The 235,958-nt window shown below is 38.3% G+C and overlaps 1 protein-coding gene and 1 pseudogene across 2 annotated transcripts; both read left to right on the forward strand.

Moving 5' to 3' along the window:
• Positions 1 to 11,340: 11,340 nt before the first annotated feature.
• AFG1L (AFG1 like ATPase) lies at positions 11,341 to 196,396 on the forward strand. Of its 2 annotated transcripts, none has more exons than XM_004422187.3 (13): positions 11,341 to 11,662; positions 43,681 to 43,904; positions 66,366 to 66,417; positions 78,070 to 78,171; positions 79,110 to 79,240; positions 88,307 to 88,406; positions 110,247 to 110,305; positions 144,237 to 144,319; positions 161,674 to 161,744; positions 162,001 to 162,101; positions 190,856 to 190,996; positions 194,004 to 194,117; positions 196,082 to 196,396. In XM_004422187.3, exons 1-13 carry the CDS (start codon positions 11,527 to 11,529, stop codon positions 196,208 to 196,210), a joined length of 1,443 nt encoding a protein of 480 aa, XP_004422244.1. In that variant the 5' UTR covers positions 11,341 to 11,526; the 3' UTR covers positions 196,211 to 196,396. The 2 variants fall into 2 exon arrangements, with proteins under 2 accessions (XP_004422244.1, XP_087300091.1); XM_087443965.1 differs by lacking the exon at positions 11,341 to 11,662 and adding an exon at positions 41,273 to 41,344.
• On the forward strand, positions 31,574 to 31,891 carry LOC101391898 (large ribosomal subunit protein eL42-like; annotated as a pseudogene).
• Positions 196,397 to 235,958: the final 39,562 nt, after the last annotated feature.

Raw genomic sequence — 235,958 nt, forward strand, 5'->3', positions numbered from 1 at the left:
AGGATGAGGCCTTGAACATCATGATTAGGAATGACCGGTGGTGTGTGGCTAAGTTTGTGAGCAGAAGATGTTGAACGAATGTTGTATCCAGATGAATCTAGTAGTGGAAAGTTTGATGATCCTCTTGACCAGAAACCTGAGCTGAAATCTACTGACTGAATGTTTCAAAGCCTTGATTTATTTACTGTTGTTTTAGATTCAAAACGTTGGTTTTCACAGGCACTTCAGTCTAACGCAATGTCAATTAATTAGGTCCCAAGTAAAACAGCTGCCATGAGAGGTTTACATTACCGTAGCTTGCATTTGAGAAAGTCAAAATTTTCAAAATATGGTTGGTTTTGAGGTATATTTTTGATAAACTAGCTTGAATACTGCATTGTGGATAACAAGGTTAAATAAAGGTTCTAATAAGACAAACAGTGACAATTTAAATAAATCAGATGTTTTTGTCGAAGATTACTCTGTGATTTTCTCCAATTATTCATGACATTTCACCCATTCATATTGTGATCTGCTTTAATAGTGGAAGGAAAAAAAAAACCTTGTCTCCTTGTTTATTCTTTGTTCTCAAGGAGATAAGCTGTTTATAAAGATATGTTATTTGTTATTTAAATCACTTTTACTGAAGTTGTTTATTTCCTTGTTTCAGTTTCTAAAAATATTGCAACAATTGGAATGCTTCTTAGAGATGTCTATTCAATTCAGAGTGATTTGTACTGAAATTCTTTGCTAAATGGGCACAGGTGCTGATGTGTATAACATGCTAGAGTGAGTCAAAACTAATAAATGCTAAAGAAAAAGATAACAAGGATATACTTGTGTCAACTTTTGAAATCTGTGATTAAAAACATTTTAGACCTAAAGTCTTGGATATTTGTAAAGGTCTACCTCAATACTTGCCATTTCATAACCAGTTAATAATAGTAATAATAATAATGATGATAATAATAATAAATTAGATAACACCAAAACTGTAAGCAGAAAAATTGCATAATTTAAATCCAGATATCTATTTCTTAGAAAATGCCCTTTAATCACTTTGCAGACTTTCAAGATCATAATTATAAAAGTAATTACATTAAAAGATAATTTACCTGGTAGTAAAGTATCAAATTAAAGCTGAAAAACAGTACTTGTAAACAGAATTATATTTCTTAAAAAATTGTTGAACAGAAAACACGGGAAATTATATCTCCTGCCTCTCTTTTTGCTATGTATAAAATTACCTCCAGAATAAATTTTGGTAATTTAATACTATGAAGTTGCATAGTAGGACTGTATAGCATACAGCTCTGTATTATGCATCTTGCATATCAATCTATAAACCCAAACTATGGCTTATCCTAGGTAATCAACAGGATTGATATGTGAAATAAAGACGATGATTTGATATTTTAAGGGACGGTTGATTATTTCCAAGAACTAAAGCTTTAAAATCCAACTGAGTTGATTTGGACTAAAGAAATGAAGCCTGGTACCATAAATTATAGTATGTATTCCTGCTGAGTAAGCCATGGATACTGCAAACTCGGATCTGTGGACGCACATCTCTCCCTTTCAAGTTGATGAGAATTGCTTGCCCTAAGTGAATCACACACTGGGAAAATTGGGCCCTTACAATTGTTGTGTAAAGACATTAGAGGTCTCATGACACTTTCCTCATCTGGCCCCTTAGTTTTCTCCAGTCTTGGTTCTGGCAGAAGACACTCAACTTTGGAATGAACCCTTTTTGAATTAGATATATCCCACGAATAAATGGTATTCAGGTTTTATCATCTAGAGAGTCTAGATTGGAGCTGGCCTGGTGGTGCAGCGGTTAAGTGCACGCGCTCCACTTTGGCAGCCCGGGATTCGCAGGTTCGGATCCCAGGTGCACACTGTCGCACTGCTTGTCAAGCTACACTGTGGCGGCATCCCATATAAAATAGAGAAAGATGGGCACGGATGTTAGCCCAGGGCCAAGCTTCCTCAGCAAAAAAAAAAAAAAAAAAAAAAAATAGAGAGTCTAGATTGAGAACTTCTTTGTTATCAGTCAAGTTGAGTAAATAAAACTCACCTTGATTTAAAACTTATCCAAGTACTCTCCCCAGGATGTCAAACAAAATAAAGCCACTTAGCTGATTCCTTTGAAATATAGGCCAAATCATGGCTAATTCTGAGTATAGTCACCTGGTGCAAGTACTAATACTTATAAACAAATGAATTCATATAGTTTTATGATTGTGTCTTTGGGTTTGGAGGATTGGCTACATTTTTGGTCAACTTTAGTTCCTCTGAATGAGCAGTCTATGGAACTGAAAAATATTCTGTCTATTTGATTGCCCGGATGCATTGCATTAAATCTGCCTAACCAGCCAACAAAACTAGATTGGTTATGATGATCACTGAGTGGCAATCAAAATTGTATGTAGCATGGTGTACTTTTTGTCTGTGTATAGATCTGATTTTAGGGCTATTTGAAGAACTATCTCATTGAATACATAAGCTTTCAGTCCCTGTTACTATTCAGTTAAATTTAAGAAGGGGTAGTACCTATGTTACCTTGGGTAAGTCACTTTATCTCTGAGGATTATTGAGTCTTAATATGTGAAATGGCTGGGTTAAAATCAGAAGATCTTTTTTTTTTTTTGAGGAAGATTGGCCCTGTGCTAACATCTGTTGCCAATTTTCCTCTTTTTTCTTTTTTCTCCCCAAAGCCCCAGTATATGGTATGTATCATAGTTGTAGAGTTGTACCTCTTCTCTGTGGGACGCTGCCTCAGCATGGCTTGATGAGCAGTGAGTAGGTTTGCGCGCAGGAGCCGAACCGGCAAATCTCAGGAGGCCAAAGCAGAGTGTGTGAACTTAACTGTTATGCCACTGGGCTAGCCCCCAGAAGATCTTTAAGGTCCCTTGAGAATCTAAAAATAATTTTTCTCATTAAGTCTGGATATCCATCTACATGTTTTTTTTTTTTTTTGTAAGGCTGAATACTGAATACATATGCAGTATTAAACTTGGAACATTCTTGGAGTTTCCCTGAAAATATTAAAATCCAATTACTAGTTTTTGTAATTTTTATTAATATGTTTTCTTATAATTAAAAAAAAGTATCAGAACACGCTTAGGAAATAAACATGGGGGTAGGGATGGGGGGATGGGAACAGTTTTCCAGTTTTTCCAAAATAATATTTATGGAGGTTTATGAAAACAACTGAGATACTTGGTAATCACCCATGACAGGCTCTCTGGGTCTAAATCATTTGAGTGATACGAGAATATGGCAAGATATGTCGGAGCCGGATCTTGATTTTCTAAAGGTCTATATAAAGAAATTTTATTTCATTCTGTAGATAATAGGAAGGCATTGGAAGTTTAGAATGGGTGATGGGATGTGGTCAGATAGGTCACATTTTTGGAAATAAATCTGACAGCAGGATGGAGTAGAGGAGAAAGAGACAGAGCCAATTAGGAGATGACTGCATTAGCTTTTGAAAGATAGGAGGAAGACCCAAGTATAATAGATGAATTTAAGCCATATTAAGATGATAGATTCAATCATATCTGGTGAAAGATTGGATGTGAGTGATGAAGAAGAAAAATTAATCGAAGGTTGCTCCCAGATTACAAATTTCCACGTGAAGTTGGAGGTTAGAATTGATTGGGGGTTGCTGGTATTTTAAAAAGAAAGATGGCAGAGAGGATATGTGGAGAAATTATATAAGGAAAGCCTCCCCTCCCCCCTCAAAATTTGGATAAGGAACTTTAAAAGAGGAAATATATAGGTAAATACAGACATATTACCATGTGGTTCAAATTTAAAAAAAAAGAATACCCTGGTAAAGGATCTTTAAAACTGAAAAACAGAACCAGTTATTTTTAATCTGTTGTTGAAAATAAGTAGAAAGAAACTAAATAAAGATTTGAGCACTGAACATGACTTCAAATATTTTGTCTTTGGCCAGTCTCTAGTCACAGGTGAAACAATGTTTCAGTAAAGGAAAAAAATGGTAACTTTTGTTGGAAGGGTAGCAAATGTATAATTCTTATTTATTAGAAGGAATGGACTGCTTGCAACAAAATCTACACTTTGTGTAAATATATACATATTACTGAGGTAGATATATCTTGTATAGAAATTTCTGTGGTTTATAAGACACTTAGGCATATTTATTTAGTTTGTTAAAATTAAGTAACCTAAATTATATTTTCGGTTAAGGATCTTTAAACACAAATGTTGGAATTTAGAAGCTAGATATTTGAGTCTAAAAAATGAGTTATTATGGTTTAAATAATTTCTTATGTGTCTTCAAATGAACCATATTGTTTCTTGTAGCACTAAAGTGTTTCTTTGTTAATTTAGAAAACCTGTTTCTAAAAGCTCTACTCTTTTACTCCCTTCCATCCACATTTTATGTTTTTGATATCATATCTAAGCTCTTTTTTGTGTGTTTGTATCCGTTACCCTCTTATCATGGAAATAGATAATTTTTTTCCTATTTGCAGTCTTCTCTTTCCCCCTTAAATAAGTCCCTTTAGCATTTCTTATAGGACTAGTTTCTTGGTGATAAACTCCTTTAATTTTTGCTTGTCTGGGAGAGTCTTATCTCTCCTTCCATTCTGAATGATAACCTTGCTGGGTAGAGTATTCTTTGCTATAGGTTTTTTCCTTTTAGCACTTTAAATATATCGTGCCACTCTCTTCTAGCCTGTAAGGTTTCTGCTGAGAAGTCAGCTGATAGCCTTATGCAGTTTCCTTTGTATGTAACTTGTTGCCTTTCTCTTGCAGCTTTTAGGATTCTCTCTTTATCTTTAATTCTGGATATTTTAATTATGATGTGTCTTGGTGTGGGCCTCTTTGGGTTTATTTTGTTTGGTACTATCTGTGCTTCCTGTACAGAGGAGACATCTTGCTGATATCTGTTTCCTTCCTTAAATTAGGGAAGTTTTCAGCTATTATTTCTTCAAATAGATTCTCTGCCCCTTTGTCTCTCTCTTCTCCTTCTGGGACACCTATAACATGGATGTGAGTGTACTTGATGTTGTCCCAGAGGTCCCTTAGACTGTCCTCACTGTTTTTAATTCTTTTTTCTTTTTTTTTGTGAGGAAGATCAGCCCTGAGCTAACATCCATGCTAATCCTCCTATTTTTGCTGAGGAAGACCGGCTCTGAGCTAACATCTATTGCCAATCTTCCTCCTTTTCCTCCCCCAAAGCCCCAGTAGATAGTTGTATGTCATCGTTGCACTTCCTTCTAGTTGCTGTATGTGGGACGCGGCCTCAGCATGGCCGGAGAAGCAGTGCGTCTGTGCACACCCGGGATCCGAACCCGGGTTGCCAGTAGCAGAGCGCACGCACTTAACCGCTAAGCAATGGGGCCGGCCCTAATTCTTTTTTCTTTTATCTGTTCAGCTTGGGTGATTTTCTCTAGTCTTTTGTCCAGCTTGCTGATCTGTTCTTCTGTATCCTCTACTCTGCTTTTTAGTCCCTCTAGTGAATTTTTCATTTCCAGTATTGTATTCTTCATTTCTGATCGGTTCTTTTTTATATCCTCCATTTCTTTGTTGATGTTCTCACTGAGTTCATCCCTTCTTCTCCCAAGATCAGTGAGCATCCTTCTGACTTTTTGTTTGAACTCTTTGTCAGGTAGATTGCTCATTTCTGTTTCATTTAGTTCCTTTTCTGGACTTTTGTCCTGTTCCCTTACTTGGAACATATTCCTTTGCCTCCTCATTTTGCCTCTTTCTCTGTGCTTGTATCTATGTATTAGGTAGGTCAGCTATGTCTCCTGATCTTGGAGAGATGACCTTATGTAAGTGATGCCTTATGAGGCCCAGCAGTGTGCTTTCCTCTCATCACCAGTTCCAAGTGTTCCAGGAGTGACCCCCATGTGGGCTACATGTGTCCTTCTGTTGTGACAAGGTTGCTCTTGCCGTAGGTGCCCAGGGAGGCTGAGCTGTCCCCCTGTCCAGCTGGTTGTAATGCTCAGCTGTGTGTGGTTGTTGTGGACACTTCAGTCTCTTTATTGAGTGTGGGGAGCACCAGCACAGTTGGCTGCAAGGTCTAATAGCACATTCCTGTTGCAGTTTTTCTATTAAGTGAGTAGGCCTCCAGTGTGGCTGGTTGTTATGTTCAGGGGCTTACAATTGCTATAGGCCTCTGGCCTATAAGGCTCTTGTCAGCTCTCTGAGGATTGCAGCTGGGTGGGGCTGGCCCCAGGCACGGGAGCACCCAATTGTTTCAGACTTTGGAAGGTGGGTCCTATCACCTATGTGGCTGTTTGAGAAGCACAAGTCTTCTGCAGCTGACAAGCCCCACCACCCACAAGGTCACACACACACAGTCAACACAGTCCTGCCCCATGTGTGCACCCTGACCCCCTGAAGTGGACCCAGTCTCTCCAAGGCAGGACCTCCACACACTCCACCATTGCCCCACACTCTCCACCCGCTCCTTACACACGCCCTGCCCAACAGAGGTGGACCCACTCTCCAGGCTGCACAGAATCCAGGCAGCTTGCTCAGCAGGCTCACAAGTTGCCCGAGGGCTTGTTGTTGGGTGGGGCCAGTCCCTAGGGTGGGCTGCCTGCCCTGGCTGAGCTGGATTAAATCTGTGCTCTAGTGGGTGGGGCAGACCCTGGGATAGCAGGCCCCAGGGAGAACTCCAATGGTGTCTGCCAGTGTCTGTGTCAGCACTCCCACACCAGGTCACAACAATGGCCGCTGCCAATGTCCCAGTCCCTGGAGAGGTCTCACCTCTCACTGAGATGCACCCAGAGCCTAGCAGGTGAGTCTCTTTTCACCAATGGACCATGTACCTTTCTTTCTGGAGATTTTAGGTTGCTTTCTGAAACAGGTGAATTTGTGTATGGGCCCTTTAAGAGCTGGCTTTAATTTCTTTATGTCCTAGCTTTTCTAGGGGTATTCCCCATTGTTGTTAGTAGCCAGCAAAGCCATTATGACACTTGTCTCAGTTGTGCTGGGTCCAAAAAATGCTTATAGTGGCAACGTTCCCTGGCTCAGGTCCCACACTCCTCCAGGGAAGGCTGCGTACCTTTGGATTGTTCCCAGGCAGCTGTGAGGCACTGCGGCTTGGGAAGGTGGCTTTTGTTCTCTCCAGAAGGGAATTTCTGCCTCTTCCATCTAAGTCAGGATTGTCGTTTGTTGCAGGGGTTCCTCTTCTCCAGTTTTCAGTTCTCTCTCAGGGGTTACTGTTCCAAGATCAGTTGTAAGTCTGCTGTTTCCATGGGAGGAGGTGAGTTCAGAGTCCACCTATGCCGCCTTCTCGTAGGGTCAGCTAAAAGCCTACATTCTTTTTCACTCCTGTCTGCAGATCCTGAGCACAATTCTCTAGATGAGAAGGACAGGCGACAGTCTCTTTATGGTGAAATTAAGGATTCTTTCAGCAGGCTGCCTGGGAGTCAGCGGCATGCCGCCTGCTGGCTGTGCCCTCAGCCCATGCCCAAGAATCCTAAAATTTATATGGAACAACAAAAGACCCCAAATAGCCAAAGGAATCCTGAGAAAAAAGTACAAAGCTGGAGGTATTACACTCCCTGATTTCAAAATATACTACAAAGCTATAGTAATCAAAACACCATGGTACTGGCACAAAAACAGACACACAGATCAATGGAACATAATCAAGAGCCTAGAAATAAACCCCACACATCCATGGACAGCTAATTTTTGACAAGGGAGCCAAGAAATACAATGGAGAAAGGAAAGTCTCTTCAATAAATGGTGTTGGGAAACCTGGACAGCCACACTCAAAAGAATGAAAGTAGACCATTATCATGCACCATACCCAAAAATTAACTCAAAATGGATTAAAGACTTGAATGTAAGACCTGAAGCCATGAAACTTCTAGAAGAAAACATAGGCAGTAAGCTCTTTGACATTGGTGGTAGCATCATATTTTCAAGTATGACGTCTGACCAGGCAAGGGAAACAATAGAAAAAAATGAACAAAATGAAGCTTAAAAATCTTCTGCACAGCAAAGGAAATCATCAACAAAAATGAAAAGACAACTTAACAATTGGGAGAAGATATTTGCAAACCATATATCTGATAAGGAGTTAATCTCCAAAATATATAAAGAACTCATACATCTCAACAACAAAAAAACTGACAACCCAATTAAAAAATGGGCAAAAGATCTGAACAGACATTTCTCCAAAGAAGACATACAAATGGCCAACAGGCACATGAAAAGATGTGCAACATCACTAATTATCAGGGAGATGTAAATCAAAACTACAATGAGATATCATCTCATGCCTGTCAGAATCGCTATAATTAACGAGACAGGAAATAAGAAGTGTTGGAGAGGATGTGGAGAAAAGGGAACTCCCATACACTGATGGTGGGAGTGCAAACTGGTGAAGTCACTATGGAAAACAGTATGGAGATTCCTCAAAAAATTAAGAATAGAACTACCATACGATCCAGCTATTCCACTGCTGGGTATTCATCCAAAGATCATGAAAACGTGAATGCATAAATATATATGCACCCTTATGTTCATGCAGCATTATTCACAATAGCCAAGACGTGGAAGCAACCTAAGTGCCCATCAAGGTATGAATGGATAAAGAAGATGTGGTATATATACACAATGGAATACTACTCAGCCATAAGAAATGATGAAATCCAGCCATTTGTGACAACATGATGGACCTTGAGGGTATTATGCTAGGCAAAATAAGTTAGAGGGTGAAAGTCAAATACCATATAATCTCACTCATACATAGAAGATAAAAACAACAACAAACACATAGGGACCGGCCTGGTGGCATAGTCGTTGAGTTCATGTGCTCTGCTTCAGAGGCCCAGGGTTTGCAGGTTTGGATGCTGGAAGTGGACTTACGTACCGCTTATCAAGCCATGCTGTGGCATGCATCCCACATATAAAGTAGAGGAAGATGAGCACAGATGTTAGCCCAGGGCTGGTCTTCCTCAGCAAAAGAAGAAAAAAACAAAAAATCACATAGAGACAGAGATTGTATTGGTGGTTACCAGAGGGGAAGTGGGGGAGGGAGGAAGGCAAAGGGGGTGATTAGACACAAGTGTATGGTGATGAGTTGTAATCAGTCTTTGGATGGTGAACATGTAATCTACACAGAAACTGAAATACAATGATGCACACCTGAAATTTATATAATGTTATAAACCAATGTTACTGCAATGAAAACAAACAAAACAAACAAATAAATAAATAAATAAAATTTCTCCCTACTTTTTTCAAGCTTTAGAGCACATGCTTTATTTCTAAAATTCTTGGATATCATGAATCCATGCTGTCCTAGGCTCTTCCTCACTTTAGATTTTGACCTTATCCCATCTCAATTTCTATTTACATGTGTATTTGATTAACCCTTTGTGTACATACATTATCTCATTCAATTCTCACAAAACCTCTGTGAGGTAGCTAGGACAGATGCAATCTTAATTTTATACATAAGGAAAACAGAAAGAGAGAGGGTAAATTATTGACAAAATCAGGACCCAAATATATCTTCTGATTCCTGCTATAGTATGTTTTCTGTCAACCACTTTCTTTCCCATTTCCTTCATTATTTTATTTCTCCTTCTCTGGATACTTTCGATCTGGTTTTGTCCTTGAGATTAGATGTCAGATCTACTTGGCACTTTCTCTAGGGAGATTTTTAAATAAAGACAGGATAATGCTTTCTGATTTTCTTCTATTAGTTTTTCTGATAATGTTCAAAATTTCTTTTAGGGTAATTTTTGCTTTTTTATTTGTTTTAGCAATTGCAGTAAGAGCAGGAGCATGGAATTGATGTTTTAGTAAAATGTTTTACAATGGCTGCTTAATTAGTCTTCTGGTCATAAGGATTCTCTTGAATACAACAAAAGTAATCCAAGTTATTTCCCTCTAAGTTACGTCATACTTGTATACAATAAAGTTCATTTGCCTTGTTTCTGTCTACTTGCACAGCCATGAGAAAATTTTCTGTAGATTTTCCTGCCAATTTGGCATTAGACTATATGTGAGTGCTTATTTCACTTCCATAATTATTAAGCTGTTGGAATGTCTAACAAAAGGTAATTTCATTGACCAAGGCAAGCAGTTGTTTTCTCAGAGCAAACAAAATGATACCTAGATACTCTCTGAAAGTCTTGAGTGTGATGAATATGTAAGTCAAGTAAGAAATAGTCCATTTTTTTCCAAAAGATCTTTCACAAAGTGTCACACCAAAAATTAGTAACATTAAATGAAGGAAACAAACAAAAAAAACCCATTTTCTATAGCATGGAGGAATAGCTTGTCATGTCAGACGATGGAATTAAAGATAGAAAACAAATAGTATAAACTGATTTATTTTGAACGATACAATCAAAATAATTTTTTCCATAAATGATTTGACAGAGTTGGTAGAGAAATCTCCAAATTATTATACCATGCTACGCTCTCCTTTTCCTGTTTTTTTGGAATCTTCTATTGTGGACCAACTGCCTCACTTCCTGGAATTCTTTCGAGTGTAGTCTTTTCAGTTTTCATGCAACTGAAATTTGGCTTCTTCTTGTAATCCAGACTTTCTTTCCTGCCTGCCTTAGCTCACTTTAGTCCCTGTTCTTGGAATGTCTTCATCTCCTGTTTAAAGTAAAGCTTCTAAAAGGTCTTCCTGATTTCCCAGCCAACGTCCTCTCCTTCCATTGATTCTATTACACCTGGTAGAATCTTTTGTTACTTTCTTCATCTCTCCTGCTGGAATGCCAGCCTCTCTGGACAGCAATTTGTATTCCCAATACACTTATCATAGTGACTCAAAACATTTTTTGTTTAATCAAGTTAGGGCAGATCACTTAGAAATTCCTCTTTGGATACGCTATCCCCCGGCCACTCCATCCGTTCATTGTCCATCTCGGGCCATTGGCTTTCCCATGTCACTTATCACTTCTTTCAAAACATTTGAGTGTATGCCATATTGAAAATGATTTATGCTATTCAAATACAGAAGGCAAAAGTGGTAAGAGCACATTTCAGGTACTCGGACAAAGATGAGTTGGACGCCGGAGTCAAAAGAAATGGGGCTAACCATCCAGGGAGGTGTGACAAAGTAACATCAATATTTCGTTAAAATATGACGGCCCGCTGGCTCACCTAGATTTTATTTAGGTTTCTGAATCTCGGTCAGGTGGGCTAACCGAAAAGACTCAGAGGTGGTTACGTGACCACACGTCATAATCATGTTCCAACTCCTTGAATATATTTTGGGACCCTCTGCTGCCGGCGCCAGGCAGAGAATTGCCCCTCCCCCCAAACCTAGAGTGCGCGCCCCGCCCCCGGCAACGCCGCACTGCATGCTGGGAGTCGTAGTCCCAGCTGGCAGCTGCCCGGAGGGACGGAAGGGCACCGGAGCCCAGGCCGCCGCTTCACTACTAGAGGTCGCGTTCTTCCGCTGTTCTTTTTCATTCTATCGGTCGGAGTCTTGCGTGAGCCCGGCTGGGTTTGTCCGTGTCACCGTTTCTCTTCTGGGTTTCAATAAAGTTTTTTTCTTCCTTCCCTTGTACGGAGCTCAAGATGGCGGCCTCCTGGTCGCCCTTGGTTACCCTGCGCTTAGTGCAGAGCCGGCTGAGACGGAGATGTGTTGGGTGCGGGGCGAGGGCCGCTGCACTCGCTCTTCCGGCCACCGTCCCTGGAAACCCCCTTTGGAAAGGTCAGTGACTGTGCCATGAGTAGGCCGAGCCGACTGAATATGCCCCGGGAAGCCTCGGGTCAGTCACCCTCCCTCCTGTATCTCCCCCAGCTGCCTCCTGGTTTCACGGTTTTTGGAGCTAAGGGCCCGTCGAGAGGAGTTTCAGCCTCTCTTGCCCTTCTGTTACTGTCTGCCCATGAGAGAGCCCTGCACACTGAGAGAGCTGGCCCACAGTGACTTTTCATTTTGAGGGTCAGAGGTCGGCCCCAGAGTTGGTTCCTTCCCAGTGTAGAGTTGAGACCTGGTGAGCCCAGGTGTGGGAGTGCCTGGCTTAAAGGGATGCAAGTGTGGGGTTGGGGCCTGGGCGCCCTTTCACCCTGCGCCTTCCCAAGCTCTCCCGGGCTGGTGACCGGGCACTGGATCTAATAGCCAAGCCTGGGACCTCTGCAGGGCCCCCTGGGTTTTGGGATTCTGGGAACGCAAGTATACAAGCATTTTCAGATTGAGGGATCGATTCTTCATGTTCTTTTCAAGTCACTACAGGCTTCAGTGGGATTTTTTTTTTTAATCACTGGGCTTGCTTCATTCATTCATTCAGATTGTTACGTGTTCATCAATGAATGAATCATATTATATTTTGAGTAACCAAGCCCACAGGAGTGCTAATCTTATTCATATACTCCCACTACACTGCGGGCTACTCAAAGGCAAAGACCAGGTGTCATTGTTTCCTTAGCGCTTAGCACATTGTTGTTTGATTGGCAGATGCGTTTTTTTGAAGGAATGAATGACGTTATTCTTATTGTCTCCCCCATAGTTATGCTTTCCTTTTTCTCATCTCCAAGCACTCCCTCTTATATATCTTAATAAGTTGATTCTCATTGGCTAATTTAGCTAAAACTCTGTAAGTCTTTGGTTATTATCATCAACAGAGTTGAAATTAATACTAGCACTGTGATTAAGTCACCTTAGATTTTTCTGCAAAGTTTAGCATAAGTCACTTATTGTATAATGGAATATTTTGGTAACATAAGGTTTGGATCATAATAACTTTATTTTTTACTTTTGGAATAGGCAATAAAAGCAAATGATACAAAATTCAAAAGGTACGAAAGGAATATGGTAAAATGTGAAGACTCTTCCCCCTCTATCCCTTAGCCACTTGGTTTTCCTCCACAGAGGCAACCTCTATGACTAGTTTCTCATGTATTCTTCCAGAGACATTCTGTGGGTGTACAAACATATATGTGTATAAATATCTGTATTAAAAAAAAATAGAAGTGGTAACATACTATACACATTGTTCTTTTCCTTTCTTTCTTTTCATTTAGTATATCTTGGAGCTCATTCCATATTAATACGTATAGAACTGCCTCATGTCTTAAATGGTTAAAATAGAATTCCATTCTATGCCTGTACCGTAATTTATGAAAATAATATTTAAGGAGCATCATCATAATAACATATAAGATTTACCGAATGCTTATTCTGTGTCATGCACTATGCTAAGTGCTTTCTATATACATTATCTCATTTAATTTTTGTATCCTCATTTTGAGGATAATGAATCCAAGGTTGCAGGCTAGTTAAGTGGCAGAACTTGTGGGTTCAAGTAAAGGCTATCCTTGGACTTACATCTGACCCTAAAGGCTATGCTGTTAACCTGTCCTCATACTGCTTCTCATTCTCAAAATTTAGCCAGTTTTTGGTGTGGAGATTTGATGAAAATGCAGTTAGGGTAGAGGTGGATTTAATTGTAACTAAAGATGCTCCCTCCCCCTCTTTAAATAAAAGGAAAATTTAAGTTGAAATGTTATTCAGCATTTAGAGTCTGATTTAAAAATTTGTTTTGTATTCCTTTCTTGACTTTTTTTTTTTTTGGTTTTTTACTGTCTACGTTTATATTTTATCTCTATTTTTTCATCTTTGCAAGTCTACTCTTTACTACAGTGTAATGTGATGGAAGCATTGGCTTAATGTTAAACAAAAGAAGGAAATAGGGAAAGGAAAGGAATAAGGGGAAAGGGAGAGCAGGTTCTTACTTTGTTTTTATGTCTCATCTAAGCTTTAATGCCAGCCCTGGCTCCAAGACATTTTGGAAACTGGAACTATGAAAACTTTAGGGGTCCTAAAATGCTGTTCATCCAAATCACCTACCTGATTGCCTAACTTTAAATTCCTTAGGAAATAGAACATTGTGAGTTCTATTTGGGATGCATGTATTTAGATTAGTTAGATTATTAAAAACTTGAAAGTGAAATTTGGTTTCTTAGGTAATTTAAGTATATATGTTCAATTTTGATTTCACTGCCTGTTTTCTTTTAGGTCTAAGTGTGTCTTCATTTAATGTAACAGTTATTCAATCTCCAGATAGTTAAGGGGAAGCATTTTATTAGAAATCAGAGTGGCTGTGGCGTGGGTAGAAAATGCCTCAAAACTGGTAATTCAGTTGAAGCCTTGTATTAAGTGTGAGGGGGAGAAAAAGTGAATGAAATTGGGTCCCAGTCCTTGAATAGCTCACAGTCTTGGAAGGGAGCTGAAATTACAGTAGCTAACGTTTATTGAGCCCTTTCTATGTTCCAGGCAGTCTACTAGCAGTTTCTTTCTTCATAGTTTAATCTTCATAAAAACCCTATAAAATTGTTATCTCTATTTTATAGATGAATAAACAAGCATGACCACCTAACTGGGATTTGAACCTAGGTATTTTTGCTCCAGAACCACAAATGTAACCAACTGTGTTCTACTAGCTCCTTAACATAACAATGGACATTAATAACCCATCATCTAGGCCCATCTTGAAGTGTTGGGTAGGACTCCAGAGGAGAAAGCAGCTCTGCTTAGGGAGAGGAGGATTTTTTTTAGCAGAAGTGTAGAAGTGAGCTGTACATGGCCTTTATTGGTTTATGGTCCCTCAGGGAGAGTAGCTAGAGATGAAGCTGGGAAGGTGGCCTGGGATCTGGTTAAAGGAGGCCTGTATAGTGTACAAAGATGTATAGGTTCAGTGGGACAATGTTGTAGGTTTCTTAAGAAGAGAAGTGATGGGAGGCCAACCCCATGGCCTAGTGATTAAGTTTGGTGTGCTTTGCTTTGGTGGCCTGGGTTTGGTTCCTGGCTGTGGACCTACACCACTCATCCGTGGCCATGCTGTGGTGGAGACCCACATACAAAATAGAGGAAGATTGGCATGGATTTTAGCTCAGGATGAATCTTCCTCAGCAAAAAAATAAAAATAAAATAAAATAAAATATGGGCAGAGAAATCAGGGCAATTTAAGCATCAAAAAGAATAATAATATGCAATTATAAAATATTGAAAAGTAAAAATTCATGAGTCCAATGTGAGACACATACACACAAAGAAGCGGAAAAAAAAAAAAAGAAGTGATCAGATCTGTTTTAGCATGATTATTCTTATTGCTGCCTGAAAAACAGATCAGGAATGCCTGGATGGGGGAATATTGGAAGCTGGGAGTTTATTTAGAAGGAAGTTGTAGTTTAGGGAGAGTAGTTTACAGCCTGAATTACTGCTGTGGTGGAGGTGGAGAGCAGGGCTGCAAGGGAGGGATTTCAAAGACACTTCTTTGGTAGAATTGACAGGCTTTGGGGGAGACAAGGGGAGAAGAGTTAAGATCAATTTAGATTTCCTAGTTGGGGTAATTTAATGGTATCACCATCCATCTATCAAGGGAAACAAAACAAACATGCAAAAGGGCCAGAGGCATTTTACAGGAGATTCCATTTTGGACTTGTTAAATTTGAAGTGTTTATGACGGTTATGGTAAATGAGTCTGATTAGTTGTAGGAAATATGGGGATCTGAGACTGAGAAAGGAAATATGAGGTGTTGAGAGCCATGAGAATGGAAGAACTAGCCCGGGAGTATTTGTAGAGTGAAAAGGAGAAAAGGCTGATGGGGATTTTCAATTTTCCTTGAGGGAAATTGATATTTATGAGCAGAAGAACCTGACTTTGTTGGAGAGCAGTTAGAGAGGTCATAGGAAAACTAGGAGAGAAGCCAAGGAAGAGAATATTTCTAGGTTTTCTAAAACTGAAAATTAGTGTATCTCAAAATTCTATTTTGTTTAAGCTAGACTTAGAAACTGTTTATTTCATAGAGGCAAGGTAATATGAGAGTCACATCTTGTGATTTCTTATTATTATAGTGTCCTTCTGTATCTCAATGTTATGTTTTTAGTTGTCTCTTACATGATGACTCATATTTGCCTTTAGCTCCACAATCTCCTTTATTACATGTGCATGGGAGATCTTGATTAAGTACTAATATGAGTAGAACTAACCCATCTCAGCCATATGAATTGGTATAATTTATTGGTAGTACAGATTAGTGTTTAAGAAAATGGGCTTTGGACTTTTATTACCCAATTAGATGAATACCCTTATGTGAAACTTTGTGTTTCTTGGATTTCCATTAACATTATACTAGAAAAGAATATTCTTACCTACTCTTGAGGCTGATTAACTTCATGTTAATGGTTTCTTTCAATTAAATTTTTTTAAAGCATAGCACAGCTTATTACATAGATATAGCTAGTGCCCTAGATGTAGTTCTGGGATGGAGAGAGGGGCAGATGAAATAGGGTTGATCCAAGAGTAGAAGTGATAGAAAGGAACCTCAGAGGTCCAGAAATGGATTATTGATCTGTAGATTAGCACTGCCTTATACCTTAAGTGCTTCATTCTCTTTAAGTAAATGATGGAATGTTTAAATGGGTATAACTATTTTTTTGGATTTGTCTTTTCACAAAAAGTACCACAGAAATAATAGGTGTCAAGGGTCTAGAAATGGGTAGTTCAGCCTTAGGCCAGTGTAATAATATGCTCTATAAATTCTCTGATAAAAGGTTGTCTAGCCTCTGCTTGAATATACCTAACTAGATCACTTATATATTTCACTGGTTAAGATTTGTTCTGGGCCGGCCCCGTGGCTTAGCGGTTAAGTGCGCGGGCTCCGCTGCTGGCGGCCTGGGTTCAGATCCCGGGCACGCACCAACGCACCGCTTCTCCGGCCATGCTGGGGCCGTGTCCCACATACAGCAACTGGAAGGATGTGCAGCTATGACATACAACTATCTACTGGGGCTTTGGGGGGAAAAATAAATAAATAAAATTATAAAAAAAAAAAAAAAAAAAGATTTGTTCTAATTTCTCTCTTAAAAGCCTTTTGGATATGTCCGTTCTTTCTGCTATGTTTTGTCTTCCTTGCCTAAGGTCCACTGTTGAGGTCCCATTTGTATGCCTACCCTACTGGAGGTACCTGATACTTTTATCTCCAGAATCTTTTTCACAACCTTTGTTGACTGTCTTGCTTGTCCCTATTTCTTCTCTCCATTGAGCCAATCCTAGAAGTTACTTTTGCAGCATGATATCTATCCATGTTCTTGACCAGGTGGCAATTTTCAACCATTTTTAAAGCCTGAATGTGTAATTCTTAGAGTAGTTCCTTCATAGCTTCATAATGCAATTTATATCTTAAGTGCAACTCCTGTAGATTCCATTTTAAAATTCTCATTTATATACGTGTGAGTGTATAAAATTTAAACGAATATAACGAATAGATGTTATTTTTCTTCATCGTTTGAAAGAAAATAGTTCCCTTAGATCTCATTATTAGTGTATGAACAGGGTGAATATTAAGGAGTTACTCAGTATGCTAGGCCATGCCTATAATTACTTCAGAATAGCTTTATTCAGATTTTTAGGCAGTATTTTACTGATTTGTTATCATGAAATTTAAAGTACTATTTTTTCCTTTCGTAAAGTTATACACATTGGCGTATTTAAGATTAACTAGCTTCTAAAGGAAAAGAATGATAACCAGCAAGCATTTAGTTTTAATTTTCATAATTTTTCTATTTAAATCAAAAGCACCCTTTTAAAGCCCCTAAATCAGCCTTTTATAAATAAAGTAAATCATCTTGTTGATGCATTCCTTGATGATGGCTTATGTTGTTTTTCTAAAGAAAGAGTTTAATTAAGATTTGATTTTCTTCTATTCTGTACTTTGTTTATTCATTGCTGAATCAAACATAGGTCTTGAATGTCACTGGTAAGTCTGACTTTTTGGGTCATTGATGACCACTGCAATTTTCAAAAAAGCAGCTGAATATTTATCTTTTGGGTATGATTAGAACATAATAGAGCATAAATGGGCTGCCTATGACCTTAGCATGGGCTTCTGTCATTGTAGGAGAACATTTCTGGTCAGTGGCCATTGTTTACAGTTTGTTAAAGTCAACATCAATGTACAAATAACTCATCAATAATTGTGAGCACAGTATTTGAATGGATGTTTAATAAATATGCATTAAAAATCTAATTACAGTAATGAAGTTTACAGCTGAAATTTTAATCCAGCCCTTTAGAAATATTAAATGTGCTTTTCCTGATTGTGCATTTTTCTCACAACAGTTGGGTAAACATTTTAAACTGGAAATCTAAATTCCTTATATAGTTTTGATTTCATTTAACTAAGCGTGTGTTTTTTTTGGCAACAATCTTCTTTCTCTTGGTGAAGAAGTGAAGCTCCTTTTATTCCATACAAAGAATATGAAGAACTCGTATTCTTTGAAGAATTTTGATCAGTTCTGCCTTAGGCCTGGTGAACCTATGGGATACCAGATGAATAATAAAATGTGACCTGGGAAGACTAGATTGTGATTTTGGTTTCCTTTCGTAGTACTGGATCAATCATTTAATTTGGTATTTCCATTTTCTCATCTGTAGAATGGGATTAATTATCCTAACTCTACCTTCCTTGAATGTCATTAATGAGGCTCAAATAAGTTATTATATAATATGAGAAAGTCCTTTGAAAACTATGAGAAATGTTATATAAATGTGAGGCTATGCCAGGAGTAGTTGAAATATTAATACTGAAATGCTAGAGGCGGTGCATTCCAGTCAGTGAATAGAAATGGGATAAACTCAACTCTATATAGAATTACTAAAACCAATTTAATTTGAGGGAGGACTCACTTATATTAACAATGGCAAAAGGCTCAGTCTAATTTCAGTGCTTTGAATTCTAGAAAATGTAGTTTTGATTTTTCTGATTGTACAAAGGGCCTTCATAGATAACTGGGGATGGTTTTTGTTCTCCTGGATTTAACTACCTTTTCTCTGGATATCCTGAATACCTAGAGGTTCTTAGAAAATACGAATTTCATCATATTGCTTTCATCATCATGTTGCAAAGAGAGCTGTTGAAATTTGATTTATAGTATGCAGTTAAGTCACTAAGGTAAAATATCTTCACTTAGTAAGATACTGTTTATGGATACTGTTTTCAAAGGAACTCAAGTAGTTGTGAACTATTTACTGTGCAGCAAGATATAAAGATAACATTTCAGAGAATCATGGAATATTAGAGCTGAAGAGGACCTCTGGGTCATGTAGTCAAATGTCAGATGGGCATGTAGTTTCTATCTTAACTGTTGCTTTTTGAAGGCATCCTATTCATTTTTGGATAGCCCTAATTGTTAGAAAATTCTTTAAGTAGGCTGAAATTCAAGCATTTCCGTAACTTCTCCCCATTCATCTTGAATCTTTCCCCAGGCACAACATATATAACTCGAGTCCTCATTGCACTTATGACAGCTCTTTAAACATATCAAGACTGATAATGTTCATTTATTTACTCATTAATGTATCAAATTATTGGTTGCCTCCTTATCCCAATTCCAACAACTTTTAAAACATCCTTCTATTTCTCCTGTTCATCCATTCATTCATTTGTTCCCCAGATATTTCTTGGTGCCATCTATATGCAAGATATAGGATGCTGGGATGTTGTTACCCTCTTCTCAATGTCAGCTGTCCCTTGTCCTATCAGTCAAATCTCATGACATGGTTTCTAGATCCTTGAACTACTTCCTTTCTTGAGATTACAATCTACTTTATGAATGTCACTCTGAAAATGTAGCCCCCATATCTCAGTATATTCCTTCAGATATGTCAGGCTAGAGCAGTATTATAGATTATCTTTTCTGTTTCCTGTTGCATTAACTTTTGGTGGCCAGCTCATCTTCGTGTCTCACCTTAAGACTCCTAGGGCTGTTAAGACAGGTCTCTCCAGTTTGTATTTGATTAGTTATTTTTTTCTATTTAAAAAATAAATTATTATTTTTTAAATTTTATTTATTTTTTCCCCCAAAGCCCCAGTAGATAGTTGTATGTCACAGCTGCACATCCTTCTAGTTGCTGTATGTGGGACACGGCCTCAGCATGGCCGGAGAAGCAGTGCGTTGGTGTGCGCCCGGGATCCAAACCCGTGCCGCCAGCAGCAGAGCGCGCGCACTTAACCGCTAAGCCACGGGAGCCGGCCCGTATTTTTAATTATAAAAATACTACATGTGCATAGTAGAAAATACAGAATGGACAACTACTGTTAACTTTATTTTTTTATTTTTTTAAAGATTTTATTTATTTATTTTTCCCCCAAAGCCCCAGTAGATAGTTGTCTGTCATAGCTGCACATCCTTCTAGTTGCCGTATGTGGGACGCGGCCTCAGCATGGCCGGAGGAGCGGTGCATTGGTGCGCACCCGGGATCCGAACCCGGGCCGCCGGCAGCAGAGTGCGCGCACTTAACCGCTAAGCCACAGGGCCGGCCCTGTTAACTTTATTTTTATTTTTTAAGTATACTTATTGAAGTATAAGATTCATTTAGAAAAGTACACAAATGATAAGTGTAAAGGCCGATGTGTTTGCATAAACAGATCTGTATAATGCAACCTAAATCAAGGAGTGACACATTTGTAGTGCCCAGAGGCCTCCCATTGTGCACCTTCCAAGTCACCAGCTTTTTACTCGCAATGGTAATCAACATCTTGATTTATATTCCTATTGATTTATCCATTCATCTGTTGATGGACACCTAGGTTGTTTCCATGTCTTGGCTATTGTAAATAAAACTGCAGTGAACATGGGGGTGCAGATAGCTTTTCAAGATAGTGATTTCATTTCCTTTGGATAAATACCTAGAGATGGAATTGCTGGATTCTATTTCTTAATGAGTTGTAGGAGTTCTTTATATATTTTGGATATGAATTATCCTTTGTCAGATATATAGATCGAAAATATTTTCTCCCAGTCTGTGGCTTGCATTTTAATTTTTTTAGTGGAGTCTTTATTTATTTATTATTTTTTAAAAATAGTTTTATTTATTTATTTTTTTGAGGAAGATTGGCCCTGTGCTAACATCTGTTACCAATCTTCTTCTTTTTTCATTTTTTCTCTCCAAAGCCCCAGTAGATAGTTGTGTATCATAGTTGTAGCGTTGTAGCTCTTCTTTGTGGGACGCAGCCTCAGCATGGCTTGACAAGCAGTGCGTTGGTCCACGTCCGGGATCTGAACCTGTGAACCCCGGGCCGCCAGAGTGGAATGCGTGAATTTAACCACTACACCACCCGGCCAACCCAAGTGGAGTCTTTTAATGAACAGAAGTTCTTAATTTTAATGTAGTCCACATAGCAGCCTTTTTTTGTGTGTCCTATTTAAGAAATCTTTGTTTACCTTCAAGTCATGAAGGTATTTTTAAGTTATCTTTTAGAAGCTTTATTGTTTTACTTTTCACATTTAGATCGATGATCCATCTGGAATTAATTTTTGCGTATGATGTTAGGTTTGGGTCAAGATTCATTTTTTTCCACGTGGCTATCCAGTTGACCCAGGAACATTTTTTTTTTTTTTTTTGTGAGGAGATCAGCCCTGTGCTAACATCCGCCAATCCTCCTCTTTTTTTGCTGAGGAAGACGGCCCTGGGCTAACATCTGTGCCCACCTTCCTCCACTTTATATGGGACGCCGCCACAGCATGGCTTGCCAAGCAGTGCGTCGGTGCGCACCCGGGATCCGAACCAGCGAACCCCGGGCCACCGCACCGGAGTGCGCGCACTTAACCGCTTGCGCCACCAGGCCGGCCCCGACCCAGGAACATTTTTTGAATAGAGATCTTTTTTCCAGGCCACTGTAGTGCCACTTTTGACATAAATCAAGGCAACCATATATATGTGGGCTTGGGTTTTGTTCCATTGGTCTACTCTTGTGGCAATACTACACTGTGTTAATTCTTTAGCTTTATAAGTCTTAATATCTGGCTGTATAAGTCCTCCAGCTTCGCTCTTTTTCAAGAATTACTAGACTTGAGCTGTCTGGTACCATAGCCACTAGCCACAGGTGGACACTGAGTACTTGAAATGTGGCTAATGTGACAGGGGAACTAAATTTTTAATTTTATTTAATTTTAGTTAACTTAAATATAAATTTTAAAAAGATATTTGATTCAGCTATGGAAAACTTTTATTTTTAATAGATTTTATTTTTTAGAGCAGTTTTACGTTCATGGCAAAATCAAGCAGAAGGTACAGAGATTTCCCATATATCTCCTGCTCCCACACATCCATAGCCTGCCTCATTATCAGTATAGGTATTCTTTGAATGACTTGGGAATGTGAATCTACTTTCCCAACTGTAGATTTTGTAAAGTTTGAATATAGATTAAGTATTTCCAATAAAAATTTAGCATCCAAATTGAGGTATGTTCTCAGTGTAAAAATACATACTGAATTTTGAAGAGTTAGTATGAAAAAATAGACTGTAAAATATCTTATTAAAATTTTTAAGATTTTTATTACATGTTGATTACAGTTCTTGATGACAAGAACTGTGAAGCGTCTAAGATTTTACCCTGATTGCAGGATAACATGTTAACCTGCCATGGTTTCATGAGTGTTGGCAGAAGACATGAAATTCCTGGATTATAGACAAAGAATTTTATTACTCATGGCCCAGCAGGCAACGTGAGCTTCATGTTTGCCTCAGTTCTCCTTGCCTCTCAAACCCTGTGGGGATGATGCAGAGGTTGGTACAGGTGGATGCCTGCATATTTAGCAGGTTTGTGTCACAGCTGAGAAACCCTGAGCTTAGGAAACCCTATTTTTTATAAGGGGGCTGCAAGCAAACTCAGCTTTTGAGCTGGAGGAGGACATTATTATACTGGACAGCAACAGACATTATTGAGAAGATCTAGGACAAAAGCTATCTGTGCTTCTACTCACAGGTGTGCAGGAATGCAAAAGACCTATGAAAAATTGTCTTCCAACAGTTGAAATGATAGTTTGTATATGTTGGATTAAATAAGATATGTTACTGCAATTAATTTTACCTCTGTTAAAAAACTTAAAAAAAATGTAGCTATTAGAAAATTTTAAATTATATGTGTTGTTCAGATTATATTTCTTTTGTACAACACTGGTATGGGCTATTCTAGGTCCTTTGCATTTCCATATAAATTTCAGAATCATTTTAGGAATTTCCTCAAAAATATATGCTGGGATTTTTTTTTAAGTGGAGTAAAATTTGTCTAGAGTGAAATCCACAAATCTTAAATGTATTATTCAATGAGTTTTAGCAAATGTATTCACCATGTTAATTGCACTCAATGAAGATACAGAATAGGAGTTGACAAACTTTTTCTGTAAAGGGCTAGATAGTAAATATTTTATGCTTTATGGGCCTTAGGGTCTCTGTCACAACTTTTTCGTGCCCTTGTGGTGAAAAAGCATCCATAGATAATATATAAATGAATGAACATGGCTGGGTTCCAGTAAAACTTGGTTTACAAAAATAGTCAATGAGCTAGATTTGGCCCAAGGGCCATAGTTTGCTGACCTCTGATATAGATAGTAAAGTTCCCTCCTGCTCCTTTTAGTCATTCTTTATATCCTGTAGTTGATCACTGTTCTGATTTCTATAACCATAGATTAATTTTGCCACAGATTAATTTTTCTATCACAATAGATTAATTTTACCTGTTTTTGGAATTCATATAAGTAGAATTATATAATTCTACAACAGATACTCTGTTGTGTCTGATTTCTTCTACTTTACATGTAGATTTTTTTTTCCAGATTAACCTACTTGATTTCATATTTTAGCAGTTCATTTTTGTTGCTGGGTAGTATTCCATTGTATGAATATACTGGAATTTGTTTATCCGTTCTCCTGTTGATGGACATTTGAGTTCTTTCCAGCTGCTACCATCTCATATTACTTACTTTGTGGGATATGTGTTTTCATTTCTCTTGGATATATAGCTAGGAATGGCATTTCTGGTTCATATGGTAAGTGTATTTTAACTTTATAAGAAGCTACCAAACTGTTTTCTAAAGTGATTGTACCATTTTACACTTGCATCATCAATGTATGAGTGTTCTGGTTGCAATACATCCTTACCAACAATTGGGGTTGTCAGTGTTTTAAGTTTTAGCCATTCCAGAGTGTGAAATGATATCTTATTGTGGTTTAAATTTGCGTCTACCTAATGACCAAAGATGTTGAGCAATTTTTCATATGCTTATTGATCATTTGTGTATCTTCTTTTGTTGAGTATCTGATCAACTCTTTTACCTCTTTTTAAATTGTGTTGTGTGTCTTATTTGTAGATGTTCTTTATGTATACTGGATACAAGTTTTTTGTCATATATATGTTCTGGGAATAATTTTTTCTTACTGGAATTTTTTTAAAATTAATATTATTGAGAGATAATTCACATTCCATAAAATCCACCCTGTTAAAGTGTACAATTCAGTGGTGTTTAGTATATTCACAAAACTGTGCAGCCATCACCACTAATTCCATAACATTTTTATCAATCCAAAAAAGATATCCCATACTCATTAGCAGTCACTACCCATTTCCCTCCTTCTCATCCCCCCTCCTCAACTGCCCCCAGCCCTTGGCAACCACTCTTTTACTTTCCATCTCTATGGATTTGCGTATTCTTGACATTTCAAATAAATGGAATCATACAATATGTAGTCTTTTATGTTGGCTTGTTAGCATAATGTTGAGGTTTATCCAAGTTGTATGTATCAATACTTCATTCCTTATTATAGCTGAATGATATTCTATTGTATGGATGAATATACTATATTTTATTTATTCATTCATTCATCTGTTGATGGACATTTGGCTTGTTTCCACTTTTTTGCTAATGTGAATAGTGTTGCTATGAACATTTGTGTACAAGTATTTGTGTGAACATGTATTTTCATTTCTCTTGGCTATATACCTAGGAGTAGAATTGCTGGGTCATGTGGTAACTCGGTTTAACTTCTTGAGGAACTGTTACTGTTTTCCAAAGCATCTACATGATTTTATATTTCCACCAGGAATATATCAGGGTTCCAATTTCTCCACATCCTCTCCAACACTCATTATTGTCTTTTTGATCATCACTCTCCTAGTAGGTGTGAAGTGCTATCTCATTGTGGTTTTGATTTGCATTTCCCTAACGACATTGAACATCTTTTCATGTGCTTATTGACTTTTCATGTATTGACTAGAGAGATCTATTCAAATCCATTTAAAAAATTGGGTTATTTGTCTTTTTATTGAGTTGTAAGACATCTTTATATATTCTGAAGCCAAGTTCCTTATTGGATATGTGATTTGCAAATATTTTCTCCCATTTTGTGGGTTGTATTTTCACTTTCTTGATAATGTCTTTTGATATACAAATGTGTTAATTTTGCTGAAGTCCAGTTTATTTTTTCTTTGATTGCTTTTGCTTTTGATGTCATGTCTAAGAAATCATTGCCTATCCCAAGGTCATGAAGGTTTACAATTATGTTTTCTTTTAATCATTTTGTAGTTTTAGCTCTTACATTTAGGTTTTTGATCCATTCCTACTGGGATTTAATTGTGATTCATTAAGTCTGAGTTTCACAGGTGATTGTGATGTCTAGATAGGTTTGGGCTGAGGAAGTCCACAGCTGTTAAAAGAGTCGATCAGGGATCGGCAAACTTTTTCTGTAAAGGACTGGATAATAAATGTTTTTGGCCTTGCAGGCCATATGTCTCTGTCGCAACTACTCACCTCTGGTATTGTAGTGTGAAAACAGCCGTAGACAATACATAAACTAATGAGCACGGCCGATGTGGCCTACCGGCCAGAGTTTGCAGACCTCTGGACTAAATAAATATTCATGTATACTTTCTTTTTTGGGTTAGAATTTTTTTATGTATTTACGTTTTTTTTTTTTTTTAATTTGAGGAAGATTGGCCCAGAGCTAACATCTATTGTCAATCGTCCTCTTTTTTTTCATTTTTTCTCCCCAAAGCCCCAGTACATAGTTGTATATCCTAGTTGTAGGTCCTTCCAGTTCTTCTATGTGGGACGCCACCTCAGTATGGCTTGATGAGCAGTGAGTAGGTCCACGCTCAGGATCCCAACCAGCGAGCCCCGGGCTGCCGAAGCAGAATGCGTGGACCACTACACCTTTCCTCTTTTATTATATATTAAATTATTCCATAAACTTCTTTTTGGAATGTCCATTCAGAAATCTTTTGATTATAGTGTTTTATATTTATTTTCACATCTAATAGGCAAGATCTCCCTTATTACTTTACCTCTTCATGATTTTCTATGAATTTTGGATTAGGATTTTGTTGGAACTGTATTTAATCTCTAAATTAATTTGTGAAGAATTGGCAGTGTTATGGTGTTGAGCCTTTCTTTCCAGTAACATTGTGTGTCTTTTTTCCAAATTTTCATTTATGCCTTTGAGAAAGATTTTATTTCATATAGATCTTACAAGTTGATTGTTAATATCCTTCTTTATTCTAGACTTTTTATTGTAATTGTTAGTGGGATCCTTTTTTTTTTTTAATTGTATTTTCCAACTGCTTATTTTTAGTATGTTAGAAAGATAAAGCTGTGAAAATATTTTTCCAGTATCCTTCTTCTTTGCTTAAGAGGGGGCGTAATCAAGCCACTGCATTCTTTAAAAGTCATCAGCGGCTTCCTGTTGCCTTCAGGATGAAATTCACACTGCTTATCATTGCAAGGCCCTGTGTCACCTGGTTCCTTTCTACTTCTCCAGTAACCCAACTCTTGCCCGTCTCTGCCTTCCACTTTATATCAGTCATACTGAGCTTTTTTCATTTTCTTTAGTGTGCCACACTCTTGTGTTTGGGAGCCTTCTCTCAGGCTAATGCATCTCCTTCCCTCCTTTCCATCTTTCCCTGGCTAACTCCTGTTGGTCCTTTGCTCTAAGTTGAAACATCATTTCCTCTGAGTACCCTTCCTTAACTCCCTCAGCTAGGTTACTAGCTTTGGCTCTGTGATCTTCTAGCATCCTCCTCTTCCCTGTACCACACTTTATTAAAGTTGTTTATCTACTTGTTTGTATCTCTCCCAGTGCACTGTCAGTATTTTGAGTGCAGTTACAGTGTCTGTCTAGCTCATCACTGGTTGTATTCGAAGTTTTTAGCACAGAGCTTTGCACTTTATAGATGTTTTATAATTATGTGTGAAATTATTTGTTGCTTATCAAATTCTTCTATTTAATAGATTTTCAATTGATTCTTTTCAGTATAATTAAGTTTTTGAGCCTAAATGCACCTTAGTTAAATTTTATCCAATTTTTTTAGCATATCAGCATCATCTTGAATCATGATGTGATCCAGCATTGATTTGTCTCTCAACCTTGTGTCGTCTTATATTTGAGGGCTAGATCATTATGTCTTCACTTAGTGCCAAATATATTAATATTTGTTCTCAAAGCTCAAAAAGGTGTACATAAATCTAGTTTGTCAAAATTCTTAAAAGCCAACTGTGAAATATAAGGGCTTTTAGATTTATATGGAAAAGAATTTCTTTCCTCTAACACTTCAACTTTGGACTTTTAATAGAAAAAGCTGCTGGTGGGTTTTGGAAGTGTGTCGTTTATTAGCAGAGGCAGGTTGACCCCAGAGTGCAGGCGGGGCAGAGCTCTAGTGGCGCCTGAGGAGGGTGGAGACCCAGGAGGAGCGGGTTGTTGGTTGCTCCAGGAGGCTTGAGTACTTCAAATTAGAGGGCCTGAGAGAGGTCTGTGTTTTGATTTTCTGTTGCCTGGCTACGACAAATGGGAACACAGCCTTCACTTGTCTGTAATATTATGGTGGTTTTAATGAGCGCGACATCCTGGTGGTTTGGGGTCACTTAGCTTCAGATCCTGTCTCGGTCATTCACTTAAGTTTCCTAACTTTTTAAGGTATTTTAGTTTCCTCATTTGTAAAGAATAACAATATTTACTTCAAACTGTTTTGGAGAAGTAAGATAATATATAGAAAGTGCTGTCTGTTTGCTAGGTACATAGTAGGCACTTATTCATGTTAGTTTTCTTTTTCTTTACCTTTCAGAATTGTGTCACGTATGAATTTTCAAATGAATCCAAGTTTGGCAAAGAAAACCTTAAGTTGTTAAAATTGACATAAAGCATATAGCTTTTCTGGGTTACATAAATACCTCCTGTAGTCTGTGGATTTTTTTATAACTTCCTTAATTATTCTACTGAAGTAAACACACGTAATGCCTTGAAATAGATTCATCACAGATTACATTGAATATTTCTGGACATACAACTGTCTAGGAAGGAATAATGCAAAAAGTTTTCTTTACCTTGGAAACTCTTTAAATTTGTATGGTCATGTGTCATTTTGCATATCTTCAATTCTTTCCTTTAATCATAGGATATTTTCAAGCTGAGAAATCCTTACAGAATGTTTTTGAGCTGAACCCCACTTTACTGACAAGTTGTATGTAAAATTTCTGCATGTTAAACCACATTGTTACTGATTTTGAGTATGAAGCTGGAGATGGATTCTCAAAAAATATTTAACCTCAAGTATTAAAACAAAAAGCCTTAAGGATGAAGCACACCTTTAAAATAACATTTCTGAAAGGGAAAATGCTTACTTTCTGTTGAAACAGTTTGGTCCACCATTTTGCTTAGGTCTCTAAAGAACATCTATAAGGTATTAACTATCTATCTTTGTGTAGAATTAGAAATCCATTCCAATTTAAAGCACCAAAGAGCACAAAGGCCACATGTCCCCTTTGCTATTATCACTTCAGCTCTATGAAAACAGTGTCAATACAGTTAAGCTTCTTGACATATGTGTTAGGGTTCCCCAGAGAGACAGAACCAATAGGATGTATATACATTTAGAAAGAGATTTATTATTAGGAATTGGCTCACATAATTAGGGAGGCTGACAAGTCCCAAGATCTGCAGTCAGCAAGCTGGAGACCCAGAGACCCGGGAGAATCAGTGATGTAGTTCTGGTCTGAGTCTGAAGGCCTGAGAACCAGGAGAGCCAATAGTGTAGTTTTAGTCCAAAGACTAGCAGGCTCAAGACCCAGGAAGAGCTGATGTTTCAGTTGGAGTCCAAAAGCAGGAGAAAACCAATGTCCCAGTTTAAAGGCAGTCAGGCAGCAGGAGTTCCCTCTTACTCATGGGAGGGTCAGCTTTTGGTCTTTTCAGGCCTTCAACTGATTGGGTGAGGCCCACCTACATTAGGGAGAGCAATCTGCTTCGCTCAGTCTACTGATTCAAATGTTAATCTCATCCAGAAATACCCTCACAGACACAACTAGAATAACATTTGACCAAATGTATGGGCACTCCATGGCCAAGTCAAGTTGACACATAAAATTAACCATCCCAACATACGTCAAGATTGATTGTCTTCTGTGTGTCGACAGCATTTCCCTTCATGTTCTTAAAATACTTGCAGCAGTCCAGGTATCCTGATTTCACAGGTAAAAGTATAAAGGCAGGAAGGAATGGGTTCCTGTCCTGGTCTTCTTTTGAAGAGCACTGGGGAAAACTTGGGCAGAAGCTGACTTCTCCTTGGGCATATTGGCTAGGATGGTGATCACATGCCCAATCTGCCTTGGAGAATGGCATTACCATGATTGAGAGTCGAAATGGTGGAGTTAGGAGATGAATCCAGAGACTATGACTCCAGAGCCCATGCTCCTTCCACTGTAACATCTGGCTCCCTGCTGTATCTGGGGGTACAAATGCTGGCCTAGCCACTACCTGGCTATAGGAACATGGACAGCTTACTTACTTAGCCCCACTATGCCAAGGTTTCTTCATCTTTAAAGTAAAGATAATATTGGTACCTACCTCATAGGGTGGTTGTGAAGATTAAATGAGTTAATGTGTATAAAGTACTTAGAAAAGCACCCGGCACTTAGTAAGTACTCAGTAAAGGTTAGTAATTGTTGCTGCTGTTGTTATTATCTACACGATCTTGGCCAGTTTACTTATACTGCAGTGCTAACTCTCTAGTCCAAATCCAGACATCTCTGAACTGGACTATTGTTATAGTTGCCTAACTAGTCTCTCTGCTTCCACTTTGCATTTTCTACAAAACAGAATAGTCTATCAGAAAATAAATCAAATCGTGTCACACCCCTGATCAAAGCCTTCTACTTGTTCTTAATCCTACTTATAAAATCCACACTATTTACCATGTCTTAGAGGACCCTACATGATCTGGTCCTTGCTCTCCTTTCCAGCTTCATCTTATAACACATTCCACCTTGTTCATTTAGATCAGCCGCATAAACTTTCTTTCTCTTTCTCGAAAATGTGAAGGTTATTTCCATTTTCACTTTAGGGTTTTTCTCCAGCTCTTCCCTCTGCCGGGGATGATGTTCTCCCAGATCTTCTTCAGGACTGGCTCTTTTTGGCATTCAGATGTCAACTTAAATCCACAGGGAGGCTTTTCCTCATAATTTATAGGAGCCCCCAGTCATTCGAATCTACCAGAGTGCTTCTCAAACTTCAGTGTGCATATGAAACACCTAGATATTTTGTTAAAAACGCAAATTTTGATTCAGACCCCTGGGCTGGGGCCTGAGATTCTGTATTTCTGTTTCCCAGCTCCCTGGGGATGCCCATGCTGTTAGTCAGAGGCCCTAAGATATCACTCTTTTTTATTTTCATCTATGTACTGATCACTACCTGATCCTTTCTGCTTCTTTATTTAATTTTTTGTCTATCTTCCCTTTTGACTTCACTTTTGACTGGGGTGAAGGCTCCACAAGGAAAGGAATTTGTTTTTAGTGTTTTTTCACCAGTGTCAAGAGTAGTACCTGAGATATAGTTGGTTCTCAACAAACATGAGTAAATGAATGAACAGATTTATCCGTGGCTTTTTTTAGTTATTTGTATAACAGGATGATTGTGAGGAGTAGTAAAAATAATCATGTTATTTAACCTAGTCTCTGGCACACAGGTGCTCGGTAAATGTGAGCTGCTATTAATAGATTTTCCTCCTAAAACTCTAAGTTTTGACTATTATTTTTAAAACAGTGGTTCTTAACCAGTTTTTGTTCACAAACTTGTTTGAAAATCTGAAGGAGGCTGTAGTATGTTTAGAGATCTTGCCTCAGAGAAAATACACACACACACACATACACACACACATAATTTTAATTTCAAAAGTCTGCCAGGTCCCCACCTCCCACCCCCCCTCAGCCCATCATAGCCCCTAAGTCAAGACCTTGTTCAAAAAAACTCATGTGGGGCCGGCCCCATGGCTTAGCGGTTAAGTGCGCGTGCTGCGATGCTGGTGGCCCGGGTTCGGATCCCGGGTGCGCATCGAGGTACCACTTCTCCGTCCATCCTGAGGCCGAGTCCCACATACAGCAACTAGAAGGATGTGCAGCTATGACATACAACTATCTACTGGGGCTTTGGGGGGAAAAAAATAAAATCAATAAAATCTTTAAAAAAAAAAAAAAACAACTCGTGTATATACTATTCTTGTTAGGGCTATTAGTGACAATTTGTTTTTTTTCTAATTTCTTTTATAATTGTGCTGTTGAGTTGCCTCTTCTTTCTGCATTGTAGGCTACCATGTGCCATTAAGAAGAGCATAATTGTGGTTTATTATATTATTTATTAATGTAGTGAGATTAGTTAAGTGGAGCCTATTAGCATAGACTGCAAGACTGCAGAACTTCAGAAGAATTTTTTTGTTCTAGACTTCTGTCTTAAGATGAAAACTTAAAAATTGGGGGAAGTTGCTTTCTTTCTTTCCCTGCCAATAGCGCCCCTGCAAACAAATATGGTGAACGTTCCTAAAACCTGCCAGACTTCCTGTAAGAAGTGTGGCAGGCACTAAACTCAAAAAGTGACACAGGACAAGAAGGGCAGAGACTCTCTGTATGCTCAGGGAAAGCAGCCTTATGACAGGAAGTAGAGAGGCTACAGTGGGCAGACTAAGCTGATTTTCCAGAAAAAGGCTAAAAGTACAAAGAATGTGCTGAGGCTTGAATGCATTGAGCTCAATTGCAGATCTAGAGAATGCTGGCCATTAAGACATGCAAGCATTTTTGAACTGGGAGGAGATAAGAAGAGAAAGGGTCAAGTGATCCAGTTCTAAGCTTTATCTTTTGTTTTATGATTAAGACAATAAAATCTTGAGGTTATGTTCATTTCAAAAAAAAAAAAATATGGGGAGTAATCAAAGCAATCACAAATACATTCAAAGCCTAGGAAAACTCGTTTTTTTCCTGGGAGAAAAAATAAGAGTAATTGTTAAAATACTATCTAGGAAGTTATAATAGATTATTCTGATGCTGGGACATCATGATATTGACTAAATCTTATAGCAAGTGGGCTGCAAACTTGGTTTACAAAACTTAGTTTAGGAGAAAGTAGTGAAATAAAGTACAAAATTGGGGTATTAGAACAGCACAGACTTTTTGGGCCTCTAAAATCTTCTATTTATGTTTGTAGATTAGTGTGTGGATCTTGAGAATGGCATTTTCCCACTGTCCATTTGGAGTACAATAAGACAAATTAATACAAATCAAAATAATATGGCAGCAGCATCACATAATTTGTGTACACTGATGTAGTAACAGATTTAATTTAGTGCAGCTTTTGAGAAGTCTTTTGTGTTTCAATTTATACAGCTGCTATCCAGGCCTAAGCTGGCCAATCTCTCAGCCTTGAGTGTCTTGCCTGACTGATTCTCTTTCTCTCTCTTTTTTTCAAGACTTTATTTATTTATTTTTTTAGAGCAGTTTTAGGTTCACAGCAAAATTGAGAGGAAGGTACAGACATTTCCCATATATCCCCTACCCCTACACGTGCATAGACTCCCCCATTATCAACATCCCCTGTAAGAGTGGTGCATTTGTTACAATTGATGAACCTACATTGACACATCATAATTACCCCAAATCCGTAGTTTACATTGGGGTTCACTCTTGGTGTAGTGCATTCTATGGGTATGGACAAATGTATAATGACATGTATCCCTCATTATAGTATCATACAGAATATTATCACCACCCTAAAAATCCTCTGTGCTCTGTCTATTTAACCTTCCTCCTTACCTCCCCCCACTTTGCCTACTACTTATCTTTGTACTATCTCCTTAGTTTTGCCTTTTCCAGAATATCATATGGTTAGAATATATGACCTTATAGTATGTAGCTTTTTCAAATGGACTGTTTCACTTAGTTATATGTGTTTACGTTTTCTCCATGTGTTTTCATGGCTTGGTAGCTCATTTCTTTTAACATCGAATGGTATTCCATTGTATGGATGTACCAATTTATTTAAACCTACTCGCTTACTGAAGGACATCTTGGTTGCTTCCAAGTTTTGGCAGTTATGAACAAAGCTGCTATAAACATCCGTGTGCAGGTTTTTGTGTAGACATAAGTTTTCAGCTCCTTTGAAATACCAAGGACCATGATTGCTGGGTCATACGGTAAGACTATGTTTAGTTTTGTAAGAAGCCGCCAAACTGTCTTCTAAAGTGGCTCTACCATTTTGCATTCTCACCAGGAATGAATGAGAGTTCCTGTTGCTCCACATCCTGGCTAGCATTTGTCAGTGTTCTGGATTTTGGCCATTCTAATAGGTGTGTAGTGGTATCTCATTGTTGTTTTAATTTGCATTTCCCTGATCACATATGATGTGGAGATCTTTTCATATGCTTCTTTGCCATCTCTATATCTTCTTTGGTGAGGTGTCTGCTAAAGTCTTTGGCCTAGTTTTTAATTGGATTTTTTGTTTTCTTGTTGTGAGTTTTAAGAGTTCTTTGTGTATTTTGGATGACAGTCCTTTATCAGGTGAGTCTTTTGCAAATATTTTCTCCCAGTCTGTGGCTTGTCTTCTTCTTTTTTTTTTTTTTTGTGAGGAAGATCAGCCCTGAGCTAACATCCATGCCAATCCTCCTCTTTTTGCTGAGGAAGACTGGCCCTGAGCTAACATCTATTGTGGCTTGTCTTCTAATGAGACCATGGCATTGTCTTTTGCAGAACAGAAGTTTTTAATTTTAATGAAGTCCAGCTTATCAATTTTTTTCATGGTTTTGTGCCTTTGATATTGTATCTAAAAGGTCATCACTATATCCAAGGTCATCTACCCAAGGTTTCTCCTATGTTTCCTGTTTCTCCTATGTTATCTTCTAGGAGTTTTATAGTTTTGTGTTTTACATTTAGGTGTGTGATTCATTTTGAGTTAATTTTTGTGAGGGGTGTGAAGTCTGTGTCCAGATTCATTTTTTTGCATGTGGATGTCCAGTTGTTCCAGCACCATTTGTTGAAAAGACTGTGTTTGCTCCACTGTATTTGCCTTTGCTCCTTTATCAAAGATCAGTTGGCTGTATTTATATGGGTCTATTTCTGGGCTCTCTATTCTGTTCCTTTGATCTAATTGTCTGTTCTTTTGACAATACCACACTGTCTTGATTATTGTAGCTTTATAGTAGGTCTTGAAGTTGGGTAGTTTCAGTTGTCCAATTTTTGTCTTCTCCTTTAATGTTATGTTGGATATTCTGGGTATTTTGCCTCTCCATTTAAACTTTAGAATTATTTTGTCAGTGTCCACAAAATAACTTTTTAGGATTTTGATTGAGATTGCACTGAATCTACAGATCAAGTTGGGAAGAACTGACATCTTGACAATATTAAGTCTTCCTATTTATGAACATGGAATATCTCTCCATTTTTAAGTTCTTCTTTGATTTTGTTCCTCAAAGTTTTGTAGTTTTCTTATATAGATCTTTTACATATTTTGTTAGATTTATACCTAAGTATTTCATTTTTTTGAGGTTCTAATGTAAATGATATTGTGTTTTTAATTTCAAATTCCACTTGTTCATTGCAGGTCTATATGAAAGCGATTGACTTTTGTATATTGACCTTGTATCCTGCAACCTTGCTCTAATCACTTATTAGTTCCAGGAGTTATTTTCTTGATTCTTTGGTATTTTCTACATTGACAATCATGTCATCTGTGAACAAGGAGTTTTATTTCTTCCTTCCTGATCTGTATACCTTTTATTCCCTTTTCTTGTCTTGTTACATTAGCTAGGACTTCTAGTATGATGTTGACAAGGAGTGATGAGAGGGACATCCTTGCCTTGTTCCTGATCTTACTGGAAAGCTTCTACTCTCTCACCATTAAGTATGTTCTTGGCTGTAGGTTTTTTGTAGATATTCTTTATCCAGTTGAGGAAGTTACCCCTATTCCTAGTTTACTGAGGGTTTTTATCATGAACAGGTTTTGGATTTTTTTGAATGCTTTTTATCAATAGAATGCATCTATTGATATGATCATGTCAATGATCAGACAATGTCTTTGTCTGATTTTGGTATTAGGGTAATGCTGGCCTCATAGAATGAGTTAGGAAGTGCTCCTTCTGCTTCTCTCTATAATTTTATATTTGTAATTATACAGTATATTTTATAGTTTTAATTTTAATATATAATTTATAGTAAATATATATATAGTAAAAATACCAGAGTACATTATACATAGAAAGATCTTTTTTTCTTGTTTTTTAATACTTTTACTAAATCTCTTATTATATCATGAAACTTGTTTTTTGGTTATATATATATATGTGTATGTATATTGGGTCATGATATAAAAAGAGGGTCCAAAAATTTGAAAGCCACTGATTAAAGGACAAGTGAATGCATTAATAGTCCTTGATGGAATAAGAAATAGCTCTTAAGCTGTAACCTAGAGAAAGAGAAAAGGATGGAGGTAATACAGGTGAGTTGGAATTCTGGTGGTAGGGAACTGAGGAACCTTGAAGGGTAGATGAGATTCTGTGGAGGAGTTAGACTGGCAGAGAGTTGGAGGAGGAGGATGTCCAGTCAGGGAATCTGTATGAACAAGGCAAGACTATGAAATGAAAGAATGGAAAATGTTTGAGACACGGTGTAAGTAATCCAATTTGACAAGAAGGCAACCCACATTGTAGAATCTACCTTTGCATTTTCCATTCTACCAAGCTTCCTAACATTTCTACTTTTGCCTATCCTAATTTGGGCTTTTGTTATTTCTCATTTAGGATAGTTTTATAACCAGTTTCTCTGTACCCAGATTCATTTTACTTGCTACTGCCAGTTAATCTTGATACAGTACTGCTGCAATTTTTGTCCCTCCACCACTACTTAAAAAAAAAAAAACAACTTAGATATTCCCTATTACCCATTACATATGGTAGGTATGCAATCATTTCTTGTATCAATGGATGCCTTTTGGAGAGTAGAGGGAAAGTAGTATTGAAATGCAGCCTGGGGCCCTATTATGGATTCCTTGAATCCCAGAATGAGAATACTGTCTGTGTTGGGGATCCCCAAGACTACCCCCAGTTTTGGTAATTTGCTAGGAGGACTCACAGGACTCAGCATATAGTTGTACTCACACCTATGATTTATTACAGTGAAGGGATACAAAGTACAATCAGCAAGGGGAAAAGGCATGTGAGGCGAAGTCCGGAGGAAATTAGGTACAAGCCTCCAAGAGTCTTCTCCCAGTGGAGTCACATGGAACATGCTTAATTCTTCCAGCAATGAACCGTAACAACAGGTGTGAAATATTATCTACCAGGGAAGCTCATTAGAGACTCAGTGCCTAGGGTTGGGGGGTGGTCACGTAGGCGCTCTACATAGCGCGTGCCGAAATTCTGGACTTGTAGAAGGAAACTAGGTGTTCAGCATAAACCACATTGCTTGTACATGGTACAAACATTTGGGCACAATGAGTCACTCTTAGCATTTCTGGGAATGGTGGGAACCCTCTTGGAATCCAGGTTCCCAGCCAAGGGCACACGTTGGCAAGCAGGCCTTCCTAAGGACAGTAATCTCAGGCCTGCCGTGTTAACTCTTTTCTGCACACTATTCATACTTAATGTGATCTTTTAAGGTGGGGAAGTGGCCTTAGGGGCTGCTTTGGAAATGGGAGTGTTGCCACACAAAATTGGGGTTCTCTTGCCTGATGTGCAAGAGATACAGATCAGCTGTATTCTGTGAGATCGATCTGCAGGGAGAGGGGGGCGTGTGCCCTCAGATCTGTCTCCCTGTTTCTGGGTTTGGGGCGAAATTTAAGAGGTTAGGAAGTACAGACTGGCACGTGGAAATGCTGGCGGGACAGGTTTTGATTAGTGCTTCAAGCACTTATGACAGGGTTCTAAACATTTATGATGAGGTTCTAAACTTTAATGATGAGGTGGGAAAGGAATTTTAACACCAGGTCTTCCTGAATGAAGGATTCCTCGCTTCTGATAGGAGTCCAACTTTTTATTTTTTACTTTTTATTTTATTGAGGTCATATTGGTTTATAACATTGTGTAATTTCAGGTGTACATTCTTATATATCAGTTTCTGTATAGACTGCATCGTGCTGCACACCAATAGCATAGTTTTTATCTGTCACCATACATATGTGCCCCTTTACCCCTTACGCCCACCCCCCGACTCCCTTCCCTCTGGTAACCACTAATCTGTTCTTATCCATGTGTTTGCTTATCTTCCACATCTGAGTGAAGTCTTTTGGTGTTTGTCCTTCTCTGTCTGGCTTATTTCGCTTAACATAATACCCTCAAGGTCCATCCATGTTGTTGCAAATGGGACGATTTTGTCTTTTTTTATGGCTGAGTAGTATTCCATTGTAATATATACCACATCTTCTTTATCCATTCATCAGTCGATGGGCACTTGGGTTGCTTCCAAGTCTTGGCTATTGTGAATAATGCTGCAGTGAACATAGGTGTGCATAGATCTTGTTGTATTGTTGATTTCAAGTTCTTCGGATAAATACCCAGTAGTGGAATAGGTGGATTGTATGGTATTTCTATTTTTAATTTTTCGAGAAATCTCTATACTGTTTTCCATAGTGGCTGCATCAGTTTGCATTCCTGCCAGTAGTGTATGAGGGTTCCCTTTTCTCCACATCCTCTCCAAAACTTATTTCTCATCTTGTTAATTATAGCCATTCTAACAGGTGTAAGGTGATATCTCATTGTAGTTTTGATTTACATTTACCTAATAATTAGTGATGAACATCTTTTTCATGTGCCTGTTGACCATCTGTGTATCTTCTTTGGAAAAATATCTGTTCATATTCTCTGCCCATTTTTTTTTTTTTAATTTGCCCCCAAAGCCCCAGTAGATAGTTGTATGTCATAGTTGAACATCCTTCTAGTTGCTGTATGTGGGACGCGGCCTCAGCGTGGCGGGAGAAGCGGTGCATTGGTGTGCGCCTGGGATCTGAACCCGGGCCACCAGCAGCGGAGAGCACACACTTAACCGCTAAGCCACGGGGCCGGCCCTCTGCCCATTTTTTGATTGGGTTGTTTGTCTTTCTGTTGTTGAGTTATATGACTTCTTTATATATTTTGGAGATTAACCCCTTGTTGGGTATATGATTTGCAAATATTTTCTCCCAGTTGGTGGGTTGTCTTTTCATTTTGTTCATGATTTCCTTTGCCTTCCAGAAGCTTTTTAGTCTGATGTGGTCCCATTTGTTTATTTTTTTCTTTTGTTTCTCTTGCCTGAGTAGACATGGTATTTGAAAAAATGCTGCTAAGACCCATGGCAAAGATTGTACTGCCTATGTTTTCTTCTGGGTGTTGTACAGTTTCAGTTCTCACATTCAAGTCTTTAATCCATTTTGAGTTAATTTTTGGGTATGGTGTAAGATAATGGTCTCCTTTCATTCTTTTGCTTGTGGCTGTCCAGTTTTCCCAGCACCATTTATTGAAGAGACTTTCCTTTCTCCATTGTATGTTCTTGGCTCCTTTGTTGAAGATTAGCTGTCCGTAGATGTGTGGGTTTATTTCTGGGATTTCAATTCTGTTCCATTGATTTGTGTGTCTGTTTTGTGCCAGTACCATGCTGTTTTGATTACGATAGCTTTGTAGTATATTTTGAAGTCAGGGGTTGCAATGTCTCCAGCTTTGTTCTTTTTTCTCAGAATTGCTTTGGCTATCTGGGGTCTTTTGTTGTTCCATATAAATTTTAGGGTTCTTTGTTCTATATCCATGAAGAATGTCATTGGGATCCTGATTGGGATTGCATGGTATCTGTAGATTGCTTTAGGTAATGTGGACATTTTAACTATGTTTATTCTTTTAATCCATGAACATGGAATAGCTTTCCATTTCTTTATGTCTTCTTCAAGTTCTTTCAATAGTGTCTTATAGTTTTCAGTGTATAGGTCTTTCACCTCCTTGGTTAAATTTGTTTCTATATATTTTATACTTTTTGTTGCAATTGTAAATGAGGTTGTATTCTTGACTTCTCTTTCTGCTAGTTTGTTATTAGTGTATAGAAATGCAACTGATTTTTTCAGTTGATTTTTTACCCTGCAACTTTGCTTTAGTTGTTGATTATTTCTAATAGCTTTCTGGTGAATTCTTTAGGTTTTTCTGTGTCTAGAATCATGTCATCTGCAAACAGCAGGAGTTTTACTTCTTCCTTTCCAGTCCGGATACCTTTTATTTTTTTTTCTTGCCTAATTGCTCTGGCAGAAACCTCCAGTACTATGTTGGATAGGAGTGGCGAGAGTGGGCACTTTTGTCTTGTTCCTGTTCTCAGAGGGAAGGCTTTTAGATTTTCGCCATTAAGTATGATGTTGGCTGTGGGTTTGTCATATATGGCCTTTATTATGTTGAGGTACTTTCTTTCTATACCCATTTTATTGAGAATTTTTATCATAAATGGATGTTGGATCTTGTCAAATGCTGTCTCTGCATCTATTGAGATGATCCATGTGATTTTTATTCCTCATTTTGTTAATGTAGTATATCACATTGATTGATTTGCTCATGTTGAACCATCCCTGTGTCCCTGGTATAAATCCTTCTTGATCATGGTGTATGATCCTTTTAATGTATTTCTGTATCCAATTTGCCAATATTTTGTTGAGGATTTTTGCATCTGTGTTCATCAGCAATATTGGCCTGTAATTTTCCTTCTTTGTGTTGTCCTTGTCTGGTTTTGGTATCAGGGTAATGTTGGCCTCATAGAATGAGTTAAGAAGCATTCTGTCTTCTTTAGTTTTTTGGAATAGTTTGAGAAGGGTAGATATTAAATCTTCTTTGAATGTTTGGTAGAGTTCTCCAGAGAAGAGTGTGACTATTAAGTTCTGGTCATGTCCTGGTCCTTTGGTTCCATGGGGAGGAGAATGTTAGGTTCTGTGGTCATTTCAGGTCAAGATTTTTTTTTCTGCACATGCTCTGGCTATGTGACTTTGCAAATTTTCTGAAAGACAAGTCTTAATCACTCTGTTGATAAGGAATGGGTCAGTTGAACTGGTCCTGGAGGGCCCACTGTTATAGGGGTGGTATGGGTGTGGGAATGAGGGAGATGTGAATAGAGTGTGACTTTGTGGCCCCTCTCGCCACTTTTCTCTTTAATAAATTTAGGATTACATGGAAGGTTTTGTATGTCAGAATGGTGCTGCTCTTAAAATTATGTTTGAAAACCATTCCTTTAAACAATGAGATAGGGGCCGGCCCCGTGGCTTAGTGGTTAAGTGCGCGTGCTCTGCTGGCACTGGCAGCCCGGGTTTGGATCCAGGGTGCGCACCAACACACCGCTTCTCCGGCCGTGCTGAGGCGGCGTCCCACATACAGCAACTAGAAGGATGTGCAACTATGACATACAACTATCTACTGGGGCTTTGGGGAGAAAAAGGAGGAGGATTGGCAATAGATGTTAGCTCAGGGCTGATCTTCCTCAGCAAAAAGAGGAGGATTAGCATGGATGTTAGCTCAGGGCTGATCTTCCTCAGCAAAAAGAGGAGGATTAGCATGGATGTTAGCTCAGGGCTGATCTTCCTCACAAAAAATAAAAAAATAAACAATGAGATGAATTTCAAGCAAAATATTGATAAAACCATATTTGGATTTTAGCAAGATCATCCCTGTAGTTGATGGAAGATATTTTAGAGATTGTGGTAGTGGTGAATTTGGGGCAGTGTGGTAGGGGTAAATTTGGGGCAGAGGCAGGGAGACCAAGCCAGAGATAATTAGAGCCCCAGCTGGGGTGGTAGGATGAGGAATGAATGGGAGGAGGGAATGGAATAGAGAGTATTTACTGTGTAAAACTGAGTAGCATTGATGATTGTGTCCAAATTCAAAAACAGAAACCATTGTAAGAGCCAAAGCCTCTATTTGGGATCAAAGAATTAACAATTCGGGGAGCATAGATTCAGGTAGAAACCCAAATGGTGTTCTGCTAGGGAGTCAAAGTCAGGGGCTTTTCAAGGCAAAGAAGGGAGATTGTATTACAAAGAATTTTAGTTGAAGTTGGAGACAAAAAGCTAGTCTTCATTGATTGACTATTGATTTTATCTTCAGAATGTCCACAATATTAATCTTTGTGATCAGGATGTCTGTTCTCCTGCTGATTTCTCAAACAATTGCTTATAAAACAACTCCCGTTTTGTCCCAGTCCAAAGGTTTGGCCCAGTCCAGGGTTCAAGACAGCAAGGCAGTTTCTCCGGAAGGGCAGCTTCGACTCTGTTTTAAAATGGTTCCACTATAGTCAATTTTGACAATTGATTGGCTGAGGACCTGGTAAGGGCTGGGGAATGGGGTTCTTGGATGGAGGGGAAGGATGTTAGTATTACTCTTCAGTTTCTTAGCTGGTTAACTCCAGAAAATTAAAGGAGGGAGTGGAAAAGAGCACTTACCCTGGTTGTGAGATTCTCAAATCCTCCGATACCAATGGGTATCCAACAAGTCAATTCAATTCTGACGCTATATACCTGTTGGTAGAGTCAGATCCCATAAGTTAAAGGGCTCAGTCCCACAAAACTGGCCCCACTTCAGAGGCCAGCTACAAATGGGCTGTCCAGGCTACCCACACTTCTGCATGGAGACGACAAATTCAGGTTTGATAATTTGTTAGAAATGTCTCATAGAACTCACAAAAACACTCTACCTATGTTTACCAGTTTATTATAAAGGATATAACTCAGGAACAGCCAAATGGAAGAGATACACAGGGCAAGGTATGGAGGCAGGGGCATGGAGCTTCCATGCCTTCTCTGGATGTGTCACTTTCCAGCACCTTGATGTGTTCACCATTCTGGAAGCTCTCCAAATCTCATTGTTCAAGATTGTTTATAGAGTCTAATCTCCAGCCTCCCCTCCCCTCCTAGGAAGTTGGTGGATGGGGCTGAAAGTTCCAACCGTCTAAATGCTAAGTCTTTGTGGGGACCAGCCCTGTCCTGAGGCTGTCTTGGGCCCTAGCCTAAGTCACCTCATTAGCGTAAACTCAGGTGTGCTGGAAAGGGGCTCATTATGAATAACAAAAGGCACCCCTATCACTCAGGAAATTCCAGAAGTCTTAGGAGCCCTGTGCCGGGAACTGTGGATAAAGACTAAATATATTTCTTTTTATACTGCGCTAGTAAATATCTCAAATTCCTGGAAACCTTTATGGAACTCTCAACCTACACCTCCAGCTTCAACACTGACCTCAAGCCTCGTCCTTGGTCCTTTGAGGACCAGGGTTCTAGGAGACTTGTGGTCAGATTCTCTTTGGCAGGCTGTAAGCCCCCTGTATTAATTAGAGTGCAACTTAGGCCTCTGTAACAAAGAGACCCCCAAATATGCAGCTCAAAATGCAAGATAGAAGTTTATTATTTTTTTTCGTAAAAATCCAGATAGGTGGTCCAGAGCTGGTTTGGCAGCTCAGCATTGTTGGAGAACTTTGCTCTGCTTTGCTCAGCATTCTGTGTGCCTCTCCTTGCCAGGTTGGCTCTTCGAGCTGCAATCACTGTACTTTCATTCCAGTCAGAGGGAGCGGAGGAAAAGGGAGGGGTGGTTTACCCTTTTCCTTTAAGGGCGAGTACCAGAGCTGCACGCATTTCAGTTCACGTCTCATTGGTTAGAACTGGTCATCTGGCCATCCTGACTGCCAGAGAGGCCCGGAAATGGAATATTTAACTTGGCAGCCTTGTACCCGGCTAAAACTTCTATTTGGAAAGAGAGAATATTCATGCTCTATCCCCAACATTCATGGTATATTTAAGGATTTTTTTTCCTCTCTTGGGAAAAAGATGGAAATAACGTTGACTTAATTTTTTTTCCCCTAAAGTTAAGTAATTTTCGTATTATTGAAACAAAGGAAACATGGTATTCACTGAAACAAGAAAAACTGGCAAAGTTCCTTTGAGAAATCTTTGTGTGAAAAATGTGCCAGTTTGCTCCTGTTTATTGTTGCTTCTAAAAAATAGAGAGGGAGTTACCTGCTCATTGAACCTGATAAGGAATGGGATTATAATTGGACCTTGCCGTGGCTAGTCATTTTTCTCCCAGCAGAGGCTTAAAAAAAGAGTCAGAACACCCTGCTTTGAAGCAGATGATCTGTTGTGTCCCAATTCTCTGTGTTCAACCTAAAGGTTATGGAAAAGGAAAGGAATCTCACAAGCAGAGAGCTGAGATCATCATGATAATATCTGAATGCTGTGTTGTTTTGGATAGAGAATAAAGGGGCAGTAGAAAACCCCTTGTGACTAGTCTCTAAGTCTCTGTTTGGTGCTCAAGAACCAGAAAGGTACTACGCCTGCCGTGGGATGAACCCAGGTGGCTTGTTTGTTGGTGTGGAGGCAAAGCAGAGATGCTATAGCAGGTTAGGCTTTCTAGAAGAGGGGTTACAATGATAGCTTATGGGTGTTGGGGTTTATTCCCTTTTATTAAAAGGAAAGAATTATTAATATATTTACTGTATGGAATATGTTTTATATTGTTATTTTAATCAAAATGATATTTATAATAATTGCCCAAATTTATACACTTGTAATTGGTTAAAGGTTTTAATGTGGCCATTAAGAAACATATGTAGAGCACTATCAACTATCTTCATTTAAGAAAGTCTAAAATTTTATATACATTTTTCTTTATAGCCTACACACTTCAGACACCCGAGAGTATGTCTCCAACTGCGGCTGCAGAGGCTTATTCAAAAGCTTTGACTGTTTGCCATGGACCACTAGACCACTATGACTTTCTGATCAAAGCTCATGAGCTGAGGGATGATGAACATCAAAGAAGAGTCATACAGTGTTTGCAGAAATTACACGAGGACCTTAAAGGATACAGTATAGAGGCAGAAGGCCTTTTTTCAAAGGTGAGTTTTGTGTGATATTAAAGATTGAATAATTAAAAGTGTAAGCACTTTATAAAATGGATTAAATGCAGTTAGGTATAATGATGAAACAGCTTGAAAATTTCCCACCAGTTCCTTTAAACAAGCTCTGTGGAATCCCCCTTCCTGACCTCTTGATGTTCCAAAGTTTTCTTTCACCTTCTAAGGGATTCAGGTAGCTTCATATTTAGGTAATAATTCATGCAGTCCAGTCTAAATGAAAACTTCTGTGCAATTCAATGCGTTCCCCTCCCTCCAGCTCAGGCCTGGCCCAGGTTCAGCTGTAGAGAAGGCTGAATGATTTGTCCTTCCACTTGCTCTGCTTCCCTGGCTTCTCTAGGGTCAGGATGAGAGGGATGAAAGATTAGAAAGAAACAGCAGAGATTTAAGGGACCAGTTAAGGGCCTTTTGTGTGGTAGATGCTGACATGCTAGCTCTCTGTTGAGGGGCACCTTGGTGGGTTCTTCAGGACTCCCGTGGGGTCCTCCCCATTGCTCCACTCTTTGACTGGCCTCTCATGACTCTGGCAGAACACCTCACACCACCGCATTCTGCTGGGACCCCCTTGCCCTTAGCCTTCTTGGGTAGGGTCCTTTCAGGGCAGTCTACCAGGTCACCTTTTATGGTGTCCACTTAAGCCCCAGGAAGCATAACATCTCCTTTCTCCAACCCCTACTGCACAGGCAGCTTCACTCAGCCTCCTGCCCTCAGACTTTGCAGATAAAAAGCAAGTACCAGTCTCTGTCTTTGTCCTGTACACCCCATGTTCCTGGGAACACGTGTCAAGTTCTTCCATGAACTCTTCCATACCCTGCTTTGGTAGCTTCCTGTGGTTTTCCTCACCTAAACAAGCATTCAGCTGCGGAGGGGGATGCCCATCTTGTCTTACACTCAATCCTCATCTCCTTGGATGCTTCTCTTGGGGGACCCACTGCAACTTGTCATGAGTTTTATCTGGGAGAAGTGCCACAGCATTCCTTACCCAGCTAACAACTTTGTACCTTGATCACTTTCTTCAGTTCCCCTTTGGTTTTGGGGCTTTTTTTTCCTTCTTTTTAAGTAATTCCTGCATGGATATGGCTAGTGCCTCTCTTTAGACCATAGGGGAACTTGTTTCCCATTGTCCTCAGCTTTGAGCTTTTGCTGAAATTCTGAGACAACAGGAAAACTCCCATTCCTTATCCCATTATAGAAGCCAGTGTCATCAGCGGTGTCATCTTCAAATTATGAAGGAAATTAATAGTAATAAGAGTTAGAATATGGTTCACTGGACAAACCACCTCCACCCTACTGCCCCCCCCCCCAAATATTCTTTTATTATAAGGTCTTTAGAAGGAAGGTACTGGATAACATATGTTAGTAGTACTTTATTTAAAAACTACTGAAAGTAATTTTAGTTTTTAAAAAGCACTGAGAATATAATTAAATAGTTTTATTTTTATATAAAGAAAAAGGCAGTCGTATTAACATCTTTTGGTTAAAAGGAATAGAGATTCATTTAGGTCACAGAAAGAAATCAAGATTTAGAATAAGACTGCATATGCAAATAGCAGTGAAGAGCATCTTCATTTCACAGCCAGGCCTCCCCAAGCCTAGCTTTTGGCTGCATCAGTGGCTCTGAAAACTTTGATGACTTGACAGGCAGTTTATTCTTACTCTAGTGCTCTGCCATTCATGTCATCTGCTTCCTCTGTTGTTCCTTTTCCCCTATACCCACTTCCACTTCTGTTCCTTCTACCAGCTTCTAAATTCTCTCCCTGTGTCTGTGGTTTAAATTCTTGAGTAAGAATCTGATAGGACAACCAACCAATCACTTCATTTGTGTTTGGGCTGAGCTCTCACACCAGGTTTTTCAGAGGCCGCTAGCCAGTGTGAAGATCAGATCTCTGCATAAGGTACCCTCCAGGGCTCCCGTGAGCCTGGCAGTTTCCCTCAGACGTGAGTGTGGTAGCCACTGTGATTGGCTGGTCCAGCACAATGGTTACAGGAAGTAATGATGAATTATCCCTTTTGATGGCCAACTTTCTTCTTTTTCCCATATTTCTAAAAGTTTATAGGTGAGTAAAGAAATAATAAGTTTGGAAAATGTCGACTGCTTATGTACTGCATATCTAATTATAGTTTGCAATACAGGTGGTCTTCCAAATAAAATAGCAACTTGGATATCTGTCATAGCCAGGAAACATTATGTTTTACTTAACTGGATTTTTTGATTATCTGAGAATTAAATGCTTTCATGAATTTTGTATTTTGTTCCCTTTCTAGTCCTCTCCTTTTGGGAAGTACAGTCCTCTTTTTCCTTCTCTCCACTCTGTATTATCCCTAGGGCTCATCTTACTGTGGTTGGTGAACTTGTATCCAGTCAAAGGTATCCTTTAATCATGAACTTTTCTGGTTGCCAATTCAACAGTGTGGTTTTTTCCTTTAAGTTTATTGTTTGGCTCTTCTTAGGGGTATTCTCCCACACTTCCACATTTGATTTCTGAATTGGCTGTGATGGGTCTGCCTAGTAAACAGACAGCTATTTAGCAGTAAGTCAATCCAATACTTACTATCTAGAAGCCCTAGTTTTATTGTGTAGTTGTAATCTTACGTAAGTAGGAGATTTGCCATGTCAGGTAGTTTCAAGTGTGTCTAATGAAACCTTGTATTTGTTAAATTCTAATGCATATTTGAATAAATGTTTAGTAGATAGATCAACATCTCTTTGTGGTAGTACTTGTCCTGTAGTTTCTTTAGCCGGCCAAATCTTTGACGTTGAAGAAGACCCAAACATCTAACATAATTTGAGTAAAACATATATAAAAGCTTTAGTTTTTGAAGATTGTAAAGATGCCACAGACCTATTTCTCCTAAAAATAAACACAGATATGCTGATTATCAGAGAAGGAAAATTTGGGCTACTAGGTTTTCCAGTGATAGAACTTCATTTGTAGAGTTTTTGATTTTGGTAAATAGGATTTATGATTTTATGGGCATTTGATTTTTCCCTCCAGCTTTATTGAGCTATTATTGACATATAACATATGTAAGTTTAAGGTGTACAATGTGATGATTTGGTACTCATGTATATTGCAAGATGATCACCACAGTAAGGTTAGTTAATACTGCATTGCCTCCCTACATCCCCTCACATAATTATCTTTTTTGTGTGTGTGTGGTGAGAACATTTATCTACTCTCTTAATGGCTTTCAAGCATATAATACAGTATTGTTAATTATACTCACCATGCTATACACTGGATTCCCAGAACTTATAGCTGGAAGTTTGTACCCTTTGACCTCCATCTCCTCATTTCCTTCACCCTCAAGCCCCTGGCAGCCGCCATTCTACTCTCTATTTCTATGAGGTTGGCTTTTTTAGAATTCCGCATATAAGTGAGAACATACAGTATTTGTCTTTCTCTGTCTGACTTATTTCACTTAACATATATGGGCATTTGATTTTGTTTTTAATCCAGATGTTTAAACATTCATTATGGTGGACTTACTTTTTTTTCATTATGCTCCTAAGAAACTTTCTGTAAGGCTAAGCTATAATATTAAAATAAAATTCACCTTCTTCACAAAATGCCAGAATTGTTAATCAATGAGAAAAAAATTGGTGGCAGACTCTTAGGCTGCTTTCACCTGCCTATGTAACAATGTTTTCTCTAATAAAAATTTGAAAAAGTTATGAGCAGATGACCATGCTACATGAGCAACAAACTATGAAGAATGAGCATTTATGAACACTTTACTTTTGTTATCCAATAAAACTTAGAACCAGGTTAATCTGACACATTTAATGTATGCATAATTGTTATTGTGCTGTGAGGTAATTAGGCATAAATGGTAAGAGTTCATGTAAATCACTATAATTAGAATTACTTTTACACAGCCAAATCAAGCATTTCTGGAGTCAGGGAGGGAGAGAATTAAGTAGAGTGTGGAGCTACTCTAAAAATCTCTGTTTCTGTTAATCAGGTGTATACAGGCAGCTAGGTTTTTTCATCTCTTGGGAGGAGACATCATAGCCCAAGAGACCTGGGAATTGGTTTGTGTGTGTGTGTGTGGGGGCACAATTCCTTTGCTTTTTCTCCTGCTTTCCATAAAATAATGTTCAGTTTTTCCCTTATGAGAAATTATTATTTCCAGCTTCCTCCTACATCCTATCTACCATCTTTTATTTGGCTACCTCTCTTCACCCTGCCAAGAACAATGCATATAGCAGGTAGAAAAGACCTGGCCTGCCTTAAACCCAGCTAGTGTAAGGTCTTGATGCTTTCTTTGTTCTGGCTTCTAGCACCTGGAGGCTGGGAGCAGGATACCTGGGATGCTGGGCTGTGGACTTTTCTCTCAGGAGATGCGGGAGGCCTTTTTGTCTGGATCCTGTCAGTTATTTATCCAAGACTAGGCAGTTTGCTGTTTTTTAACTCAGTTCCTCTTTTCTCTCCTCCAGCTGAGGGAGTGAGCACTTATTCTTGCCATTCCTCCTGTTAGAACTGGCATCTCCTATAGGTAGAGTAGATTGAGCAGTGTGATTTTGGTAAAACTTTCCTGATCCCTGGAACTTTATCCTTTAGAAGATCATAAGCAACATTGAGTACAGAATGGACAATACCTATAGCTACAGTTTTATTAAAGACCGGGAATATATATATATATGTTTTGTTTAGGAAGATTCACCCTGAGCTAACATCTGTGTCAGTCTTCCTCTATTTTGTATGTGGGTCGCTGCCACAGCATGGCTGCCAATGAGTGGTATAGGTCCACGCCTGGGAACCGAACCTGGGCTGCTGAAGTGGAGTGCATCAAACTTAAACACTAGGCCATGAGGCTGGCCCCCAGAAATATTTTTAAATGAATGTTTGTTGTATCAAATTTTTATGAAAGCAGAAGCAAAAGCATTACGTTCTAACCCAATGAAGGCATTATCTGTAAGGAAGTGACACTGGGGGTCAAACTGTTGTTTTTTGAGAACTAACATACCAAAGTCTCACTTAAAATCTGAAATTTGAGAAACAGAGTGTAATGGACCTGCTTCAGTCTTCAGAATAATTAACCAATGTATTCAATTACATTTTAAGTTTTATCATGGTTCCAAAAGGTGAAATTATGCCTTCAACATAATTTCAGATGAGAATGTCTTTAATAAATCCCTTGCAGTGAATTTCAAGAAAGGAACTATAGCCCTATTTTATAATATTTAGGGTTAGAATTTAATCTGTTATTATCAACCAAAGCTGACTACTTGGGTTATGGCAGCAGAATTACATAGGCCATATAGAGGCATCAGTACATGGAATCTATGTTGAGATTACGGTCAGGTCACTAGGTCAGGGGTTGGCAAATATTTTCTATAAAAGACCACACAGGAAATCTTTTAGGCTTAGGGGGCCATATAATTTCTGTTGTTAACTACTCAGTTCTGCCATTGTAGTCAAAGCAGCCACAGACAATATATAAATATATGTATTTCAATAAATATTTATTTCTAAAAACAAGTGTCAGGCTGGATTTGACCCACAGGCCATAATTTGCCAACCCCTACTCTAGATAACTGCAGCCTGACTAGATTTGAGGGCTAAAGAGAGACCATTAATTGTATTCAAGGTTCTACTTGAACTGTACTTAGTTTAGCTTTCCCATCTAATGTCCCATTACTTCCATTTATATATACCTGCCTCTAGTTAACAGAACTACTCACTATTCTATTATATAGACAAATAGACAAGTGGGACAAGATAGAAAGTCCAGAACATACATGGAAACTTGATACACCATTGAGTTGGCACTGAAGATCAGTGGGAAAAAGATGGTCTAGTCAAGACACAGGGATGAGACAAGTGATTATCTATGTGAAAAGTGAAATAAAGTTAGACACCTTCCTCTCTAAACATAAAAAATAAATTCTGTAGAATTAATGTCCTAAATTTAAAGTGAAACTTTAAAACTTCTTGAAGAAAATATAGAAGAGTATCTTTATGAACCTGGGAAAAGGAAGAATTTCTTATACAAGATACGAAAGCCTAAATTATAAAGGCAAAGATGGATACATTTGACTATACTAAAATTGAAAACTTCTAGTCAACAAAAAGCACCATAGAAAAAGGGAAAAGGCAGACCACAGACTGGGAGAAAATATTTGCATCAAAAAGGATTGACTGGATTGCTGTCTAGAATATATAAAGAACTTCTAACAAAAACAGAAAAAAATCAAATAGTCTAGTAGAAAAATGGGCAAAGAAGAGTCTGTTTTGGGGGGTTAGCTAGCAGATACCACAAAAAATGGATAAATAAATCAGAATGTATTTTTTTATTTTTTATTTTTATTATTTTTTTTATTTAAAAAAAAAAATCTCCCCCCCCCCCCAAAGCGCCAGTAGATAGTTGTACGTCATAGTTGCACATCCTTCCAGTTGCTGCATGTGGGACGTGGCCTCAGCATGGCCGGAGAAGCAGCGCGTCGGTGTGCACCCGGGATCCAAACCCGGGCCGCCTGTAGCGGAGCGCGCACACTTAACCGCTAAGCCACGGGGCCGGCCCCAGAATGTATTTTTAAAATGGAATGTTACATAGCATGGAGGTGGTAAACTTCAAAGTCAGGATTGTTAACTCTGAGGAAGAAGGGCACAAAGGGGGGCTTCAACTGTATCTAATGTTTTATTATGTAAATTTTGAATAAATATGTCAAAATGTGAAGAGCTGATCAAGTTGGGTGGTAGGTAACCAGGTGTTCAATATTTTCTCCAACTTAGCTTATTTATAATATTCCATAGCAAAAATATTTTAACTGTAATTGTGAGACATTTCAACAGGTTTTTTTTTTTATCATTTTGAGAAAATTACAACTTTTCTTGATAATATAATTCTAGACTCTATTAGTTTAGCATTTGCTCTTACAAATAGATTGAGGAAGGAGAATTATTAGCACAGTGCTTAAAAAGGCATAGGAAATATCTTTGTAAGAGGTTTTTAGCAATGGAATTTTTTTTCCTCTTTCTGAAATTTCATAAGCTGAATTTTCTTGGCCTTAAATCTTTTCCATGATTGCCAGATGTTTCTGAGTTCTATGTACAATATGTAGTTATGTCTCCATTTAATATTGGACTTAATCTTACCTCTTTTTTGGCAGTGTTTTGTCTTTTCCAGGTAAGGTGTCCATTTCATGTACTGGGGAAATAATTAGCCGAGTGTCTTCTTGTCTTCTAAAGGAGAGTTAATACATTTCCAGAGTGGGTCCTGGGGATGGTAGTTCTATTGTGTAGCTGGGAAAAGCAAATGACTTTTAGTTTTACAGGAAAGTCTATCATGCTTAGCTAGAAAATATATCTCTTTGTTTATCAGAAGAGCCAGAATTATTGTATATGAATTGAATTCAAGAAAAAGAGAGTTGGTCCTCGCTGTGTCCTAGGCTCCCTGCTGGGAGCAAGGATATAGATGTGAATAAGATTAATGGTTTCTGATTTCAGTGATACCTTGTTCAGTGGAGGAAATAGTCATAAACAGTTATTTATAACTCAGTGAATTAAGTACAAAAATTCAAGTGGGTATAAAATGCATATGGGAAAAGTCTTTGAGAACCCACTCTAAATAAAAGAATTTAAATTTATTCTATTCTATATATTGCTTCACTTGGGACTTATAATTCTGACTCGCATAAAGAATTTTTTTTTTTTTTTTTGGTGAGGAAGATTGGCCCTGAGCTAACATCTGTGCCAATCTTCCTCTACCTTGTACATGGGACACCACCACAGCATGGCTTGATGAGTGGTGTGTAGGTCCGCACCCGGGATCCGAACCCATGAACCCTGGGCCACCGAAGCGGAGCATGCGAACCTAACCACTACACCACCAGGCTGGCCCCCATAAAGAAATTTTATGACTCACATTACTGTTGATTTACTCTTGAAGGACCAGATTCCAAATGTGGATATAGACATCAAAATTAACAGCATAAAACCCACAAAAAATATATGGTACAAATTTATATATTTATTTAAGTTTATATGTATTAACTGTTTGCTCCTGAGAAGCAATGTTTAAAATACTTTTTTCAACATGTTTAAAAAAATGCCAATTAAAAACATATTCAAGCTACTGTCATATTTATCTTATAATTGAAATAAATTAGGGCCAGCCCTGGTGGCCTAGTGGTTAAATTTGGTGTGCTCCACTTTAGTGGCCTGGGTTTGGTTCCTGGGCGCAGACCGACGTCACTCATCAGTGGCCATGCTGTGGTGGTGGCTTACATGCAAAATAGGGGAAGATTGGCCACAGATGTTAGTTCAGGGCGAATTGTCCTTAGGAAAAAAAACAAAAAGAATTTAAATAAATTAAAATAGGATACTGCTCTTGGCATATAGAATGGCTTTGCCATTTCAAGTGTGTCTGATTTCTGAACTGAGCGTGTAACAGTTTCAGTATTACATAAATTCAGTATTATTCTTGTAATAATGAACTGTTAATCAAATTAAATGCAATATTTACTATCTAGAGAGAATAATAACGTGTAAATAATACACTCAATAAGATTAATATTTAAATAAATTTTATAAAATGGTTCCGAGAATTATTATTCTATAAAGCTTCCATTTGTGCAAAAGTATATCACTTAAAAAATAGCAATTTTTGAAACTAAAATTGAGAATTCAAACTTAACATTTGAAGAGAGACAAAAAAAAGTCACAAGTTTCTTTTCAAATTCAGAATATTCGATAATAAGTTCGTGTGAAGACAGAATCAACCTTAAAGGTAATTTTCTATTATTTTCAGAATGTGGGGATGGTGGGGGAAAATCCGGCACATAGAAGAAGAAAATCAGGATGAATAGACAGTACAGTAAAAAAATCCCTTGCCAGAAAGTATTTAGGGAGTCGGAAAACTGGAGTCTCTATTTTAAGAATTGTCCTCTTGGATCCACTGGCAACAAGGAGTGTGACTGGAGGAAGAAGTGGGGAGGAAAGCGTGGTAGCAAGGGGGAGAATGTGAGTAGAGGAAAGGGAGATCTCTTTTCACACGAAGGCCGACCCTTTGGTGATGCGCATGCTCTATTTGGAAAAGCCATGTGATGTGATAGATTTTGATTTATGTTCTAGTAATTTCGTTCTTCTTGTCAAGCCTAGTTAATCTAGTTCTGAATTGTTTAGTTTTTCCTTTTTTTCAGTTGTTTTTCCATAAAATCTATTTCAGCCTGAAGTTCAGAGTTGTACCTATTAAACTCTTCACCAGTTACCTTCCCATTTACCGTTCCTAAAGATTCTCTATGAAGGTGGCATCTTTCAAGGATAACTCTAAGAAGTAATATTCTCTTTTAACAATATGAAGCTTTTCAAGAATTAGATATTTGCCTTCACTTAGTTTCTTAAGTTGAATAGTAAGCCGATTTTGCTTTATGCAGTTGGTTTTGAGCTGAGTGAAAACCTCTATTCTGAAACAAGAGACCATAAAAGAAAAACTGAGCAGTTGCAACCCATGCCATCATCTCATGGAAATGTGCAGATATTAGCATCTGAACATGTGTTTCAGGCCACACTGCCACAGCCATGTACAGTTTCTCTAGGAGAATCCTGAAGCACAGCTCCAAGGCAATCTGTAGCCCCTTCATGGCAGTGGAGACCACCACGGAGCTGCCTTCAGTTGCCTTTGCCCCAATAAACCACAGAAAACCCCCCACAAGTATTTCTCCCTGAACCACACTTCTACCTGGCAACCAGGATGGCTGGTCAGTGGAGCAGATACGAGTGGTGGTGTCTTTGCCTATAGTTTCCTCCCTCTAAGTGCATTCTCCACAATGTATCAAGAATGATATTTCTAACACATAATCTGATCTCACCATTCTCATGCTTAAGGCTTCTCATGCCCTCAGGAGAAAGTACAAACTGATTAGCATGTTCTACAAGGTCCTCGAGAGCCTGGTCTCTGCCTCTTGCAGCTTCATCTGTCTTTGTTCTCTGCTGGCAATAAAAGCACCAGTTCTGACACGCTACTTGAAGATCCTTGATAGCCTGGGACCTTCTCTTGCTTCTGGGTGTTTGCTAAGGCTGCCCCCACAATCCTTTTGTTATGCCCCATCTCATATTGCTCACCTAGTGACCACATGCTTCTTCGGTAAATACTGTGTCTTTGTTTACTGAGTCTTCTAGGTCTGCAGAACCCAGCTCACTGCCTGGCACAAAATAGGTGCTCAATGCTTAATCCATGTTTGCAGAATAAATGAAAAATGAATAAATAACAAAGCCATCACTGAAGATTCACAAAATAATTCTCTGCTAACTCTGAAGGCAGTTGTCCTGGAGGGTGTCAGCCTATCCATGTGTCTGTGTGAGAGCATAGGTGTCTCTGTGAGTTCTTATATCCATTTGCCTCTCTGTGGATATGTTTGTGTTCTCATTCTCTCCTTAGCATGAGTTCCTCACTAATCCAGGAGAATCCTGAAAGGCCACTTTAGTTCCTCAAATTCAGAACCTCATCTGGGTTCAGACTGAGGAATATTTTCCGCATCTTTCTTTTGATGAATTCTTGATTGGTTTGAGAATTATGCTAACGTCCTGGATATCCCTCTGAACTAGTGGTGGACTGGAGTAGATCACACCTAGCATAGCTTCACCTAAGCTAGTCCAGAAGCAGAATATCAATTAGGAGTGAGTAAAACGGAAGGATTTGCTGAAGAAATTGCCTCTGTCATTTGTCTCCCAGTGGCACATACAGGCACTTGTAAATACTTGTTGCTTCAATGCATGAGGCATTAAAAAGTCATTTGCATCTTCAAATTCTGTTATAATCAGAAATTGAGCCATTTCTTATGCTAGTTGTTTTAGATGTTTAAGCTCATTCCCCCCACACTTTCTAGTTATTTAGATACTTAAACAGGCTTAATTATACTAGTAAACTGAACAAATTAGTATGCTTTAGGTTATGAGGGTTCTTTTGCAAATCAGCTGAAGGCATTTAAAAAAAGATTTTCATTTAAAGGGAATTTATGGGTGCTAACATATAGTTCAGTTTTTTAGTTTTTAAAAATCTTTTTGGGAACCTGAAGTGATCTACTTTTATCAAAAAGTGGTCTATGTTGAGAATGATATATGCTAGTTTTTAAAAGATGTAATTATGCTCAGCATTCCAGGTGGAATCATTGTCTCCAATTCTGTCATTTTGGGAGATAATAATGGAATGGTGAGGGGAGTGGGGAGAAACAGGAAAAGTAGTATTCCTGCCTTTTAAACAAATTGAAAACGACACTTTATTTTAAAGCACCATCCTTATTATATAATTGTTCTAATGGAAATTATGCCAGATTAGCAGATGGATAGTAACCGAGAAAGGTGGAGGACATGCTATTTTAATTTATAACTTTGGTAAGAATCACCTTACATTATTTTTTAACGATAGAATTTTAATCTCATAAGGAACAAAGAATAAAGTTAGTATGATCAAATCAAAATATTTGGAATGATGGATGACGAATGTTTGCTTTGCAGCGGTTAAAGGAATAGTTTTGGTAGCAGTTTTGAAAGCAGTTGTCTAAAATGCAAATATGCAGATACTTTTGGAATAATTTTAAACTTAATTCAAAAGAAAAAGTAATACAGTAATTAGTCACTTTACCGAATTTTGGTTTTTTTTCCCTAACTTTTTATTTTGAAAAATTTCAGCAATACACTTAAATCCACTGATGGTTAACATTTTACCACCCTTGTTTTTTCTCTCTCTCTAAATACATTTTTTTCTTTAGTCATCTGAAAGTAAGTTGCAGCATCATAACACTTGACCCCTAAAAACATCATTATGTATCTCCTAATAAGGATATTCTCTTGCATAACTGTATTACCATTATCACACCCAAGAAATTTAACATTGATATAATAATATTATCTAGAACAGAGTTGCCTGATTTGGCAAATAAAAATAGAGGATGTCCAGTTAAACTTGAATTTCAGATAAATAATGAATAGTTTTTTGGTATACGTATGTCTCATGCAATGTTTGGGACATACATATACTAAAAAATTATTTTATGTTAATCCAAAATTCAAATTTAACTGGACAGCCTGTGTTTTATTTGGCAATCCTAAAAATGAAGCCCACATTCAAATTCAAATTTCTTCAATTGTCCCCCAAATGTTTTTTTAACTCTGTGTGTGTGTGTGTTTGGATCCAGGATCCATACTTTGCATTTGATTTTGTTTCAGAAAATTTTAATAGAATAATGATTAGATATTTACTTTTAAAAATATAAACCCCACGTTCAAAAGATTCTTTGTGTGGAAATGGGCTTTTTATATATATAAAATTCAAACGTAAATTTTTACTAAATTTAGTGCTTTGGAGTACATCACCGAATGCATAACAGCCAGGACCCCAAACGCTTGTGACATCAGTGCATTTCCTTATTGGACAATTTTCAGTATAGTCATATTGTTTAAAAAAATTTTAATGACTTTTTTTGACACCTGCTTTTCTTACCATCCTCCTTTTTTTTTTTTTTTTTTTTGGTGAGGAAGATCAACCCTGAGCTAACATCTGTTGCCAATCCTCCTCCTTTTGCTGAGGAAGATTGGCCCTGGGCTAACATCCATGCCCATCTTCCCCTACTTTATATGTGGGAGGCCTGCCACAGCATGGCTCGACAAGTGGTGCATCGGTCTGCGCTTGGGATCTGGATTCTCGAACCCTGGGCTGCCAAAGCAGAGCACACGAACTTAACCATATGCCACCAGGCTGGCCCCTTATCCTCCCTTTTGATTTAGGTTATTATAGTAAGTCTCCTAAACTTGAGGATGCTCTCTGACTGCATATATATGAGTTTTTTTTTTTTTAGATTCCACATATAAGTGATATCATATGGTATTTGTCTTTCTCTGCCTGACTTATTTCACTTAGCATAATGCCCTCAAGGTCCATTCATGTTGTTATAAATGGTAGGATTTCCTTCTTTTTTTATGGCTGAATAATATTCCATTGTATATATGTACCACATCTTCTTTATCCATTCGTCTGTTGATGGGCACTTAAGTTGTTTCCCTGTCTTGGCTATTGTAAATAATGCTGCAATAAACATGGGAGTGCATGTATCTTATTGAGTTAGTGTTTTTGTTTCCTTTGGATAAATAGCCAGAAGTGGAATTGCTGGGTCATATGGCAATTCTATTTTTAATTTTTTGAGGAAGCTCCAAATTGTTTTCCATAGCAGCTGCAACAATTTACATTCCTACCGACAGTGCACAAGGGTTCCCTTTTCTCTATGTCCCCGATACTTGTTATTTCTTGTCTTTTTGATAACAGCTGTTTTAACAGGTGTGAAGTGGTATCTCATTGTGATTTTAATTTGCATTTCCTTGATGATTAGTGATGTTGACACCTTTTCATGTACCTGTTGCCCATCTGTATGTCTTCTTTGGAAAAATGTCTCTTCAGATCCTCTGCCTATTTTTTAATTGGATTGGTTTTTTGCTATTGACTTGTATGAATTCTTTATATATTTTTGATGTTAAACCCTTATCAGATATATGATTTGCAAATATTTTCTGCCAATTCATATGTGCCTGTGCAGTTTTCCTAACACAATTTATTGAAGAGACTATCTTTTCCTCGTTGTATACTCTTGCCTCCTTTGACATAAATTAATTAACTGTATATGTGTAGGTTTATTTCTGGGCTTTCTGTTCTGTTCCATTGATCTGTGTGTCTGTTTTTATGCCAATGCCGTACTGTTTTGATTACTGTAGCTCTCTCTTGAGAATAGATACATTCATAGATACTTTACTTATATCAGGCCACTAACATTGCTAAGTGAAATATATTATGGCATCAGTTAGGATGCTTTCAATTACAAGTAACAGAATACCCAACTAAAACTGGTTAAACAATGCAAGTAATCAGTTAGCTCGTGTAGAAGTCCAGGGCTTAGGTATGCTTCAGGTGCAGGGTATTAGGGTCCTGGCTCTGTTTCTTTGAGATCTTCTTGATTTTGCCCTCCTGCGTTATTTTGGCTTTGTGTTCAGTTTGGCTTATCTCAAAGTGGCAAACTTGTGTCATATCTATGCACCCTACTACCCAGAAGAAAGAGCTTCTTTTTCACCAAGTGTTGAACAACAGAACTCTGCTTGGTCAAACTTGGATCATAAGCTCAGCCCTGAACCCATCACCGTATTATGGGGGATGGAGCTGGAAGTGGGGTCATTCTCACTTAAAGAGCATGTCTGCTGCACAGTTGTGCAAAAGTGGAATACGATGGATGTGGGGTAGAGGGGAACTATAGTTATATTTAAAGATAACTTCCAAAAAGAAGACATGCATTTGAGGCATTTTTTTTGGTAATATGTTGTTTGCACTACACCTCCCCATATTTCATCAAGTTTCTGTGTGATATATTTGAGGGACCTCCGACCAAAGTTGCTATGGCCATGGAAAGATCTCCTATTCTAATGCACTAAGAATCCTGTGGTCCTCAGACTAGGTGACCATATTGTGGTCACCATCACCTCAAGGCATATATCAAGCCCCTGTTTATGCATGGCTATGGTTAAAGTAATAAACATAAAGAAGGCTGATTTATTTTGGAACTAATGGCTGTTTGAAAATATCCAAATTAATGCTGGGGTTAACTCAAAGCATATGGTCCAACAAAATTTTCTGAGTTGCCAACTTCAAACTTTATGTGTTCTATTTTCTTGCTTTTGTTAATATAAAAGTTTAAAATAAATTAAACAACTAGTGTTGATGGTAGAGAAGAACAGTCAATTAGCAAATGAGTTATAAATCTGAGGCAGGGAGCTCAACAAAAGCCAGTACAGGAGTGAGGGGAGGTGATTTTTTTTTTACATTTTTTTTTGCGAGGAAGATCAGCCCTGAGCTTACATCTGATACCAATCCTCCTCTTTTTTGCTGAGGAAGATCTGCCCTGGGCTAACATCTGTGCCCTGAACTTCCTCTACTTTATATGGGATGCTGTCACAGCATGGCTTGACAACGGGTGCATTGGTGTGCGCCCGGGATCCAAACCTGTGAATCCTGGGCTGCTGAAGCGGAGCGCACACCCTTAACTGCTGTGCCACCGGGCCGGCCCCAGAAAAGGCGATTTTTATAACAGGACAGCTCTCATCTTTTGTTTCTGTGTGTATTCTGTACAAATTTCATGATTTCCTTTTAAGTTTGTCTCAGAAAGCTATTTGTTATTTCTTACCATCGCCTGTAATTTGTTAAGGCATTGACTCAACACTCACTTTTAAGTGTCTGCTATGTGTGTTGTTCTGTGGATGCTAATGATTAAGTCCCTGTCCCTGCCATGAGGAGATCCTGTTCTAGAGTCCAAACTTTAATAGGAAATTTGGAATTTAAAAGTATTGGAAAATTTGAGGGGTGTGTTTGGTGGTCTGTTGGCTCCATCAAGTAGGCCAGTGGGCACCCGGATACAATGGAACTCTACATGTCTGGTTTTGGTCTGAGAAGAGGCTTCTGGTCTTTTTACCTGAGCATTACAAACCTGTCTTCTAGGGGTGCTACTGGGGGGGTGACTGTGGTTGTATGTACATCTACATACAGATGTTCACTTCATCCTTCTCCCCCCTTTTTCTCATGCTCTCCACAGGACCCCTTGTTTCCAAGACCTTCAGCCTCTCTAGTGTCCATCCTCAGGGCACGTTTCTCCAGGGCTCTGTCTTTCCACCCTGCTTTCTCAGTTACCCTCCTTTGTCAACATTCCATCTTCTAAAAGTTTGTTAAAATCTCTAGTCAGCTGATGTCTCCTTTCCAGTTCTGTCCTTTTTGTACCTAATACCTTTTTCATTCCTTTACTTTTCTTGTGCTGTGGCTGATGAGTCCTCTGGCAGAAGCATATCTACTCTTCTCTAAATCAACCTTTTTAATGAAAAGAAAAAAAACCCATTTATACTTGGTAACAAAACATTATAAAGGAGAGTACAATTAAACTTAAGACTCTCTTATCTCCTCTGTCCCCTTTCTGGATCATTCACTGTTGACAGTTTCTTGTGGAGACCTCTAGAAATTTTCTAAGCCTTCACAAACAATTGTGTATGTGAACGTATGCCCACACATTCTTATTTCTTTTTTATATAGTGGGACCACAGCATACATGCTAGTCCATACTTTTTAAATTTTTTTTAACTTTAACACTATAGCTAGGAGACAATCCCACATCAGACACTCTACTTCTTCTAAGAGCTACCTCATTCTTTTAATTCTTTCATGTGAATGTTCCACAATTCAATAGTTTTTAACAGTTTTGAACAGTCGTATTCCATCGTACGAATATACTAACATGTCCTGTTAATGGACTGTATATGCATCTTTGTGTACATGTGTGAGTACTCTTATAGGGTAAATTTCTGGAAAGGGAATTATTCAGTTAAAGGGTATGTGTACTTTACATTCTGATAGACAATGCCAAATTGTCTGAAAAGAGATTGCAGCAATTCATATTCTTACCAGTTTATGAACCTGCCTGTCTCCCTACATCTTTGATAATACTGTATCCTCTCAGACTTTTAGATTTTTGTCAGGATGGTATTTCCTTATTTTAAATCACACTTCTTTTATTGTGAATGAGATTAAGTATTCTTTCAAATGTTTAATCCATTTGTATTTGTTTTTCTTATCAATTTATTTATTTATTTATTTTATTATTTTATTTTATTTTGTGAGGAAGATCAGCCCTAAGCTAACATCCAATGCCATTCCTCCTCTTTTTGCTGAGGAAGATTGGCCCTGGGCTAACATCCGTGCCCATCTTCCTCTACTTTATATGGGACGCCACCACAGCATGGCTTGACATGCGGTGCGTGGGTGCGCACCCGGGATCCGAACCAGCGAGCCCCGGGCCGCCACAGTGGAGCGCATGCACTTAATCGCTCCACCACTGGGCCAGCCTCCCCTTATCGATTTATAAAAGCTCTTTGTTTACTAAGGAAATGAGTTCTTGTGTATAATAGATGTTGCAAATGTTTGTTTGCAGTTTATTATTTGCCTTTTTCCCTTTGTAGTATTTTTTACCCAAACAGAAATGTTTAATTTCACTGCTTTTAATGTATCTATCTTTTCCCTTATGGTTTTTGGGTTTATGTCTTGATTATAAGACATTACACTTCAAGACTGTAAAAATAAATTCACAGGAAGACATTTATAAAGATGTTGATGAGAAGGATTACAATAGAAACGAAAAATTTAATTTGGTGGGCCATGGTTCCTGAGAAGATTGTGGGGGGTGGGGGTGGTGGTAAGGTGGGTACTGAGATCCAGAAATTGCTAGAAAATTGTATAGGAAGAGGAATCATCTTCCTTTGTCACAGGAGGGAGAGAGGAAAGGATGGGTGCAGATATGGGTGGGATTGCAATTTCATATAAGAACTTCAAAGAGTTCCAACCCAATGCCTTCTGTTTTCTCGCTATGAAGAAGTAGGAGACATCCGCTGAGGGTGATGAGGGAAGTGTAGTTTAGCTTAAAGGGGACTGAGAAAGTTCCAGAGAATCATTTCAGAGACAGAGAGTGAACTAACCAGGGAAACAGAATTGTTGACAATATGGAGGGACTGGTGAGAGTGTACACTCTGCAGGGCTTCCAGACTTTTTTCAGCGGTCTTCAGAAGTCTGGGTGAGTGTGGTGGGAATGTTGATATCTTAGTATGAGATTTTTTTTTTATTTTTAGCTATCCTTCCATTCATTTAGTTCTAATTTTATTACTTTATGGTTGGAGTATGGTGATTCTTTAATATTTATTGAAGTTTCATTTATGGCTTAGCACGTGGGCTATATTTGAAATTGTGCTGCCTGTTCTTGAATGTATTCTTGATTTGTTTGGTGTAGAGTTTATTTAGATATAAAATAGCTTGAGTGTGTATTAGTGTTGTTCAGATCTTTGAGAAGAGTATGTCAAGGGGTGTGATGTTTCTCTTTGCATGGTCCACAGGTTTGGATGGAAGCAGGTATCAGTAAGTACGTGACGTTTGCGGTCTCCAGCGTGAGTGAGTGGGCCTTGTGATCAGTCATGCGGAGGTGGGCAGTGAGTGGGAACTCCCCTGTGCTCTGCCTGCACCCAATAGATAAGGAAATGGCAGGTTGTAGAGTTGATGTGGCTTATCCAGAGTCACATAGCTAATAAGTAGCAGAACCAGAATTTGTAACTCAGATCTTTTGGGTTCAACTCCAGTACTCTTCTGCTGTATCTTTTATGCTTAGGAGGTAGTTGATTACCACTGTCTTCCAACGTTATCCTCCAGCTTCCCATCTGTACAATCTATAATACAGTGTCATTGGATCCTTATCAAAAACCCATTAGAGAAGGTGTCATCCTCCTACTTTACAAATTCCCTTAGATACAAGTAACATGACTTACAACTTGTCACTAGAGAAACTTATTCATGTTCAGATTTTCAAGTCTTTTTCTAGTGCTTGTGCCTTTTAAGGATTGGGTATGTATCAGAGTCCTGGCAGGAAACCTTCACAGCAGATGTTTCAAATAAAGACTGAAGCAAGAGATGACTTAGATAGTCGTGGGCAGGGCAGCCTAAGGCAGCAAACAAGGGCTGGAGGGCTGGAAGAGGAGCCTGGAGAGAGCTGGAGCTGTGGCATGAGGACCTGATGGTCCTGGAGGGATGCAGCTCTGCCGGAGATGCAACACTGAAGCAGGGAGAGAACAGGAGAGAATGACCCGGATTTCTCTCTATCCTCTCCCTCCTATCTCCTTCAAATAGTGGGTGCCAGGGGCTGAGCCCAGCCAGCAGCCAGCCAGCAAGGTGAGCCTCCTGGCTCCAGAGCAGGAAGGAGGAGACATTTGGGGGAGGAGAGCACAGAATACCAGCGCTGAGGAAATATGCCAGGGTGGAGTTCTCTGAGATGTAAGAACAAATTAACAGGAAATTAAAACATTAAGAAAGGAAATTTAATGGTACTGAAAAATAGGGTAAATTGTGAGAAAATGTAAATTAGGAGCATGTAAATGATGTGAGTTCCTGTGTAAGTTAGCCATTTTGAAGAAAACCGTGTGAACCTAACTTTCCCTGAATTCACTACTATAAATAAAGAATTTTAAAACTTCTTTACGACCTGTTTTATAGCCTTCTAAGTAGTCTTACTGTTCTCCATTCAATCCTCTGATTTCCCCCTTAAAATATAGATTTTTAAGTCCTTTGAAATAATTTCAATAATTTTTGGAAGACTGAAATTTTTATTAGGAGAAAATTAGCTTGCCTCTCCAAGTAATACTTGGAGTATATAACATTGTTTAGATAGACAATATCTAACATTTATCATTTTTGTTTGTCAATTTATTTAGAGTAAAATCTACACCTTAAACAGTATTTATGTCATACGAGGTGTTTGTGATCTCAGCTGTGGGAGGATGTTCTCCTTTGGTAGTCTACAACAGTATCTCTTTATCATCTTCTAAATATTTCTATAATATAAATTATACATGTAATATATAATATAATATATTTGCCAAAGTGCTCTTTCAAAAGTATGTTGAATATCAGTGGGTAAAACAAAAGATAGGACGTGAGTGCTTTTCTTTTTTATTTAGTAGCATTGACTTCTTTCTGTGCCATCTTTTTTCCTCATCTTTGTTAAGTTTTTGCCTTGAACTTCATTTATTCAGCGTATATTGATTATATCATGTGAACAGTAGTAGAGTAGGCCCCACACTATTCCTGCAAAATGTGTTGTGAAGAATTATTGATTTATTAATTATTATTTATTATTTTATCTTATTATTAATAAGAATTATTAATTTCTTCTTACTCTAATGTGCTTCTAGTTACCTAATACAGAATGTTTCTTTCAAAAGATTTCTAGGGGCTGGCCCCGTGGCGTAGCGGTTAAGTGTGCTCATGCTCCGCTGCTGGCGGCCCGGGTTCGGAGTGCGCACCTATGCACCGCTTGTCAGGCCATGCTGTGGTGGCATCCCACATAAAATGGAAGAAGATTGGCATGGATGTTAGCTCAGGGCCAGTCTTCCTCAGCAAAAAAAGAGGAGGATTGGCATCGGATGTTAGCTCAGGGCTGATCTTTCTCAAAAAAAAAGTTTATATAAAAAAAAAGGTTTCTAATACATAGAATATACTTAGAGATTATTGGGTTGTAACTTTTCTAATACATAGAATATACTTAGAGATTATTAAGTTTAAAGTGTTCTAAAATTATTTAATAGCTAATGCTTTTTTCTGGCAAGTTGAAAATAGAATAACCAGTGTACAAGAATGGTTCATATAAGATATCAAAACAAGGCAAATTAAAATGTTTTGGCAGGAGTGGAATCTGTTTTCAGTTGAGATTTAAGAATAGATGGTGAGTTAATGTGCAGAGAACACAGGGAAGGCATTCAGCTGGCAGAATCAAAGCAAAGAAGATACTTTTGCCTAAACCTTGGTGAAGATTCTTCTGGAAGGGGCATGCTGGAGTCAGGGCCTGGATTTATAGGGAAAAAGCTAAGAAGGATAAGTAAGTGAGAGAGGTTTCTGAGGCATGTTGGAGTGAATCCACAGATTAAAAAACAAAAGCATTGTGTACTAGATCCTGAAATCTAGCTTTTGAGAATGTTCTCTGCCAAAATATTGACTGCCTTGGTTGGTGCTAAGTGGCATAATCTTCGCTTCTTTCTGCTTTTGCCCTCTCTGAATTCTCTCTGCTCTGGCTTACCTTGGTTTTTGCACAGGTGTCTAGGAACTGTTTCGGAGTTTGAAGGTTATTCTTCGAAGTGGAACAAAATTCAGGATGATTATTTGGGTTGATAATTATATCAAGCAGAGAGAAGTTCCATTTTGTTTCTTCCTTGGAGCCCTCCATCTGCCTGTTTTGGCTTGGACTTTATTGCTTTCTTGACCTGCTTGTGCTGCTCTGGTTCTGGAGCAACTCTCCATCTTCCAGGGCTTCCTTCCCAGGATCCTCTGTGTTTCTTGGAGCCTAGGTGTTCCTATTTCTGTTGGGGAGGTTCTTTTTGAGACCTCGTATGTATGGAATGTCACTTTCCATTTTCACACTTGATGGATAGATTGGATGGGTTAGATTGAAAATCATCGTCCCTCAAATTTTACTCAAGTCTTTATCCGTTGTTTGTGACTTGTTCCTCCACACCCCTCTGCCTACCCCCGCCATGACCACCTTGGACATTTGTAGAATCTTTATCTCCTCAGTGTCTGAAATTTCAGGATTGTGACTTGTTATGGATCATATTTCCTTCATTGTGCTGGACACTTATTCCATCCTCCTAATCTAGAAATCAAGTCCTTCAGATCTGAGAAAAATCTTTGCATAAGTTTCTTAGATAATTTCCTCCCCTCTTTTTTTTTTTGCTATTTTCTTTTTCTGGAATTCCTTTTTGTCAGATATTGGACTTCCTGAATTAATCCTGTAATTTTCTTATGTTTTTTGTCTTTTATTGTTGCTATTTATTTGTTTTATTTTCTGGAACATTTCCTCAAGCTTACTGTCTGATCCTTTTTATGGAATTGTATTTCTGCTACTGTATCTTAAAGATTTTATTTATTTATTTTTCCCCCAAAGCCCCAGTACATAGTTGTCTGTCATAGCTGCACATCCTTCTAGTTGCTGTATGTGGGACACGGCCTCAGCATGGCTGGAGGAGTGGTGCCTCGGTGCGCACCTGGGATCCGAACCCGGGCCGCCGGCAGCGGAGAGCACGCACTTAACCGCTAAGCCACGGGGCCGGCCTGTATCTTAAATTTCAAAGTGCTCTCTTTTATTCTTAAAAGAGAATTTTTAAAAATTACATTGTGTTCTTGCTTTATAGTTTTAATAGCTTCTCTTATTTTCCCCAGTGTATTAATTGTATTGATTACAATTTTATTTTGAAGTTTCTTTTTGCTCTCTGTGTAGTGTCTGTTTCCTCTGAGTTTTTCTCCCCCACTGTTTATTTGCTCTGGTCTCCAACTTTTATCTTGAAAGTTTTTTTTCAAATTTCTCTTGATTCTTGGCTATCAGTTCATTTTAGAGCCTTTTCATATACTTGTTAGTATTGGAGGCTCCATCTTAAGAGATTTGTTGACTGGTGTTTTCCTGTAAGGTGATCTGATAGGAAGATCTTTGAGAGAAGCCCACACATAAATGCTCTTGAGCCTTTTTTCCTGGGGACCATTCAGTTTCTCCAGAAAAATTCTTCTGATCTCTTGCTTGCTGGGAAGGAGCAAGGCTGTCGTTGTTTGGGGAGCCCATTTGGGAAAGAAGGGGAAGATTACATGGTTAGTAAAGGGTGTAGGGGATGTAAACTCAAGTTGTGTGACTTCGGAGCCTTTGGTCTGGGCTGCTATGATTCTTGCCTCTGGTGTTAAAACCTAAGTTGGGCTTCATAGCTTTTTACATCAAGTTTTTCGTACTTATTGTGTCCAATAGTCCATTTTAGTCCTTTATATAGCACAGTTAGGAACACTATGTATATGATGATATTTAATTATTTCCATGTTAGAGATTTATAATCTGTTCTTAATTTGCAGCTTTTTTCAAGGAGCAAACCTCCAAGGGGCCTGTATGTTTATGGAGATGTTGGTAAGTGTGTTGAAATAAGTTTTGAGTGGTCCAAACAGAAAGTGTCCCAGCTTTCACTCAAGGATAACTTCCATTTCCATCCCTCAACTGGCTACAGCAAAGGAATAGGGTGAGGCGAGGTAAAATAAGGGGAGAGGAAAGGGGACAGGAGGGCAGTTATCTTAATTTTCACTTTTACTTCTCATAGGGTGTGACTGTAGTTTAAGGCAGGATTAGTTAGCATGTTAGGGTGCAAACACTATTTAATGTGTGAAATGAGTTGATCTCAGGGAAGGAAATCATCTATAGATAAGTTATTAGATAAATCAGTGTCTCATTGCTCAGTGCTGTTTGACTCAGCTTAATACTTTTTTAAAAATAAGCTATTCTTTTTTACTTCTAATTTCCACTAATATTTCTACTCATAATCTAAGCCCTTGTCCTCAATTTAGTTATTATCTTTAATTTAGTTATTAATGTATATTCTTAACGCTTGAATGGTAACATTTCCTTGGTCTCCCACTTGGATACATTCGGCACAAAGACTCACATTTTCTTGGAAACCTTATGAGCTGTCACTTTCTAGATTTTCCTAGTCAGTTAATGTCTTGCTTCTTCCTTGACTTCTTGCTGAAATTATCTGTTTTCTGGTTTCTATTTCTTCAAACAAATCTTTTTCTCCTAGTCCTCAAGCTCTCCCTGGTTACCCATATTCACTGATGTTGTGAAGGTGGCTCCTGCTTTACCTGGCCTTATTGCTTATCAGTCATTTCTTTTATTGGTATACTCAAAATGCACATTTACATGTAACACGATCAGTTTTGGTCCTCAACTAATAAACAAGCTTCAGGCTCTCCTATAGCCATAGCAAATTTGAATTATGAGGAAATGGTGGCAGAGGTTATCATCTTAGTAAGAATTTTAGGGCAAGAAAAATAATAGGAGTTGAATAAGTAGTTATAGTGCCTTAAAGATGCACCTCTTTTCTGGGTCCTCCCTCTTCGTCTGATTTGTTTACTAATGCCTCTAAATACCTGTTTTACATTTACAGATTTAGCAAATCTAGTAAAAAGAGAATTGTTTAGTTCACAAAAGTGAATGATGGAGATTGCCTGTTAAGATTCTTCAAGTTCTTGAAACTTACAGATTTAAAAATGTGAAAGAAGCTCAAACTATTCTTTTTCTTAGTTCATTGGCTAATTGGTATTTTTGAGACCAATGTATGCTTACTTCTTATTTAGAAAGCAATTTATACCAGGTGCTTGATCAGTTTTATGTGTCTGCACCTTTGGGTACCGCTAGCACATCTCATTCTGTTGTCATCTCTCATTCTTTGCCTGTTTGGAAAACACTTACTTCCTATACCTTCACTTTCATGTTTAGTCATTGCTAAAATCAACGTCTTTGTTTCTCCTGTTACCTTAACCACTTAACCATAAATGGAGATGGTTAGTAAAGACAATAGTTTCCACTTCTGCAAAAGGACTTAAAAAACCCAACAACCTATGAAAGTTACTGGATTTTAGTTTGGAAAATACAGCCATATTCTGACAACTTGAGGGGAGGTACAGTAAACGTAATTCATCTGAATGCTTGAAAGAATTAGAAAAGATGTGATAACATGGGATGTTCACATAGGCTGAGTGTGTGGCAACCTCTGGTTAGGAACTTCTTTATAATATAGAGAGGGGAAGAGAGAGGACTTTTGAAACGGGAAATGAGATGAAATTGGTGGCTATTATAATCAGTTGAGTTTAGAATACTTACAAAATAGGTAAAGAAAAGATAGGTCAAATTCTCATTTCTTAGGTGCTCTCTGGCTGGGAAAATGGCCTCAGAATGTTTTCACAAGCTCTTATTCTTTACTGTTTTCATTTTTTAGACTTGGGAAATAGGTATTAAGTTTTAAGGAGACTTGATGGGAAAGACGATATCTGCTTCCTAGTACCCCCTTCCCGCTCCTTCGTCCTGCTCTTGGCTTGGGCTCTGTCATACCCACCGCATTGTACTCTCTTTCTTCATAGAAGTGTTGAGCTGATTGACTTAGATGGACCCTCAATCCAGGGAACCCCAGTAGAGTCGATATATAAGTTGGAGGGATTACCGTCATGGTTCAACTTTGAAATGAAATGTTTTCATTAATAAAATGCTTAGCACATCTCATACAGAAGCCAAAAGCTGCAGTAGTAGTATTTTGTGGCTTCATTCTTCCCCTACAACTGGCTTTCTTATAACGAGGGTTCAACTCTTGACCAGCAGACTACAGTGGTGATGGCTAATGATTTCTTCGGTACATTAGAAGAGAATAAAAGTACATTTTTGTATATCAATCCCTTTTCTGCAACCTCCTGTTGAAACTCACCTGTTTCACATTAATAATTTCACCAATTGAAAGGTAGGCTCGTTTTTTTTTTTGTGAGGAAGATCAGCCCTGAGCTAACATCCATGCTAATCCTCCTCTTTTTGCTGAGGAAGACCAGCTCTGAGCTAACATCTATTGCCAATCCTCCTCCTTTTTTTCCCCAAAGCCCCAGTAGATAGTTGTATGTCATAATTGCACATCCTTCTAGTTGCTGTATGTGGGATGCGGCCTCAGCATGGCCGGAGAAGCAGTGCGTCGGTGCACGCCCGGGATCTGAACCTGGGCTGCCAGTAGTGGAGCGCATGCACTTAACCACTAAGCCACGGGGCCGTGATAGGCTCGTTTTAAGGTTAGGAGCTGGGAAGCAAAATTCTGCTGGACTTGGAGGCAGTGATGGAGGACATCACTTCCAGCTCCTTCTGCAGGGGGTTGGTTGTGAAAAGGGCACCACTGGGGGGGGCTCTTGAGTAGTCATTTTTGGCTTCAAAATTAGCACTTAAACAAGTTCTAGGTTTTACAAATTACTCTTCTAGTAAGAATCTTCTTTTGAGAAAAATACAAGGTTTTATCGAGGATTCTGTAGAGACCAAAGCAAAATTGTGAAGTAGGTAAAATTAATGTTAGTTTCTTCCCCACCTTTTTCCAATCTCTGTCCTCATTCTTCCATTCAGTCGATAAGTGTTTATTGAGCTTCTTTCTGCCTTTTGCCAGGCAGTGTGTTGTTTCTGGAGATGTAATGGTGACTAAAAGCACACACAGCCTTTGCTCACCTTTGCTCATTTTTGACCCACAGTAAGAAATATGTTTTACATCCTGACCTAGTGTATGCCTGCTCATGTGTGCGCACACACACACACACACACACACACCTGAAAAATAGTTTCATGAAAGAAAACTTATCCTTACATGTGAGGCATTTTGATATTTTCTATTCTATTTTATTCTATTCTATTCCATTCTATTTTATGAAAAAATAATTCTGGTTTAGTGGTAGTTTGAAACATACTGGTCTAGTGTCTCTAGTATCCATTACTGCATGTTGGTGTACTAGGGTTTCTTCCTGCTATTTTATCCCTTCAGGCCTCAGGGTTTCCAATGCTGCACCTTCCATAGGACGAAGCTTTCTCCTCTACTTGTTTAAACTAAATTGGTTGGACTCCTATTATCCCAGGATCTGCCTTCTAGCTAAATGTCTGAACTATTTCTAAGATATTTCTAATCTAAACTATTCTAAACTACTTGCTAAATTTTTAATGGGTACCATTGGATTAGTAGGTTACCTCTTCAGAACATTTGCATTTAAAGAGAGTCTTCTAAGAGTTAGAATTTCACTGAAACTTTGGTGTATGAAATAGAACTTTAGTGACCTAGCTGGCCACTTGGTGATTTTGGGCAAAGAAATCTTTTAGCATCTCTGAAATTCCGTCACACTCAGGCTCTTGCCCACCATACTAAATCTAAAGGTGCATATCAGAGACACGTTGAAAGAATTTTACATTTTAGAAAGATCTTTGTTACCTTTTTCCCCCTATTTTGCTAGTATCATGAACTGAGCATTCTCCTCTGATACTCACCCAAAACACTGTTTGGTGCTGAGGAAAGCTAAATATTGATAATTACCTGAGTATGTCTGCCAGTCTTAGAGGTAGAGAAAATATAGATGTTGATAAGAATAAGAGAAAGAATGAATACAAAATAAGTAGAAATTTAACTATATATAGCCTCTAACATTTTCACACTTGAAAAAATTAACATTTTTAATCTCATCACATTCAGTTATTCAAATTTCTAATTATATCATAAATGTTTCTGTTTTCAATGTGATATTAGATAGGTCTTTAGATCTCTTTCTCTCTCTCTCTCTCTATATGTGTGTGTGTGTGTGTGTGTGTGTGTGTGTATGTGTGACTCATGTCACACCATAGAGATGCCTCAGCAAAATCCAGATTGTTATATGTTTGTACGTGCATGTGTGTGTACATATACACCCACACATACATACACATATAAACTTATTTGTCCTGTGGGATTTCCTACGACCTGGATTTTGCTGATGCATCTCTGTGGTGTGATGTGAGTCCTCCAACTTTGTCTTTTTCAAGATTATTTTGGCTGTTCTATGGCCTTGGTATTTCCATATACGTTTTAGAACTAGCTTCTCAATTTCTTTAAAAATATCCTTCTGGGATTTTGATTGGGATCTATAGATTATTGAATCTATAGATCAATTTGGAGAGAATTGAAAACTTGATATAGTCTTTTAATCCATGGGCATGGTGTATTTCTTCATTTTTTAAGATCTTCAATTTCTCTTAGTGGTGTTTTGTAGTTTGTAGTGCAGAAGTCTGCCATGTTTTTTGATAAATTTATTTCTGTGTATTTTATGTTTTCTGATGACACTACAAATGGTGTTATATTTGAAATTTTTAATTTCCAACTTATCACTGCTAGTGTCTAGAAGCAGTTGACTTTTGTGTGTGTGTGTGTGCGTGAGGAAGATTAGCCCTGAGCTAACATCTGTTGCCAATCCTCCTCTTTTTGCTGAGGAAGGTTGGGCCTGGGCTGACATCCGGGCCCATCTTCCTCTACTTTATGTGGGATGCGACCACAGCATGGCTTGACAAGCGGTGCTTCGGTGCGCGCCCGGGATCCAAACCTGTGAACCCCGGGCCACCACAGCAAAGCACGCGCACTTAACTGCTATGCCACTGGGCTGGCCCCAGCAATTGATTTTTTGATAACCTTGCTAAATTCAGTTATTAACTCTAATGGTTATTTAGTAGATTCTTTAGGATTTTTTGTGTACACAATCATGTTGTCCACGAATAAAGATAATTTTACTTTTTCCTTTACAATTTGTATGCCTTCTAGTTCTTTTTTTTGCTCCTTGCACTAGGTAGGAACTCCAGTACAATGTTGAATAGAAGTAGTGAGACTGGATATTCTTGCCTTGTGTCAAATTTTAGAGGAGAAGTGTTTAGTCTTTCACTAGTAAGTATAATGTTAACTGTAGGGTTTTTTTTCCCCTTAATGTTTAATTTTTTTATTGTTAGCAAAATATATATAACATAAAATTTATTACTATTTTAACCATTTTTAAGTGTACAGTTCAGTGGCATTAAGTACATTCACGTTGTTGTGAAACCATCACCAGCATCCATCTTCAGAATATTTTCATCTTCCCAAACTGAAACTCTGTCCCTATTGTAAACAATAATTGCCCATTCCATACCCTTCTCCCTCCCAGCCCCTGGCAACCACCATTCTACTTTTTGTCTCTATGAGTTTGACTACCCTAGGTACCTCATGTAAATGGACTCATATAATATTTATTTTTTTGGCTCTGGCTTATTTCGTCTAGCATAGGGTCTTCAAGATTCATCCATGTTGTAGCATGTGTCAGAATTCCATTCCTTTTTAAGGATGAATAAAATTCCATTATATGTATATACCAGTTTTGTTTATCCATTCATCTGTTGATGGATGTTTGGGTTCTTTCCATCTTTTGATTATTGTGAATAGTGCTGCTGTAAACATTGATGTACAAATATCTGTTCAAATCCCTGCTTTCAATTGTTTTGTGTATATGCCATGAAGTGGAATTGCTGGATCATATGGTCACTGTGCATTTAATTTTTTGAGGAACTGCCATATTGTTTTCCACAGCAGCTGCGCCATTTTACATTCCCACCAGCAGTACACAAGGGTCCCCATTTTTCCACATTCTTACCAACACTTGTTATTTTCTGTTCTTTTTTTTTTTCATAATAGCCATCCTAATGAGTGTGAAGTGGTATCTCATTGTAGTTTTGATTTGCTTTTCTCAAATGATTAGTGATGTTGAGATCTTTTCATTGTAGGTTTTTTGTATTTGTCTTTTATGAAGTTGAGGAAGTCTGCTTCTTTTCCTCGTTTGCTGAGAGTTTTTATCATGAATATGTGTTGAATTTTGTCAGATTTTTTTCAAATGTTGTGATGATTATGTGGTTTTTATATGTTGAATTTTGTTTTGGCAGGGGGTTAAGTTATTTGCATGCCGGATTGATTCATTTGAAGTATTTTTTTAATTGAAATTTGTTGAGATAATTATTGATTCACATGCTGGCTGTAAAAAGTAGTACAGGGGGATCTGTGTACACTTGACTCATTTTCCCCCAAAGGTAACATTTTGCAAAACTATAGTGTAAATATCACAACCAGGACATTGACATTGACACAATTCACCGATCTTATTCCAAGTTCTCCAGTTTTACTTGTGCTCATTTATGTTCTATACAATTTATTACCTGTGTAGGTTCATGTATCTACCACCACAGTGAAGATAGTAAACAATTCTATCACCACAAGAATCCCTTGTGTTGTCCATAATTTTATAACCATACCTACTCACCTTCCATTTCTTAGTTCTGGCAACCACTAATCTGTTCTCCACTTCTAAAATTCTGTCATTTTGAAAAGTTATGTGAATGGAAAAGTATGTAACCTTCTGAGATTGGCTTTTTTTCACTCGGCATAATTCCTTGGAGAGTCATTCAAGTTGTTGTATGTATCAGTATCTCTGGAAATTGTTCATCTTATAGCTTCCTGGTGTCCATTCTTTGCCTCACATCATGGAGTATCACCCTACACATGAGCAGCTAGTATTCAGCCAAAGACTCAAGAGTACCCACATGTTGATTTCTGGAGCTCTTTCATTATAGTATAGGTTCCTCTTGCAAATTTCATCTGTATTGAACTCCCATAATTCTGATCTCTCTCAACTCAACTCAGCTAGACCTGGGTGTTTTACTTGGATTTCCCCTTTTTGTCCAGCAATCTGGAAAGTGCCTCCAAGTCAAAAGCTGGAGTGATATAGGGCTTATCTTGTTATTTCCCTTCTCTCAGGCAACAGAGCCTTGTGTTGCTTCTTTTCCAATGTCTGAAAACATTAGTTTCATATATTTCATCTGATTTTCTAGTTTTTTATATTGGGATGGCAAGTCCAGAACCAGTTACACTCACATGGTCTCTAAAAGTTTTTGTTTTCCTGATACACATTGCTAAGCCTTTCTTACTCTAAGGTTATACAAATGTTCACACGTTCTCTTCTGGCTCTTTCATTTTTTAGCACCTTGAATTCATCGGCAATTAATTTTGGTGTGAAATGTGAAGTGTAAGATCTAGTTTTATTTTTTGCAAATGGCAGAGTGTTTATCTTTAGCAACTATTAATTTTTTCATATACACTGTTTTTATATATACTTGGGTCTACTTAATTGATTTAGTTAATACTTTACGAAATCAGGTACTACTCAAATGTAATTTCTCTGTTTTTTTTTTTTGGTGAGGAAGATCAGCCCTGAGCTAATATCCGATGCCAGTCCTCTTCTTTTTTTGCTGAGGACCATTGGCCCTGAGCTAACATCCGTGCCCATCTTCCTCTCCTTTATATGGGATGCTGCCACAGCATGGCTTGACAAGCGGTGCGTTGGTGCGAGCTGGGATCAGAACCCGAGAACCCTGGGCTGCTGAAGCAGAGCGCGCGCACTTAACAGCTGGCGCCAAGGGGCTGGCCCTGTAATTTCTCTAATTTTATACTATAGTTTTATTATGTAGTTCCTCTCCCTTTCCTCCTTGCCTCTCCCAACCTTTATTACTTGCTACTTACCTTCTTTTGGAATATTTTTGACACTTCTTTTTGTATTATCCGCTTAGGTGAAAATTTTAAAGTGTAGGTGTTTATTTTGTTTTACTCAGATGTTAAGTACCTCATTTTTTTTCAGTTAATCATAGGTCTTAGATATCATGCCATGTCAGTACATATTGATCTATCTCATTCATTTTACTGGGTATGTAGTATTTTATTATATGAACGTTTCACAATTCACTTAACCAGTTTCCTGTTAATAGGCATTTATTTATTTATTTTTAACCAGGAGATAGACTTTAGAATTAGGTTGTCAAGTTATTCCTAAATTAATTTTGATTGGGATTTCATTGAACTTTGAAATAATTTAGGGAGCAAAAATATCTTTACAGTATTTATTTTGGTTCTGAGTATTTTTAAGCCATTTGATAGACTTGTAGAAAGACAAATTAACTTGCAGAAAGATTGGTTTTACACTCCCACCAGAAGTATGTCAGAGTGCTTATTTTCCCATTTCCACATCAACATAAAAATGGTATATTGCTGGTGTTTTAATTTGTATTCCTTTTATTTCTGGTGGAGTTAAGCTTTGAAAAATATGTTTAAAGATATTTACATTTTTTGCATCATTTGAATACTCATGTTCTTTGCACATTGATGATCCCCCCCACCCCCTGCCCCGTTAATTCTGTGTTATTCAGTACTCTCAGTTTCGGTAAAAAAAAAAAAAAGTTGAATTAGCTGAACCAGGGGAAGAATTTAATGGTTGCTTTAATTGTTAAGTCAAGTAATAACCTGATTCAGCCATGGTAGATTTATGAGCTTAAATGATATTTTGGGGATCTCTCTCTCCTTCTGTCCTTTTCCCTTCACTTTTATCTTTTGGTTCTGCTTTCCTTATCGTTGGCTTCATTCTTGGTCAGGACTTTTTAATGTTCTAGGAAAGGCGGCTGCTGGAATCTTCTAGGTTACTCTCTTAAAAGGAGAAGGGACGATTCTCATTCTCAGAATCCACATTAACTCCCCCTAGAGAATGCTGATTTAATTGGGGTTACATGCCCACCACAGGGCCACCCACAATAGATAGAGTAATGGGGTATTTTGATTTGCCCACCCTGTGATGAACACCCTCATAGAATCATACTAAGTAGAGAAGTTTTCAGAAGGAAGAGATTTAGGACAGACAGCAAAAAAAAAAAAAAAAAAAAAGGATATCCATTGGGGGCTGACCCAGTGGCGTAGTGGTTAAGTTCTTGTGCTCCACTTTGGCGGCCCAGAGTTTGTGGTTTTTGGATCCCAGCGCAGACGTAGATACTGCTTATCAAGCCACACTGTAGGCGGAGTCCCACATACAAAATAGAGGAAGATTGGCATAGATGTTAGCTCAGGGCCACTCTTCCTCAAGCAAAAACAGGAAGATTGGCAACAGATGTTAGCTCAGGGCCAATCTTCCCCACCAAAAAAAAAAAAAACAAACAAAAAACAGATGTCCATTGTAGTTTCTAGGAGCTCTTTACACCCTAAAGATATATAAGCTTAAATCCCCAGTTTCCATGAGGGCAGGGATTTTTGTCAGTTTTGTTCACTGCCATATCCTGAACACCTAGAATAGGGCCTCACACATGGTAGGCATTCAGTAAAAATATATTGATTAAATAAATAAGGATATTAATTTTATTTATGGTGATTTTGGTATTTAGAAGGTTGAATTTCATGTAGTCTAATCATTAAGCTTTTCCTTTATGATTCTTCTTTTTGCTTTTATCTCCAGAAACTTCTTATATGATGGTCTTATTATATTTCAAGCCCATTTTTTAGAGTTAGCATAAAGATTACATTCAAATATATATTATTCCTATTTTTGGTTAGATAATTCATGACTTTTTGCTGGATCCACAAGTATACTATGCTTCATGCTGCAGAATTTGAAACTTTATTAGTTTACTTTTTTGCATAAACGTAATGATATAAAATCTCTGCCACTCACTATATCAGGAGATATTGTACTGAATATTTTTGCAAAAAATTAATTTTCAATCTAAACGATGTCTTCATTAAAAATTTGTTTGGTGAATTATATTTTCGTATACAGAAAACTTTCTGGCCATTCAAATGGCATGGGCCCAAAGTCATCTTATGGAATAGAGGAAAGTCTCAAAGATTTAAGACTCAGATCTTACTTCCTGAGCTTTGAATTGAGTAATCACAGCTCCTGTGAGGAGAGCATGGGTACTGTGGTGGGGTGGTGGTGGAGGAAGCAGTAAGGGTGAGGGACAGGACCAGCATGCCCTGGCCTGGCCTACCAAGGAATGCCAGGTATGAGCCGAACTTGAGCACTGCCGCATCCCCAAAGCTCTGGGCTTTCTGCGAGGGAACAGGGCTTTCTGTGCATGCCTTGTTAAATACTCAGGCTGTTGACTCTTCAATTATTAATGCAGCTGTAGTGATTAAAAATTTCAGAGTGTTGGAGCTGGCCCCGTGGTGTAGTGGTTAAGTTTTGGCGCTCTGCTGCTGGCAGCCCAGGTTCAGATCCCGGCTGCGCACTGACACACCGCTTGTCAGGCCATGCTGTGGTGGCGTCCCACATAAAGTGGAGGAAGATGGGCACGGATGTTAGCCCAGGGCCAGTCTTCCTCAGCAAAAAAAAAAAAGAGGAAGATTGGCGTGGATATTAGCTCAGGGCTGATCTTCCTCACAAAAAAACAAAACAAACAAAATTTCAGAGTGTTGAAAATTAGAGAATTTCATTATAAGGGTTAACTGTATCAAAATTTCTTCCAATAGGCCTCATTTTTTTCTTTACTGGTGCATCGGGATCCGAACCGGCGAACCCTGGGCCGCCGCAGCGGAGCGCGCGCATAGGCCTCATTTTGAAAGACCTATATTTGCGGCTTTTTAAAAAAAACCTGTTATAATTGGCAATTCTCCAGCTCTAATCTACATCTATTACTTATTTTCAGTATTTATGTTAGATACTAATCTTTATTTTCTCATTTTTCATTTTTGAATTTCCCCATAGTGCCTTAAGACGGTTACTCATGCTTAGTAATGGCCCAATAAATATTCATTTAATTAATTAAGTTATTTTATTTATACTGGTGCCTTTTGGAAGAGAAACTGAAGAATAAATAATCTGTAAATCTTGCCAGTTTATGAACATAGTTCCCTGGGGGAAATAGCCCCTGTAATGTTAACTAAGTATTGTATTTCCCAAAAACAAGGTTTTAACAGAAAACAGTAATACAAACATTTTATTTTTAGCTAGTTTAACATAAAAAATAAACACTCCTTTTTAAAAAAGTAACATTGTCTCAAAGCCAGCTTGGTGGTGTAGGGGTTCAGTGGCTCACTCCACTTTGGTGGCCTGGGATTTGCGGGTTTGGATCCCGGCCACGCACCGACACACCACTTGTCAAGCCATGCTGTGGCGGCGTCCCATATAAAGTAGAGGAAGATGGGCACGGATGTTAGCCCAGGGCCAGTCTTCCTCAGCAAAAAGAGCAGGATTGGCATTGGATGCTAGCTCAGGGCTAATCTTCCTCACTAAAAAAAAAAAAAAAAAAAGTAACCTTGTCTTACTTAAGCTTTCCAGTAGAAGAGTGTGGTTTCATTATCCCAAAGCTAATGAACAATCATTAGAGCAATCAGTACGTACTGTTTAATAGTATTCTTTTATTTTTTTTAAGGTACAGGGAAAACAATGGTGATGGACATGTTTTATGCTTATGTGGAAATGAAGAGGAAAAAACGGGTTCATTTTCATGGTTTCATGCTAGATGTTCATGAAAGTAAGTTAATGGTGTGAAAGAAGTGATTTTTAAGTGGGCAAACACCACAAATAGTTTTTCTCATCTTTTAAAATTCTTAATCTTTTAATCTTTAAAAAATTAGATTTTTGCTTGAAGTAAGATTTTATTTGGTTTCATTTGTTTTGAGCCGTACTGAAACAATTAGTAATGTGTCCAGAGTTGGTCCTAAAGACAAATTCATTACTTCTAAATAAGAGAACAGGAGTTACTAAATGAAGGTCAGGCAAATTTCTTTTTCTACTAGGGATCATTAAGAAATGTTAAAACCTCACCTGTTTCAAGAAGTTATTCTTGATAAGGTCCTTTACTCTGTGTCACTTTAGCATGTAGGCATTCAGGTTATGCTAGTATGTATGCTTTATTGCTTTGTCAGTGTTCTTATGTTGTTTCATTTTTGCATTAATTGTCTACCAGTTATATTGTAACCCTTTCCAGAGCAGGAATATTGTGTTTTTCTTCTAATGTCTTCAGCATTTAGTACACATGTAATGAATGAAGTGGGACCAGCTAGAGACAAGGGAACATCTTGATTAGATATGCTAGACATAGGGCAGGATCACCTCCTCTCCCCGCATCCCTGAAATCCTCAGGACTAAGATCCATCTGTCAATCTATCTGGTCACTGTCTAGTCATCTAGTCTATCACTTTGTCTTCTCTAAAGTGATTGAACAGTGGGAATGGAATGGCCGCAAAGTGTTCTTACAGCCAGGGGAATATAATAATATGTGAACAACTTATTTTGAGGTAGAGAAAATGCAACTAATTTCAGTAATCACATTTGGTTGTTTCTGGAATTTAAACTTAATTTTTATGTTCACACTAAAGCTTCATTTGGAGATTTAAAAAATATGTTATAGTTGTCTAAAATGTACTATTAATACAACATTTTATTTGTGTTTAATTTCATCCATTTAAGGAATACATCGCCTGAAACAGAATTTGCCAAAAAGGAAACCAGGGCTCATGGCTAAATCATACGATCCAATAGCTCCCATAGCTGAAGAAATCAGTGAAGAAGCATGTCTCTTATGTTTCGATGAATTTCAGGTAAGGTAGAGATGTTTCATAGATGTAGAATGGTATATCGAATGAAGTGTGAAGATTTAAATTCTGTTCCTGAGTTTAATAAATTTTTAGTAAATCGATTTGACACATTATCTCTTATGACTTTAATTTTACTATCTAGTCTAGGGGTTGGCAAACCATGGCTTGCACAAGGCAAGTCTGGCCCAGCTGCTTCTGTATGGCCAGTGAGAAAAGAATGATTTTTATATTTTTAAAGGGTCAGTAAAAAAATAAAAAAGAAAATACAACACAGTACACATACGGCTTGCAAAGCCTAAAATATTTACTATTTAGCCTGTTATTGAAAAAGTTTGCCCACCCCTCATATTCCCGTCAGTGGATTCACATTTCCCGTACACCACAATGGAGATAATGTAATGATTACACAATAATGTTTTTAAAGATGTTGGAGTTTTTTTTAAGTGTTATATAAAAAAACAAGTGATTCACACATCTCGTTTAAGCCTTACAACTTATCTGTGATCAAGGGGGGGAGTTGCCCTAATTGAACTTTTAAAAGTTTCTTCTAGTTTTAGGATTCTCTGAAACTGTGCATTTAAATTGGTAGTAAGTTATTTCCTGATCTTTATTTCTTATCAGAGCAAATATGGCATGAAGGCAAATACCATGTCTTATCTGTATCCTAGGTCGTAGCCAGTGTTGTTGTAATAATAATAATAATAATAATAGATACTCTACATTAAGAATTACTTCCTTTTTATTTGACTGCTTTCTTTAGTAGTTCTGAAATGTAATAGTTGGTTGTTATATAATGCTTATCATAAAAACGATTATTGGGATGAAAATAGAAAAATCCACAAGTACTGAATATAAGCTTAGAAATAGAGCTTCACACCCAAAGCTTTTGAAAAATATTTCTGGGGCTGAGTGCAGAAACTCCTGTGTCTGATTGCTTAGAATAAAGGCCCAGAGAACTTTCAAGGGTAGGAAACTAACTGTTGTGTGCCTACTCTGATGTAGGCCCTGGGGGATTCATATATCTCATTGAAGCCTCACAACATATTTGTGATGAAGTGAGGGTATTGCCCTAGTTGAATTTTAAAGTTTCTTCCAGTTTTAAGAGTCCCTGAAATTATGCATTTAAATTGGTAGTAAGTTATTTCCTGTTCTTCTGTGCTTAAAAACCTGGGTTAGTGGGAAGATGATGTGGCCAGGATGCCTTTATCCCAATGAGGCATGATAGGTCTCCTCTAACAACTTAATACACGTAGCTAACAGTGGTCTCGATTTTTGATAGAGGAGAAAGGAGAATTTTCACCAGGAATGGTGTTAGACTGAATCATCTGGGGAGGAGGAATCTTTACTTCTTTCCTCCTTCAGTCATATTAAGACAGCTTAGCATTAACCCTTTGTATTGTAGAACTACAAAGGTCTTCAAAAGAAGGGCTTATGGAAAGGTGATGTTCCCTTGCTACTCTGAAGAGGGATATGAAGTGACCAGTGTATTGCAGAAAGAGAAGGGCCTCACTTAGTTCTACATTTAGTTCTAAATACAGCACTGAGTTAACAGTTGTGCTGCCTTCAACAGCAAAGGTCAGGGGTGAATCAATGAAAGCCATCTCTCTTGGCTTCTCATTATGAGTCTCTTAACCCAATTATCTCTAAATAAAATTGAAGTGGCACAGTTAAATTTTTAATTAATATATTGAAGTTAAATTTTTAAAACAGCAGGGCCGGCTCCATGGCTTAGCGGTTAAGTGCGCGCGCTCTGATGCTGGCGGCCCGGGTTCGGATCCCGGGAGCGCCCTGAGGCACCACTTCTCCGTCCAACGTGAGGCCGAGTCCCACGTACAGCAACTAGAAGGATGTGAACCTATGACATACAACTATCTACTGGGGCTTTGGGGGGAAAAAACTGAATAAATAAAATCTTTAAAAAAAAAAAAAAATTTTTAAAACAGTATATTGATACCCAACCTTTGTAAAGTGATTCATGGTTTACAAAGTGTTTTTACATCCTTACTTCATTTAATTCTATAAAATAGTTATTATCTCCATCATATAGATGAGGAATATAAAGGCATCAGAATTTCCTAGGTATCATGTAAAAATCATTACCCTTAACTTAAAAAATGTAAATTTTAAAACAGGTAGAGAGATGATTGACAGATTTCTGTGACACGAGGACGATTCGCAAGACTATTTCAGAGGGTTAGGAAGTGATGAAAATCTGACTGTGCAAAGGAGATCCTGAGAAGATTTATACAAGTAAGGCCATATTACCCGTTAGGCACAGGAGGCATAGTACTTAGGGTACATGATACTTTTAGAGGCCCATAAAAATGTTTTAATTTCTTTTAAAATTTGAAGAAAAAATGAATATATCAGTAATGAATCCAGCTTGTATCTGTATTATATTTGTCTTATACCCACACAGTCATAAGATATCATATATATATATATATAGATAGATAGATAGATAGATACGTATATATATATATATAAAATTTATTTTTTAATTGGGGAAAGGGCTCATGACAGTAGAAGTGCTTGGGGCCTGTGAAAATCATAATGCCGCCCTGATAGCGAGGTCCTAATAGAAACTAATAGAAACCTGTCTGGTTGCTCTGGGCATTCTCCATTGAGTTCAGATTTCAGAAGGGTTGGGAATTGGTTAGGAAGGAGGAAACAAAAGCAACTCTCACAATGCTAATGTTCCAAATGAGCCAAGTCTTACAAAAGAAATGCAGGCAACAAAAAGGATTTTTCAAATTACATATTAAATATAAGGGAGATCAAGAGAGAGCAGTTGCCTTGCTTATAAAATGTTACTTGCTAACGAAGAAAAGTGGATGTGATGGAGCTGTCTGCCTGCCCCATCCAGAGTTGGTTTGATGTTCATTCATTCATTTATTCATTCATCTCAGTTGCCTTAAAGAACCTAATTCCATACTACAGGACCCTATCTGTCCCACAATCAAATGGACTGTATCTGGACATCTGATCTATGAATAACTAGTCCACAAGCTTGTCAACACCCTTAGACTTGTGTGGTGTGGCCTGGGGATTGGGCCAATCATATACTCTCCCTCATGTATTTGAACTAAAAGGCACAGAAGGAAGTTCCCACTTAGAAATGAGACAGGAACGAAGAGACATAGGAAGTAACTGAATCACATTAGGGGGAGGAGTACTAGGGTGCTCCCTAGACAGCTGCGGAGCTCTCCAGAGCTACCTGATATCCCAGGCCAATCTCCAGCTCCAGTTCCCAGGAAGTGTTATCAGTCTGTTCCTGTCCTGGAGTCTCAAGTAAACCCTCTTTTCTTTTTCTTTCTTTTTTTTTTTTTTGTGAGGAAGATTAGCCCTGAGCTAACATCTATCGCCAATCCTCCTCTTTTTGCTGAGGAAGACTGGCCCTGGGCTAACATCCATGCCTAATCTTCCTCTACTTTTTATGGGACACTGTCACAGCATGGCTTGACAAGCAGTGCGTCAGTGTGCGCCCGAGATCCGAACCCCGGGCCACTGCAGTGGGGTGCGCACACTTAACCGCTACGCCACCAGGCCAGCCCTAAACCCTCTTTTCTTTAGCTGAATCCCCTGTGCCTGGTTCTTGCAAACAGAGTCTTGATGAGAATGGAACTATTCAACTCATGTTTTGCTCCTGTCTTCTATGTCAAGAGAGATTTCCCTGTGATCTAAAAAAGATAGGATAAATAGAAGACCTGTGAGGAAATTTCACCTTCCTTAATATAAAATCTGCCTACCTCCAATGGGAGGAGAATTACCTGATGAACTAAAGCACAAGAAAAGCAGAGATGAGGTATCTACTGGCATACTTTTGGCTGCAGGTAACGGAAAACTCAACTTAAAAGGGCTTGAACTCTAAGGGGGGAAATATTGTGCTATATAAGATAGTGCCTTTCCGAACCTTGCTTAAACTTCCTGCTTCCTCTCTGACCTTATCTTCTATACTTTCAGCCTCGCTCGTTGCTCTCTACTGTTTCCAATTCTATTTTCTTCATAGATTAGGGAACCATAGTCAATAGTGGGTGTTATACCAAATGCTTCTTTTTCACCAGGGCTCTGAAGAAAATATGTGCAGAGAATATCAGATCGATTGCTTGTATTTGATCCCAAATTTCAGTGTAGCATTCTAGTATGTTAGAGTTGACAACATGAGAGACCCCATTCCCTTGAGCAAAGTTGGCCTGAGTGTCCTAGAATGGAAGATGTTAATAGTCTTTCTCTTTTAATTCCTCTATCATTCTAAACTTGAACCTTGGAGTTTACCACTGCATTCAAGAAAAGCCCAATGTCTGCATGTAGCCATTGTTGAGAAGAGCCAGAGAAAGTGAGAGAATAAGGGCAAGAATGTGTCCCCTAAGGGTGGAGGTGATCCTCCAGCAAAGCCCGGATTTCCTAGTTTCGGTATCCTGGACTGACTTCTACTGGTCTTAGAGAAGCTCCTTCAGCACACCAACACTGGATTATTGCTTGTCCAAATCTCTACTTGTCCCCCTCTTCTAAAATTCAAGATAGTAAGGGCTACTCCCAAATACTGCTGCACCAGCTCTCTGAGACCCAACATCCATGCAATTTAGAACAAACCAGCAGAGCTTTTGCACCAGACGTTCTTTCTGCATGGAAGTTTCCCCCAGATACCTCTCCTCTGTGAATACCTCTCCTCTATCAATATCATTTAAAAACTAGTTTTGACCATTTTTATAAAACAGGAAGGCTATTATAAACTAACAAAAAATGGATGCTTATTTTTGTGCTAATACAAATCAAATACTAATCAAAATAACTCTCTCACTTCAGATCTTTGCTTAATTATCTCCTTAACAAAGCCTATCCCTAAACGCTATGTAAAATTGCAATTTGCCGTTGACCCCCACACTTCTAATGCCCCTTACCCTCCTTTTTTTACATAACATGTATCATCTTCTAACACATATATTTACTTATTTATTATGTAAACTTGAAGGCAGGAATCTTTGTTTTGCTAATTGATGTATCTCAAATATCTAGAACAGTGCTTGAGAATGAATGAATGAATAATTATACAGAGTGAATGAATGAATAAATCCCAGTATCAAATGCTAACTATTGAAGTAGTCCCTCAACCAAGTCTCACCTCCCTTATATATAATAACAACCCATATTTTTTCCTGTCAACATTCTGAATTATCTTAACATTTTTATCTAATTTAATAGATGAAAAATGGTATCTCATTGTTTTAATGTGTATTCCTTTAAATAATAATATGGTTGAATTTTTTGCATGTCTGTTTGCTTACTTTGTAAAGTCCATCTTTTATGAACTATCTGTTTGAGGCAATGCCCATTTACTTGTTGGAATGCTTACATTCTATCTATAATGTATTCTGTAATAATATTAGCTACTGTTTACTGAGTGGTTTCTATGTGCCTGTATTCTTAGCTACTGTACTATGCTGTGTATTATTCCATCTACAGCTAAAATTCTATACAGCTATATGTAAATAGCACATAATTATACTAGCATATATACCTACATAGGTAATAGTCATAGTTAACATTTCTTGAAGATTTACTACAGGTATCATAACAATTTTGCACGGTAGGTGTTATTACTGTCTTCATTATATTGATGAGGAAATTAAGGGTCAGAGAAGTTAAGTAACTTGTCCAAGGTCACACAGCTGGGAACTCAGTTTGAATCCATTGTCAGTGCTTTTATTGCCTAGTAGGAACAGCTATGTTATGTGTTCTCCTTGATATATGATGTCTTTTATTATGTGTTTAAATATACAAATCTAGAGCTGGGTAGACTTTTAGTAGATGTTTTAATGATAGAACCTAAAAATTATCTTTAAACCTATTAAGCCTAGTACAATACATTGCTGATTTACTAGAAAAGAATTTTTTAGGCATTTTAATCTTGACGACAGTATGTCTACAATCACCACTTCACTTTTAAAATTGAATCCTATTAGTAGTCTTGATTTTTAACTAGTTATTATTAGCATTTAGCTGGTGTTAATTAATATAATATTTATTTTACTAGGGAGATGAATGGGAATTGTTACTGCTTAAAAACAAGAATAAACTCTTTCTTTTTTGTGCTTTTGAATTTAGGGCATTTTTAAGATTATGTTTTGGTAGCATTCAGATTGCATTTGCAGAATGTATTCCTCATTAGCTTGGTCATCTTTACTAAGTGTAGCATTTCAGTTTTTCCTGTGGTATCAGATACAGTATTCTTATTTTGTTTGAGAACTTTGTCTAGATAACGTTTTTATGTGCTTTAGTTGCTGAAATAAAAGGTTTCCCTTGAAGTTTTCTTTAGGGTCTTCATTATGTCCTTCTTCAATATTTATATTTCTTATTAAACCATTTATGATTCTGAAGATATCAGAATACTAAAGGAAACTGATTTAAAGAAATGTTATTTCTTCCTGTCTCTTTTTAGGGACGTTGGATAGATGTTTTACTAATATGATTCGGAACAAAAAAAAAAAAGAATTCTGATGAGCAAAATATCATGCAAAATTCTCCTCTATAAGCTATCAATATCATTTAAAAAATAGTTTTGACCGTTTTTATAAAATAAGAAAGCTATTAAAAACTGCTAATAAAAAATAGGTGCTTATTTTTGTGCTAATACTAATTACTGATAATGCATGCTTATGTTTGTCACTCATTACCTGGCACTGTACCAATCAGTGGATGACTGAGACTCAAGCACTTACACATGTAAATTAACCATTAGATTTTTTTTTTTCTTTTTTACTTAAGTGAGTCATAATGGAAAGCAACTCTAGGTCATAAAAAATCTTTTCTCTTTAATGCTAATGAAATGTCTCCACTCTCTGTATTAGCAGACTACCCTTATTGGTAATCTGTAGCCTTCTCTTTTGTTCCTGGTGGTAATGAAATGCTGGATGCTGAAAAAGCCTGCTCTCCAAGAATGTGTGGCCAATTGTCTCCTGTTCACTTGTACTGTAAAATTACTGTTCCCCAGCAAAGCCGAACAAGTGTGGGGACAAGATCAAAAGAGTGTACATTGGCACCCGGCTACACCAAGTGACTCCTGCTTTATTAATGAGGCGTAGCTTCTCCAAGTTAATTTACTCTGATAGAGCAAAAACATTCCGTAATACAGAAACAGCAAATTATAATTCAACCACAAGTCTTTATTGTTTGCTTTCTTCAACTTTCAGTTTAAACCTTTGCATTGTGTTATAAGCTAAATGTTCCTTCACTTTTCTGAGCCTTAGGGCACAAAAGCTATTTTTAATTTTTTCAAAAACATCAGTGAGATAGTCAAATGACCATTTTTATTCTCTAAGACTGGGTAATTTTTAACTGATATCATTCTTTTTAAAAGTCAGTGTATTGGGGATCCAATTTAAAAGTGCAGTTGCTTCTAAAATTTGCAAGCTTGTTCTGTCCTCTCATCAGAAATGCCACTGGTGTTTAAGCATTTGAAAAAGGCCTTCTGGGAGTGTTTTTGTGGAAGCAAAATTTGACAGTGATCCTAAGCTCCAAATTAAATAATATCACTTTCTTAAATAATTAAATAGTACCACTTTTCATTTTAATCATCACGTTGTAAGTTCCTGAAGTCTTTTTAATTTAAGGAATCTTTAGTAGTTTTTTAGTTAATGTTTTAAAGTTACAGCCCGAGACAGCAAAAAAAGATCTGCACATCTCCGTATCTTGCTTTGGTTTTGTTTTGTTGAGATGGGAAGGAAACGATTAAATTTTTGAGTAAGATATCTGCTGTAAGGAGAAAAGTGATTTAGACCTGTGTAACCCAGGTTGTTGGTGTTCGTTGTGTTATAACCATTTAGTTGGTAACTTTTAGGATTTTGATTCAATTTTAAAGAATTGCACTAGTTTTTATGTACTCTAATATGATTTAAAAATAACAATGTGATTATGTATTGTGTGATATATTTTATGAATATAAAACAAGTTTTATTGAGATTATCTAAAATGTGCTATTAAAGAAAGATTAAAACCTTTTTATATCTGGAGTATCTAAAATCCGTGTTAGTATATTCATAGGGGAAGGTGCAAGATGATGAATATTAGCCTTCACTATACATTTGTTTTTGAAGTCAGCTTCCTTTCCTCCTTAATTTCTGTTTTTCTTTGTGATTTTTAAATGCTTTTTAAAAAGTTATCATTAAGCTTGTTAATTGTGGATTTTTAAAAATAATTTTAGAAGAGATCAGTAGTTATATGTATCTCTGTAACTTAACTTGGATGGAATAGTTTTATCTGCATTATGCCTTTCTGGTTTTGTCAGAAGTTATTTTTTTAAAGTACTGTGTTAACTATTCTTGTTAGTTTTTTTTTTTGTTGGTGGAAGGAATATTTGTGTTTGCGAAGGTTAGCAGAGGCTGGCTGTGCTGGAAGTGACTGCAGTGCCTTTTGATTATTCATGGACAGTAATAGAAGGCACTTAAAAAGAACAATGAAATTGCTTATTTTTGTGATGGGCCATCTGTTGAATTGTTTTGTGCAACAATTGCACAATAGTATCTATGTCATATCGTTCTATTTTCAACAGCAGCTGATTATGTCTCACTGGCTACTTGTCCTTATTTCTAAAGTCCCATGACCATTTAAAGTCACCTTTTCAGGGCCTTTGCCAAAAAAGTATTAGAAATCTCAAACAGACTGTGTATTTTTTTTTTTCTATTTTTTTCTCTCTCTTTTCCCTCTTTTTGGGGGAAGGGGAGCTGTGATGGGAGGAGGAGGAGGGAGTTGGTCATGTTAGTTCTAATTAATTAGACTTCCTAAATGTTTAGCACAATTATCTATGCTTTCCACCTGTAGTTCTAGAAAAGAAGTTAACATAGAACCATTTGATAATTCGCATGGAAATGATAGGCTTGCAAAAAAGAAGAATCAAGTTTAAAAGACTACTACATAGTCTTTCATGTCTTTAATTATCTACTCTTTTCTTCATGATGATAATTAGAATTTTTCTCTTGGAATTCACTTCCATTTAAAAAAAAGATGAGCCATTAGCAAATTTGTTAGAGCAGAAGTGAAATTAAAATAAAACAAATGTGTTGTTGTCCGTAGGTCACTGACATTGCTGATGCCATGATTCTGAAACAGCTTTTTGAAAATCTGTTCAAAAACGGGGTCGTCGTTGTGGCAACATCCAACAGGCCACCGGAAGGTAAAAACAAACATTGTGCCAGTCTCATCCAATTAGGTGGAAACTAACAAGCTTTAAAAAAAATCCATAATTTTGTACTCATTTCATGGTGTTAATAAATCTGATGACTTTGCTTATCATTAGTTTTATAACTGACTTAATCTGAAAAATCAGTTGGTATTGGTATTTGAAAAATGTCTATTCGCAGCAAGCTAAATCCAGGTGATCTCCCGTGTTTGATGCCTTTGCTGTTTTTCTCTGAGTATTAGGTATGTCATATGTACATATCAAAAAATGCAGGCCTTTCTAATTGCTTTTTTAACTTTTTTTTTTGGTTTTGGTGAGGAAGATTGGCCCTGAGCTAACATCCGTCGCCAGTCTTCCTCTTTTTGCTTGAGGAAGATTGTCCCTGAGCTAACATCTGTGCCAATCTTCCTCTATTTTGTACGTGGGATGCTGCCACAGCATGGCTTGATGAGTGGTGTGTAGGTCCACGCCCAGGATCTGAACCTGTGAACCCCAGGCTGCCGAAGCAGAGCGCATGAGCTTAACCACTACACCACCAGCCCGGCCCCCTCTAATTGCTTTTTACAGGCCATAAAAGAAACTCAATGAAATGAAAGAAAAAAATCCTAATTAAATTTTACAAAAAGACCTAAAACGTACTTGCATAAGTAGTTTCTAGTACTTCATTTAATTTATCATTTCTAAAAAAGCACTTGTGGCTTATTAGGAAATTATTTGAGAATTAGAATACAAGTCATATTTAGATAAAAACGACAAGTTTAGAATCCTGTGTCTTTCAGCTCATCATGTGGTCAGTTGAAGGGCTAAGGAACCAAAAATAATATTTTATGTGTTCTTAATGTTAACATCTTTCTGCCTTGAATGCTCTTCTGCCAGATATCTGCAAGGCTAGGGCCTTACCTCCTTGAAGTCTTTGCTCAAAAGTTACTTTACTAATGAGCCTAGACTTATCTCACTATTTGAATCTACGTCCCTTCCCGTTTTTCCCAGCGCTGCTCCTCCTTACCTGCTCTATTTTTTTCCTGTAGCACTTATAGACCCAGCATATAGTTTATTATATTTATGGTTTATTGTCTGTCCCCTTCCAGGATGCAAAAGCTTCATGAGGCAGCGATTTTTCTCTCCTCTCTTTATGGATGTATTCTAAGTACCTAAAACAGTGCCTAGCACATAGGTAGATCTCAGTGAATAGTCTTTGAATGTTGAATGAATGAATGTTTTAAAAGCATCTGTCTGGCTTCAGTGTTGAGAATAGACTGTGGGGATGAGGTTTCAAGGCTGGAGGTAAGGAGACCATTTAGGAGATGATTGCAACAATTCTTTTTTTTTTTTTTTTTTAAAGATTTTATTTATTTTATTTTTTCCCCCAAAGCCCCAGCAGATAGCTGTATGTCATAGCTGCACGTCCCTCTAGTTGCTGCATGTGGGACTCGGCCTCAGGATGGACGGAGAAGTGGTGCCTCGATGCGCACCCGGGATCCGAACCCGGGCCACCAGCATCGCAGCGCGTGCACTTAACCACCAAGCCACAGGGCCAGCCCCGATTGCAACAATTCTGATGGGAGATGATGGAGCAGTGAAGGTGGTGAGAGTGGTCAGATTCTGGATATGTTTTGTAGGCAGAGCCAAAAGGATTTACTGATGAAATGAATATAGTATACAAAAAAGAAGAGAGGGATCAAGAATGACTCAAAGGTTTTGGCCTTAGCAATTGGAAGGATGAAGCTGCTGTTCACTGGGATGAGGAAGAAGACAACAGGAGAAGCAGATTTGCGTAGGCAGGTGGAAGTAGGGGTTTCTCTGATGCTGTGGCTGATGCATATAAGAGTTTGGGTTTCAATGGTAGGATTTGAATTGGAGATATAAATTTAGAAGTCGTTAGTCCTAAAGGAAGCTGGAAAGAGCAGCCAGTGAGGTGGTAGGAGAAGAACCAAGAGAGTGTCAAGTGAGGAAAAGGAAAGTGATGCAAAAAGGATGGATGATTGCCTTTTGTTAAATGCTGCTAGGAGGTGAAAATGAGGTTGAGAATTGACCATTGGAGCATGGAGTTCACTAGTGAACCTGAAAAGAGCAATGTAATGGTGTGAGTTTTTTTTTTAAATAAGCCATGTCACGTTGATGATTTATAATGAATTTGTAATCTGATACACCCAGATCTTACTATGTGAACTGCTGTTAAACTAGGTCTCTCTCATTCTGCATTTGTGTAGTTGATTTCTTTTTCTTCCTATTACATTTCAGCTTATTAGTTTGTCTACATTGTTCCATTTTATTGATTTATGTTAATATCTTTTATATTAATATCTAACATAAATTATTTTTAGCTATCCCTACTAACAATGACATTTATAAACTTGGCAATCATGCTTCTGTATCTTCAGCCATTCATCAATTAAAATGTGAAAATAGGATAGGACCAAGTTTAGACCCCTGTAGCATACTGCTGGAGACCTTATTTTAGGGAGACATTAATTAATTAATCAATACTCTTTGGATCCAGTTATTCAGACAACTATAGTTGTACCTAATCTATTACACTACAAGAGAATTAAGAATGATTTTGTCAGAGCACTTATTAAAACTACGTTATGTATACACCATTCTTGTGATTTACTAGTGTAGCAACTCTATGAACCAAGGCAGTGAACTTTTTAATATTAGATCATCTATTTAGGTGGAAATGAGGCTTGACACTACTCTAGCTAACCTGTTGCCTTAACAGTGTCATCAGTATTACAAGTAGATATTCAGTGACAAGCTATGTTCATAAATAGCAAGGTGCTAGAACAGGCTTGGAACCCTCGCAGCAAAGACTGTTGAAAGGAAAATTGCAGTTGACTGCTCAGGCTCCTGCAGTGTGGTAAATTGAGGAAGGATAACCACAAGGAGAGATTGAGGAACATTCTGGAGCTCAGAGCTTTGTAGGAGTGAACAAAGGTACAGGCCCACTAAGGTAGCATGCAGAAATCTGAGGTGGAGCCACCCTTCTGGAGAAGACTGAAAGTTCAAGTTGCAAAATTGCATAAATTGAGCATTAGCCACAAACTTAAAGAAAGCCTTTTCTTTTTTTTTTTTTTTAAAGATTTTATTTATTTATTTTTCCCCCCCAAAGCCCCAGTAGATAGTTGTATGTCATAGCTGCACATCCTTCTAGTTGCTGTATGTGGGACGCGGCCTCAGCATGGCCGGAGAAGCGGTGTGTCGGTGCGCGCCCGGGATCCGAACCCGGGCCGCCAGCAGCAGAGCGCACGCACTTAACCGCTAAGCCACGGGGCCGGCCCAAGAAAGCCTTTTCTAAATATGAATCACAGAGGGGATGCTTGTCATAGCAAACAATCATCATAAATAGCTTAATATTTTAATATAAAGAAGATTATATATATATATATAATTTCATGGGTTGAAGAAACAAGACTCAGAGATTAGGTATAGATATCAGGAAAAGGCAAAACTGTAGGACAAAGAATGGGTCAGTGGTTGCAGGGGCTAAGGTGGGGAAATGTTTGACTACAAAGGTGCAGCACAAGAGAATTTTTAGGGTGATAGAACTGTTTTGTATCCTGACTGCGGAGGTGGTTACATGTGTTAAAACTCATAGAACTGTACACCAAAAAAAGGTGAATTTTACTGTATGTAAATTAAAAACAAATCACGTGGATAGTGAGTGGCAGAATAAGGGCTAGAACCTAGGTTTTGTGACTCTTTTAACACATTGTCCTCTGTCTTTTCTCCTTGTTGGTCATCACTGATCTTTGTCTACCCTGTCCCAGATAAAGTGTGTCCTCTTTTCCAATCATCAGAATGCATTTAACTTTTTCTTTAGGCCACAGTTTTTCATCTAGAGCCCCCAGATAGGTTACTGTTATTTTTTTTAATAGCATCTACTTATTCTCCGAGTGTCACAAGAGGTGGAGGAAGAACCTTCCGGGCAGAGGGTTGAGGCAAAGCTTGATGGCTGGAAAGAGAAGGCCCATTTGAGGAACTGAACAGTAGCCAGTGTGGCTGGAGTACAGCGAAGGAGGGGAAGTAGGATCAGGGAGGTACAAGATGAGTCTGGAGAAGTGAGAGCTAGACCTTGTAAAGCAATACTAAGGATTTTGGATTTTATTCTAAAAGAAATGGGAAGCCGCTGAAGTGCTTTAAGCAGAGACTGACAAGATAAGAGTTGGAAATATCACTCTGGTTATAGTGTAGAGGATGGGTTACAGGGTGGGGTGCAGTGCTATGGTGGATTCAGGGGGACATAGTAGGCGGCTCTTGCAGTACACTAGGCAAGAAGTGCTGATAGCTTCGTATAAGGCACTGATTCTCAACAGGAGGGCTGTTTTGCCCACCAGGAGATATTTGGCAATGTTTGAGACATTTTTAATTGTCCCCACGAGCTGGGACGAGGGGTGGGTGGGTACTGCTACTGGCATCTAGTAGGTAGAGGCCAGGAATTCTGGCAAAACATCCTATAATATACAGGGCTACCCCCCACGACAAAGAATTATGTAGCCAAAAATGTCACTAGTGCCATGGCTGAGAAACCCTAGTATAGGGTGATGCCAATGGATATCGAGAGGATAGATTTGGAAGATATTTAAGAGGTAAAATGGATAGTATCTGGTTTTAGGTTGGATACTGAGGAACAGGGAAAGGACAATTTCTAAATTTCTGGCTTGTACAACTGGGTGGGTGGTGGTGCCTGTCATTCAATAAAGACAAAAATCTGGAGGTTAGAGGTCCAGAAGATATTGCCCAGTGGAGAACACATATTTTTTTTTTCCTTCATTAATCCTTTAGCCTTTCTGTTTAAATGTCTTCCACTTCCTTTATTTCATTCCATTCATTTCTAGTTATGATGCATCAATTTCATGGGCAAGAATGAGGATTATTGCTGTTGGTAGAGGTTATAATCATATACTCATCTTTTATCAGCCAACAACTTAATTGTCAATTTATAGACAAAGAAGTTATTAATTTTAATAGAAAATGATCAGAAATATTAATAATAATTAATTTTAATAGAAAATAATTGATAGTAAAGTAAAAGCAATACCAGAATTTAGGAACCTAGGAGAGACACTAGCTGTGGAAGGAAGTGGTCTGGGAAAGTCCTGCAGAAGAGAAGAAAGGGAAGAAATACTTGAGGGAAGTGAAGGGAATAAGGTATTAAAGGGTGCCTGTTTCTGTGTCACTGTTTTTCCTAGTCCTAAATTCTAATTCCTACCTTGCTTGGGTCCAAGGCCTCATCCTCTGTACACCATGTCATTGTTAAAACCCCAAACCAATGTCAGTTCGTGATTACAACTTGAGCTTTTAGCTTCCTGTTTGTTTGCTGGTCTGTAGTGATTTTCCTACTTTCTTGCAAGCTCAAAGTATGTTTAGTATATTTTAAACAACATTTCTAGCACAGCATTTGTAGTGCTATAATTTTATATTTTCTAAGATTAAGGCTAAGGTTAAGGCTCTTTAAGTTGAAGTAGAGAGGATCTTGGGTAAGATCCAGAGGCATGGGAAATTGCTGGAAAATTTTCCGATAAAATATATCTAGAGATAGTTTGTATTCAATTTCTTATTTTTATAAAACCTCAAGTAAATGATTTATTTAGCAATTTTGTCATTTAGGTAAATATTTTATATGGTCTATATACAAATAGATTTTTACTTTTGAGAGATTACATTGTCAGGTTATTAGAAGAGCTAGAAATAAAAATCCACAATTATAATTTCATATATATGTTACTCACTTTTTATGTTCTGAAATAAAATTTTGTTAATTCTGTGATAGTCTGGTAAGGAAAAATAATATTATAAGATTTAAGTGCATGGAGACCCTAACAACAAATTAATAATAGACTAGTAGATTAAATTAATTAAAAATTTGAAATTAATAAGCTTAAGAACTTAGCAAAAAAAAAAGAATAAATTTTTATGGGGAAATAGAATATGTAAGTCGAAATGACTGTAGCTTCTTTGGCAGTGAAACACAAAGTGCTAAAATGAAAAAAGTCCCCTTATTAACTGAAGCTAGAAGAACTGTGAGGACAGTGTATTCTGGACTTTCTAGTTTTTAATTACTGTTTATTATAATGAAAATGCTACAGATAGCATTAGAATGTCCAAGAATAATCCTGTATTACTTAGATTATCCAGCGACAACATTGTGTATCCTTCCTCAAACTGACATATCCATAGTAAATAAAAGATTGGATTATCACTAGAAAGTTGGCTAACAGTTACGTGTGCACACACATGCAATTTATCATATTAATACTTTTGGGGAGAAAAAATCCAGTGGTATTCACTATCAAAACTGAAAGAGTATTTAGAAAAATTTAACATCTTTCTTGATAGAATCACTCCATAAAATATAAATAAGTGGATAATGTCTTAATATGATACCAAATATATATATATATCAGTTGAAAAGTCAGAATTATGCTTAGTGGGAACACTGTGATATTTCTACTACAGGTATGAATAAGGCAAGGATGCCAACTATTACTTTTTAATATAGAACTACAGTATAGATAAGAAGATTATAAGAACAACCAGGTGAATAGTGAAGAGAACCAAGCAGAAACCACATATCTTGATTACAGGGATACACTGAGATGACTCATACCGCTCCTTGTTCAAGGTTATGTTAAGACAAAATAGCCTAATACGGGAACAATAAGTAGGAAAGAGAAGTAAGTATTAGAAAATTTCTATTTTGTATTCTTTAAAAATCAGGAAAACATAGACTCTGTGATATAGATGATCTAAGCTGAGAGAAGACAACAGATTGAGCTGAAATCCTTTTTACTAAGAAATCAGTTGAAATAAAAGAAAGCTAAATGAAATGAGAAGAGATTAATTAATTAAATTAAATCAATTAAAATCAGCATTAGAAGCACTAAAGTATAGAATTGAAACTACAGAAAATGAAATCAGTGGTGTAGGAAAACAAGAAGCTCTGCCAGAGTGTAGGAACAGAATAAAGAGAATAAAACGATGAAAAAAGTAAATAAGTCCCCTGGAGGAAAGAAGATTTAATGTAAACTAACTAAAAGGAAATGTTTGAAATGAAATTGATTATAACAATGAATTGAGTGTAAATGAATACTTGAGTTACTGCTTGCCTATATAGATTTGTAAATTTCGTTTGCCTTGGAGGGAGAGTTTACAGCTCCTGAGTGACAGTGTCATTATTTGTGGCCCTGATAACTAGGGAAATACACAGTCAAGTATTTTAGCATTTAAGATATGCCTTCTACTTTTCAAATTAGTAGAAAAGACAAAAGATCAAAGAAAAAATATTTCTTAAGCAAAAACTAGAAAACAGAAGAAACAGCAAAAAGTATGAACAAAAAGAGTGAAACAAGATCAGGCATGTCAGTGACAAGAAATATAAATCGGTTATGTTCCTCTATTAAAAACTAAAACTTCTGGTATGGCTAATTTCCTAGCCAAATGACCTTCCTACAGACAGCAGTAATAAATTCTGAACAAAATACATAACACAACTATTTGAAGGTCCTAGAAAATGAAAAAAGGCATGCAGATTCTAGAGGGGAGGCAAAACTTGGAAGAAGGTCCAAAATGGATAGAATTTTCTGTCTTTTTTTTTTTTTTTTTTTTTAGTGGCTATTTTACTTTAGGGCAAGTAAAGTCAGTATTACATTGGGTGTCTGAAATTCTGATAGAAAACTCACTGTTTTCTGGCCTGAAGAATAAGATAGCAGAGTTTGGGGCAAGCACTACAGCTGGAAAATGAGAAGTGAATCCTAGAGAGAACTAGATTGATGTAGCCCCAAGTTGTGTATATAAATCCTGCCCAAACTCTGACTGATCTCTAAACCATACATTTTGAAGGATGAACTACAGGCTTCTTAACTAATGATAGGCTACTGAACTGAGATTTGAGTTTGTAGTTTGAGTCTAACCAAGGTTATTTCTTGCTAAAACAAAAATACCAGCACTTTTCAGAAAATGAAATAGAATCTCAAATTGTCCCAAATTGTACAGGATACAATCCCAAAGTAAAGAATGGGGAAAATATGGCATTCCCAAGAGAAAAAACAATCAACAGAGACCAACACCAATATGACTCAGATATTGGAATTAGCAGACAAGGACTTTAAAACAACAATTGTAACTATAATTGTTGGGGAAATGAGTTAAAGAAAATATGTTCATAATGAATGGACAGATAGGAAATGTCAGCAGAGAAATAAATACTATAAAAAAATACCAAATCTAAATCCTAGAATTAGAAAAAAGAAAATATTTTAAATAAAAATTCACTTGATGAGCCTAATAGTAGAAGGGAGATAACAGAGCAAAGAGCCAGAGAACTTGGAATTATCCAGTGTGAAGAATAGAGAGAAAATGATAAAAGAAAAGAAACAGAGCCTTAAAAATTTGTAGAATCATAACAAGTTTTCTAACGTATTTCTAATTGGACTCCGAGAAGGCAAGGAGAGACAATGGGGTAGAAAAACTTTTGAAGAAATGATGACTGAAAAAATTTTAATCTGAGGCAAGACATAAATTTACAGACTGAAAAAATTTTAATCTGAGGGAAGACATAAATTTACAGACTCAAGAAGCTCAGTGAAATTAAAGCAGAATAAATACAAAAAAACACTGCTTAGGCACATTGTGGTCAAACTGCTAAAAACCTAAAGTAAAGAGAAGTTCTAGAAAGCAGCCAGAGAAGAATGGCGTATTAAATACAGGGAAGCAATGATTAGCTTCTCATGACTTCCATTAGAAACTATGGAGGCCAAAGACAAGGGAACAACATCTTTAAAATGCTGGGGAGAAATTATCAACCTAGAATTTTATATCCAACAAAAATTTCCTTCAAGAATAAAGACAAAATAAAGACATTCTAAATCAAAGAAAATTAAAAGAATTCATCTTCACTGGACCAGCACTACAAGATGTTCTAAAAGAAGTTCTTCAGTTAGAAAGGAAATGATAACAGATGGACCCTTGGATCCTTAGGAAGAAATGAAGAGCATCAGAAGTGGTAAATATTGGGATAAATATAAGTAACTAGTTTTTCTTCCTAGTTTCTTAAAAATAGAAATGTTTGTTTTATGGGAAATTGTAACAGTGTCTTGGGTTTATACTGTATATAAATATGATGATATGACATCTATAGCATAAAAGGGAGAGTTTAGATGGACTTATATGGGTGCAAGGTTTCTACATTTTTTGTGAGGTGGTATGTATTAATTCTAAGTAGAGTGTAAAAAGTTAAGGGTATACATTGTAACCCCTAGAACAACAACTAAACTAAAAGGCCAATAGACAAATTAAAAAGGAATTTAAAAATATATTCATATAATCCAAAAAAGTCAGGAAAAGAGGAACAGAGGAAGAAAAAACAGAGGAGACAAAAAGAAACCAAATAATAAAATCATAGACCTAAATATTAAATGTTAAACGAATTAAACATCGAAATAGAAGGTAGAGATTATAAGAATGGATTAAAAAATATTGAGATATAATTTAAATATAAAGATAGATTGAAAGTAAGTGGATGCAAAAAAGGTATATCATACAAATAGTAACAATATGAAGGCTGATGTGGGTTTCTTAATGTTAGATTAAATTGACTGAGGCAGGCTCTGCTAGTCCCTGTGGTCCCACCAGAGGATGCTTGTGCTGGGCTCTGCCTCTCCTTTCTCAGTTCATGGCAATAGTGGGCCATGACTCTTGGACCATGGTGCTAGAGTTTGTCTGCCAGGGATTACAGTTGTAGGTAAATCAAGTATTGTATGGTGGTTTGTGGAATTTAGTTTTGAGCCTAAGATCATTTCAACAACAGAGCATCTTTTGTCTGGTACCAGAGTAAGCTACATAAATTCCTAATCTGGGATACAGCTGTGCAAGAATGATTTTGTGCCTTACCATGAATGAACTGCGATAGTTAGCTTCAGCTATAATCCTTTATGATACCAAAAAGAAGAAATATTGCAACATTAAGGAGTCAGTTAAAAGATATTTGTCAGCAAGGCCCATCTAGTTTTGTAGCTGACACTGCAGGAAATAAGTGTGATGATATTATCACAAAAGAGAAGTCATGGAGAGAGATGCTAAGACTGCACCGACTCATCTATACAATTTTTGTGGAGATCAGTGCAAAAACAGCAATGAACTTAAATGAACTCTAAAGAAGTTAGTCAAAGAATTCCATTTGCTCGCACCAACACTCCATTTGGTGGTAAGGGCTTCAGACTCCAAAGACAACCTTTAGAGTCAAAATGAAAGCTGTTGTTGGCTAGGCCTCAGCCTCACACATGATAATGAAGTAGTTCTAAGGGTTAACAGGAGAGCTGGAGTCTCTGCCACTAGTTGTTGCCTGGCTGGTTTGGGGTCCTCTTTATGCGCAAAAGATTCCCAGAAATACACAAGTTTGTTCTCTTACTGAAGACTCTAGTCATGATATTTAAGTCCATTGACTTCTGTTGTATAAAGAAGCTCTGCTGTGAAAAACTACTTCATTGGTATTTAACTTTACTGAAAATAAATGTGTAAGTGTATGGATGGTAGTATTTTTGTGATCAAGTTTTTATGTAACGTTTTGTAAAGTTTCTTTCTCATGGTTCTTAAAAAAAAAAAAAGACCCTGTGGAGCCTATAATCTCCTTGGATTCCCATTATCATTGTTATAGAGGATTGAACCATTTAAAATGTCGTAGGATATCTAAAGTAGAGGGCTGGTGATTATTATTTGATTAAAAAATGGGTTCAATTCTATAGGACTATTTGTAGGATTGATGGAAAAGATTTTATCTTCCTGCCATCTCTTAGGCAGTTTTCATTGAAAACATTAGGCAAGGATACATGTGGTAAACTAACATCAACAACAATAGATGTGTAGATCACCCTGACTTTTCTTTCTGGTTTATTAATTTGTGTGTCAGCAAACACATTATTGCCGCATTTAAAAATAAGCCCTTATGATCAAGATAGTGGTGGTGGAGAACATCTCTGGAGTAAATTGAATTTTATTTGTTGTTCTAAACTGACTGGCAGTGATTAAAAAGGAAGGAAAGAAGAAGGGAAGGAAGGAAAGAACCAAGAAAGAAAGAAAGAGAAAAGAAAGTAATGTAAATGTTAATTTTCTGTTTAACCCAAATATTTTGTGAAGAAGAGATAGTTAAGCATTGTCTAGCATATGTAAAGTCTATGTGAGAGCTGTACTTAAGGTTTTATAAATTATATAAATACATTAATAAATTCTAAGTTTCATCTGAAACTCCAAAAATATAGATGTCAAAACAAATATTACTAGCGATAAAGAAGGACATTTCATAATGATAAAAAAGTCTATTTATTAGAAAACCAGAACAATCATAAATGTGTATGCACCTAATAACAGATCTCAGATTATACAAAGCAAAAATAGATTCAATATTAGAATTAGACAATTGAACAATCATAGTTGGAAATTTGAATATCCCTCTTGAAGCAGTTGAATGAACAAAAATTTGTAAAGATATAGGCAATCATCTGTCTTGACCTAAGTAGTATTTATTGAACATCAAACACAACAACTGCAGACTACAGTCTTTTCAAGCACACATGGTATGTTCACTAAGATTGAACATTTGTTGAGCCATAAATGAAATCTTAGTAAAAATTTACAAAGTTTGAAATCATACAGAATATGTGTTCTGGCCACAATGGAATTCAATGAAATGTCAATAACAGTAAGATATCCAGGAAACCCTAAAATATTTGCAAATTAAACAATACATTTAAATAACGCATGGATTAAATAAGAAATCAAAAGAAAAATTAGAAAATATTTTGAAGCAACCTACTGAATGGGAGAAAATATTTCCAAATCATATATCTGACATGGGGTTAATAATATAATCATTTCAATATATGCAGGAAAAACATCTGACAAGATCCAACACCCATTCATTGTAAAATGCTAGGGTTAGCATTTTATTTTTAAAAAACCCAGCTAAATAGGAATAGAAAAAAACTTCTATAATCTGATAAAGAGTGTCTACCAAAAACTAGTAAAAATATTTAATGGTGAAATATTGAATACTCTCCCTTTCTGATTGAGACCAAGGAAGGCAATGATACTTACTCTTCCCATTTCTAATCCACATAATATTGGAGATCCTAGTCATTGAAATAAGGCAAGAAAAAGAAACAAAACACATAAGGAATGGAAAGGAAGAACTAAAACTGTCTATTTGTATAGAAAACACTTTTGACATAAAAATGTCTTTAAAATCTCCAGATAAGCACATAGAGCCAATATGTGAATTTAGCAAAGCCACAGGTTATAAGGTTAATATGCAAAAATCAATGATATTTTTATACACTTGTAGCAAATAACTGGAAAATGAAATAAACAATTTTTTATAATAGCATCAAAAGCATAAAATAATTAGAAATAAATTTAGCAGAAAACCTACAATACCTCTACACTGAAAACTATAAAACATTGCTGGGAGAGATTAAAGAAGACCTAAATAAATGGAGCGATATACTATTTTCTTGGATTAGAACATTCAATATTTTTAAAATGTCACTTCTTCCCGAATTGGCCAATAGATTCAGTGCAATCACAGTCATAATCCCAGCATACTTTTTTTGGGGTAGAAATTGATAAGTTGATTCTAAATTTTATGTGGAAATGCAAAGTACCTTGAATAAGCAAAACAATCTTAAAAAAGAACAACAAAGTTGAAGGACAAACAATAGCTGATTTCAAGACTTCCTATAAAGCTACAATAATCAAGACATGTGGCATAAGGATAGAAAAATTAATCAATGGAGATTAGTGATTGGAATGGAGAGCCCAGAAATAGATACTTACTTATATGATCATTTGACTTTTTGATTGAGGCAGCAGGGCAAGCTATTATAGGGGAAAGAAATGATGCTGGAATAACTGGACACTGATATGGAAAAAACGAACTTTGACCTCTACCTCACATGGTACACAAAAATTAATTTGAGATGGATCATAGACCTAAGCAAAAAAGCTAAAACTATAAAGCTTTTAGAGGAAAACATGGAAGTATATCTTCATGACTTGGGGGTCTTAGACAAGTCACAGAGAGCAATAACATAAAAAAAAAAAAAAAAAAAGATAAATTAGACTTCGAAAAATTAAAAATTTCTGCCCCTCCAAAAGCACCTTAGGAAAATGGATAGGCAAGCCACAGACTGGGAGAAAATATTTGTATATTATGTATTTGACAAAAAAATGGTATCCTGAATATATAAAGAAATCCTAGAAGTCGATAATAGAAAGACAAACAACGCAATAAAAATTGGGCCCAATTTTTGAACAGGCATTTCTTTTGACTAGTAGGCACATGCAGAAATGCCCAGTTTCAGTAGTCATCAGGTAAATGCAGATTAAAAGCACAATGAAACATCATACTACACACTCACCACAATGACTGAAATGAAAACGACTTGCAAAACCAAATACCGATGAGGATGTGGAGCAGTTAGAACTCTCATACACTGTTGATGAGAATGTAAAATGTGAGACACACTTTGGAAAAAAGGACTGGCATTTTCTTATAATGTTAAATATACTGCTACCCTATGACCCAATAATTACACTCCTAGCTATTTACCCGTAGAAATGGAAAAAAAAGTTCACAGAAAGACTTGTACAAGAATGGTTACAGCAGCTTCGCTTATAATACCCAATAACCGGAACGAACTTGGGTCTTCATCAACTGGAGGATGGATAAACCAACTGTGGCATATTCATAAAATTGAATGCTACTCAGCAGTAAAAAGGAATGAGCATATAACAACATGGATGAATTTCAGAAACATTAGGCTGAGTTAAAGAAGCCGTATCTAGGGCCGACCCCATGGCTTAGCGGTTAAGTGCACGCGCTCCCCAGCAGCCCGGGTTCGGATGCCCAGCGCGCACCGCTTCTCCGGCCATGCTGGGGCCGCGTCCCACATACAGCAACTGGAAGGATGTGCAGCTATGACATACAACTATCTACTGGGGCTTTGGGGGGAAAAAATAAATAAATAAAATCTTTAAAAAAAAAAAAAAAGAAGCCGTATCTAAAAGAATATTTACTCTATGATTCCATTTTTATGAGGTTTTAGAAAAGGTTTTATGGTTTGCTTTATTTATTTATTTATTTTTTTAAAGATTTTATTTATTTTATTTTTTCCCCCCAAAGCCCCAGTAGATAGTTGTATGTCACAGCTGCACATCCTTCTAGTTGCTGTATGTGGGACTTGGCCTCAGGATGGACGGAGAAGTGGTGCCTCAATGCGCACCCGGGATCCGAACCCGGGCCACCAGCATTGCAGCGCGCGCACTTAACCACCAAGCCACAGGGCCGGCCTATGGTTTGCTTTAGAGATTATAGTTTATATCTTTAACTTATCACAGTCTACCTTCAAGTGATATTATATCACTTCTAGTGTAGTGTAAGAACCTTAACAACAGTATACACCCATTTCTTTCCTCCCAGCTTTTGTGCTATTTTCATACATTTTACTTCTACATGTGTTATAAATCCCGAAATACATTGTTATTATTTTTGCTTTAAATACTTTTAAAGGGATTTAGATAATTAAAGTCTCATATTTACCCACAGTTACCATTTCTGGTGCTCTTTATTCTTTTGGGTGTTCCAGGGTTCCATCCAATATTATTTTTCTGCCTGAGGACTTCTTTTTAAGATTTCTTGTAGTTCTGTTGTTCTGGCGATGAATTCTTTCAGCTCTTCTATGTCACAAAAGTCTGTATTTTAAAAGATATTTTTGCTCAGGATAGAGTTCTTTGTTGACAATTTTATTTTTTTTCTTTGTTCTTTAAAAATGTTGCTCCGCTATGTTCTGGCTTGCATAGTTTCCAATGAGAAGTTGTTATCATTCATATTTTTATTCCTCTATATGTAATGTATCTTTTTTCTCTGGGTGCTTTTAAGTTTTTTTTTTTCCCCCTTTAATCACTGGTTTTAAGCAGTTTGGTTATAATATGCCTTGGTGTCGTTTTTTTCATATTTCTGTGCTTGCACTTTATTGAGCAATTTAGATCTATGGGTTTATAGTTTTCATCAGGTTTGGCAATATTTTGACTGTTATTTCTTCACATGTTTTTTCTATCCCCTCCTCTTCTCGCCTTTGGGTACTGCCATTACACATGTATTAGGTTGCTTAAAATTGCCCCATAGGGGCCAACCTGCTGGTGCAAGGGGGTAAGTGCTCGCACTCTGCTTCGGCGGCCCGGGGTTTGCAAGTTCGGATCCCGGACGTGCACCAATGCACCACTTGTCGAGCCACGCTATGGTGGCATCCCATATAAAGTAGAGGAGGATGGGCATGGATGTTAGCCCAGGGCCAATCTTCCTCAGCAAAAAAAGGATGATTGGCATCGGATGTTAGCTAAGGACTGATCTTCCTCACACACACAAAAAAATTGCTCCACAGCTCACTTATTCTCTCTTCATTTTTCTTCTCAGTGCTTCATTTTGGGTAGTTTCTGTTGCTATGTCTTCAAGTTCATTAATACTTTTTTCTGCAGTGTCTAATCTGCTGTTAGTCCCATCGAGCATTTTTTTTGTCTCACATATTGTTGTTTTAGAGATGTGGTTTTCATCTCTAAAAGTTCATCTTGGTTCTTTTTTATATTTTCCATGTCTCTATTTGATATGATCAATATTTCTTCAAGCTGCTTGAACACATGGAATACAGCAATAACTGTTTTAATGTTCTTGTCTTTTAAATTTATTATCTGTGTCAGTCCTAGGTCCGTTTCTATTGATTGGCTTTTCTTTTCATTATGGGTCATGTTTTCCCGTTTCTTTGCATGTCTAGTAATTTCTTTTTGGATGTCAGACAGTGTAAATTTTACTTTGTTGGGTCCTGGATATTGTTTTGTTGCTGTAAATATTCTTGAGCTTTATTCACTTTCTTAGAAATGGTTTGATTCTTTTGGGTACTGCTTTTAAGCTTTGTATGGCAGGACAGAGCAGCATTTAGTCTAGGACTAATTTTTCTCACTAGTGAGATAAGTCTCTTCTCAGTATTCTACCCAATACCCCATGAATTACGAGGTTTTCCAATCTGACTGGTGGAGATGGGCACTATTCCCAGCTGTGTGTGAGCTCCAATGATGGTTTCCTCTAATACTTTCAGACGATTCTTTGCCTGGCTTTGGGTAGTTTCCTCACACACATGTACTCATCAGTACTCAGCTAAGGACTGAGTTGGGACCATTAGCAGATCTCCAGAGCTTTTTCACTGGCAGCTTTCTATTCTCTGGTGCTCTTCCTTGTGAACTCTAGCTGCATTTTCCTCTCTGGACTCTCATCCATCTCAATTCAGGGAGACTGCCAGGCTCTGCCTGGGTTCCCCTTGCCTGTGCAGAGTTCTATAAACTTTCACCAAGCGCTAAGCTGAGCAATTGTAGCACTCACTGCATTTGTTTCTTATTCTCAGGGATAACTGTTCTTTGTTCCTGCTGTCCAATATTTACACAAGCTATAACACCTAGTCTGGGAATTAGGGAAAGCCAGTCTAAAAGTTTGTCCACTATAGTGGATTCAAGGAAGGTTGATAGAAAATGTGGCCTTTGAGTAATTGTATAGTGTTAGAAAAGAAGGAAGAGAAAGTCATGAGCTCATGCTGACTCTTCTGCCTGGTGGCACCCTGCTCATTTTTCCAAAGTAGTCCAGTCCCTTTGTTACCTCTCTAAAGCTGCCTTTGAACCCTGATAAAATGAATAACTTCTTGCTCTGTGTTTTATGTTTCTACCTTGTGTCCCTTTTTACCTTGAATCATGGTTATGGTCTGGTAGTGTCTGTCAGCTGTGATAAACCCAACTGGTCACAGCACGGTTCTGAAAAAGTCTACAAGTTTTAGCATCATTAAAGACCTAGACTCCTAGGTATATCAATTACTGGCTGAGAATTCAGCAAATTATTTAAAAAACTCTGAATAGGGGCCGGCCCCATGGTGTAGCGGTTAAATGCGTGTGCTCCGCAGCTGGCGGCCCGGGTTCAGATCCCGGGCGTGCACCAAGGCACTGCTTGTCAGGCCATGCTGTGGCAGCATCCCACGTAAAGTGGAGGAAGATGGGCACGGATGTTAGCTCAGGGCCAGTCTTCCTCAGCAAAAAGAGGAGGATTGGCATGGATATTAGCTCAGGGCTGATCTTCCTCACAAAAAAACAAAACAAAACAAAACAAAATGAAACTCTGAATATCAGTTTCTTTATTTGTAAAATGGAGTAGAACTGTCTACATTGTAGTGTTATTGTAATTTGTGTACGTACAGTGCCTAGTGAATTGCCTGGCTCCTAGTAGGTATTCTATAAATCCTAGCTCCTCCTTTTATTTATCTTCTGTCTTCAGCCTCATTTCAGTGCAGACATATAGTAGGAATTCATGAATGTATGTTGAATTCCAATTAGTTTTTTAAAAAGGAGCTAAGTAGCTCTTGCTGCTTAAATGGTCTAAAGGCGCCATTTTCTTTTAATCTATACTAAAATAAGAATCTCCTGGAAGGACAAATCAGATTGGTTCCATAAAGCTGTATAAATACTGTGTGTTAATTTATAGGAAAACTCCTTTTAATTACCCGTCTTAGAAGTTTTTCTTACTCTAAACCAATATTTACTCATATAAATAAGCATTATTCAGCCTGTTGGTTTTGACACTTGAATTTTTAAGGAAAAGATCTGCATGTCCATGTGCATCTCCAAAGTATTTAGATCCTTGTAATTACTTAAAAAAATCCTCTTTGCATGTATTTCATCTGTAAGTATTATTGCAGTTATTCACTGAGGAGAATGTAGAGGTCCTTATACCATTCTCAAAAAATGGATGTGCTATAATTCCGGTACTCTATCTTATATGAGCAAGTGCTCATTTAGCTCTGTTTAGAGATCCTTAAAAAATCATAGGCAAGAACTTCTGTTGAATTTTAAATAGCATTTAGTAAATAATGACAAATGTTGATATAAGTGTATTATAAAAACTTTATATCTAAAAAAAATAATGTCAAACAACTAATATTAAAAATTTGGTAGCTAAATAACATTTCAGGAGATGGATCTATTGCATTGATAATTACCATAATATTTGAATTGCAAAAACCTCTTCAACTTAATGAATACAGCCCTTTTTCACTTAAGGGTCCTATAAAAATCTAAAGGTTTTCAAGCCAAATGAATTCTGTTTAGAATTTTGTTTAGAAAATACTTCTCAGAGCATAAAGTTTGAATTTTATATCCTTGTAAAGGCTGAGTTTTTTTCTTTTCTTAAGTTAGCCCTTTAGAAAATTAAATCTTGAAGAGTAAAAGACATTGTTATTCTACTTTAACTTTGCTGATGAGTGGAGATCTTTTAATCAAGAATAATTCAAGTGGGCCTTTACATCTGTCCTTGCCATTAACTTACTAAAAGGTGTGTGCTTGTTAAGTTACATCCCAGCCTTATATGTCCTTAGAAAAAGATATTATTCCATGAGTAAGACCAGAATGTTACCTTATAGATAAACTTTGATTAGCACAACTTGTTAGTTTTAATTCTATAACATTGTGTTCTTTGATACTCGCTAATGTTGTGTATGTTTTTTTCCCAATAAATTTTAAAAGAACTTATTGAAGCATGATTGATATACAGTAAATGGCATGTATTTAAAGGATACAATTTAAAAAATATTGACATAAGTATACATCTGTGAAATCAATATAATGAACATTTCCATGACACCCAAAACTTTGTTCATCCCCTTTTTTCAACTCTCCCTACCATCTCTGTCCCACCCCAACCTTTCCCCTTCCCCAGGCAACCACTGATTTACTTTCTGTTACTATAGATTAGTTTGTTTTTTTCAGTTTTATATAAATTGGATCACACAATATGTACCCCCCTCCGCTTTTGTTGATCCAGCCTCTTTTACTCTGAGTAATTATTTTGAGATTTAGCTAGTTTGTTCTGTGTATGAATAGTTTATCCTTTTTATTGCTGAGTACTATTTCATTGTACAGATATGCCATAGTTTATTTATCCATTGACCTAATAATGGACATTTGGATTGCTTCCAATTTTTGGTTATTACAAATAAAGCTGCAGTTTTTAGCTGTTATGAAAAAAGCTATTATAAACATTGAATGTATTTTTAAAATTATATTATTTTCGATTTTTACCACTTACTGGCTATCACGGCTGTCAGCTCTTATCATACAGCAGTGTTTTTATGCACCTTCCCCAGCAGCTTGTAGTTAGGGAAGACTATGAAAATACCTAACTTTAAACCTATTTCCTGCCTTATACCCATTTTACTCATTCGAAGTATTGATTACGGGAAAGAAAAGATCTTATTTTGAATTTTGAAATTCTGACAGCCTGGCCAGCATTATCTTACCTTTTATAATATCCCTAAATAAAAATTTTAAATGTAACTGAATTAAAACCTCTAGTCCTTAATTAACCAAAGACTTATGCAAATACTTGCTTCACTATAATGGTGTTATGATGAGTATTTTTCTAAAGAGAATAACTGTTTCCTAATGACCATATTTTATTTCCATAAGTAAATGTGGCAATTGAAGTCTATTTTAGTTATCAAATTTTCTCTAAACAAGGAAATATAGAAAGGATCCTATAATGCAATACTTAAAAAAAAATTGAGACACTAATTTGTGGTTTTTATTATTGAGAAAACTTTTTACTGTTCTCATTTTTATACTTTTTTATTTTTTTTATTACTTTATAGATTTGACTTTTATTTATTTATTTTTTATTTTTTAATTTTTTGTTTATTGCAGTAACATTGGTTTATAACATTGTAAAAATTTCAGGTGTACATCATTATACTTCTATTTCTGCATAGATTACATCATGTTCACCACCAAAATACTAATTACAGCCCATCACCACACACATGTACCGAATTATCCCTTTCACCTTCCTCCCTCCCCCCTTCCCCTCTGGTAACCACCAATCCAATCTCTGTCCCTATGTGTTTGTTTATTGTTGTTATTATCTACTACTTAATGAAGGAAATCATACGGTATTTGACCTTCTCCCTCTGACTTATTTCACTTTGCATTATACCCTCAATGTCCATCCATGTTGTCACAAATGGCTGGATTTCATCGTTTCTTATGGCTGAGTAGTATTCCATTGTGTGTATATACCACATCTTCTTTATCCATTCGTCCCTTGATGGAATAGCTGGATCATATGGTAGTTCTAGCCTTGATTTTTTGAGGAATCTTCATACTGTTTTCCATAGTGGCTGCACCAGTTTGCACTCCCACCAGCAGTGTATGAGAGTTCCCTTCTCTCCACATCCTCTCCAACACATGTTGTTTCCTGTCTTGTTAGTTATAGCCATTCTGACGGGCGTGAGGTGATATCTCATTGTAGTTTTGATTTGCATTTCCCTGATAGTTAGTGATTTTGAACATCTTTTCATGTGTCTGTTGGCCATCTGTATATCTTCTTTGGAGAAATGTCTGTTCAGGTATTTTGCCCATTTTTTAATTGGGTTGGTAGTTTTTTTGTTGTTGAGATGCATGAGTTCTTTATATATTTTGGAGATTAAGCCCTTATCAGATGTATGGTTTGCAAATATCTTCTCCCAATTGTTAGGTTGTCTTTTCGTTTTGTTGATGGTTTCCTTTGCTGTGCAGAAGCTTTTTAGTTTGATGTAGTCCCATTTGTTTATTTTTTCTATTGTTTCTCTTGCCCGGTCAGACATGGTGTTTGAAAAGATGTTGCTAAGACCGATGTCAAAGAGCGTACTGCCTATGTTTTCTTCTAGCAGTTTCACAGTTTCAGGTCTTACATTCAAGTCTTTAATCCATTTGGAGTTAATTTTTGTGTATGGTGTAAGGTAAGGGTCTACTTTCATTTTTTTGCATGTGGCTATCCAGTTTTCCCAGCAACATTTGTTGAAGAGACTTTCTTTTCCCCATTGTATGTTCTTGGCTCCTTTGTCAAAGATTAGCTGTCCATAGATGTGTGGGTTTATAGATTTGACTTTTAACAGGAACGTTTCATATGCAATAAAATTTCTACCTCTTAAAAAATATTCCAAGTCTCTATTTTTAAAGAAAAATATGCAAAGCTTACAATATGTTGCCCCTTCCCGCTTGTTTGCTCTTGACAATATGTATGTTTATGTGTGTGTATATGTGTGTAAAAATACATACACTGTGACACATAAATATATATAAAATATCATTGTAAGGCAATAAATACTACCTGTTTATGACATATAATTGCATTAAATTTACAGTCTTAAGAATGGAGTTTTAATTTTTAGGTAATTTCTTTAAAAGTAAAGTGGCCTTAATGTCATTTACGTTAAAGTCAAATATATAAGTGTGATACAAATACATGCACAGTTCTAGCTATTGATGTGTTTTCTTAAAAGGCTAATCTTATTACACACTTTTAATTCTGTACTGAGAACTTTTATTATAGATTGAGAAAAGGAAAATATAATTCCTTTCCCAATAGAATCCTATATATTCAAATATCAAATACCTTCCAATATATTATTTTCTTATCTTAAGTTATTGATTTAGGATCATTTGTGAATTTTGAAAAGCAATTCTTTCATTGCTTTTTATTATAGTTTAAAGGTAATTTGATTGAATGCCTTTTGATCTTCTTTCTGTGATTGTTAATTTTTTCTCTTATTAAGAATAGAATGAATTTTGTGTAATACCAGAATAGAAATCAGTTTTGGTTACTTTCCTTCTCTTTTACTCTGTTATCTTCTTTATCAGTAGAAAACTTGCCAGGCTAAACTATAAGCTAACGTTATGATTTAGGTTAAGTACAAAGCTAATACCAAGTTTTTCTTTCAGATCTTTATAAAAATGGACTCCAAAGAGCTAACTTTGTACCATTCATAGCTGTCCTGAAGGTAAGGAAAATCACTTACATGTGTTCACTGACTAATATCGTATTGCTTGATAATCAAGGGCTTTTATAGGATTGCCATGGTGTTGCATTCAAGTAGAATTCATTTTGCTATTAGATAGTAATAGTCAAAGACACTAAAGGAGAAAAGAATCTTTTTTATATGGTATTCATCAATGTGTACACAGGAAAAATTATAAAATATAGTCTAAATTATTATCTAACTGAAACATTTGATAGTTTGCATTTTAAAAATTTTAATTTGAGGTTTGCTCATAAATATTATAGTAGAATGTTTAAACTTATACATTGATTTCTGAAAAAAATGTTTAATGTTCCCTGTTTCCTTCAGGTTAATGGCCATTAACATGTTTTCCCAGCTATTAAAGTTGCTATTCTAGAGTAGCATTATTACAAAAATATTCTAATATATTTAAATGTGATTGCCATCAACTTATCATGAAATTATGTCAAGTTGAGGCACATAAATAGTTTAAATATTTGTGTGTATCATCACTGAATACAGTTTAAAATAGTCTTCATTACAATATGATTAAGAATAAAATAGCCTCCTTTTTCTCTGTTAATTTTTAGTAATTTTTTACACGATTATTCAATAATTCTACATCTATCAATATCTATTGAGAACCTACTATGTGCAAAGTTCTACATAGGCTTAATGGGTAATATAATCATGAAATAGGCTTTTCTTGCTTGCAAGTCATTTATAATCTAGTTGGGCTATAATATGTACACAAATACCTATAACACAAAGCAAAATGTAATAAGTACCAAAAAGAAGCATATTTGCAAAAATATGATTTCCGTAATTCTTAGGTACATAATTTTTCCCAGTCCATAACAAGATGACTGAAGAAAGGATAAAGTTTTATTTTTTTTAAAAAACCCTAAAACCTCAAAAATTCCTACAAAGAAGGAGGAGTAAAAACATTTTATCTTCAAATTTTCTGAAGATATAGTCAGACAATCTTTTTGAAATATACTTCAGTTGGAATTGTTATTGGTGTCAAGCTTTATTCCCTGTGCTATACTTAGGAGAATTCAAACATCTGTTTCCTTGACCAATTTTAGATTCCCAGAGGATTTTAATTTCTCTCAGATATTTATGGATATAAGGAAAAGTACTTTTTGAAGATTTATACTGTTGGTAATTTTTTCCACTTTATATTCATATTTTGCATTTGGGGAGAAGGTAGATTTGCTGTGTTTTCTCCCCGCCAGGAATCCAAAGTGATACGGTGTACATATATGCGAAAATATAAACAGGGAAGCTAAGAAAAATAGGTGCTAAAAATAGTATCTTCATATAGCATAAAATACACAAAATATAAAGAGGGAAAGCTCATAGAATGAAACAAGTTAAAAGGTTCTCAGAGAACTTGGTAGCTGTACGTTTTTTTTTTTTTACCCCAAACCTTACTTTTTAGCCAGTAATTTGTCATACTTCAATATATAATAGCATTATTAATAGGCTGCTGAATTGGCCAGATTGAATTTAATTTCCTTTCCTTTTCCCACTCTTTTTTTTTTTTTTTTTTTTTTAAAGATTTTATTTATTTTATTTTTTCCCCCCAAAGCCCCAGTGGATAGTTGTATGTCGTAGCTGCACATCCTTCTAGTTGCTGTATGTGGGACTCGGCCTCAGGATGAACGGAGAAGCGGTGCCTTGATGCGCACCCGGGATCCGAACCCGGGCCACCAGCATCGCAGCGCGCGCACTTAACCACCAAGCCACGGGGCCGGCCCTCCTTTTCCCACTCTTAATTTATTTATTTTTTTTGAAGAGGAAGGAAAACCAAAAAGATGAATAATCTAAATTTGAAATTGAACAAGAACTGAGATAAATATTATACAATTTGAAATTGAACATGAACTGAAATGCCTAGGAAACTAGATACCAGATTGGATGAGAAAGGATTGAAAATGTCTCATTTATTCAAAAGACTTTTCACGTGTTACGAAACGTCAGCCTGTTGAAATGTACACTGGAGTGTGTTTCCCTGGAGCATTTTTGGTGGGCATGTGAAGTTTCCCTTGTAAGGAGAGGTTGTTTCATATTAATTTAAATGGCATTTTGCCTATTCACATATGCTAGTGTTACTCTTTTCTTTTGGCCCAGCTGAGAGAAAGGTAGCAGAAGTCAATCTTAAAACAAATAGAGAATCTGAGTTTAATAAAAAGAGATTATAAACAACATAGAAATGTATTTGTGGAAAATGTGCAGTGTAAAATCCATTTTTTCCTTTGTGTTCTCCTCTATAAACCAAGTAATAGCAAATTTGTAATTCACAACAAGAACTTGTGATTTGTTGCTTGGAGTATTGCAAAATAGCAAAAACTTAAATAAACTCATAGTAAACAATAATATTTTTATAAGATAGTAGGAATAATGAGGAGGACTGAAATGCTATTAAAAAACAAAATGTGGTATATACATACAATGAAATATTGTTCTGCCATAAAAAGGAACGAAATTCTGACATATGCTACATTATGGATGAACCTTGAAAACGTACTGAGGGAAGCCAGGCACAAAAGGACAAATATAATATGATTCTACTTGTGTGAGGTACCTAGAAAAGGCAAATTCAGAGAGACAGACAGTAAAAATAGAGGTTACCAGGGCCTGGGAGGAGGGGGCACTAGGTAGTTATTGTTTCATGGATACAGAGTCTCTGTTTGGGATGATGAAGAAGCTGTGGCAATAGACAGTGATGATGGTTGCAATAACATTGTGAATGTACTTAATGCCATTGAATTGTATGCTTAAAATGGTTAAAAATGGTAATTTTATGTTATGTATATTTTGCCACAACTTATTAAAAAAAAGGACTGGAAAGGATATAGAAAATGCTCAGATACATTCCCTCTAGGAAGCCTTCCTAGAGTAACTCCTTGAAACAAAGCAAAGCGAAGTGAAGCAAAACAAAACAAAAAAACCAAGCCCTTACGTATAATTTCTATGGCCTTTTAAGTAGGGAAGTTCCTGCTTTGCTCTTACTTGCATGTTCTTTGAGTTTATTTTGCTGTTCTTTTTCTTTTTCTTTTTTTAGCTATCTGCTCAGCAGTCATCTGTTTCTCTTTTTAAATTTTTTTATTTATTTTTAAAAATTTTTTGTTTATTGCAGTAACATTGGTTTATAACATTGTATAAATTTCAAGTGTGCATCATTATACTTCTGTTTCTGCATAGATTACATCATGTTCACCACCCAAATACTACTTACAACCCATCACCACACGCATGTGCCGAGTTATCCCTTTCGCCCTCCCCCCTCCCCCCTTCCCCTCTGGTAACCACCAATCCAATCTCTGTCTCTATGTGTTTGTTTATTGTTGTTCCACTGCTGGGTATTTATCCAAAGAACTTGAAAACACCAATGCATAAAGATACATGCACCCCTGTGTTCATTGCAGCTGTTCTTTTTCTGATTTACTAAGATTAATTTTTTAATCTCATTTCAACCTTCTTTCCTAAATGCATTTAAGGCTCTTTATTCCCTCTAAATAGCTGCGTCCATGAAGTTTTGATATTTAGTATTTTCGCTATCAAGTTCAAAGTATTTTCTAGTTTCCATTCTGATTTCTTCTTTAAGCCATGAGTTGTCCAGAAGTATGTTTCTTATCCAAGCATATGAGAATTTTCCGGTTATCGTCTTGTGATTGTTTCTTAACAAATGCTTAATTGCACTGCGTGCGGTCAGAGAATATGCTCTTGCAACTTCAGGCCTTTCAAATTTGTTGAAACTTGCTTTATGACCCAGTATGTGGAAAATTTTTGTAAATATTCTCTGTATTTTTGAAAATAATGAGTACTCTCCAGTTGTTGTATGTGATAATATATATAGCTCAACACACCCATTAGGTTAGATTTGTTAATCATGCTGTTTGAATCTTTATTCTTATATATTTTTCCCATCAGTTACTGAGAAGCTTATGAAAAACATCTCCTACTATGATTGTGAATTTGTCTGTTTCTCTTATAATTCTGTCATTGGCCTTACATGTTTGGAGGCTATGTTATAAGTTGCATGCAGGTTTAAAATTATTAAATATTGCTTTTGAATGGAACTTTTTTTTTTATTGTGAAATTTTTGTTGTACATTATTGTTTGTCAGTCACCATATAAGTGCATCCCTCCACCCCTTGTGCCCACCCCCCACCCCCCAGCCCCTAGTAACCACCAAACAGTTGAATGGAACTTTTTTAATCATGTTTTTATCATTAAGTAGTAACATAAGCTCCTTTGTCTCAAGTGTAGTCATAATTGCCTGTTGAAGTATTTTTATCATGTCTGCTTTAAATTGCACATTCATAGGGTAATTTTGTCAGATGATTCTAACATCTCTGTCATTTTGATGTTGGCATCTATTGATTGTCCTTTTACATTCAGTTTGAGATCTTCTTGGGTTTTGGTATGCGTGAATTTCACTTGAAACTTGGACATTTTCATAATTTGTCATGAGACTTTGGATTTTTTTTATATCAATTTTTTATTGTGGTAAAATACACATAACATAAAAATTACCATTTTAACCATTCTTAAGTGTACAATTCAGTGTCATTAAGTACATTCATGTTGTTGTGCAACCATCACCACCATCCACCTCCAGAACTTTTTCATCTTGCAAAACGGAAACTCTGTACTCATTAAATAATAACTCCCCATTCTCCCCCTTCCCCAGCTCTCCATAGCCACCATTCTACTTTCCATCTCTATGAATTTGCCATTTCTAGGTACCTCATATAAGTGGAGTCATATAATATTTGTCCTTTTGTGTCTCGCTTTTTTCACTTAGTATAATGTCTTCAAGGTTCATTCATGCTGGGGCATGTGTCAGAATTCCATTCCTTTTTAAGGCTAAGTAATATTCCATTATATGTATATACCACATTTTCTTTATCCATTCATCTGTTGATTGACATTTGGGTTGTTTCCACCTTTTGCCTATTGTGAAGAATGCTGTTCTGAACATTTGTGTACAAATATCTGTTTGAGTCCCTGCTTTCAATTCTTCTGTGTATGTACCCAGAAGTGGAATTACTGGGTCACATGATAATTCTGTATTTAATTTTTTAAGGAACTGCCGTACTGTTTTCCACAGCAGCTGCACCATTTTACATTCCCACCAACAATGCACAAGGGTTCCAGTTTCTCCACATCCTTGTCAACACTTGTTATTATCATTATTTTGATAATAGCCATCCTAGTGGGTGTGAGGTGGCATCTTACTGTAGTTTTGATTTGCGTTTCTCAAATGATTAGTGATGTTTAGCATCTTTACATGTGCTTATTGGCCATTTGAGTGTCTTCTTTAAACTTTTAGTTTTAGGTGGCTTTTTGGACACTATTCTGGCAGAAGAAGGAGAGGCACTGCCTCGTTACTCCCAGATATGGGTAGAAGTCCAGGTTCCTTAATTAGCCTCCATTGAGTGATCCTCCTTGTTACTGCTGGTGGAGAGGTTCCACTGACATCATGGGAGGGAGGGAGTGTGATGCTCAGTATTGACTGGCAGGGATGATATTTCCAGCTCCCTACTTGGCCTTCTCTGACATCATCCTGGCAGGAGTGTTGGGATGCCTCATGACAGCCTTGTCAGAGTGTAATTCTAGGCTCCCCTCAGCCTTGGCTGGAATGGGTAGAGGTGACATCAGTTTTTATTTCTGTGATGTTTGCTTCAGTAGAACAGTTATTGTCAAAAAGTTTTCTCTCTTGTTATGCTGCCATTTTCCTGGTCCTTTGGCTAAAGAGAGCAGACTTTTGTTGGGGCCTCATTTGTCTGTGTCCATTGGCCTTTCTGGGTTGCTGGCTTCTTCAGCTCTAAGTCTGGAATATATGAACCAGAAAGAAGACTAGAGAACTCACCATTGTATTGTTCTTGGGGTCCATGTTCTTCCTTCTTTCCAGTTTTCAGTCTCTTCTTCTGTTTGTTTTATATATAATTTCCAGGATTTTAAATTGTATATAGCAGGAGGAATAGGGAAAAGTATACCTACTTCATCTTCCCAGAAGCAGAAGTCAGTTTATTAAAAGTCCTTGTCTGCTGATTCTATCCTCTCTGTCATTTCTGGTTTTGTTTCTGTGGTTGATTTTTCTTCCTGCTTGTGAGTTCTATTTTCCTGCTTCTTTGCAAGTTTAGTAATTTGTGATTGGAAGCTGGACATTGTGATGATTACATTGAGTCTCTGTTACTTCCTTTAAGGCTGTTGAACTTTATTTTGGCAAGTGGTTAAGTTTCTTGCAGATCAGCTTGATCCTTTTGAGGCTTGTTTTTAAGCTTTGTTAGAGTGTCTAGAGTAGCCTTTACTCTGGGACTTTTTTAGCCTTTCTTCTAGGTGTGACCCTTCTAGGGTCTCTACCGAATCCCCTTAGTGTCCATTGAAATCTCTCTACTCTGGCTGTTCAGAATGCTTATATCTCCCAGGTTTGTGTGGATTGTTCTTTGCCTAGTCTTGTGGAGTTTCACCCTATGCGTGTGCAATATAATATTCAGTCAAAGATTACAGACTTTCCCTATGCAGATATCTGGAGCTCTTTCTCTACATAGTTTTCTCCTTTACTGAACTCTACCATGCAAATCCCAACTGCTTCAGCTTCCCAAAACTCTGATCACTGTCTCCTCAATTCATTTAGACTGCTCTGCTGCAGTCTAGAAATTGCCTCTAGGCAGAAAGCCAGTGAAAATGTAATGCTTGCTTGCCTGATTTATTTCCCACATCTCAGGGATTGCTATTCTTTGCTACCCATTGTGTTATGTCTGATATCAGATGTTTTACATGTTTTATCCAGTGTCTTAATGCTTTATGGCAGGAGGGCAAAACTGAGTTCTAAATACTCTACTTGGGCCAAAAGTGTAAGTCTCTTTCTTAGTTTTTAATTGTAAGGAAGAAGAAGGCAGAATTTTTTGTACTTCAGGAACTCAGTGCTGTATTTTTCTGTAGAAACAAAAATGTAAACAGGATAACTATAAAAAAAACACGTCTTGGGTACAAGATGTAGGCACATCCTTGTCTCACATGTTTAGAGGAATCATTAAGCAAATGATGATACAGTCACATGAGGGGATATAGTATACTTACTTGGAATGATATTTTTAAAAAGCTTTTGATAATATAGAATAATGCTCACAGATAATGTGAGTGAAAGAAATATGATGCAAAAATATATCTATTACTCTCTTAACTATGGAAGTAATATACATGGATGGAAAAATACTGGAAATGAGTATGCCAAAATGTGAATAGAGCTTATTTATGAATAATAAGATTATAGATGATTTAAATTTTCTCTTTAAGACTTTTCCAAGATTTCTGGAACAATCTTGTATTATTTTTATAATAAAAAACATCTTTTAGCAGATAAATTTTTGCTCGCTCTTGTTAGGAATCAGCAGACCTGAATAGGACCACCCATATTCAGCAAAAAAGCAAAATGGATTGAACATAGGTTCTCTGTATAGAGGCTATTGTTAAAAGAAATGATGTACACCTGAAATTTTTACAATGTTATAAACTAATGTTACTGCAATAAACAAAAAATTAAAAAAAAAAAAAAGAAATGGAATAGGGGGCACAGGAAGGAAGCAGCAGGAGTAGACAGGAGACACAGACATGAAGTAACAAGTAAAGGCACATGAAGAATATACTTTGGAAGAACTACCTCAGGAAATGGGAGACTTTTTTAGATAAAACTTTTCTATATTTTAAAAGAAATTAAAGTACCGATGAAATAACTATAAGATTAGATGCAGGGTGCCAGCCCCGTGGCTTAGCGGTTAAGGGCACGCGCTCCGCTACTGGCGGCCCAGGTTCGGATCTGGGTGCGCACCGATGCACTGCTCGTCCGACCATGCTGAGGCGGCGTCCCACATACGGCAACTAGAAGGATGTGCAACTATGACATACACCTATCTACTGGGGCTTTGGAGAGAAAAAGGAGGAGGACTGGCAATAGATGTTAGCTCAGGGCTGGTCTTCCTCAGCAAAAAGAGGAGGCTTGGCATGGACGTTAGTTCAGGGCTGATCTTCCTTACAAAAAAAAAAGAAAAGATTAGATGCAAAGTGAGCTGGCAGAGCTAAGAAAACAGACCGAGGGTGGACCCATTAAAAAAGTGAAAAACATCTTAGAAAAAGCAAGTTAAAGAATCAGCCCTTCTGAAAATAAAATCAGTGCTCAAGAGACCAGACTTATGAAAAAAATCACACACAATGAAGCTAGAATAGTCAGAGATAAAAACTATTACAGAGAAGATGCTAGATATGGAAAGCAGACAACAGAGATCAAACATTCACATAATTCGTATTTCTAAAAAAGAGAACATAAAGATAACATAGAGGAATAATACATTTTTTCTGGTGCATAACTGAACTTCAAGGATAAAGAAAGAATCCTACAGTTACATAGAAGAAAAATCAAGCTGGACTGAGACTTGTTTGCCACAAGTAGATACTATAATAGAATAGAATAGTTTTTACTAAATTAAAAAAACAAAGGTGTGCCGTTTTGTCAGCTAGGCTGTCATGAATATCTAAGTCCACAGATATGTATTTTTTGGTATATGGTAACTTAGGAATTATAGTCCTCATGAAGCTTCCTGAGCAAACTAGTTTAAGATTTTTATACCACTACTCAAAATTAACAACTTATAAATAGAGATATTGTGATAAGAGAACATTGGCCGTAGTCATTGAATCTGATTAAATATTGTCTTATTCTGGTAAGTCAGACAATAAAAATTTTTTCGTATCGTGTAAGAACTTCTGTAACTGAGTCAACTACAGAATGCTAAAGAGTATAGAAAAGGGGCCCCACCCCACCTAGTAGTTTGAGTGGAGGAGCTGGCACATGTCAGGAGTCTTTCCAAAGAGGAGATGATTCTTAAATTAAGACTTGAAAGACAAATAAAAGTTACCGGGCAAAGTGGGAAAGGGCATTCATCATGGAGGAAAAAGCACGTGGAAAAGACACAGAAGCATGAGAATTATAGATTAAAAATTTTGTGATTAGTAATTAGTTCATTGAGATTTTCATAAAATAATAGCTATTGGGGCTGGCCCCGTGGCTTAGTGGTTAAGTGAGCGCGCTCTGCTGCTGGCCGCCCGAGTTCGGATCCTGGGCGCGCACCGACGCACCGCTTCTCCCGCCATGCTGAGGCCGCGTCCCACATACAGCAACTAGAAGGATGTGCAGCTATGACATGCAACTATCTACTGGGGCTTTGGGGGGAAAAAAAAATTATAATAGCTATTGCTATTCTTCTGTTTACTTGAGGCTTGGAAATTTATTTAAAACTAAGATTTTTTTCTCCAAAAAATAAAAGCAGAATATGTTTTGTATTGTATGTAAATTAAAAAAAACCTATTTTTGTAGTTAGCATTCCCTTATTTATATAAAAAGATAGTTAATATTATGATTGTTGTGCCTGCTTCAAACTTGAAACTTCTTGTTGACCATATGACATAAGGTCCTGATTGTACTGATTTATTCTTGAAGAATCCTTGTGATTTTAATAAAACTTAGGTAATTCTTCAAAAGTATATGAACAGATATAATTGTGAAAGCATTTGTTGGTATCTACATAGCAGCATTCTATAAAATTAAATACATCTGTCTCAGTCTCTGCACTGCAGTATTTTATAGCAGACTGTGATAATTTATACCAGGGGTTAGTAAACTATAGCCAGTGGCCAAATCTGGCCTGCTGTCTGTTTTTGTAAATAAAGTTTTATTGAAAAACTTCATGTTCATTTGTTTATGTATTGTCTATGGCTGTTCTCACAATACAGTGAAAGTAGAGTTGAGTAGCTGCTGCAAGAGACCTATGGCCTTCAAGGCCTAAGATATTTACTATTTGACCCTTTACAGAAAAAGTTTTCATGCCCCGATCTATGCAACATATAAAGGACAGAGAGATAAACAACTGTTTAAAATAACATATGTAAGTAGCACTTTTTTCCTATAAACTATGACTTGTTTTATGTGATGGAAATCATGTGTCAGTATAGATTCATTAGTAGGGTCTTAGAGAAAGTGGCGTTTTAAGAGCTCGCTGGATAAATGGTTGATAGAAGGGAGGAAACTTGGTGAACCAAAAGACAAGTGGGTGGTTCAGTATCAATTTCAAGTAATTCGGTAACTTGAGAAATATCAGCTTTGTTAGGATCAACTTTCTTAGAAATATCTTCAATTTTATACATTAAAAAAGAATGACGTCTTTAAATGTACATTCAGTGAATAATGTACATTGAACATAATCTCATTGTATTGCAAACATTATTTAAAATTATTGTGGTTGAAAGGAAAAGAGGACCAATTAATATTTTGATGAAAAGAATGATTTCTTAGGTTAATTTCAACTAGACTCCTATTATTGGCCTTCTTGATAAATGGATTGCCTGGCAAGCATTGCTATTCTCATCTGATCAAATTCCAGCAGTCCATGATATTTTGGACAGGTATTTTATATTTGGGTAAAAATCTATCTGTTCACGCCATCACTTATACTTACGTAAACCATCTTGTTTGATTCATTCCATAGTGAGCCCTGAAAGAGATAAATGCTATTCGTAATTTTTAGAGTTAAAAAAAATTCTCCCTGTGAATTTCATTAACTTTGTTTTTCTGATTTTCTTAGTCAGTTTAACGATATGGACAAATCTAAAATAATCCCCCCATGGGAAATGTTCCTGTGCAATATTGTATGTAGTGCTTTTGGCACATTGCGATAGATTCTATTGTCAGTAATATAGCACTTTAATTCTCATTCACACTAACATTTTAACAAACTATCTTCTTTTTTAAGTTTTTTATTTCTGTTTAAAATTAAATGAGTTAGATGATTAATAGATTACTGAAATGATAACTGTAAGCTGGTCAAAAATAACCAACAGGGCATACTACAGTATAAATTTCTCTTTGATGAATGCCAGTTAGATGATAGAATTAGAGAAAAATGAGATACTAGCATGAAGTCTGATATGTATGAGTTTTCCTTTTCCTGATAAAGAGTTGCCCATTTGGAAAGCATCATAATCTGATTTTTTTAACATTTGTTGGGTTTAATTATGCAATACATAAAAATACTTTATAATCTGAAGTAGTAATAGTTTTGTTATTATTATTACTACTTTTGTAATATTTATTTAATATTCAGATAATGACTTCATTTCTTGTCCTTGGTTGTTATTGTTTCTCAGCTATTTTGCATCCTTTATGCAAAACTTAAAAAAAAAAAATTAAGCTATATATTAGCCTTTGTGTTTTTGTTTCCTGAGGAATTTTTTCCAAGGAATCTTATACCTGTAGTGAACTCTTTGAGAATATTCCCATGGTGTGATCCCTAGTTATAAACTTTAGAAAAATTGTTTATAACCCTTAGATAAAATGCTTCAATGTTCGGCCTTTGTCCAGCCACCTGCGTTAGGATGTATAGACTTGCTAAGTGTATATTTGCCATTTTTTCTTGCCACAATTTTCATTGCATTGGTGAAATTGATTTGTCAGTTTGTTCATTATAACTTTCAATACTAGAGCTTTCACAGGGCTAAATAATCAGAATCAGCTTTTGAGGTCAGTGTCAGCCCCACTGACCTCCACTGTGTTGTCACCTGAGTCAGCCTAGCAGGGATTAACCCTTTGTTAGTGTGATAATGTCTTTACTTATGAGTTGGCTTTTTAATACTTAAGATTGAAAGATACAAAAGACAGAACAAAAGTAGTAGACTGAACTCCTGAATGGAAAAGAGTTGTGTCTTTCCCCCACAAACCACTAAAGTGTTCATTTGAATTTTAGTATTAATATTTTAAGATATGAAAATGACTATTTGACTTCAAAACATTCCTATAATTACCAAGTTTTAGGCTAAATAAATTAAGGAAATCTATGTAAGATATTTTCATAAACTTACCTATTTCATATATGTTTGAGAAAGTATGTTTAAGAAAATTGGCTATAGTAACAGGTGTTCAACTTTATTTGTGGTGGTATTTTTATGCTGTGTCCTTGAAATTAATAAATATCTAGAATAAAAATTGTTGTGATGTGGATTTAAAATATAATTCTTGCCCATCTTCATACCAGAATGTACACCTTATATTAGTCAGGGCATACCTATGCCAAAGTAATTTTAGGTGTATGCGTTTTAAAGTAATATTTTCTATAATTGTATTATATAAAATAAAAATAAAGATTTCTCATGAAATGTATAAATTATATATTTGTTTCAAACTGGAATACAGCAAGCTATTGCTTGTATGTAAAATATATACTGTTTAGGCCTTGAATTCTCTTCTCTTAGAAGTTATTTTTTGTTAAATTACAAGAAATCAGTTCTTTGATGACAAAAATGATTTAAAGGAAGTGTGTCTTAAATATGAATTAGTGGTTTCTTTGACTCATGAGATAAATTAGTTTAATTACACGTGGCAATTTTCTTGGCTAGTGATGTAATGTGAAAAAAAATTCTCCCTTTCCCCTCCCTGAAAACTCAAGCCAATTAATAGAACTTTTAAGCTCTTTGTCATAGGCCACCATGGAGGTCTGCAGAGAAGAACTTTAATCCAATAAACATTTCATTTAGATCATGAAAAGAAAGCATGAGGAGAAGCTCCTGTAAGAGAGGGTGTTACTATGATTCCAAGCATGAAGAGATGTGAGGAATTTGCCAAATTAACCAAAAGGTCCTCATATTTAACGCATAAATGTGTCAAAACTAACAGAATAATTATTTAATTTGCTTGAACTCTATATTGAGAAAACTCTAAAAAGCCACAACTGTTTTCTTCAAAGCCTTCACTGTGGGGCTGGATGGACAGGGCAAAGGGAGGTTGTGAGAAATCCAGATAGCAAATAACACTGGCCGAAGCTGGTCAGAAAAGGGAATAGATAATTAGACGTAATTAGCGTGTATGAATTGTTGTCTCTCTGCCCTTAGCTTGAATAAATTTTGAAGAAAAAACCCTAGTAGTGAAAATCCTTTGATGTAGGAAGAGTCATTGTGGCTTGGCAGCATAAAGGCAGTGTTTTATACTTCTTACATAATGGTTGTGATACAGAAAGAGTGAATGGACTCTGCACCCCCCTGTCTGCTTTATAGCAAGGACTTTTGGATTCTCTTGAAACAAAATGCATCACAAGTTTTCAGTTGTTAGTAATGAGGTAGCGGACCTCATCAGTGCTCAGAGGAAGCCATCTTTAGCTTTTGTTTAAATCTTAATCACAGTTTTTTTTCTTTCTGGGAAATCTGTTTTCTTAAATCAACACTTCTTTTCCCTTCTTTGCTTGCACCTCCAATAAAAGAAAGGAATAATGATCAAGAAAGCTAAATAGAAGAGTTAAACAAAAATTATCACATAAAAGACTTATACATTTTTATGTTTTTAATCCCATATGAAAAAGATGCTTGCTATATTCCTTTTTGCCTCAGATCGGTGACATTGTAGTAAGGTTGTTTTATAAGAAAATGTATAAGAAAACATATAGGGAATGATTTTAGATTGGTTTTTGAAATAACTTATTTTTCAAATTGAAATTACACAAAGTAAAGTGGTAAGCATGTTCCTTTTTTGCTGTAGTTAAGTTTTTAAATGGAAATCAGTTTGGTTAAAAATATTACTCAGTAGATTTACTGTAAACTTATTTGAGAGACATAGTGTAAATATAGGTTTGGAAACTTAGCTCTGTGTGGATATTCTGTATCCACAAATTGTTCTTGAGAAAGCATTGCATTTATTTGGAAATTTTCTAGGACCTGAAACAATGAAACACCTAAAATGCAGTATCAATTTATTCTGGTAGTTGAATTATGTTCACTTTGACTATCTACAGTTTTTTTAAAAATTAGTCCTCAGCAAAAAGAGAAACTAGCTATTTAGCTATTTCAGAATTCTAAAGTACATCATGTATTTTGGTGGGGAGGTGCTAAAACAGTTTACACATTATCCTCAATATCAGAATAGTGTCTCTAAGTAAGTTTTATATTTCTGATAATTTTCACTCTCCTCTATCAGCTATTTTGGAATTACATTTTAAAAAACTACCCTTCAGATACTTAAATGGTCAGATTTCCTTTTAATTAATATTCTTTTTTTAACATATTTTAATGATAAGACTTTCTGCAGTAGTCATCAGTGATCCATTCCTTCATGTGTAATCTATGAATCTATTTTTATAAGCGTCGCTTTGCTTTAGTGTATTTTTGTTCTGACGTTTTGATTCTGGATAGACTTCTTTCAAGCCACAATGCTCTGAGATGCTTTTGGCTACTTAACCCATTTTGCATATTGTGCCATTTGTAGAATAAAGTAGCCTTTTATACTCGAAGTTGATTTGAACTCTGAAAGGCAACACCTGAACATCTCACAAAACTGGGTAATTATGGCTGATTGTGTTTTTCAGGTATAGGTCACAGGAAATTCATTTGGGGTAAAGTATGTACAAAGCTAAGAAATATGCAGATTTTCTGTTGTAGGATTGTGTAAAAATTATTTACAGTTAATACTTGCATAAAGGTTAGAAAGGTTGATGAAGTGATATTTAGTTTTGCTTTACTATTCACTGCATGTCAGAATGTAATTATGACTGATTCATGAAACTGTCTTAGAAACGAACCATCTTTATTAAAATGCTGATCAAGATAAGAGCTGACAGTAATAAAGAATAGAACATTTTAGTCTTGTTGCTTTTGAATGATTGCTAATTACCCTAGAGGTCATGTATAGTGCTTGGTAGGATTCATTGACATTATTTCTTTTAAGTCTGCTGTTTCAACAACATCTGAGCATGAAGACACAAACTGTGCACGTTGAACAATAGTTTGGCCAAGTTTTTGAGGCTTCAAGATATCCAAGAAATCTTTTTTCTGCTCTAGTGAATTTAGCTTTTCTCTCTCAAAATTATAGTATATTAGGGGTGCTTGGTAGAAAATATTTTATATATTCATACACTTCCCATTTTTAAGTTGGTGTCAAATGGTATACATGGGTAATTGAGACAATGTCCTCTCTGAATATGCACACAAACATATAAAATTAATAAGAATAAAATGTAGATTGGCACTTAAGTTAGAATCCGTAGAAAAGACTTCTTAATGTATAATCAGAACGTACTCCTACTATCAGTAGTTAGTGTCCAACTTGTTTTTGTTTTTATTAAACGTGAACTTTGTAGTTTGTCTTTAAAGACATGTGGAAGTCCTTATAGTGTACTTCTCAGCCAATGGTGAATGATTGCCAAGATTCATATATTATAAAGATATAGTTGATTAACTTAATAAACTCTGACGTAATGTCTAAAATAACTTAAATCTTTGAATTATTAACAACTGAAAGTGGAATAAACCACACACATCACACATATTTATGTGGTTTCTATGATATAGCAGAAAAAACAGTGGGTTAAGAAGGCAATCCTTTGTGTGTCTGTCTCTGTGACTGACTTTGGGCAAGTCTCTTGAATCTGCTTGAGTTTATATTTTTTTTCATCTGTAAATGATGGGATTGGACTACCTGATTGTTAAGCCCCTTATTATACTAGGGATTTTCAAAAAGATTAAGTTTCAGAAATTTACTTGTAAATTATTTGTTTTGAAGTATGATAGATTTCTCCCCCAAGCATTGTTCTAAATGTGGTTTTAAAGTGCTAGGCTAGCTAGTCTACAAAAGCCTAATTGCTCCAAATAGCTCAAATGTTATACCTTTGTAAGATAAAATAGAAGACAGCAATATTCTGGTTTCAGCATGTGTTTATTAAGTGCTTAGTCACTGGGGTTACAATGATGAATATTGTCCTGAGTTGAATCCTGCCATCGAAGAAACCAGGATGTTCTAGTAGAGGAAACAGACACACTAACAAATAATTATAGTATAGAAAAAATATTATACTACAATATAGAATGAGTAAGCAGTGATTGTGTGTTGGGAGATTACAATGCTAATAATTATATAAAACAGCAATATGTTAAATTAAATGAAAACCACAACTTTTAAATAAGTTTTATACCTTCTGTAACGCTGGTGATTGTGGAGGATGAGTGAATGAAATGGAAATTTATGTGAATTCTTACTCCTGTGTGTGTCTACAAATTTCAGAGATTGATGAAACTAGAGCTTTGTTATGCCTTTTGTTTTCTTTATTTGGATGTATCACTGCTATCACTCTTGGTTTAATAGTCATGCTTATGATTTTATTTTGCTCTAATTGGAATGAAGTAGAAATTTTCCCTAGAAAACCGGACAAGGCTTTGAAGGGAGAAGGGGAGGGCAGATGAAGAAAGCTAAAAATAGTTTCAGTGTATATGGGAGAAGTTAACTGACGTGGAACTAAATAAGTTATGAATAGTGAGAGCTAGGAAATATAGAGCAAGGAATATGCAGAAACTCTTTTTGAGGGGGAATGAAAGGTAGTAGAAAAGTGACTGTATTCTAAGTTATAACTAGAGGTTAAGAGAGCCAGTTTAACTTTTGGAATATCGTCATTGTGTGTGGAAGGCAGAATGCAAACACAGGGCTATACATATTAGATATTTTATAACTTGAGGAGTGCCTGTAAATAAGGATGATCATTCAAACTCTTTAACAACTGGTACAACATTGACAGACCAAGCACAACAGATGGTGGGCTATGAACAATCAGTCATGCCATCCTGGTGTGTGCTAGTGAATACCAGCGTTGCCTATAAATAAAAGTGTGTGTGTGTGTGTGTGTGTGTACTCACAGGGTGTCAGGGTTTGAAGGAGTCTTAGAAACATTTATCCCACTACCTCTTTGTACGGTGGAGGCAATTGAGGCTCATGCCTAAGATCACCTTGCCTAAGATTACACAGCTAGTGGCAGAGCCAGGTCTAGAACCCAGATTCCCTGCTTTTTATTGAGAGTTCTTTCCACCAAACCATACTGCACAATATGTGTGTGTGTGTGTGTGTGTGTGTGTGTGTGTATGTTTTAACATTTAATTACAATATATAATTATATATTCATTATATTTACATATTATAATCTTATTATCTTTAGGTAGAATTAATGGTATTCTTAATTGCTTTTATCAGTAAGGAGCTCTTTATTTTTCTTTGATAAAAGTATAATCTACCTTACTAATCTATCTTTAGTTGTACACAATAAGTTAAATATAGTGAAATCTGAATCTTGTTTTAGCTGATAGCTTAAAATTTACTCTTCAGATCTTTTATCAGAGATAAAAATAAGTTGCAAGATTGACTGCATTCGTCTTCTTTCTTTTCCTCTTCAGATAAAAGTGCTAATGAACAGTAAAAGTGCAAAAAGTTGAGCAAATACAATGAAGAAAGAGCATAACCAGAGTTTAGAATATTTATAAATGCTATCCTGGATACTAAAAGTCTTAATGAAGTCTGAAAATAGACAGGGGTTATTTTTTAAACTAAATATTTTATTGAGATTTAGTTTTTTTTTTATTATTTTGGAAGATGTGGTTATATTATAAATAAATCACATGCATTATGGACTTTGTGTATTTATAGTTATTTTTTTTAGATAGAAAATTATTGTTTACTTCTGATTATTTGTATAGAAGAAGGAAAAATTTTGTGGGTAAATTTATTGGAATTTGAAAAAATAGATTTTGCAAAGCTGCATATATAGCGAGAAGTCCCTATTAGCCTGCAGATTTATTGCACAGTTCCTTTTTGTGGGACAAAAATGAAAGCTTACAGGAGCTGCAGTTATGCATTTGGTAGCATGCTTATAAAAAAGATTCTCAAAAGGTACATGCATCAACTTCTTTCCAGTCTATAATAAGCCATTCTTATGTTTTTCTTTTTTTACCTCAGGAATGAGGACTCTGGTTTTCTCAGATAAAGTAAACAGCAGGAGAAGAATGGAATATTAATTAAAATTCTGTTTGTTATGACAGAGCTGGAAATGTATAACGGCTGTAATTTCATAAGATAGCTATGAGCTTTTTCTGAGCATCCCTATTTGGGGACAATAGATGGAGTTCTCTAAAACCTTTCCTTTTATAAAATTTCATGAGAGATTAATGAATTCATGCAAGATTAAAAAATCCAAACATCACATAAGCATATATATACAGGCACACCTCTTTTTATTGTGCTTCACTTTATTGCGCTTTGCAGATATTGCATTTTTTACAAGACCCCCTACCAGCAAAAAGATTACAGCTTGCTGACTGCTCAGATGATGGTTAGCATTTTTTAGCAATAAAGTATTTTTAAATTAAGGTATGTACATTGTGTTTTTAGACATAATGCTACTGCACACTTAATAGACTACAATATAGTGTAAACATAACTTTTATATGCACTGGGAAACCAAAAAATTCATGTGACGCTTTATTGCGATATTCACTTCATTGCGGTGGTCTGCAACCAAACCTACAATATCTCTGAGTTATGCCTGTATTAAACATCGAGAGCTCCCCCTTCACTACTCTTCCCTTTCCCCATTCCTCCCACCCTCTACCCCAGTCTCATTCCTACTTCCCTCCTCAGGAGTAGCCACTGTTAAAAATTTAATGTGGAGGAGTGACATCAGCATCATGGCTGAATAAGACATCTTTTGTTCATGTTCCCCCACCACCAACAACAGTTTGACAACCATCTACAGACAAAAGAGCCTTTGTGGGAGCTGTTAGATTCAGCACCATATGCCAAGGAACCTGAGAGGAGACTTGCCCATCCATGTGTCAGGTAATAGGCATACAGACCTTGGTCCTGGCTGTAAATCCTGCAGTGACCCATGAACCAACTCCAGCTCCTCTTGGCCATGGTCTGGGAGCCCCTGGAAACACTATCTTAAACAATCATCCAAGGATGAGAGAGCCTTTGTGGATGTCCAGGTTTCTGGCGGAGAAGTTCCAGCACACCAGTGGAGAGAGAAAAAAAAAAAAAGAGTTTGGACACATTGGAGAGGATAAGAGGAACAGTTTGACTTTATCTGTATCACCCCTCCCCCAAGACAGCACAGCTTAGGGCCAAGAGAGATCCCCCATAGGGGAAAGTAAGAGCATGTGAGTGATTACTCAGCTTCCCCAGCTGTGTGTGACGCTGCCAAAGAAGCTCATTTCTCTTTTGCTCCATCCAAAGTGCTGAATCGTGAGCTGCATGACTGGAGGGCAGGAAGAGGCTGGGAGAGCAGCAGATAGGACGCTTGGTGGGCATTAAAGGGAGGCAGATCATACTAACTTCTTCACAGACACCATCAAGAAGCCTGCCCATGAGCCACAGGGGATACCTCGCCCACAGATTAGCCCATCTGGCCAAAGGGCATCCCCAGTGCTCTGCACACGTCACCCGCACACACCCCCAATCTGTGGCTGGCACCCTGTTTGTGCTCCTGATGGTGGTGGTGAGGGTGAGCTGTGGCAGATGGCTAGTGAGCATGTTCAGAAAACCTGAATTTGTGGACCGGAGAGAGATCACAAACTTGAACTTTAGTGCCACCTTTGGGAAAACTAAAGGGAGGCTCTCAGCACTTGGCATGGTGTGTTGTAGGATCGAGAGAAGGCATATAAGCTTAGGAAATCTGCCACAAGAGTGAACAAGAATCATGGAGCTGGTGTATCCATAGAAGGTCTGAAAAAGCCTCAAAATCACTAGCAGGACTGATGGAAAGTATTTCTCTCCTGAGAGCAATTAGTAAAGACTAGAGGAGGTGACTGCTATTTCAGATGTGAAGAGAGCAATACAAAACTTCAAGGAACATGAAAAATCAAGGAAATATGACACCACCCAAGGATCACAATAATCTTCCAATAACTGATCCGAAAGACATAGAGATCTGGGATTTACCCCCTAAAGAATTCTAAATAGCTGTTTTAAGGAAACTCAATAGCCGCAAGGAAACACACAAAGACAGTTCAACAAAATCAGGAAAACAATACACGAACAAAATGAGAAGTTTAATAAAGAGATAGAAATCATAAGAAAGAACCAAACAGAAATTCTGAAGCTGAAAAATACAATGAATGAAATGAAAAAAATGCAATAGAGAGCATCAACATCAGACTTGATCAAGCAGAAGAAAGAATCAATGAGATTGAAGACAGGAACTTTAAAGTTATCCAGTCAGAGGAGAACAAAGAAAAAAAAATGAAACAGAGTGAAGAAAGCCTACATAATCTATGGGATACGATCAAAAGAAACAATCTGAATTATTGGGGTTCCAGAAGGAGAAGAGAGGGAATGGGGGCAGAAAGTTTATTTAAAGAAATAATGGCAGAGAATGCCCAAATCTGAAGAGAGATTTGGATATCCAAATTCATGAAGGTTATAGGTCATCAAACAACCTCAATTTAAAGAATCCTCTCCATGATACGTTATAATAAAACTGTCAAAAATCAAAAACAAAGAGAGAATCTTAAAAGCAGCAAGAGAAAAGGAACGTGTAATTTACAAGGGAACCCCCATAAGGCAATCAGCGGATTTCTCAGCAGAAACCTTACAAGCCAAGAGAGAGTGGGATGGTATATTCAAAGTGCTGAAACACAAAAACTGCCAACAAAGAATCTATCCAGCAAAGTTATCCTTCAGAAACAAAGTGTAAAGATTTTTCCAGACAAACAAAAGCTGAGGGCATTCATCACTACTAGACCTGCCTTACAAGAAATGCTGAAAGGAGTTCTTCAAACTGAAATGAAAGGACAGTCGTTAGTAACATGAACACATATGAAAATATACAACACACTGGTAAAGGTAAGTATATAGTCAAATTCCAATTACTCTAATATTGTAATATGGCAGAATGTTAAACACTTAATCTAGTATAAAGGTTAAAGGACAAGAGTATTAAAAATAACTATAGCTACAATAATTTGTTAATGATTACACAATATAAAAATAGGTAAATTGTGACGTCAAAAACAAAAAAGGGGGTTGGTATAAGGGTAGAGTTTTTGTATGCAATTGAAGTTAAGTTGTTATCAGTGTAAAATAACTTATATCTATAAGATGTTTTATGTGAGCCTCACAGTAACCACAAAGCACAAACCTGCAATAGATACACTACAGAAAAAGAGAAGGGAATCAAAGCATACCATTAATAAGATGGCGTTAGTAAGTACTTACCTATCAAACAATTATTCTAAGTGTAAATAGATTAAATTCTCCAATCACAAGGCATAAAGGGGCTGGATGAATTAAAAAAACCAAGACCTAACTATATGCTGCCTACAGGAGACTCAATTCAGCTTAAGGACACATAGGCTCAAAGTGAAAGGTTGGGAAAAGATATTCTGTGCAACTGGAAAGCAAAAGAGAAGAGAGATGGTATACTTATATCAGCCAAAATAGTCTTTAAGTCAGAAACTGCAAAAAAAGGCAAAGAAGATCATTATTTAATGATAAATGGGTCAATTCATCAAGAAGATACAACAGTCATAAATATATATGCACCCAACATCAGAGCGCCTAAATCTTTTAATCAAATACTAACAGATCTGAAGGGAGAAATAGACAATAATACAATAATAGTAGAGGACTTTAAAAAATGGGCAGAGGAACTGAATAGACATTTTTCCAAAGAAGACATACAAATGGTCAATAGGTACATGAGAAGATGCTCAACATCACTAATCATCAGGGAAATGCAAATCAAAACCACACTGAGATATCACCTCACATCTGTTAGAATGGCTACCCTCAAAAATACAAGAGATAAGTTTTGGGGAGGATGTGGAGACAAGAAAATCCTTGTGCACTGTTTGTGGGACTGTAAATTCGTGCAGCCACTATGGAAAACAGTATGGAATTTCCTCAAAAAATTAAAAATAGAACTAACATATAATCCATCAATCCCACTTCTAGGTATATAGCTGAAGGAGAAGAAATTACTATTTCAAAGAGATATCTGCACTTCCATATTCCTTGCAGCATTATTCACAATAGCAAATACGTGGAAACAACCTAGGCATCCATCAGTGGATGAATGGATAAAGAAGAAGTGGTAAATATATACAATGGAATATTTTTCAGCCATGAGAAAGAAGGAAATCCTGCTGTTTTTGACAAAATAGATGGATCTTGAGGGCATTATACTAAGTGAAGTAAGTCAGAGAAAGACAAATACCATATGATATCACTTATATGTGAAATCTAGAAAAGCCAAATTGAAAGAAACATTAGATTCGTGGTTGCCATGGGCTGGGGAGTGGGGGAAATGGGGAGATGTTGATTAAAGGGTACAAACTTTCAGTTGTAAGATGACTAAGTTCTGGGGATCTAATGTACAGCCTGGTGATTATAGTTAACAATACTATATTGTATACTTGAAAGTTGCTATGAGAATAGATCTTAAAGGTTCTCAACACACAAAAAAGAAATGATAGGGGCTGACCTGGTGGCATAGTTGTTAAGTTTGCACACTCTGCTTTGGCAGCCCCAGGTTCACAGGTTCGGATCCTGGGCGTGGACCTATGCATTGCTCATCAAGCCATACTGTGGCGGCATCCCACGGACAAAATAGAGGAAGATGGGCACAGATGTTAGCTCAGGGCTAGACTTCCTCAGCAAAAAGAGGAGGATTGGCAATGGATGTTAGCTCCGAGCCAGTCTTCCTCAAAAAAAAAAAAAAAATGATAATTATGTGAGGTGGTGGAGGTGTTAACCAAGGCTACTATGGTAATCATTTTGCAGTATAGTGAGTGTTATCAGTTGTATACCTTCAACTTAGACAATGTTATGTGTCAATTATATCTCAATAAAGCTGGAACAAAATTAATGTGTCTCTTTTCAAGCATTTTTCTGTACAATTATATGCATACATGTCTCTGTATATGCCTAAATCTATAGTTTTGTTTTGTTATAAATTAGTGGGGTAATAGTTACATCTTGATCTGAGTTGTGCTTTTATCCCTTGGAGATAGGCTGGAGATCTTTTGATATCAGATATAACTCTATCTCATTCTTTTAAATGGCTGCTTTGTATTTCACATTATGGCTGCACTATCATTTTTAAACTAATCTGCTATTTTTGTATACTTAGGTTTATCCTAGTTTTTTGCTTTTCTTTTTTTCTTTTTTTCTTTTTTGTTTATTGCAGTAACATTGGTTTATAACATTGTAAAAATTTCAGGTGTACATCATTGTACTTCTGTTTCTGCATAGATTACATCATGTTCACCACCAAAATACTAATTACAACCCATCACCACACACATGTACCGAATTATCCCTTTCACCCTCCTCCCTCCCCCCTTCCCCTCTGGTAACCACCAATCCAATCTCGGTCCCTATGTGTTTGTTTATTGTTGTTATTATCTACTACTTAATGAAGGAAATCGCTTTTCAAATAATACTTTAAAAAACCTGTTTACAAATATATTTTTAGTCACATGAGTCAATGTTTCTGTAGGATAGATTCCTAGAAATGGAATTTCTAGGTCAAGGGTTCTGTGCAATTAAAGCTTTGTTGGGTTTTGTCAAATTACTCTTTACATGTGTATTAGCTAACGTGGAAAATTAAATGGTGAAATTGAATTTACAAATAGTAAAATGATATATTTTTAAGAAGCCACATTAAGCCTTCTAGCACAGTACGATATAAATAAATAAATGACAAAAAAATCATGTGGAGCTGAGGTATGATGCTCTGGGGATTTTATTGGATGTTGCTTGTACATATTGAGTTAGCAACAAGTTATTGCAAAATCATATTACCAAAATATTTAAGAGTGGTGGAATTTTTGACTTTTGCTATATGTCTTATTCTGAACATAGTAGGTTTGTGTAGCCATGAAGATCACATGGTCTGCAGACCCAAGTTCTGGTCTTCTGCTCCCATGAGCTAAAAAAACTCTAGACAAGTGATCAGAATATTTGATCTTTTTGAACCTCAAGTACTGCATTGGTAAATTGAGGCCAACAATCCTATCTTTAAAGATTATTGTAAAATTAAGTGCTCAATAAATGGTAGCTGTTATTTTTATTCTTCAGTTTTATAAAGATAACCATGATTAAACATTTATCTTCTGGATTAAATGGCAGTGGGGTATCTTCTGTATAACAGATAGAAAACATGTAAACTCTGTGTATCATCCCTCTATGTATCAAAGGTTGCCACTTTCTGATGAACAGAAACATCTCTTCATATAAACATTGGATTCTTTGTTTTGTTTTCTACCCCTATGCCAAAATAATTTAATAGTATAAGGACAAGACTTCATCAATTCTTACTTGCTCACCATCCTGGCACATAGCTATTTCGGATGCAAATTGGTATCTTAGATCATCCAACTTAATTAAGTCTTATCAGGAAACTGATATGCTAACGGCGCCCAAGGTCTTGACCAAGCTGACAAAGTCAGCATAGATTATTGTTCTCCACAATTGCCTACTTCCTGATGATAAATACCATACTTTACTAGAGTCCAAATATTTTCTGGAAATCACTCTAAGATAAAGAATGTAGAAGAGAAAGTAAGTCATTGGCATTCTTAACAAGACCTCTGGTTACGCAGTAGCAGTTGCCAGTCAGATGTTCCACCTTTCCTTTTATAGATGTGAGAGTGGTGGTGTGTTTGAAGGGCCGTGGTTTCACCTGAGTTCCACACTGACAGAGAGACCCCGCAACTGTTGTGCTGGGCTTCAGTGCTACACTTGCTAGGTTTGATCAGGTGTACCACCAGATGCTGGTGCTTTGCCTTTTTTTCTCTTTTTTTTTTACAGTTACTTTGAAAATATTTTGTGACATATCCAGAAACTGATTATTTCAGAGGAATATTGGGGTGTTCCAACTCATAGTGGTACTCCAAAAAGATAAGGATGTAACCTCATTTACAATATGAGATGTGAGTTGAAAATCTAACTCTATAAACCTAGGGTCATCTAGTTGGAGATGTTGCAATCCTTTCCTGGACCAATCTGTAGTATGTCATCACCCAGGTCTTCTTCTGTTCTTTCCGTACATTCCCATAGTGTTTTTTTCCCTAGGGAAATTTGTTCCAAGTCCTCTTCATCTAATCAAACTATTCCAGCTTTAGAATATTTCTCCAGCCCACATTAAGCTTCATCAATCCTTTGTTTCCTTAGTATTCTATTACTTTCCTATGTTGATTCAAATAGTTCTTGACAACTCATATGCTTTTATGTCCTTTAGCCCCATTGCAGAGTAGTGGTGATTTCCTTTTCATCTCATTTTGTCCAAATGTGAATGAGAAGGGAATCAATGCTACGGATCTCTGGCTCTGTGATTCTAGGATCATAAACACCAACCCTGGGTGGTCCTATGGCTTTAGTTACCACTTATGGTGGGACATTGTAGTTATTTTCTTCAAAATCCACTCCACCTTTCTGCTATTGTATAGTAGCCATGTGATTTGGATGGGACCAGTCAGAGGTAGGGCTGGATTAGGCCAAGCCAATGGGTCTCAACCCTGGCTACCCATTAGAATGACCTGAGGAGCTTAAAACAAAACAAAATCAGCCAAATAAACCTTCCTCTGCAAAAATGTCTGGGAGTGGTGCCTGGGCATTGATACTTTCTAAATAATTCCCAGCTAAAGCTAATGTGCAGCCAGTATTGAGAGCCACTGGTCTACCAACCAGGGTGTTTCCATCTTTCCTGCCACTTGCGTTGGTTTAGGAAACTTAAACCTAAGCAGTTAGCTTGTGCCATTCCTTAAGCTACATGAATTGGTTATGGTGGTTATAATCAGCCTAATCAGCATAGCTCAGGAGTTTTGTTTGATGGATATGGATATGTTTTCAGTTTCATCTCTTTGTCGTGGAGAGACCTTACCTTGGGATGAAACTCCAACTTGGAGGAGGACAGAGTTTTCTGTCTCAGCTGAATTCTGACAAAGACTTCTCTTTGACCCTACTTTAGTTAGCCTCCTCTGAGCCCTCTTCTCTACTGGGCCTCGACTTTGGCCTACCATGTCTGTGTCGGTCTTTGCTGAGTCCAGTTTTAGCAAGAATCCTGCTAAATCAGTTCCTATTTTGTCATAAAAGCTCTTTGGGAAAGGCACTGTACTGGTTGGCTTCTTCCTGTAGTTCCTAACAGATTGACTTGCATCTAAGCTTTGCACATACATTGCTGATGATTTGTTCAGTTGATCAATATTTAGTAAGCATTTACTATGTACTATGTACTAGATAGTGTATTATGTGCTGGGGACACAATGAGGAACAACACAGATGTGATCCTTGTCTCGTAGAGTTTACAAGCTTGAAACCCAAATCTGTTTCTACTATCTCAATCATTATAGGAAAACTTTCAATTTGTTATAATTGCAGTATAATATAGCTGGACAAAGTCTCTAAAAAGCTTCCCCATCTCATTTTTTTATGGGGTTAGGTTGTAAATAAGTAAACAAATCTGTTTGCAACATGGCTGCTCCTCAAGTTAGCTATCAAGACTAGGCCTTGCTTGGTTAGCATATGAGCGGGGAGCAGCACAGGTGGGACTTTTCCCAGCGGGCTGACAGAGTACTGCAAGAGGTCCCCAGTAAGCCCACAAGAATTTTGCATTGCCTTGTATATCCAAGAAAGAGCTCTGGTTGCTTGAACATATCCTGGGGTATGGTGGCAATATGGCAAAGTAGTTAAGAATATGAACACTGGAACAAAAAATCTGGGGTTTGAATCCTGGTTCTACCACTTCTGAGCTCTTCGACAATAGGCAAGTTATTTCTCTGTGCGTTAGTTTCCTATCCATCTGTAAAATGGGAATAATAATAATAATGCCTACCTTATAGAATGGTTGAGAGGATTAAGTGAGAGGAATATATTTGAAGAGTTTAGAATGGTTCCTGGCATGTGGTAAGCCCTTATATCAGTGTTTGGTATTTGATGATGTTGATGATAAAGATGGACTCGTTTATTTACAACTCAAATTCCCTTACTGAGTTTATGGCAGTCTTAAGAGATTTAAAAAATATGAACAGCATCTTCATGCGTATTTTGTAGAAGAGAGTAATCGTCAGAGATGAGTTTGTACTTTCCTTTCTGCGTCTATGAGAGAGGGGAAATCACCATCATCATTGGCCTCCGGTCCTGCTTCGTAGGGGCTCTGAGTGTACGGTGCTGTGTAGTGAGTTAAGCAGGCAGTCCTTGCTCTCTTGGAGTTTACCTTCCAAGACTGACAGCATCAGTTTAGATGATCAAGTAAAGGTCATAAAAACAGTGGACTGTGAGTTGACCAGACATTTTAAACATAGAAAATATCCTATATAATGAAAGTTTACTATAATACGACCCATTATACTGTAGGATTTAGTACAGGGTGTGTATATCTCATACACAGTTTTGGACTAAATACTTACAGGTAATCATAGTAGAATCGTATGGTATAGACCTCTAGAAGAACAATTAGCATATTTATACTGTGCAGAGGTAATTAATTTGGGGCAGGGAAGGAGGAGTAGGGGAGCAAAAATTTATCATGTAAATTGTATAAGGCTGAAGAAAAATGACCCTCTGGCTACTGTTTAATGTAGCAATGTGACATGGTGGGATGACCATGGATTTGGGGATAAGAATGACCTGGGCAAATCATGGCTCAGCCACCTACAAACTGTGTGGCCTCTCTGGAGCTCTATGAATTGTGAATTTACTGTGTTTTCCCTTCCAACTGTGGCTGCAGAAAGAGTCAGATTTGTGGCTCACCAACAAGTGTATATAAGTGTGCTTTTTAGCTTCAGTTCTGGCTTTTTTTTCTCTCACAATTGTTCTTTACTTTTTTACTGTTTTTAAAAATGCCTTCCTGTATGCTTATTAATGGAACAAGAGTATTAGCAATTATATTAGTTTGCTAGGGCTACCACAGACCGGGTGTCTTAAACAATAGAAATCTATTTTCTCACAACTCTGGAGGCTAGAAGTCCAAGATTAAGGTGTTGGCAGGGATGATTTCTTCTGAGGCCTGTCTCCTTGACTTACAGCTGTCTCTCCTGTCTTCACATGTCCTTCCTCTGTGTGTGCACATGTCCCTGTCCTAATTTCCTCCTCTTATAATGGCACCCGTCATGTTGGATTAGAGTCCACCCTAAAGACTTCAGTTTAACGTAATCACCTCTTTGAAGCTCTATTTCCAAATACAGTCACATTCTGTGGTACTAGGGGTTAGGACTTCAACTTATGAATTTGCAGAGGACATGATTTAGCTCGTAGCAGTGATTAAAAAAAAAAGTAACCTCCCTTATAAATTTCCTCAACTGTAAAATGGGGATTAAAAAAATGATTAGCTTCCTCTGTTTGATTATTGTGAGAATTATATGAGATAAATTCAAGTCAGTTGCCCAGCACAATTGAGTCAAATAATAGGCACTTTGGAATTGTTAAATATCTTCCTTTCCTACTTTGTGGAAGGGGAGAGAAATTCTGTAACTGCTTGATAAAAAGAAGGGATACAGACCTTACCTACTAAGGTGATAGGGTGTGGGTATTTTAAGTGTGAGAGACAGCTGCGGTAGCCAGGGAAGTAGGAGTGGGGCAGTGGGGAAAAAAAAGTTTTCGTTTACTTTGGAGTATGAGATAATCAAGAAAGCAAAGGAGCTGGGGTGGCTTGAGGTAGACTCTGAGGCTGGGGTCTACTCCAAAATGCAAAAAGCCTGGTGAAGAACTTTGCCCTGAAGTAAAAGAACTTCAGCAATAGTGTTAAGAATTTTAGACTGAAAGGGATCATAATTCAATTCCTTTATTTTATGGAGGAGAAAACTGGTGTCCAGAGAGGTTAAGTAACAGGCTAAAATCACACAGCTAGTCAATTGGCAGAGGACTTATCAACTTTAAAAAATTACGTCCATGATGGGGAGGAGAAGAAAATGGTAACTTGAGGCAAATATCTGAATTCTACCAGACTGTCAGAGCTAAAGCTATATCTTATTCATTATTGTATCTCCAGTAACCAGGGAAGTGCCCGACATATAGTGTTCAGTGATGTTTGTTAGGTTGATCCAAAATAAATATTAAATTTGCAGGAGACTTCTTAAACCATAAGTGTACATTTTTGTGATATAAAACAATGTAGCATATTTATGAAATTTATGGAACATCTTTGTATCATCCTGAAAATCAATATACAAAAAAGAATTACATTCATAAGTGAGTTTCCAAGCAACCCTGCTGGATACAGGGTCAGTATTCAAAAATCAGTTGTATTTCTTGATACCGGTAGCAAACACATACTTAGGAATGCTCATACATTCCTGGTGGGAGTGTAGGTTGTGCAGTCATCTTAGAAAACTGGCAGTATTTACTAAAGCTGAGCATACTTTTACCCTGTGGTTAAGCAGTTACTCTTCTCGGTATATATTTAACAAGGGCGTGTGCATGTGTGCACCAAAAATCACGTGCAAGAATGTTTGTGGCTGCGTTATTTGAAAGAGCTAATAACTAGAAGCAACCCAAATGTCTATCAACAGTAAAATGAGTCAATAAATTGTGGTATATTCATATAGTGGATACAATATGGCAATCAATAAACTACGACTGTACATACACAACATGTGGATGGGTGAATCTCGCAAACGTCAAGGAATCCAATCACAAAAGAATACATGCTGTGTGATTCTACTTGTATAAGGTCCAGAAGCAGGCAAAATTCTGTGATGCTAGAATCAGGATACTGGTTACCTTTGGGGAGGTAAAAGAGGATACTAGGGGGGCTTTAGAGGTGCTAATCTTCTATTTCTTGATGGAGCTGGACACTAGTGATTTGTGTACTTTTCTGTATTTGTTATACTTAAATTATAAGAGGCTTAAAAATATGTGGAAGTTTATGTATTGGATTTTTATATAGCATTACTTAAGCTTAGAAATAGTAGCACACGGTTATTTTAAATGAGACTGAAGCAATTATCTTAGAATGTATAGCTGCCTCAAAAAACAAGACACCCTCACCCAGTCTCCCACCCTTTTTCTGGTTCAATATCTTTCTTCACTCTTACTTGTCATTTACTTATAGAATTGTATTCCTAGTAAACAAAATTAATACAGTATGCAGTATAGCTTTTCTGTATTTAAATCTATAGTTGTTTCTCTCATAGAACTTTTAAGATACCAAAAAGAATTAAGGTTAGAACCATGTGTATAATATGATCCCAATTTCTCTGTCTATCTACTTGTCTGTCTGTCTGTCTATCATCATCTCTATACGTATAGGAAAAACTTGAAGGATATAAGCTATAAGCAAACTTTTTTCTGATAAGGGGATAGACTTTCATTTCTACTTTTATACTTTTACTATTTGAATTTTTTACAATGAGCATGGGTCACTTTTTTAGTTTAAAAAAGATACATTTTTAAAGAATTAAGTTAAAAGATAGATCTTAGTTATTAAAATGTTTTATTTCCTAGAACTAGAACAAGTCTCAACCATTCTTTCCTTTTATGCTTACTTATTAAAAATGTATAAAACCAATCAGTTGAATACTGTCAAGAAAAACTCCAATAATTTTGATCCTTTAAATTCCTATTTAATATAATCACTTACCTAAGACATAAAACTTTGATTTATGTGGGGTTTTTTCCTCTTTTTCCAAATTTTCTGTAGTAAGCAATATTACTTTTGTAATAAAGATATGTAAGGGAGGCAAATCTTTATTTATTATTTCAGTCTTTGCTTATGAGGTTAATATATTGTGCTTTTAAAGGATTTTCTCCACAATATTTATTGTTCCAACTGGGAAGGGAAAAGCCAGAGTAGAAGCTATCTAAAGTTATTTTGTGAGATGGCTGTTTTTCTAATGGTATTATTCAGAATTGCTAAAGATATACACAATAGATTTTGAGGAAAATGCAAACTGGTGAAATACAGTTCTTTTAGTGGTACATTTTTCTTCCCAGAGTCAAAGGCCTTTGACTCATGAGTGTGTTCCCAAGGGTGTATTAACCTCCCTCCTTTTCCTCTCCAAATTTCCTAATTGCATTTTTAGTTTGTGTAATTGTATTCGTCCTTTGTGTACATAAATATACAAACTATTTTAAAATAAACTTTCTTTGGTAGCTGATTAGTTTTATGCATTTGAATTGGATGGTGATAAGAGGTCACAGGTCTTGTAAATATCCCTGGAAATTAGGAAATTACTTAAGAGATCATGCCCTTTTGACTATTCATTCTCAACTTAGAAATAGCTTAGCTTTCACCCTTCTGCAAACTGTTTTGAAGAATCTAGCTTAAGTGAATAAAATCTGAAAAACTGAGGTTTATTTTTCTTTAAAAATATAAACCGAGTGTTAGTATTTTTCAGACAATTAAGAGCTAACGTCTGAGGGCTTTGGTTATAGTTCTTCTGCTGCTGATTAGGTATTCCTCAGTGGTGATTAGTGAGTGTACAAATGCAATCATTTGGTAGGGCTTAATCACTCATGAGAGAGAAGTTAGTACCCAGAAAGAGAAATTGAAGCTTGTATAACTTCCATTAGCCTTATTTTTTTCAAAGTGAAAAAAATTTTTTTTGACTAAATTAGAATATTAAGCCATATAAGATAAACTGTAGTTTAAAACAAATAGAGAACCTGGGGAAATACACTGATATGAATATATTGCTACACTCTGTAGTGTATTGTCTGTAGTACAGGTAGCTTATGAATAATTGGCCCTTCCATACGAGGACAGATTTCCCTCAGAGAGAGAGAGTAAGTAGTGCTGCCTAAACAAGTGTATTTCCTCCCTTCTTTGTACTGGGTGGCTGAGCCCCTACAATTATAGCACAGGCAAGAGGGAGGAAGTATCTCTTTTCTCAGGTTTACTGCGTTCTGACTCATAGTTGAGAAGGAGAGAGATATATAGCTATGCCTTTTTTTCTTTACAGGTCATCTGAGGCAAGGGGAGAGTGGAGTGCATATATTTGGGCAATGCTGTATTCCTTTCTGGTGAGATGCATTACAGGGCCTGTGTTCTTGAGTGAGGCCTGGGGAGTGGGTTGAGCAACTTAGAATGATAAGCGAGGGATGTCTGTGTGGGGAGGCCAGCTGCCTGCTCAGGTCAAGCATTGTAGGGCGGCATGACCCTGTTAGGTTCAGGGCTTGTTTTTCACATGTGCAGTTCAAAAGCTCAAGTTTGTAGGCTTCCCCAGAGGACCAGCTTCTTCTTGGGGATTATTTTATACTAATCGCATTCACAATTGCTAATATATAAATCAAAATGCAATACCTACTCCAGCCTTTCAGCCCAGATTTCTGGGTCTTCACTTCTAGGATGACCAACTGTCCTAGTTTGCCCAGCACTGTCCTGGGGTTAGCACTGAAAATCCTGCATCCAGAAAAACTCCTCAGTCTTAGGGAAACCCATTAGTCCCCGGGGATGGTTGACCACCCTCTTTTACTTCCCTGAGCCCCTTAGCATCTGCAGCACGAGAAGAGGGGAAATTATTCTCATTGCTGCTGTGTGCAGTCTCTTCCCTGTAGTGCAGATGATAAACAGCCCTCAGCCCTTGCATAGCGGGACAACCCAGGATGCAACTTCAGGGAGGAAGAATGTTGCTACATCTCAAATGTGCCCAGATATCGATTGCTGCATAACAAATGACTGAAAAATTTAAAGGCTTAAAACAACATTACTGTATTATGTCTCCTGGTTTCTGTGGTTCAGGGATTTGAGAAAGGCTCAGCTGGCATTTCTGACTCCCTCACTACAATAGTGGCTACAACCGGAACAGCTGGGGACTGGTCAGGCACCTCCGTCTTCATGTCATCTCAGGGCCTCTCCAGGTCATCTCTCTGTATGGGCTACTTTAAGCTCTCATGACGTGGTTGCCTCCAGGCAGTTTGATGCTTACCTGGCAGTTCAGGGTTCCAGAGCAAGTGTTTCAGCCAACAAGTAAGAAGCTGCCTCAAATGTCACATTGGATATTATTGTGTAGCATCATTGACACCATAGTCACAAAATTCAAGGGGCAGTGCACAGACCCCACTTCTTCATGGTTGGAATGTCAGTCACAGCGTGTTGGGATGGAGAGATTATTGCAACTATCTTGGAAAATACAATCCACCACAATTACCTTAGCCACAAAATGCAGTTTTTCATTAATAAAAGTAGTGAAGTTGTTAAAATTCAATTTTTTCCTCATGAATTTTCATAATGCAATTTTCCTTTTGAATGAAAACAGAAAAGTCAGCCTGTGAATGTTTCTTGAATTGTTCTGAAAACCCATGCTCACGATCGTTCTACTGGAATGAGTGTATATATATATGTATATATTCCCTCCCCCTGCAGAAAAGCCAACTTACCAAGAGAGGTATATCAAAAGTTCATTTGCTTCCATAGTAAGAGTTTTACGGGGTGTATGTATGTATCTGTGTGTGTGTGTGTGTGTGTGTGTGTGTGGTGTGTGAGTTTCCATGCACATATGCACCTGGGGAGATGGAAAGGAAAGATTAATTGGGAGAAGAGAAGGACAGCAGTGGCACAGGATGACTTAGGTTGAAGGGAGGTGTTCAGAGCAGGAAAGAACTCTGAAGACATCGACGACTGGAAAGGGAGCTAAGGGACAAGGGCAGTGGCAGTCATTTAGAAGTGAAGGGCAGGCATACCTATAGCATCACTTTAGTATGACCATTCGTTTAAAATGTGGATACTTACGTTCCGGTGCAGCTCTTTCAGACTCTCGCACATCGTGACGCTTAAGACCCATGACTTACTCTTTCTGACAGCCTCCAGCTTCTCACTTGAGAGTAATGGAAATTGGGATTTTAAAAAAAATCTAATGCAATTATTTGGGGAATTTACTGACAGCGCTCTTTTAGCAAAATTTCAGGAAGGCATGCTGCAATGTTAATTTTATTAAATTGATGTTTTTTGGCTTGATATGTGGTTAATATTGCAACTTTTATGATTCTTACGAGTTCTATTGTTTTGTCCTAAACTCATTATATTATTTTATAGAGGAAAATTTCAAAAATTAAAAAAAATAGGATAGCAGAAAGATTATAATTCTAAGCTACCACTTGTTGAAAAAGATACTTTATGTGTTTGGATTGTAGGAATACTGTAATACGATCCAGCTAGATTCTGGGATAGATTACCGGAAAAGGGAGCTTCCTGCTGCAGGAAAACTCTACTACCTGTAAGTATTTTTAAATTTAAATTTAAATTTTCCAGGTTTAATATCTAATGATTAATTAGAAAAAGATGAGAAAAATAAGCAGAGTAATTATTACAACACGAAAGGCTAGTTCTGAAGCCTGTGATTTTTAATATGCAGAATGTTATACTGTTCACTTCTTTAAACTGTGTTTTTTGCCATCCACATTTGCATGATTTATAATATGTGATTGGAGGAAACTCTAACTAGTTTTTTGGGGAGGAGTGATGACAGATGGTTAGAAAGTAACAAGTATCCTCTTATAAGAGACTCTAGTATGAAGAGAATATCTTTATTGTGCTAAAGTAATTAATTATTTGTGGACATCTTCTGACAAATGTGTCATTTCTGTTCCCCCCAAATTGTTATTTTATTTTGTCAGGCAATCTGTTTGTAGTTCTCATTGTTGATTGACTTCCATACGTAACTATGTAAAATATGTGTACACAAGTGCAACTGGATATATTTTGTCTTTTGAAAGCCAAGACTCGCCTGAGTAGGAGCAATTTATAATGATAGATGTATTCAGCATGTGCAGTTAATGCTGAAAAACAAATATAGTTTGTTGTAAAATGTCATTTGTGAGACCCTGAAAAGGAAGAAGTGCTTTACAAACGCAAACTGCTGTTTAGTGTGTGTGCAGCCAGTGTTTGGTACCTCGTGGGTTCTCAGTGAGTAGATCTGTCCAAGGGCTCATTGTGATTTAACTCAAAGGCATGTTTCTGCTAATTTAAATTTTGATGACAACGTGCATATGAGAGTTTCAGAAAAGTTCTTGTCTCTGCCACCTTGTAAGCAGAAGTACTTTACTGTTTTTGAAGCAGAAATTAGCTAGAAAAATCACATAATTAAAATTGCATACTTTACAGCGTACCAAGGGGACTATTTCAGTTTATTATTCAGATTCTGATGATTATTATAGGAGGTTCTTCATCTGCCCTTAAGTACTTTGTCTTTAAAGTACTTTATAATTTTAAAAAGTTCTTATAGCACTTTTTTCTGCTTTAACTTGGAATTTTTTTCCTCCAGTTTCTTTTGTGTTTGTGTTTTCTGGTTTTTTAATTTTTCTGATATTCTCAATCTTTCTCTGACTCCTTGCTACCTATTTCTTGATGTTCTAGATGTGTGATATTTATAAATTGACTTATTATTCTCTTTAATTTTTTTCAAAAGAGATAATCTTTGTTCCCTGTTTTCCCCCAAAATGTGTCCCTATGTGGAAGAACTAAAACATTTTCCTAATGGGAAGTTCCTTAAATAAAGATGGTAGTCTGGGTCTAAATCATGAAATTTGTTTCATAGTGCTGGAGAGTTCTCAGTGGAATTTACAGGAGGTGGAAAGTCTGTGTTTGCTTGGAGCGTAGCCATTTTCTCTCTGATCTACCTTGTGTTGCCTCTTCCTCTTCCTGATAAAAATAATACAATTCTAACGCAATTAAATTCAGGTTGACACTTAAAATGTGCACCGGAGGAAAACTAATCTAACAATGTCTCAGAGTCCAGGAAACTAGAATCTACAAAAGATAGATACATGAAACTCTGGAACAGTTTTCTTAAAAATATATAAATTCATTTAATCCTCAGGGAAGGCAGATTTTATCATGAATTTGACATCAAAAGGGCTTCACCCTAGTCTGGTAACCAAGAATAGAGAGCCTAGAGTCACATCGCACTTAGAGAGTAAGGCAGATATGTGTCCCTGAGGAGAAGTGGGAGAATATTAGATACCAAGATAGCGTGCTAGGGATATAATTTATATTGTTTCACATGAGCCCTTAGGTAGAACTTCTTTCCTGACAAAGTAAAAGAAAATTTCCTGGGGTCATGTTCACATTTCTGATTTAATTAGGTTTCTTTTTGTGTTGTTCTTATAGGAAAACTTACTAATTTCCCCCCATAACAGATTTTAATGTGCCGTGCTGTATATTGCCCTATTAAAGCACGGTTTTCTCTGCCTAAACCTCTGGAATTGGTTCCTGAATATGCAAGTCCAGACTACACCCTTGTCACTCTCACTCGCACCCCAACTAAGTGAAAGTAAAAACAAAATTCTAGCTTTCCTCCAGGAGAACACCAGGCACTATCTCAGAATTTCATACAAGCAGAATCCCGTATATGATCTTTCATTAAATATAAATATTCACTAATTCAGTATTTTATTAGTCTAACTTTCCAAAAGCCAATTAAAAACGTCCCAAAACACAATCCAGATAATATCAACAGTTACCAGAGATTTTAAAAACTACCCAAAAAGTTGACATGGAACACTTTCTATGGTTCATAATATTGTCTGGGTTACAGAAGAACTAACTCATACAAGGCATTGTATGTTTGTATGTCATCTACTTCAGTTGTAGTTTTATATTACGTTAAATTTAGAAATCGTAGAGTACCTTTATAAATAAGTTACAGATGTTTTTGACCCATCCCAAGAAGTTTTTAATCTCGTATAAAACAAACTCAGAGAATTTAAATGTAGCAAGTTACAAGCGACAGAGAGCTTGAGTGCGAACATCCAAACTTTTGCATAGATTAAAACACCCCATGGTGTCCAATTTTTCATTCTGTGGTCACTGCACCATCATCTCAGAGATGAGCACGAAGTCATTTTCTTCCTGGCTGCTTGGTGGATTGGGCTCAATAAGATGCCCATGTGTGGAATTTGGTTTGCCAAAATCCAAACAGGTTGACCAAGCATTGGGCTTGGACCAGTAATTTATTTTGAACTGCCTGGTGTTTGCCTAGGATGGCGCTATCCCATGCCTTCCAGAGGATTTAACTGCTTCAGATTAGCTCTCTGCTTGGGGGCTGGTGACACTAGGGTTATCATTTTATATATGCGATGAGCATCTCTTTTCAGACAGGAAACATCACTGCTGAGGGGTCCATGAGATGCTGGCCCAGGCCATTTTGCTGTCACTTCTGTGAAGGGTTATGTTTTCCTGGGGAGAGGAGGTCACCTTGGACTCACGCTCGCTCTCTGTCTCTTTTCCTTTTTCATTCAAGAGCTGAGTAGTACAGGTTTTTTTTCTACTAAGTCTGTTGAAGGAACTGGGGGTTGGGGGTGGAGAGAGGGTTCCTATTCAAACACCATATCTCCATCATACTCACATACAAACACCCCACCTCCAGCACAGAAGCCAGGGCCTCAATGGAAGATTATTTTGGCTGTCCTGGGTCCTTTGAATTACCATATGAATTTTAGGATCAGCTTATCAATTTCTACAAAGAAGCCAGCTGGAATTTTGATAGAGATTGTGTTGACTCTATAAATCACATTGGGGAATACAATATTAATTCTTCTGATTCATGTAATGTTTTATTAGTTTCCTAGGGCTACCATACAAAGTACCACAAACCGAATGTTTTAGAACAGCAGAAATGTATTCTCTTGTTCTTGAGGCTAGAAGTCCGAAATCAAGGTGTTGGCAGTTTGGTTCTTTCTGGGCACTATGAAGGAGAATCTGCTTCATGCCTCTCTTCTAGCTTCTGGTGGAGTTCCTTGGCTTGCAGGTGCATCACTCCAATCTTTCCCTTTATCTTCACATGACATTCTCCCTATGTGTCTCTGTTTCTAAATTTCCTCTTCCTATAAAGACACCAGTCATTGCATTAGGGACCACCCTAATCCAATATGACCTCATCTTAACTTGATTACGTCTGCAAAGACCCTATTTCAAAATAAGGTCACACTCACAGGTACTGGAGGTTAGTACTTTAATACCTATTCAACCCATAACAGATGTCTTTTCATTTATTTTGCTCTTTAATTCCTTTCAACAATGTTTTATAGTTTTCAGTGTGAAAATTTTGCAGTTCTTTTGTTAAATTTATTCATAAATATTTTATTCTTTTGGAAGCTAGTGTGAGTGGAATTGTTTTCCTAATTCCACTTTTGGTTTCTTCATTGCTACTGTATAGAAATACAACTGATTTTTGCATATTGATATTGTCACCTGAAACCTTGCTGAACTCATTTATTTGTTCTAATAATTTCTTAGTTGATTCCTTAGGATTTTCTAAATACAAGATCATGTCATCTGCAAATAGAGATAATTTACTTCTTCCTTTTCAATCTGGGTGCCTTTTGTTTACTTGCCTAATTTCCTTGCCTAGAACCTCCAGTGCAATGTTGAATGCAAGTGGTATATTGTATCATAGAGAGTGGACATCCTGTTCCTGAGCCTAGGAAGAAGGACTTCAGTCTTTCACGTTAATTATGATGTTAGCTCTGGGTTTTTCATAGATGCCTTTTATTAGGTCGAGTATATTCCCTTCTATTCCTAGTTTTTGAGTGTTTTTATCATGAAGGGATGTTGGATTTTGTCAATGCATTGTCTGTTGAGACGATCTTGTGGGTTTTGTCCGTTATTCTGTTGATATGGTGTATTTCATTAATTGATTTTTGGATTTTAAATCAGTCTTGCATTTCTAGGATAAATCTCACTTGGTCGTGGTGTATAATCCTTTTTATTTGTTGCTGGATTTAGTTTCTTAGTATTTCGTTGAGGATTTTTGTGTTTATATTCATAAGAGATATTGGTCAGCGGTTTTCTTTTCTGGTGATGTCTTTTTCTGGTTTGCTGTCAAGATAATACTGGCCTCATAGGATGAGTTGGGAGGAGTTTCCTCCTTTTCTATTTAGATTTTCTCTTTCCTCTTGAGTCAGTTTCGGTAGTTTGTATTTTTCTAGGAATTTGCCCATTTCATCCAGATTATCTAGTTTGTTGTTATACAGTTGTTAATAGTATTCTCTTATAATCTTTTTTATTCCTATAAGGTTGGTAGTAATGTTCCCTTTTTCATTTCTGATTTTAGTAATTTTGGCCTTCTCTCTTTTTCTTGGTCCATTTAGGTAAAGGTTTTTCACTTTTATTCATCCTTTCAAAGAACCAACTTTTGGTTTTGTTGATTTGCTATATTATTTTTCTCTTTTTTATCTCATTAATTTCCACTCTAATCCTTATTATTTCCTTCCTTTCACTTGTTTTAGGTTTACTTTTCTCTTCTTTGTCCAGGGCCTTATGGTAGAAGTTTAGGTTGTTGGTTTGAGATTTTTCTTCTTTTTCTAATGTAGGCAGTTACAGCTATAAATTTCCCTGTAAGCACTACTTTAGCTACATCCCATAAGTTTTGGTATGTTCTGTCCTCATTTTCGTTGTCTCAAAGTATTTTCCAATTTTCCTTTTGATTGCTTTTTTTGACCCATTGGTTATTTAAGAGTGTGCTGTTTAATTTCCATTTATTTGTGAATTTCCCAAATAACTTTCTGTTACTAATTTCTAATTTCACTCCATTGTGACTAGAGAACACACTTTGTATAATTTCAATACTCTTTAATTTATTAAGGTTTGTTTCATGGGCTAGGATATGATCTTTCCTTGAGAATGTTCCATGTGCATGAAAGAAAATGTATATTCTGTGGTTACTGAGTGTTTATATAGATGTCTGTTAGGTCTAGTTTGTGTATAGTGTAGTTCAAGTCTTATTATTTCCTGTTGATCTTCTCCCTTATTGTTCTATCCATTATTGAAAGTTGGATGTTGAAGTCTCCAATTATTATTGTTGCATTGTCTATTTCTCCCTTTACTTTTGTCAGTTTTTCTTCATGTGTGTTGGTGCTCTGATGCTAGGCGCATATATGTTTGTAATTGTTATATCGTCCTGATGGATTGACACTTTTACTATTATGAAATGTCTCTTTTAATCTGTAATCACCTTTTTTTGTTTGTTTTAAAGTCTTTTTGACTGATATTAGTAGTGGTTGCTCTTTTCATAATATATCTTTTTTTTCGTCCCTTTACTGTCAACCTATTTGTATCTTTGAATCTAAAGCATATCTCCTGTAGACAGCATATAGTTGGATCTAGCTTTTTTATGTGGTCTAACAATCCCTGCCTATTGATTAAATTGTTTAATCCATTCACAAGTTATGTTATTATTGATATGGTTGGGATTTATATTTGTTCTTTTACTTGTTATTTTTTTTGTTTCATGACTTTCTTGTTCCTCTATTCTTCCTTTACTGCTTTCTTTTACAGTAAGTGAATATTTTTTAGTCTAACATTTAAATTCTTTTAATGATTTTTTCTATTATATTTTTTGTCTTTTTTTTTAGCGAAGAACTATTTATCTCTATGAGAAGTATAAAGTATAAAGTTTCATTCAAATTGATGTGTTGTCTTAAATTCAAAATGAAGCATTGTATGTTGCTCTATGTTTTGATAATTAAAAAGTCAGTAATGGTAATGAGTCTTTAAGGCCACCTGTAGGGAAAAGGGCTCGATGATGGGGAAATATAGTTGGCTCTCAAAAGTAGATGCACACTAGTATCTTTGTCATAAAAACTCCTATTGATATTTTATGAATGATTAAGTGTCTATGACATTGCAAACTTATAACAACGACAACAATAGCTTTCTGCTTTGTATCCTCTCAGACATAGTCAAGTGGGCTGTTTATTATGTCTCTTAAATCACAAAATTTTCCTATTTGACATAATTTAGATGCAAATTTAAATATTTTTAATCAATATTATATTAACTCAAGGACTACTGAATTAAAAATTAATATCAAGAGTTTGAAACTATATGAAACACCACGCAGAAAGTGGTACAGCAGCAAAAGAAGTTCATCTTGTATAGACTTCAATATCAGGTTCCATCAGTCATCTCAGCACACCTTTTATCTTCTATTCCTTTATTGAACTGTCGTTTGACAATAGCATATTACGGTGTTTGTTTTCCAGCAGGCCAGACAGGACCAGAAGAGAGCTGGCCCACCATTTCCAGCTAAACACATTAACAAAGTATTAAGTTGTATGGCTATACTCATCTAGTAAAGTGGAAATAAGCTGTATACACAATATGTACATGATTAAATAATATATATACTTATACATATAGAAGTACAAAAGAAAGTTTTTAGATTTTCTTGGAATTCTTATCTTGTTATTTCATCTTCAGAGAGAGAGCATTTATAAGTAAAAGTCAATCTTCAACATAGGAAAAGCTGATCTGGCAAAGTCCTAGGTCTTTAGTTACTAGCTGTGTACCTTTTTTATCTACTAAAACTCCCTGACCTCTCTTTCCCAGGTGGATGTGACCATCTTCTTCTCCTGAGGAGGAGTTAGAGCTTTTTACTCTCAAGCTTTTCTTCATTTTTATTGTTGTTGTTGTTCTTTTTTAAAACCTTCAATCATAATAGCCTTTCTGAAATTTTATGAATAAGAAATATTTTTGGATCTACCAAGTTGCAATACTGCATGTTACACCACTGATTTATTTGGGGGGGGGAATGCAACATAGATTTGGCAGAAATTTTATATGGAATTTGGAGCTGAGAAGAGAGAGTGGAGGTCTGGAATTTGAGAGTTAAAAGTGCTAGATCCCACTTTCTGCATTATACACAGGTCAAGATTAATGGAACCAGGTGAGTTACTCTCCAGGTGATTGAGAAGGGTGGGAAATTTAGAGACTGAAATGGATCTCTGAATAGTCAGTTAAGCCTTTGAGTGATTGAGAAGAAGATAAATACTAGGACAAAATCCATCCTGACAACTGAGTCCGTTATATAAAACAAACCTACGGGATTTGAAATGCAACCAAGTCTGTTTTATATTAAGGCAAGTATAAACCGAGTTAATCTTAGACCTGCCTCCAGCCCCAGATTATGTTTGGTATGAGCACAAAGAGCTGTACAGCATGAATGCACAAGGAATCAGTAGAGCGAGAAGGCTTACTGCCAGGGAAGTTTGGCACAGGAACTCTAAGAGGAAGGGAAAATTTCTCCCTCGTTGAATCAACTTTGGCTCTCTGGAATAGAGAAGATGAAGAGAGAGGGACCAAGGAAAGCCAACCCTATTCTACTTGTTGATACCTTAACAAGCTGTTGATTTTTAAAAGGGGATAAAGGGGCAAAGTGTGGGTAGCATTCTGTTCCCCTGAGTCAATCCTAATGAAGTGGGAAGTTCTTGAAGAAATTAATTTCCATTTAAATTCATGTGTGACCCTCTTCTAGAAACCTCCACTTGTTTTGGAATTTTTGTTGAGAATTTCAAATGATCCAGCAATAATAAGGTCTTTTTTGATATGTTCTATTTCTTGAGTCCATGTTTTATGTTGAGTGCCTGAGTTCAGCTGTAGAAATTTTCTCAAAGTTGGAACGACTGATTACTTTCCTCTCTGTTTACTAATTTAATATAGAAAAATAAATCATGATTCTCATACTTCCGAAGCAATCAGGCTTTTAATCCAGGGTACTGTACTCACAGGATTCCTGTAGGTGTTGATGCCAAATTTCCTGGCAACGAAACAGTGGTTGATTCCAGGGCTTTTCTGACTTAAAGACACAGTGGTACTACTCAACAGAAAATACAAACCTGCCCCTTCACTACAGTTTCTGAGCTTAACAAAAAGTGACAGAAGCAATGAAATGGGTGGATTTTACCAGGGCATTATAGAACAAAGGAAAAAGAGTCTGTGCTCGTCTTGGGGCCCCCACACCCTGCTCCCCACAACAAAAAGCATTTGAAAAGAGTGACTTTGCTTCTTCTTCAGAAATGACTTCAGTTCTCTTACTGTGGTCAACTTTTGATTATCTGTGGGCAGATTTTCTGTTTTGCATCTTATCTGCACAAAGGACTACTCTATAGTAGCATCCCACTTATGGAGCACTTACCCAGAATTAAAGGAAGTCGCTTAAATTCTTTATCTCTACGAGTTGTAGGAGCTTATGTTTCTGTCTCCCCCCTTGAGAGGAAAGGGGATACGATTCATAGCATCTGAGCTTAATTCCTGTATTTTCTCTGCATCAGTTTGGTGCTACCCAAGTCATCCATCCTTAAGATATGCCTCTGTGGTTAAAACTGAACTACACAAAGCTGAACAGAACATTTTCTTCATGCTATGTGACATGATATTCTTGTAGCCCCAAAAGAAAACTCTGAATTTAGCTCCCTTTTACGCTGAAAAAATCATGTTTAATTTAGTGCCATCTTTAGGCTGTAGCTTTTCCATGCAACTGCTGTTGACTACTAGGCATTGCCTTTTCCTCAATTTTACTGGTTAGGCTGGAATATTTTTCGGTTACTTTTGTAATTTGAGTCTAATTTTAATCACTATTTGTGTTTTTGTATAATCTATACCCTTGTGTGTTTTTTGTGCATTCATTTTTTGAATATACCTGTTGCTCACCTTAGGTCCCAAACACTTGATTTTTTTAAAACTAGCTGACCCTGATCCTTCTTTAGAGCTTCACAGGCGTGATTGTATTTCTGAGTATAGATTTTTAGTGTAAGGTAATGTTGCTATCTTTTTAAAGAGTTTCATTAGAAAACTGAGAGGGCCCTCGTCATAGACTCACTGCTGTTACTCCAGTTTTTCTCCATTAAAAATGCCTTTTTTTTTTTTCTGTTTTGAAGTTAAAGGCATTTTCTATGCCTGAAATTTTTACAATAAAATTGTGTTCTTGAAATTTTCCTACTTAAAAAAGTCAAGAGATCTTAGGTGTTTTTAAAAATGGATTTAAAAATTTTATGTATATCATAATGACATTGTACTAAGAAGATGCTTCTGGATTAACTATTGCAGTAATTTAATTATATTTGTATTTTTATGCCCCACCCATTTGCAAAATAATTTGAGGCAATTTACATTAAAATCGTTTAGCATACCTCCACCACAATCACTGAAATGGAAGAGATGGAAAATACTAAGTGTTGCCAAGGATGTGGAACGAGTAGAACTTTTTGTACGCTGCAGGTGAGAGGGTAAACTGCTACAACCACTTTGGAAAACTGTTGGGTGGTATCTGCTAAGCTGAACATAGGTATACCCTATGAGCATTCTACTCCTAGTTGTATACCCAACAGACATGTATACATAGGTTTACCAAAAGGCATGTACTAGAATGTTTACAGTAGTACTCTTATGGTAGCCCCAAACTGTAAACTACACAAATACTCATTGTTTTGGACTGAATTGTGTCCCCCCAAGATTCATGGGTGAATCCCTAACCCCCAATGTAACTGTAGATGGGGACAAGGCCTTTAAGGAGGTAATTAAGGTTAAATGAGGTCATAAGGGTAGGGCCCTAAACCCATAGGACTGGTGTTCTTATAAGAAGAGGAAGAGATACCAGGAGTGCTCGCACATGGAGGAAAGGCCGTGTGAAGACATACTGAGAAGGTGGCCCTCTGCAAGCCAAAGAGAGAGTCCTCAGAGGAAATCAAACCTGCTGACACCTTGATCTTGGACTTTCAGCTTCCAGAACTGTGAGAAAATAAATTTATGTTGTTTACGCCACCTAGTTTGTGGTGTTCTGTGTGGCAGTCGTAGCAGACTCATTCACTCATCAACAGTAGAATGAAAATAAATTGTGATATTTTCATGCAGTAGGATACTGTACAGAAACAAAAATAAACAAATTGCTTCTACATGCATCGATATGGATAAATCTCACAAACATAATATTGAGTAAATGAAGCCAGATACTTGTTAATAAGGAAAATGAGCTTATATGAAGCAATATGTACCCCAGTACCCAACTTGAAAATGATTTAGGACACACTCAGTGATATGATCACTATTAGTGCAAAATGAAAGAAATTTTCCTATGTCTGGAATATTTGTCAACCAGCAAAGATCAGGACTATCAGATAGGGTAATTAATGCTTTATGTTTTAAAAACCTTTAAAAAATGGTGACTTTTACATATTATATTTTGAGGTATTTAAATTTTAAAATAATTTTATTTATCCTTTATTTTGTTTTAATGTTTCCTTCTGTTTTCTATATCAAAAGTCTATATCAGGTAGAGATCATTTTTACATGTTAATTGAAATATATAATCGTGTCATAGTATTTTGGTTTTAATAGTGATAAACCATGAATTTATTATTATACTGTTGTTTTACAGAAAACTGCTGAAAATTTTAGTATAACCCTATGATGGAAAAAATGATTCACTGTTTATTATTGTGGGCACTCATTATTATTTGAAAATGTAAAACGTATTGTGATAAATACAGAATAACTTAAGATTTCAGGAATTTTCAAGATTATTATCTTTTGAGAATTTGGAAACACTTTTTCTGGGATTCCCCCTGATTTTCCAGCTGTGTAGTTACCTCCAGCTCTCCTCTGGTTCTTCATGCCATAAGGACTGTAGGTTTTCTATTTGAGTTTTAGTTGCCCTGAGCAGTACTGACTTTACTCTCTTCAGTCTGAAAGCTGTAAAAATGGGCAACTTACCCCATTTTTCCCTTCTCCCAGGTGTCAGCTCCCTCCAGAATCTGTCTGCTTCTCTTCACTGTCCAGTGCCTTCAGGTCATCTGTTTTTGGATTTTGTCCAGAGTTTATAGCTGCTTTCAGCAGGAGAGTCAGTTAGGGTGGAGCTTACTTTGTCCTACTAGAAGCAGAACTCTTCTTCCTGTTGTGATAGAGCACACCATCTAGTATCTTCCTGAGAAGTCCGCATGGAAAATGTATTTTTTGAGGGCTCATCTGTCCAATCTAATTGCTTGATTAACAGTTTGACTGGACATGGGTAGTTTGACAATAATGTTCCCTTAGAAAATTTTAGATACTATACCATTATCTTCACGCTTCCGTTATTACAGTTGCAAAGTTTGATGTGAATTGATGTAAATGTTTCTTGACCTTTTATATTTGGCCTGTTTTTTTCCCTTTTGAAGTTTTTAGGATATTCTTTCTTAATTCCTGGTTTCCTGAAATTTCATGATAATGTGCCTTAGAATGGAGCTTTTTCCCCAACTCTTTGTGCTGGGTATTTGTTGGACTCTTTCAACTTAGCAGATCATGTCCTTCAGTGCCAGGAAATTTTACTTTATTTTTTCTTTGATTCTTTTCTTCTTCATTTTTTTTTTTCTTCCTCCATAGTCTTTGGAGCTTCTCCTGGAGCTCTAAAGTTTTTTGAAGTTGAAGTGTTACTTCAACTTTTTCTTCTAATTCTTTTCCTGAATTTTTTATTTAGCAGTCATATTTAGAACTATTTCTTATGCCCTAATTGTTCTTTTAGTTTACAGCATCCTTCTTTGTTTTATGGATGCAATATCTTCTTCTCTCTAGGCGTATTGGAGTGTATTTTTCCCCTTCTGGTCTCTATTTTTTCTTTGCTTCTTCCCAGATCCGTTCTTCTATTTCTTTGTTTTGGTCTTTATATTTTATCCTAGAGGCTTTCCTTAAATGCCCCAAAATACTTGGTTGTCCATTCATACTTAAGATTGAGGCATTAAAAAGCTGATTAGGAGTTCTGTGTGCATAGAAAGCGTTTTATTGATTGGTGGGCTTCACTGGAGGGTGATAGGTGGCAGGTCAGGTTTTCCATTGAAGAACCCCCAAATGTCAGTATCTGCAGGTCTTTCTTTTGGCTATTCAGTTTCCCCCAGAGAATTTCCTCCAATCTTTCTGTCTGTTTCCTGGGATGGAAGCTTGGCTGGTAGGGTTCTGGGTACTGAAGACGGAGGAACTGTCAGTTTCACTGTTTGATATGCAGGATTTCAGTATGGTGTCTCTCCCCCTTTCTTCATTGTTAAAACTGTCCCAGACAGTAAACTTACCAGTTTCAGCTGGAATGGAGGAGGTAGAGGAATCTGGCTGTCCAGGTAAATGGAGGGAATCTAAGGAACTGCCTTTGTCTTTTTTTTTTTTTTTTGTGAGGAAGATCAGCCCTGAGCTAACATCCGTGCTAATCCTCCTCTTTTTGCTGAGTAAGAACGGCTCTGAGCTAACGTCTATTGCCAATCCTCCTCCTTTTTTTTTTCCCCCAAAGCCCCAGTAGATAGTTGTATGTCATAGTTGCACATCCTTCTAGTTGCTGTATGTGGGATGCAGCCTCAGCATGGCTGGAGAAGCGGTGCGTCAGTGCGCGCCCGGGATCTGAACCCCGGGCCACCAGTAGCGGAGCACGCGCACTGAACCGCTAAGCCACAGGGCCGGCCCTGCCTTTGTCTTATTTTCAAACTATGCCCCTATTTCTAGCCTGACCCCTCACCTGTATCTTTGAGTATATCTAGTGGTGCTAAACCTTTGGAAGATTTTTGGTGAGAACTGGCTTCCTTCATCTTGGCTCGGCACCCCACCTCCCACCTTCTGATTTCTCAGTCTACTAAGGTTCTGTTCATCCAACGAAGGAAAGCAATGGCAGTCTTTTCTTCTTCCAGACCCCTCTCATCTTTCCAAGTGATTCTCTTAGAGAACTCTTCCCTGTATCACTTGTCTTTGGGGAAGGTAAATCACCCTCTTCTTTACTAAGGGGAAAGAAGGAAAAATGTTCTTACCACAAATGCTAGACACAAAGACCAGTGACTCCTGATCCCCTTTCCCCTCCTTATAAAGACACTGTGGTGTGGGGAAGAGGAGGGGATGGTGGAGGAGGGGTGGCATTTGGAGTAGGGCTGGTTTTCCTCATTATTTAACCGTGGGGGCAGGAGTCTGGATCTAGTTATTGGTGGATCATTGGTGGTTCTCTTTAGAAACTCGGCAGTACTTAGCACTTCTAGCCATCAACTTTGGGCCTTAATTGCAATTCCAAGACAAGAGGAAAAAGTTGCGCTCAAAAACAGCATAAAATTCCATTGTATGAGTGGATCTAAATGTATCTTAAATTCCCCGTTCTTAGACATTTAGGAGGTTCTTTTTCACTTTTTTAATGTCGGCAGTGTCACAGTGAACATCCTTATAGTCATTAACCATTATTATTTCCACAGGTGAAATTCCTGTGAGTGGAATAGGTGGGTGATATGATATGCATGTTTTTAATGCTTTTGATATATATTATGTGGTTGCCCTGAAATCTAGTACCAGTTTTACACTCCTCCCAGCAGTACATAAGAGGGTCCTTTTTCCTCTTACCTAGGCTTGCTCCAGCTATTTTATCTTCTTTCCTATCTCTGCCAGTTTGGATAAAAGAATGGCATCTCATGATTTTACTTTGCATTTGCTATCACTAGTAAGAAGGAACGATTTTACGTAAGCTTCTTGCCCATTGAGCTATTTTTTTTTAATGCAGTTTGCCTGTTGGGTCCTCTGACAGTTTTTCTATTGGAGTATTCAATTTTTTTTGTGTGTTGGAGTTTTTTATACATTGATAATATTAATCATATGTCATAAATGTTGCCACTATGTTTCCTGGTTTGATATGCCTATATATATTTATAACACTTTCTGTTATACAGAAAATTTTAATTTTTATATATTCAAATCTTAGATAAGTGCCTTAATTCTCTGAGTCTCAGTTTTCTCTTTTGCAAAAATGGGATAATAACACATACCACACGGTAAGGTGGGGGTAGTATAGTAAATTAACTGCTACATAATAGTTGCTCAGCAAGTGATAACTTTTGTTATTCCCTCTGTGACACATGGAAATAGTTCGGAATCATTTAAATTTTTTACTAGAATTACAAAACATACTCAAAGATGTTTAAACCAGGTGTGAACCTGGATAATAAGTAAAATTCTGAATCTTTTAGGCTAATATAGACAGGTAAGTTTTAATTTCTCTTTTTACTTTTCTAATTCTCATCCTTAAAAAAAAATTAATGAGGGGCCGGCCCCGTGGCGTAGCGGTTAAGTGCGCGTGCTCCGCTGCTGGCGGCCCGGGTTCGGATCCTGGACGCACACCACCGCACCACTTGTCAGGCCATGCTGTGGCGGCGTCCCATATAAAGGGCCCATATAAAGTGGAGGAAGATAGGCACAGATGTTAGCTCAGAGCCAGTCTTCCTCAGCAAAAAGAGGAGGATTGGCGTGGATGTTAGCTCAGGGTTGATCTTCCTGACACACACACAAAAAAATTAATGAGCTCTGATTGATGCATCCTCTTAAGTAGGGAAATCTGAAGCCTGAGTGGAGGGTGAGAAGACTAATGTTTTCTTGTAAGTTATTTGTTAAGGGATTATGAATATATTCATTTCTGGTGAGGATTCCTTTCATAGCACCTTTATTTATTTTATATCAATATAGATCCATCTAATAAAACCAAACGCACACATTAGCCCCTCCTGCTTCTATGACAATATGAACATGAGTTTCCTATTCCCCAGCAGGTCAGTAGAACTTACTCCCTGAGGTCAAGTACAAGTTGGCTTAGGTGGATAATAGTCTATTCAACTGTAAGTTAGATATACTGCTTTTATGAATATTTATTTTTAGGCCACTTAACACCAATACAGATTTTTATTTTGCATGTTGTAACTTCTGAGTAACTTTTTATAATAAATAATAGAATTCTTATAAGATACTGTTATGATAAAAATAATTGTGTGATTTCATCACTATAAGTGAAATCAAATATAGTAATTTCATAAATGGCATAGAGTATGTGGCCTGACTAAAGTCTAGTGAGCTGCATTTTAATATTAGAGCACAGAGTAAAAAAGAAATCACCACTCAGGAAATTTGTAAGCAATTGTTTATCCACCAAATATGCTTTTAGAAATGGCTTCTTTCTTGGTTATTTTTCAGAATTCAGTTTTCCTCCTCTATTTCGTAACATGCCTATCCTACGGAGAGGTTAACTTGCTGAAAGCCAGCAGATGTCCTGTGTGGCTAGCATTGCTCCCTCCTTTCCATATGCCTTAAAAAGTAGCTCACTTCTGCAACAGTTGTGTGTGTGTACACTGCCATTGCAAGGTGAAGAGAATTCTGAATGAATTCCCAAGACTGATGTTGGCAAAGCCATTTAAACATACATGTGCTTGGTGTGCCCATTGACATTTACACTGGCTTCTGTGATTTCTTTGTACCTTTAAAATAGTTTATCATCTCTATAGTCACTCTTTTTTTTTTTTTTTTGTGAGGAAGACTGGCCCTGAGCTAACATCCATGCCCATCTTCCTCTACTTTATATGGGACGCCGCCACAGCATGGCTTGACAAGTGGTGTGTCGGTGCACGCCCAGGATCCGAACCGGTGAACCCTGGGCCGCCGCAACGGAGTGCGCGCACTTAACCACTTGTGCCACCGAACCAGCCCCTATAGTCGCTCTTTCTGTAGTGTCATTTTATTATTTTAATATGGCTCTATTCAAATGTCATACAAGGCTTTATGTAAGTCAAATAGCATTTTCCCTGGCAAGTTAATCATTGCAAATGATATTTTTAAGATCCTTTGAGGTGGAGTAGTTATTACTCGGAATGTGACAATTCCAAACCCTTCATAACGACTGTGTGCTTTGTTGCATTTTAAAGGCATTGCTGTAGAACAGTTGAAGAATTAGGTGTTTGTGTATTAAAGGCCTACCACCTGATAATTATCTCAAGGGAGAAATTCGTTTGGTTTAGTTTAAGCTTAATCTAAAGAAAAAATAATTTGTCATATTAGTTTTCAGTAAGACTTTATTAAGATAGATATCCAGAACTAAGTTTAATTGCTTTCACACCTCGATAAGAGTGATTTGTGTGTCAAAATTAAGCATATTGGCAGGTCATCCTGTATAAGTTTGTATGTAGAGTTGAAGTAAACTTAACATTTTCACTTGAGGTTTTTTTTTTAATGGCATTTATTTCTTCTGCTAGTTATTTTATTTTATTGACTGTTAATTTATCAACCCCTCTTTTAAAAAAAAAAAGTGAGAGGAAAAAAGGCCATAGTATTATCACATTTATATATGTGGGTTCCCTAAACCATATGGTGGTTTCTAATTAGAATACAAAGGATTCTTTGATGAGGCTAACTTCATAGTAGTTGGAATGGTGGGCATCACAGAAGGAGAGAGTTTTCCTGAATTTCCGACAAGGGCACTTTCCAGAGAAACAGTGTAGTTTATAATTGTCCTTATACTCGAAGTCTGATAAAGTTATTGATGTGCAGATCAAGTTGGTGTTTCAAAGCTGGTAATTTAATTCTGGAATGTTTGATCCTCTCAGTCAGTGGCTTGACTTAGTTTTTTTTTTAAAGCAGCTTCAATATTTAATTTCACATGTACCCTCTCAGTAGAGATTTCAAAGGATACTTGCTGGATGCTTGACTGCCTTGTCTATTTGCTCTTGTTTTGCATGCAAGAGAGAGCCAGAGGCCTTTCTTCTCATTGTGTACACATAGTATTAATGGATTTACTCTGCCTGTATCGTCTCATTACTGGAAACAGCCAGAAGCACAGAAGTCTTTCAGTGTATGCAAATAAGGCAGAATCATCTACCTGAGAGTTAATATTCTCTGCTTTTAAGTGTATTCTAAATCTAATGTTTGTATTTAGAGCATAACATCCTGTTCTCTTTTTTTATGGGCAAAAAGCTAAGCAGGCTCAGGCAGCTGTTTGATGTTGGCTTCAAGTGTTATTAATTTCATATTCTATTATTCTTTTCACTGTAGCACAAGTGAAGCTGATGTGGAGGCTGTCATGGATAAGTTGTTTGATGAGCTGGCTCAGAAACAAAATGATTGTACGTAAGTTAATTTCTCTTGAAAGAGAATACATTTAGAACACAATGCCCAATCTCCACTGACCAATTAATAAGTTCCATTGCTGTATATGGGTTGATGCCACGCTCAAGTGGCAGTCATTGTATCAGCATTTTGTCTAATTTATGTGTTGAATCATGTGCTATTATTCATCAAGCTATGCATTTCCTATCTGTAAGAGATGAATTTTATAGTAATTATCCAGACAAGATTGAGTCTTTGTTCGTGTTCCCATAGTAACTAGACCAAGGATTCTAAAAGTGCAAGGCAGAGAGCTACGGCTGAATAAAGCCTGTGGAACCGTTGCCGACTGCACATTTGAAGAGCTGTGTGAGAGAGTAAGTATCCAGACACGTTCAGACTCATTGGCCTTTTCACATGTTAAAATACTTCATATTTTCCCCTCTGCCTATTTCAGATTTTAAAATACTATTCACAGAGTCAGAACTGATTTAAAAGTCTCATTAAGGGAAATACTCATCTGTGTATGCCATGTGCTTTTTATAGATATTGGCACAAAAGTTGCACTTAGAAGGACTCTAAAGAAAAATTAGAAATACAGAGAGAACTGTCAACTGTTGCTGGAAGCAAAACTCAAATCAGTTTTAGGGATGTTTTGTAAAAGTCAAATGTAAGAGAATTATGTTTTTAAAAAATTGATATGAGGTTACTAGGTGGTGAAAGGAAGATGAAGTAATACTACCTTGATCCAGGGAAGTACAACATAAAAGAATTTCCATTCCTCGTTCTCATTGCCCATCTGTTATTGCTGTAGTATCTAACCTATTTGGGCCAGGGTCAAAGAAAGTGAATCTCTATAACTGTGACATCTATATTATATAATAATATATTCAACAGAGGAAAAAATGTATAAACACACACATTCATATAAATGAGAAAGACGTTCATTGCAGATTCATTATAGATATGAATTCTGTCTTTAAAAGCTCTGGAATTCTCAGCACTCAATGGATGTTCAATGTATTTATTGACTATAAATCTTGATAAAAACAAATCCAAATTACACATAACTTTAAGCATAATGCCTCAACCGTCAGTTATAAATTATCATTTCTGCTGGTCTCTGATTTATCTTGACTTTTAGGTAACTAAAAAAGAATTATTGGGGTTGGCCCAGTGGCCTAGTGGTTAAGTTCGTGTGCTCTGCTTCAGCGGCTCGCCGTTCACAGGTTTGGATCCTGGGTGCGGACCTATACACCACTCATCACGCCATGCTGTGGCAGTGTCCCACATGGAAAATAGAGGAAGATTGGCAACAGATGTTAGCTCAGGGCCAGTGTTCCTCACCAAAAAAAGAAAAAAAAAAGAACAGGAAAGATTTGTTTTTTGGTAAAGGAGAAGAGAAAATCTTTATTTATACCTGCCAGCCATTTTAGGAGTATTTTCTTAAAAGCTAGTGACTTAATTACTTCTAACCAATGTAAATTTGTAATTTTTAAACCAGAGAGTTAATCCAGTCTACAATTGTTACAGAAACAAAGCACTTCAAAACCAATAAAGCTTAGGATCAATTAGGATCCTCTAACAGGGTGAAAATGTCAATTTCTGTTAGTGAAAGTCATTCTGGGTGATATGGACCCTTCACACTTCTACTGGATCAATCTCATCAAGGTCTTAATAACCTAATATCTCCAGAAAAAGTTCTATTGAGGCTTCCGTTTAAGTTGTACTTACTTTGCCAGAAAAATAAACTTGAGAAAAATCTTGTATATTCAAAAGATGAAGCTCCTCCTCCTTGCACAGAAGGAGATCTAGTGAAGAAAGAGGGGAGGACAGACCTGTTGTAGACCATCCAAAGATGGCCTCTTGGAGCAGATACTGAGAAGATAAAAATATTTATCTATATTTTTTTATGTGTTCATTATTTCAGGAGACTTAATACCAGGAAAAGGCTGCTAATCAGGGACCAAAATCTTCCTAGTCTTCTGTATGAGGGTAGTGGGGAAGAAGATGGATTGGGACTTTAGCTTGAAAAATGAAAATAACACTTATAAAAATAAGTCATTTTTTACCTTATTTGACAAAAATGTGGATTATAATCACAACTATGAACTAAATTTCTAGAATAAACAATGAACAAATTTACAAAATTTTAGGTCAATAAAATAGTATATCCTGCACCTCACAGTTTGGTTGTTCAATTACATAGAAAATCGTTTTTACAAAAGTATTTTAAATACTCATCAGTTTTTCAAAAATCCTCTTTTTAATTCATGAATATTTCAATTAGTTTCTTTTAAAGTTGTTATGGTGTCATTATCCTTTTTGGTTTTTTTCCTCATGTTGGCCAGATCCTCATGTGTCAGTGGCTTTGCATGGATAGGTTTGCTTTTTATCTACATTATAATTGTGGGATTTTTACTACAGCAGACAAGCACTGAATGACTGATGAAAGACACTGACATGATGGGTGGGGTTAGGTACCAGTATTAGCCTGTAAGGGATGTTTGAGGAAGGGCTACATTTTCAAGTGGTCATTTCCTTTGACTATTTTCTTGTTATGATGATTTTATATTTCTTTGCAACCTCATAACTGTGGCAATTTAGATATTAAATACTTGCATGAAGAGGACTGTTGAAATCATTCAGCTGCAGGTGTAACCTAAAACTCTTAATTAGTTATAATGATCTTATGAGCCAGGCTAAATAGTTGCCAAAAACTGTTCAGTAAAGAAAAAACACAACCAACCCAAGGTAAAAAAGCAGGCATCTGGTATGTCTGGGATAGTCCCAGCTTTGGATCACCTATTCTAGTTTTCTGGGAGGCTCTTGAAGCCTGAGGCTCATCCAACCACAACTCCTGACACTCCATCATGAAAAAAAACCCTTTGGCAAAGAGTGGATGGGTTGAAAGTCTGTAATGATTATATTTGAGCCATGGCCCCTCCCAAGGAAAAATAATATATTTATAAACATATATTGGGTAGAAACTTATCTGTTAGTGTCTTGATAGGTAAAAGAAGGTTTTGACTATAAGTCCTTGATGTACACCATAAATAAAACTAAAAAGGCCCGGGACATTCCCCTCTTCTTACACCTCTCTCTCTCCATGCTTCAAGCACATTTCCTGAGATCTGGAATCCTGCAGGTTAACATCTAGCCCTTGGTATCTCTGGGATTCTCTTTACAAATCTATAATTCAACAGTGTCATGTGCAGGGAGGCAGTACCAATTAGGAAACTCTAGAGCACCTGCATAATAATAATAGCAAACATTACCATGTATTAGGCATCATTCTAAGCACTTTATATATATTACCTCATTTAATATTTAAAATAGGTAGGCACTATTATTGTCCGCATTTTATAGGTGGAGAAATTGAGGCACTGAGACGTTAAGTTACTTTCTCAGGATCACACAGCTAGTAAGTGGCAGACGCAGGGCTTTGAACTTTTTGGTAGTCTGGGAATATTATTGTCCGCATTTTATAGGTGGAGAAATTGAGGCACTGAGACGTTAAGCTACTTTCTCAGGGTCACACAGCTAGTAAGTGGCAGACGCAGGGCTTTGAACTTTTTGGTAGTCTGGGAATCAGGTTCTGTACTCTTAATGACTACCCTATATCTGAAAATGTTCTGGTCAAGTTACATCAAACTGCGTCAGTTACATCAAATCTTTAGTATAATTCTGGTTCTCCCATGAAGTATGATCAGATGCTTTGTGAACTCCCACATCTGAGCTAAGCTTTGAGCCTTTTATGGAGCATGAAGCTGGCTGGGCAACAGACATCCTCCAGTCTGAGAACCTTAGTACAGAACTGTCCAACTCACGTGCCTTGGCATACCCACTGGGAATGGACACAGCTACTGACCCCTCCGTCCTCCTGAAGGCTATATAGCGCCTATACTTCCACACTAGGGACCTCAAGCCTTAGGCAGCCTCATTCATTTGCTCCTTAATAAAAATATTATCATTTTCTCTCCCTGCCATGATATGAAAAGATTGGGAAGCCCTGTTTTAGAGAACGGTGGGAGGGTAAAGGAGAATATGTTTTGGTGCTGTTTGTTCCCTGTCACTCCCTCCATATCAGAGCGTGGTAAAGGAAAGTGAGGCAGATTCTTTTCAGTGGACATGACGTGAGCTTTCAGGTTTGCTTACCTTGACACAATTTCTTGCCTTAATCGGAGGCTAGTGGAGAAGTCAGAAATGTGATTACTTAAGTCAGTGGTTCTCAAAGTGTGCTTCTTAGACCTCTAGGGGTCCCTAAGACCCTTTCAGGAGTCATTGAGGTCAAAACTCTCTGTAATAATACTAGGACACTACAGTCATGCACCGTATAATGACGTTTCAGTCAACAAAGGACCACATATACGATAGTCCCATAAGATTAGTACCATGTAGCCCAGGTGTGTAGTTGGCTATAACATCTAGTTGTGTAAGTACACTCTATGATGTTCACACAATGACAAAATTGCCTAACAATGCATTTCTCAGAACATATCCCTGTCGTTAAGAGATGCATGACTGTATTTACCTTTTTCACAGTGGTAACATTTGCAGTAGTAGTGCAAAAGCAATGATGGTAAAACTACTGATGCTTTACTATGTATCCAGGCAGTAGCACCCAACCATATTGTATTCTTCATTGCCCATGTATTTATAGTAAAAAAAAAAAAAAAAGAAAAAATCCAGTTCCACTTAAGAAAGTCCTTGAAGAAGCAGTAAAAATGATTAATTTTGTTAAATCTCAACCCTTGAGAACATATCTTTTTAATATTCTTTTTGATGAAGGAAGTACGTATAAAGCACTTCTGCTGTGTGCCAAATACAATGGTTGTCTTGAGGAAAAGCACTTGTGCAATTTTTTGAGTTGTTAGCTGAACTAGCCACTTTTTTCATGGAACATCATTTTTACTTGACAGAATGAGTGACAAACTATGGTTATTCAGGCTTGGCAGACATTTTCTCACGTTTGGCAGTCATTTTCTTGAAAATGAGTGAAGTAAGACCATCACTTTAAGAAAAAGAACTAACAGTATTTGTTGCCAGTGATAAAATTTGAGCAAACAAGTAAAAATTAGAATTTTGGAAAACTTGTTGCTGTCACCATGAACTTGACAGCTTCCCAATTCTTAAACATTTTTATCTGATGAGATTGATGGTGATATTATCAAATGCAAAGTTTTGACATTGTGTAATTAAATGTGTCAACATTTGGAAGATCTACATAACTCATTAAACCAATATTTTCCAATAACTGATGCATGTTCTTACAAAATCATGCATGACAAAAGATCTATTTAAAATGCAAGAAAGACTCATGGATTTTAATATAACAGAATTAAAAAATTCTAATATTGTTTCAGATTCTACATTGCAAGTAACATTTTAAAAATTACTTCTTGTCAAGTTTTTAAAAATTTTTAAATAGACTATTTTTTAAAACAGGTTTAGGTTTATAGAAAAATTGGGAAGATAGTACAGAGTTTCCATATACTCCCAAATCTAGTTTCCCCTATTATGAGCACATTATGTTAGTATGATACATTTGTTACAATTAATGAACCAATATTGATATTTTTATTACTAAAATCCTTAGTTTATTCAGATTTTCTTAGTTCTTAGCTAACCTCCTTCTTCTGTTCCAGGATACCACATTACCTTTAGTTGTCATGTCCTTAGGTTCCTCTTGGCCGTAACAGTTCCTCAGACTTTCCTTGCTTTTGATGACCTTGATAGTTTTGAGGAGTACTGGTCAGTTATTTTGTAGATGGGATTTGTCTGATATTTTTCTCATAATTAGACTGAAATTATGGGCTTTCGAGAGGAAGATCACAGACGTCAAATGCTATTTTCAAACATTATATCAAGGGTACATACTATCAACATGACTTATCATTGTTGATCACATTTCTCTGAGGTTGTGTTTGACAGGTTTCTCCACCATAAAGTTATTCTTTTCCCCCTCTTTCCATAGTGTGCTCTTTGGAAGAAAATTCTTGTGAATTTTCATGTAGCATCAAAGAATACCCACAATTATCTGATAAGGCTATTAAAATACTTTTCCCTTTCCAACTATCTATCACAATAGATTGAATATAGAAGCAGATATGAGAATCCTGCTATCTTCTATTAAGCCAGACATTAAAGAGATTTGTAAAAAATGTGAAACAATGCCACTCTTCTTACTAAATTATTTTCATTTTGGAAAATATAATTATTTTTCATAAAAATGTTATTTATATTAATTTGTTAGGTTGAATGTAATGGTTTTATCCTTGTTATTTTAAATAAATTAATAAATATTTTAAAATTTTGTCAATTTTAATTTCTAATACAGTAAATATTGGGAGAGGTACCACATAAACAGAAGCTCTTTGGGTTCCTCAGTAATTTTTAAGAGTGTAAAAGGATCCTGAAACCAAAAAGTTTGAGAACCACTTGCTTTAGGGTTAAACTTCTGTAGACCAAAAATGAAATAACCGTATTCAAAGAAAGCAAGCCAAAACTGAATTCTAAAGGCTTAATGAGTAAACTGACTATAGCTAAATTTTCCTTATTGAGAAATGTAATTTTTACACCTGCAGAAAATTGTTTCCTCAACTGATAACTGTGCTCACAAGTAACTATTTGCAAAAGTAGTTTGTTATTTGTGTCTTAAAAATAATGACAGGTGGCCAGGTGTGTTTGTAAAAAGTCTTGAGCGAAAAATATATCAGTTCATGCATATGCATGGGTGTACACATTGTTCACTGTGAACTTCTTGTTTATTAGCTTTCTTCTTTGGTTCTTAGTATTCAAGGAATGGTCCATCAGATCTGTGTTTTGGCCTTCATCTGTCTATTAATCTTGGTTATGTCATATTAGTTTATATATCGTTAGACTTATAACTGTACCAAACAGTATCTCTTGGGGAGTTGTCAAGAGACATTTTGCTTCTCTTTCTCTGTTTTATGCTTTATTTTGTTTCATGTATTCCAAATGAAACGACTGGTTGGGAACCACTTCTGATTTGTGTCCTGTGCTTGGTACACACTCAGTAAATACTAAAGGATGAATAACTTTTATCTCTACTATTTGGCCAAGAGTCAAGTCTGATGGTGTTTGGATGCCAGCAGTGGGTGGTGATTATCATCAGGGAATAAGGGCATTAATCACCAGAGCCGAGGCAGCCCAGGAATCTTCATGGCCCTTTACCCTCCCAGCACCAAAACCATTCTTGTAGCATTGCTGATCTGTGTGTGCCCATTTCCCAGGTATGCTGACCTCTGGTAATACCACGTCCAAATAAGGCAGGCAGCCAGCCTGGCTAAAGCACGGGGGACGGGTAAGGCAGAAATGAGATTACAAAAAGCCTAGTAGAGAATAGGTCAGATTCTCGTAGGGAGGAATGTGAATCCAATGTCAAAAAATGATCTCTAAGTCTTTTTGTCCTTTGTCTTTCTCTGCCTACATTCCTACTCAAGCCTTAAGCTGAAGAGTCATAGTCTTGGTGTTGAAAGGCACCTTGAAAGTCATCTTATCCAACCAATCCTGAATCCTCCCTAAAACTCTGGTCGTCCAGTTGCCCTGCAATGTCAGTTTGGAGAATGCAATCGAATGTGTGGAAGGAATTTAGGACATATGCAGTTAGATGTACAATTTCAACATACATACCTGGACTTAACCTGTCTCACATGGGCCCTCAGTATTGTAAAGAAGATTTTTGGAATAAAATCTCATAATTGACCTATATCATAATTTGATTTGAAAAGGTAAGATGTATACTAGTAACTTTTTACCTGAATTTATTTAATTATCCTGAAATTTTATAAATAAAAGAAAAAGAGAATTCTCTGCAAGGTTGGGGGTTTGACTGATGGATCAGTTTTTACTAACTATTGATGATAATTTATATCTTCCAAGGAAATAACTAAACATTGGGTTAAAAGTTGTTGATATGTTTTTTGTGTTTTACTATTTTAAAGGAAAAAAGAAAAAAGACTTCTAGAAAAATGCCCATAAAAAAGGGGCTAGATTAGAAATTTGAAAACTGTAGCCACTCAGAATAGTTATGGTCATTTCCATGATGAAAAGCCAGGGGAGGAGGGTGAAGAAGAATTAGAAGGAATGAAGAAAAACTGAGTCAAGAGAACACCTTCCTACTTTCTTCACATGGCAAGTTTTCTATTATAGGACACACTGTGAGGCTGAACAGTGTTGCTCAGCTTCTGTTCCCAAACTAGGACAAAAATAGCTCCTGAGATGATGCAGCGTATGGCTACAGATTGTAAACTCTGCAAGCCATGGACTTCTCAGACTTAGCTGCCTGAAACTTCTCTGAGGGAAAAAACTTGCTTTCATTTTCTGTGAATATATTTGTGTTGTGCTGCTAACTGATGTTTAAAAGCATGTGTGGTCCCTGTAATGGGGAGAAAGTACCTATGGATTCCCTGAGGGTCTTCAGGGAAGAGTAAGTGTGCTAAGAACTGTACACCTTCAACATGTTGTCTTTCTTAGCAAGAAAATTATTTTGAAGATCAGATCTACTGGTAGACACAACTCCTCATATCACTTTTTTTTTTTTTTTTTGGTGAGGAACATCAGCCCTGAGCTAACATCCATGCTAATCCTCCTCTTTTTGCTGAGGAAGACCGGCTCTGAGCTAACATCTATTGCCAATCCTCCTCCTTTTTTTTTTCCCCCAAAGCCCTAGTAGATAGTTGTGTGTCATAGTTGCATATCCTGTTAGTTGCTGTATGTGGGATGCGGCCTCAGCATGGCCGGACAAGCAGTGTGTCGGTGCGCGCCCGGGATCCGAACCCGGGCCGCCAGTAGTGGAGCACGCGCACTTAACCGCTAAGCCATGGGGCCAGTCCCCTCATATCACTTTTAAGATCACTTCTACTCTAGGAAAGTATGACATACTAATAATTGATATTTGCTTCAGTCTTTGGGAGGAATGTGTCATCTACTTGCACAGACAATGATTAAGAAATATGAATTAAAATTTTAAAAATTAAAGTGGTCAGTAACTTTTAAAAATTACAATTTGTTTTTAATTTTAAAGTAAATGATCTCACTTGGTTTTAATAATAAATGTATCACAGCCCTAAATAATAATTGGGAATAGTTCTCTAAACAGAAGACCTGTATGATGAAATGATTGGTAAAGTATTGAGAAAAAAAAATCTAGGCCAACCAATTAATATGACTATGAAACCCTTTAAAGATCTTGTTTAATTTTTAAAACTAGTTTTAACACTGATGGCTTTTCTAATGCTTACCTACCAACTGGCTGAGGTTTTTTTAAACAGAAAAATTTTTTATCAAGTAATTCTTTGATTCATCATTTTAAAATTTTTCTGTTTCCCACCATTAAGTATGTGAGTTGATATACTCCATAGTACCTTCCCCCTAGATTAGATCAGTTGACTCAAAATTAGTAATTACTTGGGACCGCCCTGGTGTTGCAAGCAGTTAAGTGCGTGCGCTTCGCTGCGGCAGCCCGGGGTTCCCTGGTTGGGATCCCGGGCACGCACCAACGCACTGCTTGGCGAGCCATGCTGTGGCAGCGTCCCATATAAAGTGGAGGAAGATGGGCACGGATGTTAGCCCAGGGCCAGTCTTCCTCAGCAAAAAAAAGAGAAGGATTGGCAGGTGTTAGCACAGGGCTGATCTCCTCACACACACACACACACAAAATTAGTAATTACTTTAGTACATTACTAATTAGAATATTTAATAAGATATATCCCATTAGATGTATTATTACTTTGAGATATATTTTATAGAAAAAAGTTTGAAAATTGTGAGAATATACTATTTTTGTTTCTTAAAATAGTTCGATGAAGATATTATTGAGTCAGACAAAACATTTTGAGAAGAAAAACTAGAAATGAGCTATAATATCAAGAAATTATAAGATTTCCACGTATTTTAGGGTCAAATATTACTTAACTCTTTTATCTTTTATTGTTCATCAAGAAATATATGTTATATAAGATCCCCCCCCATAATATTGTTACATTGATTTGGTGGTCAGCAACTATTTCTTAAGTTCTTCCATATCTGTGTGCCACTATGTTATGAGGAATATAAAAGAAGTGTAAGAAGTTTCTTTCAAAGAGTTTACAATTTAGTAAAGGGTATAGCATGAACCAAATACCAGACAGTGTAGTAGAGTGGAAAGAGGTCTTTGAGATATGAGTCAAGAGATATGAATTCCAATTCTTACTCAGATGCTATGTAGCTGAGTGGTCTTAGGCAGATCACTTAACCTTTCTGGGTCCAAGTAACTCATCTGTAAAAATGCATGATGTGAGTAGGTAGTTTCTGTCATTATTTTCAGCTATAGCAGTCTATTTTAAAGAGCTGTGCTCACTAGTTTAGTACATATTATGAATGCATCAGGAGTTAAAAGTAAAGATGGTAAGGATTGGTAAGATTCTGAGGAGACATGAGATTTAAGGAGGAAATTGATCTTGACCTTGAAAGGTGAGTAGAATTTAGATGAGCAGAAGGTAATTCAACCATGATCTGAAACCAAATGTTTTAGGAGGAACAGAAGACATTTGCCTAATGAGAGCAGAGTGCATGTTGAAGAGAAAAGGGAAATAGAATGAAAATGTCAAACAGATCAGCCATAAAAAACAGGCAGAGAAATGTAGACTTCTTACCGTGATCCACAGAGAGTCATTTTAGGTTTTAAGCAGGAACATGGTACATAAAGTAATGTTTTAGGAAGATTAATGGGGCAGTGTACTCTAGGAAAGGCTGTAGCTTTCACCAGCATGTTCTAGTGGATCAGCAAATAGTATCTCCTCTGGGAAAGGTCCTCCTTTCGGGAAGGAAACTTGGTTAAATAAACAAACATGCTAGGTGTTTGTTTAAGTTACCATGTGCAGGGTAACAGAGAGAGCCCTACCCTTTTTATATTTTATGGCACTTGCCCTAGTCATTCAAATAGATATTTACTAAGTATTTAACGGAAAGTTGGCATAGTTCTAGATGCTATAGGGGGTACCAAGATGAATAAGAATCTATCTCCACACTTACATAACCTTAATTTAGAAGAGAAAATGTGATCTGTACCTGGATCACTAAAATGTGAGGCAGATTATAATTAGTACTACAGGATCAGTAGTACTAGATGCAACTATGAGCTTTTTAACTGCGGCGACTTTAATATATGCTATTGGAGCTGGAATTACCATGGCTGCAGGCACCAGACTTGCCCTCCTATGGATACTCGCGAAAGGATTTAAAGTGGACTCATTCCAATTACAGGGCCTCGAAAGAGTCTTGTATTGTTATTTTTTGTCACTACATCTCTGGTCGGGAGTGGGTAATTTGCATGCCTCCTGCCTTCAAAGAGGAAGTGGGCCCTGAAGGCTGGAGTGTTAGAGATTCTACTGGTGCAGGACATGTGGGAGAGAGTATGAATGGTGGCTGTTTGGTTGTTCCTAAGCATAGGGGATCATGAGGAAAATCTTTGTGATCTCTTCCTCCTCTGAGGTTTTATATTTATATGAAAAACACAGAGGTAGGAAATTACAGAGTATATTCAAAGAACTGAAAACTCAAGAAGGTCTGCTATTAATGACAGAGTAGCTCCTATTTACCAACCTACCTATAGATCACAACTGTAAACTCTGGACAAAATCTAAAAAATAACTATCTGGAAGGTGCTGTTGAGCAACCAAAAGCATAGAGAAAGTGGAGTGCAGTTAACACTTGGAAGAAAGGGTTGATACTGGTGAATTTCTTATTTTTATAGTTTTTTGCCCAAGAGCAGATCTAGTTAGCCTCATGTGAGACATCTAAAACTCAGTAGAAACCTGAGTATTCCTGGCTTGAGGAACCAGAGAAGAGTGACCATATCAGCTGGGAAATAAGAGGAGAAATCATGGGAAGGAGAGAACCCCAGAGGAAAGTCCAATATTTTTCACACAAACTCTGCCCAAATCTTGAGCTAACCTGTGAACTACACATGCACTGCTAAGGCTAAAAAAACTGAACAGAGATTTCAGTTGCTGCTCATCACAGAGGAGACAGACTTTGGAGTTTGAGACTAGCCATGTTAATTACCTGCTAAAATAGCAACAACAAAAATTCAGTATACTTTGGAGGAATATAAAAGAATCCTAAATCTCCACAACATATCATTCACAATATCCAGAATTCAAAATTACTAGGCATATGCAGACACAGGAAAATCTGACCCATTTTAAAAGAGAAAATCAACAGAAGCTGACCCTGAGATGACACTGATGTTGGAATTAGTGGCGAGAAGTTTAAAATAGTTTTTGTATCTGTACTCAAGAATATAAAGGAAAATATACTGATAAGGAATGAACAAATAGGACATCTTAGCAAAGAAATTGAAACTATAGAAAAGAACCAAGTGGAAATTCTAAAACTAAAAATTCTAGATCTAAAAATTTTAAAGTTCCCTGTATGTACTTAATATCAGATTGCAGATGACAGGAGAGTCATTGAACTTGAAGATGGATCAATAGAAATTATGCATTCTGAAAAACAGAAAAAGATTGAATAAAAGGATGAAACCTCATGACATAAATTATATATCAAAAGTCAAACTATATCATTGGAGTCACAGAAGGAAAGGAGAAAGAGAATGGGGCAAAAAATTTTTTTTGAAAAAAATAATATCTGAACTTTTTCCAAATTAAAAAAAAAAAAAAATCTGAATTTACAGATTCCAGAAGCTCAACAAACCCCTGGCAGATACAAAGAAAATCACTCCTAGGCATATCATAGTCAAACTGTTGAAAACCAAAGATAGAGAAAATTATAAAGCAGACAGGGGAACAACAATATGATTAAAGACTGACTTCTTATCGGAAGCAACAGAGACCTGAAAACAGTGCAACAACATCCTTATAAAGTGCTAAGAGGAAAAATACCTAACAATCCAGAATTCTCTTTCCAGAGAACTTAAGAGTCATGGCTGGAACTTAGATTATGTGTAGGAGAGTGGTGTGCTCTCAGACAGGATAGATGGGTTGAAGTCAGTGTAGGGAGGCTTGCATATTACCTGGTAGAGTTGGGGTTAGAAGGTTCATCACGATAAAACAAACTAGTCATTAGTTTTTAACAGATCTGTGTTGGATAATCTGGCTAAGATGTACAAGATTGGCACTGCTGCTACCATATATGGAGCCTTTCTGTGCATTAGATGAAGCTGCTTTTCAAGATGGGCATTGAGCTAAGTGAGCAAATCGTGCCTTTATGTGGAAAAAAGAGTGCCCCTTCCTCTAGGTGGATACTGCCCCTCACTAGGGTGCATAGTTTGGCAAACAGAGCATGCACTGGATTTCAGCTGCTAATTGCCCCCTAAACCATATACATGGTAGATTGGAAAGAGCAAGATGAATAGGAGAGAAATCTATAGGATTGGATACACAGAGTTCTCAGGGCCAGGGACAAGCCACTGAGGACTCGGATGTTTTCAGTTTGAATGACCAGAGGAATGGCAGGACCCTTAACAAATACCAGAGGTAGAAGAAGGGGGCTTACAAACAATTGGAAATCTAGGACTGAAGGTACAGATCTGGAAGTCATTTATAGAGATGTGTTAGTTTGGAGTCTAATGACATTGAAAAAGAAAGAGATGAGGGGTACCGGTGGGGTTGGAAAGTCTTGTCATGAGAGTCATTGGAAATGACTTTGACAGAGCCAAAGTCCTAGGACAGATGAATCAAGGTACAATAGGAACAATAATTTCCCACCATTTTATTGAAGAATTTTTAAAAATAGAAGTAATTTACAAGATTAGTAACATCTTGGGATTTGAATGTTACTTTGTAGAAGGTCTTAATAGGCATATTTAACAAACCGCTGCTCATAACCTAATCTTACTGCTTTTCAGCCTTAATATATGTGAAAAGTTCTGTAAACTGTAGATTATTCACACTTACATGGAGATATAAAAATTATCTTGCATACCTTTTGGTATTGTCAACTTCTTTCCTGAACTTTCTATATTGCCCTATCATGTCCTAATACAAATCCAAATTGTTAAATATTCCCATCATTCTGGACTGCTGCAGCCTTTGCAATACATTCCTAGTCTGCTTTACTAAAGCCAGTGATGCTTTGCTTTTCTCAGGCTACATCTTCCTTCATACAATTCCATGTTCATGAAATAGATTTCTACTTCCCTACATCAGACAAATTCCCTCTCGTTGAAAACCTGCCTTCTCTCAGAATACCATTCTCTATGTTTAGTACTATGCACCTGATGGATGCTCAGTACGTACTTGTTAACTAACTAAAGTAACAGAGGCTCTGCTGTTTATCTTCTGAAGTTTTTACTGACAATTTGTGTCTATGATTCTCTTTTGCTTCTTATTTAACTAAAAGCAAACTAAATAACAATACAAGCTTTAAAAAGAAGTAGAAAAAGAATAATTTTTGCTTGTATTTATTTATACTTTATTTGATTCCAAAAAGTTATGTGTGTACACACATGTGTATGCAGACACACACACACACACTCCCATAGAATTAAATAGATTTTTTTTTTTTAGTCACGGCAAAAGGAAATAGAGAATAGTTAAGTTGAAAGACAGGAAAAGTTAGTATACATAAAGCCATGTCATAAACTTCTATAAAGTTCTTAAAAGTGAACAATTAAATCAACTCTCAGCCCCCTCTTAGACAAAGAAAGAAAAAGATATTCAGTAAGTTAGAAGATAGAAGCAAATCAGTTACTCAGAAGAAGTGAAGATTTTTCTGGCACTTGGACCTTTCATAAAGGGATTTATGAAAGGTGCCAGCGGACAATTTCCTCAGCACCATTCCTGCTGCCAATATAAGTTTGTATTGTATGGATTCTTATATACAAGCTGGGGGCATAATGACAAAGTACAGTTCAATGAAACTAGTGCCATGGAGGTCAAAAAAGTGCTTTACAAGTAAGCTTTTCTCTTTATTTATCTGGCTTATACCAGAGAAAGGGTAGGTATACCAGATGTTTTAAATGTTTAGATATTGAATAGACTCTTGTTTAAACCTTTCATGAATGTTGTGTATTTTAATAAAATTTGGGCAGCAGATAATTCAAGGTTGTCTTCTTGGCAAGAAGATGGAGTGAAGAATTCTATTGGTCTCCCTTTTGAAGGGTTTGGCCCTTTGTGTATCCAGCAGCACAGAGAGGCATTCTACCTTGCTCTGATTCACTTTTTAATATCTTTAGAATATGAATTAGCATTTTTAACCTGATATTTCCATGATTTGGAAAGCAGAATAGTGGGAGGAAGGATAATGACTCTCTGATATCCACTTCTTTTCCGACTCTGATTAGGCTTTTCAAATATCCTAACCTAAGAGCATTCCATTTCTCCGCAATAAACTCTCACAAGGAAAAGCAAAATAAAAATAACAAAATCTCTGCATTTATAAGACTTTAACATGTTCAGAAGTCATCATTCTCAAATTTAAAATAAGTTCTTTGCTATTCTAAAGCCTTTTCTCTCTTTTCTTTTTGGTGTCCTAAATATAACTTTTCATGCCTCTTAGCTCTGATTTCCAAAGGAAAAGGAAATTGATTAACTTTTCATTTCAAATGCCCATGTAGGACAAGTAGCAAAGGGTATAAAACCTCACCATGCACCTTGTTTGGGTAATCTTTCAGATTTCTTCTGGATAGATCTCAAAGCCAGACAAATTTGTAACACTGTCTTTCCTCCCACAGAGATGTAGCAAATACTGCCCTCTACCGAGGGGATGCTTAGAATGGCTCGATTATGTTAATGATGAAGTGCTAGTCTTCGGTTACTGATTTCAGAGATTTTGGTGGAATTATGTTGTTACTAATTACTTCACCATATACATTCCTATTAAAATCATTGTATTTAAAAATAGAAAAAAAAAAGATGGAAACATATTTTAGCCTTGGCCATATACATTTATTACCTTCTGTAGTCTGTACAATCAGATATCATAATGTCTGAGGCATTAATAATAAGGTTTAAATTTCCATTTGTTTTGAACTAGTTAAGAAAATCCCTTTTCCAGTGGGAAATTAGAAGGGCGTTGTTATAGCGTTACTTTAATAAATGAGTTTGTGAAATAACTCTAGCAACAGTTGGGCTATTTTTCTTCCCCCCGCCAATCTTTTTTTCTTATAGCCTGTAGCCTAGAAAACCAAAATGAAAAATGCAGAGATAGGTTAAAAACACAACATTAGAAGAATATGAAGAGGCAAGAAATTATTAGAATCATCATGACTATAAATAAGCATCACTGAATGAAAGCATCAATATAACCGCAAGGCAATATATAAAAACTGCAAAAGCATCTCCATGAGATGGTAAAAACTAGTGGTAGGGCCGGCCCCGTGGCTTAGCGGTTAAGTGCGCGCGCTCCGCTGCTGGCGGCCCAGGTTCAGATCCTGGGTGCGCACCGACGCACCGCTTCTCCGGCCATGCTGAGGCCGCATCCCACGTACAGCAACTAGAAGGATGTGCAGCTGTGACATACAACTATCTACGGTGGCTTTGGGGGGAAAAAATAAATAAAATCTTTGGAAAAAAAAAAAATCTATTATACTAACCACCTGAGATTGAGTAAACCAGATAATCAGTGTCTGCTGGATTGCTGATATCTAGATTAGTCATTTCAAAGAACTAGCTGTTTGTATAGCTAAAATAAATTTTCCTCATTCTTTATTATATTAAAAGATTAATTATACATGGTTAATTAACAGTAGAGGATCACATTAAATAAACTACCTTCCAACCAAAAACTCCTTAAAGAAAGTAACCAATGAAATAATTACACACACACACACATACATTTGTATATGGCATGTTTTTTATTTATTTATTATTTTTGTGTGTGTGTGAGGAAGATCAGCCCTGAGCTAACATCCATGCTAATCCTCCTCATTTTGCTGAGGAAGACCGGGTCTGAGCTAACATCTATTTATGGCGTGTTTTTGAAAAGTGTCATGCTATCTGTGCTCCTGGATATGAAGAATATGGGTTCTCTTATTAGGCTAAATGTCAGTATAATGCACTATTCAGCTACTTGTGTTGTTCCCATTTTTCTAGAACCTGGTTAGCAAGGGAGCCTTGAGAAACAAAACCTAGTAATCCAAAGTGTCCCCATGGCTTCTTATACAATCTAAAGCTTAAACTTCTAATTACCTTAGTTCAGAAACTTTAGATACCATGAGAGCTAGTAGGAAAGTCTAGCTAGGTTGAAAAATCCCGTGGTGAAGGTAGATTCTAGGATGTGGTTACCCAATGTCTGTGAGGGAGGCTGTGAAGGCCCATTTCCATAGCCTTAGAAACCTGAGAAGCAATTCTCTTTTTCATCGACTCTAGGCTGCTTTCTGACTATCCCTTACACTACAGTTAAATTGAAAACTTAGGCTAAATAAGGTACCCAGGCAGGACTTTCTAATTCCAGAAGTATCTGGAGCCTTTCTGAGTGGTGGGCTCTGAGCTACACTAACTCATTCATTGTTGCTGATTCCGTTGGCTGCTTGAACCCAGCTTATCCCATTTCCAAAAGGAAATTTCCTTCAAATTTTAGATGTCTATTAAACAGTTGGACACTCCATCCTAGTCAGATGCTAGCTAATTGTTTAACAACTGATTATCTGGTTTACTCAATCTCAGGTGGTTAGTATAACAGATTTTTTACCACTAGTTTTTACCATCTCATGGAGATGGTTTTGCAGTTTTTATATATTGCCTTGCGGTTATATTGATGCTTTCATTCAGTGATGCTTATTTATAGTCATGATGATTCTAATAATTTCCTGCCTCTTCATATTCTTCTAATGTTGTGTTTTTAACCTATCTCTGCATTTTTCATTTTGGTTTTCTAGGCTACAGGCTATAAGTCAAATGTTTTTATGCCAATTGTGGGAGTTTTCCACTCCCCAAATGAACTGGAAGTATTCCTAAGAATGAACCTAGCACAGTGCTTTTCACGTAGTAGGCACGCAATAGATCTGCTTTGATGTGGCTTGTGTTTTGAGAAAGTTGTCAGTTCCCAAATCTCCAGAGTGAGATATCTCCAGAATTTGGAGTTCTGTTACATACACAAAGCTAACCGAGTGGGGATGGGGAAAGGGTGCAATTGCCTCTGGTTTGCTGCCTGAATTTTTTAGTTAAGTCATTGTTTCTACAAACTCTGTTAAAACAAGAATATGACACCCCCCAAAAGAGTACTATATTAACCATTATTATTTGGCCGTAGAAGGATAGAGATTTGAGCAAAGATATGGCAGATTTAGGTAGAACCAGCCTCCTGCAAGTAGTAAAACTTTTCAGCACCCGGAAGAACATCTTCTGAAGTGGAATATGTAAGAGTTGGTAGTATTTTCTGGAATGGTGAGATTTTCCCTGCTGGGTGCTGTAGACTTCATATTAATAAGTATACTTACTTGTGGCTAATGCTTGTCCTGTAAGATTTCTCATCTTAAGGTGCCATATGACCAATCTGGGGAAATTATTTACTCTACAAGTGCACACATTTCAGTGCTCTGTTTTTCTAATTAGTATCTTTATTAATTTGATGCACATATACATGATATGTTTAGTTTGTTTTGAAAAGGACACGTTCATCCTAATTCCATTCAAGCATTTTTTTTGTTCCTATTAAAAGGTACCTCTGTTTAAGATATGAGGTATTATCATTTCTCTGTAAACAAAGCAAGATGCCACGAATACTTGTATAATGAGGAGCTTTCAGGGTATCACTACATAGAATTTGTAAAGAGGTGTCTATACAGATAAAGAGTAACCCTTAGGACAGTATAATCTAGACAGCGCTTGAAATAATAATCGTCCTACTTGAGCTGAAATAATGGTGGCAGGACAAGCATTAGCCAGGCAGAAAAAAAGAAACTCAAGCTGACAGCTCATTCGTGTATGTTGAAGTGGATCAGCCACTCATGGCAGGGCAGAAGGCAGCCTGGTGGTAACGCTCGTGCATTTCACATTGGTGTGGCATTGAGAAAATCCCCACTCCTGGCACCAGGGTCAAACCAAAGCACAGAGCTGTGCTGTTTCTCATACAGGAGAAAGAAGAGATCAAGCAAGCTCTTTATTCCTAAAAGTTTGTTAGAGAAACTGTGCTACATATAATCCAGCTGTATACTCTCGGTAATTAAGGAAAACAAATGCTCTTTGCAAACTCATTATGGATTTAAAGTTCTTTAAGTTTTCATGAGGTTTCCACAGAAACAAAGAGTTTGAAACAATAGTCGAGAATGCACAAACCATCGCATAAGTGGATTTTAATTGTTCCTGTTTAGAAAATTATTCAGATAACCAGTCACATCAAAGACTATTAAACTTTTTAATTGCTCAGGTAGAAAGATGGAGAATGTCATCATTATCTATCACAAGAAGAATCTGCATTAGATAATGCTACTTGAATTCTGAGCTAGAATAACATACTCAAGGATGCTACTAACTGAAGTGCCATTTAGTACTCAAAAATAATCATATGCTTTAATTATTCATAGGACACAATGCACGAATTTACAGTACTAATTATGGTTTCAAAAAGTGTCTTATGTTATGGTTTACTTACATAGGAGGATCAACTAATGCAAAACAAAAGTATAAATATTAGCGACTGCCATAGATATCATGTGCATGCAATTTAGTGATATGTTAGTGAGGTCAAAAAAGTGGAGAAATGTGTCTTCTCTGTGTTTTGCAAAGTTCTTGTAGGATTTAGTACAGTGCCTTATGTTAAGCATGCAGTAGTTATAACTGATTTTGAAGAAGACTTGGTGATAGTGTATTCATTTATTCACCAATCTTGTATACGCAGGACTCTGTTCCCTGCTCTGTGCTAGGTGCTAGTGACATGGAGGGGAATAAGATAGTGCTGACCCTGCTGCTGGGACACCCAGTCTTGTACAGTGGAGTCAGTGAGGGTGGCAGCTACAAATTTAAATAGATTTGTGACTCCTCAAGCTCTTTATTTTATGCATTTGTGTTGAATATGTTACACATTCACTCTTCATTATTATTAGGGAACATGTAGGGGACTAAATAGCTGAAAAACAAAAACCAATATAAAGTATACTTTGTTTGGGATCAGTAAAGATCTTCAACATTGTTTTGATACAACATCATTTTGTTTTTACTCTTTTTTGTTATAATATATTTTGTTTGTCTTCCCTTTGGGAAATACAGGAAAATCTAAAAAATAAAGAAGATCGTTAAGTCTCTAAGTCTATCACTCAGACCATTTAGGGATAACAATTGTTAGCATTTTTTACATATTTACTTAGCCTTTTTCCTACAAATATATTTTGAGCAAAACAGATACCTTAATACAGTTATAATTTTGCATTGTGCTTTTTTTACTTAGCTTTTTATCATGTGTTTCCGTATCAAAATATTTTTTATAAACACCATTATTTGTTGGCAACATATTATTCCATTATATGTGCCATAATGTATCGAGCCATTCCTCTGTTGTTATATTTTAAAGTTACTTTGTAGTTCACATTGTTATAAATAGTCCTTTTGTATAGCCTTTGGTTGAATTTCTGATCATTTCCTATAGATTGATTTCTAGAAGCAGAATGACTGGTTAAATTTCTGACTTCTTTTAGGGTTCCTAATACAATCTAACAATTTTTTTCCTGAACAATTGAACTGATTTACTCTTCCAGCAGCAGTGGGTGTCTCATTACACGCTTGCCAGCGTAGAGGTAGTATAATTGATTTTTCTTTGCAAAATTGCTATATAAAAAATGTTACATCATTTTGTCTTTCTTTAGTTCCTACTGAGCTTGACTATATTTTTCATTTGTTTTATTAGCCTCTTCTACTTTTTATATTTTCTGTTCCGTGAATTGTATATTCAAATTCTTTATCCATTTTTCTGTTGGAATGCTCTTACAATTTTAGTTTTATTGCAGTCAATCCTTGTCTCCCCCAATTCCTTTTTCATGTCAACTTGTTCTCTCTCTATGGCTTTCTGTTTTTATTTAATTGGGTCCATGTCTTCTTGCATTCTGTAAAGATGCCACATAATTTTCTGGCTTTTTTTCTTCTAGTTCTTTTTTTTTTCCCTTTATCTCCCCAAAACTCCAGTAGATAGTTGTATGTTATAGTTGCACATCCTTCTAGTTGCCGTATGTGGGACGCGACCTCAGCATGGCCAGACAAGCAGTGCGTTGGTGCGCGCCTGGGATCCAAACTCGGGTTGCCAGTAGCAGAGCGTGCGCTCTTAACTGCTAAGCCACGGGGCCGGCCCCTTCTAGTTCTTGTATACAGTAAATCATAAGTTTTATTTTTGGAAATAAGCTTTCTACTACACCTTAAAAATTCCAAAATTGATTATAAAAATCAATGAACATAAAATAAATGACGATATATGTGTTTACATATATTTATCAATTATGTAAAACCAGTCTTTTGCTATAAAAGCTAGATCATATTTTTGTACATGTGCTGGACTTGCTAATGACTTCTAAAATATGAGCTTTTCCTAGTAAATCTCTCTGCAGCAAGTACAGTATTTCAGTTAGCTATTGCTGTATAACAAATAATGCCCAAAATTCAGTGGCTTAAAAAAATAATCATATTTTATTGCTGTCTAGTCTACAGGTCAGCTGGAAAGTTCTTTTGATCTGTTTTGGGCTCACTTATGCATCTGCAGTCAGCTTTGCTGATCTTGGATGGGCTCTCTCATCTGTTTGGGGAGCCAGCTGGCTGTCAGGATGCTTTCTCAGTTTAGACAATTGGCTTTCCTTCTTATGTTCCCTCCTCCTCCAGCAGGCCAGCCTACGTGTTAGAACAGAGTGAGCAGAAGCATGCAAAGCCTCTTGAGACCTAAACTCAGAATTGGAAAATTGTCACTTTTGCCTCATTCTATTGGCCATGGTAAATTACAAGGCTGGCTCTGGTTGAAGAGTTGGGCAGAGAGACTCCATGTCTTAATGGGAGAGCTGGAAAGTCAGAATCCAAAGGGTGTGGACAAGGAGGCAAGAGCTGTTGGAGCCACTGCTGTAATCACACTACCCCACAAAGGCATTCTTCATTTCTCCAAAAACGTTTTAAATGGGTTTTAAATTATCATAATTTTCTAGAGAATTTTTTAGTTAATGCATTTGAGTGCCCCAAACACCTTTAAACACTGAATGCTAGGGAAAGAGGGGATAAATAGTGGCAACAGTAGTATCAACTTATCAGTCATAGTGATCAGGATGTCACACATCAAAAATGATACCATTTGTGAGGCACGTTGGGCTATATAAGATGATTTGGCAGCATCTGTATGTGGTTTGGTGAAAACATTTATTCTATTTCTCTATATTATATAATTATGGAAAGAAAAATAAATTTACAAAGATATTTTAAAATATATGAAATATGAATTTGAACAAAACTTTCAAATAAAATATTTTCAAATTTGTAATGAGAAAAGTTGCCTCCATGAGCATAACTTTTTAAAAACCAGGTTTGATGCTGAAAATGGCTAAATGCAGTTTCTGATTAAAATTTTTTAATGATAATCTGAAGAAAACTTGAGGAAAAATTTTTGATACTTACTATCTTGTGTGAATGAGAATCCTTGTTCACACAGGAGCTGTTAGGAAGTCTTCCACTTCAATAATGGTGGACTCTTTGTCAGAAATTTGCACCAACCTTGTAGTTAGGACAACAAAGAAAGCTGGATGAAGTAAGTATTAGGATAGGCTACCTGCTGAAACAAACAATCCCAGAATCTCTGAGAATTAAATAAACATGTGTTTCTTGCTCATATCACCATCCAGTGCAGGTTGGCTGGGAAACTCTGCTCCGTGCAGTCCTTCATGGATCCAGGCTTCATCTCACTTGTGCTCCTTGTGGTCCTTCATGGATCCAGGCTTTATCTCACTTGTGCTCCTTGTGGTCCTTCATGGATCCAGGCTTCATCTCACTTGTGCTCCTTGTGGTCCTTCATGGATCCAGGCTTCATCTCACTTGTGCTCCTTGTGGTCCTTCATGGATCCAGGCTTCATCTCACTTGTGCTCCTTGTGGTCCTTCATGGATCCAGGCTTCATCTCACTTGTGCCTCTACCTCATTTGAGTCCTCAAAGCCCTCTCTACTGAGCCAGCAGATGAGTAAAGGAAGTGAGGTTTCTGTGTGGGAGGTTTTTATGAGCCAGATCAATAAGCGAAGCATATCACTTTCTCTTATATTCCACTGGCCTGGACTTAATCATATGGGCACACCTAAATGCAAGAGAGGCTGGGGAATATAGATTAGCTCTGTGCCCAGGAAGATGAGGAAAATATGGATATTGATGAGCACTAGCAGTCTTCTTTAAAAAAGTGAGCTGAGTGGAGCTTTTGGCAGCCTCACTGAGTTAGTGGGACAAAAGTCAGAGACTAGGGCCAGCCAAGGATGGGGACCTAGTAAACTGCTCCCCACTTTGGATGGAGCCCTGAAGGCCTGCACTCTAGGAATAAGTGTGGACGTGAAGTAAACCATTTCTCTTGTGGACTTCAGTCAAACTTTGTGTGAGCCGAGTAGCTCAGAATACAAGTCTTGAACTTGGATTTTTTTCTACAAGTGTTTTTTTTCAAAGATAAATCCAGTACACAAAGATAGCCAAACATATGAGGAGACAAGACACTGTGGATGCAAACAAGCGAAAGCAACAAACAATAAAATTAGGAACATAAGATATTGGAATTATGAGTCCATATTTTAAACAACTGCGCTTGCATAGTCAAAGAAATTTTTTAAAAAGCTAGGCTCAGAAATTTAAGTGTAGGGATCTAGAGACTAAAAAAAGAGATATATTAGCTTTGAGAAAGAACCAGTAGAAATTCTAGAACTATAAAGTACAATAACCAAAATTAAGAACTCAATGGATGAGTTTAATAGCAGATAAAACACAGCTAGGGAGAAATACAGTAGACTAGAATATTGGTCAGCAGAAACTATTCAAAATGAATCATGAAGAAGTGAATAAAAGGAAAATACAAAAGAAAGGATAAAAGAAATGGAGAATATGAAGTTTAACCTGGGTTCATTTAGAGTACCAGAAGGAGAAGAGAGAGAGAATGGAGCAGAGGCAATATACATGTGCAGACGTGCTGGATAGTGTCTGATGTTTATGGAGAAAAGGAACATTGACAACACACTAATCCTCAAACGTATGTGGAGAAAAGTTGCTCAAATTAGGACATGATATAAACGGGTATGTATCAACCTAGGCTGTGACGTGCAGTTTGACGTTACTAGGCCTTTGATTTGGGGAACTTTGGGGCTGGGCTGGGAGGACTAAACGTGAATGATTTGGGAATGCTGCGGTTCACCCCATCCCCTCCCTCTCTCTCATCGCCCTAGTGTGAAGAATCATTAGCTGAATACAAGTGTATAACTGAAGTCAGATTTCATCCCAAATATCAAATCCTTTATCCTTTTGCCAAACTTTAAAGGAGAAAATATATGTTCAGCTTATGTTTTATTTTCTTTTTAAATGTTCCTGAAAAAGTTCTACTTCTATAGATTGAGAAAACTTAGGGAAAAAGAAGAGAAATGTCCATGACAAAACATCTCACACAGATGAGACATAGATGATAAGATGCCCATTATAAAAATGACCTCCAAAAAAAGCATTATTGTTGTTGCTGTTTAAAAGTAACACAAGTTCACTGGGGGAAAAGATCAAAAAAGTATGACAAAGAAAGAAAGTTCATCTTGTATTCTACCATCCACAGATAAACACTGTTAACATTTTGGTCTATGTCTTTCTAGGATATAAAACATACATATATATACATATATATAGGATATAAAACAAAGGCTTGCCTTGGGAGTGGGAAATTTCGGCCAACTAAGAAGTGGGGTTTTTTGGTAGGTGTTTTAATTATTTTGGGTATAAAAGATTATACAAATGGGTATAAAAGAAGGAATAGGCCTGCCCCCCAGTCTATGTTGTGTTTTATTCATACATTCACTCACTCATTCATTCAGTAAGTATTAAGCACTTCCTATGTGCCATGTACTGGGTTAGGGGCTGTTCATTATGTGGGCCTAGGCCTTTCCGCCACATGTGGTGCTAATGGTATTACCAAAACACATGTGGGAGGGAGAGGGCCTGAGGCAGACGCTGTTTTTGTCATCTGCATATGACTTCGTGGAGGGCTAAGGTGCCGGGAGGGCAGGTATTTTGGTGGACCAGAGACAGCAGGAAGAACCAGAGGGAGCAGCTTTTACCTCCTGAGTGCCAGGCAGAGGCAGCCTGGAGTCCATTTAACTGTTCACTTTAGGCTGCCTGGCTTCATGAGCTGAGGAAAAGGTTATTTAATAGTTAATAAAAGAATAGCTACTATTTATTGTCTGTTGTATGCCAAATGGTGTACTATGCATATATCATTTCATTTACTTCTCCCAATTAACTTTGTAAATTAATAACTAACATTTATTGAGTACGTACTATGTGATAGCTACTGTTGTAAGATTTTACATGCAGTCAATACGTTGAATCCTCAGGACAAACCTGTGAGACAGTTCCTGTGATGATCCCCCTCTTACAGATGAGGAATTGGAATTTCAGAGAGACTTGCTCAAGGTCACATGACTGAACATGACAGACCAACAATTCCAAAGCCTCTACCATATATTTGCCCACAGCTGTTTAACTTATTTAATTAATGAAAAATACTGTTTCTGAGGAATAATAAACCCCATCTCCTACCAAATTCAATCCTGGACGTTTGTGTGAGTGTCACTTTTTAGACACTTCAACATTGAAGCCAGGATAGGAAAACATACTCTTTAAATATGACTATTTTTTTTATTGTGGTAAAATAATATGAAACATAAAATTTACCATTTTAATCACTTTTAAGTGTACAGTTCAGTGGCATTAAATACATTCGCATTGTTGTGCAACCATCACAGCTATCCATCTCTAGAACTTTTTCATCATCTCGAACTGAAATTCTATGCCCATTAAACGATAACTCCCCAGCCCCCAATGACTTGTTTTTAAAGGAGTTAGATAACTGTATAAAGCTTAGTTTTCTTTATGTGAACGAGAACATAATTGTTTTAGGGATATGAAGGAAAGATATATTTGCCAGTATAACGGTAAATGCAGAACCTACTGACAAAGGTATATAATTTGTGAAAATAGCTGAGTGGGCAAGATTCTGATTTTCAGTTGCCCTAGGCACTTCAGGGCACTTCTGATAATCATTTTCCTTGGGCATGTAGTTATACTGATAGAAATCACATCCATGCATAAAGAGTGAGCCTAATTATACATAACTACATACCTAAGATGTGGTTTTACCTTTTTTTTTACATATACTTTATGATTTACAAAAGATGAGACACTAAATTCTAACTGATCTCAAAAAAGTAGTGTGTGTCACCCTCAGAGCATGAGAGTCTTATTGTATGAATTATCCTTTTTACATGAAGACACTGTATCTTGCCTTCCCCCACCCCCTTTTGTTTTCATGACATGGGGATTCCACGGTCTCATCTGGTCCCTGCTGTGACTCCGAGGACAGGCAAATGCACAAAGGCTGATTTAGGGTTTTGGATGTAGTGGCTGGTGGAGCAAAACTACGTGGTCTTATTGAGAAAGACAATTCTCTACATCCTCAAGTCATTCGTACTTGAGGATGTACTTTTGAGCCCAATCATTTGAGCTCAAAATAATAAAAATTAAAAAGCAGCCAAGGGGCCGGCCCCATGGCTTAGCGGTTAAGTGCGCATGCTCCGCTACTGGTGGCCCGGGTTCGGATCCCGGGCGCACACAGACGCACCGCTTCTCCGGCCATGCTGAGGCCGCGTCCCACGTAGAGCAACTAGCAGGACGTCCAACTATGGCATACAACTACCTGCTGGGGCTTTGGGGGGTAAAAAGGAGGAGGATTGGCAATAGATGTTAGCTCAGAGCCGGTCTTCCTCAGCAAAAAGAGGAGGATTAGCATGGATGTTAGCTCAGGGCTGATCTTCCTCACACACACAAAAAAAGCAGCCAAAATGGTTTGAGTGCTAATGTATGCCCCTGGCACTGTGCTAATTGCTTTAAATGTATTATTTCATTTAATCCTCAAAATCCTGTGAGATAGGAATCAAATTCCTGTTTTGCAGGTGGGAAAACCCAGGAACAGAAAGATGGTGTAACTTGCCAAAGGGGTTAATCAGTGACAGACTAAGGATTGAAACCCAGGCAGGCTGGAGCCCCTGCTGCTAGCTACTCTGTTAACGAATGTGACTGGTCCATAACAGGCTTGACAGCAGGGTTCCTTTGTAAGAGAGTCAAGGTTAAAGCAAAAAAATATTTACACATTTGAGCCCCTACGTGGGTGAAGTGAGCAGGGGAGTCCCAGCAAAGGTCAGGCACTTCGTCTGGAGGTAATGGCTCTCCAGCCAGGGAAGGGGAATGGGGAAGACAAGGGTCATCTCCTTCCAGCCCCATTTGTTATCTGGTTGGTGCGAGGAGATGGAAGGAAGGGACATCTCTAAACAGATTTCCGAGGGCGTCAGGTCATTCTTTGTGCGCTCTGTCTGGTTTTGTGCCCTTTGCCCTAGGTCTTGTAATTGCTGCCTCCTCCTTAGCACTGCTCTCCCTTGAGGGAACCACTTCTCCAGAGCCTAACTCTCCGGTTTACTTTTACCTCCCTACATCTCCATGAGTAGTCTTCTTTGCTGAGTGTAACTGATTTCATCTGGTTGTTAGGATGGATGTGGGCTTAAATGAATGGACTCCAAAGTGAGATTGACTCTCCCCCTCCTCATAATTCCCTAATTCTCCCAGGAATGTAGCCGGATCTGTATTTCTGAAAGAAGGAGTTTTAGTGCAAATGACTCCCCAGGTGAGGGAGACATTTCTGGACAGGGAGGAGTATTGATAGATTCTGCCAGAAATTGAGGATGCTCAGCCACTTGTGTCATACGGATAGGTCATATTGATCCAGGAGCTTTCGGAGGTTCCTCAGAGTAGCTCCTGCCCCATTTAATCTCCAGTCTCCTCCACACTCTAGCAGGGCCAGAAACACTCTCCCGACTCCTGCTCGTGGTTCTTGCTCACAGGGTACTATCATCCTCACGCAACTTAGAATGAGGAGAGGTAGCATTTCCTGAGAATGTTCCTAACCCCAAAGAATGTGTTTGCAGGTAGTTTTCATAATTTTCATGCGTTCAATTTATGTTTGAGGAACAAGAGCCTTACATCTGTAGGTGGCACCTTTGTGGATAATTTTGTGGACCTTGAGAGTTGTACCCTCCTCATATGGAGTGGTAGTACGCTGTGCCAAATTGTGCTCCAGTTCTCGGTCTACTCTGGTCATTAAAACCCTCTTGTATTTCCGACAGAGGTTAGCAATGTTTACTACATTGCACTTGAATAATTGTACCTCAAATTAAATGAAAAATATATTCTGATGATTTTCATACTGAAGTTTAGTCTTTATTTCAAAATGGTGCCATAATATTTAGCATGCCATTGTATGATAGCTCCATTTAGCAATAGTGACAGTTTGCAGATGAGTCATAGGGAGGATTTATTAGGACATGTTTAAAGTTATGTCATGTAAATAAAAACTGAAGACTGGATTTAGGACGGGGGCCTACAAGGTACCAGCCGAGGTGGCTAGAGCTATTCCTTCAGTCCCCACCACGCTCTTGTCTTCTTTCTTTCCTACTTTTTACATCACTATTGCAGCACAGTACACACTGTCCTCAGCCTGTTCTGAAAACACTGCCCCACTTGGTCAAGTTACCCCAAAGCTACACCATGACACACCGTGACAAGAAAAAGAGGTGTTTTTAGGGGCCGGCCCGGTGGCGCAAACGGTTAGGTGCGCGCGCTCCGCTGCGGCGGCCCAGGGTTCGCTGGTTCGGATCCCGGGCGCGCACCGACGCACTGCTTGGCAAGCCATGCTGTGGCGGCGTCCCATATAAAGTGGAGGAAGATGGGCACAGATGTTAGCCCAGGGCCGTCTTCCTCAGCAAAAAAAAAAAAAAAAAAGAGGAGGATTGGCAGATGTTAGCACAGGGCTGACCTCCTCACAAAAAAAAAAAAAAAAAATGAAAAAGAGGTGTTTTTAAATTAAACTAATCCAAGGGCAACCAGAATTGGCTTATTTCAATTTTCTATTCTTTATCTCGTTTTAATTACAGCCCCTTGGAGCCAGTGACTATTTGGAACTATCAAAGAATTTTGATACAGTATTTTTACGAAACATTCCACAATTTACGCTGGCGAAGAGGACTCAAGCTCGAAGATTCATAACGCTCATTGATAACTTTTATGATTTCAAGGTAAGGATATAGTACATTTTCTCAAAATGAAACATTCTGGACCGTGGAGCCAGGTTGCCTGGGCTGGCATCCTGGTCCACCACTTACTGCACTTCTTGTGCCTGTTTCCTCATCTGCAAATCAGGAATGATGACAGTATTCACTTCAGAGAGTTGTTGTGAGGACAAAATAAGCTAATCCATGTAAAGCATTTAAATCGCTTGGCGCAAGCTGAATGCTGTATGAATACTATTAGCGGTAGTATAGTAACACTTCCATCATAAGACACTCTGCTACATTAATGATTCCATCATCCAACTAGATGTATCATGTGCCCTGTCTATGCTGATATACAACAGCATGCCTTCTCTGGATTGAGTCCTCAATAAATATTTGTTGCATGAATAAATCATTGGACTGATAAAATAATGAATGAACAAATGAATGAATGACTAAACGACCGTCCTCAGTATTGGAGCTTTCTCTCTCTATGACGCAGAATCCCCAGTAACTGGCGTGGTACCATTTTGTTGTTTGTTTGTTTCTTAATCTGTGTGTTTTAGCACAAGTTGCAGAGCCATCATCTGTTCATCAGAGGCTGTATAGCTTAGTGGTTAAGGAGTGGGCCCTTGGGCCAGCTGTCTGCCTTGAAGACCAGCTTCACCTCTTGGGCTTCAGTTGCCTTCTGTAGAAAAAGGGGGTCATAATGGTACTTATCTCGTATGGGTGTTGTGAGGATTAAATGAGCACGTACGGCACTTAGAACATTGCGTGGCATATAGTGAGCTTTCACTGAAGGTGAGCCACTGCACTATTAATCGTGTATATCTGTAAATATATATTTACAGTAAAAGTATAAGTACAACTTCAAATTAGAGTTAACTTAAAAATTATTTTACTGTTAGATAAAATTTTCCTCCCTATTCCTTATACAGAAATGGGTAGAGCAGTGGTTCTAAAATTGAAGGGACTTTGAGGGGAGGAGGAAAGTACCAGAATCTGCTGGGAGGGAGAGGTGAGATTTCAGTCTTTCATTTATTCATTCATTCGTGCAACAACCTTTATCATGCCCAGCACAGTGCTGAGCTCTAGATATTCAATGACACGCACAGCCGGACATGGCGCCTGCCTTCTTGGAGCTTATAATCTTGTGTCGAAGGGACATTAAACAGATGTCTACAGAGCTAAATGTAAAGTCACCATTGTGGGATGATCTCTTGGAAAGAGAGAGAGGAGTTTGATGCTGGGAGAGTAAACTGACTTTTGTGGGAGGGTGGGAGGTTCTTCTTGAGGACCACCTGCATCAGAACCATCTAGGCTACTTAAGACCTGGATTCCAGAGCCCACCCCATCCCCGGCCCAGCAAATGAGCCCTAATCCCAGGGGATGGGGCCTGGAAGCTGCATGTTCACAAGCTCCTCAAGTGCTTCTTATAAACGCTGAGAAGTGATGGCTGAACTCCACATGCAGGGTGAAAAGGGGTCACCAGGGTGAGGGTTTGCAGCAAAGGTCCCGTGGTGGGCTGGAGCATGAAGGGCGGCCAGCATGGCTCTGGTGCAGCGCTGACAGGGACCCTCCTTAGTGAGTGACATCAAAATCTGCTGCATGCTCCCATGGGGCTGACGTGTGTGATCAGGGAGTCAGGAGAGGCAGGAAGCTGGAACACCAGAGCTGGGGCATCAAGTCCTATCACTTGTCTCCGCTGGGTCACTCATCCAGAGACTCTGCTCTGAAATAATCATGTAGGGTCTGGAATAAAGGGAGTGAGCCTGGAGGTGGCAGTCTGTTTTCAGAGGGTTAATTCTTCAAGAAGAAAGGAGTAGAGGGGCATTAGTAGGTGGTTCTTAGAGTGGAGGATTGATCCACTTATTTTTTTATATTTCAGCTAGGAATACATTACAGAAAACTTAAGGTCCCCATCCCTCAGTCCCACCCCCTAGTCCTACCTCACCCTCACTGTGTCACTTCTTAGTTAAAGGGAAAAAAGATTTATGTGGCAATTCAATGGAATACCAGAACCACTCTCCTAACATTTGCTTCTCCTAACATTTAACTAAATCACGTATTTAAAGTTTATACTCTTTTTTTAAAGAGTAGTTGAAATTATCTTATTTCAGAAATTGGGAGCATTAAGCAGACATTATTCTAGAATGTATTCATGGAAATTTGTGAAATAAGGGTATTCCCATCTAAATAATGAAAAAAGTGTCATTTGTGATTAAAAGAATTTATAAGAGGAGATAGAAGGCCATTTGGATATGGAAAAGCTGGTCCCAAATTTCAACACATTATTTTAAAGTATTGGTATCGTTATGTAAATAATGATTTTAAAAGAATAGCTATGAGTCCTGAAAACAAGTTCAGGACTCTTTAAACATCAAGAAGAGTATGTTTTGTATTTGAACTAGTGGACATAAAATTTATAAAAATATAAAAGCTGTTTCCAATATATGATCACATATGCACACTCACTCAAACACATAATCAAGAAATATTAATGTAAAGCTTAGTCTTTTTGAAGGCTGTCTTGGCAGGATGCTGATATAAGTGGAGGTTCTGGAAACTCAGGGTGTAGAGTAGCTAGCAATGCATGAACTTAGCAGTCACCCATGCAGTAAAGTGGTAACCTCTTTACAGTGCATCTGGGGAGCATCTTTGATGCATGGAGACGGGCTCCAAACGGCCAGGTATAAATGTCAACCTCGGGGTGTAGTGGAAAGACCGCTGGACTTAGAACCAGAAGATCTGGGCTGGAATCACGAGCTGAGACCTCTCCAAGCCTGAAGTTAACAACGAAACCTTTCATAGGATGTTATAAGCTGTGTGGAAATATTTTGAAATTTTAAACTATGCAGTTTAAAAATACCACTTTAATGAGACATAAACTATTAGAAAAAATATGAACATTTAAAAGCAAAAATCTGAGCTCTCTGTTGTGACAGAGTTATATTTTGTGAGAGATTTGTTCTTATCTTCAACTTGTGAAATGTAGGGAGTAATACCATTTACTCATTTTCCTCTATTTCAGGTGCGCATAATTTGCTCTGCATTGACTCCTATATCAAGCTTATTTTTGCATCAACATCATGACAGTGAGTTGGAGCACAGCAGAATACTGATGGATGATTTGGGGCTGAGCCAGGTAGGCGATATTAACATAATCTCTTTTTATTATAAAACAGCTTAATTGTCTTTGGTTTGATACATGGCTACACTTTGAAGAAAGAATGCAGTATATATTTAACCATTGATTTGCTGCTCTCTTCTAAAGCTGTATAACAGACTTATTCTCAATATCACTAAGTATAGAGAATTACAGTCTTAGAGTGGAAGGAATCTTCATCTTCATTTTTGCATCTGACAAAAACAAAGTCCAGAGAGGTGGACTAGTGGGCCCATGGTCACACCACTGACTAATGGCAGGCCAGAGCTGGACACCAGGGCACCTGTGTCTGACTTCTGGGCTCATTCTGCTACACTATGCTGTCTTTCTTGGATATTCCTCTTCATGTCCTCTGGATTTGTAGAATGCACGATATAGTAGCCAAGCATGTGGGCTGGCTATTCCAGGATCAAGGAGTGCCTGACAAGGCCCTTGGCTTAAAAAGAAATCCATGATTCATCTCCCAACCCCCATTCTGTAAACATTTATGGAGCACCTGTGGGTGCCAGGCTCTGGGGACACTCGGTAGGGAACCAGGCAATGCTGGTCCAGTTCTCCTGGAGCTTGGGGTCTGGTGATTCACCCCAGGCCAAGTAGGAGTGACTTTACATTTCCTTTGTCTGTATGAACGTTACAGGGCATGTTTCTCAACTGTAGACAATGAAAATATTAGTTAAAATTTTAAATCTATGTATAAACACTCACCCCCAGAATGAGGGGACCCCCATTCTTCCAACCCCAGAGGTGAAAGGCCATTTGAAATGAAGTAACAATTCCTTATTGACTTCAGTAGACATTATGCATTCTCAGGAGTTTGGGAAAATGAGGCCAATAGTCCTTTAAAAAGCAAACTTTCAAAATATGATTACTTAATCCTACATGTAGAAATAAGTAGCTGCTTATAAATCCATGTGCTGGGACCTTTAGAAATGATGGTTTCTCAGAGAGCATACTTACATCGAAATAATGTCTTTGATAATTTGAGAGGATACCCTTGAGGGGCTACATCATCTCGCTTTCTAAAGTCCTTTAAATCATGGGCTTTTAAATTTGTCTCCCGAGGATGGGTTCAGATATAGGGTAGAGTGAGCTCAACACTCAGGGCTCATAATATATGAAGAAATCAGGGCATGTGACTGCAGGGTCATATAGAGTTACAGTGGGTCAATGGGCAACACAAACTTAGGAGTCCAGAACTTTCCTCGGAAAGAGTATAATAGCAAACCCCTAAGGAAAGAGACAAAAATTCAACGCCCACTTACTGGCCGCAAGCCCACGTTGGTATCACCAGTCCTAGGCTGTTTACTGGCCTCAGAGAGTGCTCCCCAACTGACCCCTAGATGGGAGGATGGAGCAGCTCAAGACCAGAAGCAGCACTGGCCTTCCCAAAGTCAGCTCCCAGGCACAGTCTCCAGGCCCCACACAAGACCTCCGTCATCCAGTATGGAAAAGGCTCTTGAGAGGTTTGTCCTCAGGGCCTCGCCTTGGGAATGTGGCCCTGTCTATGAAGCTTCACAGGAAGGCGTCAGCCTCTTCTTAACTTGCCAGAACTGCTGTTTTTCTCTGTTACTTATTTCTGGCATGCATTTTTGGAGAAAGAATTCCTTTTCTGTCTGGAATGTCCTTCCTTTAGATTTTGCAGAGAACTTTCATCTGAGCAAAAATTTTCATAAATGGATTTTGGGGTGTTGTTTCAGCTTTAATTATTCTTCTAATGTTTTCTCCCTGGTAATTTGTTCTGTTTATTGATTATTGGTTTAAATTAGTTGATTCTCTAGTCTAATTTAAGAGACTGTATATGAAAAAATTTATAGAACATTTTAAAATCTAAACAGACAAACCTAAAAAGTTTTTTTAAACCTGTACTTAGTTCTGTAAACTTTTATTTTTAGTGGTTTTAATTGGTGCTGGGTTGTTGTTTTGTTTTGTTTTTTGGTAACCAGGAGTCCGCAGAAGGACTCTCCATGTTTACCGGAGAAGAGGAAGTCTTTGCATTTCAGCGCACGATTTCCCGACTCACAGAAATGCAGACTGAACAGTACTGGAACGAAGGGGACAGAAGCAAGAAGTAACCGTCACTTTTGTGTGAATAAAACGCTGGGCAAATGATTACCACAGGGAGAACTCTTTATTATGAGACTTGAAGGAATCATTTTCTCATCATTAATTATGCACTTTGTCTTCTGGACCATTTTTATCTAAAACTGCTGTCAAATAATGTAGTGGATTAGTAAGTTAAAGCCATTTTTCTAGGTCTACTTTTTGCCTATTTATTTGGCCTTGTTTCTGCACCACAAAATTAAAATCAGCACTCCTGAAGATTAAAGTAGGACCAGACATTTTGGCTTCATATCAAGCCACTTGAATGAACCTTGAAAACACACACACACACACACACACACACACACACACACACACACACACACACACACACACACACACACACCTGGTAAATGCAGGGTGTCTAGGCATCTCCAAGCTTTGGCTACATGGTAGCCGCACGATAGAAACACATCTTTCATGAGAGGGTAAAAAAAAAAACCCTGCATTTCAATTTAAAACAAAGAAACCCTTCTGATCTTTTTTGTTTTATTGCTCTCCAAAGCCCCAGTACATGGTTGTAAATCCTAGTTGTGGGTCGTTCTAGTTCTTCTATGTGAGCTGCCGCCACAGCATGCAGCTGACAGACAAGTGGTGTGGTTCTGACTGGGAAGCAAACCTGAGCTGCCAAAGCGGTGAGCACCGAACTTTAACCACTAGGCCATCAGGGCTGGCTCGAAACCTTTCTGATCTTATTATAAACTAATGGGAATAACATTTTAGAATGTGGGCTCATACATGTGATTTGGGGGGCTATAAATTATACTAAGCCTCCCAGACCTTCAGGTTTCCTCACAGCAGAGTATGTTTTTTACCCTGAGATCAAGCTTGGCAGGCAAGAACTGATCTTCTATGGACACAGCGTTGCCTGAAAAAATCGAGGATTATGACACCATAGAAATAAGGAACAAGGGTGTCAAATTCCAGCCGACAGGCAGATCCCCCAATTCTGACAGCCAGTAGGAGGACAGATACCAGGAATGGGGACTGTTGAGAATATCGGGAGTGGGCAGAGTCCTGGACACACCACGCAGCAGAGTGAACTGCTGCTCGTCTGAGGCCAGCAGGACCCCAGTGGACAGCAGGGTCCTTCCCACCACTCATACGCATTTGCTCTGGTTGCAGACTGCCACTCTCCACCCCTGCCTCTGCTTCTGCGGTGAGATGGACCAATAGCAAATAGGAAAGAATACTTGAGGAACCTACTTATATAAAGTCTGATTTGTCCTACACTGAGGTCATTCCTTGATCCATTCAAGTACAACCTGACTTTGCTAACTATTGTCACAGGAGGGATCTTGGTTGAGGCTGTTACTGTTACAGGTGAGTCAGTTCAAATAAATGATTACAATTGTCAACATAAGTAAGCTCTTTGATCCTATTTAATTTGTCAGTTAGTCATCTATCCACATTAGTCTATTTTGGACATTAACCTAAGTCAATCAGATGGATGGATAGGGTACCCAAGTGTAGAGAAAAGTTTAAGTCAAGGCTTCTGAAAATTAAATGTGGTTTAAAAATATTTTTATTGAAGTGAAACAGTGAGTTCAAAAAGAGGTTAATAGGGAGAAAGGATGGAAAATAACCACTGTGTGCCAGATTTATTGCTAGACATTTATATGATCTCAGTTAAAAAATTAATCCTAGAGAGTTAATGTAATCATCTCTGTTTATAGATAAGGAAACCAAGGAAAAGTTAGGTAGCTTGACCTGAGATTCAGTTTACAACTACAAAACTCATGTACTATGTTTTATACCACACCACTTCTATAAAAAAAGAGATCATTTTTAATACTGATTCTCTTTTTTAAACTCAGTGAAGATGAATTTACAACAGAACCATTGCTTTCAACTCAATAAATATAAAATGTTTAACTTTATTTTTTCAGTCTTAGCTTTTTGCTTTTCACATTTCTTTGGCAATTATGCTGTATCTTAATAAAAAGATAATGTGAAGGGGTGGACAGACAGACGGACAACCTGCCTGATAGAAAGAGGAACTGTCCCTGAGGTGTGGGTGTATGTGAAATAGTTCCCCACTCAAGTTCTGTTGTAAAAGTTCATTTCAGGTCAGGTATTTGGAACTAGAATTTCATTTTTCCATAGAAACAATAATGTGGTGTTAGTTAAGGCCCTGGCTCAATGCACAGAAGCCTGTGGAATTCTCAACGTAGCTGCCTTATCATTTTGGTACTAAAGAACTGAGACTCCTTTTAAAATATTGTTTCTTCAGAAAACTGTAGTTCAGGTTCCACCTGAGTACCTTAATCAGGCCCCCACTTCTGCCTCACCCCCTACGCCCCACCCCCTTCCAGAGCCTGGTGGGCTAGGCCCCGATGGAGGCGGCTTTCTGAGCTGGGAGTGGGGTTTATGCAGGGGCGGGTGGGAGGATAGACTGCAGGGGTTTGATGCATTGGCCTAGGTGCCAGGAGGGGAGAGGAGAGAGTTTCATGGTAGCTGGAAATGGTACATCTTTATCCCCATCTCCTCTCCACAAAGTGTGTTTCATAAAACAGCCTGCAAGAAAACGAAACAAAGATCTTAAAGAATAGCTGTTACCGGGAAACAATATGGCAGTTCTACTAAAAGAAAATTAATGCCAAAATGAGACATGAAAAACGACCCCTAGATTGGAAAGCCACGTTTCAGTTCATGTGTTTCTCTTCCGAGTCCTGCCCCGTCACATTCTTGGCATTCCAGTCTTTCTCCCTGGGCTTGCATGAAATCTCTCAGAGCAAATGCTCTTTTCTTGAATACTTGAGATTTTTACTTGAAGATGGAGTTGAGCTGGGTATTGCTGTGGGTCACACCCACTCACCTGGAAACTCAGCCCGAGGAAGTCTTTATAGTCGCAGAAATGGCAAGGGCGCCCTCTGAAGTGATCACTAATTCCCAAACTCAGAAGAAATCAAGTGGAGAAAAAGGAAAACTTTTCTTAAAAAAAGAGAAAGACAAATCTTATCCCTGCATTATTCTTGTATTTCTTTAGGCAGTGGATAGGCTTATTTGTCAGTAAAAATGAAAAGAAAAACATGGTGGATTAAAGAATTTTTAACCTATTTCTGATGTTTATAAGGCCCAAAAGACTATAGTACCATTCTAATCAAATTTATGCATTTTCAGTGGGATTTCAGATTTTAGTCATAAGGCCATACTTTAATCTTCCTGAAGTATATTTCCTGTACCTACAAATGTGCAAATAACATAATTTTAAAATGACTTGGAATTGTGAAAGAAATTTAAAATTTCACTCATAAAATATATAAATGGATGTGCTCCTATCCATTTATTTGTTTAACATTTTTGATTTAAGAAACTCGTAGTGCTTACCGTGTGCTGGGTGTGGTTCTAAGTGCTGTGTGAGTAAACTCTTTTGATCCTCATGACGATCCTGTGAGGTGGGCGCGTTCCCACCGTCGTACAGACAGGGAGGCTGAGGCACAGGAGGCGGCTACTGCAACACACTGAGTTGCTAAGGTGCACACTGGAGTCAGTAAAATGATCAAAGTACTGCTTTATCAAACTTTCCACATAACTGCTTCTGTCCTGAAAACAGTCTCCATACACCAAGTAACTTGAACCTACGCTCGCAGCCCCTTCATCTGGGATAAAAACACCCGGAGGGATTGGGGTCCAGGGCCCTTGACGTTGGGTTCCCGCTCGATTGTGGGAATCTGTCCGTCAGTAAGTCTGTCAGCCATCTTGTAAATGATCTTCAGATGATCCACTAAGCTCATAAGATGTCGCTTGCTGGTACAAAACGATGTTCTTTGGAGATGAGTTTACAACTTTTTCTTAAGGCAGAATTACGATTTTGTTTTTCCCATTGACAGAGGAGTTCGTTTTCCTGGAACAGAAAATTAAAAATTATAAAATCTGTCCTCTTGTTGAGTGTCTGCTGACTCTATACAGCTGGTTGCCTCAGCTGGTCACTCAGCCCATCAAACATGTCTACTGACCTGTCGTCCCTGATGGTGTGAAACTCCAGGAGGATGTCTGTCCATCTTTCTCACTTGCTTAGGAAGTCTCCCAGAGATTGTCCTGAGAAGTTTCCTCTTGTCGGGTCCCCAGTGGCTGACTGCTGATCTCTCTGACACGCCTGCTCTTCTCATCTGAGTAGAGCAGGAAGGGATTAGCATCTGGTTCTGCCAGCCTTTGCCTTGTGACCTTGAACTAGTGCTCTGAGCCTCAGTTTTCTCATCTATAAATGGGAACAATAATACTCATTTCATAGTTATTTTGAGGATAGTTGGCGAAAAGCACTTTGCAAATGGTAAAGGATTAGATTAATATGAGTTGTTATTGGTCCTAATGATTACGATCATAAAGCAAAATAAATGCCTACTCGGCTTTGCATCACAGCCCCATGAGGAATGCACATCAGTAGACGACACATCCCAACCCAACACGGTTTCTAGCAGAAGGGAAAAGATACACGTTAAATGGCTGGACACCAAGAGCACAGAAGTCAGAATTCTGGCTTAACGAGATGCTGTGAAGATTGTTAAATTCAAATCCATTCTTTTAGGATTAATAGAAAAAATGGATTGTTGCCTATTTGACAAACATCAAAGATTTCCCAGAAAGAAGGCACCATCTTGTGGTCAATGGGATGAACTGACAGAGAAAAAGTCCAAGAATCCCACAGCGTTGGAGAACAGTGGTTCTCAAAGCTGCACGTTCCCAGGCCTCGGTCTACCCCTGGAGAGTCAGATGCAAGTGGTCAGATGTGGGGCCCAGGATCAGTACCTGTTAATGCTCCCCAGGGGACTCTAACGTGCAGCCAGGGTTGATAACCGCCCATCAGGAGCTCTTGCTGGTGACCACACAGCCAGTAAGCACGTAGTTGGGCCTACAGCTGCGTCTGCTGACTCCGCACCAGGGCCCTTCCCAGAGAGCAAAGGCTGCTGCTGTGACGCTTGGGGCTCCTGGAGCCCAGGTCACTGGCGCACAGCAAGGCATCTCAAGGGCCTCCCTGCTGCCTCCCAGTGCCTGCTCCTCTCCTTCCTTCCTCTGTTTCTCCCCCTGCCCTCAACTCGCCTGCCTTTCTTCTCCCCCTCCACTGACAACAACAGAATAGCTAACCCAGCACTTGCTTTACAAAGCACTTGCTCCTACCCTATCATTTGATCCACGGCAGTTCTCTGAGGGAGGCGTGATTATCCCTACTTCCTATGAGGAAACGGAGGCCCAAGGTAACACAGCTGGAAAACAGTCTTCTAGACCCAGACCCTATGCTCTGTGGCCTTGTCCGCTGTGGTAGTAATAATAATAGCCCCCATTTATTGAGTATTGTGGACCTTGAAGGCTGGGATAGGAAAGATATGGGTGGAGATATGGAACAACAAGGGGGTTGTTCCTCACAGCACCATATGTGATGGCAAAGAACTGCCATCTCAGTGGTTGGCAAAACTTTGAAGTACCAATTGGCACCATAACTCTGTAAAAGGAGGTATTATCACCACTAGTCTTTTTGTTTAGTGAAAAAACTGAGTGTCAAAGAGATGGATTAATTGGAAGCCACCTGGGAGTCTATCACTGGGGGATGGCTAAGGAAGGCAGACTCTGCCTGCAAGAGAATCCTCTGCCGCTGTCAGAAGCTATGAACTGGCTTTATGTGTGGTGTCATGGACAAAGCTCAAAAACCAAGTTGAGGGAAAATTAGACCCAATACCATTAATATAACTTTGGGAACCCACACATAAAATAACACTCAGTATTTTTGTAGGGCACACAAAATCTAAGTTTATTTATGGCAGATAGATTGGAGGGAACAGCATACTTGAGAGTGGATGCTTATGGGAGGAAGGACATGAGATCAAGTATGATGGATGAGAGAGGAAAAATAAGCAAGGGCAGCCTTGCATGGACAAATGACGCCAGTGTGTTATAAACTGAGGGGTACGATCAATACAATTCGATGCACCAGAGGCTCCTAAAAAGAGAGAAGAGGGGCCTGCCCGGCGGCGTAGTGGTTTAGTTCACGTGCTGTGCTTCGGTGGCCCCAGGTTTGCAGGTTTGGATCCCTGGCACGGACCTATGCACCACTTATCAAGCCATGCTGTGGCAGGCATCCCACATATAAAGAAGAGGAAGATGGGCATGGATGTTAGCCCAGGGCCTATCTTCCTCAGCAAAAAGAGGAGGATTGGCAATGGATGTCAGCTCAGGGCTAATCTTCCTCACCAAAAAAAAAAAAAAAAAGAGTGGAAAATATTTGGAATAAGCATTTGAAGGAAAGTAATGGGGATGTAGGGGTTCTTCTACACATGGCTGAGGCAGCCCTGAAGGCCCAGCTGAGGGGAGGCAGCATGGGTGCTAAAGGAACCATTGGCAGAGTCACCGGACTTTCTCCAGCACACTGGGACTCCAAGGAGATGCAAAGACAGCAGACATTTTTGGAGTTGGCAATGAGGGTTTGTAGACAGTCTCTGCAGGGGTGGGAAACCAGGGTGCTGGAGAGAGACTGGTGAGGCATGAAAAGCTGTGATGTCAGAGTACCGCAGAAGAGCTGGGGCAGGGGAGGGGAAGAAGGAAAGAGGGGAGTGAACCCCCCCTTCCCCGATATGGTCAGAGAAGGGGAGTCAGGGATTCGAAGAAAGTAAGGAACTTGATAGCAGTTATTGAATGTCTCAGGACCACTTTTCAACTTAAAATTATTGTGGACTTCAAAGAGCTTTTATTTGTGTAGGGTCTCTGTGTGTGTGTGTGTGCGTGTATTTAACCATATTAGAAATTAAAATTGGGAAATTGGTATTTATTTAATTCATTTAAAAATAATAAGCTCATTACGTATTGTACAAATAGCATTATGAAAAATATCTATATTTTCCAAAACAAAAACAATTTAGTGTGAAGAGTGGCATCGTTTTAAATTTTTGCAAATGTCTTGCTTAATAGAATATAGCTAGATTCTCATGTTTGCTTATGCACTCAATTTGTTGTGATATCAGACATCATGTAGCTTCTGGAAAAGTCAACAGTATGTTTATGAGAGAATGAGAATGAGAAAAGTGAATAATGTCTTGGTAGTATGATGAAAAATAGTTTTGACCTCACAGATTCACTGCAAGAGTCTCTGGACCACACTCTGACAAGGTTGAGTTTATTGCTGATGCTGATGGCATAAAGGATTCCACTTAGGCCGCTGGAGCCCAGTGGTAAGAGCTGGTGTGGAGAAGTGGATGGGGAGAGGGCTCTGAGCACGGGGAAGGGGGGGGAATTTGAGTACAGGAGAAGATGACAGCCAGTCTACTGATGGAACCTCTCTCTCTCTCTTTCTGCCAACGCTGATGTCCTGACTTCCTGATCCCCGACTGTGAGGCCTCACTTTAGCCCTCAGTGTCTCCTGCTGAAGCATTTAGCCCTTTGCCACCCCAGCCCACCCTTACAGCTCCCTCCTGGTTCTCCTCCTGCTTCTTACCTCCTCCTTCTCTGAGTGCTTCTGGCCCCCTTTCCTTTTCTCAGCCCCTGAGTTCTTTCTTGGACCCATTAAAAATGGTAATTATAAAAACATCCAATATTATACAAAGTAGTTTCACACTTATCATCATCTTCTCATTCTTTTCTTGATTTCCACAGCTACAAACACCACCAGATGCCCAAAATCCCCAAACGTATATTCCAATCTCTGACTCCCCCAGTCTCCCATTCTGCACTTCCAACTGTCGATTGCTTCTTTCTTCTTGAATGTTCTTTAAACTCATTGTGTCTAAAATGGTGTTGATCTCAACCCAGTCTTCCAAGCTTGCAGTATCTTCTTGAAATGATATTGTCCCAGGCACTCATGCAGCTGCAATAGCCTATGAATTGATAAAAAGCAGTGATGTTGAGAACACAAGAGAAAAGATATACATTAGAATCATGCTGATGCAGATTGAGAAATGGTTCAACTAGGTATTAGTGCAGGACAGGACGTGGTGGATGGATAGTTATTGGAATAAGTGGCAAATTGGCCAATCTGAAGAGAGGAGCGGTTTGAGCAAACAGGATCCCACACTTTGGGCCTGTCCTGAGTGTTTCTACAGTAACTGAATCAGGTCTCTCCAGTCCTTATCCACCTTGGGCCTGAGGATCAACTCTGGCCAGAATGAGGCTGGGCTTTGGGAGTGCAGTAGAGAGTTGATCGTTCTCCTTCTTTTTGTTCATTCTTTCTTTTATTGAATAAAGATTGTTTAAGAGCTTCTTATGGTGAGGCACTCTGCTAAATGCTATGTGGGATAAAATGATGTAAATGCTTTAAAAACAGTAGTTAGTTTGATAGGAGAATCTATATATTGATTATATTGTTTCTTAAGGAAACCTTGCCAATTTAAATCAAAATAAAAACCAGAATCTCCAAGACTGACATAAGAATGAGACTCTCCTTACTGGAGGCACCAACTTTGTCTGGAATATTCGGCCCTCCCCTGCCCCTAATATCACCTTCTGTATAGTCTGGCTCAGGCAAGGATGAGCTATACTTGTTGAATTTCCCCAAATCTTAGCTAAGACAAAGACTTCATTCATGTTTGGGGGATACAGATAATAAAGTCAGAAAATACTTGGAATCTAGATAATCTGGCTAATAATATTTAATTTGATCATCTGCAGCATGCCTCTCTCCTTTGTTTCAGCCCCCCTTCCACATTCCAGACACCTTCTCTATCTCTACCACAAGGCGGTACCACTCTCACAGACACCAAGAGAGCTCCAAGAGCTTCCTTGGGAAGAGCAAGGTCCAAAAAATTCTCTACCCCTTCTCCAGCTGGGGTAGAGAACTGTTAGAGTTTGCCCATTTCCAGTTCTCTTCTCCTTCCAAGCTCACAGGAGGATCACACTTCCCAGCCTTTGGCAGTTAGGCCAGGCCATGTGACTAGTTCTGAGCAATTGGTTGTGATGTGACATGTGTCACTTCCAAGGTGAAGCACTTATTAGCTGATTTGAGATCTAGATCTCTCTTCTCTTGCCATGGAAAACTGGAAATATCCTGTTGAGACATAAAAGTAGCCCGGAATGGTGCGCCACCACATGAAAATCCATGGTGAATGTTGCATGAGCAAGAAATAAAATTACATTCTGATAAGCCGTGGAGATTTTTGGTGGTGTTTGTTACTGCAGCATAATCGAGCCTATCTTAACTATATACCAGCCAGCCCCTGGGCCATTTCTGTTTCTTGTCTGAGGACCTGACTCTTCCCTGAGGATTGACACTAAGAATGGCTTCTCTCTTCAGCTTTATCTCCAGATCCACGTGGTGTGATCCTGGGAGAGCTGAGCAATATCAGCACATCTCTATATCCTCCCAAACCCCAGTATCCATACCTACGCTATCACTCCCCATCAGCCCCACTGCATCCCTTAACTCAAAATGCTTTCTTACTTCGTTTTTGTGTTCTTGGTCACAGGGAAAATATTAGGTGGACAGGTTTAAATTTATCCTATGGGGGCTGGCCCAGTGGCGGAGTGGTTAAGTTTGTGCACTCTGCTTCAGCAGCCTGGGGTTTGAGGGTTCAGATGCCGGGAGTGGACCTACACACCACTCATCAAGCCATGCTGTGGCATCCCAAATACAAAATAGAGGAGGATTGTCACAGATCTTAGCTCAGGGCCAATCTTCCTCACAAAACAAACAAAAATTTATCCTATGATTTTAGGCCCATCCTCGCTAGTACTCAGGTGGCCAAGAAAGCTGCTTCAAATTATCTAATGATTGGGGTTCAGACACCAGTTGTTTAAAACTTTAGGCAGCTGCAAGTTATAAAAACCATCTGCTCAAGTATCAAGTCTCAGAGAGAACCATTTTCAGAGATGAAATCAATCCAACCAAAGAAGAAAAGACAGAGCATAAAATCAGGCAGCCCTGGAGCACATCGTCCCCCTGACTCAGGGAGCCAGGCGCTTCACTCATCCAGTGCGGGAGGGATCCAGAGGCACCTGAGAGAAGGGCCAGGGGCAGGAGCAGAGCACTGGTTAGGAGTCAGGGGTGTATCTGAGACCCTGTGCTGCTACTAACCACACATAACCTTGGGCACACAACCTTGGGTAAGTCACTTAACATTACTCTTTGGGCCTCATCTGTGAAGTTGTTTCTGTGAATCTCTGACATTTTATAATTTGATTAAATGGTCTCCAGATATATATGACCAATAAACACATGAGAAAAATGCTCAATAACTCATGAAGGAAGTGCAAATTAAAACCACAATGAGGTTCCACTTCATACTACTAGGATGGCTAGAATCCAAGAGAGATGATAACAAGTGTTGACAAGGATGTAGAAAAATCTGAACTCATACATTGCTGGTCAAAATGTAAAATGGTGCAGATTTGGACAACAGCTTGGCAGTTCCACAAAATGCTAAACATAAAGTTACTGTGTAACCTAGCAGTTCTACTCCAAGGTATATACCCAAGAGAAATGAAAATATATATCCCCAAAAAACTTGTACATGAATGTTCATAGACAGCATTATCCAAAAAATGAAACAACCCAAATATCCACCAACTGATGAATGGATACACATAATGTGGTATATCCATACAAAGGATTATTAGTAGCATTTAAAAAAATGAAATACTGACACATGCTACAACACGGATGAACCTTGAGCACATTATGCTAAATGAAAGAACCTAGTCACAAAGGCCCCATATTGTATGATTCCATGTAGATGAAATGTCTAGAATAGGCAAATCCATACAGACAGAAAGTAGGGCCTGGGGGGCATGGTGGGGAATGAGGAATAATTGCTGATGGATACAGGGTTTTTTTCTAGGGGTAGTTTCAGGGGTTCTGAAATTGGTCTGTGGTCATGATTGCACAATTCTAAGAATATACTAAAAACTACTGAACTGTACACTTTGGTTGAATTTTATGTTATGTGAATTATATCTCAATAAAGCTGTTAAAAATCATGTATAGATATTCACTAATCATTCATTCACCATTTACTTGCTATCTAATCTGTGCCAGGAGCTAGGCCCACGCAGGTGAATGAGACAAACTCCCTAGCCATGATGGGTCTCCCTCATGATCTTTTGGGGCTGACACGTGGACATAATGTAGTAAGTGTCAAGAGGGCAGCTTGCCCAGGTGTCCTGGGCACTCAAGTCGGCCAGGAAGTTTAGTAAAAGGCAGAGAAAGGACAGAGCGACAGACACTGTGTGCTGGGGGAGAGATGTAGGTTGACTAAACCCCTCACTCCTCTCCAGGAGATTGAGCACAGAGAAAGTGCTAACAGACAGGGCAGAGTGTGATAAATACCATGAGAAATTACTAGTGCTCTGGAAATTCAAAAGAGGGAGATATAATAACTTGAATGTTTTTCTTCCGAATGTTCAGAGAGAAATGGCATATAATTTGGTCCTCCTAGACTTAACAATTCATCTTTAGAACCCAAAATTTAGGGTGCATGGTGTAAAAACTGCTGCTATCATCAAAACGTGCCCCTTATTTTGCACTAATAACCTATCATTTTTAACCAAATTCGGTAAAATGCAGAGTATTAAATTCAATTGCTAAAGAAGTCTCAGTTGATTTCTGTTGATTAGAGTAACATAGTCTGTAGAATTAAAAATAATTGCTTAGGTTAAGTGCGCGTGCTCTGCTTCGGTGGCCCGGGGTTCACAGGTTCAGATCCAAGGCACGCACCAACGCACCGCTTGTCAAGCCATGCTGTGGCGGAGTCTCATATAAAGTAGAGGAAGATGGGCACGGATGTTAGCCCAGGGCCAATCTTCCTCAGCAAAAACAAAGAGGAGGATTAGCGTCGGATGTTAGCTCAGGGCTAATCTTCCTCACAAAAAATTTTAAAAAAAAGAAAAATAATAATTGCTTATACCTTTGTGGTACTGACAATAATCAGATTTTGCAGCACAAAGATCATCCTCAAACCATGATAAGGCAACATTAAGTTTGGGACAAAATAGACACTCAGTGTGTTGGTGGCTACACCCTCATGTTAGGACCCCGGAGATGTAACCCACGCTGTGAGAAGGAAAAGATGGAGCTGCTGTGACGTGGCTGGGAGAGGACTCGTTCCTTCAGGGGCCACTGAGAACGAGGGGCAGGATATTGACAACCAGAGCTGTGTCATAGCACAAGTTGGAGGGTCTCAGGATGGCTCTCTGATGGCGGCTGAGGGCAGGTCCTTCTTTCTGCTGGCACTGATGAGACCAGCTCCCAGACAGGCCCAGGGCACAGCTCCTTGTTTGCGGCTGAATCAGATCTGCAGCCTGTGCATGGCCTCTGGGCCCACCTTGACACTTGGGTTAGGAAGAACTTTCTCCTCCAAGCCTCTGGGCTGTGTCCAGTTTGTGCCACTGAGTTTCGGCCCCTTCAACTCTGCTTCGAGGCCAGAAATTGTGTCCTAGGGTTGCAGGAGTGGGAAGGGGCGTCCTCACACCTGTTCTCTACCTCATCCAAGCCCGCATTGGCCCCGTTTGTCCTCTGCAGAGCAGAGCTTCCGTTTTCTGCTTTCATTTGTTCTCTTTCCAAGCCCAATGGGGAGTAAAACGGGTCTAGACTGAGACCAAGAGATGCTGGCTGGGGTCTCGGCTTGGTGATGGGGCAAAGCCCAGTTCCTACGGACTTTGGATTTCTCACTCCTCCTGGGAGGGCTAGCTGCTTGTTTGGAGGCAGAGAGACCTGGGGTTAGCTGCCTGCCTCTCAGTAGCCCTGGGACCCTGGTATGTTACCTAACCTTGCTCCGCCTGCACGTCCCCATTTGTAAAATGCGGGAGAGCACACATACCCTGCAGGGTATCACGGGGCCTAACACTTGGCATCCAATCGATGGTCACTATCATCTATGATTATCTTCTGAGAGACACGCTAGGTCACAGGGAAGCCCATTCTTGCCCGTTTTCAGGCTGACACATCACTTCCATCCGAAGGATGAGGAGAGGTGACCCTGAGGAACCCACCCATGAACTCAGAGGCCCAGATGACGCCTGGCCCTCACCCCTGCACCCCTGCTCCCACACGGCGGCCTGGGGCAGCCGGGTTCTCACCTGCAGTCCTCCTCCTGCGGGACTCGCTGCCCTTGGCGTTTGCATCTGTGCTTCTTGCTCCAGCAGCGCCAGTGAGGCTGAGCGGAGGGGGGCCTCGAGTCCTCCCCCCAGCACAGATCTTCACCTGTGAGACGGGACTGCAGAGGAGCGAGGCCCCGGCACTGGCGCTGTGTACTGTCTCGTCCTCTAAACTGAGGCCTTACCTCTTCAGTCGTGGGCTCCATCGGGAATCTGAGGAGGAACGCTCAGAATCCTCTTCTCAGAGTGATGGAGACCTGTGGCCACATTCTGCACACAGGTCCTCTGAAGCCTTTGCGTGGATTCTTGGGGGGCCCACAGACCCCAGGTTAAGAACCCCTGAGTTACGGTCACTCCACCTGTGTGTGCACAGCCTCTCCCAGTAAGAGAACAGCTCAGAGTGCTTGCCTGCTCTCTGGATGGTACCAAATTCAGGGCCTCTCTGGCCCAGGTGCTGCTGCTGGACATGCTGAGGGTGCTGAAGAGACTAGGGAACTGCACTGCCCTCCTCTCAGGGACTTCCTCCTCTCAGTGACCCAAGAGGGCCCCCAAGGTGTCTGGCATGTTCAGGGAGAGTCTGGCAAAACGTCAACATTATAATCGCAAATTGTAAGCAAAATCTTTTACTCCTTTGACACCATTTTCCTCACAGTAATGAGCTTTCAAGCAGTAGAATGAACCATTGATATTGTTTTCTGGATGATGGGTAAAGGATAATTTATTAGATTGTTCCCCAAACTCAGTGAACCATGAGAATTACTTGGGAAGCTTAATACAGAATATTGGACCCTACCCCCAAATTAACTGAATTTGAATCTTCAGTGGGGGGGCCTAAAAATCTGTATTTTAAATAAGTGCCCTCAGAGAACCTGTGATTAGCTAAGACTGGGAAACAAAGACTTAATACATTTAACGTTTCTAAAGAAATTTGTGGAGAAATCAAATACTCAAAGTTACTTCCCCAAAGTATTTTTTTTTCACCACCAAGAGTAGTTTTTATCCGTCACCATACATATGTGCCCTTTTACCCCTTTCACCCACCCCCTCACCCCCTTCCCTTCTGGTAACCACTAATCTGTTCTCCTTATCCATGTGTTAGTTTATCTTCCACATATGAGTGAAATCATAGGGTGTTTGTCTTTCTCTGTCTGGCTTATTTTCACTTAACATAATACCCTCAAGGTCCCTCCATGTTGTTGCAAATAGGATGATTTAGTCTTTTTTTTAATGGCTGAGTAGTATTCCATTGCATATATATACACCACATCTTCTTTATCCATTTATCAGCTGATGGGCACTTGGGTTGCTTCCATGTCTTGGCTATTGTGAATAATGCTGCAATGAACATAGGGGTGCATAAGTCTCTTTGTATTGTTGATTTCCTGTTCTTTGGATAAATACCCAGTAGTTGGATAGCTGGATCATATGGTATTTATATTTTTAATTTTTTGAGAAATCTCTATACTGTTTTCCGTAGTGGCTGCACCAGTTTGCATTCCCACCAGCAGTGTATGAGAATTCTTTTTTCTCCACATCCTCTCCAATACGTATTTCTCATCTTGTAATAATAGCCATTCTGATGGGTGTGAGGTGATATCTCATTGTAGTTTTGATTTACATTTCTCTAATAATTAGTGATGTTGAACATCTTTTCATGTGCCTGTTGGCCATCTGTATATCTTCCTTAGAGAATGTCTGTTCGTAACTTCTGCTCATTTTTTGATCGGGTTGTTTGTTTTTTTGTTGTTGAGTTGCATGAGTTCTTTATATGTTTTGGAAATCAACCTCTTGTCAGATATATGATTTGCAAATATTTTCTTCCAGTTGGTGGGTTGTCTTTTCATTTTGTTCCTGGTTTCCTTTGCCCTGCAGAAGCTTTTTAGTCTGACATAGTCCCATTTGTTTATTTTTTCTTTTGTTTCCCTCACGTGAGTAGGCGTGGTATTCGAAAAATGCTGCTGAGACCAATGTCAAAGAGTGTACTAACCTATATTTTCTTCTAGGAGTTTGATGGTTTCAGGTTTTACATTCAAGTCTTGAATCCATTTTTAGTTAATTTTTGTGTATGGTGTAAGATAATGGTCTACTTTCATTCTTTTGCTTGTGGCTGTCCCATTTTCCCAACACCATTTATTGAAGAGACTTTCCCTTCTCCATTGTATGTTCTTGGCTCCTTTGTCGAAGATTAACTGTCCGTAGATGTGTGGTTTTATTTCTGGGCTTTCAATTCTGTTCCATTGATCTGTGTGTCTGCTTTTGTGCCAGTACCATGCTGTTTTGATTACTATAGCTTTGTAGTATATTTTGAGGTCAGGGATTGTGATGCCTCCAGCTTTGTTCTTTTTTCTCAGGATTGCTTCAGCTATTCGGGGTTTTTTGTTGCCCCATATGAATTTTAGGATTCTTTGTTCTATTTCTGTGAAGAATGTCATTGGGACTGCGTTGAATCTGTAGATTGCTTTAGGTAATATGGACATTTTAACTATGTTTATTCTTCCAATCCATGTGCATGGGATATCTTTCCATTTCTTTATGTCTTCTTTGATTTATTTCAATAATATCTTTAGTTTTCATTGTATAGGTCTTTCATCTCCTTGGTTAAATTTATTCCTAGATATTTCATTCTTTTTGTTGCAATTGTAAATGGGATTGTATTCTTGACTTCTCATTCTGCTAGTTCATTATTAGTGTATAGAAGTGCAACTGGTTTTTCTAAGTTGATTTTGTACCCTGCAACTTTGCTGTAGTTGTTGATTATTTCTAATAGTTTTCTGGTGGATTCTTTAGGGTGTTCTATATATAGAATCATGTCATCTGCAAATAGCGAGAGTTTTACTTCTTACTTTCCTATTTGGATACTTTTTATTTCTTTTTCTTGCCTAATTGCTCTGGCCAAAACCTCCAGTACTATGTTGAATAGGAGTGGTGATAGTGGGCACCCTTATCTTGTTCCTGTTCTCAGAGGGATGGCTTTCAGTTTTTCATTATTAAGTGTGGTGTTGGCTGTGAGTTTGTCAATGTATGGTCTTTATTATGTTGAGGTAGTTTCCTTCTATACCCATTTTATTGATAATTTTTATCATAAATGGATATTGGATCTTGTTGAATGCTTTCTCTGCATCTATTGAGATGATCATGTGATTTTTATTCCTCATTTTGTTAATGTGGTGTATCACACTGATTGATTTGCAGATGTTGAACCATCCCTGTGTCCCTGGTATAAATCCCACTTGATCATGGCGTATGATCCTTTTAATGTATTGCTGTATTCAGTTTGCCAATATTTTGTTGAGGATTTTTGCATCTATGTTCATCAGTGATGAACATTGGCCTGTAATTTTCCTTCTTTGTGTTATCCTTGTCTGGTTTTGGTAGTAGGGTAAGGTTGGCCTCATAGAATGAATTAGGAAGTGTTCCATCTTCTTCAGTTTTTTGGAATAGTCTGAGGATAGGTATTAAATCTTCTTTGAATGTTTGGTCGAGTTCTCCAGAAATTCATCTGGTCCTGGAATTTTGTTTTTTTGGGGAGGTTTTTGATTACTCTTTCAGTCTCTTTACTTGTGATTGGTCTATTCAGATTCTCTATTTCTTCTTGATTCAGTTTTGAGAGGTTGTATGAGTCTAAGAATTTATCCATTTCTTCTAGGTTGTCCAATTTGTTGGCATATAGTTTTTCATAGTATTCTCTTATAATCCTTTGTATTTTCATGGTATCCATTGTAATTTTTCCTCTTTCATTTTTAATTTTATTTATTTGAGCCTTCTCTCTTCTTTTCTCAGTGAGTCTGGCTTAGGGTTTGTCAATTTTGTTTATCTTCTCAAAGAACCAGCTCTTAGTTTCATTGATCCTTTCTATTGTTTTTTCAGTCTCTATTTCATTTATTTCTGCTCTAATTTTTATTTTTTCCTTCCTTCTGCTGCCTTTGGGCTTTGTTTGTTCTTTTTCTAGTTCTCTTAGGTGTAATTTAAGATTACTTATTTGATATTTTTCTTGTTTGTTGAGATAGGCCTGTAGTGCTATAAATTTCCCTCTTAGCACCACTTTTGCTGCATCTCATAAGAGTTGGTATGTTGTGTTTTCATTTTCATTTGTCTCCAGGTATTTTTAGATTTTTCTCCTTTGATTTCTTCATTGATCAAATGGTTGTTCAGTAGCATGTTGTTTAATCTCCACATATTTGTGACTTTCCCAGCCTTTTGCTTGTAGTTTATTTCTAGTTTCATAGCACTGTGGTAGGAAAAGACACTTGATATAATTTTAATCTTCTTAAATTTATTGAGGCTTGCCTTGTTTTCCAACATATGGTCTATCTTTGAGAATGTTCCATGTGCACTTGAGAAGAATATGTATTCTGCTGTTTTTGATGGAATGTTCTATATATATCTATTAAGTCCATCTGGTCTAGTATTTCATTTAAGGCCACTGTTTCTTTGTTGACATTCTGTCTGAATGATCTATCCATTGATGTAAGTGTTGTTGTCAATTTCTCCCTTTAGGTCTGTCAATAGTTACTTTATATACTTTGGTGCTCCTGGTTAGGTGCATATATATTCATAAGTGTTACGTGCTCTTGGTGGAATGTCTCTTTTATCACTATATACTGCCCTTCTTTGTCTCTCATTGTCTTTTTTATCTTGAAGTCTGCTATAAAGATGGCAACACCTGCTTTCTTTTGCTTCCCATTTTCTTGGAGTATCACCTTCCATCCCTTCCCTCTGAGCCTGTGTTTGTCTTTGGACCTGAGATGTGTTTCCTGGAGGCAGCATATTTTTGGGTCTTGTTTTTTAATCCATCCTACCACTCTGTGTCTTTCGATTGGAGAATTCAATTCATTTACATTTAGGGTGATTATTGACATATGAGGGGTTAATACTGTCATTTTATCTCTTGTTTTTCAGGTGTTCAATATTTCCATTGTTTCTTTTCCCTTGTATTTCTTTTCTTTTTTTTTTTTTGTGAGGAAGATTAGCCCCGAGCTAACATCTGCTGCCAGTCCTCCTTTTTCTGCTGAGGAAGATTGCCCTGGGCTAATATCCGTGTGCATCACCCTCTATGTTATGTGGGATGCTTGCCACAGCATGGCTTGACAAGCGGTGCATAGGTCTGCGCCCAGGATCTGAACCTGCAAACCCCGGGCCACCAAAGTGGAGTGTGCGAACTTAACCGCCACACCACCAGGCTGGCCCCTCCCTTGTATTTCTGACTGCCATTTCAGTTTGGTGGTTTTCTGTGATGGTTTTCTCAGTTTTCTCTTTATTTATGATTTGTGGCTCTGCTCTGATTTTTTATTTAGTGGTTACCATGACGTTTGTATAAAAGATCTCATAGATGTGGTAGTACATTTTCTGATAGCCTCTTGTCTCCATTAGCCTAAGCAGGTTCTATCCCTTTCCTCTCCCTCTTCTGAGTTATTGTCACAGATTGTTCTTTTCTGTGTTGTGAGTTTGTGACTAAATTGAAGTATTTATAGTTATTTTTGATGCTTTCCTTCTGTTTGTCTTGTATGTTATAATTAAGTGTTTACTAACCTGTTCTGATATAGAGCTGCAATTTTCTGATTCTATTTGTCTATTTATCTCCTTGCTCAAGCTTTTGTAAACTTTTGCTTTTTAGTTTCAGATGGGAGGGCTCCTTTCAACATTTCTTGTAGGTCTGGCCTAGTGCTGATGTAAGCTCTTAGCTTTTGTTTATCTGGGAAGCTTTTATTTCTCCATCATATCTGAAGGATAGTTTCACTGGATAGAGTATTCTTGGCTGAAAGTTTTTGTCTTTCAGTATTTTGAATATATCATTGCATTCTCTCCTAGCCTGTAAGGTTTCTGCTGAGAAATCTGTTGAAAGCCTGATAGGGGTTCCTTTGTAGATTATTTTCTTTTGCCTTGCTGCCCTTAACATTTTTTCTTTGCCATTGACTTTTGCCAGTTTTACTATTATATGCCTTGGAGAACGTCTTTTTGCATTGATGTAATTAGGAATTCTACTGGTTTCATGTACTTGTAAGTCCAGTTCCTTCCCCAGGTTTGGGAAGTTCTCAGCTATCATTTCTTTGAACAAGCTCTCTGCTCCTTTCTCCCTCTTTTCTCCCTCTGGAATACCTATAATATTTATGTTGTGTTTCCTAATTGAGCTGTATATTTCTCAAAGAATTTGTTCATTTTTTAAAAATCTTAGTTCTCTCTCCTCTTCTACCTGAAGCATTTCTATATTTCTATCCTCTAAATCACCGATTCTGTCCTCCATAACATCAGCTCTATTTTTTAATGATTCTAGATTATTTTTTATCTCATTAATAGTGTTCTTCATATCCAGCATTTGTTTGGTTTTCTTTTAGAGTTTCAATCTCTTTGGTGAAGTATTCCTTCTGCTCATTAATTTTATTCCTGAGCTCATTGAATTGTCTTTCTGAGTTTTCTTGTAACTTGTTGAGTTTCCTTATGACAACTATTTTGAATTCTCTGTCATTTACATTGTAAACATCTGTGAGTTCAGGATTGGTTTCTGGCGATTTGTCATTTTCCTTCTGCTCTGAAGTGTTATTGTAGTTTTTCATGGTGTTTGATGAACTTATCCTTTGCTAGCGCATTTGTAGTAGTATCAGGTCATGGATTCCACCTGCCATCACTAGGGGTGGGCAGGAGCTGTGTTTCCTGATCCCACCTCGTCTGCTGGAAGTTGTGCTGGGCTCCGTGTTTGCATGGCCTGGCCACAGCTGCTTGACAGGTCACATACACGTGTGCAGGCGCTCTGGTGGGGACTGCTGCCTCAGCAGGGGACTGGCTGAGCTGTGCACTAGGCAGGAGGGAAGGGGTGATTTTTCCCATGCACAGGCTGGCTCTGTGCTCACAGGTGATTTGGGTGAGCTGCTGCCCTTGGTGGGGGCTCCTTTGTGGAGGCTGAGCCACGCCACTTGGAGAGAAATGTTCCCATGGGCAGGGCTGCTGCCGCACAGTGGGCACTCCACCAGGCCAGGCTGCAACTCCAAAAGTGTTCGCACGCAGGCCTGGCTGCCCCCGCCTCCTCTTTACAGTCGTGCACCGGCTGCTTTGTGAGGACCCACAACCTAGATTGCTGCTGCCAGGGAGGGAGAGGGATCCACTTACCTAGTTCCACTGCTTCCTGGGGATCCTGTCCCCCTACCTTCAGATGTATGGCTGTGTGGATTTCTCTGACATCCTATTGTGCTGTGTAGGGAATCCCCTATTGGAATGTCCATTTAGTTGTAACTTGGGGAGAGACAAAGGGAACAACTCACTCTGCTATGATGCTGACATCTGAGATATGTTTTTTAAGATGCAAAGTATTTTTAATGTATTTAGTGGTTCTACCCCTTTTTTCTACAACCTAAGGCATCTTTGAGAGGTGCATAAAACAGAGTAAGATTTTTTTTAACTGAAGTGACAAATAAAACAAATTAGATTTAAATAGGAGTTTAAACTCAAGCTGCCCGGTAACCTTGTACATCAGATTTCACTGGAGCAATTCCCACTCTTGTATATTTCTCTCTTTCTATTTTCCCATAAGTGGATTTGGGGTAATCTCAAGTGGGACTATTTCATCCAACTAACCTTATAAAAAGTATTTTATGAGGACCTGGATGAAGTCACTTACTCAATATTTATAATCAGTGATCACAGCAGCCCTGACCTTATATTTATGTGTTTGAGTGTTGGGGGGTGGGGGGCATCAGTTAACAAATCAACATAAAAATAAACAGGAAAACCTCAGGGTGTGTTTAGTGCTGAGACAAAAATGAATCGTGGGGTGATGGGGTGTGCCTGGGCTCCCCTCAGTCAGAAGGTCAGAGAAGGCTCTGAGGAGGCAGCATCCGAGTGGAGCCCTGAATGCCATGGGGGACAAGCTGTGTGACCTTCTGGGGAAGGCATTCTAGGCAGAGGGAAGCTACTGCAAAGACCATGATGGGAGTATGGGGGGAAGAGGAAGAACATCTGTGAGTCCTCGTCTAATGACTTTTTTACCTATTAGGTAAAAATTTTTCTTAAAAATCCAATGTATCTGGAATACTGTAGGGGATACTACTATTATGTCCCAGGCCGCCAGCTGTGGATTTTTTTAGTTTGTTCTTGAGAGTGACATGGTGAGCTCTTCCTCCTCCATCTATACTTTCCCCTGACAGGCCTTTCTCTCTGATGACATCTCCTAACGGCCACTTCATCTTCTCTCCAGCCTTTCCCTTATTGCAATGGTACAAAAACTTACACCACTGAACAGAATGCCACCTCCTCCAAGAAGCCTTTCTCAATCCTACGACAGAGAATGAACAGGAACTAAGAGTCTTTTGCTCCATTCTCCCACAGCCCTTTCTTGCATTTCTCCAGCAGCTCCTACTTCATTCTGCCCTGGATTGTATGCTGTCCCTTGTTTACACATCCGTCACCCTAGTTCACGAAGAAGGCTCAAGAGTGGGGCTGGGCTGTATTCGTCTCTGAGCTCTGCCCCAGCCAAGTCTGCATGGGCATCTGCACATTACAGGGCTCATTGTTGGCAGAATCCAGTCATTCCATTAATCCAGTGTCAGGGAGCAGCTGAGCTTTGCTCTCTCTGTGCTAGGTTCTTGGGATGGATGAGAAGGGCCAGGCACAGCCCCTGCTCCTAAGAAGCTTAGAAACCCGTGGTGGTGGTGGCTGGGGGTGGGGTGAGGGGCAGGTAAGACTAGCACACTGAAAGTACTACCATGGGGCAGTGGTCTCCAAACTGGGGGCGAGAGCACTTGAGAAGCACTGGGATGAAGGAGGAAAGCACAAGAGATTCTGTTTTGTTGTATTGCTTATTTAAAATTTAGAAATAAATTAAAAATTTGGAAATAAAATTTTTTTCACTCATTTTCACTATCTGGCTTGCCCTGAGCACCTCCCTAGGTCCATTGTCAGATAGCCAGTCACATGACTCATCCTCAGGGAGAGGTGGTAGCCACAATGTTGAGGCCTGGATGCTGGTGCCCCGACTTGTCCACTCACCAGCAATGAATCACCTCACACTACAGTTTAGGTCTTACGGGACGTCCTCCACATGGCTACTTTTACATAGACAAGAACTTTAAATAATAGGCTCTTTACAGTATTTTGTAAATGAAATGGTGGAGGACAGACGTGGCCATGAAAATCTTTTGTACCACATAGTGGTTTTTGGATTGCTCATAGCAAAGTACTTAACAGAAGTGTTGGACTTAGGGGGCCTGCCCCGTGGCTTAGTGGTTAAATGTGCTCGCTCCGCTACGGGCGGCCCAGGTTGCGATCCCGGGCACACACCGACGCACTGCTTCTCCAGCCATGCTGAGGTGGCGTCCCACATATAGCAACTAGAAGGATGTGCAACTTTGACATATAACTATCTAATGGGGCTTTGGGGAAAAAAAGGAGGAGGATTGGCAATAGATGTTAGCTCAGGGCCAGTCTTCCTCAGCAAAAAGAGAAGGATTGGCATGGATGTTAGCTCAGGGCTGATCTTCCTCTCAAAAAAAAAAAAAGAACTGTTGGACTTAAAGATGAGTTACGAACTTTTCTTTGACAAACAAACAAATAAAAGAAAAAACACAATTGTTCTAAATTTGCCGACCTTTCCTGTGATAAGTGGTTTAGTAGTGTGTTACCAATGAGTATTTTTAAATCAGTACCTTCAAGGAATGGGTGATATTTTTTAAGAAGAGTGAGAAAGAAGCAGCCTTACAACAGCTGTAACTGCTGCTATAAAGGGAATGTTTTGAGCACGTCTGGGAACACTGCAGCAAGATGTGATTTGTGGCCCAAAATGATAAATGTCATGTATAAAAACTCCCACATCTGCACACTTAAAAAACAAAGTTTTAACGTCTTTGAAATTAAGTGTTCATTTGTTAGAAAAAAACCAACACAAAATAAAATAATTCTTGGTGTCAGGAAGAAGGAAAAGAACTTTGTGTAAGTGGTAGATAGAACTGAAAAACTTGTATCGTGGATTAGTAAGTGCAGACACTAATCCAATTTTCCTAATTTGAATCTACATGTCAGTAGCTTGTTCTAACAGCCATTCAAACCAAGTACAGAGCCAGCCCTGATGGCCTTGTGGTTCAAGTTTGGTGCACTCTGCTTTGGCGACCTGGGTTCGGTTCCTGGGCACAGCACCACACCACCCATCTGTCAGTAGCCATGCTGTGGCGGCAGCTCACATAGAAGAACTAGAAGGACTTACAATTAGAATATACAACTATGTACTGGGGCTTTGGGGAGGGGAAAAAAAAGAGAGGAAGACTGGAAATAGATGTTAGCTCAGGGTGACTCTTTCCCAGCAAAAAAAACCAAACCAAAACAAAAAAAATCCTAAAAACCAAGTATAGAAATCAACGTAAGACTAGGCCTTTCTGGGAGCCGGCCCCGTGGCTTAGTGGTTAAGTGTGCCCACTCTGCTACTGGCGGCCCGGGTTGGGATCCTGGGTGCGCACCGACGCACCGCTTCTCTGGCCATGCTGAGGCGGCATCCCACATACAGCAACTAGAGGGATGTGCAACTATGACATACAACTATCTACTGGGGCTTTGGGGAGAAAAAGGGAACAAAAAAAAAGGGGGAGGATTGGCAATAGATGTTAGCTCAGGGCCGGTCTTCCTCAGCAAAAAGAGGAGGATTGGCACGGATGTTAGCTCAGGGCTGATCTTCCTCACCAAAAAAAAAAAAAAAAAAAAAAGACTAGGCCTTTCAATTATAAAGTATGAAACTAAGATTTTTAAAAGAGAATAAAGCATTTCCAACCACGATGTTGAGAGTAAAAAGCTTTTTGAACTCGGTTAATAAAATAACAAAAAGTTAACTATTTACAATTTTACTTTAATTTCAGCTTTTAAAATATATTTTTGTATTAGAGTGTATGTATATATTGCTACATTAGTAGCAAAATATGCATCATCTTTATTGATTGGGCTATATGATGACAAACACTTAGAGACTACGAGTGTGGTACATTATTATTGGCTACCTCCCTGGCATCTATTCCTTTTATTCCATCAAAATTCAGGGTCCAGTTTTTTTGGAGAATGCCCCGCCCACTTTGTGGCAGCCATATGTGCTATGTGAGACTGATCCCACCCCAACTCCAGGAGTGGCCCCTGTTTGGCTTATACCAGTCAGAGGATCCCATCCCCCTGGGCATGATTGGCTTAGGAATGAGCACAGGATCCAATCTGGTCCTCACAGAGACAGAGGGAAATATTTGCCAAGGGCTTCTAACCCCAGGAAGCTTCCTTGATCTTCCAGGTACTACTTAGAAAAGATATCCTGTCTTTCTCTGGACTATATAGCATGCAGCTGTGAGGCCTGGCCTCACTCTACTATGGTGAGTTCTGCAGCCTGGGGATGATGCCAACATACAGAGGGGGCCAAAGTAGAAAGAATCACAGAGACCCAGACTCAGAACCCTAAAGACAATATGAACCTCTGGATCAATCCATGCCTGAAATTTTCCCTACCTTTGGTTTTTCAGTTATATGAGCCAAGAAATTCCTTTTATTTCATCGGTATTTTATGCTACTCAAAACATGAAAAACTCCAATTAAAACAATTAGGGGGGCTGGCCCAGTGGTGTAGTGGTTAAGTTTGCGCCCTCCGCTTCGGCGGTCCAAGGTTCGCAGGTTCAAATCCCGGGCGTGGATCAATGCACCATTCATCAAGCCATGCTGTAGTGGCATCCCATATACAAAAAAATAGAAGAAGATGGTCATGGATGTTAGCTCAGGGCCAATCTTCCTCAGCAAAAAGAGGAAGATTGGCAACAGATGTTATCTCAGGGCCAACTGTCTTCCTCACAAAAACAAACAAAACAATTAGAGAGTAGTGAATTTAGCTGAACTATGGAACAGAGGCATCACAAGTGTTCTGGAATATCACTAATGTGAGGGCTGCACTGTTGATGAAATTAAGACTTGTTCCTAAACTCTGTCCTGAAGTATAGTCAACTCTGCACATCAGAACAGAGTTGGATTGGGGCCGGCCCCGTGGCTTAGGCGTTAGGCGCACGTGCTCCATTGCTGGCAGTCCAGGTTCGGATCCCGGGCGCGCACTGATGCACCGCTTCTCTGGCCATGCAGGGGCCACGTCCCACATACAGCAGCTAGAAGGCTGTGCAACTATGACATACAACTATCTACTGGGGCTTTCGGGGGGGGGGGGGAATTTAAAAAAAAAAAAAAGCACAGAGTTGGATTGATGGGAGGGCCCCAATTCTCAGGGCACCTCATCTACCCAATTTCAGCACAAGTTCAATTGGCTAGCGGTTGGCATCTGACATTTTCTGCCTCCCTTTTTGGTAACCTTGCCATGTTCTCAGACAATCGGTTTCTTTTCACCTGTTTCATTCTAAGGGGCAAATGAGTTATGGGTCCAGTGGATTCTCCCTCCCAGGGGGTGGATTGCAAAGGACAGAGACTCGCTCGGATTATTCCAAGTGTGGAGATGAAGAGTGGAGTTTGCGTGCACGCTTGGCTTGTGGCCACAAGATGGCAGGAAAAGATCAGTAAACACAGGCAAAGACCTATGTCTCCAGGCTCGCCAGAGGACAGCCCTGGGAACACTTGCTCCATCTTGAGGAAACCACAACCTGCCAGTGCCTGGCCAGGTTCCCCTTCTGGGTAAGTCTAGTATGGAGAGAAATAATTTTTTTTTTTTAGAGTTCTCTGTAAAACAATAAGAGGTGCTGACCAAAACAAGTAGATGCTGTGAAGTTTGATAGCGAAGATACCCAGGAGGGAGGGATACGTGTTCCTGCTGCCGCTTCTCCCTCTGCCTCTCTTTCTCCATCTGCCGAATAGGGGTTCTGGTTGTGACCTACCTCACTGTGATGAAGCAGCTAAGAGATAAGATGAGTACAGTGCCCCGAGTGCCGCAGATGAAAGATGTTTTTCTAGGAAGATTAGTGTCAGTGTGCCATGTGTGTCGAATCCTTCCAGAACCTTCTGGGAACACGTGAAGTGCCCTGGTATTCTGGTGGCCGAGGACCATGGGGTGATCTTTAAATGTGCTTCCAATTCTGACATACTTCTCTACTTAAGTCAGACACTGACACCAACTGAGTTACACTCACCTCTTGAGAAGTGCCAGAGGCAGAGGAGAAAAACATTTTGTTTGCAAGGGAGGATTCTGGGAAGGACGGATTTGGAGCCAGATGCCGCGGTTGAGATCTCAGCCTTGTTCTGACCAAGCCTGACTCCCTCAGCCTCAACTCTCCCACCTGGAAATGAAGGCGATGTCTATCTCATAAGCCCCTCGCAGGCTCAGCGGAGATGACGGGAAATGCTAACGCTGATCTGAATAAACTTTGTACGTAATCACGTGTGGCGGTTAGAGACTGTCTCTTCCTAGTCCTTTGTGTTGAATTTCACCCTCTTCTGAGGATATCTGATTGTCCTCACTAGGGAAACTTGGAGTCCATGGGTTTAGAGGCGCCTCCCTACATTAGAAGTGTGGTGGGAGGGCACCATCTCTGGCCAGCTGGTCAGCCAGTTTTGCATTCTTTCTCCTGCTAGTGAGAAACTTCATCCTATTTCATAAATATCATTGTTATTTCTTGGCATTTTAAGCTGTGAGATGAGCAATATATATAAATACACTGAGGTCATTGTATATTTTCATTTTAATCAAGAAATTCTTCTTGAGACTTCACCAAAAGTCTTTCTGTTCCCATCCTGACCCTCCAAATGTCTTACACATGGCGGCTGGGAGGTGAAAATTAAAATGAACTGTAGAAGACTCTAGAGCTTCAGGGATGAAAGCACCAGAGGAGGAGGTGCGTGCTCAGGCCTTGGCCAGGAGGTTCTCTCAAGGGATCCGGTTTTCTCCAGTTGCAGTCACAGAGCAGCCTCTTGGGGAAACTGGAAAACTTGGCCCAAGAAGAAACTCTTCTTTAGCTGGAATGTTTTCTGGAATGGGCATGGGGAGAAAGTCTGGTGGTTCAAATGAAAGGAACTTGAGAAATAGAATTAAAGTGAAGGCATGTCATTGGTACGAAACAACTTTGGAACGAGAAGGCATTGGAGTTACGCTCTGGAAGGATGGAGAAGCCTGCAATCCAATGCCAAGCCTGGCTGCCGGCTTGCAGAGTGAGCCTGATGGGTCCTGCTGTGCAACTGAATGCGCTCAGGGGGCCCTGACGTTGGCACGGATCCAGGAGACCATGAGAGCTGGCAGCAGCAAGAGTGGGGAGCCCACAGCAAGGGGGTTAATGATGATCCACTGCGACCCCTGCAGAGAGACTGATGTCAAACAGCATCGCACGGATTCTTCCAGCAAGGACGGCAGCTGCGAGGGGTATCAGGAGGATTAGGACAGCATCTGACTCAGGGAGCAAAGTAGACCCATCCCCCTGGTTAACCGCAGGGTCACGCAGGCAAAACAATGGTGCGAGTCCTGACCGAGGCCTCCGCTGGCAAGCCCCAGTTTGACCTCCCAAGATTGTTCTGAAAAATTACCTTTTCAGGAGAAAAATGCTGCAAACTTGGGTCTTACCCCCAAGGTGATTCACTTTTCAGCCACTATTCCATTTTTTAAAGTTATGCAAGATTAGAAGAGGGTGGTAATGATGGGTATAAAAGCCAGTATAAATGTTAAGGGCTTTATTACATAGCTCATCTCTTTTTAAAAAGGGGTTTTTTCCCCAAGCCGAATCTTTCCTGTGACAAGTTACAGGTCAACTAAGACAGAGGTGCAAAGACATCAAGCCATCATCCACTAACGCAGATTCCCCTTGCTGATGAAAAAGTGTGGGCAGCTTTCCTTAGCCTCATACCCAAAAGAAAGGAAGCCAGGGATCTAGGAATGGGGAGAATTGACAGTTAGTCAGATAAAAAATATCCATTGAGGGCCCAGCCCAGCGGCGTAGCAGTTAAGTTCCCGTGCTCTGCTTCAGCGGCCGATGGGGTATGCAGGTTCGGGTCCCAGGCACAGACCGACGTACCGCTTGTCAAGCCATGCTATGGCAGTGTCCCATATAAAATAGAGGAAGATGGGCACAGATGTTAAACCAGGGCTAATCTTCTACAGCAAAAAGAGGAGGATTGGCATCGGATGTTAGCTCAGGGCTAATCTTCCTCACACACACACACAAAAATCCATTGATGTTTTTGCCCAACCTTTCTGCATACGAGGGCCCCCTTTTAACGTCAAAAGGAGCCAAGGCCTCTCCCATGATTGTGGCTCTACTTTATTATCCATCGACTGAGAAAAATTCATAATGATAAGTATTTATAACAGCACCTAAATACCATTAAAAAATAGTAATTCATGAATGTGAGAGATATTGTTTTTCAATCTCAGGCAATGGTTGGAGGATATTGGCAGAGCTGTTGTAACAGCTCCTGTAAACCCAGGAGGGAAAACAGCTAAGACATACCCGTTCTGTTTAGAAGCCTATCACCTGGTTTTTAAAAATGGGCCTACACAGGGTTTGACCTCAGAGCCTTGCCATTAGCCAGCACTGGGAGACGCAGAGCTTTGGGACGAGACAGGCAATTCCTTGGACTTGACACAGGACCCTCCACCCACAGGGCCCCCCTGGAAGCTTGCTGAACAACGGGGGACGATGAGGGGAGGAAAGAGAAGGGAAGGTGGTCACCGTGATCAGCTCTGCAGCCTGACGCCACAGCTGATGAGCCCCGCGGAGCCAGAAGGGGGAAAAGTAAGGTGGTGGGTTTCTGTTTCTCGCCATTCTTCTCCCTCAGGACCTTCACTCCTGACTGGCATTGCCTTGTGTAGCGCTGTGGACAGTTCTCTCCACCCTCCCCACTGAAACAGGGTGGAGGTCGGAAGCTGGCCTGGGACCCCCGGAGCCTGCACGGGAGAGGAGCAGGTGGCTGTCTCTCTGCTCAGCGCCTGGGGCCTTCCCTCAGAACCTCTCCAAGGCCCAGCCGGCTTGAGAATGTGAACCTTGTAGACAGGAACTTAGCCTGAAGTTGGTCTGGCTCTCAGAGGCCCCTTTTGGTGCTTTGACAACTAGATTTCACCCTTCACCTAGAGATGAGTCCTCTTCCCCTGGATGCCTTAGAGGGAAGTGGTAAAAAAAAAATAAATCAACAGACTGATCCTCCAAGACCAGTCAGTTGGTTAGTTGGGGATGGGGATGGGGGTTGGCAAGTCTATTTTCCACCCCCTGCCAACAAGGGAGAAGTCTGGAAATCCAAAGGCTTCTTCTACAGAGGGCAAGGGGTTGTTATGTGAGTGCAGGGGGGGATCCTTGGCCAAGCACAGGAGAACATTGTTGAGCAAACTAAAATTTTGTATTTTAGAACCAGCCCTGATGGCCTAGTGGTTAAAGTTCAATGCTCACCACTTCGGCAGCCCAGGTTAGCTTCCCAGTCACAGAACCACACCACCAGTCTGTCAGTTGCCATGCTGTGGAGGCGGCTCACATAGAAGAACTAGAACGACTTACAACTAGCATATACAACCATGTACTGGGGCTTTGGGAGCAAAAAAAAAAAAAGAAAGAAAGAGGAAGATTGGCAACAGATGTTAGCTCAGGGCAACTCTTTCCCTGCAAATAAACAAATAAAATTTTGTATTTTACACTTGAGTGAGGGACAGGTGGCAACGATGGGAAGGAAATGTAACTGGGCCATATTGATAATGAGTCACAGGTCACTGTGAGGTTTGGCCCAGAACTGGACCCAGGTAAAGAAAATTTGACCTTCCTAAAGAGCATCTCTAAAACACACCAGCAAAAACTAACACAAAGCAGGTGGCCTTACAGTAATGCCAATTCAGCAGAAATAAGGACCTTCCAGAGTGGTAGATTTTCTATGGTTAGAAACCAAATGAGTCTGGTAACTTCATTAAAATAGTTTTCTCTTCCCCTTTGTACTCAGGAGCATTTGGCATCCTTTGTCAAGGCTAGGATTATATTAGGTACCTGCAAAAGGTTTCAACAAAAACAATGTGATTTTGTATAGCTCTGATGATTTGCTGATGCAGTAATCAGAGCCTGGTACCAAGGGCTCCCTCTGTGGGCAGGGACTGTCTCTGTGCTCCGTGATGTCACAGGCATGGGAAGATTCCAAAGATCAGTTCTCCTTCCCTCCCTCCTGCCCTTCCTTCTTTCCTTCCTCCCACCCTCCTTCCCTTTCTTCATCTACATTGATTGAGTGCCTGATATGTGCTGGAGATACAAAGACAAATTAGACATAATCCCTGGCCTCATGGAGCTTCCAATCTGGTGTGGAAACAGCAAAGATGGCCCTTGCTAAAAAAGAACTAAATCTAATGGTTAGAACTAGGTAAACCATGAAGAAATAATGAGTGCCCACAAATACATAAACAAGAGGAAACAAAACAGCTCTGTGGCATTTTATCTGTGTATCGATGATATGGGCCAGAAGTGTTGTTTGTAAAACGGTGCAAACAGAAGGTGTTTGATAAGTGTTTGTTGAAGAAATTAATTAACACGGTCACAGATGCTAGCGCTAGAAAGAGCCTCTGAGATTCTCTAGTCTAGCCCTTTGGGTTTATTTTATTTTTATTTTTTAATTTTTATTTATTTTTTGTGTGTGTGAGGAAGATCAGCCCTGAGCTAACATCCATGCTAATCCTCCTCTTTTTGCTGAGGAAGACTGGCTCTGAGCTAACATCTATTGCCAATCCTCCTCCTTTTTTTCCCCAAAGCCCCAGTAGATAGTTGTATGTCATAGTTGCACATCCTTCTAGTTGCTGTATGTGGGACGTGGCCTCAGCATGGCTGGAGAAGTGGTGCATCAGTGCACACCCAGGATCCGAAACCCGGGCTGCCAGTAGCGGAGCGCACACACTTAACTGCTAAGCCATGGGGCCGCCCCTAGCCCTTTGGGTTTATAGAAGAGGAAATTGAGATGTGGGGAGGTCAAAGGGCCTGGGTGAGCTGAGGATGGGGCAGAGAACAGCAGCCATGTCTCCTGGGTCCTGTGCATTTTTTCCCACGTTGATCCCTGGTCTGGGCATTTAATATAGGATTTTTTTCTTTTGGTTATTTTATTTTATTTTAACCACTTTATTGAGGTATGATTGACATACAAATAGCCATACATATTTATTGTTGAGAGTGTGAACTGTACAACCACTTTGGAGAACAGTCTGGCATTCAGTGAAGTGGAAGATGCACATGCCTAGGACCCCAAAATTCCTCTATTAAGTGTATACTAAACTCATGCACACATGACCAGGAACGTTTAGAACAACATGTTCGTAATTGCCCTAAACTGGAAAAAACCCAATCAGCCACCAACGTTAGAATAGATCAAGTAACTCTATATAGATTATAGAGAGATGGATAACTCTTCATACAACGGAGTATATGGCAATGAAAATGAATGAAGTACAGTAGCAAAGAGCAACCTGAGTGAATCTCACGCACATGATATCAAGAGAGAGAGGCAAGACACAAAAGAACACACAGAAAAGATCACATGCAGAGTGATCGCCTTCCTGTGAAGATCAAAAACAGGCAAAACTAAATGATAGTGTTTGGGGTTGCAAACATAGGTGGAAAGCTATAAAGAAAAGAAAGAAAAGATTACCACAAATGTTAGCAGTGGTCACTTTTAGGGAGAGAGAGGAGGGTTTTGATGGAAAAGGGCACCCCAGGGATGTGTCGGGTGCTAGTAATGTTCTATTTCTTGACCTGGATGTTAGTTATATGGTTGTTCTCTTAATAACCATTCATTAAACTGTGCACTGTTACACAAACTGTAAACTGTTCTGTGATTTTCTGTAAGCACGTTATTTCTCAATAAAAAGTGAAAAAAAAGAAAGTATATGCTGAAGGAGATAGGAGTATCATCCTCATCAATATAAGGCAAGTCAAAAATATAGATGTCTTTTAAAATATTTGAAGTGTTTTTGTTTCATATAGGATAAGCTGAAAGATTCGATGTTAATTAAACTTTTTTTTTTTATATCTGAGAGAATGAAGTAGCATTAGGCAGGACCACGTTAAGGACTTCTAGAGGGAATTTTCCAAGCTATCTAACATTCTCATCTTCTGAGTATTTCTTGAATCCCGAAGTTAAGCAACAATAACATACGAATTTTGACCTGGCCTAATTTAAATATTAATATACTATATAACTGTGAAAAAGTGGAGGGGAACTGACTTAAAACATATATAGACAAACTAGTTCTTATACTTTTGAGAAAGGAATGCAATTCTCATTGTTCACTTAGGGATCAATTAGTTTGAAAAGAACAATTTGTTGATAATATCAACTTTATGGGGGAAAAAAATAGGTCAAAATGGCCTCTTTTAGACTGTGCCTCAGGGAATTCTTTTGTCTGTGGTTTCTCCAGATCAGGTCTGATTCCCTATTCCGCAGGTAAAGAAACTTGATTTCACCATTTAACCCAGAGAGTTGTCACGTCTGGGGACGGCTGGGCGTGGTGTCTCAGGCCACTGACCCTCCCTCACCTGTTGGGTCCTCCTCTCTGCTGCCTGCCCACTGGAGAGAAGAGCTGGCCTGTGCAGGCCACAGTCTCTCCCATTTCTAGGCTCCATGTCAGTCACAACCCTCCATGGTTGTCATGACAACCCAATCACTCTTCAACAACATATTTTCATGGCACAACAAGTGAAAAAAAAGGGACCAGGTCAAACCTTATCTTTTTACTGGTTGGCAAAATCCCCACAAACTCCAAAGGGAGTTTCACTCTCCATAGCGAAGAGGAAGGCCAACCAAAAGTGACTGGGTTTGGTCAGCTCCCTAAACATGACAGGTACCCCAGAGATTCTGTTCTTTTATGGAATTATTCACTTGGCTTCATTATTTGTTTCAAAATACAGATTTTACAAAAGTCATTTTGTAAAAGCCTTCAAATTATACATCTGAGCAGTGAAATTGCAGAAGGACTCTAAATGCTGCACAAATGTGTGAGGTTCAGATGTTATGCTTCCATAAAATAACCCGTGTTTGTAGGCCTGGACACTGCCTCCTCACATATGTCTCATTTAGCAATTTTGTCACCCATTTTGGTGGCATCAGCTGTCTCTCCAGACAGGAGCACAAGAAGGCCGTAAGAGGGCACAGAAATGTGATATTAAAGGAATGTGAACTATCCAGAGAGTGGGGAAAGGGGTGAAGGAGAGCCCTTTCCAATACATGGAGCAGAGCTTCCTTTTGAGAAGAGTGGATTGAATCACCAACCAAAATGTCTTCTGTGGTGAGATCCCAGGTATGTGCTCTTAGGCCAGATGCCTTGAACCCCATCTGCTGGAGAGGGGAGCGTGGGCTCACAAAGCGGGTCCCACTAATACCACTAGGACCCCTACTCCCACAGGCCACCACAAAGGGCTCCACCAGGACCTGAACCGAGAGAACAGTTCCCCCAACAAAGGAAAAACTTTCTTCTAAGATGTTTGAATCATCGCTAATGAATAGCATTCAAACTCAAATATACCATCCTCATAGCAATCAGGGTAGCTTTACTTGGTACTTTTCTATGACAGGATTTGCTGTAACCTATGCACAGGCCTCCTACCTTGCTAGCTTGAGAATTTTAAACTATTTACATCAAACTTGCAAAATTTGCCAAACTTAAATTTTCCCTCTGTCATCTTCCTGTTTCACAGGTTTACTCCATTTCCAGTGTGTACGTGGGAGAGGCAATAATTAGATTTAATATCCCTCGAGCGCTAAATCACACCCTGTGGGGACTTTAGTATCAGACTATTCCAGAAAACTTTACACATTAGTGGACATGCCAAATTGTACCAGGGAGATGCAATATATTCTGAAGAGTAATGAATGGTTCCATATGGCCTTGATTTCTTTTAAGTACCACGTCAATGTTTTAAAGTAATTTATATGTAAGATTCCAATTACAGGCATTTTAAATAGATTTTCTAGCAAGTGGACATGGACACATGCTCACTTCACAAGTTTTCCCAAGAAGAGAAATGGAGTAGATGGATCACTTACAAAGTCCATTGCCATCTGCCACGGCCAGTCAGCCGGCAGCATTGCATTAGTTCTGCCTCCATGTCTTGTTCTTAGAAGTGATTTCTTGGATCTTACAATAGGATTTTCCAAATGTAGTCACAAACTCACCTCCTTACTGCTGGATTTCAAAAGAAGACTTGAGTACTTCCTCCCTTCAACTGGGAAACAATAACTGATAAGGTGTTCAGCCTGGCCCCTGTGCCCTCGAGGACCTAAAATCTAGCTGGGAAGAAAAAATTAAAAACAAGAAGTACTTGGACTTCAAATCTGCTCAGTTATTTTTGCTAGACTTTTGTTCCTTGCTTATATTTTCAAACTTCTCTTTTATTTCTTGAAATATACTAAGCACACTTATTTTTTGCGTCGTCTTATTCCAAGACCCCAAATCTTTGTGTGTCTGACCTTACTTTTACTTATGGAACCTTGCTTCCTCATTTGTTTTGCGTCTTCTGATTGTGAATTTCTTTTCCTGAAACTTTATCTTTGGGCATCCTTTTGGGCCTGGGTTCAAGATATTTCCCTGGAGAGGATTTGTGTTTGCTTCTGACAGTTGTTTAGCGCACCCAAAACTCGGACTCATTTTTTTAATTCCATGGTATCATGAATTTGGGTCACAATCTTACATGTCAACCACACCACACTTATGCACTTTCAAGGGAGATTTATATATCTTTTTTTATTCCTCCATCCAGCACCAGGATCAAGACAGGCAAATTTTTCGGGGGTCCTCCTCTGCATAACAGGTCAATTTCACATTCGTCTTTACTTTGGCTCTTTGGAGTCCCAGTTTTATAGAAGAGGTTCTTTTTTATATAGAATTGTTTTACTTTTTATGAAATTATTTTTTCCCAGCTTTATTGAGATATAATTGACATATAACATTGTGTAAGTTTAAGGTACATAAGTGATGATTTGATATACATATATATTCTGAAATGATTACCACAATAAGGTTAACACAACCATCACCTCGCATAGTTATCTTTTGTGTGTGTGTGGTGAGAACATTTAAGATTTATTCTCTTAGCAACTTTCGAGTATACAATACAGTATTGTTAACAATAGTTACCATACTGTACATTAGATCCCCAGAACTTATGCATCTTCTAAGTGGAAGTTTTTACCACTTGACCAGCATCTCCCCATTTCCCCCACCCTGTAACCCCCGGCAACCACCAATCCACTCTCTGTTTCTATGAGTTTGGTTTTTCTAGATTCCGTATATAAATGAGATCATACAGTCTTTCTCTATCTGACTTATTTCACTTAGCATCATGCCCTCAAGTTTCATTCACATTGTCCCAAATGTCAGGATTTCCTTCTTTTTTTATAGCTGAGTGATATTCCACTGTGTATATATGCCACATTTTCTTTATCCACTCATCTGTTGACAGACACATAGGTTGTTTCCATGTCTTGGCTATTGTGAATTATGCTTCAATGAATATGGGGGTGCAAATATCTTTTTGAGATAGTGATTTCATTTCCTTTGGATATATACCCAGAAGTGGCATTCTGGATCATATGGTAGCTCTATTTTTAATGTTTTGAGCAACCTCTGTACTGTTTTCCATAGTGGCTGCACCAACTCACACTGGGAGAGGTTCTTATCCTGCTCCTGATCTTGGACAGGCCTAAGGCTTTATCTTCTGTCTCTCAGCCCCTGCACACCTGTCAGAGTGGAAGCTCAAAGACGCTGTGGTTTGACAGATTTTCTGGGAGCTTGCTCACTTCCCAGGGGTCCCACCTAAACTTTGTTTTTGGTTTCTGTGGTTGTCTTGCTTTCTTGCCAGCTCAATGATTCATTTTTAAAAATAGTAAAAAATCTTATCCAGCTTTAGTTTTCATCAAGAGGTTTGTTCTAGGTCTCTACCCATCATATTAAATTGAAGTACTTTAAAAACAAGGTTAGATAATGTGTAATAAATTACTAAGCAGAGTTGAGGTAGTTTCTCAAGTGCTTCTGTTCCCTTCACTTTCTATTCAGGACAAATGTCTGACTTCAGAACACCAGACAGTGGGTGAGTGGAGCAAGGGCAATGGTGTGCTGGCAAACTGGCTCTTCGAGAAAAAAAAAAGACTTGATTGTTAGCATTTGCCAATTTCTGTGGAGTAAATACTCCCACAACGATCCATTTCAAGTCACCAATTTGATTTACTGAGCAAAGAGTTGGGAAGAGATGTGCACAGTTCTTTCTCATGAACTGAAATGAGCCAGCTCCAGCATGCCACTGTACAGGTGGAGAATACAAGTGAGGGTGGAAGTCAAATGTCCAGAGACCAGTCAGGATACATAAATGAGGGAAGAGAGCCTGATGATGAAGAGGTGAACTGGAGAGCACATACCAGCTAACTTGCCATGTGGGTATGGTGCCAGCGTTATCAGATCTTCTGATTTTTCAAGAAGAGTTAGAAATCTTGCTTTTAGGCGAAATCTCCTTTCTAAATGTTGGCAATTGACTTAGGAATTTTAAGAATACTTGAGAGAGCCAAAGAACAACCTGATGGCCGCAGGTTTAGCCAGACAACCAACCACCAGCTTTGGACTGGTTGGGTTAGTGCTTGGGGTTGTTTGCTTGCTTGTTTCCAGCCCCATTCCTCTAGGCCAAATGGCCTACAGAAAGAAATACCACAGGAGGGGCAGAGCAGGGCTCGGGGGGAGCACATGCCACGGATTCAGACAGACCTCAGCTCAAATCCTGGGCCTGCTACTCACTGTGTGACCAGGGAAAAACCCCTTAAAATCAGAGGGATAGTTCCCGCTGGGGGAGGTTGTTCTAGAGATAAAGTAAGATGTTATGTGCATGGGACCTGCCCCCGGGACTGTAGTTAATGGCTCTGTTATCATTCCTAAGCAGAAGCCAATTAGTCATAGCTGAGAGCAGACTCTGGAGTCTGCAGGAGAGACCCCTAGCTCAGTGTTCTCAACCTTTGCTGCCTTAGATTCATCTGGCAAACACTGAAAAAAATATCAGTACCAGACCCTACTCTTAAAGATTCTAATTTCAGTTGGTCCAAGACGGAGCCTGGCCATCACTATTTTAAAAAGCTTCCCCTGGTATTCTAATCCTAAATGCTTTAGATTCATAATCTCATTTAACCCAATTCTTCCAACAATCCTAGAAGGTATTACCGTTATTTTGTGAATGAGGAACTGAGGCTTGATGGTTTAATAACAGCCCAAGGTCCCATAGCTGATAAGTGAGGGGATCAGGCTCAACCTCAAAGCCTGAATTCTTAAACCCCACACCATTTAGCACCACTGTACCTACCTCATGTGGTCTTCCTGAGGCTTAAATTAAACACTGCAAATACAGTGCTTAGTTCAGGGCTGGAACATATTAACTGACAAATAAAGATTAGCTATCATCATGACCTTATAACATCAAAACAGAGAATCTTTCCCACTTTCTCTTGTCTGTGCAATTCCATCTCAGGTAAATCTTCACTCTTTTTTGGATCTCCCACTATTTTCCCCTCTGAAAATACAAATACTTGCCCTCCAAATGAACCAGAGGACAGTCACTGTAATGACCTGGAGGCGGCTCTGCCAGGGTGTGTCACACTCAGAGGAGGCAAAGAGGAAGAGAGGGGATGGGAGCTCCAGAGACTCCTGGGGAGAGTGGTGATGAAACCTGTCTGGAATGACACCCCGAGAGACAAGCCAACACTGAAGCTCTTTGGTACACAGTGTCCAATATGTTTTCCATGTGCATAATTTGCTGAGAAGAGGGGAGGCAGAGGAAGGGACTAATGAGGGTGTCAGACAAAAGACGGGGAGCAGCTATAGATCTGAATATTGGGGATCCATCTTTTTAGCTGGGTCACACAATTGTTGGGGGGCTTATACTGCATTTGTGTTTCCTGTCTTCATTGTTGAGACGGACCAAGAAGCCAATCCAAGAGGGAAATGAGCACTTTGCTGCCAGGCAGCGTGCTCAGGCCCTAGTATTTGGGCTCTGGGGTCAGAGGGCGTACCTAGCTGACTTAGGTTCAAAGAGGATTGGGCAAGGACACAAGTGCTGAGCGGTGGCCTCCTCGGAGCCAGAGCCCTGGCATCTACCATCAATCCCTTCATAATTAGATGTGTGAAATGGTGAATTTACTCAGTTTATTCAGGTAAAAAAACATTTAACTTTTGCTCCTCCAGTGACCGAATTTGCAATATGGAGTGGACATCACCACCTTAAATCCTTTGTAGAAATAATCAGGGTATGATAAGAAGTGAGGAGAGCTGTGACCAAAAATTCTACCTCAGAGGTTATGCTGGCATTCCTATTCAGTCAACAACCATAACTTACTCAGCTTTCCTAGACTAAAAAGTTTAGAAAAAAAAGGTAGGGGGAAAAAATGGAGAAGGACCAAGGAGGCTTTCAGGGGAAAGCAAAGGTCACAGCAGTTTCAGGCTAAAAGAGAACAATCACTGAGATCCAATCTCTGAGTTTTTAAAGGCCTGCCCACAGGGACAAATTACAAGTGTAAATTCTTTGGGTAAGACGCACATTTACCAAGCTGAATGTTTATAGTCACTGCCATTTGAAGTTCTGATCCTTAACTCATTTGAAACTTACCCAATGCGATGTGTATGACCTCTTGTATTTGTCTTGTATGTTTTTAAACTCTTGAAATACTGAACTTTTTAATATGTCTTACACCCCCAACTAAGACTAAGCTCTTTGAGGGAAATGGCTAGATCATGTCCCTGCCCCCCACTCCTCACCAAGAAGGTCTCAATGAGCTCAATTAATCTATTAAATCTTTAACTTTTACATTTTTTGGTATGCCTTCGGGATATGCATTCTGTAAATGGACATCCCACATGTTTATAGTGAAAATCTCATGGCCAAGAGCCCAGCCAGTGTAAACACATTCTTTCTCCTTCTGCCCGTCTGCACTTTAATGACAAAAGATTGCTTAGATTTAGAGAAGAAAAAGGGTAGATTTCTTTTACAGTGTGTTGTAAGTATTTTTAAAAAGCTGCTGAAAGTTCTTTGGATTTTATGCTGTATCATGGTGCAAGGCTCTGGGTGATCTAGCCTCCGGGTTCTGCGTGCAAAGCTGAACACCAGACTCCGGGTAATATGCTCCAGCTCCCCCGCCTCCCCATGGGCATTCGAAGCTGAGTTTTGGTCGGACAGCACTGTCCACACTGTCAGGCTATAAACCAAATGCAAACTCAGGGATTCTCAGTGGGGCAGGCCCACAACCAGAGGAGAGGAGCCGCACGCAGAGGAGCAACCCCAGGAAGCAACCAGAACCCTGTTCCCAGACTCCTCCTTCCAAAGACACCCCGAAGCAGCAGAAGCGCATTTGTACGTGGGCAGAGCTGTATGCCCAAGAGATGGCCACATATGGACTGAGGACATTCGGAGCAAGCGAACGAGGGCACAAAGCACGCAAGGTGGTGCGAGTCTCCCTCGCGGCTAGGTGGTTGTGTGCCAGTGAGCGTGTGAAATCTGCTCCGGAACCGGTGGCCGCGGGGCCCGGCCTGGCGCGGCCTCCAGGACCCAGAGAAGCAGGTAGCTTTGTTCCCGGAATGTGAATGAGGGAACCGAGCCCGGGGTTAAAGAAGGCAGCGTCCCGAGGCGGGAACACGTCGTTTCCGTTGAGGCTTGCGCAGCGCGCGAAACTCGCCATCAGGCTCCCCGGGTCGGGGGGCCGGCTGCGCTGGAAGCCCGCCGCGGGGACAGCCTCGCTGGCCCGAGAGCAGCGCCAGAAGAGGCCGTGGAGCGGGCCCCGCGGCTTCTCCCAGAAGGCGCGGGCGGCCCCACG

This window comes from Ceratotherium simum, chromosome 19, assembly GCF_057802395.1.
Source record: "Ceratotherium simum simum isolate JZ-2026a chromosome 19, ASM5780239v1, whole genome shotgun sequence".
Lineage (NCBI taxonomy): Eukaryota > Metazoa > Chordata > Mammalia > Perissodactyla > Rhinocerotidae > Ceratotherium > Ceratotherium simum.

Coding starts and splice junctions, on each gene's coding strand:
- AFG1L (XM_004422187.3), top strand. CDS start 11,527: ATGGCGGCCTCCTGGTCGCCCTTGGTTACCCTGCGCTTAGTGCAGAGC. Junction 66,418..78,069: donor GTATGTTTATGGAGATGTTG/GTAAGTGTGTTG, acceptor ATTTTTTTTAAG/GTACAGGGAAAACAATGGTG. Junction 144,320..161,673: donor GCAGGAAAACTCTACTACCT/GTAAGTATTTTT, acceptor TTTTCACTGTAG/CACAAGTGAAGCTGATGTGG.